This window comes from Episyrphus balteatus, chromosome 3 (genome assembly GCF_945859705.1).
Source record: "Episyrphus balteatus chromosome 3, idEpiBalt1.1, whole genome shotgun sequence".
Classification (NCBI taxonomy): Eukaryota; Metazoa; Arthropoda; class Insecta; order Diptera; family Syrphidae; genus Episyrphus; species Episyrphus balteatus.
The window spans coordinates 86988678-87228119 of NC_079136.1; the positions used below are offsets into that span (position 1 = coordinate 86988678).

The 239442-nt window shown below is 31.8% G+C and overlaps 12 protein-coding genes, 5 long non-coding RNA genes and 2 other non-coding genes across 31 annotated transcripts in view; 8 read left to right on the plus strand and 11 right to left on the minus strand.

Annotated features, from left to right (window-relative positions):
* Positions 1-28914: 28914 nt before the first annotated feature.
* On the plus strand, positions 28915-28988 carry Trnat-agu (transfer RNA threonine (anticodon AGU)). Its single transcript has one exon. It is a non-coding gene; the product is annotated as a tRNA-Thr (tRNA).
* A 35715-nt stretch (positions 28989-64703) lies between these two features.
* LOC129914280 (uncharacterized) lies at positions 64704-95328 on the minus strand. 2 transcript variants are annotated; one of them, XM_055993454.1, is made up of 9 exons: positions 95110-95320; positions 79150-79274; positions 78986-79095; positions 78668-78748; positions 78455-78599; positions 78247-78401; positions 77951-78067; positions 65127-65243; positions 64704-65033 (listed from the first exon to the last, which is right to left on the minus strand). In XM_055993454.1, exons 1-9 carry the CDS (start codon positions 95136-95138, stop codon positions 64926-64928), a joined length of 987 nt encoding a protein of 328 aa, XP_055849429.1. In that variant the 5' UTR covers positions 95139-95320; the 3' UTR covers positions 64704-64925. The 2 variants fall into 2 exon arrangements, with proteins under 2 accessions (XP_055849429.1, XP_055849430.1); XM_055993455.1 differs by lacking the exon at positions 77951-78067 and having other exon boundaries at positions 95110-95328.
* Trnat-agu (transfer RNA threonine (anticodon AGU)) lies at positions 76773-76846 on the minus strand. Its single transcript has one exon. It is a non-coding gene; the product is annotated as a tRNA-Thr (tRNA).
* On the plus strand, positions 82576-95401 carry LOC129914275 (protein farnesyltransferase subunit beta). Its single transcript, XM_055993449.1, has 6 exons — positions 82576-82800; positions 82871-83136; positions 91816-92251; positions 92312-92444; positions 92505-92607; positions 94655-95401. Exons 1-6 carry the CDS (start codon positions 82714-82716, stop codon positions 94983-94985), a joined length of 1356 nt encoding a protein of 451 aa, XP_055849424.1. The 5' UTR covers positions 82576-82713; the 3' UTR covers positions 94986-95401.
* LOC129914279 (transcription factor Ouib-like) lies at positions 95378-102415 on the minus strand. The gene is made up of 5 exons (XM_055993453.1): positions 102287-102415; positions 102088-102219; positions 96018-96385; positions 95701-95946; positions 95378-95622 (listed from the first exon to the last, which is right to left on the minus strand). The coding sequence occupies exons 1-5, from the start codon at positions 102413-102415 to the stop codon at positions 95478-95480; spliced, it is 1020 nt and encodes a 339-aa protein (XP_055849428.1). The 3' UTR covers positions 95378-95477.
* Positions 102416-104245: 1830 nt separating this feature from the next.
* LOC129914285 (uncharacterized) lies at positions 104246-105310 on the minus strand. The gene is made up of 3 exons (XR_008772164.1): positions 105259-105310; positions 105088-105185; positions 104246-105021 (listed from the first exon to the last, which is right to left on the minus strand). It is a non-coding gene; the product is annotated as an uncharacterized LOC129914285 (long non-coding RNA).
* Positions 105311-105404: 94 nt separating this feature from the next.
* Positions 105405-107214, plus strand: LOC129914282 (uncharacterized). Its single transcript, XR_008772159.1, has 5 exons — positions 105405-106141; positions 106232-106285; positions 106372-106570; positions 106627-106985; positions 107051-107214. It is a non-coding gene; the product is annotated as an uncharacterized LOC129914282 (long non-coding RNA).
* An 8862-nt stretch (positions 107215-116076) lies between these two features.
* Positions 116077-117141, minus strand: LOC129914286 (uncharacterized). The gene is made up of 3 exons (XR_008772165.1): positions 117090-117141; positions 116919-117016; positions 116077-116852 (listed from the first exon to the last, which is right to left on the minus strand). It is a non-coding gene; the product is annotated as an uncharacterized LOC129914286 (long non-coding RNA).
* An 85-nt stretch (positions 117142-117226) lies between these two features.
* On the plus strand, positions 117227-118260 carry LOC129914284 (uncharacterized). The gene is made up of 3 exons (XR_008772163.1): positions 117227-117972; positions 118063-118116; positions 118203-118260. It is a non-coding gene; the product is annotated as an uncharacterized LOC129914284 (long non-coding RNA).
* Positions 118261-119280: 1020 nt separating this feature from the next.
* LOC129914274 (cell division cycle 7-related protein kinase-like) lies at positions 119281-121111 on the plus strand. Its single transcript, XM_055993448.1, has one exon. It carries the CDS (start codon positions 119412-119414, stop codon positions 120981-120983), a length of 1572 nt encoding a protein of 523 aa, XP_055849423.1. The 5' UTR covers positions 119281-119411; the 3' UTR covers positions 120984-121111.
* LOC129914281 (transcription factor Ouib-like) lies at positions 121112-125416 on the minus strand. The gene is made up of 7 exons (XM_055993457.1): positions 125125-125416; positions 124928-125059; positions 124541-124860; positions 124230-124475; positions 122223-122420; positions 121761-121795; positions 121112-121703 (listed from the first exon to the last, which is right to left on the minus strand). The coding sequence occupies exons 1-5, from the start codon at positions 125251-125253 to the stop codon at positions 122276-122278; spliced, it is 972 nt and encodes a 323-aa protein (XP_055849432.1). The 5' UTR covers positions 125254-125416; the 3' UTR covers positions 121112-121703; positions 121761-121795; positions 122223-122275.
* Positions 123736-194527, plus strand: LOC129914269 (TATA-binding protein-associated factor 172). 2 transcript variants are annotated; one of them, XM_055993439.1, is made up of 15 exons: positions 123736-123999; positions 181304-181354; positions 181433-181982; positions 186007-186477; positions 186542-187086; positions 187150-188022; positions 188092-188337; positions 188399-188645; positions 188926-189132; positions 189194-189514; positions 189578-189791; positions 192168-192283; positions 192349-193478; positions 193542-193782; positions 193844-194527. In XM_055993439.1, exons 2-15 carry the CDS (start codon positions 181344-181346, stop codon positions 194297-194299), a joined length of 5628 nt encoding a protein of 1875 aa, XP_055849414.1. In that variant the 5' UTR covers positions 123736-123999; positions 181304-181343; the 3' UTR covers positions 194300-194527. The 2 variants fall into 2 exon arrangements, with proteins under 2 accessions (XP_055849414.1, XP_055849413.1); XM_055993438.1 differs by lacking the exon at positions 123736-123999 and adding an exon at positions 170954-171182.
* LOC129914283 (uncharacterized) lies at positions 136622-138949 on the minus strand. 3 transcript variants are annotated; one of them, XR_008772162.1, is made up of 4 exons: positions 138537-138949; positions 137908-138454; positions 137766-137847; positions 136622-136787 (listed from the first exon to the last, which is right to left on the minus strand). It is a non-coding gene; the product is annotated as an uncharacterized LOC129914283 (long non-coding RNA). The 3 variants fall into 3 exon arrangements; XR_008772160.1 differs by having other exon boundaries at positions 137766-137855; XR_008772161.1 differs by lacking the exon at positions 137766-137847 and having other exon boundaries at positions 138537-138947.
* LOC129914277 (seipin) lies at positions 140693-142652 on the plus strand. Of its 2 annotated transcripts, XM_055993452.1 has the most exons (4): positions 140693-140956; positions 141072-141309; positions 141371-141858; positions 141939-142652. In XM_055993452.1, exons 2-4 carry the CDS (start codon positions 141077-141079, stop codon positions 142298-142300), a joined length of 1083 nt encoding a protein of 360 aa, XP_055849427.1. In that variant the 5' UTR covers positions 140693-140956; positions 141072-141076; the 3' UTR covers positions 142301-142652. The 2 variants fall into 2 exon arrangements, with proteins under 2 accessions (XP_055849427.1, XP_055849426.1); XM_055993451.1 differs by having other exon boundaries at positions 140693-141309.
* On the minus strand, positions 145243-151511 carry LOC129914276 (alcohol dehydrogenase class-3). Its single transcript, XM_055993450.1, has 4 exons — positions 151329-151511; positions 150798-151262; positions 150634-150720; positions 145243-145888 (listed from the first exon to the last, which is right to left on the minus strand). The coding sequence occupies exons 1-4, from the start codon at positions 151347-151349 to the stop codon at positions 145322-145324; spliced, it is 1140 nt and encodes a 379-aa protein (XP_055849425.1). The 5' UTR covers positions 151350-151511; the 3' UTR covers positions 145243-145321.
* Positions 154704-168978, minus strand: LOC129914270 (SWI/SNF complex subunit SMARCC2). 2 transcript variants are annotated; one of them, XM_055993441.1, is made up of 7 exons: positions 168754-168978; positions 168501-168626; positions 160253-161496; positions 156378-157134; positions 156092-156317; positions 155280-155900; positions 154704-155221 (listed from the first exon to the last, which is right to left on the minus strand). In XM_055993441.1, exons 1-7 carry the CDS (start codon positions 168868-168870, stop codon positions 155019-155021), a joined length of 3294 nt encoding a protein of 1097 aa, XP_055849416.1. In that variant the 5' UTR covers positions 168871-168978; the 3' UTR covers positions 154704-155018. The 2 variants fall into 2 exon arrangements, with proteins under 2 accessions (XP_055849416.1, XP_055849415.1); XM_055993440.1 differs by having other exon boundaries at positions 155280-155999.
* Positions 194528-205627: 11100 nt separating the features above from the next.
* On the plus strand, positions 205628-206722 carry LOC129914585 (uncharacterized). The gene is made up of 3 exons (XM_055993906.1): positions 205628-205902; positions 205968-206340; positions 206400-206722. The coding sequence occupies exons 1-3, from the start codon at positions 205726-205728 to the stop codon at positions 206597-206599; spliced, it is 750 nt and encodes a 249-aa protein (XP_055849881.1). The 5' UTR covers positions 205628-205725; the 3' UTR covers positions 206600-206722.
* Positions 206723-209775: 3053 nt separating this feature from the next.
* LOC129915641 (uncharacterized) lies at positions 209776-211316 on the minus strand. The gene is made up of 3 exons (XM_055995282.1): positions 211027-211316; positions 210556-210928; positions 209776-210493 (listed from the first exon to the last, which is right to left on the minus strand). Exons 1-3 carry the CDS (start codon positions 211207-211209, stop codon positions 209889-209891), a joined length of 1161 nt encoding a protein of 386 aa, XP_055851257.1. The 5' UTR covers positions 211210-211316; the 3' UTR covers positions 209776-209888.
* An 18993-nt stretch (positions 211317-230309) lies between these two features.
* LOC129917028 (putative transcription factor capicua) overlaps positions 230310-239442 on the minus strand; it is a 63612-nt gene continuing 54479 nt past the window's right edge. For 5 of the 7 annotated variants that reach the window (XM_055997333.1, XM_055997335.1, XM_055997334.1 and 2 more), the window contains 7 exons: positions 238007-238216; positions 237686-237929; positions 237466-237617; positions 237320-237397; positions 237072-237253; positions 236880-237009; positions 233237-233750 (listed from right to left, as the gene is read on the minus strand). In XM_055997333.1, the coding sequence (XP_055853308.1) occupies positions 233569-233750; positions 236880-237009; positions 237072-237253; positions 237320-237397; positions 237466-237617; positions 237686-237929; positions 238007-238216 (1178 nt within the window). In that variant the 3' untranslated portion in view covers positions 233237-233568. Of the gene's footprint in view, positions 231065-233236; positions 233751-236879; positions 237010-237071; positions 237254-237319; positions 237398-237465; positions 237618-237685; positions 237930-238006; positions 238217-239442 lie in introns of those variants that run through there. The other 2 variants (XR_008772581.1, XM_055997332.1) reach the window with 2 other exon arrangements.

A 239442-nucleotide genomic window follows, 5' to 3' on the forward strand; every position in this document is an offset into this window, starting at 1 on the left:
TTTTAACTTTCTAAATATATATATCAATTTGATATGGTCTTTATACTTTCTGAAAAAATAAAATTTTGTCTGCGCTCTCCGCAATATGTTTTGGTGCCAAATTTTGGTTTTGCAGTTTTTTTTCCTTTCAGGGCACACAGAATACTACAGCTCAATAACACAATTGACGAGCAACTTAAATTAGTTTGAACAGTTTTCGTTTTGTTTGCCTAACAACACCTGTGTGCGTACGAGACTGGTGGGGCGTTTTGTAAACTGGGGCGTATTGTATAGTTTTACCCTATAACAAAAAAACACTTAGCACTCTATCTTTTTCGGGTTAAGAGGTAGACCAAAAATAAAATTTTAAAAAAAAGTTACAAACATGCTTTTTTTGGACACCACTAGTATAACTTCTCACCCTGTCATCTTATCTTTAACTGAAGTAAATGTGCAGGTAGATATGGAAAAATTGAGCATTTTTCTCCTTTACGCGTTTCTTAATATTGAAAGGAACATCGTTTTTTTAGCTGTTAATTCTTACCCCTGTTACTTTTAGCCCCACTCTCCCCTAATTCGTTTGCTCAGCCGACGCATTACAGTGGCGCGCCACCGGTCACGGGTCGTTTGAACGCGACACTACTCGAAGTGTCTTGCACTCCATATGTTTTGATGCAGAAATGTTCCTTGGGGTCTAAATAGTAAGCAAAAAGCTTTTTTAAAATTTTTTATCGAGCTATTCGTTTTTCATGAGCTTAATAAGTTATGAAAAAACGTACTTTTACGTACTTTTTCACACGTTTTTGTTAATAACTCTGTTAATAATAATGGTAGAAACTCAAATAATGGCTCTATTTTTAGAAAAAATATTCCTCTTTTTAACGGCATTTCAATCAAATTAGTGGCATTTTTAGATCTTCAGATATTCGAATCTAAGTCCGTTCATTTTTTCTGCCCAATTCGATTTCTCTAATCAAAAAGTTTTTTTTTATAGAAGTCAGGGTATACTTTTCTAATGGTTTTTCGTATGCTGAACTCGAATCCAAAGTCAAAAAAATTCCATCACATCAAGTTTTCGAGATAGTACCGTTAGAAAATCAAAAATACCCTTTTTTAACAGTTTTTGAGGTTATGTCATCTTACGTGATAATTTTTTATAATTACATTTGTAGCGGTTTCTTAAAGAACTAAGTTTCTTCTTTTAAAATCCGTTTAAATCATTTCGATATCGCTTTTCTTCTCCGAGAAATCCTAAAATCAATTCAACATGTTTAGTGAATATTCTCTATGAAAAAAAATCTTATGTTCGTTTGGGTTTCATGGCAAATCGCAAAAAATTTTTGCATTCCTTTAAGTTTTTTGGTTAGTCAAAAATTTTCTTACCCATAAACTTACCAAAAAACTTAAAGGAATGCAAAAATTTGCATTTGTTTCTAAAAATAGAGCCATTATTTGAGTTTCTACCATTATTATTAACAGAGTTATTAACAAAAACGTGTGCAAAAGTACGTAAAAGTACGTTTTTTCATAACTTATTAAGCTCATGAAAAACGAATAGCTCGATAGAAAATTTTAAAAAAGCTTTTTGCTTACTATTTAGACCCCAAGGAACATTTCTGCATCAAAACATATGGAGTGCAAGACACTTCGAGTAGTGTCGCGTTCAAACGACCCGTGCGGTGTAATAAACCACCTTAATTACTTCTTCCACAGTGATGTTGGATACAAAAGTTAAAACGTTAAGTGAAATTATTGGAAAGTGAAGGATTTCGTTGTCTTTTGAAATATTGGTCCTAGATTGATTCGAAAATTCTTCAGTTAACTGGGTAGTGGGTAGTCTCCTTCCCATGGATCATGAAGGTAATCGTCTAGTTTTGATTCCTGACAAGGAGATCTGCAGAATTCTTAAGTTAGATACAGTTTTTTTTATGCAGTTCAACATCAGTCAATTTTGTTCACATGTAAGCACAACACATGCTACCTTTCTACTTTCTTTCTGGTTCATTAAACGCTTTTTTAAATATTTATTCTACGCAAATTTTGTCTCGTTGAATGAAAATAATTTAGCGACTTGTAATTGTAACTTGTTCAGACTTTAAAATACTCCTTCCTTTTAAAGCTAAACGCTACGCAGCCCAAATAAATTCCATGTTAATTTCTTTATTAAACTGGGTCTAATTACCCACCTATTTACAGCTAATTTATTATGTCTGCTATATTTTTAACTGCACTATTATACAATGTATCTATAGGTACAACACAAATACTAATTTAATTTTCATTGCTTTGCTCTTAATTGCACGCAACATAAACTTTTTCTTATTGCAATAATAAAAAAATAAAAAAAAAAAAAAAAAAAAAATAAAAGTGTCATCTTGCGCTTGACATGAAATGTCTGACCATGTGCTCGTTGGTTCTCAACAAAAAACTTCTGCGTGTTTACCATTCCAGTTCCCAAGCAATGCAGTTGTGCAGATGGCGTGACTGGAAGAGTTGTGGAAGCATTCAGACTTTCCAGTTTATTCATGGAACAATATGAAATTGGAATGAAACATGAAACATTGGAAATTATATTTTCTCTATACTTCCAGAGAGGGTTTTATTATGTGATGGCTGGTAGAATTGAGCTCTCATTCATGTGGAATTAATCATTTCCCATGGGAGGAGTTGATTTTGCCAGTATGGCGAGCTGTAGGCGTTCCCTGGGATAGAATTTTGATTTTCTTAGTCCAAAACAATAATTTTCTATTTGTAGTTTGCAGGGGATAGAATTCGGAGAGGGAGAATATACATAATAGGGTGGGTCAAAAACATCGAAAATTTTTTTTTTGATTTGGTACTCCGAAAAATCGATTGCTAGACCCCTCTAGAATATACACACCAAATATGAGCTCTTTATATTAATGGGAAGGTCCTCCGCTTTGCAATTTTCCATTTTTACATCAAGCTTCTACTAAAAAAAAATAATTTTTTTATTAATTGACTTTTTAGCAAATTTCTTTTCATATTCTTGTAGGAAATTGAACGCTCTACAAAAAAGGCCTTATACACTTTTTTCGTTTATCTAACCGTTGAATAGATATTTGAGGTCCAAAAATCGAGAAAATCTTTAAAAAATCGTTTTTTGTTCTTAATTTTGTAACAAATTGAAAAATTATAATGATCAAACGCGCAAGACATATTCTTATTGGAAATTGATTGCTCCACAAAAAAGGTCTTAATAACTTTTTTCATTAATCTAACCATTCTAAGGATATTCGAGGTCAAAGTTAAAAAAAAATATAAAAACATTTTATATTTTTAAAAAATTTCTAATTCACTGAAACTTCATTATTTTCAAATTAGCAAGATATATTCTTGTAGGGGCTTAAACGTTCTACAAAAAATCCCTTGGAATGAAATTGATTGCTTTTACCGTTTAGAAGATATTCGTATCCAAACCAATGCTCACTGATTTCAATAGTTTTCTTATGACCCGTATGCATTGCGATTTGGATACGAATATCTTCTAAACGGTTAAAGCAATCAATTTCATTCCAAGGAATTTTTTGTAGAACGTTTAAACCCCTACAAGAATATATCTTGCTAATTTGAAAATAATGAAGTTTCAGTGAATTAGAAATTTTTTAAAAATATAAAATGTTTTTATATTTTTTTTTAAATTTGACCTCGAATATCTTTAGAATGGTTAGATTAATGAAAAAAGTTAATAAGACCTTTTTTGTGGAGCAATCAATTTCCAACAAGAATATGTCTTGCGCGTTTGATCATTATAATTTTTCAATTTGTTACAAAATTAAGAACAAAAAACGAATTTTTAAAGATTTTCTCGATTTTTGGGCCTCAAATATCTATTCAACGGATAGATAAACGAAAAAAGTTTATAAGGCCTTTTTTGTAGAGCGTTCAATTTCCTACAAGAATATGAAAAGAAATTTGCTAAAAAGTCAATTAATAAAAAAATTATTTTTTTTTAGCAGAAGCTTGATGTAAAAATGGAAAATTGCAAAGCGGAGGACCTTCCCATTAATATAAAGAGCTCATATTTGGTGTGTATATTCTAGAGGGGTCTAGCAATCGATTTTTCGGAGTACCAAATCAAAAAAAAAATTTTCGATGTTTTTGACCCACCCTAATACATAATGATAATATAATAATGCTGAGTATTGTTTAAGTGTTTGTGGGATGTATGTGTTAAAGCCGGATTTAATTTAGTGATAAGAAACTATCATGGCTGCCGTCTTTCGGGGATGTTTGGTATTGTTTTGTTTATACAAGTGTTGTCGGCAAAATGCCTACCTACGGTTGTTTTTTGTTTGTTGGTTAGGTATCTCTTATCTGCCCAACTTAGGTACTAAGTTGATGAGGAATGTGATTGCGCATTCAAATATTTTTTGAAACTGATTAATGATAAAAATTGTAGGTAGGTATGAACTAGGCTTTACATAAAATGGTAACTTTATGGTAGAGTTGGTAGGAAGGTATAGGTATTTTAGGTGAGAATATCAAAAGTTATGAGCAAAGATATGCGCATGCCTAAATAATTATGCAGTGATTGAATAATTTTAAGTCTAGACTATACAGTTGAAAAAAAAAAACAGGTAAGTAGGAACCTAGGCAATCATTTATTTTAATGAGAACCTCAGTGTAAGTAATCTGATAAGATAGTTATCAAAATTTAAATGGTTTAACTTCAGTTGTTAATCTTCTTTTAATTAATATTTCCGATACATAACTATCTTCGGTATTCATGAAATTTACAAGTTTTAAGTTTAAAACTTTTATCTTAAGCTATGGAAATTAAGCTGGTTGGCCGAGATTCTTAGGTGGTAAAAGTGTAAAAGTATATTGTGACGGATTTTAAAATAAACCACTTCCTCAGTTATGGCTTTTCAATAGGTTTACGGTTTACCTACCCAAAATAAGCCAAGTATCCGGGTCATTATTGAAGGAGTTTTAAGGAGTATTTACACTGATCCCTATAATATACTGGCTAGGACTATACACGGTCAAAAAAATTGGTCAACGAGTTGATTTTCTGTCGTTAAAATTGACGTCACGTCGCAACGTGACTCCTCGTATCGTTGAAGGGTACGATGACACTCGCGCTGGCACACAATTTTGAGTTTTGATATTAACAGCTCGTTGACAGAGTTAAGATAATGTTTTTGGTGACGTTAAAGAGTCAACGCGTTGCACAAGCGGCCCAAAGGACCATTTGCGTCTCAAAAATGGTTTTTATGAAATTTTAATTTTTGGTAATTTCTTTACGGAAATGAATCAAGGGAAAGTCAATCTATATGCTTTCATTGAAATTTGATTTTTAAAATGAGTTTCTCTATTACAAAATTGTATCTGAAGTCTCCACTTGAAAATACTTTGTTTGAGTAACAAAATAAAGCAAATTAATACAGTAAAATAGGGAGAAAAAAGGGGTAAATCTCGGAATGAATGTTAGTAGAAATTTTTTTTGCTCAATATCTTCCTTTTGCCATTCTATAACATATCTCAAAAGTCTAGAAAAATCTCATGTCCGCTTGTCGCGATTTCAAGGTCAAATCGCGAAATGGAGATTTTCAAAATTAGCAGAAATAGGCTATGGTACTATATACACATATGATACATGATGTCAAGGTATTTTTTAATGCTGATTCCAAAAAATCTAAAATCAAGACAATCTGACGTCTCTGGAAAAAGTTATACCTGTTTTTCATCTGTCAACTCATATTATTATAACAGTTGCAAACTTACTGCCGAAAAACCCTTAAAAGTTATGGTAGATGAACCAAATTTTGCATGAAGATTTTAGAATCCATCATTATTAAAAACCAAAACAATCCATTACAAAAAATATATATACCTACGAAATAATGGTATTTTTTGATGGAGGGGCAAATTTTAGGATATGCACTAAAGAAGATTCTTGTTCATCTTAGGAATAAGTGCTAATAGGCTAATTTTTTCATTTTAATCTTTGTTTGGATATTCTTTAACTACCCTCAAAAATCTAAAAAAATCTCATGTCCGCAAGTCCTAATTTTCTTGGTTTGAAAATAAGGTGCAGATTTTAAAAAATTAATAAGAAAAGTTTAAATTTTTATATGTATACCAACATAAGCGACATGATTTAAAGGTATTTTTTAACACTTATTCCAACAAAACTCACAAACAAGTCAACCTGACCATCCCTGAAAAGTAATGCACCTTATTCATGTTGATCTGACACAAATATCTGAAGTGTAGTTTTTCAATTTTTTAAAATCTGCACCTTATCTTCAAACCAAGAAAATTAGGACTTGCGGACATGAGATTTTTTTAGATTTTTGAGGGTAGTTAAAGAATATCCAAACAAAGATTAAAATGAAAAAATTAGCCTATTAGCACTTATTCCTAAGATGAACAAGAATCTTCTTTAGTGCATATCCTAAAATTTGCCCCTTCATCAAAAAATACCATTATTTCGTAGGTATATATATTTTTTGTAATGGATTGTTTTGATTTTTAATGATGATGGATTCTAAAATCTTCATGCAAAATTTGGTTCATCTACCATAACTTTTAAGGGTTTTTCGGCAGTAAGTTTGCAACTGTTATAATAATATGAGTTGACAGATGAAAAACAGGTATAACTTTTTCCAGAGACGTCAGATTGTCTTGATTTTAGATTTTTTGGAATCAGCATTAAAAAATACCTTGACATCATGTATCATATGTGTATATAGTACCATAGCCTATTTCGGCTAATTTTGAAAATCTCCATTTCGCGATTTGACCTTGAAATCGCGACAAGCGGACATGAGATTTTTCTAGACTTTTGAGATATGTTATAGAATGGCAAAAGGAAGATATTGAGCAAAAAAAATTTCTACTAACATTCATTCCGAGGTTAAACCCTTATTTGACTGGATTAAATCTTCACGATACGTTTTTAAAACTATATTTGAATAAATTATATACATAAGTGTTGTATGTAGTTGGAAAGCTTATTTTAACTGCTATTTATATTGCTGAAAATAAAATTTTTTAAAAATATATTTTTAATTAATATTATTTTTTTCACACAATAAGCTTTTATTTGCAGTTTTTTAAATTTCGAATTGAGTTTTAAATGTTTCCGCTGTCTTCCGCTGTCTACTTTTTTTCACAATTTTGTTCTTTGGTTTATGTACTAAAAGATACAAAAAGAATTGGCTGCTTTTATCTGCTTTTCTTTGATAGAGAACGATATATCTGTCGATAGTACAAAAAAACGTATTTTGGTACATCCTGACCTGTTTCAATACATATCTTGAGTTCTATTAATCGCACTGTCAAAATTGATGTCTTCAGGCTTTGGGGGAATGACAGAGCATCAGTCCTTATATTCAGAATGTGACTTTCTGTTAATTTAGCCTACTCACATTAATTGGAAAACTCGCGATATTTAACAACTCGGAAACCATATAAAGCCGCGATTTAAAGCTGCCAGACTTTTGAATTCGTTATTAAAACGCATAAGGCTATAAAACTGTATACTCACATTTTGGTTATACCTCCACTCCCAAAATTTTCTGTGGGCTCTTAGTCTTAGTATATGCACCCGAAATTGAAGATATTTGTACTATTAGAAAAAGTCTAAGGTAGCAGAAAAATGTTAGAATTTAATATTGTAATTGTTGAAAAAAATTTCATCTATGGAAAAAGATACATAGAGGTTTAATTTACTGATTTTGATTTTACTCGAAGATTTTCAAAAGAGCCGTTTAAAGTATTTAATTAAGAAGGATTTTGGTGAAAATTGACAACAGGTTTTTTTTTTGTGATTTCTTTTTTTGCTCTTTTCTCAAAAGCGTAGTTTTTCGACTATTTCACTTTGCCTTACAAACGACTGTATTTAAAATGAGTATATTCAATATTTTTCTTATAATTTTTCAATAAAATAGCTTTAATTTCAAATAACGTAACACAAACAAACTACATTGAAATGTATTTTTTCTTTATTTTATACTCATAAAAATAATTAAGTAATTTTAAGACACGAAAGGAAGGCCTTTATAAAATTCAGAAACAAGTTTTATCTTATTTTGCGAAATTTGAGAAAATAATCTTTTAAGGTACAAAAGTTACAGATTTTTGAGACGTTCTAGCCTAGTCAAAATTTTTTTTAGCTTTGAATAAACGTTTAATACTTAAATAAAAATATTAGCTAAAAAAACAGTGTGTCAAATAAATAATTTATTAAACATTTCAGGTAATTTAAAAAAAACTAAGCTCAATGATTTCTGATACATTAAAGATTATATGTTCCAAATTTGGTTTAATTATTTCAGGAGACAAAAAAGTTACAGATATTTTTAAATAACCAAATCAAGCGAAAATCGTACTTTTTCAATTTTAATTTAAAAAAAAAAGTAAGTTGAATGATTCGTTATTATATCAAAGGCATTATATTCCAAATTTGAAGCAATTATCACAAAAGACAACAAAGTTACAGATTTTTGAGACGCCTAAGGCCATATGGGCTCACTGTGCGTTGACAGATTTCATTGATGTTTAATCCTAGCTTAACAGTTTTTGAGACTAGATTAGAATTTTTGTTTATAATAAGCGAGCACTAAAGGGATTAGTCTACCCTTAATATGGTGAACAAAATACGAGCATTAGGACAAAAGGGAGGAGTTCGAAAGGAGATGCCGATGAACATTAGTTTTGAAGTTCTGAGTTTTGAAATGCAATGGAAAAACAGAGGCGGGAAATGCGTTCCACATTCGTGTAGTGCGGCTGAAGAAAGAATCTCTGTATTTAACGGTATATGTCCGAAATTGAACTCTAGGGTAAACTGATGAGCATTCCTTGAAGCGCGAGTATTACGGTTGAATTGTTTGAGGGGAGGGATGCAAGTTAGCTATTTCTTCTACACATTGCTTATAAAAATAACGATAGAACAACGTGAGACATTACGACGGTGCTCCGGGAGTCGTAATTGTATCAGTTACTGACCTATCACCTATCATTTTTATAGCTCTATTTTGTATTCTGTCCAAGAAACTCAACGACTTTATTGGATCACCTGCCCAGATGTGGGAGTTATACTCGAGCTTTGGACGAATATATTCCTTACTAGCGGACCCGGCGAACGTTGTCCCGCCTCAGCAGGGCTACCTTCGTAGATTTTCAAAAACAGGCCAAAAAAGAGGATTTTGATAAAAAAAGAGGACCTAATAAAAAAATGTGAAAATAGAATAAGTTAAGTATTTATTAAACATTTCAGGTAATATGTTCCTAATTTGAGTTAATTATTTTCAGACTCGAAGAAATGACAGATTTTTGGAACGCCATAGTCGAGCCAAAATTGTATTTTTTGAAATTTGCCTAACTTTTCAAAGCTCAAAAATAATTTGCATTTAAAAAAAAAACTACGCTCAATGATTTCTGATACATAAACAAAATGCATTAACAATGCAGTTTTTGTAAGTATCCTGTATCCTTCTCCTGGTGCTAACCTACCTCCACCAATTTTCAACTAAATCGGTTCAGCCGTTCTTCAGTTATAAAAACACCTAAAATTTAATAAAAAATCATTCCAAAAAATAATAATAACAATTTGTTTGGAGCATTCAAAATAGATTTTTGCCGAACCTTAGACCTATGTACCTAATATGCACACAAAATTTTATAACAATCGTTCCAAAAAAAAATTGTTGGCCCACCCTTATGGTTTTGTAGTTTAGGCAAATACATTTATAATAAACTTAGTATGTAGCTTTTTTTATTTAATTTGCCCTTTTTTGATTTTTTTGTTTTCAATAATTTTTGCTTCAATTTATTGATTTATTAATCATTCGGAAATTTAAAAAAAAAAAAAAGTTATGTGAAGTATTAAATTGATAATCTCAAAATTTTCAAAGCTGAATCATAAAAAAAAAAAACAAATTATTGGACCACCCTAACCATTGTGTGTGAAAAATAGATTTTGGCCGAATCTTAGACCTACCTGATACTTATATGCACATAGGGCTGCCAGACGTCCCGATTTTGGCGGGACAGTCCCAATTTACAAACTGTCCCGATTTTGTCCCGACATTTCGATTTCGCTCAAAAACTTTGGGAAATAAAATAAAAGTAAGTGCTATATGAATGAATATGTACTAGTACTTATACATAATGTCCTTACTAGGAACATTTGCAGCATGTTAAGTGTTGCTATTTCTTTTTTTTAATAATTCACACTTTTTTTTATTATAAACACGTATAAAGTAAAATTTTATTGGTCCAATATATTCTTGACTATTTGTTGTATGTTAAAATTTTAAGCATAAAAAGCTTTTAGCTTCAATTTATTAACTCTCAAATTAAAAAAAAAAAAACTGGTATCTAAATCGCATAAAATTTTTTAAACTTCTTTATTTAAAAGGCGACATTAAAATTTAATGGAAATTTTTTATTGTTACCTACATTTATTAAAAGATACATCAATTGACATCTTTTTGATGATTTTTATGGATAAGGCCCAATGTATTCACTATCCAATAAGTTTAAAGATGCCATTAAAAGTTTAAAATTTGTCAAATCGCGTACGAGTTTTATCATTTTATATGGTGACTCAGAATTAAATGGAGAGTGAATAAATTGGGACTAAGTTTAGTTTTCAAAAAGTGAAATTTTTAACAATTCATATTTTTGTGTGAAATCCACAAAAATGTAAGAAATAAGTCAAGGAAAATTTTGCAATCACACACGTTATTCTTTTTATTTCTTTTTAATAATTTTCGATTTTATGTATTTTTTTTGGTGTCCCGACTTTTAAGACCTACTGTCCCGACATTAATAAAATTTTATCTGGCAGCCCTATATGCACACAAAATTTAAAAGAATCGTAAAAAAAAAAAATTTTTTGTTGGACCACCCTAACTATTAAAGCTAGACGTAATTCAAGACCAAAATTAGGAAAATCCGTCAAGCCGTTCTCGAGTTTTAGCGAGACTAACGAACAGCATTTAATTTTAATATATATAGATAAATAATTGCTAGATCAGACGGGGAGAAAAGTGCAACAATCTTACTTTCTCCAAAACGATGTAAAGATTGGTCCACTGCTCGGTGAGATAAACTATATCAGATCACCAGTGGACCTGCTGCTACGAAAGCCGCCCGACTAACAAATTTACTTCTATAAAGCTTTATAGGTGGTAATGTAAAGCCAGAACTATAATTGTCGGATGCGTCGGATAAAACGGAGGGGAACAGCGCTCGCAACCGCACTCGACGGATGAAAACTTATCGAAAGTACAAAGAAAACAACAACAATTGACAGTAGCTTCCGACTCCATCCGCCAATTATGGTTCTGGCTTAACTCCTGTAAAGCTTTATAGAAGGGATATTGTTTGTTGGGCGTACTGCTGGTCATTAAGAAGTTTCCGTTCCTCGAGATATTTCTTAAGTTGGAAATTAATCAACGTTTCCATTCCTCGTTTCCGTTCCTCGAGATATTTCTTAAGTTGGAAATTAATCAACGTTTCCATGGAAAGAAGGGACGTAAGTGCGATCGGTCGGTAGTTTGAGGGTGAGGAAGATTCGCCTTTTTTAGGGACAAGCTGGACAAATGCTGTTTTCCTTCCATTCAGGAAGAGACCAGTAGAATAGGACAGATAAAAAAGCTTACGCAGTGGTTTTGCCAGCGTGGAAGAACACCTCTTCAGAACGATGGGGGGGGGATACTATCAGGGCCAGCGGATTTGTGTATGTTAAGATCGTAAAGAATCCGTTTATAGGCTCAAGTAGGTACTGGCGGAGTCATGACACTATCAGGCAGTGTTGAGTTGGCATCGAACTGCTTCGCAAGTAGGTTAGCTTTGTCAACAGAGCTATCAAACGGAGTGTCATTTAAGACGAACGTTGGAACCGAATACGACGAGGTAGTACATATTTCGAATATTTTTTACAAATGACCAAACATTTTTACTACCTTTGGGACATTGCAGTATTTGTTGCCTTAATTCTTGATCATGCAAAAATTTGGTTCGTCGAATATGAGCTTGTTTGAACTTTTTCCGGTTTTCCTCAGTAGGATTGGCTTTGTAACATCGAAAGCTTACCTCTTTAACCCTAATAACCTTTTCGCAGCTCGAATCAAAAAATGCATTCTCTTTCGGTTTTGATTATTTAAACCCTATTTATAGTTAGAAAATGATTTAAATATTTTGAAGTAGTGTTTTACCAGATTGGGATTTCAGTCATCTTTCAGTCTGTGAATTAGTGTTGCCGTTTTTTTAAGGTTTTTATTAAGGCCTTACAACAATAGCGATAAAAGTAATGAAGTGCAAATCAACTTTATTTTATGATGATAGTTTTTTGACTGAAAAACTTACAAAACAAAAATGATACAGAAAGCTTTGATTTTTGTTAAAAACTCTTTGTATCTATACTCTGTTTTTAAAAACTGCTATGGCGATGCTGATTTATTTTAATAAGTTACTACTTAGTTAAATTAAAAAAAAAAAATCCAATTTGTGTTGTGTCAAATTGTTAATTAATTAAAATTAATTTATCTTTGCATTTCCAATTCTCTTTTTTGCTTAAAGAACCAAATCCATTTAAACTCGTTCTAGCTTTACAAGAAGATCGAACGAAGTGAACCTCCTTATTCTGTTATAAAATATTAAACTGTTATACAAAAATTAGGCACGACTTTAATCTGCTGCAGCTTACGTTCACACAAGTCGATGTACGCCGAAAATCTTCACCGCATATCAAAAATTGACTCGTCTTGTATTCCAAAGTTGCAGAGAAAGTGACGACAAAACGAGATTTTCATAGTCTTTTTAGCTACTAAAAGAGCTGGTCTTAAAATTACAATTCTTGTTGGCTGACGAAAACCTAAATTATAATTTTTTTCGTTTCCAAGTCAGAATGAAAAAAGTTGACATTAGTGTTTGGTTGCTGAATGAGCCATTAACCGATATATGTATCACCTTTTTACCATCGTGTGAAGGACAGAGGTCCTGTTTATTACCAAAAAAAATTCCAACCTACATGGAAATGCAAAACAATGATTAATGATTTTTTGTATTGACTTCGAAATCGAGGAGAGAAAGACAAAATCGATCCGATCTCTTTTCTCAGGGGCAAAAATTTGGTGGCTGCTTTTTTCCATTTTGCACAAGAGACGTTATGCCCACTTTTCACGAGGCGATTTAAACCGCACACGCACAATATCAACTAGGATTCTTCAATGGGGATTGCGACTTTAGTCACCTTCGGTTTACGTTCACACTAGGTATAGAAAAAAAATCGATACAATCTGAAGAACCTAACCACATGAATATATTTGTCCTTTTGTGAAATGCCAACCCAAAGTTTGGACTTTTCATTAAAAAAAAAAACTATATTTTACAGTCCAACTAAGTTAGCTATCGAATCAATTTAACAAAACAAAAAACTAAGAAATGAAAAAATTGGCAAGATTTTTCAGACTAGAAAAAACTTTGTTACAATATTATTGATCACAGCAACAAGATGTAAATTGTAAAATGTAAACTGGAACAGTATTTTATTTAAAAACATCATTTACTAAACATATTGTAAAGATATCGGCAGAAATTTCAACCAGACAAAGCACCCATCCATCTTCTGTCTGTCAGTAACGTTCTTCTGTTCCACTACCATTTGCTTTAAGTTGCCTTTGGTGATCCAAGATCTATCAAAAAAAAAAAAATTCAAAGACTCCTAGAAAAATTTAAAATTGGCGCTATTTGTCAGCCCAAATCACCGCCGCTGACGCAGCAGCAGCTATCTCCAGCAATAGCAGGAAACAACCTTTCACTGGAATTGAACCCCCAACTACAACGAATCAGCGATCAACCATCAAAGCGATCGAGTGGTAATTGCCTCTAATAAGCTAAAGGTTTTCGAAATGTACAACCAAACTGAATGACGGTTCAATGGCGGCGTCTTCTAGCCCTCAAGGTGATTGACTGAAGGATCAATCGAGGGGCATAACACCGTGTCTATATTTTGAGGAAGATTGACACTTTTTGTCGTTTTATGGAATGATACAAAAAAAAATAAAGGCCCACCACCACCGATGGCGACGATATAATTATATTTATCGACAATGACCATTGTGTATGCGGTTGTGGTATTGTGGATATTTCAGCAAAACAACGGATGAAACAAATTGGATTTTGTTATTATTATTATTTTTTTTTTTTTTTTGATAATTTCTGATCCGATCCTTTAAGTCTTGGAACAAAAACCGACACAACTGACGACGTGTCGTCGTCGTTGTCTGTGTTTTGTTCAACTGTCAATCATAAGTGCTGTTGGTGAAATGTGTTTATGTATATAAATTGTTATTCCCAAATAAGCGGACTTTGGTAAAAGATACCATGTTATTATATTGTTCGTTAATTTACAAGTTTTTCTTCGTGTATGCCTTTTTTTAAGTAGAAACACAAGTGTAACAAAGGGAAAAAGTTAACAAAAAGCGGATTAAAATATTCACCCAAAAGAAGAAACCAATTTAAATGATGCAAGATGTTATGATGAGCAATTTTAGAAAATTAAATTCATTGTTCTTTAATTAAACCTCAACTTGTTTTTAGATGAGAAATATGTAGAGGTAGACATATAATTTAAGATTCAGATGAATTCTATGGAACAAAATTGGGGCATATCAAATGGAAGAGAATTATACTCGTGCACTTTGTATTAGCAAGGTGAAAAAATAATTTTTAAATAAGCCACTTTTAAGCCATATTAAAAAGTTAAAAGGTGAATAGACTTTCCTACCTTTAGTAGAAGAAAATAGAGTGTGCTGTGGCAATCAATAGTTTTCACTTGTTTGCCGAGGGTCCACCTATGTTTGGCATAAGTCTGCTTAAGGACGCTGTGACTTTTGATGTCCGTAAAGTATTAATGACTCGTTTTCTCGAGAATGTTATTGTTTTGCATTTAGCTGGGTTAAGTGAAAGGCCATTTTTACCACACCAAATATTAAAACTGTTAATATTGCTTTGTAGAAGGATACGGTCATTGTCAGACTTAATTTATTTAAAAATCTTCATATCATCAGCAAATATGAGAATATCACTTGAAGTTATGCACGAGATTACGTCGTTTATAGCTAAAATGAATAAAAATGGGCCTAGGTGACTTCCCTGAAGGACTCCAGAGTTGGCTATGAAAAGATCTGAAAGACAGTTTCTAAATTTGACCTGATAGGATCTTTGGTTAAGATACACCCCCTATGAGTTGACCTTGTCGTGGTGGGGGTGCTTATCGTGGGATCCTCCAGCAATCCAGTTGCAGGATCTCACCACAAACATAACTCAAAAATAACCTCAATGTTAGAAAACTTGAAAAACAAAAACATGGAAAAAGCTAACGAAGATATAAAAAATCGAACGGGGATATACGTTCAAGTGTCGGCAGGTGTCGCCACTGCCGGCGAGGGCTTGGCCTCGAAAGAGGCTAAGTCGCCAGTGACAAAAGTTAGCTCGGCGGAAATAAAGAAAAACGCTGACAAAAAGAAAAGTAAAGGTGAGTCGACCTCAGCCTCCAGAAAGACTGCAAAGTGCAAAACTGGAAGCCGGCGAACAACCACCAATACAAACCCTGCTACCTTGGTAGCTCCCACTAGTGGAAGTACGGCTGTCTCTTACAGTACTACTGACACCCCAAGCACTAATGTAGACTACACCACCCCACAATTGGTTTTCGGCAATAATTATGAAGTCACCATCCCAAATAGATCAGAATGGGACAATGCCGAGTTTCTAAGAGATGATTCAATTCATTTCTATACAGATGGTTCTAAAACCAATGACGGAGTGGGTGGCGGGGTTTACTCCGATAGACTTAATGTTAGTCTCTCCTTCCGTCTCCCTAATCACTGCAGCGTGTTCCAAGCGGAAATAATGGCGATTAAAGAAGTACTGACTTGGCTCAAAGAAAACGTGATATCTACATCGGATATCCGCATCTTCTCTGATAGCCAGGCCGCCCTTAAATCGTTAGCTTCGGTTTCCACAAACTCCGTTACTGCCCGCGACTGTCGATCATCTCTCATGGAGATGTCAGAACAGTTTAACATTCACCTTTTCTGGGTGCCGGGTCACAGAGATATTCTGGGAAACTGTGAAGCAGACGAACTCGCCAGAAATGGAACTCTAATACCAATTTTACCCAATAAGGCAAATATTGGTATACCAATCGCAACGTGCAAACTCATGCTGAAGCAAGAAGCTATAGAGGCAACAAACATACGATGGTCAAACATTATAACTTGCCAAACGACCAAGCAGATCTGGCCTAGGCTAGATCCAAAACGTTCAAAAAAAGCTCTGTAATAGGTGTCTTAACAGGACACTGTCTCATAGGTAGACACGCCATAAGACTTGGCGTAATCTCTAACGACTTCTGTAGAAGTTGCCTTGATGAGGAAGAAGAAGAAACAATCCAACATCTTCTCTGCTCATGTCCTGCCCTTTCCAGTAGACGTAAAAAATACCTGGAAAAATATTTCTTAGAAGATACCAGTGAGCTAATCAATACTGACATCTTCAACCTTCACCGCTTTATTAAAAGCTCCAACTGGTTTAATTAGTGAGGAATTTCCTCACAAAATCATGGTATCACAACGGACCAATAAATGGTCTAAGTGTGTCAGTTGTTTTCCTGACAGCCATTTCTACCTAACCTAACCTACCTAACCTTGGTTAAGATAAGATTTCTACCCAGGCAATAAAAATACGTGGAAAACCAAAGGCTTTTAATTTGAAGATTATTATTTTATGACTAAGTTGATCAAATGCCTTTGAAATGCATTTGAACATTATTTATTTAAGAAGCTAAGAAGATTAGTTGTAGTAGATCTTTTTCTTACAAATCCATGCAACTTTTCACTTATCAAATTTTTACTATAAAATGCTAGACTATCACAAACAACTTGCTAAAAAACCTTTGGAATGCAGGATAGTTTCGAAATAGGCCTATAATTCTTTATATCTGTCTTATCACCCTTCTTGAAAACAGGAGTGAGGAATGACTTTTTCCAGATGCAGGGAAATTTTCCTGACCTGTTTCCTTTATTTGTTTCCAGTATGAAAGTTTGGATTCGAGGGTGAGCCCCAGTTATACATATAATGACCTGACCGCTTCTGATAATTTGTGGACCCACCTGGAAATCGATGACGGTAGAGATTCTCATTCTGGTTAGAAGAACTATAATTGTTTTTTCCGTTGCGAGGCTGAGGCCATGTTCTATTATTCACAGGTGTAGGTACTCGACGCATGACTTGATTAAACTTTCACTGATCACTTTTCTAACCTCTTGCAGTAATCAGGGCCGTAATCGCAATGTCATCGGCAAACGCAACAAGAAAGCAGTCTTACGGCATGTCCATACAGAGCATGCTGTTGTTCCAAAGATCAGGTACTATATAGGATTGATCCTTAGACTACTTCGGAGTTGATGTTCTTCTTTTTCTGGCCTTCTGTGGTATTGTAGATCGTATATAAACTCTCGATGTTTATATAGGTACCATATTTAAGCAAGGACATTTGAGCCACTTTGAGAAATGCTTTCCATCGAAAAGCTTTACTTTTTGCAAAATATTTTCCATCTTCTAAAAAAAAAAAAACAAAATCTTCCTAAGGCTCGAACCAAATGTTTGGAAAACAATAATAATAAAATAAAACCCAATTAGATGGCTTGGCCCATAACCGTCTTATACCAAAATCGAAAAATCGCAAATCGAAATCGAGCTAGGAAAATTTTATTTGAATAAATATTTAGGCCCATTTGCTGAAACGAGTCTTAAATATTTATGTGAAACATAAACCCTTAAGTTCTACATTACGGTTTGCACGAACTTCAAACTGTGTCATAAATTCCTCTAAGTTTAACATAACTTAGGGGGAAGAAATAGTAGAACTTAAGCTGTTATGTTCTACCTAGGCACTTTTATTTTATGAAAAAAGCAAGAATGTCGCTCAAAAATTGATGTCGGTAGTACAAAGGACATGAATTATTATCAATTTAATAAAAATAAACTTACATTCATTAACTTAAACCATCCACAGATGGTACAATTTACACCACAGTTTTTTGTATGAGGCACTATTTTGCTGTCATATTTCATTGATCAATTTTGACACACCAGCACATTTACACACACACACGAATAATTTTTGTTTAACCAATTAACACTTATTTTTGGCTCAAATATACTTTTTTACACTTTTATTCCGCAAGATAAAGACACAAACTTGAAAATTTAACGATATTGTTGTATATTAATTGCTTAATTGCTCAAAATCTATTTAAATTATTTGACGTTTCTATTGATTTGACTTTTGAATTTGAAGTTCTCAGCGATTTATATCATGAAAGTAAATCATTGCTAGGTTAAACATAAATATTTTTTAGCAACTTAGAATAAACTAAGTAAAACACAAGAGTTATGTTCGACCTAGCTAAGATGAGAATTTATGACTAGTATGAGCAAATGGGCCTTAATTTATAAGGTAGTAAATTGAAATTATAATAAAAGATAAAATTTCAATATAAATAAGCATTTCAGCAGGTATTTAAAATTAAAGTAAACAAAACAATCAGTAGGTATTCTAACACAAAATGAGAAAAAAGTGTCACCTTAAAATAAGATAATCCGCTTAAAATAAGGTGATTCCACTTAAACTCAATTAAATTTAATGTGAACTTCATCTTATTTCAATGTGAATGTTCTTGTTCATCTTAAAAAAACCGAACAAAAATAAAAAATTTGAAATTATAGTGACACTTTAGGTTAACATGCAGTTTATTAAATAATTTCCAACAGTGAGATAGCACAGTGGTAAGGCACTGGCCTAGACAGGATAGAATGGCAGTTCCGCTAATCTACCACGTCGGGCGAAGAACCGTGTACAGGCGACTGCTGTATGACAGGGACATCCTCGCACTAGGCGGAGAAGGGCGTCTTCGGTTCAGTAGGACTGTGTCCGATCGGGACCGAAGAGATAGGGTAAGGCAGGAGAACCAGTTTTGGTGGCTTCATAATGGTGTAAATCGTTAAAGTGGTCTTTGTTTTTATGCCTTGCTTACATAGTTTTAGGTGTTAAGTTTTAAGTAGGGACAGTCGGGGTGGCACAAAAAATAAATAAAAAAAATACAAAAAATACAAAATTGCTTGCTGTTCTAGTTTTTAAGTAGTTTTAAGTAGTTTAAGTAGTTTTAATTAGTTTGTAAGTAGTTTAAGTAGTTTTAATTAGTTTTTAAGTTTTAAAATAAACAAAAAATGATCAGAATCCAAGTTTTTTTAGAAATTATTTCTTGGAAAAAAATAAAACCTTGAAATATTATTGGAATTAAATTAGTTTTAAGGCCGAAAGGCATTAGTATTAAGAAAAATGAAGAATAACTTAGAGTGCCCGTATAGGGCCAGTGAGTTAGTTGTAAGTAGGCTAGTTTTTATGAATTTTTGTCTAGCTTTAAGATAGTTTTAAGATGATGAAAAATAAAAATGAATTTAAAAAAAAAATTAAAAAAAAAAAAAGCACTGGCCTAGTAACCCAATAGTTGTAGGTTCGATCCTCGGTGGCTGCCAGTCTTTTTTTTTATTTTGCGCATTCAAGAAATTAATATGACTTGTCACCTTAATTTAAGGTGATGTCACCTTAATTTAAGGTGAAAGTCATCTTAGCTAAAAACCATGCAGAAATCCTCTTAAATTAAGGTGCGATCCGCTTAATTCTATGTGGTCTGTTTTCTCCGTGTAGGATCGTTTTCTATGAACCCATATCTTTATAGGTACCAAAACTTGTTTCGAGATGTTTGCAACCAGAGCTCCAAGAAAGTTTTGGTTTTCAGTTATAAATAGAGCTTAAAAAGGCCTTTCTTTTGATGTCTCACTCGATGAATTTGGATAAAATTCTTTAAAATTTATTTTTTCTCGGCCAGGGGTTAACCTTGATTTTTTGTCGAAAATAAAAAAACAAAATAAATTTTGAATTTTTGTACCGAAATGCATTGGTCTGTTCGCTGTGAACTCATATCTGTAAACCAAAACTTGTTTAGAGACTTTTGTCCTTAGATACTGCTTCCGAATGCAAAAAAAAAAATGTTTGGATGCAAATAACTCAGCAACCAGAGCTCCAAGAAAGTTTTGATTTTCAGCTATGAATAGAGCTTAAAAAGACCTTTCTTTTGATGTCTCACTCGATGAATTTTTTTTTAAATGCATTTTTGTCGGCAAGGGGTTAACCATGATTTTTTCTCGAAAATCCAAATAAAATCAAAAGTTATTATATGGGCCAAAATACTTTTTGATGCACTAAATAGTATTTTGGCCCGTGTAACAAACATAAAAAAAAAAAATACAGACGAATTGAATACCTCCTCCTTTTTGGAAGTCGATAAAAAACAGTACCTAACAAAAAAAAATGCTAATATCTGAATTTAATCTCATCGAATGCTCACACGATCACATGGCTTTCCTTTATCCTATAAAAGACAAGACGGTTGGTCTTCACCGTTGGTTCATCCTATTCTATACATTTAAATAACTCCGATCTTTATATAAACCACCCTGTTTAAAATAATTATTGTTGGCGAGAATGCGTTTAGTCAACTTCTTTCATCACATAGCATGACAGTGTCCGCCGAAACAATTGGCGTGTTCGCTCAGCGGGTGATACTTCCAAGAGAGCTCTTTCGCTTCCTTAACAACACGGTAAGGTTCTTTTATACCTTCGTAAAGGTATACAGTATTACAGATGGCGTGAAACGTTAAGCTGATCAATTGACAGAACTTGGACAGCTCTTGCATTTATGATCGATCAATATTCATAGACGTACCTATTTATCGTAGGTACATATATATACTCTTAATAAACAGGGTCACGTCATAATGCAAGTAGAGTCTAAGACCTTAATATCCACATGATGCTACAGATACCTACGAACTGGGCAGGACGATGAAGACGACGACGACTATGGATAATCCTCATCTCTCAGTTGGAAAACTGCCAGAGGAGAAAAAAAATACTATGATGTGTTTCACAAAGTTGTTCCCTGGGCTGGGATAAAAACAAAAAACAAAAAAAACTAAAAAGGAGCAAGCAAAATACTAAATTCCTCAGTGTTATGTATGCGAAAAACCAAAACATGACACGTTGTGCATATCCACATGTTTTAAATCCCAACTTAAGGTTTTGTACCTGCGAGATAAACTTGTTTTTTGCTAATTTACAGGACAGCTTAAACATGGCCAGAATCCTTACGGCTTATTTAGTGGCTTGTTTTGGTTCATCCGAGGAGGTAAAAAAGTTATTTTAAAATTGTTTGTCGTATGACCTTTTGCATTGTTGATCATTATAGTGTTACAACGCAATACAGACTTCATAAGCGTTTCCTAGATCGAAGCAAAAACTTGAAAATTTTAACTTGTCAATCTCATCAGCATTAATAGTTTTTTAAAGTGATGAATGCACATCATCTCTGTCTTAAATCTTTATCGACATAATAGACTTCTAGTACAGTGCATTTATACTCTTGTGTTGTTAAAAAATCCGAGGCGAATTTTGGCAGTGTGGCTAAATTTTGGATTTTTCTCATTGCTGACTTCAGGATGCATTTATGAGAGTTATAAACATTGCAATGCAGTGAACTTATACGTTTTGGATTTCGAAACATTGGAAAACAAATGGTTTAGTTTGGGGTGATGACATGACGTAGTTCAACTTAAGGCTTAACGCGTTCGTAGAGGAAAGAGAAATTTTACAGGTGATCTTCAATTTAGAATCGTTTTTTTATACAGAATGCTCCGAAATAAGGACTCCCGGAATTTTATAGCTTTCTCTACCTGTTAATAACACTGGTCAACAAGGTTTTTGCCACAACAACCAAAATATACTTTTCTAGTAGTTTTTGATGCGCTGAACTCGAATCTGAAGAAATTGTTATTGGCCTCCGTTTTTGAAATATTACCGTTAGAAAATGTTAAAAAAACGTCATTTTGGCTGTTTTCGAGGCTATGTTTTTATGTGGGGTAGTTCATTATGAACTAATTTGTAACGGTGCCTATAAGAGCCAGTTTTATTCTTTCAAAAAATGTTTAAATCTTTCCGATATCTCTTTTAGGCCCATTTGCTGAAACGAGTCTTAAATATTTATGTGAAACACAAACCCTTTAGTTCTACGTAGTGGTTTGCACGAACTTAAAATTGTGTCATAAATTGCTCTAAGTTTAACATAACTTAGGGGGAAGAAATAGTAGAACTTAAGGATTTTATGTTTTACTTAAAGTATTTTACTGACCAAACCAAAAAAATTGATGTATGTGGTAAAAAAGGAAATAAATGATCAATTTAATTTATAATTTACTCACATTCATTAGCATTAACCATCTACCGATGGTAAAATTAACAACACACATTTTTTGAACACTGTTCATTTTTTGTTTTTATATTGGTCATATTAATTTTTGACAAACAAAAATATAAACAAAACAAATTCTGTCAAATGAATATTTTTTTATTAAATTTAAAACACTTTTATAGGCACTTTCACTCTTTTACACTTTTTTGCCGCAATTCAAATTGCCAAAATAATAAATTTGTTAAATTATTCCCTGTAAATTGCTCAAAAACAGTTCAAATTAACTGACGTTTGTGCCGTTTGACATTTTAATTTGAAATTCTCAGCGATTTATCGCATGAAAGTAAATCGTTGCTAGGTTGAACATAAATATTTTTTAGAAACTTAGAATAAACTAAGTAAAACAAAAGAGTTATGTTCGACCTATCTAAGTTTAGAATTTATGACTAGTATGAGCAAATGGGCCTTACTGCCCGAGATATTTAAAATTTAAGTAGCGGTCTTTGAATCAGAAACAACACAGGCCAACAAAATTAAACTTTTTTTGCCACAAGAACCAAAATATACTTTTCTGAAGGTTTTTGGGTTACTGAACTCGAATCCGCAATCAGAAAAATTCTATTAGCCTTCGTTCTTGAAATATTACCGTTATAAAATGCAAAAAACGGTTTTTTTTATAACGGTATTATTTCAAGAACGGAGGCTAATAGAATTTTTCTGATTGCGTATTCGAGTTCAGTAACCCAAAAACCTTCAGAAAAGTATATTTTGGTTCTTGTGGCAAAAATTCTGTGACCAGAATTTACTTTAGATTAAATTTAGTTTCTCTTTGGCTAACTAACTGAAACTTAAGATATCTCGAGCAATTATAGAGATATCGGGAAAATTTAAACAGTTTTGGAAAGAAGAAGATCTTTTCTTATAATCACCGCTTCAAATTTGTTTATAATGAAGTACCCCACACAAAAACCGAAGCTCGAAAACAGCCAAAATGACGATTTTTAGCATTTTATAACGGTAATATTTCAAAAACGGAGGCCAATCAAATTTTTCTGACTTCAGATTTGGATTCAGCACCCCAAAAAATACTAGAAAAGTGTATTTTGGTTCTTGTGGCAAAAAAAAAGTTAAATTTTGTTGACCAGTGTAATTGATTTTTGTTTCACTGAAAAATTAGATAATAATTTTGATTTATTAATAAATTAATTATAATAATAATTTCTGACCTTAATTTGGCGCAAAACTCTGAAAAAAAATTGTAGGATTTGATACTGGTTTTTCCTCGAAAAGAGAGACTTTTGTTTAAAAAAGAATTAAAAGACCAAAAGTCTTTTTGAACAAAAGTCTCCATTTTTGTATCACACTTTTTACACAAGATAATTTTCTGTAATAGTTACTTTTAACTACTTTGCTTTAGCATGTGACTATTATAATAATAATAGTCATTTTTAACTATTCTGTAACTATTTTCTGTCAAAAAATAGTTCTTCGCCAAATTTCATTGAATTCTATAAAGTGACTATGCAAATATAGTTACAAAATAATTATTTTTTTCCCTGAGTGTACAATGTAGATAATGTTATATGGGCTACATTCAATCAAGTAAAAATTCTTAGTCAAATAAATAACATTTGAGGTACAATGCAAACACTAGTGGATTTAATTTTTCTTAATTATAAATTTAAAAAAAAGGTCACTGTGGTGTATGCGTACTTTTTTGTGTGGTGAATAAAAACTTATTCTTCTATAATTTTTAAACTAAGCGTAGGATAGCGAAAAAAAAAGTTGGGCTATCCTGGGCTAACCTTGGGGAAACAAACCACGGTTTTAAACTAACGATATTTTCACAGGAAAAAAAATCACAATTTTTTCGGTTTCTGATCTGAAAAAAAGTTTTTTGTTGTAGGTATCATTTAAAAAAATAGTGAAATAAAGAAAAAAACAGTTGGGCTATCCTGGTCTAACGTTGAGCAAACGAACCACAGTTCAAAATCAATAATTTTTACACTGAATAAAAAAAAAATTTGATTTTTGAGGGGAAACAAAATTTCGTTATAATTCTAGAACTAAGGGTGGACTACCGAAAAAAAAAATCTTGGGCTATCCTGGGCTAACCTTGATCAATCGAACCAGGCAGGGTTGAAAAAAAAATTAGCAAATATGCAAATACCCCAAAAACTGTTAAATGCATTTGGACAAAAGGACACAAATACTTTTAAACTGAATATAATCAATTTTGTCAAATGCAAATGCCCCAAAATGTGTTAAGTTAACTGTTTTCTGGTAAAATGCATTTTGACAAAAGGACACAAATACTTTTAAACTGAATATAATCATTTTTGTTATAACTAAAATTAGGAAAAAAAATATTTGTTAACATCTGAAGTTAATCTTCTTTTCTCTATTTTTATAACCAAGCAACCAATTCGTATTAATCAAGTAGATACCTATTATTTTTTCGCGGTGCAAAACGAGATATAAAACATAATTCAAGTGTGTCCACTGTCCAATCAAACGCACAGCATTGTTTTTATAATACCATTGAATAATTATATATAGAAGTGACACCGATAGTTTCTAGCGCCACTCGATTTTATTTTTTTCAACAATCAGATGTACTAAAAAATCCCCAGAGAGAATGGAGCTTGTCCTAGAAAAATTATGTTTCAAAAAATTTGTTTATAAAAAAGGAAATTTCACTAATACAAACATAAGGAAACAAATATCAAATAAAAATAAATCGTATAGACACGTCGACATCCTATAATAGAAAAAAAATAAGGAAATTTTACCCACATATAAAACATAAAACAAATATCAAATAAAAATAAATTGTATCGACACATCGACATCCTATAAATGAAAAAAGAAAATAAGGAAATTTTACTCATACATACAAAATCACACAAATATCAAACAAAAATATTGAAAAAATAGTTGACATTATTAATGTATCCATAGTAACTAGAAACTAAAAACAAGAAATTTATTTATTAACTACGAGAATTTGAACAAAATTAAATATTATTGTTGTATATCCTAGGCACGTTATATAGCTTATAGGGCATGAAAGTTACCCTTATTTCAATAGCCTTATTAGCGTAGGTGACAAGGTGATTGCTCTTTAATTTTGCTCTCTGAGTTCGTATCCCCACATAGATTGCTGTTTATATTATATTTTTTTTTGGCAATATATTATGAAATGCGTTACAACTAGAGCTGTTTTTTGCTGAATCGAAACTTAAGCATTTAATTACAACATAAATCCTCATGTGACAGCTTACGCCGAAGAAAAAGTAGAGCATAAAAGTTTATGTTCAACAAAAATTATTTAAGGTTCGTTTCAGCAAATGGCCTTTAAAGAAAAAAAGACTCAATGTAATATTGTAAATCAGGTAAGAGCCCAAACCAATAAGTCGATTTGGCTCAAACTTTTTGTTATTTTTTAATTCCACGGAGGGGAAATTGAAATTTTTTAATGGTACAAACTAGAGATCCTGCGAATAATGATTCGGCTGAATACCGATCATTCGACCACAGTTATACATTTACTAACTATTACGCTAACCTACACCTGATAACTTTACTTCATGATAAATACATTTGACGAAGATGGAAGTTATCGTTTGCACTAAAGAATTCTGATTAAGAAGTTTTATTCACCAAAACTTATCATTAGTAAATTATACATATTTCACCCTACCAATAAACAATTTAATACTCAGGTACAACGCTCGGCTAAATTTAATAGTTGAGTTTCATAACGAGCGTTAGCTTTTACCCTGAGTTGTTTTTATACACTAGCCCAAAAAGTTAAAGAAACAAAGCAAAATTCGTGATAGCTCGAAAACAAGTACCTATTCAATTTGATTTCTTCTACTAAGATAGATTTCTAGAAAAAAAATTTCAAAATCGTTGAAACCCTATAAAGTAATAAAAAAAATTCAAAAATAAAATTGGTATGCAATTTCGTAGAAATTACTAATCAACATTCAAAACTAAAATGTTAAAAAAATTTAATTTCCGGTTTTCGAAAATTTGATTTTTCAAAGAAAGTGTTCAGTTTTTTTTTTTAATCCAAAAACTATTATTTTTCGAAATTTTCTTTCTGTTTTATATTTAAACTAAATAAATTCTTATGTATAAGAAATTCATTGAATTTGAATTAGTTTAAACAAATAATCGAGGTAGTTTCGTATTGAATTAAAGTACTTTGAAATATGTATAAAAATACTTTAAAATAATGTGTAATATGGCCATATTGTATGAACTTGATCTTTACCTACTCTTGCATTATGCGGTTTAAGAAAATAGTAAGTACAAAAAGCACCCTAATCAAAATTAAATAAACTCTCTATAACTGAAGAAAATCTTCTAGTCGTTAATAAAAACAGAAAAACAAAATCCTTTCAAATATACATAGAATCAAACATTCGAAAATAAATGTTCAATTCAAAATATTACAAAAATTAAAAACAAATTCAATTTCAATATTACAGAAACAAAAATAAACAAACACACTACTAACACAAAACAAAACTAATACAAATATAAATAATATTGTAGTTTGTAATGTGCTTTTTTGTCAAAGGCTGAGGTTTCGCTCGCCGGATTCCAAAGTACAAATTAAAGTAAGCACTTAACTTCAATCAAAAGGTTTTACTTTTATTATACTCTTAAAACTTAAAATATTAATTAACAACAAACAATTCTCTCAATATTTATGGTCTGGTTCCGGTTCTTGTTGATTTCTTCAGGTCGGTCAGCGGCTTCCTTCAACTTCTTTAGCAGGGAAGGGTTTTGGTTGTTAGGTAGATCTTGGATTGCTCCCGGTAAAATCACGGCGTTGCCACCGGTAAAAATCACGGCGTTGCCACCGGTAAAAATCACGGAGTTGACCCCGGTAAAAATCTCGGCGTTACCACCGGTAAAAATCACGGCGTTGCCACCGGTAAAAATCACGGAGTTGCCCCCGGTAAAAATCACGGCGTTGCCACCGGTAAAAATCACGGCGTTGCCACCGGTAAAAATCACGGCGTTGCCACCGGTAAAAATCGCGGAGTTGCCCCCGGTAAAAATCACGGCTTTGCCACCGGTAAAAATCACGGAGTTGCCCCCGGTAAAAATCACGGCGTTACCACCGGTAAAAATCACGGCGTTACCACCGGTAAAAATCACGGAGTTGCCCCCGGTAAAAATCACGGGGTTGCCACCGGTTAAAATCACGGCGTTGCCACCGGTAAAAATCACGGAGTTGCCCCCGGTAAAAATCACGGCGTTACCACCGGTAAAAATCACGGAGTTGCCCCCGGTAAAAATCACGGCGTTGCCACCGGTAAAAATCACGGAGTTGCCCCCGGTAAAAATCACGGCGTTGCCACCGGTAAAAATCACGGCGTTGCCACCGGTAAAAATCACGGAGTTGACCCCGGTAAAAATCTCGGCGTTACCACCGGTAAAAATCACGGCGTTGCCACCGGTAAAAATCACGGAGTTGCCCCCGGTAAAAATCACGGCGTTGCCACCGGTAAAAATCACGGAGTTGCCCCCGGTAAAAATCACGGCGTTACCACCGGTAAAAATCACGGCGTTACCACCGGTAAAAATCACGGAGTTTCCTCCGGTAATCTGGTACACTGTCGGTTATATTATTTAGACCCCTTACCGCTGGTGGGGGGAAGTCTAATAATTTAATTTTATATTTTACTTAGCTCCTGGAGTTACTTCCTCTTGAGATGATCACGATTGAAATGATGATTTTGTCGTTTGTATGGCGGCTTCTTATATTACTATTGAACTTAACTCAGTGTGAATTATTAAGCACAAAGAGTTATTTTCAATAGTTTTCTGTCGAACAAAAACATAATCATATTCCATCGTTATCCACCACACCTCTCCTCATTCATGATTTTATTTTCATGAAACATATTCACCACCGAGCTCTGTTGTTCGTTTGCAAATCGATGCCATCAGCGTAGATCTTACTGATTGATAAGGAAATTTTATCAATTCTCCTTTGTTATCTAAATTCTTCTTTATCGTGTGTGGTGAATATCGATGCAGCGTTCGGCAAAACTCAAATAGGCAGGTAAAGGCGGTAATGCAATTGTAATGTTTCATTACAAGTTGTGGTTACTTAGTAACCAAAAGTCCTTTTCAGGAATTTTTCGGCTTTCGAATACACAATCCTAAAACGATTGTGGCGCCACTCCTGTAACGATTGTGGCTCCACCCCTCAAACAAAGCGGCTGTTTTTTCCGGTGTCACTTCTATATATAATTATTCAATGATAATACCTACAATAAGTGAAAAGTTTGAAAATAGGCTGATAAAAATTAAACATTTGCTTATTTATAGAAAAACACAAGTGCGTGGGAATGGTAGATTTCTTATATCAAGATTTTAAATTTAAATAAATAAAATTTATTCAAAACTTCATAAATTTAAAAATTTAAATTTTTCATGAATAACGCTAGTTCCAAAAGCTTTCCATTTAAATTTTTTTTTTTTTTTTCATTCAAAAAGCTTTAACTTGGAAATGTTTGATTAAAAAAAATTGATTTCCGTAAATAAACATGGCGCCGTGGCTTAGTTGGTTAAAGCGCCTGTCTAGTAAACAGGAGATCGTGAGTTCGAATCTCGCCGGGGCCTTTGTGTAAAATTCTACTTTTTATTTAACTTTAAGATTTACATAATGTACTTTAATTGTATACTCATTAAAATAATTTATATTATAGGTACATTTAAAAATGAAAATGCTTATTTTGGGAGCAAATGAAGGAGCGATTGATGGAAGCAACATAATGGCTGCGGGCGTATTCAAAAGTGTTGTTTAAGTTTAAATTGGGTTTATCGAATTCATTTTAGAAAGAATAAACTCCAGTTTTTTTTTAAGCAACTTAAACAGTGTCACCCAATAACAATAAACCCTATTTTTCATATTTCCGGGTATGGAAATGTTTATTGAGAAATGTTCCCAGCCAGTGCTGCTTGCCTAATTATATAGATTGATTGATGATTGACGAAAATTGAAACGTGCAGTACCCAACCCAGAGATTTAAAAAAAAACTCATCAAGTCTGGCTAGATCCACGAGAAAATGGTGGCAAGGGCCTTGTTTCTCACCATTTTCTGGTGGTTCCAGTCAGATTTAATGAAATTTGAATGTGTTGTTGTTGTTCAGAATCTGCATTTTGAGTTATTTTCATTCGGCCTCATAAGGAAACCTCGTAACTCCACCTTTTTTCGAAAATGACTTTTGAATGCCATGTTTTAGAAAATATATTAGCGGAGCAACCCATAAAATTTGAAGTCATTCCGAAAACTCTAAATAGACTTAAATTCAAATTTTGCACTGCACGTTACTCAACAATTATACTCTTTCGTCTATCCTGTAAAATTTTGAGTTTGGGAGTTACGAGGTTTTGTTATGAGGCCGACGATATATGGATGATGTTTGCTTAATAAATCATCTTAGGCAAATAGAACCAAAAATCCACTGCAGCACTGTCCATCAGATACACACTATCAATAAACAACCACAAACCATCCAACCCCACCTACTCTTTTGTACCCTTTTGACCCTTTTCACCCTTCATATAATGTCCCACACAATAGTAATAATACGCCAACAGCATTTAGGCAATATCTCATGACTGATGCAGTGAGAAATTTGAGCATCCTAAAAAAAGGATAAAGTTAACCCTTATACAAAAATAAACGAGAACTTTCCATTTTTATATACAGTTTGACTGAACTATTAATCAGCCCAACCGTTTAGGCTTTATACCCTATCCTATACCTTTTCAAACAGGATATTGAGACCCACTTTTTTCATGTTCTCTTTCATCGTAATATCATGTTTGATCAAAATCTCGAGGGCGAATTTTTTTTTTACGAATGCACTCAAACATTTTACCTTGTATCAATGTCTTAAAATAATTAAAACATTATTATTCATATTTAGGACTTTCAAGTCACTCTTGGCCTACCTACTTATCACACAAAATGTTTGCCAATTTGAACATACAACAACAACTACAACTGCTATATTTATTTCTCGAACAGATGATACCTATACTAATTAACACACCTTAATAATAATAATTGCAAACATAATTTTCACCTGCAATTCAGGTATTCTTTTTTACAGGTAATATCTAAAGTAACAACCCCAACAAGGATAACTTCTTGATTGTACACCTTTTTATAATAAGCCGCATCACTGGTCTTTGCCATGGACTGGCGGACGCATCCTTTGGGGTAGTATAAATTAATCCTATTCATTCATCGAGAAGAATAACTTTAATATTTTATGGCAATAAAATTACCGGGACCGGAATTTGCTATACGATGAAATGTCAAACGCATCACAGCTCAATGTTTTGAGTGATATTAATTATTGAGTTTAACTTAGTAAAGGTGGACCGCTTTTATAGGGTTGCCAAACAAAAATACAAGAAAAACTAATATTTCAATCAATTATTAATTTCAAAGTTATTGTGAACTTAAATGATCTTGATGATCCATTTAAAGATAACAGGAGTTCGAAAAGTCTTGCCATGGAAACAGCACCCGAAAGCGCTATCAAAAAATCCAAACAACTCGCTGCAGGTTCTAAAAGCCAAGCTCTTCGAAAGTTTCCAGTTAATGTTATCCGGGAATAATAAGGCTTCTCCTATAACTTTGAATTGCTATGGAAAAATTAGACGAATCAAAGTTATGGGGTCTATAATAAGGGTTTAGGTGCTTTAAAATTGATATGTGGCGATCATTTTCTTTGCTTTGTCGTAGCCTTCTAATTGAAAAACAAAAACACGAGTGTAATAGGGTTAGGGTCTTAAAAGAGTTCAAGCACAGTTCCGCCACAGGTGGACAATTTGAACTTATAGAATCTTATAGGAAAAAAAAAAACTTAACACGCTTCAAATCATTTTCAGAAAACCTGCTACTTCCACAGCCAGTCATGATTTATAACATTAACATTGAGGGTTGGTTTTTGACATTAAGCAGAATTAGTGATTTATTACGGAAGAGGCTCCATTCAAGATGATCTTCGAATCCTAGCCCCGAGGCGTGAAGGAAGATCGAACCAAAATTTAGCGGATGTCAAATGAATCGATCCTTCGTGAATAACACTGGTTTACAAGGGTTTTGTTGCCGAAACAAAAATATACTTTTCTGAAGGTTTTCGGTGTGTTGAACTCGAATCCGAAGTCAAAAACAACTAATCAGCTCCCGTTTTTGAGATATTACCGTTAGAAAATGCAAAAAAAACGTTTTTTTGAGTTTTTCGGATACTATTCTTTTGTATAAGGAAAATTGTTTGAGCATACGTAGTAACGGTTTCTATAAGAACTGTTTTCCATCTTTCGATACCTGTTTTAATCTTTTCAATATCTTTTGTATATCCTGAGATATCTAAAGCTGAAGTCAGTGGGTTTGACTTCATATATCATAAAGAAGATAATGACGTTATAAAATTTATAAAAATACCAAACAACTGAGGATATCTCGAACAGTAAAAAAGATATCGGAAAGATTTGAACAGATTTAAAAAGGTGGTAAATAGTTCTTATAAAAACAGTTACTAAATATGCTCAAACAATTTTCCATATATAAAAGAATAAGGTCTGAAGTGCTGCATTTTTTAACGGTAATATTTCAAAAACGGGAGCTGATTAATTTTTTTTTACTTCGGATTCGAATTCAGCACACCGAAAACCTTCAGAAAAGTATATTTTTGTTTCGGCAACAAAAAAAAAGATTAATTTTGTTAACCAGTGTAATGCAAAGCTTACGCTGTTATAATGGCAAGGCCAAATCCACTTAGGAAAACATTATAAAGATCAAGCCAGGGGCGTACATATATTTGGGGCAAGGGGAGCAGTGCCTGTTAATAATATCAGTAAAATATTGATCTTATGTTCATTTATGAAGATTTCTAATTTTTCTCAAGGACAAAAATCACCAATAACACAATAGATACAAATAATTGGCTTTTTCGCCTTCTGCATTGTTGAATAACCAAACAATTACAATGGTAGTCCCATACCAATAAATGGCCCCAGAACAAAATTTAATTTATTGGGCCCCAGAAAAATTAAATAGATTTCGTTAATGAGAAACATAAATAAGCATTATTAAACTCAATTTAATTTCAGAAATGCACTCCAAGACAGCTCAAGTGATCTTTCGAGGACTCTTACAAACAGGAGCCCCAAAAATGTATAAAGGTTTTTGAGACAAATATTTATATGACTGGCAAAAATATATACTGTCATCTTTAGGACTTATGCACGGATTCCTATAGCATAGGGAAAACACTTTTCAACAATTGAGGTAGCAATAGCCCGTTGGCTTCCAACTTCGAAAGCAAAATTGATAGGCAGGTACTAGAAAATATAAATTCCAAACAATTAAAAAATATATAAAATATATTTTCTTATATTATGGAAAAATAAAGAGTAAAAAGGCCCCCAAATTAAGTCTTGCTCCGAGGCCTCTTCAGCTCAAGGTACGCCTCTGGATCAAGCTGCAAAATTTGAAAATTTTTACCCGCAAATTATAAAAAAAATTTCCTTCTCGTATTCTTTACAAGCATCCTAAATTATTACATGTTTTGCTGTGGAAATGTTATTTAAAATATATAAAAAACGCCAAACGGCAACCCTAATCACTAATACCCATCCAACGTCCAACCAATACCAAAGGCCAGTTGCTATTATAGCTGTTTTTCGAACATCTTTCGATGAATTCCTTACAAGCAATTTCTTCATCCCTTTTAAAACTTTGAACAGGCATCGAGGCAATTAAAAATGTAAATATTTTGATATCCAATTTGTTGATGGAATGTGAAAGAGGTCAACTCTTGTAATGTTTAAAACATGTTATTGATATGCCATCAAAGTTTATACCATCACACTCTTCCTTATACCTATGGACATTTTAATAATGTAATTGTACCAACATTTTGATATTATGCAAATTAGATATAGCAGCGAATAGCGTTGTGTTCTTGAGACTGTTTTTTTTTAAATAATTTTACATTTTACTTTGTAACTGAATAGAAAGGCCAGGTACGGTACCCCTGCTAGAGTATAGTGAGATCTTTACGATATCCAGTGCTAATTTGAGCCAAATTACAAAAGTTAAACCGCCCAAAAAATTGTAAAAACGAATATAAGCGAACTCATTACATGGCAATTGCCTGCTAGCCATATGATGGGGGTTATTGTTTTTGTAATGCATTTATTATATAGGTACTGTATACAAAACATAGACCATATTCATTGGTTGAAGATTATCCGTCGGAAGGCAGAACAATGGAGTCGGCTTTTTCAAATGCAAATCCAGAATATATGTAGGTAAGGCACACATGCCAGAATCTTATCGTGGTTACAGATCTTATTCAGCTCCGATACCATTGGCCAAGAAGTAAAGTGAACTTATGGTAATTTGTTTTGAAATAAAATGAGCTTCCTTTTTTTTTTTGTTTGTTGGTTTGGAAATGGAGGGCCAATATGTTGTACAAAGTACTCATATGTGTCATGGCTAATGGAATTGAAAAAAAAAATTATTGCATATTTTATTAATACTAGCCGACCCAGCCCTCGAAACTCGAGTGCCAATTTCTCTAATTTTTTTTTTTTTATTTGCAACAATTTTGAACACAATTATACCAAAATAGTTTCTTTATTTTGTATAGTATTTGTTGTTGTTTTCTTGCGATTAACTACACTTTTTACACAGGAATATAATACCTACTTTTTGATATATTTTAAACCTGATTCCTGATTTAGATATTGTCGAACTACGTTTTAACTACGCTCAACCACGTAAAAAAAAGTATCGAAAAAGAAAATACAAAGTTTAATCGCCTTAGGGGCATTGTGTTTGCACCTTGCATTTCAATTCAATTCAACCTCTTTCATGTTCCATTCGTTCAAATTCCATCCGTCAATCATTCAACCTCCACCAACTTCACTCAAATTTGTCATTCACACTTAATTTTTTTTTTTTTTTCATTTAGCTTGTAGAAGTTTAAGTCGAATTTTTTTCAATTTTTAAAATCGCCTCAAAAAAATCGAATTTTTGGTGTTAAAAAGGTATATGAAAACAGACCGAGTTCTTTTTGCGATTGTGTGTGTGTCCTTTGACAACAATTTTTACATGTAGGTACGTCAATCTGAAATCAAAACAACTTATGGTCAATAATTTTGTTTATTTTCTTCGGTAAAATAAATTCAATTAAATCAAAATCAATAGAAAATTGCAGATATTATTAAGATCTGAGTGAAGATGAAGTAGAAGGTTAAAAGCTGAAACACAATCACGCTTTAGGGCGTCGCTTCGTTGCGTTACGTTGAGAAATCCTCAAAGCGCGCTTCTGTCACTTTGACTTTGAACAGCTGATTGAAACATAAAATCTGCTGTCAAATAAAAAAAACACAGTCACTCACAAAATTATTGGGCCAAGTCTTTATCTTGATTTAATTGTGGAAAAATGAAAAAGGATATTAATGTGTTTAAAAAATGCATAGAAATTTGTTTATTCTTTAATCCTATAGTTATAAAAACAAAACCAATCAAAATATATTGTTTTTAACAATAAAACTCAGTCTAAAACATCATTAAATTTTTTTTGTTTTTAATACGTAAATTGTTTTGATTTAAAATATCTCGATGTCGTTTTTTTGTGCAAAATCTATATAGAGAAATTAAAAAACACACATAGTTTTGCAATAATTTATTTTTTTATTATTCACATTTGGCGCAATAATAATGTGGGTGACTGTAACAATGTCTGTTAAATGTCAGAAAGCGAGCAAAAGTTCAGTCTGGTTGAACTTTTGCTCGCTTTCTTACGTTTCCTTACGTTTGTCAAAAAAAGCGTACGTAAGAAAAGCGTCATTGTGTGAGGATACACAGATTTCCTATAGTTGAACTTTTCGCAGTTGTCAAAATCGACGGCAAAGCGTGATTGTGTTTCAGCTTTAATTATTTTGGCCGTATGCTGTCGTTTTACAGACGAAAAATATCCTGAAGACAATCACGGGAAGAAAAGTCACAGTAATTTGACTTTTTTCACAATAACTATGCCAGGAAAAAATATATTTTGATCGCAAATTGTTTTTTTTTTTATTTATTTTATATTTTTCCGTAATAAAAAAGAAAAGTCACAGTAATTAGAATTTACTCTTTATTTGAAGTTGGTGTTTTCAAATTAACAACACGAAGAAATCTTTCAGCTTGACGTTCGAGAAATGTCAAATCTTCCAAGTGTGTGCAAATCCGTGTAAATTTCTCCAGGAAAATTTTAATGAATGCGTTGAGATACTTAAAGCTGAAACACAATCACGCTTTGCCAGACGCGTCATCGCGTTACGTTGAGAAATCCTCAAAGCGCGCTTCTGTCACTTTGACTTCGAACAGGTGATTGAAACATAAAATCTGCTGTCAAATAAAAAAACACACAGTCACTTACAAAATTATTGGGCCAAGGGTTTATTTTGATTTAAATGTGGAAAAATGAAGAAGGATATTAATGTGTTTAAAAAATACATAGAAATTTGTTTATTCTTTAATGCTATAGTTGTAAAAACAAAACCAATCAAAATAAATTGTTTTTTTTTTTTAAACAATCAAACAATAAAACTCAGTCTACAACATCATTAAATTATTGTTGTTTTTAAACGTAAATTGTTTTTATTTAAAATATCTCGATGTCGTTTTTTTGTGCAAAATCTATATAGAGAAACAAAAAAACACACCTAGTTTTCTAATAATTTATTTTTTTTTATTCACATTTGGCCCAATAATTATGTGGGTGACTGTAACTATGTCTGATAAATGTCAGAAAGCGAGCAAAAGTTCAGTCTGGTTGAACTTTTGCTCGCTTCCTTACGTGTCCTTACGTTTGTCAAAAAAAGCGTACGTAGGAAAAGCGTCATTGTGGGAGGTTACACAGATTTCGTATGGTTGAACTTTTGGCAGTTGTCAAAATCGACGGCAAAGCGTGATTGTGTTTCTGCTTTTATTAATGATTAAAGATATGTATGTTCACATTTATTAAAGGTGCGTTCAGGTGTAGATCTTCACAGTATACAGTAGTAAAAAGGTAATTCGTGGTACTGTGTGGCAGTAAAATTTTAAGCAAAACATCCCTTTGAAAGTGAGAATCGACATTTTTTAATCAAACAAATCAATTCTTAAGGTTTTACCACACCAACTGCATAGCACGACAAACATCTTTTTTATATTAAAGCCATAACTACAATGACCTAAAAAGTGGGAAATTTACGTTTTTATAAAAAAAACTACAAAAATTTTTTTTGAAACCAAAAAATAAGCTTTTTATCATAAAATGAGTTTGAAATCTATCACTTTTTAGCTTTTTGCAAAAAGTTGCCGTTGTAGTTATACCTTTAACTACCATATTGGCTCAAAATGTGAAAAAGTACAAAAGTGAAAATTTTCAAACGCATTTTTGTATGGTTTTTCGGGCTAGAAAATAAAAACAAAAAATGCGGAAAGCATATTTTTTTTTTGTATAAAAACAATTTGTTAACTCTTTTTTACAAAAAAAACTACGCTAGCGAGAAAAAAAAAAAAACACTTTCATTTTTTTGACAGTTTTTCTTACTTACTACTTTTTGACTTAAATACTACTAAATACTTTCTTAGTTGCAAAACAAAAGAATTAATGGTATATAAAACATTTATAAATATTAACAATTAACAAACTTCCACCAAGCGTTGACCTGTGAATTTTATTTTTGAGTTTACATTCACTTAAATTTTTTTTTCATTATCAATAAAAGCTGTGTTTCATTTTTCTCTTGAACCAGATCAGATCATTGTATTTATTCCCGAAACACTAACAAAACAAAATCCTGATTTTATTGTAAGCTATCGTGCTGCTAAAATTAAGCATATATTTTGAGCACTTGACCATTTTTTTGATTATTTTGGAAGTAAGTTTTAAGTTGTATTCAGGGAATACAAAATTCTTTGAAATGACAGCTCAACTCCCTGGAAATTGATTGCCGATACCAAAAAATTCCTAAGAAAACTTTCCATTATCATTTCGTATTCATGTTTGAAAATAAAGAAACAGGAAAATTTATGTTTCCGATAGCACCTATTTATAAATAATACTGATCGTTCATTTTGTTGTGTTCTTAAAGCAAAAGTGTGGAATTCTGAAATTTCATCTCAGAGTAAAAAAAAAACGACTAGAATTTACTTACGTAAATGTATTTTAATTCTTACGTATTTGTGAAAAGTTTGAAAAAAAGAGTAAAACGGCTTTTATTTTGACGCTAGATGGCGCCCCAAGAGGGTTAATGGTTTTATCTCATTTGAAATAGGTCTGTTGACTCATAAGGCCATTTTTTTTTTAGATATAAAAATAGAAATTAAAAATGTTTGATGAAGTTCTTGTCTACAATAAACACCGTTTTCAAATGGTATAGTAGGTAGGTATAAACCATTTTTCTAGAACAGGAGGTTTAGTCAGGACATGCATGTTAGAAAAATGATTTATACCTATGTGCGCCTTTTTTAAGTCCTTACTTTTAACGCGGTACCGACTAAACTTACCTCTACTGGGAGTTTTTGTATGCAATCGAGAATTTGTATGCTTCGGGCAGGTCAGCAACCAAAATGGTCAGCTGGAATTGAGGCAGTAAAGCCATTTGAAAATTAAATCTAATTAAGAAAATCATTAGAAGGTTTAAGTGATACCACTTTAACTTTAAGAGATGTTAAAGGCGTTTTAAAGTAATTTGTTCTTTTTCGTAGGCTATCAGTCTTGGTTTGATTATATTTTTCTTTTTTCGTCGAAATCTTAAGGGATAGGCTAAGCACACAATGTATTGATTAAAAGGCTTTATTTAATATAATTCAAAGTTAAAATTTATTCCATTAGTAATTAATAAAACAAATATTTTATCGCACATCCTTCATCGCCCTTTTTCCCACGTTCCTGGTTTGTAAACAAAGCAAAACAAAAAAAACTGAAGAAAACGACACACTTTACAATATGTAGAAGTAGATACATATGAGTGTCGATCGAGGATCGACATATAAAGAAAAAGATCCAGCTAAGAAGAAGTCACTGTCTTGTGATTCTCCAAAGACAACTCGTCGTTCACGTCCTACAGACTACAGTCATATAATACAGTAAAAGCCAGAGATGGACTTACTCTCAAAATTCCAAAGCTATGCAACAGTTCACAGATATCCATCTATTTGGCATTTTATTTGGTTCGGCCTGCACACACGATGTATGGTGCAAGGTAGATGGCCTAAACTGAAGGGAATCGCGCACTCAGACAGTTTGGCTGGTAGAGTGGCAGTCTATAAGTTGGGCTTCGTATACCTTCGGTCACTGGAACCGATGATGGTGGCTTACTATATACGTCTTAGTGCTTCTTCTTCAGTAGCCAATTAAATTAAGAAATCTGTTTTCGCGATTTCATGCACAGTGCTTCTGGAGCTGAGGCTGGTTGCTGATTCAGCTCATCCTTGTCTGCTGCCTCTGTAGATTGGAGTTGGAGCTTGGAGGGACGGAAAACAGGGACACTTTGACTACTGTTGAGAGTTAAAGATTTGCCATTTAAACGATTTTAATATTAAACATAAATCGTTGCCACTTGACTGGAATAGGACGAGTAGTTGCAACTCGATTCGTCGCGACAGACAATCTGCACAAAATTCGTTTTCATTGAGAAACTTTTACGGTGGTGATGGTGACGGGCGCAGCGTTCAGGCGTCGTACTTGGTGGTTATTTTGGTTCTTGAAAAGAGACGACCTTTAAAACGGTAGCAGAGAGGATATATCTTGGCTTTTAGTTTTGTATATAGTAAGTATGGGAAAACACTGTTGGTACACAGCATAAACTCAACTAAGTTCCTGCTGGATGTGTGAGAGCCTATAGCCTGGCAATGCATTCTTCCAAGTCCCCGAGGAGGACGATTTTCACAGGTGATATGAAAACACAAAATGTTAATGAGCAATTTGAGATGGTGCGAAAAGATTTGCAGATTTGTTGGCTTTTTCTTGTTTTCTACATAAAAATTTTTTTTTTTTTCTTTCCTCATCTTAAGAAGAGGTTCAGTCAGCAATGGGATACAAAAAAAAAAGAAAGGAAATGGTAGGAATAAAAACAAAAAAAATATAATAAACATTTTTTTACGAAAATTAACTTCTATTATGAAACAGAAGCACAACTGAAGTTGGTGAATAGAATTAATTAATGCCTGATTCATAGTATTGCAAGACGAGAGCGTTTCGAGAGTAAAATTGATATCAAGTTTTTGATGTTTAGCCAAATTATTTCATTCTTTTCTCATACGCATTCTTCTATATCCCGTAAAAAAATAAACAATTACCCAAAACAAATCGTAACATTACCGAATGGCTTACGATTTAAATGGTTAAGAAAAAATCTCGCCTTATTATTATAAGGTTTTCATTTGATAGTAAAAAAAATAATAATATTAATTAAATTTTATTAGAAAATTTCTAAAAACGGGGAGAAATAAATTTTTTTTTTTTCATTCGGAAGCAGATATTTTCGGATCAAAGTCCAGAAACAAGTTTTGGTCTATGCATTCAGCGAAAAAAATTACAACTTTTTTTTTAAGATTTTCGAAAATTATCCAAGGGGTAAAAATAGGAATGAAGAAGGCTTAAGGGAAATAGACAATTGCCACTAATGTACCACTTACTTACAAAACTGGTCCCTATTTTTTTCCATTTTTGATTTGTACAAATGGTCGAACCAGGCTCCTAGCCAGAGTTGAATTTAAGGTAGGGCAACGGTGTCTTATCAGATAGGGCATTGGTAATCGTTTAATTTTTTTTCTCAGTCAGTTCTCAAACTATTCTCATAAAAAGTACCTCTTTGAATTTGAAAATAATTATATGTAGTAGACTGATTCAAAAAAATTTTTTTTTTTTTTTTTAAAGCATTGTTGAAAATATTGTTGGAAATGATGAAAAAAAAAATACTGTAAAAGTTACAGCCCTTAATGTTAACATTTAGTACCGCCGCATCGCAATTTTCTATTTCCCATACGATTTGTATGGGAAAGATTGTGTATTTGTGTTTAGAATTTTGTATCTTTTTAATGGTTCATCCAAAAGGCTTGAAAAAATCATTTTCTTTTATAAAATTGTCCGCTCTACAAAAAAGCTCTTATTTATTTTTTGATTTACCCCCGCGTTTCGAAGTTATTCAACTTTAAAATATAAAAAGTAATTTTTTCTCATTTTTTTCCGATTTTTTGACGAAATTATTATGTTTTTCAAAAAATTTGGCAAAATTTTCGAATATTTGTATTCTATGTTGTGTTTTGGTTTCACAGATCCTTTTATATAACACACAAACCCCTAAAACTATCATATTAGATTTCTTCAATAAATTCGAATTATTCATTTTTTCAACTAAAAATTATTTTAATTAATTTTTCGCGTCCGTTTTTTTTTAATTTCATAAATGCAATATTGTAGAGCGTTCAATTTTATACAAGAAAATGATTAAATCTAGCCTTTTTGATGAATCATTAAAAAGATACAAAATTCTAAACAAAAATACACAATCTTTCCCATACAAATCGTATGGGAAATAGAAAATTGCGATGCGGCGGTACTAAATGTTAACATTAAGGGCTGAAACTTTTACAGTATTTTTTTGTCGTCATTTCCAACAATATTTTCAACAATGCTTTGAACAAAAGAAAAAAATTTTTTTTTTGAATCAGTCTAATATGTAGTATATATATCTACCTACCTATTTTATTTAATATAGAAAAAAAAATTACATGACGTTCTTTAATTAGCATATAACCTAAATCGATAACAAAGTGCAAAAAATTTAGCTAAAAACAGTATTCTAGATATTCTTGATCTTATATGGCCTAAATATCTTGTTCTACACCCAAGGACCCAAGTCATTTGAAAATTGACAACGCTAGCACACTAGGATTGCTAACTTTTATTTTTCTACTATTACAACTAAAAATAAACAAATTTTGCAACATTGTATTTTTACTTGCGATATATGTAGGTACTATATAATATCAAGTTATGCATTCGTACAAAAAAAAAAGTTGAGATAACATTTTTCCATGACATTACGATGGTAGAGTCCGTCTGTCTGTCTGTCTGTCTGTATAAGGAGCTACAGCCTAAACGGATGGACCGATTAATGTCAAACTTGGTATGTAGCGTTATTTGGCGACTCTCCAGAGGGATTTTTAGAATTAATTTTCTTGGACCAAAAATAACGGTATTTATCATATACCGATTTTAGAAAAATTGAAATATCTCGAAAACGGCTCCAACGATTTTGTTTAAAAATTCAAATGTAAGTTTTAAGCTAGGCTCTATCTTCTAATGAAAAATTTTTTTTTGGAAAATTATTATTAACGGTACCTGCCATAGAACCGTTTTTTTTTCAAATCCGATTTCAACAAAACTTTTTGTGAGGAAGCATTTATATAATTTAAATATAAACCAAAAAACTAATTTCCAAAACAAAATAATTTTTGGATTTAAAAACAAAATTTGAAAATTTTGTTTTGAATTGAATTTTTTTTGAAATTTTGTTTTTAGATGTTGATTAGTTATTTCTACAAAATGGCATACCAATTTTATTTTAAAACATTTTTTCCAAAAAATTATTTATAAAAATTAGTTTTTTTTAAAAAACGGCTCTAACGATTTTGAAATTTTTTTTCTAAAAATGCATCTTAAAATATCAATCAAAACTGCATACCTGTTTTGGAGGGCAATTTGATTTCAGATTTTATTTTATTTTTTTAAAAAACGAATTTAATTTTTTTTTCCAAATTTCTATATAAAATATCTTAAAAATTTAAGCAACTTTAACTCTAAGAGCAAGTTCGTGCGACCCAGTCGTGAATTTTATTTATATATAGCAAAAGTACAAAAGTGTAAAAAATTTTTAGTCTATATATTTGGTTGTTTTAGGGTAACAAAATGTTACACTTCTTTTGCAACGATACAAGACCATTTGCATCGAATGGGGAATACCTTTATTGCTTTTGTTTGCCTTAAATCCAGATTTTAAGGGTATATTGAAGGAAGAAAGTAGGCCACTTTGCTATGTTTGACAAAACGTACTAAGTCGTGACTAGAGTAATCTTTAAATATCAGTTTTTGTAACACAGTGTAATTTTTGACAAAAGTGAAATCTAATTTATTTCTTGGTTTTTTGTCTTTTTTTTGTTGTAAAAAATCTGCACTTGGTTTTCGGTACTATCTTCGAGTCTACTCAAATAATTTTTGGCCATAGTAGAGTCTTCTCTTGTTGGAATTGTTAGACCTCACACATCAATTGAAAATTAACATTTTTATACAAATGCGTTTAATTTGAACATTTATTACAAAGGTTAACAACATAAAATTTTTATTTTGTATTTGAGACCTAAACTAAACTTTTCTAATGGAAATAAGTCCCCAAAAGAAAAAATGATATAAGGTCCCAAATTGGGGTATTTTTGTATAATGAAATTATGCTCCAATAAAATAAAGCCATAACGAAATGAAAAAATGCCTCAAAAATAAATGAAATAAAGGTTTGGCCACACCGAAGGGTATGTGCGGTAGCGGTACGGGTAATTGTATGAAAAATATTCCACACCTAAACGTTGTTGTTGCAGTTTGGTATTTTTTTCATACAATTAGCCTTACCGCTATCGCATGTACCCTTCGGTACACACCGGAGGGTATGCGGTAGCGGTACAGGTAGCGGTAACGATATTTGTATTAAAAAAATTCCACATCTTGACGTTTGTGTCAGTTTGGATTTTTTTTTCATACAAGTACCCGTACCTCTACCGAATGTCCCCTTCGGTGTGGTCAAGCCTTTAAAGGCTTGGCCACACCGGAGGGTATGCGGTAGCGGTACGGGTAGCGGTAACGATATTTGTATGAAAAAAATTCCACATGTGAACGTTGATATGTCAGTTTGAAATTTTGTTCATACAAGTACCATTACCTCTACCCATACCGCTACACCGCATACCATCCGGTGTGGCCAAGCCTTATTTTTCTAAAAAAAGGTCAAAAGAAGTTATTGCCTCTTTTGACCTTTTTTTAGAAAAATGAAATAAAACTCCAATTTTTCATAATGACCTTATTTTAGAATAATCACGCGATTTTGTCAGCTATTCTGTTATTTACTAATGCTTTTCAATGTAAAAATCTAGCTGCAAACCATCAGCGAGTCCAAAATAAGCGTTACTTTGACAATTCTGTGCCCTTGATAAGCGGAATTTCACAAAAGTTTTTTGAAATACAATTCAGTTTAGCATTTTCATGTAAATTATAAAAAAAATGAAATAAATTAAAATGAAAGTAAGCCTCAAAATTAGTGTTGAAGTTTTATTTCAAAATGAAATTACGCCTCAAAAACAAAATGAAACTACACCCCAAAATTTAAAAAATTTCGTTTTTGTTGTTTTGTGTGTATTTGTTTTCCTTTGACTTTTTCTCCTAAGAAATTATAAAATCAAACCCAAACACTATAGTCCAGTAATTTTAGGTTTTATCTGCGGAAAAATTCCTACTGGGCTGAATTTTGGTATACAGCTTAACGACGGCGATGTTATGAAGATGTGAAAAATCGACATTGATATCGTGTCCGCGTTAAGAGTTATAGGGGTCAAAAGGTCAAAAGGTTCAAAAAATTTTGAAATCTGTTTTTTGATGCAAAATGTAAAAAAAGTATTTTATGAAAAATTTTAAACACCTTTCTTAAAAATATTCTGGTATAAGGAGAATATTTTTAAGAAAGATGGCCACCTAGGTTTCTATAGATTTATTTTATACCACAGTTGTTTAAAATTTTTCATAAAATACTTTTTTTACATTTTGCATCAAAAAACAGATTTCAAAATTTTTTTTACGAAAATGTGCAATAGCTATGAAATTTTTAAAGTGTTTATGTACTCATCCAATTACTGTAGAAAATTATAAAAAAAAGAAATAAATAAAATTCCATTCATTCGTGGTTGTAGTGAACGAAAACATAAGATGATAAAATTTAAAATACACTGAACGAAAAAAAGGTCCATATTTTATGAACTGGTTGCGATAGAACTTTTTTCTATCTGTTTTTAGAACAATCATAAGAGTAGCTATAAGCCGTTTTAGGGTTGTCCATTCTCTATTGCACACCCTGTATATTTTCAGACATATTCTAAACAAAAATTCCCAGGGAAATGGTTTCGGGAGAAGGGCCCCAATCGGAAAAATGGCGAAAATTTTCATTTTTTTTTGGTTTCCCCATATTCTTAACAGTTGAGGAACGAAATTCAAGCTAAAAAAATAATGAAATTTCAGGAACTTTTCAGTTAGGAGTTTTTTTTTCAGGAATAGGATTATGACGATTACAACTAAACTTCAACTTTTTGAATCGTTATACCTAAGAAACGGTGGGTCTTAGGAATAAAAGTGTCATGACACTTTTTATATATAATAATCTGGTCTACAATTCTTGCATTGAACATTTTTTGATAAGACTTACCGTTTTGCTGAAAATCGTGAAAAACCAGTTTTTGTGACCTTTTGACCCCTATAACTCTTAACGCGGACACGATATCAATGTCGATTTTTCACATCTTCATAACAACGCCGTAACGAAGGTCTATACCAAAATCGAGCCCAGTAGGAATTTTTCCGCAGATTGGGGTAAAAAATGTCTAAAATTACTGGGCTACTATATTTCATCTGGAAATTAATTTATTTAACTTAATTAAATAATAACAATACCAATGGGCAACCAACACATACCACCCACAAATGAAAAAAAGAACTTAGAATGTTAATTTTATTGGCTTGCATACTTTATTTGTTTAAGGACGGTCGGTCTACTTGTGAATTGTTTGTGCACAAGAAATATTTATTCCAGATCCAATGAAAAACTCGACGTATTTTTCTTTTCTATTACATTTTTTATGGATATAAAAAAGTTGCGATAAAATTTCCACTTTTCACTTCGAACTGGGGACTGAGGATGAAGGTGTGCAATGGCAATCTGCAATGAGTGAACCTGTCGCTGTTGCTGCATGATATGGCGTCGTTTCTATTGTTCTGTAGGTACCACATCACTACAACCAACAATATGATTAAGCAATATAAAGCGCACTCCATTTTAATTCTGCTCCTAGAGTCTAGGAGGCTCTTTGGGTTTGGAATTGGAATTGGAAGAGTGTTCCAGCAACACAATGCGATTTTCATAAAAATTCTGATGGTTTTGCGGGATTAAAGGGGTCTTCTACTGGGTTGTGGTGTTGCGGCAAAAGAATGAGAAGAGCATATGAAATAAAGTCATAATTCATTAATGATTTATGAAATAAAAAAAAAAGAAAAAAAAAGTCATTAACATATCAACTCACGCACGGGGTTTTAAAAAATGTTTTTCTTTTTCTCTTGTTTTCTGTATTTTTGTGCAAAAATAAAAAAAAAAAAAAATAAAAAAATGTTTTCTACATCTCCGTTGAGTGTTTTTGTTTCTTATTTAGCTTGCATTTAGCATAATCATGCAATAAACATGCATTTGTGCTTAAACCTGAATGTTATTTTTTGGGCCATTTGATGGAAAGAAACTAAGAGGGTTTGATCGAATATAAATAAGAGTACATAGTACGTGCCTACATATCTACATTTTAATAGCCATTTTTTTTAACGGACACAAGGCATTGTTTAATTGCAGAATATATAACTTTTGTTATTTTTGATTATAAGCAAAAAATGATTTAGATATTTATATGAAATGAAACACATACAAGAACCTAGTTTAAAACTACTTACATACATATTGTATATGTAAATAATATGCTCCACTTTTCTAGAGTATCTACCTATTTAATATAACAATCCCAAAAATTATGGTCAAAACGGAATTTTATGAAGAGCCAACAACCAACTGCACGCGCTTTATAATCTTGTTCATCCCGAATCTAAACAGTTTTCGATTAAATATTGTGAAATTTGGAAAACCCATTCTAGTCCACTGAAAATATGAAAAACAAGTGCAAAACTTCAGAATAATTATATAAATATTTTGGTGCTTTTGTTTTTTTTTGTACCTACTTTATTGTCCTATAAATAATCTCAAAAGCCCATAAGTAAATCTCTTCCGTGTCATAAGTTATTCAAGGTCGAATGTCGAAAATATCGATTTTTCTTACTAATCCAGTCAAATAAGGGTTTAACCTCGGAATGAATGTTAGTAGAAATTTTTTTTGCTCAATATCTTCCTTTTGCCATTCTATATAACATATCTCAAAAGTCTAGAAAAATCTCATGTCCGCTTGTCGCGATTTCAAGGTCAAATCGCGAAATGGAGATTTTCAAAATTAGCAAAAATAGGTTATGGTATTATATACACATATGATACATGATTTCAAGGTATTTTTTAATGCTGATTCCAAAAAATCTAAAATCAAGATAATCTGACGTCTCTGGAAAAAGTTATACCTGTTTTTCATCTGTCAACTCATATTGTATAACAGTTGCAAACTTACTGTCGAAAAACCCTTAAAAGTTATGGTAGATGAACCAAATTTTGCATGAAAATTTTAGAATCAATCATTATTAAAAATCAAAACAATCCATTACAAAAAATATATATACCTACGAAATAATGGTATTTTTTGATGGAGGGGCAAATTTTAGGATATGCACTAAAGAAGATTCTTGTTCATCTTAGGAATAAGTGCTAATAGGCTAATTTTTTCATTTTAATCTTTGTTTGGATATTCTTTAACTACCCTCAAAAATCTAAAAAAATCTCATGTTCGCAAGTCCTAATATTCTTGGTTTGAAAATAAGGTGCAGATTTTAAAAAATTGAAAAACTACACTTCAGATATTTGTGTCAGATCAACATGAATAAGGTGCATTACTTTTCAGGGATGGTCAGGTTGACTTGTTTGTGAGTTTTGTTGGAATAAGTGTTAAAAAATACCTTTAAATCATGTCGCTTATGTTGGTATACATATAAAAATTTAAACTTTTCTTATTAATTTTCTAAAATCTGCACCTTATTTTCAAACCAAGAAAATTAGGACTTGCGAACATGAGATTTTTTTAGATTTTTGAGGGTAGTTAAAGAATATCCAAACAAAGATTAAATTCGCGCGAATTTTTATTTTCACACCTCAAAATTGATTCTCCCCTGGGCAAAATTTTTTTCCGCTTCGCGTTTGGGTTGTACAAATTAAAAAGATTCTCATGTGAGCAAAAGTTTTTTCACTTCACCCTGTTATTAACTCAAAAAAAATACATTTCAAAAATATTTTCGAAAAGACTTTCACTTTCCATGATCTTATTTTGTCACGATGCTATTTCGACTAACCATTAAGTTTGTCAACTTCTTTTTTGTTTTTCAACATCTTGTAATAATTGTGCTTTGCATTGGACTAGCTACTACCGACAAAAATGAATCAAGACTGGTTCTACTATTTCAGTTCTACTATTTCATCAGCAGTGGTCATATTAACTTGTCTCTTCAGGTACTTATACGCAAAAATAAAAAAAAAGTACATGTGGGAAATGAGTGCCGAAATTGTTTTTTTGGGACTTATGTCTCAGTTGTGAGGGACATACCTAAGTCCCGAATTGGATTCTAGTAAAGTGGGATATACACATAAATTCCGAAAAATCGGGACTCATGCCCTTGCGCGTTTTTTTTTTACTAAAAAGTGCTTTTACGAACAATCACGCTTATTTAATTACTTTCGTTTTTCGTTATTAAATCGTTGTTGGAAATAAGTTCTCTTTTAATTTTTTGAGTGTGTACTAGGTTCCCATTAGAGAGTGGAATTCAATCCCACCTTGAATTGGAAAGAAAACCACTTCACTAAAGTGGATTTCGTTCCCACTCAATGAGAACGAAGTCCCTCAGTGGACTTAGTTCCCGTGGTCTTAGTTCCCTGCACCAAATTTGCCCCTCCATCAAAAAATACCATTATTTCGTAGATATATATATTTTTTGTAATGGATTGTTTTGATTTTTAATAATGATGGATTCTAAAATTTTCATGCAAAATTTGGTTCATCTACCATAACTTTTAAGGGTTTTTCGGCAGTCAGTTTGCAACTGTTATAATAATATGAGTTGACAGATGAAAAACAGGTATAACTTTTTCCAGAGACGTCAGATTGTCTTGATTTTAGACTTTTTGGAATCAGCATTAAAAAATACCTTGACATATGTGTATATAATACCATAACCTATTTTTGCTAATTTTGAAAATCTCCATTTCGCGATTTGACCTTGAAATCGCGACAAGCGGACATGAGATTTTTCTAGACTTTTGAGATATGTTATAGAATGGCAAAAGGAAGATATTGAGCAAAAAAAATTTCTACTAACATTCATTCCGAGATTTACCCCTTTTTTCTCCTTATTTGACTGTATTATTTTCAAAGTTTAAGTGCTATCGAAAACTATCTAAGTACAAAATGTTACAAATAAAAAAAATGTTTCGACACTTTCTCCTCCTACTCATCGTTTATCATAATTTCAAATAATCGAGTCATAAACCCTTTGAAGGTACGTCATTTAGTTATCTCTAAAAAATCATTGTATTTTTTTCTTCAGTTTGAAATATTATTTATAATTTAAAAACAAAGCATTTTAAAGCCAAAGCAACGGTTCTTTTAACACTTTAATGCCTAAGTAATCAAAACATATTTTTTGCTATCTCAAAAGATTCTAATAACGTATTATATGCAAATGTACAAAAAATATTAAGACATTTTTTTGCATACGAGCAATCATGTAAATGATATCGTTAATTTAATAAGTTAAGAGAAGTACCTAAATATTTGAAAAATTAAGTTTTGCACATAAAACTTTTTTTCCCCTATAGTTTAATTGAAAAGGTTATAAAACAGAGCGTAGATTTTAGCAATACATTGGTTTATTAACCTTTTGTCCATATACATATGTTCACTAGAGTGACCGCAACTCTCATAGAAAAAATTTTTTGTCGAATTTTTTTCGGGGGAACCCCATAAAATCTTCCGCCTTTGCAGATTTTTAGATAGCCCTTCAGCTCTTTTTGAGGTAAGTACTGAAAATTTAAATTGATGACAATATTTTGTTTTTTTAGTAAAACTAAACAAATTTAGCATCTGAGTTATGTGTAACAACACTACCTTTAATTTAATATATAAAAAGTGAAAATAACCCCCTAATTTTCTGCGAAAAACAGTGAAAAAACAGAGATTTTTGATACTTTGAGCGAGTGTCGGCACCATTTAGACTTATCCAATCGAGCTGAAATTTTGGCTATCTAAAAATCTGCAAAGGCGGAACATTTTATGGGGTTCCCCCGACCAAATTTCGAAAATCGATTTCTTGCGGTCACTCTAATGTTCACCCAACATTTTCGTTTGTACACCCTCCAAAAATTATTTAGAGCCCATTTTTGAAGTGAAAACTTCTTTAGTACCGTAGTGATTTGAAACACGATGAAACGAAAAATTGACAGGAAAAATCATTTGATTATAACTTTTTTGTTTTAATAGATATATAAATGAAATTTATACTGTAGATAAGTAATAGAATAAACTAAAGTAAACAAAATTTCAATTAGGTAATTTCATATGCAAAATCCTGAGATAACGGTGAAAACATGTTCTTTTTCTAAATACGTTATATCTTTTGATCTAGAGCACATACAAATTGATTTAACTTTAATACGCATGCTAATAATATCACCTTTCATTTCATATATTACACATAACGGTATGTGCTCTACAAGTTATACAATCTTAAATTAAAAAACGTGAAAAATACATACATTATACATACACCACCCGTTTAGAGGATATGCAAATAAACTAATTTTGTACTGAAAAATTAAACGTCCACTAAAATCCCCAAAAATTCGTTTTTTTTTTTTCAAAAAGTCAAACTTTTGTCGTTTGTCCACCTCGAGTTCTTTCTTAACATAAATATACCAAAAATCGTTTTTTTGTCCACCCTAACTTAAGAAATATTAAAAAAAAAAAAAAAAAAAAAAAACTTTCACTGAAAGATTCAAAAGTCCTCAAAATTAAATTATTAAATTGAAAAAAATTATGCAGCTGGGTATGTGTGGGGCTATGTGTAAGCCCCAAACTCAAAATTAAGACTTTACAACCTATAATTTTCATTTATTAAATGGTCAAAAAAAATTCAGACTACTCAGTCATTTATTAAATTAAAGAAAACTAAGCGAGTCACTATGGTGTATGCGTAACTTTTCTTAATGAATACAAATAAAAACATTTTTTAGGTTACGATTCTACAGAGCAAACAAAATGAGTTTAAAAGTGAAAAGAGCACTTTTTAACTATATGTAGCTAGGCGATACGTATTAATATCTTAAAAAGATATTTATTCAACCAAAAAAAGAAATTATAAATAATTCTTTTATTCGATTTTTGGACAATATAAGATTAGCCACGCATAATTATATTATTCATTTTGAGCAAATATGAAAATTTTGTTTTCGGGTCGCCAGAAAAGGGGCATATTATGTCATTTAAATTTAAAAAAATAAGTCTCCTGGGGGTCCTGTTGATTAATACAGTGTTCCCTAAAGTCTAAAGTATTAACATAGTTAGGAGTCGTTTATGAGCTCTACAAAGACCTTTATTTTTAAGTGCTCTTCCTTGAAACCCGTTTACTATCAGCCTGGGCGATGTTTTAACACATTAGACAATTCCGTTGAAAAACTGTCTCTTTTAAGTCATGTCATGCAAAGGTAAACTAAAAATGAAAACAAAATGTCATCATTTCCATTGTTTTAAAATAACATCAAATAGGCAGGTATAGCGCGAGCGCCAAACATTTATCAAAAAATCAACTAACTGCTTCTATATCCTATCCACCATTATTTGTATGCGACATTATAAGAACTTTTTCACCACAAAAAATATGTAAAGACACAAACAACATACATATAATGTTTTTTAATCTTTTAAAAATAATCTAATGCAAACAACAGAATTATAACAGGGTTCCAATTAAGGGTAATTATCCCGATAAAAACATGGAAGGCATAGACATATTTAAGATACTATTTATGTTCAACCCTTACATAAACCAATATCATACTCATACTTTATTTGGTTTCTGTTTTTGTGGTATATATTAATTCACTTGGTACATTTAGTCAGTGTGCATTTCTCTAAAAAAAAAAACTACGCCCAATCACCCTTAGTTCAGGAGGTGGTAGTTCACATTTTAAATATTCATTGTGGAATATTTCAGATTAATTGTGCCTGATTAGCTTGCAATAACAAGTATGGTATTAGGTATAGTATAATCGAAATCAGTTGGGTGGTTTTTGGAGGTGTAACCGAATTGAAAAGCAAACTTTGTCTCAGACATAATAATGGCGTGAGTATGAGTATTGAGTATATTCAAATACGAGGACAAAATATGAAAATATCAATGGAATAATTATTAAAACCACTCAAACACTCAACTACTAAAGGACCTTTATATATAGATATTTACTAATTGAAAGGAAGACTGGTTTTCAAAACTCTATTACTGGATAGTAGGCTAAATTTCAAAGTTGAAAAAGTTTTTAGTTTTCTGGAGTATTTTATAGGGCTGAAATATTCTATTAAATAAAGTAGCTAGGTATATCCGAATTCAATGTCGCTCTGCTTTGCATCAAGAGATTTAGCAAGTGCAATTTGCTTGCATTGAGATATACTGATCAGTGATCACTGATTATCCCAGAAATATTTTACCTAATATTCAAAGTTAAATATACTGTGAGGTTACTCTTATGCGGGAAATAATGGTCACTAACTTTAGTGGAAAAAAAAATTTTAATATTAGTTATCGTAGCCTATTATATGCCAATTTGTTGTCCAAAAATTAATATTGAGTAATTTTTTATTTCTAATTTCATGTTAAAAAGTGCGCTTCTGTTTCACTCAAGCCAATGTAGAAATTTTGAAAAAATGATAATTTAAAATTTTTTTTTGTATAGTAATTGCAGCGTTTTTTTTGATAAAAAATTTTCAAATAAAAAATAACATCGCTTATGCATGAAACTCGAAAGCATTACAAACGCTTCCTTGGCGTTCATCATCAGCACTAACTCGATTGTATTAATCTGCATTAATAGTTTTTGTCACAACTCACAACATCAAACAGTGCGAAATAACGGGCTCCTCAGTCAATGAGGAGTCACATGAAGGGGATATGAAAAAAGTTGTGAAGCGCCATTACAAAAAAAAAAAAACGAGTAGGTCTTAATATCTTGAGAACGATTTTTCGCACAGAAAAATTGTAAAGACTTTCTGTAGTAGATTAACTAAAGCAAATTATTAGGGAACCCGGCCGAACAGCTCTCATTTTGACGATTTTTTTTTCAAACGTAGGTAATTAAAAATACTTTAAAGTCTATAGATTAAAAATTGCCGATGTTGCCGTATTGTTTTTTTAAATTAAAATTAAATTTTTTTTCAACAAAACCATTTTTTTGCTTAAATTTCATAAAACAATCTGACTTCAAACACAAAAAAAAAATTTTGAAAACAACGGCAACACCTACAATATTTTAAAATACATTTTTAAAAGCCAGAAGCTCATTCTTATCTCTTAAATTTAAATCCACTAAATTCTATCAAGAGTTTTTGAAAAAATGGTCCTCAAACTCAGAATTAAGAAGAAAAATGTTATTAAAAAATTTGAAATGACTTTTTTCCAAACTTTTTCTATAGCCCAGGGAAATTAGTAATTTAAATCGCATTTTTCGCGGGACAAAATTTCTTGCATGGAATGTGTTCGGGTGGTTATCCTTATCATAAAAGTCAATTTGTTGGGAAAATTGGAGATTGGGAACAGCCGCCATCTTGAAAAAGAGATTGGTATCGTTTTTATTGAATAGCTCCATTGTTATTCATTTTAACAGAAAATGACAAAGGTAGGACTTATTAACAATAAAATTATCTAAACAATGATATATAAAACAATTCCGTGAGTTGATTAAATAAAATTTTATAGTTGGTCAAAGTGCGGGTTTGTATCGCAAGGTTGGTACAAAATGACATTTTTTCATATATCTGACGAACTTTTGATTTGTTTGGATAATTCTTCATGAATGAATTGTAGTACTTATAATTACCTATAAAATGAGCCCACAATCGTTATTGTCACCATCGTATTGTAGAAGTAATCTAACTCCAAATCTCTCCATGTACTAGTCAAAAGTAAGAAAAAAGCTGTTTTTTTGCTAGTAGGTCGAGAAAATTTTGGGAGTAGAGGTATAACCAAAATATAAGTACGCAGTTTTGCAGCCATACGCGTGTTAATGTCGATTTCAAAGGTCTGACAACTCTAATTTTGTGCTTTATACGGTTTTTGGGGGGTTAAATAACGTAAGTTTTCCAGTCAATGTGAATGGGCTAAATTTATACTATTTGAAATTATAAATATACAAGCTGATGCTCTATTATTTTTCCTAAATCTGGACACCTCAATCTTGGCTATGGGGTTAATAGAACTCACGATATAAGCTTTTTTAACTAACCATATCAGGCTTTTCAATTCAAATAAACAAACAAAAATCTAAACAAAAAAAGCTTCTAAAACATAATCGTATAAACGGCTTATATATAGTTCTATTGGTCACATCCTCAAGATTGGGGTGTTCAGATTTAGGAAAAATAATAGAGCATCAGCTTGTATATTTATAATTTCAAATAGTATAAATTTAGCCCATTCACATTAACTGGAAAACTTACGTTATTTAACCCCCCAAAAACCGTATAAAGCACAAAATTAGAGTTGTCAGACCTTTGAAATCGACATTAACACGCGTATGGCTGCAAAACTGCGTACTTATATTTTGGTTATACCTCTACTCCCAAAATTTTCTCGACCTACTAGCAAAAAAACAGCTTTTTTCTTACTTTTGACTAGTACATGGAGAGATTTGGAGTTAGATTACTTCTACAATACGATGGTGACAATAACGATTGTGGGCTCATTTTATAGGTAATTATAAGTACTACAATTCATTCATGAAGAATTATCCAAACAAATCAAAAGTTCGTCAGATATATGAAAAAATGTCATTTTATCCCAACCTTGCGATACAAACCCGCACTTTGACCAACTATAAAATTTTATTTAATCAACTCACGGAATTGTTTTGTATATCATTGTTTAGAGTCCTACCTTTGTCATTTTCTGTTAAAATGAATAACAATGGAGCTATTCAATAAAAACGATACCAATCTCTTTTCCAAGATGGCGGCTGTTCCCAACCTCCAATTTTCCCAACAAATTGACTTTTATGATAAGGACAACCACCCGAACACATTCCATGAAAAAAATTTTGTCCCGCGAAAAATGCGATTTCATGCCCATATTTTGACTAATTTCCCTGAGCTACTAATAAAATATGAATTTATTAAAAAAAAAAACTTTGGCCATAAATATTATCAGTTGAATTATGAAGAGGAAAGGTAATATATATTACAGTTTTGAAAAAAAATTAAAAATTACTTCAAATTCAATGGTTTTTTTATAAAGCTGAGTTTTTGCACTGAAATAATTGATTTTCTCAAAGACTTTGTTAAATAAGAACTTAAATTTTTGCTATTTAACTTTCAACAGTAAGGGTTATTAAATGAATAAAAAATTATTTTATACATATTTAGATGTTAAACTTTAAAAAAAAAATAAGTTAAAATTTTATCCAAAACTTCTATTCAAAAAAGTTCTTAGAAAATAAAATACTTTTAATTTTTTTCATAAACTGTAATACATATTGACATTTAATTTTATAATTTCAAATCATAATAAATGTGGCCAAAAAAATTTGAAAAAAAATGTATTTTATATTACGAAAAAGTTTTAAAAACGATATGTTAAAATTTTTTCAATAATTTTGTTTTTTTTTTCAAAAATCTGAGTTCAGTTACCATTCTTTCAAAAGCCCTTAATTCAATTAACTTAATTTTAATTTTACAAATATGACTAAGCTTCTAGCTTTTTAAAATTGTATATTTAAATATTGTAGGTGTTGCCGTTGTGTTCAAATATTTTTTTTTGTGTTTGAAGACAATTAATAAGAAAATTGCATCTATCGCTTGAACGATGAAAGATTGTCCCTCACTCCCATATAATTTTTTTTTTCTTGAATTTCCTAGACAATCTTTTGGCATCAATTAATTTATGAAATTTAAGAAAAATTTTTGAAAAAAAAATTTTTTGTTCACAAAAATCTTCAATTATATTTAAAAAATCAAGACGGCAACACCGGCAATTTTTAATCTATAGATTTTAAAGTATTTTTAATTACCGACGTTTGAAAAAAAGATCATCAAAATCTAAGCTGTTAGGCCGGGTTCCCTAATATTGCCAATTTTTGAACTTTAGTTACTCCACTACTGATTGGAAATATTATTATCTTTTTTTCTCTAATACATTATTTGTATTAGAGAATACATTGATATTGTGCGGTGCTCGAACTCTGAAAGTAGGTATAACTTTTATATTAAAATGATGTATGAGAGAAATAAATATAGTTTTATAATATTTCCAATCTGAAAGGTAATTGCAAATTTAATTTTTAATATTTTTATTTTCTAAAAATCATATATTTTCAAAACAAATTTTTTGGTGCAACCCCAATTTTGTATACCTCAAACGCTTTTTTTAATATTCGAGGTTTTTTTAAAGTTAGTGTTTTTACTTTCGTTAAGAACCAAATTATGAGGTCATAAATTATGTAGGTACTTGAGTACAAAACAGCATGATAAATTTGTAATACAAAGTGTTGTATTGCTAAGTTATCGGACGTATACAAAAACTGAACTTTCCAATTTATGAAATTCGTGCCGTTAACTTACACTCTTATAGCTTTAAAAATGTATGAACTTCAACACCTAAAAAGTGTCGTAAATTGCAACTAAAAATGAAATACTATTTCTAAATTAACAAAAAAGTAATTGTAAAATCGTTCTACAATAAGTATGTACTTTACAACCACCAAAAGTAAGAAAATAATTTTGTTGACCATCTAAATTGATATGAAAGAATAAAAAGTTTAACAAGTTCTCTTTAGCAAGACTCAAAACCCTTAGGTATAAGAACAAAATAAAAAAAAAAAATTTTTAAAGATTGATATCCATCGCTTCTGGGCTTTGCAAGTATATTGCCATTCTTTTTCTTGACAAAGTTCATTCATTTGTCATGTTGCTAACTGACCATGTTCCCTGTAATTATCTCAACAAAAACCGGAAACCGAGTATATCAGCTATAGAGTAGGTATATATTCCTTTGCTCGAAGGACAATCTTGATAACGGTCAATGTCGATATTTGTATTCTGCGAAACAAGACTTAAAATTGCACTTTAATTAAATGGACAACTATTAGTGGCGAAATTTGACATTCATCCGTCAAGGGGGACACATTGCCATTGATGAGCATTGTGCATATTAATTGTAACAAAAAATTCACCAGGACACACCATACACCAAACGCAAAAACCTTATAGTGTAGATTGGAGTAGAAAAAGTCCTTCCTAAAGCAGGTTAGGTATAGTTTCCCTTTTGACAAACAACAATTTATTTGCCAGTATGATTTTCTTCCATAATAAGGTTTTGTGTTGACGTTGTGAGTGCGGAAAATGATGATCTGCAACTGGCATTATACCTATTCAGAAGGAGGTATGTGCAGAGTATACTATGTAATGTGCGTGCGCGGACACTTTTTCTGGCATGGTAATCGGTGGCAGGTGAACGTTTGCATTTACTTTTGCATCCGCGTCCCATCCATCCTCGATGGTTGATTTAAATTAATTAAAATTGGTTCAAAATGTGAAATATACACGTGTGCATATTACCAGTTAGACAAGTTCGACGATGGGAATTCAAGGAATCGTTTTTGTTTTTTTTTTTTTTCATTCTGGATGTTTGGGCTGTAATTTTTTTTTTATTTTTTTTTTATTTAAAGGACTCTGTTTAATCCTCATTGGCATGGTAATTTCAGAAGCAACAAGGATATCCTATATAATTACAGTGACGATGGCTATTCGCAATGTTTCAAGATAAGACTTAATCAATTTTAATAATTTCGCAAACTGCGCAAATGTTATTATTCAATGTTTGGAATTTAAATGTAGCTTGACTTTAACAGTTATAAAAAAAAAAGCACCTGGTATTTGACTATAGATTATAGGTTAAACACTCTATTTTAGCAAATTGTCTAGAATTCAATATAAGGGCTAACAAGTTAAGATATTTCTACCGTTATTTTTTTTAAAGTTTAATGTACCAATGTAAATGTGGTGGGCAAGAAAAAAGTCGGGAGCAAGAACTATGTTATGTGATTTAAGTTAACTTTTGTGTTCAAAATTCAAAACTGTTTACTGATTTTTATCATGTCTAGTTTTTGGTCTTTACTTAATTACATAGGATAACCAGCGCCGCGCGCCGTAACGCGGCTACAATCCTCTGTGGATTTGGGTCTTAACCAAAAAGCTTCTCTAGCCAGCTGTATCCTTAGCTCGGTGCTTCCAGTTTCGCACACCAAGTTGATTGAGGTCCCCTTCCACTTGCGTGCACCACCTTAAACGAGGTCTTCCTCTACAGGGTTGCAGTCAAAAACTTTCAGGGCCGGAACATGTTGTCAATATGCGCTCCACATGGCCTAACCATCTCAGTAGCTGAACTTTTTTTATGTAACGGTTAAGATAACAGAGCTAAATTGAAGGCTAATAAGTATGTTTTGACTTATGAATTATGATGAATTTCATGATACTCAAAGTCAGTCATATGGATAGTATTATGCGTATTAAAAGTGCTAATTTTTGAGTGAAACAAATATTTTGACAAACGTTCTTTTTCAATGTATGATGGTATGGTTAGGTAATTTATTTTACGTATTTCAATAAGCATGTTTTAAAAGGTTAAACTTGTTAAGGCTCAGGGGCGTATACAGGATTTCTTCTTGGGGGGGGGGGGGGGTCATGCCAAATTTTTTTTACAAAAGTTTTGATAGTAGGCATAAACTTGAAAATGTGCTATTTGAATTAAAAATATTAAAGTTCGTTCGTTTTGCATTTCGAATCGAACAGTTCCAAAGAGTTCTAAGAATAACCAAACAAAAACGTTGTGTGATTCGTTTGCTTTTGTTTAGGGTTTAGCCTTAACCCTTTCGAACCCAAGCTATGAAAATCAATATTAAAAAATGTTTTTTCGGTATTATCGGGTCAAAAACATCACAACTAAGAAATATGAATAGCAAAAAGTTATTTTCCAAAATAATAAATAGCAAAACTAATGTGTTTTTCTCATGTTACATGTAAGTAACATGCACTGCTTATGACCACCAAACAAAGTCGGAGAACTGAGAAAATAACTTTTTATGAAACTATAATGTATGCTACTTCTCCTAAGCAAAAAAACAAAACACTTTCTGCATTAACATTTTTTATATCTTTTTTTTTCAAAATTATGACCATATATAAAAAAAATTTTTGTTTGCAAACAAAAAATGTGAATTTCAGTCCCTTTCCCGATAAAAAAAAACTAAAGGTATGATATTTGACTAACTTTTTGTAGTAATCCAGTAACTAGGCATTATTATCTTTCAATTAAGCCATCGTAACCTAAAAAATTGTTTAATTTAATATTTTTTTACGAATTTTAATAAAAATGTTACATGAGAGTAACGCTGGGTCCGAAAGGGTTAAGTTTGACCAATTAAGACCATCATGTCCTTAAAGTACAGTGTAATTTATAGGGATAGGATTTTCATGCACTTAAAAACGAAAAATATTCGCTTAAAATATGCTCTTAAAAATAATAAATATGCACTTTAAATATGCATTTAAGGCCACGTGAATTTGTAAAATATCAGTATTTCTTTAAAATTATAAAAAAAGATTTTACGTAACTTTTATGAAATCTGTATACGAAACCATTTCCGAGTTCAAAGATGTAACTTTTTGGAAATATTGGGTTTTTTTTTATAAATAAAATTGCAGAAAATTTACTCTTAAATAATCCAATTTATCATTTGATAGTGTGTTTTATTAGTTTGGACAACGTTGGTTTGTCAGTTTTGCACAGCATTTGCTTACGGTTTCTAATTGACTTTCAGTCACTTTTAGTAAAAAATTTCAAGCCTGTAATTTCGTTGTTTTTGCTAATTTTTGCGAAAATATGCACGAGAAACATGCATTTATTTCCAAAATATGCAAAAAAAAATGCAAATAAATGCAAAATATGCAAAAATATGCACTTACAATTGATTGCCATTTTAAATGAAATATCCTGATTCGTATACATAATTCGTTGCCATGCTTCCAAGGTGTTCCTAAAAAAACATGCGTTTGCATGGAAACCCGATCCCTAGTAATGCACAAGTCCTTCGATTGAATAATTTGCCTTTTAACAACTCGTTCAATCAACGCATTGTTTTCCGCTAGCCCAGAATTATTTTACAAGTTAAAATAAAAATTATTTTTATTTAATAACACTGGTAACTTTCAAATTAATTTTTTTTTAAATTTTGTTTTAAAATTGTACGGGAATTTGTATTTCCTTTAAGACGAGGGAGTTACAGGATTCAAATACCTCTGTTAAAATAGACAAAAAAATTTTTTGGCGTAACAGAAGATATTAAACAAAATTATGCTAGTTTTAGGGTAGATATTCTTTCGAAATTTCAAACAGCAATACTAATTTTTTTACAATACTGTATCCGAAAATTATTACCTCAACTCATAGAATTCACGTACAAGACATTTCCGACCTTTTCCAACAAGTTAAAGGCCCGAAGAGTAGAATGACTATTACAAAAGTGCTAGATTTTACTCTTTTTTCTACAGTAAAATTCTTTGCCGCCGGGTACAAATTGGTTAAGTCACAAAATTGCACTTTTCGGGTTTCGATGAAATAAGAATAACATCTTTTTTCTTTTTTATTTGGTATCAAAAACATAAATTTAGGACAACTCTTTTCTATAAAAATAAGAGGATCAATGCTCAAAAATTCAAGGATTAGCTCAACTTCGCATTTTCGGGCAAACTATCATCTATGACTTAACCCCTTTGTACCCGGCGGCAAAGAATTGTTCTGACGGAGTGAATACCTCTTTATCCTGCCGAATAAATCACTAAGCTCTGAAAAAGTCATTTTGAGAATGAGCTTGCATTAAATCTCGCAGCAAAAGCAATTCACCCCTTCCTAAATCAAATTAGAAATGTTTTAAACCTTCCAGGACACACAAATTTTATTTTATTCCTCGAAATGAACACACACACTGCAAATCTCTTTTTTAACTCATGTGACACTTTTCGAAATCCAACCTATTTTTGATTCTTTGAGGTTTTAACGGAGTTTCCTATTGGTTTTTAGGCACTTCTCGCCAATCTTTCTACAGTTCAAAAAATAAGAATACTTGCTGGGAAACATTTAATTTAAGATTTTAATACGAAAGAAACGAGTACCAACCAAAAGATAGTGAGCTTTTCTTTTCATTTTTAGGCTCTTTTCCCCTCGTATAATATTTTTATTATAGTTTTTTTCGTAGTTTTCTTTATTTTTTAAAGATCTGCTAGCTAGGTTATACGATTTTTCATTTTTTTCTCGATTTTACACACACGCCTTAATTTTGTTCGGTCTACAACTTGATATTTATTTTTTCTTCGAAACTAAGGCACCTGGACTGTCTGATTTTCCCTTAAAACTTATTTAAATAAACCTCACTCTACTCCACCAAAAAACCCCCAAACTAATCTAAGTTTCTTTGAACCCAAACTTACTTAAAAGTGGGTGAACCTATTCTATTGACCGATTAAAATTGGCCTTTTTTTAGAAAGATTCCTAAACATCATATACATTTACCGTTATAATAGTTTTTCAACTATACTTCTTTCTGATTTGTAGTTAGGAAAAAAGACATGCTTTGAAACTGCATTCTCAAAAAGTTTTTTGAAAAGCTTTTTTTAAGCGATAAAAGCTCTTCTTTGCCGTTAACAAAGTGAACCTATTCTATTGACCGGCAGTGTACATTGTCAGAAGTAGGTACGGCTTTTTAAGGAACCATCAAGAAGTTTTAACAGATAAACGTTATACCATCAGGTGGCCTTGATGCCATCATTTAACGTCTCTTTATTCAGATACAACTTCCTATTTTCATAAACCATCCATTTAAGTTAATCTCAAACATTATTTACCGTTACATTTATGTAAAACTAAAGGAGTTAAGATTTTATTTAAACTTTGGCTTTCTTTAGGTACACCTTTTTAATCCATAAATAATTAATCAGAATCGAGACAGTGTTCTACTATTATAATCAATATCAACAATTATCCTTGAATTGGCTTAAAGTCCATTCCAATATTGTTTTGTTAGGTGCCGTCATTTCTATACAGACGACAAAAACAAAAAGTATTTAGTTATCAAACGAAATTCCTCCCATATTAATAGTTCTTCTTTAATGTCTATGGAAGTATGAATACGCTTTAAGGTTTAAAAAAAAGTTATTTGTATTGTTTGTATTTGTTGTGTTTCAAACTTGATAGACAAACAGATAAACTAGTTAAACATGTCCACCATATCCCTAGAAAAATGACTAACACCGGCAGGGGCGTACACTCCCTTGGGGCAAGCGGGGCGGCGCGCCGGGGCCCCCGACCGACCCCAGGGCCCCCACTGGAGACAGTGCAGAGAAGGACACTGTTAGCATAAATTGAGTTACGAAGTAAATTAAAATGTATTTGAATCACTTCGGATACAAGGGAGACTAATTATGTCAGTCAGTGTAATGTATAATGCAATGGTAGCCACACAATATATATTAATTTAATAAAAAGGTTACCCAAGGGGTCCCAAAAAAATAAACTGCTTTTTTAAAAGAAAAATTATAATTTTATCTTAAGGCCCCAAAAAATATTACTTGAAAAATCTTTGCAACCACAAATAATACATTAGAGGGCCCAAAAAAGCAAAAAAACAACTTCAGGCCAGGGGCCCCAAAAGCCCTTACTTCAAGGCGTCAAAAAAAATTAAATTAAAAAAAAATGTTTTTTTAATTAGGGTAAATTAGGGCATTATGGCATACCTAAGCACAAACTCAAATAACTTTACTACGGACTACAATTTTTACTTCAATCATTTTTTTTAATTCAATTTCATAAAAACGTAACATAAATAAATTATTTAAGAATAAAAATTCAAGCTTTTTAACAAAAAATAAATTAAATTAAAAATAGTCCAAAAAAAACCATATTGCCCTATGTACGGGCAATATGGCGAACCCCATTTACTTCGGAACCCTTTACTTTTTTTACGTATATTCAGCATTTCTGAAATATAATTGTAAATAAGTTTCATAAGATTAACGTTAAATTGAGGTTATTTTCAAATTTAAAAAAATGCAGAGTTACTTTTGAAATTAGTTTTACATAAGGGCATTATGGCGCAGTCGGGTATAATATAGCGCCATAATGCCCTTATTACATCTGCGCCATATTGCAAAATATACACATATTCACAAAACTCCAAAAACTAAACACAATTCTTACTTCAGTTAAAATATAACAAGTGATATAACCAAACCAAAACTGTACTCTGCGTTTCACTCTTTACAACAAACACGTGCACTGTATACTTACCGAAATACACACAAACAAAAACAAGGCGATATTATATTGGAACCCAGAACCGGTATATTTTTTTTGTTTTCTTTTTTGTTTGGCACAAAAATAAAAGCACTGACCTGCGATCGTCACAAGGCTAGTGTTCGACGAAGGCCAAAGTTTCTGCATTGGTTTTATTTGAATGCGAGTATTGGAAGTATGGTAGTTGAGAGGTGCGCCATAATGCCCGGTGCGCCATAATGCCCGAAGTTACCCTAAATTACATTTGTTGATGGATTACTAAATCTAAATATTACTTTAGGAGCCCCAAAAACTATGACTTCGGGGCTCCAAAAACATTATATGAAGGGTCCCAAAAAATTATTTTTCAGGAACCCCGTTATTTGAGAGGCAATCAAATATTAATTTGGTTGTCCCAAAATCTATTACTAAGGAGCCCAAAATATTCATCAAATTTTCTGATGGCATGACAAATATTATTAGAGGATCCTCAAAAGCTATTACTTCAGTGGTTCAAAACAATCAAATGGAAAATTAAATATCAATTCAGGGGCCCCAACATTAATACATCAGTGCCCAACATTACGTTATTGGTGGCGTTCCGAATACTACTTCAGAATAGAGGTCCCTATACCTATTAATTCTTGGCACCAAAAAAATTATATTATATTTTAGGGGCCTCTAAGCACTTAATTTTGAGGCTCCAAAAATAGTTTTTCAGGGGCCCCAAAAGAAATAAACTATGTTTCATGATGGAAAATCAAATGTCTACATATTACTTCAGTTGTTGGGGCCACAACTATCAATTCTAAGCTAAAAAAAAGAATTTATTTTAGGGGTCTCTAAATATTTAATTTTGGGGGCCCCTCTAGTACAAGTATTTACTACTTTTATGATAGAAATTTTAAGTAAGTATAGCAAAGTACAAACATATTATAACATTAAAATAAACCTAAAAATAAATAAGCCATACAAAAAAAAACTACGGCGTATACGTACTTTTTTTATCTAAGGGGCCCCAAAATTTAGTCTTGCCCCGGGGCCCCGGCGACTCAACGTACGCCACTGAACACCGGGACGAAATATCGTTTCTGATTCAGTACTTCCTGTTTTTTATCGGCAGTAAAGTAATGGCCGCTTCTAACAAAACCATATTGAAATGGACTTTAGGTCAATTTCTTGATAATTTTCTATTTTTAAGTCCTTAAAATCAGCTTTTATTTGCACACCGCCTCCATCCTCACAAATTACCTATAAATAAAAACGTGGTAAGAAAACCAAAGTTTAAAAAAAAAGTATATTGGCAATCTTGCTCTTATACCTTTAAATTTCTTACGACACATGATTATATATCATTATATACCTACTTCTAAGAAAAAAAAAACAAATCCAGGCTTAAAAAAAATAATAAAAATCTTTCACTATACATAAATATTCTCATCAAACTATATACAATGTCATCAATATGAGTAATGAATGCGTCAGTCCAGACATTGTTTACTATACTAACTCAAACTTTAAATTAATTCAAAAACTTCCTAACTAGATGGAAAAATGTATCCACTCTTACGTACGAAACATTTTAATACAACTTTTTTGTTTTAAAGATGCATCGTTGATGATATGTCTAGCGAAATGCTGCAAAAGCTAATCGAACCGTAACGGCGGTAAACATAAATCTTAATCTCTGATTTTAGTGCATTTTTGTTCATTTATTTAACAACAATGTTTGCGGGCGTTGAGTTGTACAATAAACTATAACTAAAGCCTTTCTCATTAGGTACCTATACACAGATGTAAGTATAAATTATAATACATCTTATTTTGGATACAAACTATTAATTAAATTTATTTAAACCTCTTTAATTAATTATTATTATGCTCAGGATTATTAGGGAAGTGGGATTTTCATAGTTTCCCTTGCGAAGATCTGCTGGCTGATATTTTTGATAACCAATTGACGGTAAGAAATATGCAGAAACAAGCTGAAGAGTAGATAATAATTGTTGCAATCACCTGTAAAGAAGATCAGAATTTTCGAAATTTGGTCAAGAAATATTTTTAAAAACTGAACTTTTTAACATTGATTTTTAAAAATTTCATACTTACTAAAGAAAATCCACTTATAACTTCTATCAATAGATGTGTTTTCTTTCCGTCATTGTCATATAAATCTAAACCTGGGAGGAAGTCGTCATTATTGCGCTTGGATTCTGCATTAGGTGTCTATTTTAAATTAAATAAAAGTTTTTAAAATGAATTTTAAAACAAAAGTTAAGTAAATTTATCAGTCAAAATCACAAAAAAAATTAAATTCTATCAACGAGTAAAAAAGTAATTGCACCAAAACTTAGGTATCTGTTCTAAATTGTTCAGTAAAAAACTTTAACCACATGGTGTTGAACTTATCAAACAAAATACATAACAATAATTTCGATGGTATTAATGCTAAATTTGGTTTATTATTTTATCATGTGAATAAAAATGTATTGTAACATAAAATGTTTTTATAGAGAAAAAAGTAAGTATACGCCCAAGTGTACCTATTTTTAACTATGCAGCTACTACGTTTGCCTCCTCTTTTTTTGAAAGTTTTTCTATATATCTATGGTGTATGACGTATGACGTGATAATAATAACAAAACTTCGTTTGTATTTTAAGAAGCATCTATCTTAACTTTATGTACATAAACAAACAACAAAATATGTGTAATTCGAGTAAATAGCGCAAAATTTTAAACGATTAAGTAAAATGCAAAAGCCATTTTAGTAAGTTACTAAGTCAAAAAGCAGACTGATTTTAATTTATCAACTTACTAAAGTTGGTTATCATTTAATTAACTTGATTTTTAATTTATAGACGGAAACTAATTTCTGTTTTTGAAGTGAAAACTTCTTTAGTATCATAGTGATTTGAAACACGATGAAACGAAAAAGCGACAGGAAAAATCAATTGATTATAACTTTTTTTTTTAAAAGATATAAGAATGAAATTTATACTGTAGATAGGTAATAAAATCACCCCCTATGAGTTGACCTTGTCGTGGTGGGGGTGCTTATCGTGGGATCCTCCAGCAATCCAGTTGCAGGATCTCACCACAAACATAACTCAAAAATAACCTCAATGTTAGAAAACTTGAAAAACAAAAACATGGAAAAAGCTAACGAAGATATAAAAAATCGAACGGGGATATACGTTCAAGTGTCGGCAGGTGTCGCGACTGCCGGCGAGGGATTGGCCTCGAAAGAGGCTAAGTCGCCAGTGACAAAAGTTAGCTCGGCGGAAATAAAGAAAAACGCTGACAAAAAGAAAAATAAAGGTGAGTCGACCTCAGCCTCCAGAAAGACTGCAAAGTGCAAAACTGGAAGCCGGCGAACAACCACCAATACAAACCCTGCTACCTTGGTAGCTCCCACTAGTGGAAGTACGGCTGTCTCTTACAGTACTACTGACACCCCAAGCACTAATGTAGATAATTCTACGGGCCCTGAGGGGGATGCTATGACTGAAAAACGGACCGTCTCTTACGAATCCACCCTCAGTCAAAGCAAACCCCTTCAGAACACGTTGGTTACTCCACTCCCTGACGGAAGTAAGGCTGTCTCTTACAGTCATGCTTCCGCCGAGGAACACAGTAACAGAATTGCTACTCCAAACTCAGGAATAGTTAACTCTGTGGGTCCGGAAGGGGATGTCTTGACCAGTAAAACGTCTGTCTCTTACAGTCTCACCTCTAGTCAAGGCAGACCTCTTCCTGACCCTAAAAGTGCTCAAATCCCCAGCGGCAGTGTAGCTGTCTCTCATAGTTCCACCTCCGCTGGAGAGGAAAGCAAAAGAGCGTCCCGTAATGACATAAGGAACGCAAAGGGGATCTATAGAGCACTAAGGTTGATACCAATAGCCGAACGGTCCCCAGAGCAATCCAGCAAGTTAGAATGGGCAAAAGCTATTCTCAGCAAAAGATTGACCAGCAGCGACTTAACGTCAAAGCGACAAAGGTCTGTTGAGGATTCCGTCTCGGAATCTAAAAGACAAAAAGTGCATAATTCCAGCACTCACACTAGGAAAGACCTGTCCTTTAGTGACGTTCTTAAGGACAAGTCTATCCTTGCAGTTATCGATAGAAGTAATGTCGATGGCATGATCTCTTTTGACCGTTGGACGATGGTCTCAAACAAACTGCAGATCTCCTACTGGACTCTCATGATGGAGAACCCGGGTGAGCCTGCAGTTGTTGAGGACGCGGGATGGCACCAAGGCCGCGTCAAGCTCGTCGCATTCGGTGACAAGAGATCATGCGATCTATATAAGCTTGCTATCAGCAGACTAGAGGGGCTATGGCCTGATGCCAAGCTAGAGGTTGTGGCAAAGGAAGACATTCCTTGCAGACCTAGAGCTCGCATCAGTATCCCAGCTGAGCTAGCCTGCAAAGATACTGTGCTCAAAATGATCCAGTTTGGAAATCCATCCCTACCCACTCACGACTGGAAAGTCGCAAAGCTGGAGGAGCCAACGGGCCCTTATAGATCGGCAATAATTGTCATCAATAAGGAGTCGTTGACTCCCCTAGCCGCGAACCAAAGTCAGATAAGGTTTGGATGGACTTCTACAACCTTAAAGATCTATAAAAAAGATGAGGAGAGTGCAAAAGCTGCACCTCCATCACTTCCGGCACCTGAGGTTCCCTCCTTAGAAGAAGACATTGCCTTAAATATCAATCCTCCATCTCCATCAATGGAGGTTGATACGCCGGTAATCTCCCCAACTGAGGAGGTCCCCTCGGGCTCTAAAACGCCAGCCATAATGGCTCCAATACCAGATAACTCCGATGTTGAGATGGAAACAGAGGAATATCTCAACAAGATTCTACTCAGTGAAGATGAACTCCTACGTTCATCTTCTGAGTCAGAATCCGAAGACCTCGACCTTACGGTGGTGGGGGCTGATCTGACTAACAGTAGCATTCATGCTCCAGTTAGTTCAGATTAACCTTCACCACTCCAAGCAGGCTTCGGCCTCCCTTCTTCTCCGAATCCACAAGAATGGGGAAGACGTGGTGCTGGTCCAGGAACCATGGATCTGCAAGTCCATGGTTCAGGGACTCAGGACTCCTGGGTACAACTTGCTATATGCATCGGACAAAGGTGACCCCAGATCATGCATATTAGCAAGAAGTAATACTAATGTATATTTACTCCCTAATTACAGCGATCGAGATGTAACCGCGGTCAGACTGCAAACTGACCAAGGAACACTCTGGATTGCGTCGGCATATCTCGGCCATGACCAACTCGGCCCTCTCCCTGGCGAAAAACTACGGAGACTTGTAGCCGATGCTGAAAGGCAAAAGATCTGCCTCATAATTGGTTGCGATGCAAACGCCCATCACACGGTCTGGGGAAGTACCGACATAAATGATAGAGGTGAGTCACTTTTTGATTTTATTTTGAGTACTAACCTGATAGTAAGTAATACTGGCAATGAACCAACATTCGTTACCAGAAACCGACAAGAAGTACTAGACATTACTCTTGTCTCCGATTCGATTCATCAAAGGATCTTAAATTGGAAAGTATCTGAAGAACACTCGTTCTCTGATCATAGATACATCCAATTTAGTCTTAACGATGTGACTACTAAACAGTTAGCATTCCGAAACTATCGCAAAACTAACTGGCAAAAATACAGGGAAACTCTGACAAGCTTACTTAAACCTGAACTTCTAAGTTATCCCTCAAATACAATCGATCTCGACAACAAAGTCAATGATCTCACTTCTGCCCTTAACCTATCAATGAATAACTCCTGCCCACTCATACAAGTAAGAGGAAAGCAGAAGCCACACTGGTGGAACTCAGGGCTAGAACCGCACAGAAAAGCTTGTAGAAAACTCTTCAATCTCGCCAAATCCACTAGAGATGTTTCAGACTGGGACCTATACAAAGAATCCCTGAAAGTCTACAAAAAACAGCTAAGAAAATGTAAAACATCTTCTTGGAGAAATTTCTGTGAAAAAATAGAAGACTCTTCAGAAGCCTCTAGATTAAGAAAAATTCTCTCAACAAACCCTTTAATGCCCAGTGCCTTGAAAACAAATAACGGGGCCTGGACCAACTCCTGTGAAGAATCACTCAATTTGCTACTAGATACTCATTTTCCAAGTAGCTCAAACATTATAAACAGAGTCGACCCATCAGGGCCAGACACAAATTCAAAAAACAATCTTGGTCTGATTACAAGAGAGAAGCTAAAGTGGGCCATCAACGCCTTCAAACCATACAAATCCGCTGGACCGGATGGTATAATACCAGCCGAACTTCAAATGACATCAGATATTCTAATTCCCATCTTAGAGATAATTCTGAATGGATGTGTAAAATTGAAACACATCCCTGCCCTATGGAGAGAAGTTAAAGTTGTATTCATACCCAAAGCAGGCAAATTCTCTCATGTCAATCCGAAAGACCTCCGACCTATCAGCCTATCATCATTCCTTCTTAAAACCTTAGAACGAATGATTGATATCCACTTGCGTAATGTCATAGATCCCAATCTTATATCTACAGCACAACACGCTTATTGTAAAGGGAAATCGGTTGAAACAGCACTACATACTGTAGTGCGCACTATTGAATATTCCCTCCATCATAAAGAGTTCACCTTAGTTGCATTTCTTGATATTGAAGGCGCGTTCAACAACGTCAGCAACATAGCAATCACAAATGCACTGAAGAACCTTAAAGTAGATAGCTCACTGAGCGAGCTAATAGACCTTATGCTGAAAAGCAGAATTATTAACTCAACTCTAGGAGATTTCTCAGCAAGAAGATCTGTTAGTAGAGGTACACCACAAGGAGGGGTACTCTCCCCACTCCTGTGGAACTTAGTGGTTAATGAACTACTAGTCGGTCTAGAAGTAGATGGATTCAAAGTGATTGCATACGCTGACGACGTCGCCATTGCCATATCAGGAAAACATCTGCATACTATAATAGAACTAATGCAAACTGCTCTAAATAAGCTACTAAAATGGGCAACAAACTGTGGATTGGGGGTAAATCCTCAAAAAACAGAACTTGTCCTCTTTACAAAGAAATATAAAATTCCACAACTAGACCCCCCCTCTATTAATGGTGTTCCACTTAATTTTGCCAGCGAAGCCAAATACCTGGGTCTTATTTTGGATAGCAAATTAAACTGGAAAACCAACATACAAGAAAGAATAAGAAAAGCCACAGTGGCACTCTTTTCTTGCAAAAAAGCTATAGGGAATAAATGGGGACTATCTCCTAAAATAACTCATTGGCTATACACTGCAGTCATCAGACCTATTCTCACTTACGGGGTAGCAGTTTGGTGGACTGCTCTGGAAAAAGTAACATATCGAGACAAGTTAAGCAAAGTCCAACGTTCAGCCTGCATGTGCATCAGCGGAGCTCTCCGTTCGACACCTTCCGCCGCTCTTGATATATTACTCAATCTTCCACCCATAGATATATTCAGCAAGCAGGTGGCCGCGAGCACTGCTATTCGACTCCAAGCCATCTCTCAATGGACCAATAACTCTATTGGCCACACAAATATTCTGAATTCATTCGGATCAATCCACAGTCACTCCGACTACACCACCCCACAATTGGTTTTCGGCAATAATTATGAAGTCACCATCCCAAATAGATCAGAATGGGACAATGCCGAGTTTCTAAGAGATGATTCAATTCATTTCTATACAGATGGTTCTAAAACCAATGACGGAGTGGGTGGCGGGGTTTACTCCGATAGACTTAATGTTAGTCTCTCCTTACGTCTCCCTAATCACTGCAGCGTGTTCCAAGCGGAAATAATGGCGATTAAAGAAGTACTGACTTGGCTCAAAGAAAACGTGATATCTACATCGGATATCCGCATCTTCTCTGATAGCCAGGCCGCCCTTAAATCGTTAGCTTCGGTTTCCACAAACTCCGTTACTGCCCGCGACTGTCGATCATCTCTCATGGAGATGTCAGAACAGTTTAACATTCACCTTTTCTAGGTGCCGGGTCACAGAGATATTCTGGGAAACTGTGAAGCAGACGAACTCGCCAGAAATGGAACTCTAATACCAATTTTACCCAATAAGGCAAATATTGGTATACCAATCGCAACGTGCAAACTCATGCTGAAGCAAGAAGCTATAGAGGCAACAAACATACGATGGTCAAACATTATAACTTGCCAAACGACCAAGCAGATCTGGCCTAGGCTAGATCCAAAACGTTCAAAAAATTTGTTGTCTCTAAGCAGATTGCATATCAGCTCTGTAATAGGTGTCTTAACAGGACACTGTCTCATAGGTAGACACGCCATAAGACTTGGCGTAATCTCTAACGACTTCTGTAGAAGTTGCCTTGATGAGGAAGAAGAAGAAACAATCCAACATCTTCTCTGCTCATGTCCTGCCCTTTCCAGTAGACGTAAAAAATACCTGGAAAAATATTTCTTAGAAGATACCAGTGAGCTAATCAATACTGACATCTTCAACCTTCACCGCTTTATTAAAAGCTCCAACTGGTTTAATTAGTGAGGAATTTCCTCACAAAATCATGGTATCACAACGGACCAATAAATGGTCTAAGTGTGTCAGTTGTTTTCCTGACAGCCATTTCTACCTAACCTAACCTAACCTAGGTAATAAAATAAACTATATAATTGTACAAAATTTCAACTAATTTCATATTCCAAATCCTGAGATAACGGTGAAGAGATGTTCTTTTTCTAAACACGTTAATCTTTTAATCTAGAGCACATAATAATTTGATTTAACTTTAATACGCCCCCCCCCCCCAGAACTAGTTCATACTTAAAGCAAATCAAATTATAAAAATTGTTTTAACTATATGAATAATAACAGAAAGAACTTGATTGAAACTCTTGTCTATTTCTGGCTGGAAATGCGAATTTTATAAATAAATAAACGACTATTTGTTGGGTAAACACGAATTTTTTTTTTGATTAAAAAAAATTTTAATTGCTGGAACATTGAACAATCTTGCATTTCAAGAATCTGCCCAAGTTTGCACCCCCGAACCGGCTTTGAAAAAATTAGTTGTGGGGAGAACGATTTAAAGTTTTGAACTCTTGACTAAAACTTTCGTAAGCGAAATAACAAAATACTCATAACTTGGTCAATTTGGCGCCAATAGACCTACAATTTGAACACAATATTTTTGAGATATAAAAAATTTTAATGGAAATAAAAAAAAAAAAAACTGAGTTTCCCGGGAAAAAAGTTTAAGTTTTTTTTATTCTTAGGAAGTTTAATATTTATTAGAATGTAGTTTTTAGTATTTGACTAAAAACTAACAGGTCATTAAATAATGGTATAAATATGTCCATAAATTGCAAAATTTTATACAAAATCAATTAAAAAACCAAAACATTTTTTGACGTGATAACGTCTTATAAATCGATGAACCATGGCAGCCACCACAAAAAAGTGACGCGATTTTCTCCCGTTTCACTTTTAATTTTTAAATGTGTGGCAAAAATTTCAATTAAAAATTAAAAACAAACTACTAGAGATACAAAAAACTTCTATAGCTTATTTGAAAGATATTAACCTAAAATTAAATAGACATGAAGGATTTTTAAAAATTCCCTCATTTAATATAATACAGTCAAATAAGGAGAAAAAAGGGGTAAATCTCGGAATGAATGTTAGTAGAAATTTTTTTTGCTCAATATCTTCCTGTTGCTATTCTATAACATATCTCAAAAGTCTATAAAAATCTCATGTCCGCTTGTCGCGATTTCAAGGTCAAATCGCGAAATGGAGATTTTCAAAATTAGCAAAAATAGGCTATGGTATTATATACACATATGATACATGATTTCAAAGTATTTTTAAATGCTGATTCCAAAAAATCTAAAATCAAGACAATCTGACGTCTCTGGAAAAAGTTATACCTGTTTTTCATCTGTCAACTCATATTATTATAACAGTTGCAAACTTACTGCCGAAAAACCCTTAAAATTTATGGTAGATTAACCAAATTTTGCATGAAAATTTTAGAATCCATCATTATTAAAAATCAAAACAATCCATTACAAAAAATATATATACCTACGAAATAATGGTATTTTTTGATGGAGGGGCAAATTTTAGGATATGCACTAAAGAAGATTTTTGTTCATTTTAGGAATAAGTGCTAATAGGCTAATTTTTTCATTTTAATCTTTGTTTGGATATTCTTTAACTACCCTCAAAAATCTAAAAAAATCTCATGTTCGCAAGTCCTAATTTTCTTGGTTTGAAAATAAGGTGCAGATTTTAGAAAATTAATAAGAAAAGTTTAAATTTTTATATGTATATCAACATAAGCGACATGATTTAAAGGTATTTTTTAACACTAATTCCAACAAAACTCACAAACAAGTCAACCTGACCATCCCTGAAAAGTAATGCACCTTATTCCTGATGATCTGACACAAATATCTGAAGAGTAGTTTTTCAATTTTTTAAAATCTGCACCTTATCTTCAAACCAAGAAAATTAGGACTTGCGGACATGAGATTTTTTTAGATTTTTGAGGGTAGTTAAAGAATATCCAAACAAAGATTAAAATGAAAAAATTAGCCTATTAGCACTTATTCCTAAAATGAACAAAAATCTTCTTTAGTGCATATCCTAAAATTTGCCCCTCCATCAAAAAATACCATTATTTCGTAGGTATATGTATTTTTTGTAATGGATTGTTTTGATTTTTAATAATGATGGATTCTAAAATTTTCATGCAAAATTTGGTTAATCTACCATAAATTTTAAGGGTTTTTCGGCAGTAAGTTTGCAACTGTTATAATAATATGAGTTGACAGATGAAAAACAGGTATAACTTTTTCCAGAGACGTCAGATTGTCTTGATTTTAGATTTTTTGGAATCAGCATTTAAAAATACTTTGAAATCATGTATCATATGTGTATATAATACCATAGCCTATTTTTGCTAATTTTGAAAATCTCCATTTCGCGATTTGACCTTGAAATCGCGACAAGCGGACATGAGATTTTTATAGACTTTTGAGATATGTTATAGAATAGCAACAGGAAGATATTGAGCAAAAAAAATTTCTACTAACATTCATTCCGAGGTTAAACCCTTATTTGACTGGATTAATAGGGGTAAAACAAAATTGAAAAAAATTGGCTATTTTCTAAACGCAAAGTTGTAGAAAGTTGAATTTTTTTTATCGATAGATACATTTATCGTAAGGCTGACAATAGTATTAAAAAAAAGTCTAAATAATTTCAAAACCAAGTTATAAATGGTTTTTAAAAACTAAAACACGAGGTAGACCATTGACAAAGTAGTGATTATAGGTAAGGAATTTTTTTTGACAATTTGAAAAACGTCATTCGAAAGATAATAAAAAAAAGTTTGGGGGTCTAATACGGATTTTTTTTAAGTCTCTCCGTGCGCATACACGTGCAAAAAATTGGTATTTCAAAATGATTTTTGACGAGTTTTTTTGTCACAAGTTTTTTGACAAATTTATACTGTAGATAGATAAAACAGGACTATATCTGTGCAAAATTTTAATCAATTTTGTAGTCGCAAAATTTTAGATAACGGTAAAATAAAGTTCTATTTTTTAACATGGTATATCTTTTGATCTAGAGTACATAAATTTGATTTAACTTTATTGAGCATCCTGATAGTACTACTTTTCATTTGATATATCACACATAACTGTACATTCTCTACAAGCTACACAATGCTAAATTAAAAAAACTTGCGAAATACCTCAAAACACCTGTGGAGATCTGTTGATCATGACCAGCCACCAGTGTGGGAAGTACCGTAATCTCAGTTTGGAATTTCGATATGATTGGCTTTAAAAAATTCTAACTTTTTTTCTAGGCATCGCAGAAATAAGATTGAAACGTCAAATGAAAGGTGAAATAATTAGCTTTCACATGATGTATATTTTATTTAGTTGTGATTGAAAAAAAATTGATTCAATAGCGTGAGAAGATAAAATTATATGTTTTTTTTGCTTTTTTTGATGAAAATTGATCGAGTTTAAAAAAATTCTAGCTCTTTTTGTAGATATCTAATAGACATGGGCGATATAAATATAATGAGCTGAAATAATAGGGTTTCAGATGGTATAAAATTTATTATAGGTTGTCATATAAAAAAATGGATTTTTGGGTGATGGAAGTGATTTTTTCACTTTTTTCATAAGAAATGATTGTTTTTAATAAATTATTTTAATATTTTTGAGGCATTGTAAAAACTAAAAAATGATTTTATTCTTTAGAAGAAATATTGGCTTTTTAATGGTATAATTTTTTTTGTAAGCTTTTAAAATAAAAAAAATTAATAAGAGAAAACAGGTAATTTTTTTTAGCTTTTTCTTGTAAATTATGATTGCTTGAAATAAATAATTAATGAAACAACTTAAGTCAAAAATAAAATAAAGAATACATTTTAAGAAAAGTTATAGCACAATTATAGCATTTTAGGATTGTACGTGCATTTTATGATTTTTAATATTTCCTATTTTGTCTCCCGGGTAATCGTAAGCACTTAAGTGGCTTTTAATGTACCTACCAAGAAAATGAAAATTTTTCCTTCCGAATAACTTTTTTGTCATTTGGTACCTATTTGATGTGGAAAATGTGCCCAAATATTTTTGGCAAGGTTTTAGACCAAAATACCGCATTGTGCGTCGTTAAAATTCGCTGTCTGCTTGTCAGTCAGTCGTATGATATTTCACTTTATTTCTAACTGTGATTGCTGATTTTTTGCCAATCCGTCTCTTGTGCCCCCCCCCCCCCAGAAAAAAATCCTGGATCCGCCCCTGGCTCTACAAGTTACACAATCTTGAATTCAAAAATTTGAAAAATACCTCAAAACACCTGTGGAGATGTTGCCGATGACTAGCCACCAGTGTAGGAAGTACCGTAATCTCTGTTTGAAATATCGATATAGTAGGCGTGTCGTAGAAATATGATTGAGGCGTCATATGAAACATAAAATAATTAGCTTTCAGATGGTATAAAATTTATTATAGGTTGTGACTTTAAAAAAATGAATTTAATGGTGCTAGAAGAGAAAAAAGATTGATTTTTTTGCTTTTTTTGATGAAAACTGATTGCGTTCTAAAAATTCTAGCTCTTTTTGTAGTTGTGGGATAGACATGATTGAAAAAAATATTTAAAGCTTAAATAAATAGGTAACATTTTAAGTGATATGAGGTTTGCACCCTAAATCCAGTTTTGTAAATTGTTCAGGAGCGATTTCTAATTTTCAATTTTGTACTAGCTCTATACACTTTTCATGTCTGATGTTGTCTATTTTGGTCGTTTAATAAAACAAATATGCACTCTTTCTCTAATGGAATCATAGATTTCGATGCCTACTTTATAAATTTTCAAAAATCTAATTTTTGTCAAAAAATTGGATTTACGAGGTTTGCACCCTTAGCCGAAGGTATAATGTATAAAAAGTTATAAAAATCTATGCAACTTGAACCTAAGAACAAATTGGCACAACCCAGTCTTTTTACTATTTATTCAAACATAAATCATGCAAACAGAAGAAAACTTGCCCATGACTGATAACAAGAACCAAAACAAACCTAATTAATCGAACGAATAGAAGAGAAAAAGTAATGTATTTAAATATTTATTTTCTATATTGAATACAAAAAAAAAACTGAAAAAATAATAAAAAAAAATAATAAAAAAAAAGAAGGCATTTACTACACCTAGGCCCCGGCGAGATTCGAACTCACGATCTCCTGTTTACTAGACAGGCGCTTTAACCAACTAAGCCACGGCGCCGATATTCAAAGCGTTGCATAATAATAATGTTATTTTCTTTGAAGCTTTTACGATATATCAAAATATAAACCTTATCGTATCAACTTCAGAAGCTAATAATGGTGACTGGGGATGGGAAACATCTTGTTGTTATCGAAAAGTTTGGTATCATTTTTTCAATGACTTTTCTAATCTTTTAAATTTATACATACATAATTATCTTAAATGTTTTCCGAATCAATTGCGTTCGGTTTTTAATTTAATTATTAATATTAATAAATTATTCATTGAAAAAATTCAACAAATTATTTTTCCATGAATTGGCACTAATTTATAATAAAGCCTAGTACACGCTGCTCGAGATAAATTTAAGCTCCCATACAAATTATCTAAAAATTTTGTCCGAGCTTAAAATGATCCCATAAAAAATATCTATAATTTGTATAGGAATTTTATCTCGGCTAAAATTTAGCTCGATCTGCGTACCTACCAGGCTTAACGAAGGAAAAATAAACCTATGTACATTAATTTGATGAGGAGAAAATGTAGTAAAAAAAAGATACCTTTCAAATGGTTGTATTGCATTGACAATTATTAACTTGATTCATATTTATAAAACCAAATTCGAGTTAAAGCGGTTTAAAAACAAAAAATATTTATTTTATTTATAAAAAAATTCAAATATGAAAAAAAATTTAAGACAAATATCAATCAATCCGAAATTTTTAAATCATTCATCAACGCGTTTTCAAAACACTAACGTTTAATTTTAATTTTTAATTTTTTTTTTTGTATTTAATATTAATTCCCATACAAGTTATCGATAATTTGTATGGGATCCATTTTAGCTCGGCTAAAATTTTTCGAAATTTGTATGGAAGCTAAAATTTATCTCGAACAGCGTACCAGGCTTTTAGAAAAAAAAAGTACTACCTTATTTGCAATAAACACACAATATTAAATTAAAAATCGTAAGGCCGTTTTAAAAAAAATTTACATTTTCCTAAATTGGTAAATGACTGTTACCGTCAGTTTTGGTCCAAGAAAATTAAGTTTCCCCTCTAAAAAATCAACAAAAACTTCTTTGTTATGTTTACTGTGGTAGAATACATAAAATATACAAACCTTTGAAAAATCCAAAGTGTCGTTTCGCATGTAATTCCCCTTTTTTATATTTTCAATTTCAACCGGATCCATAAGTTGATCAAAATTCAAACATTCATTTGAGTAAATATCATAAACCTAACAAACAAAAAAAGAAAAGGATAATTATGAAGGATCTGTCAACAAAAAAAAAAAGTTAATGGATAGCTGATTTTTTTTTTTTTTTGATTTGGAAATTATAATCGTTAATGAACTGCGAATAATAGATGCTTTAAAATTATGTAGTCTTAATTTATGTATCATGATATAACACATACTTGATTTTCTCCATCGCATCTAGCAGCTGGTTCACACATCTTTGTTGTAGTGTTATAAAAGTTTCTTCTACCAAAATATTTAGACTCGCAGTTAACAGGTGTACAGTTGTTTAAAAAATTCATATCCCAATTTGAGCATTCATGATAGTCCGTACCTATATTTTTAAAAATTCAATACCTTTGTTCTTTTAAATCACTTTTAAATTACGTCTTTTAAATGTCGTTCCTGTTGGATCTATTTGTTGAAATCTGGTATCAAATAGTAGTTGTTGGGTAAAGTGTTTTTCTTCATTTTTGACATTATTGGTTGAACTTATTATGATATCGCAATGTCCAACACGATTAAATATGTCCTTTAAATTTATACTTTCTTTTTAAGCAGATGTTATTTTTTTTTAATTTAAAACTAATTATTTCTTACAATTGTTGGCCAAATAACAGAAACAGTTTTCATTTCACCTGGTTCAATTAATCCAAAAGAACCACCAACAATTTTTCCAGCCTAAATTAAAAACAATAAATACATATGAAGCGAAAAAAAACGGTTTAACTTAGATTTGTTTAATCAAGCTAAAAGCGGTTTTGTCTTCCTCGTAAGGAAGAGCATTCGAATCAATCAAAATTTTAAGCACCAGTTAAGGACTTAAGGTTCTTCCAAACCGAAAAGTTTTGGTATAACATCGACAAAAACGCTCTTAGCTTTTAAATCGATACACATCCCACTAATTAAATTTCATACATTAGAAGAAGTTGTGGTCTCAGTCAAATTGATACAGCATTCCTTTTCTGAGTGTATGTGATATTCTAACAATTCCTTTTCTTCATTTGCTGTGTTAATTAAATTTATATCTAAAAGTTAAATATTTATTTTAATGCACAATGAAAATGAAAACATTCTCTTACCAAAAATTAGTCCAATATCGCCTTCTCTTGGTGTTCTGGTTATAATTTTATTAATTGAAATTGAACACATAGTAAATGGCATCAAATTATACACAAATAATGTAAAATAAAGCCATTGAAATGATCTGGAAAATTTTTGATATGTATTTAAAATTATTTAAAATTTCAGTCTCAAGCCCAATTTGTCCACTTTTCATTAAATTAAAAGTCACGGGAAATTTTGATATTTGAAATTTGACTGTTTTCTTATTTTTAATGGGGAAAGTGAATTTACTGGGCCTAAATGAATAAATAAGTGTATCTTTTATAGCAGTTTAGATTAGATTAAATTGGATTAGTGTAAATGCTTTATTTTTCTTTAATTTTTTACAAAATTTAAAATAATTTACATAGTGCATTTTAGAGGATGGTCTAAGTCGTCTACTTTTCTAACATAAAACGGATGAAAGATTAGGCTAGGCACCCTCCTATTCTCCTGATTTGGCACCATCAGACTTTCATCTGGCGTTGTTTTTCAATCTTGGTAAACAAGTGTCTTGGGTGATTCTTTAGAGCAGAAATTGAATTTTGTTTAGGACCAAAATTTAAAAAAAATATTTTCTTTTACATCCTAAAGCCTGGTACGCTGCTCGCGCTAAATTTTAGCTCCCATACAAATTATCGAAAAATTTTATCTGAGCTAAAATGGATCCCATACAAATTATCGATAACTTGTATGGGAATTTTATCTCAGCTAAAATTTAGCGCGAGCAGCGTACCAGGCTTAAAATGACCTTTGTTCTATAAAAAAAACGTCATTTAAAAGTTTAAACGCTAATATGAAATCGGCGATTAATTTGGAAAACTAAATTTAAAATTAACAGTTACACTATAATAAGGCGCAATACCTTTTTTTATAGCCAAAAACCTCATCTTTTAAAAATATCGGCGGCCTCATAAGGAAACCTCGTAACTCCACCGTTTTTTCGAAAATGACTTTTGAATGCCATTTTTTTAGAAAATATGTCAGCGGAGTAACCCAGAAAATTTGAGGTCATTCCGAAAACTCTAAGAGCGGAATTCAGAGTCGTCACTCAAGTTAAAATTTTACTCAAGTGAACATTTGCTCTTGCGTTTGGCCCACTTCAGCTACTCGTTACGTTAAGAAAACTTAAGGGTTTCTTTGATTTTAGCTTATGAATACCAACTGAGGAAATTTTGAAGTAAATGCGTGAGCAAACACTCAGAAAACACATCTCAGACCTGTGCTTGAGAAAAAATTTTACTTGAGTGACGACTCTGAATTTCGCCCTAAATGTGTAAATAGACTTAAATTCAAATTTTCAAGAGCACGTTACTCCCCAACTACTCTGGTTGTCTCTCTATTCTTTTGTCTCTCATGTAAAATTTTGAGTTTGGGAGTTACGAGGTTTTCTTATGAGGCCTAAGATATACCGCTTTTTGAAATATTTTTTGAAAAATTAGTTTTCAAAGTTAAAGAAGAAAAAGTGACAGGTAAGTTTTCAGGCGTCATCAATGAAAAAAAGGATTGATTCAGGATAAATCCAATATTTTGTCAGTTTATTTTATAATATTCTGAATGTTTAAAAATATTAGAAAAAAGGCTAATTTACCAACAAGTACAGAACAGCTACGTAAGAACAAAAAATAGAGGGTTTTCTTAGAAAAAAGTACTTATTTTTTATTCTTCGACAACAACAAGACATTTTTGCATCCGGTTTTATGTGTTTGTTTAAAAAGAAATAAGAGCATTGAATTTGGAAAATAAATTTAGTACCTAAAAGGGGTATTCATGAAACGGTGTAACCTCTGAGTTAATCTCTGGTAAACGTGGTAAAGGGATGGTAGATAATAGGTGTGTTTTTTATTACAACCGGTCTTAACTAAACAAAAAAAACACAGTCTGGGCTAAGCAATTTACATGTTAAATACAACAACACCTTAGCCCCTTGGGCTTAGTTGTTTAGTCCGGAGATTTCTCTGGGCTTAACTTTTTGAAGAGTTTTAAATCTGTGCTACCAAACTAATTTTTTCATAAATTGTTTAGAATTTGTTTAAAAACGTGAAAACTCACGTTTGGAAGGACAAAATGTATTAAAATAGTTTTGCTAGCATACATTATTGTATCTCTTTGTAAAACATACATGAAAAATACAAGAAAATGACGAAAGCGAAAAATATGACAATTCTAAATTTTTGTTGTGTCTGCTGTTTTCGGAACATTCAATATACAGTGCTGCCAAGATTTCAGGTTAAGCCCCGAGGCGTTTTTTTTGTCCAGTTAAGACCGGTGGTAATAAAAAACACACCTATTAGGTTAAGCCTCGGGGCTTAACCTGAAATCTTGGCAGCACTGCATATTGAATGTTCCGAAAACAGCAGACACAACAAAAATTTAGAGTTGTCATATTTTCGCTTTCGGGTTTTTCTTGTATTTTTCTAGTATGTTTTTACAAAGAGACACAAAAATGTATGCTACTAGTTAAATACATTTTGTCATTCCAAAAGTGAGTTTTCACGTTTTTAAACAAATTCTAAACAATTTTTGAAAAAAATAGTTTGGTAGCACAGATTTAAAACTGTTCAAAAAGTTAAGCGCAGAGAAATGTCCGGGCTAAACAAGTAAGCCCACGGGGCTAAGGTGTTGTTGTATTTACACATGTAAATTGCTTAGCCCCGACTGCGTTTTATTTGTCCAGTTAAGCCCGGTGGTAATAAAAAACACACCTAATGTCAAAACTTTGTATGGATTTGACAGTTCGTTTGACACATTTACCTACCATTTTACCAGTTTTATTTAGAGTTTACACCGTTGTACGAATACCCCTCAAAAATTAAGAAAAAAATAGTTAGTTTTTCAAAATCTATTTCATAAAATAGCCTTATTAAAAAGAAAACATAACATAATGAAGGTTTTGCTTTACAAAAGGATATATCAGTTAATTGTTGTTGATTTCAGTAATTTTTTTATTCTACCTACTTTATTTTTTTTTTTTCAAACTAAGTCAATTTTTAAGAAAATTGCTTTCTTTTTTCTAAAAAATTCTTGTTCAAGAAATTAAATGGCATATTTTGTTTGTATGTAGATGTTTTTATAATTTAATACAATTTTGTAAAGATTTTATTAATTTTCTTATAAAATCAAATTAAATAAATGTTTAATATTCTTAGCATAAAAGTAAGTATATGTGCGACCTTTATGTACCTACTATTTTTCCTCCAATCTAAAATAAAAGAAAAAATATTTATCTGTTTCTCATCTTTTAAATCATTCTCTCAATTAATCAGAGAACGCATTTGTATTATACAAAACAAACAGAACTTTTTTTAAACTTACGATATCAAATATCGTAAAAACAACAAAACACTACAAAAAAAAAAAACTGTTTCCATTTCTGTCATTTTTGAGCTTTTTTATTTTGACAGATATATCCAAGTTTTTACCGTGCAGTCTGAATCAAACTGTTATAAACCTCAAATCTCATTTATATTTTTTGTTAACAAAAACCATAAATATAATTTATTTCTTTTGTTTTTCATTTATATTATTTCACACAATTAAACATGGAAATTCATGTTCGAGATTTTTCAGCACTAAAAAATTTTAAATTTGACGATGAACGAGTATCAACAATTACATCCCGGGAACAGGTAAAAATATGAATAAGAAAAAAACAACATGCAAATCATTGTGCGGTATGTTTCACTTCATTTTTTGTAGCAAAAAACAGAAGGCAGTGTTGAAAAATGTTTCGATAGATATCAACAATACATGTCCTATCAGTATCACTCGCCAAATGTAACAGAATTCTATCGGGAAGAACACCAGCGCTATGTGGAGGCATACCTCCGACGATTGCCAACCAAGTACGAGTGCCTCGACTCGAGCCGTCCATGGAATGTTTATTGGATTCTAAATGCAGCCCATTTGTTATCTTCTCATTTTTCTGAAGAAATTCTTGGACAAGTTGTTGGTTTTTTGGAAAAGTAAGTCAACACAGAAAAAAAAACGTGAGAAATATACACTCCTCATTATTAGAATAGGTATAGTGGAGTTCCGTAAAACATAAAATTTGTTAAATCTAGGAATCCAGGAAAAGTCAATGAATCTATATAACGAGTGTTCAACTGCATTTATAAAAGATCAAATAACAAAGTTTAAAAAAAAAATTGACAATTTTTAACCACAATTTACTGAAAAACTAGTATCGCTGAGTCATTCCATATGAAAACATCCAATCGGAATTGCTGTCTCATTTTAGAATTTGCTCAAAATTTGTGAGGATGCTTTTTTGGATTGTAAGGAAGTAAATCAATCTATGGCAGGCATGTCAAACTTGCGGCCCGCGCACAGTGTGGCCAATCACGAATCTAGCTGGACAAAATTAATAACTCGCGTTAAATCGACTTTTTTTCTAAACAGTTTTAAACAAATGAATGTGAATAGATAAAATTCTATAAAAAAGAAAGATTTTTTAAAAAGAAATCTATAATTCCTGCAAAAAGTGGGTCAAAATAGTGATGAAGAAAATGCATTTTTATAGTATTTGAATTTATGTTTCCGTAAACATATTCTATGATTGGATATACTTGATTATTTTAAAAAACGCTTGAAAAATCTCAATAAATAAAAACTCTATTGCTATTCACGAAAAAAGAGAGGCAGAATAATTAGTTTTTATTAAGAAATAGAACTTTTACAAACGTTTTTGACAGGTGACATACATGATTTATTTTCTCAATATCATGCTTTAAATTAAAATTTTAGCAATGATTTTAATTAAATATGCTTCACAATCATAAAAAATGGCATCACCTTTAAAAATACCTGCAGATAATTTAAAAAAGTAACTCCTTTTTGTGTGATGCAAACTTGAAACATAAGGGCCTATTAAAAACAGCTGTGTTTATATTACCTTCGATGTTTTTCAAGCTAATAATTCTCTAAATTTCTTCGTGACCCTATTTCTGGCCTTTTACACTTGCTTGCTTTTTGCATTGAACTTTTTTAAGATGTTCCGACAGAAAAGCATCATTCATCAATGATAATGCCTCATTAGTTGAAAATTCTAGTGGTTTAGTGGTTCCAGAGGATCAGAACTTAATCTTTTATACATTTTGATCCTTCACTCAAAGAACATTTCGATAAATCCTTTCCGGTATTATTGGAATATGCTTTTTCAATTTTGCGGAGAGCGATTCTACTTATTTTAACTATTTTCTAATGGATAGGTGCACTTAGGAGACTATTAACCTTCCGTTTTTTATATTTTTCCCGTTTTTTTTAGTTTTTAAAAATTCTTTTCTACTTTTGTTTCACTATCTACTGTTTTTGTTTATTTAGTTATCACATAATATTGGTCAAGCAAAATGAAATTCATGTTTAAAGAGCGGTCCAATGTGTCTTCCAACTTTTTTGTCTTTTTTTTCGCTTAACTTGAAGCACAACACTTTTATATATGTTTTTAATTTTTCTTTATAGTCAAAAATGTTCCAAAGATGATACCTGCTCATTAAAAGTTAAAAAAACTGTCTTTTCGATCTTATTTGGCAGTTTTGGCACATTTTTCGAAAATTTGTTTTTTTGAAAATCTTGACTTCATTTAGAAAAGTGAAAAAAGTTGTATGGCGGTCGAGAAAACGCGAGACATGTAAATAGCTTATCTTAATGACAACACTCCACAATACATTAATTAATTAATTTCAGACCGGAAAAATGCGGAAAAATTAACTTTACCTCTATTTGAAAAACAAAGATTTTTTTTTTGTACTCCCTAGCCTTCTTACAGATTTTATTTTTTTTTAAATTGTTGCAATGGTAATTAATAAATAAAAATTATATTACTTTACCTCCAAATGTAGATTAACAATAAAAAAAACAATTACAACAAAAAAAGTACCACAGCGTTTTTAATCGGCAACCAAACTCAAGCGAAAAATAGAATACTTTGTATTATCTCCATCCAACTGTTGACAAGAACCAACTTTCAAGCTTAGCTTACGCTAATCCGAGATAAAAACAAAAAAACCAAACATGAATTACAGTTACCCATTGTATTGAGAAGCTCAACTCATGATTTAAAATCAAGTGGCTAAACTTTTTTTTTCTATTTTGTCCAGTCAGATTGGCGAATTACCACACTGTGCCGCGGGCCGAATGCGGCCCACATCGTATATTTGTGTGTAGTACTACACATAAGAGCCAACTTTTTAAATAAAAAAAATATATTTTGTACCGTTATTAACGGTACCTGTCATAGAACGGTTTTTTTCGTTTCTGAATATCTCGTACAACATTAACCCGATTTAAATGAAAATTTTTATACAAAAGTGTGTAAGTAAAGATAATATTAAAATTTTAGAAAATTTTCAAAAAACGCATTTTTGGTTTTTTAAAAAATATTTCAAAATTTTTTTTTGAAAAATCAATTTTTTGAAAACGGATCAATGAAAAATTTTGAAATTTAGTTTTTATGTGTAAATTAATTATTTCTTCAATATGGCATACCAACTTTTTTTTTGAAAAATGTTAAAAAATTTTTATATACAGGGTGTCCCAAAAGTAATGGATCAAACGAAATATGCTGATAGGCCAACTTTAGGGCTCTCAGAATTTGGTAACTTGTTCATCAAAAATCCTTACGGTTTTCGATTTAATGCAGTTTTTGTGAAATTTCGAAAAATCCTGACTTGGCAACAGTATTTTGCTTCTTCCGCTCATAATTGATTTTTGTTTTTTACAATTCTTTCACTAAAACATTGCCAAATAATAAGAAATAACTAATTAATCAAAATATTTTTTATTTCATACGCCATTTTGATGCAAATTTATTAACAGTTCCATGTTTTATAAAAACTCAATTTCATACTTTTATTTCAGAATAACACCTTGAAAAAAATTTGTATGGTGTGACACTGGTGTATTGCTTTAAAAACTTGCCGTGTTATTGCAGTTTTCAGAAATGTATAAAAGTTTTCAAAGTTGAAGTTAGAACTAAAGATATTACAATTTAAATGCAACAAAACAGGGCTTTTCAGAGCAAAATAACAAAGAAAAATAAACACATTTTCTCGGCTGTTGTTTGTTTATTTCTTTTTGAATAAAAGCCTCGCTTTTTGTTTGTTATTTTGCTCTGAAAACCCCTGTTTTTTTGCATTCAAATTGTAATAACTTTCGTTCTAATTTCATCTTTGGAAACTTGTATACATTTTTGAAAACTGCAATAACACGGCAAGTTTTTAAAGTAATAAACCAGTGTCACACCATACAAACTTTTTCCGGTATGATGCTCTGAAATAAAACTACGAAATTGAGTTTTTATTAAACATGGAACTGTTAATTAATTTGCAGCAAAATGGCATATGAAATAAAAAATATTTAGATTAATTAATTATTTCTTATTATTTCTCAATGTTTTAGTGAAAGAATTGTAAAAAACAAAAATCAATTATGAGCGGAGGAAGCAAAATACTGTTGCCAAGTCGGGATTTTTCGAAATTTCACAAAAACTGCATTAAATCGAAAACCGTAAGGATTTGGGATGAACAAGTTACCAAATTCTGAGAGCCCTAAAGTTGGCCTATCAGCATATTTCGTTTGATCCATTACTTTTGGGACACCCTGTATAAAAAACTATTTTTTTAAAAAACGGCTCCTACAATTTTCGAAAATTTTTTTCTAAAAATACCTTTTTATACGAGAAATAAAATGGCATATTTGTTTTTTTTTTTTTTTTAAGATAATTTAAAACGGAGTTTAATTAATTATAAAAACAGATTTAATTTTTTTATACTACTTATGAAATTTCTTCAAAATATCAAATTTTAAGTTTTCACTTATGAATCGAAATGAGTCACCTGTTAAATCCAGAATAACAGATCTACACCTTGGGTCTGTTTTAAAAGTAATAACTTCTAAAAAAATTTTCATCACAAGTAGAGAAGATGGTACAGAAAAGAGATGCCAAGTGTCAGGCAGAAAACATTAATATTACTACATATTGTTCTTGTTCTTTTATAAAAATAAATCTGTTTCGTAAAAATTCTAATGATTTCTTTTGCGGCCCATAGACATTTAGATCCTGCTATTTTGGCCCGTGAATGCCATTGAGTTTGACAAGCCTGATCTATGGTAATTTAATTTTAAGCTGTGTCGCTTCTCCACTACTAACATTCGAACTTTTGAAATATGTCTTTTTTATGTTATTATAATTTTGCTTCTGAAAACTTTTCTATTAAAGATATCTTTTTGTTTGACACTTTAAAGCTTACAGTGGTAAACATTCTTTTAAACTTTAAACGCATTTGACAATTTATGAGTTAAATTGAATTACTCGCTGTAAAGTTCAAATATTAGAATTAAGAAAAAGTGGATTTTCGTAATGGACATTTACCAAATAGTTAAATTTTATTTATTTCAAAATAATAAAGTGAAAATAACAGAAAACTAAAAAAAAGTAAAAAAGCACTTCTCTAAAACTTGAAATTTTTTCAAAAATATGACTTACGGCCAATTTCTTCACATGAGTACTAGCCCAGCTTAGTACCCGGTCTAGCTAGGACCGGTACTAGCACTGGTACTCGGTCCTAACGAAAAGTTAGTACCTGAGTATTTCTTCACATTTATAGGACCTGATCTAAGTTCACAACGCAGTCCTAAGAATTAATTCGTATAAAACTGGTCTAACTGTCATTTTGACAATATTTTGAAGTTTTAAATAGATTATTTTGATAATTCAGCAAATCAAACAAAACAAAATAGACAAAAAACGTTTAAATTTAGTGAAATCACCATTTAAAAAATAATTTAAAAAAAATTATAATGACGCTTAAGAAGACCTAAGAAGAAAAAATGAAAATAAAAAAGTTAAAATTCAAGTTTTATCAAGAAGTGTCACCATCAAAAATGGGATGTCATGTCTATTTACTACGAAAGTCGCCTGCCGGAAGAAGAATCATTTCAAGTTAGCAAATAAAAAAAATAGTTTTCGTATTAGACGTTTGTACCTATGTATACCTATATTTCAATAAAAATAACAGTTTTTAAAAGTGCAGTCTTTTTTTGTGTGATTATGCCTCAATGAAATCATCGGTGCGAGTCGCGTTATTAACTTGAAAAAGTAAAAGGCGCCGACTTTTTGTTAAAGAAGTCTACCCACAACATTTTTAATTGCGGGACAGATGTCGTTTACCAATTCTGCATCAAAAATTAAATCCATTTTCTTCAACAAGAAAAAATTACAAAATGCACAATTTCGACAAAAAATAAAATCACAAAATCAGAATAAAAATCAATAAAAGCAAAAAGTTTCTATTTAAAAAGACACCCAATCTCAAAAATGCTAATTAAATTTTGGAATAAATGCAAAAAATCCAACCAAATCAAGTATTATCGTCGCTAGACTGTCGATTTTTAGGTTCTAACTTTTAGGACGTCCTAAGCAAAAATCGGTACCAATTTGACAGTACTAGGGCTTAGAACTTGTGTGAAGAAATCACTTGGTACCGATTTGAGTACTAACGATTGGTATAATAACCAGGTACTAGCAGATTTTGAGGAGCTAGCTAGTACCAAGTCCTAACTAGTACTCGGTCCTAAATTGACAGTTCTAGGGCTTAGTACTTGAGTGAAGAAATGAGTTGATACCGATTTGAGTACTAACTCTAGGACTAGGACCGGTACTACCACTAGGACTCTGTCAAGAAATCGGCCGTTAAAATAACAAAATTAACACTTAATATGGCTACCTTTATTCGTAATAACTTCAAAAACTTAGCTTGTCATTGAATGTGTCAGTTTTTTTTTAACTTCCGGGTCTATTTCTTCTCAACATGTCTGGTTACAGTTTTTAAGCTCCAAAATGGTATAATATCTTTCATATTTATAAACATTTGATGCAAGTATCCCGCAATGATTTTCCATTGCATTACAATCAGGACTACAAACTGGCCAATCCAATAAAGCCATGTTTTTCTGAAGAAAACATTTTTTGAATCCTTAGATACATGGATTAAGGCATTGTCTTGTACTGTTCAGCCATAAATGATGAGAAAAGGTCGTCCAACCAATCTGTGAACATTTTAGAGTGTATCTTCGTTGAAATGAAACAAAAAGGCAGCTTTAAATTACAGTAAAATGCTCCCCATACCACTGCGGAAGTTCTGCTGTGTTCGGAGAGCACTTTTCTTCGAAAGATCATGCTAATAACAACTGTAACAATCAAGAATATCCAACTTAAACTTCTTTTTATGTGAAAAAAATAACATTTTCCCATTCATCATATTCATATTTCTTCCAAAATCTAATCTTTTTACATTTGTTGTTGGCAAATCTAATTTGTCCTTGATTTGCCTAAAACTAAGCCGTAGCGTCTTGAAAAACTTGGCTTTTTTGTCTTCGAGTCTGCTTTGTATTGCCTTTTATTTTTTTTAAGATATTGCGAAGAAGACACTTTGATCTATGTATTTTCCTTGCAATTTGTCGGTAAGAAAGTGAAACATGGGTTTGAGACGTAAGAGTTTTAAATTTATCAATTTCTTGAACATTCAAGCGTTTTCTCTTTACCGATTTACCGTCTAATATCCAAAAATAAAAAAATTCAAATTGAATAACTTTTATTTCTTACAAAGGCGAAAACATGAAAAATATAATGCGCTTAAACGAATATTTACCACTGTATAAATAATAGCACCGGCACACAAAAAGTGGCATGAAATTGGATCCAGACCTATCTTTCTATTTGTTTTTGAACCCGCTGAATTGCAAGTCCTCCAGTTTTGAGAAAAATGCAAAAAAAACCAAAAAAAGTCATAAAAATTCAAACACAATGCAGTCACAGCTTAAAACTGGAGAGTGACCGGGCCAAACGGACTTGAAATTCGGATTCAGCTGGACCAAAAACATACATATATAAAAAAATAGGTTTGGTCCCTAGTACATGCCACTTTTTTTTTTTTTTTTTTTTTTGTGCCGGTGTAGTTTTTGAGTAAACATTAAAAAATCATGTATCATTTATCCCTGAATTAAAAAATTTTTTTGAAAATCTGGTAATTGTACTGTATTTTTGTGGTTTTTGACTGGCTCCAGAACTTCGGCTTGGCTTTTATGTGTACGTTCCTGATAGGTACTTACCAAATATTAAATTTACAGATTATTTAATAATATAAACTTAAGGTTATCGCGATGGATTTACTCCTTATTCTGAAAGTATTGAATTTTTGAAGAAAAAAAAACTAAAGATAGAAATATTAAATTTATAGTGTATTAAGTTCTAATCTTCAACTATTAGTCCTGAGAATAAAAGATGTATTGTTTGCATATATTTTTAGTTTACTTCTTGTTTATAAAAAAACACGAAAAACGCTAAAAAGGCAAAATAAACCCCTATTTAATTCTATGATTTACTATGTTAGACTTTATATAAAAACAAGAAATTCTTAGTGTACTAAGCTCTAACCTTAAACTATAAATCCTGAAAATTTCGTTTTGTTATAAATATGTCTTCTTTGTCTAACGCTTGTTTAAAAATAACTAAAACGCTAAAAAACACTAAAAAAGCAAAATAAGACCCCATTTTAAAGCTATTATTTCACTATTTTTGGCATGAGATAGATAAATAAAATTTCCATTGTATTTAGTTCGTATTCTTAGCTATAAATTCTGAATTTTGGTTTGTTATTTTAATATCTTCTAGGTCTACAGCATGTTTAAAAAACAACTAAAACACCAATTTTATTCATAAAAAACAGAATTTTTACAATCTGCAGTAGTAAATCTCTTTTATAAGCTATTTCCTTTTATTAATCTGAGAATCAGATTATCATAACCTCAAGAGTATTACAAATTTTTTTTTTTAACATTCTACCGGTAATATTTCAAAAACGGGAGCTGAACAACACCCAACAGCTGCTGTTGTCCCTTTTTGTGCCCTCACAACCCGTTATCATTAATTCTGCAGTCTTTGAGACCCAAGATTAAGTTTGTAACAGTTTTCCTTTCTAAAATATAATTTTAAACTAATGTAAATAAAGAGAGAATCCGAAAATAAATAATTATACATTAAAATTATTAAAAATTAAAAGCGGAAACAAACTTTTTTTAACATTTTTCTTTATACTATTAAAAACACATTTTCAAAGTTTATATAAAGATTCATTGACTTTCCTTGATTCCGAGGTATACATAAATCTTACGGCACTCCACTAGTATACAATTTTTCAAATTTTCAATATACGTTTTTTCCTTACAGTGTAGGAAAACTATGTAATAATTGTTAAGTGGCTTTTTTATTCATAAAAAAAAATAGCAAAACTATCTAGGCATTGCATTTTTTAATTTGCTTTATGCAATCTAATAAATCAAAAATACTAGATAAATAAGGGATTGATTTACGTAGTAACAAGGGTGTACCTATTCTGATTAACAAAAATAAAAAATAGTGTTCCCTAAAAAATACCAATGGGAAAGTTATGGTCCTTTTTGAAATAATCTTCACCTTTGCTTTTCCTAAGAAAAACAAAAAAAAAAAAAAAAACAGAAAACAATTAAACCTTATAAGGTCACGCACCACTATTGGGGATAAACGATTGATGGACATTTTTCAAAACTTGTGTACCTATTCTGATGAAAAAGAGTGTATTTTGTATTGTTTAATATTTTTCTGACAGATGTCGATCACCAAAAGGTGGTTTTGCTGGTGGACCAGGACAATATGCACATTTGGCACCCACCTATGCCGCCGTCAATAGTCTCTGTTTAATTGGAACAGAAGCAGCATATCGTGCTATTGACAGAGACTCTTTGGTGCAATTTCTTTGGTCAATTCGAGAACCAGATGGTTCGTTTAGGCTGCATGTCGATGGCGAGACTGACGTCCGAGGGGCTTACTGTGCTGTCTCGTGCGCCAAGCTAACTAATGTTCCTGAAGAAGAAATGAATAAGCTATTTGCTGGCACTGCTGATTGGATAGCAAGTTGTCAGACATACGAAGGTGGGTTTGGAGGAGCACCCGACTTGGAAGCACATGGTGGTTATACATTTTGTGCGATATCTGCATTGGCTATGTTGAATGAGGGCAGTAAATGTGATACAGAATTGCTTTTGGTAAATTATATTGTTGGTAGATTTTTGTTGTAACTATAAACTAGGTATTTGTTTTAACAGAGATGGGCCCTTGGACGACAAATGCCTTATGAAGGTGGCTTTCAAGGAAGAACTAATAAATTGGTAGATGGTTGTTATTCTTTCTGGGTTGGTGCTATTTTTCCAATTGTTGAAGCAATTATATCAAAAGAAGGTATGGAAAATTATTACCTTTCTTCAGAAATTTTTTTTGTAATATTTTTTTGAATTTCAGGACATCCTATTAAAAAATCACTTTTTGATGCTGGCGCTTTGCAAGAATATATTCTTTTATGCTGCCAGAAGCCAAATGGTGGACTGATAGATAAGCCTGGCAAGTAAGTAAAAACAATTATCAGCCTTATCGAGAATTGCATTCGTAACAAATCGAATCCCCAAAAAACGCATTCACGTTTACATACATTAGGGTGTTCCTTATTTGGGACATGCAGTTGAATTAACCGCCATACGGTTGGAAATACTGAGAAAAATTTTGCCTAATTTTTTTAGATTTTCATTCGACTCTCTCGGATGAAATTTTCATGTAAAACATCATTGCCTTTGATTTTTTTAAGGTAATTTTCTAATTTTATATGGGGATTTCCGAATTGTACCGGGAGACTAGGCAGTTGAAATAAAAATTAGAGAATTTTTTTTTGCTGTTTAGAACTAATTGGAATTTCGGCAAAAAGCAATATAACGACCACCTTAATATACATACATATACTCAAGTTCGATAAGACTGAATAACTAGAGGAAATCTACATAATTAAAATCATACTTAAACGTGTAGTTGAGATCGAAGACAAGTACCTCGATGTAAAAGCTGTCAAGGTTTCAATAACACAAATCTATTGCAAAAAAGAGCCTATCTGTGTTAAATCGCACAGGAAATAGCAAAAGTGCAGCAAATTGTTTTATTGTAATGGAATCTATACGGGCAGTGGGATAGCTAAAGAGCTGCCAGAAATCACATGCACCAAGAAAACCTACAAAGCAAATACATTTCCAGTCCATCGAATTTATTTAAAAAGCTACCAGCTTTTCTATTTCAGTAATGTCGTTTTCTATTGACCAATCTCAGAATGAGATTTGTGAATCTGACAGCTGAAAGGGGGGGTGAAGAGGGGAAATAGTGGAAAAATCTCAGATTTCATAATCTATTTGCGTCTTGAGATTCAAAAAAATGACAAAAAAATGAATCTGAGAATCAGAAATCTGAATCTGGATTTTTATCAAAATTCACACATACAAACACACGCACTTTCACACTCACTCCTCTGTTTGACATTTGTTTGAACATTTGTTGTTGTTTTATTTTTTTTATGAGCTCAGATTTCGTACACAATTACAAAACTAGATTTCATTTTCTATTTGCAGTGGAAAATCTGAGAATGTTACACAAAAATCTCAAACGTCAATAGAAAACGACATAAGAAATCGGACATTCCTTACATTGCTTAGCAAAATCCCACCAACGCTGTTTCATAGTTTGCAACTATGTACATATGGAGAGCTCAAAGCTGAAGTGAACCAAGTCACAAAAAATGAATTCAAAGATATAACGAATTAAAGTAAATACTGTACATACCATTGAATCTTATGGTGAATGTTTTTCTCGAAAAGATGACAATTTGAAACGAAACCTTTTTTGCCCAAAATATTAAAAGAAGAGTTAAGCCTTGCGCAGATTTTGGTACCAGATTTAGATTTTTTTATTTTTTTTTTACTTATTCCGTTATAGCTGTGATACCTCGTTACCGAGCTTCCATATTCACTTCACAAATTAATGCCGCGAAAATTGCTTGCAATAAGTCTTAAAAATGTAAATGTAAAACCTTTATTGATTTTATCGAAACAAAAAACAAAACAGTTGAATGTCTTTCATTGTGACACGATTTTAAGTTGACTTAAACCCAGCGATCACTGATCTTTTTGGTCATGAGAGATTGTTGGTCTGAATCTATTTCTGGTCACCGACTTTCATGAGCTTAGTTGTGTAATGGTGTGCTTGTCTAGCCGCCTGGTCTACCACCTGTCGCGCAGCGGCCGCTATACTTTAGTTCCGACTCACATTCAACAACGCAGACAGCTTGACTTTGAATCAATGCATTTAATTAGTTTAAGAACAAAACATAATTTATTGGGCCTCTTTACCGGAGACTAGGAATTTCTAGTCCTCATTGAAATTTTATAATACTTCATTACCTCTCTACGAAAAACAAAATAAATTCATCATAATAAAGAAATTTTCATTCAAATTAGTATTCCGAACGGAATCTGCGATTTTTTTCCGAATTCGTAACAAATCTAAAATGTGAATGAAATTCATGATTGCGCAAAATAGTTTTTCGCGGTTTAATTAATTTTGAATTTTTATTTCAGACCACAAGATCTCTATCACACGTGTTATACTCTAAGTGGTGTTTCAATAGCTCAACACTGCGAATCAACACTTTGCCCACTTATACTTGGTGATCCTTGCAATGAACTGCTCCCTACCCACCCACTTTTTAACGTTCCACCTTTGTGTGTCACAAAATCACTTCAATATTTCGCCGACTACAATTCAAGACCAACCAGTGTAGATCGCTCAGGTCGATCTGAATCAGCTGACAGTACGTCCAAATCAAAGAATGACGGAGAAACACCCTACGAATCGGAAGACAATGCTGAAAACAATTCAACAACACCATCGTCTGTTAGTTCGTATTGAGAACCAAATTAAAATAGCAATACACAATTTAAGGAAAACAAAAACAAACAAACAAAAAAAAAAACGAAATGAAAATGAAAATCCTATACATACACTTAAGAAGAAGAAAAACAGTTAACTGTACCTGCTGTTTATATTTCCCACGACTGTCATTGTTTTCCCACAAAGTGATCAACGCCGTCGTTGTCGTCGTGTCGTCTTGAGAGAGCAGCAGATCTGTTTTATAATATTATTTATTGTTTAAAACAAAATAAGAGAAAAATAAGATTCTTGAGACTGTGTTGCGCCTGGATAAATTATTAATGAAAAATATATATTTTATGTAAAACTTTCCAAGATCTATTAAATCAAAAGCAAATTTTTTTATGGAAAAATTTAAAATAAAATTTTGCGATAGCTTTATCCATGATACTTTATTTTTATTTTTTATATTTTTTTAAAATTTATTTAACAGGTTTGTTTATCAAACTGAAATTCTTAAATCTAATATATTTAACTGATGACAACATCATCATTGCTTATTACTTCCACTTTGGTGTAAATATTCAGTTGGGCTTCCTTTTGTTGATGGATTATTGTTAGAAGATGCTGTTTAAGCTGATGGGTGCGGGAGAATGTTTTGTTGCAAATTTCGCATCTAAAAATAAAATTTAAAAGTATAATATTTGAAATGTTCTATAAAAGGAAAGCGGTCCAAAAACTAATTAAAACTTACTTGAAGCGTTTTTCGCCAGTATGTGTAAGCATATGATTCTTCAAGACATTCGAATATGTAAAAGCTTTTCCGCATGTACCACACTCGAATGGACGTTCATTGGTATGTGTACGTTCGTGTTTAATATTCGTGCTGCGATCACTGAATCTTCTATCGCAATATTGGCACTTAAATGGACGTACACCAGTATGAACTCTCATATGACGATTTATTTCTGATTGGCAGGTGAACCTTTTCTGGCAAATTCTAAACAAAAATTAAAGTTTTCAATCTTAATGACACCAGATTTTTGAAAATAAAAATTAAGTGGAACTTACTCGCAACTAAATGGTTTCTCATCTGCATGTCTTCGCATATGCATTACCAAAAGACTGGGACGTGAGTAAACATTTCCACATAATTCACAAATTTGTATCTCCTTTTTCTTCGGTCTCCGTCCCAATCTTTTTGCTGGAAATGGAAGGGAAGCTGGTGATTTATTTTTCTTTTTTTTAGTTTGCATAATTGGTTTGTATTCTTTGTCGTTTTCGTCTTCTTCTCCATCATCATCATCTTCATCTTTGATTTCATTTTCGCAAGGGACGTAATCACTTGAATCATTTGAATGTTCTGAAAGATATGAAGCAGCTTCTTGAATTTCCAACACCGGAATACGATCAGTTGTTGGTTCAGCTTTTATTTCCAGCTGTAAATATTTTTAATTTCATTTTTATTTAATTTTTTAAGTATGTTTTACATTGAACATTAATATATTTAGAAATATATTATAATGATAAGAAAACTGCGATCAAGATTCGCGGAAAGTTGTCCGATTTCGTACGAATCAGAGAATGTTTACCTGTCGGAAATACACCTCAAAGCATTATTCATATGAAATCGGAGAATTTTCCGATCCGACAGATACCTCGGTAGGGCCGAATACAAATACTAATTTACGAGTAAAGTACATAAGTTTTTTGCTACCGCCTTTCCTTCAATTTAAGTCACATTGCCATGAAAAAATGCATCTCTACTCAGCACGTTGGACACGGCGGTAAGTTGAGAGCTGTTAGTCCCTGCTCCTTCATGGAATGTCATCCCACAAATTTATTTATTAATTGGACCACAACGACACGTATCGGGTTCGCATTTTATAAGCCTATTTAGCTCAGTAAAATTTTGAACGGTAAAAAACAAAAAATAATTGCTAAGGATAAACAAAATATTCGTTGGTTATGGTTTTCAGATAACTTTTTTTTTTCTAAATTTATACATTTTTGACTCTTCAACACTTAGGGTGCTTTCATAATTGCATGGTTGCTTTGTTTACATGCGGTCATTTGCGATCAGACTAATGTCAGAAAAACTATTTGCGCATGTATTTTACTTTGAATATATGAACACTTTTTCTGATTTGCGTCATTTTGACAAAATTTTTAAGTTGCAATTCAGCCTCTTCTCCAAAATTAGCAATATATTATCTTAATTCCATCCTTTAAGAAAAAAAAACTTTGTTTTAACATTTCTGTCAATATTTACAAATTTATTATATCCAAGAAATTCGCGGCTATTTTTGTTATTTTGACTTTTACTTTGAATTTCCAATTAATATTTTGACAGAATTGAGAAATAAATAAATACGTCATGTTCCTTCTTTCTTTAAGTTTAAATTCATTGCGCATGAGATTTTTTTCATTTGCACATTTGCGCTGCAAATATTTGCGTTTTACATTTATGAACACCTGACATTTGTCATTTGCATGAATGAACGCTTTGCATTCGTCAGACTTGCGCAACCATGCATTTATGAAAGCGCCGTTAATGATAAATAACAAATAAGCAGCCCTATCTTGAGTTTCACATGGAAATTTTTCCAACCGAAATATTTTTTTTCGCCCGGAATTTTAATAATATGTTTTCTTTCCTAAAGCACAAAATATAGAAAGGAAAAATCTCTAGACATAAAATCTCCGAGTAAATTGTCAAAAGTGGTGTAGGACTCCTGATGAACTAGTGATGAGAAAACTTTCAAAAACTAAACAAAAAAATTAAAAAAAAAAACTGAATTTTGTGCTTTATGTTTCCCAAAATTCAAATTCTTAATTTATTTCTAGTGTATCTACGAAATTGTTATAGGAATTTTTTTGTTTTTTGGCTAGGGTTCTCAACACGCAGATCAAGTGGCCGAATAACATTCACCTTCACACATGCATTTGAGAAAAATGCTAACTTCAGTCACTTCACTTCAGTTAATGATTAAATTAATAAATTTGTTTACAATATTTTTAGTGGAATTTTTTAAAGTAGAGATAAATATTTTGTATTACCATTAAGCCCCGGTCGCACTTTTCTGAGTGTTTGCTCAAGCATTCACTTCAACATTTTTTCAGTTGGTATTCGTAATCTAAAAGTAAAGAAAAGCTATTTGATTTTTTTTTAATGACGAGTACCTGAATTGGCTAAACGCGAGGGCAAATGTTCACTTGAGAAAAATTTTGACTTGAGTAACGGCTATGAATTCCGATGTTAGTATAATTCTATTTTACACTTAGAAAGTTTTTTCTTATTTCCAAAAAAAGAGAGCGCTCATAAGTTCAAAACATAATGTTGTTTTCTACACTCCACTGAACAGTTTAACCTATACAGTAATGAAATGAATCGTGGTTGCTCGTATTTTAAAAGATAAAATTGTTTTTTACTCTAATAAGATTTTGAACCCAAACAGTATTTTCTTCCATTGCTCTGATGAAAAATGCTACTTTTTTCCATATTTTTCTGATTTTTTTGTTTTTATGCCAAACGGAGTAAATTTTTATTCATATTCAGTATGTTTCGGTAATACCTTGGGCACAAAGCCAAAACCAAAGAAAAATGAAATAATTTAATACCCTACTTATAAAACATAAGTTTTTTTCAGAAATCTTTTTTCATTCAAGTGGTAAGGATCGATTTGTCGAGAGAACAGATAAAGGGTGGAATTCTACAACTGTTCCAATCATTAATCAAGAATTAATTTTTCCTCAACTTCTCGGTGCTAAATATTATCTCTCCTTAACTTTATATACGCTTACTCGGGAGAATAATTTATTGGTTTAATTTTGTCTTCAACTTCAGACTGAATTGTTTAAGTTTTGTAAACCTTATGAATTTCATTTAGAACATCTATTAACTAAATCCATCCAACAAATTCTATTCAGTTCACTTATACAGGGTGTCGCACAGTCACCGCCCTAAATGAAAACCATAAATTTCTGTGGTCATTTTAAGTCGAAAAATTTAAGTGGCAATTTTCTCGTTTTTGTCCCGTTTTCGAGTTATGACGGTTTTTATGATTTTTAATCTCTCTTTTCCTTTAACTGGCGTTATCTTTGCCAAATTCAGGGCCAATTTGTTCACACTTGATTATCTTTTAATCAAGATAATCGACTGTGAACAAACTGGCCCTAAGTCTGATTTGAAAGATTTTTTTACAACCAATCAAGAATTTATTACAGTTTTAGTTTGTCCCAAAACTTTTTTTTCTGCGGATAACCGTTTCTCCGCAATTTTGCATCAAACACAATTTTCTTCGTTTTTTAAGTTGTTTTTTTTTCACATTCATATCATTTTAGTAAAAAACACGTAAACGAGTATTAATTTTTTTGCCATATTATTAAAGCCCAGCTTATTTTCTTTTAAAAAATAAGTTTTTTTTCATAAAAAAGACTACTGAAAGTAATTAAAATAAAAAGCAAACTGAGTGAATTATCGCCCTAAGGGCCATTTTGTTCACTATTGCTCAACTTCAAGTAAAATCTCAAGTTGACGAACTTGAGAGTTAACTTCAACTCGAGAGTTAAAACAAAACTTGAAAATTTATTTGTTCAGTTTTTTTTTCTCAACTCTCGAGTTTATAAAACAAAAGTTGGCTAACTTTCAGTTTTAAAAATATCCCTAGGATATTTCTTTGCCGCCGGGTACAAAGGGGTTAAGTTATAAATGATAGTTTTCCAGAAAATGCGATTGAAGCTGAATCGATGATTTTTGATCATTGATTCTCTTATTTTTATAGGAAAGAGTATTTCTTAATTTATGTTTTTGATACAAACTAAAAGAGAAAAAAGAGCTTATTCTTATTTTATCAAAACCCGAAAAGTGCAATTTTATGACTTAACCCCTTTGTACCCGGCAGCAAAGATTTGTGACAGCTACAAAAAAAAAATGCCAGTTCATTGTCATTTATATCGAAATTTTTTATATTTTGTGCATTTTTTGTGTTTAAAATGTGAAATTTGTGTTGAAAATCGGTATTTTAACTTATTTTGTTTTATTTTGCTCGAATTTTAAGCAAATAATTTTCGTTTTTTTTAAGTTTGACAACAAAAACTCTGAAGTTATATGTATTTGTATATGTGTGTAATTTTTCAAAACGGCGGGAAATGTGAATGATTCATTTGATGAATTATTACTGTCTGCGGTGGGAAACTAGTGTTTTGATATTAAATATAAAGTGCACCCATGAGTGATGTTCACCTGTATATTTGATTCCTTAATAAATCTTTCAACTTATAAGAGCCATTTCGGTTCATTTAACGCCCATCTTGTTCATAAATCATTTTATTTACCACGGTAAATTGATGATAAAACATGAAATTTTTCTATAAAAAATCTCAAGTTTTCTTGCCCAACTTCTACTTTTTCCGGAAGTTTATCAACTCTCGAGTTTAAAATCAAGTTGACGTTTTCAACTTTTGATTTTAAACTTGAGAGTTTATAAACTTCCAGTTTTCTCAACTTCCCGAAAAAGTAGAAGTTTGCCGACCAAACTTGAGAGTTTGCTTCAGATTTTTATTTTTTAATTTTTCTGTCAAAATTTTGTTGGCAGTTTTTGCGTTAACGCATTAATACGCAAAAAAAAAGAGAAAAACAAAAATAATTTACAATTAAATAGAGTTGCATTTTATATTTTCATATATGTATTTTATTAAAACCTTTAAACCCAAACATTATGTGAAATGGTTCTTCTTCTGTTTTTTTTTTTTTGTTAAAAAATTCTGTTTGCACCACTCCCGAATTTGTATCCCGAAACAGATTTTAGTTGGATTTTAAATTTTGGAAAAACAGTGCACATGCACATACAATCGATTCGTTGCTAATAATAAATAAGAACTGACATTCTGAACACCAAACAGATGACGTAAAACATTCAAAATATGATTGCAAGCTGTCAATATTTTTGTTTATTGTCACAAATATCCCACCTTTGCGCGGCAGTCACCTTGGCGTGGTGCATAGGCTGGAGTTTCAAAGATTCATCTGACCTGTTGATTTGGAGCAATCTAAATTGACAGTGATTTTGAGGAGTTACGACTAAGAACTGCCACCCCTAATCCAGGGTGTTATGTAACCGTGCCTATTGGATGGTTTGCAGCCAGGGGTATCCGGCTGTATTCTAACGGTGCCTCTTTGAAACCGGGTCGAATCAAAGTGTAACCAAGACCTTACCATATTATGCGGAGCTCTAATATGGCGGACCTACCTTTCTTCTCTTCTCACAAATATCCCAGGGATATTTTAAAAACTTAAAGTTAGCCAACTTTTGTTTTGTAAACTCGAGAGTGAAGAAAAAAATAGTGAACAAAACAGATTCTCAACTTTTGTTTTAACTCTCAAGTTAAAGTCAACTCTCAAGTTTGTCAACTTGAGAGTTTGCCTCAAGTTAAGCAATAGTGAACAAAATGGCCCTAAATTCATTTGAATTAATTTTTTATTTAAAAACTATTTTTTTTTTTTTTAATTCACTCAGTTTTTTTTAAATTATTTTTAGTTGTCTTTTTTATGAAAAAAACTCATTTTTTTAAGAAAATAAACTGGGCTTTAATAAATAAGCTAAAAAAATCAATTCATTTAGCTACTTGTTTTTTTTTTTACTTAAATGATATGAAAGTGTAAAAACAACTTAAAAAACGAAGAAAATTGGGTTAGATGCAAAATTGCGGAGAAACGGTTGTCCGCAGAAAAAAAGTTTTGGGACAAACTAGAACTGTAATAAATTCTTGATTGGTTGTAAAAAAAATCTTTCAAATCAGATTTAGTTTGGAAAAGATAAACCCAGATTAAGGAATAGAGAGTAGGTACAAACATAAAAACCGTCATAACTCGAAAACGGGACGAAAACGAGAAAAATGCCACTTGAGTTTTTCGACTTAAAATGACCTCAGGAATCCATAGTGCACATTACATCGTACCTACTTCGTTGAAGAAAAATCTATGGAATGTAAAGTATATCTAATAAGAAAAATTGTGTCCCTTTATACAGACCCCAAACAAAAAAGGTAATACAAAATAATTCAAAAGTCTTTAGCTAGAGAAGGTGTATATAACTATCTTCCAATTATCATTATTCATTTAAATTTACTTTTATCTTACCTTTTCAGAAACATAAATATCTTTCAATTTCAAATCATTTGTTTGACAAAGATTGCGAAAGTCATAAGAAACATTGAGCGAAAATAAACATTGTTCACAGATCTTCCTTGGCAAATCATCTCTAACTTCTATCTGCAATTAATTCAAATACAAATAATTTGAAAATTGTCTTTTAAACATTAAAGTTATTCATATTTACTTTTATTCCACCACAAAGTTCAATTTTTTCAATAATTAAATTTTTTTCAGGGAATTCCTTGAATAGAGATTCCATTTCACTGTTTTCATCTGGGATTAAGCAGATTCGACAACAATCTACCGAATTCATTTTAAACTAAATTTGTTTTTAATTAATAATATTATGCAAACTAGATATGCATATATGCAATTTATTTAATTTATTTAAACAATTCAAATGGAAACAAAAAATTATTTGGGAGCATGAAAAAAAAACCAAGTTGTTGACGTTTGTCATTTGGATCTGTTTGTTGTTTAACAAGCTATCAGGCTTACCAACTGCAAATAGGTTTGTTTGCATACAGAAAACATCTACAAAATAAATTTACGGTCAGATATGAAGTTTTACAAACACACCTTATACTCGCACACCAAAAAGGTATTCAGTACAATTACAGCGGTAATTTTGATCCTGTTTTAATAAAAATAGGTGCACACAATGTTGACAGTATAGCCCAAGCAGTATTGCTATATAATTTTAAAGGCTTGACCACACCGGAAGGTATGCGGTAGCGGTACGGGTAGCGGTACTTGTATTAAATAAATTCCACATCTGAACGTTGATGTGTCAGTTTGGAATTTTGTTCATACAAGTACCCGTACCGCTACCGCATGTACCCTCCGCCCAACTAACATTTCAGCTTCGGTTAAGGTATTACAAAAGCTACATTTCAGCTTCTTTTAAACTTTAGTAAGGATGTTGGGCATGGAAAAAGGAGAACGTTATACAAATTTGACCCTCTATGAGGATCTTAAACGAAGCTTTACCAAAGCTCTACCGAAGCTTTGAGATTTGACAGATAGCTTCGGAAGAGCTTGTATAATTCTTTAATACATGTCTTATAGAAATTAAAAAAAAACAACAACAAAAATAAAAAAGAATTCTTTGTTAACTGGTTTTAAATCATGAATTTTATCTTTTGATCTAATATTATATATAACATTCCATTAGTTTTTAGTAAATCTTTTAATAATAATTTTAAAAGTATATAATTTTTTTACCACACCCAGGAATCGAACTTCGTATCTGCTTAGTAGTAGTCCACCACTCTACCCACTCGGCCATCCTAGTATATTCATTAATGAAATCAAAAACTTAAGGCTTGGCCACACCGGAGGGTATGCGGTAGAGGTACGGGTAGCGGTAACGATATTTGTATGAAAAAAATTCCACATCTGAACGTTGATATGTCAGTTTGGAATTTTTTTCATACAAGTACCGTTACCTCTACCCGTACCGCTACCGCATACCCTCTGGTGTGGCCAAGCCTTTGTTGCTGGTTAGTGGAGGGGAGAGGAGCGTGGATAAGGAAGAGTTGATATGGCAGTGAAACTACCATACCGTGGCAGGAACATCTGGAAAGGAAAGAGGAACATAGTGAAAAAGGGAAAGAGTGTCTACTCCCGAGAACTTGGCCTGCTTGCTTTGCGCAGCATCAGCTCGTCGGATGTGGGGGGGATCTTGTTCCCGGAAGTAAACTTCACCAGCAGCCAAAAACATAAATCAGGCCGGTGTACTAACAACTTAACTCAAAATCTGACGCGGACGGACGTTCACCACCCCAAGGGCACTGCCGGTGTTGTTGCAGTGTGGCCTTTTACCCACCCAACCATGAGAATCCTCGGCCATATTGGATTCTCCCAAACGCGTTGTCGTTCCTTGGGAAATCAGGTCCTTACCATCGCTGAAAATCGGCTACCATCTGCACCCCTGAAAATGTCTTCAATGACTCATCGTTTCACTCTGGCGAAACGGAAACAAAACAACCAAAAAAATTCTTTTTTTTTTTTCAAAACGTGGGCGTCTTTCAAGTTTTATTCTTTAAGTAAATAAATTTAAGTTGAAAAGAAATAATTTGTAACATAATTTAAATTAACAAGAAAAATAAATTAACAAAAAAAATTAACTAACCAAGAAAACCAAAAAAAAACTAAGCAAAACAAAAGAAAAATGTAACAAAAAAAAACGATTCCTTTTCGAGGCAATGAACAAAAAAACAAAAAAAAAAAAATCAGGATACCCTTTGTGGTACCTACTCAAATACAAAAAAAAAAAACGTCCCAGGATCCCCAACCCCTAGAGAGCTCTTTGGAGGTCCTAACCCTAGGAAAATAAAAATTTCAAAATCCGCGTGGACCCCTGTGGAATTATTTTTTTTTTATCACTTACAATGTAAATTTTAATATTTTTGAATTTTAAGAAAAAAGAACCAAAAAAATATATTGAAAAAATGTAGTTAAAACGCCAAAAAAACAAATAATTAATAAATAGAAACAACACAAACACATAAATTTTAAAAACGGTCCCGTTTTTGTTGGACACGTGTTGATGGGGTGAACTTTCTTTTATATTTTTGGTAGATTTCCTTTGTTTTAGGTGTATTTTTGATTTTTTTTATTGTTTAAAAAAACTCACTGCGACCTTTGTTTTTATTATTGCAGGCGAGTACTTTCGTTTTCTTTTTAGGGCAATTCAGGGGTACTTTGGTATAGACCAGCCCTCAAGTCTTACTGGGTGCTTCGATGGACGGCCTAAGGCTCCCTTCGCAAAGCGGTGTCGAAGTCAGTTGACTGTGGACCAGGACACAATTTTCTTTCTTTTCATCCAAAAAAAAGAGGTTGAAAAATAATGAATTTTTTTATAACGGTGCGGCGGCCCAGCCCTTTTATGACAATCTGGGACCGCCGATAATAAACCTAGGAAATTCGCTTTGGTTCAAAACTATTCAATAAAAAAGTTGCTAAAAAATTTGCAGAACTCACCACTTTTAATTATTTTGCAAAATTTATAATTTTGTTCACCACAAGTTAGTACAGGAAATTCAATAAAAAAATTTCGAACAGATCTTTGTGATTATGTTCTAAAAAAATTTAATGCAAAAAAAAAACATTAAGTACCCACTCAACACTTGGTTTTTTTATTTAAAAAATTACCGAAAAGAACTTTTCACCACTATCTATTGACTTTTGTTTTTTTTTTTTTTTTTATTTATTAATTTTGTTTTATTTTCTTCTAAATAAATTTTTTTGTTTTTGAATTTAATTTGGGTTTATACCAATTTTTATTTTCGTTTTGTCTTAAAAAAACTTTGGCCACAATAGCACAACCGATCTGTATCTGGATTATTTTCGAATGACACGAGTTCGGTGAGATGTCAAAAGCCCGATCTTAAAGAAAAAAAAGTAAGGGAAAACCACTTTGACAGTTGGCGGAGTACCTCAAAAAATTGGTACCGCATGTTAAATCTAACTGGACAAACATCACCCGATTCACATCTCTCAATATATGTAAATCTTATATACACTCATCTATGTATTGGTGAGCATTTCTATATTCCCCTTTTCTATCTTCGAATTCGAAATTCAATATCGGGCACGTTCATACGTACTAAAACTGAACACTCATATTAGTTTGTTATAACCAGCAACCGATAGATGGCTTGTTAGGTTAAGGGTGTTATTATACTGTCCTATTCAGAATGGGAAGTTAAACTTTGGTTTGTACCTAAAACTACAATTATAACGCGTAACATGAACATCAACAAAAAGTACGTATTGAACAAATAAAAACAACTAATTAGAGACACCTTCGGACCCGTTTCTGAGCCGAAGTCGGACTCAGCTCCGCCCGAGTCGGAGCGGATTCGGACCGATGTCGGACTTGTTTGCTTGAAGGGTAGGCACGAATCGGCCCATTCAACTCGATCCTCATGTAACCATATAAGGTGCTAAGTCTGAACAATGGTTGGTCGGTGTCAGTCCATAGACTATAATTTATGTCACATCAAATTCGAACATGGCAAATTCAACATGGCAGGTAGGTAATAAAAAGAATTCTTGTTTTGTTTATTTTTTTGTTAAATATTATTATTTATAAAACTCATATTAATTATTTTGTCTCTTTCAGGTTCTATCAACAATTTCTATTTGGAGTACTCATCCAGGGATTCGTCACAAGCAGGTAAGTTTGCCAAACATTTTCCTCTCAGGGAATGTTTACATTCCTTTTTTTTTTTGTAATTAATTCTATTTCTGTTTTCATTCCAGGTTTCTTGACTCGATTGGAGGCAGTTCCCCAGGCGTCCGCAACAAAATTTGCTACTTATTGGGATATATTCCCAATAAGGAGTAAAAATGCACGAAGTGTAGTCGGTCGCCTGGGATGAAGAAAACAAAAAAAAATCTGCAGATGTCTACGCTCGAGAGGAGAACATCAGCAAACTACAATGCTGCCACGCAAGTGAAGGTTAGTAACTACACACTTCGCATCCCCTGTTTAATTATGTTTTTTTTTTTTTCCAGTTTGATGAAAGTGTTAAGTTGGATCGAAATAACAATCCCATCGGTTTTGGGATCTTTGTTGGGATGATTGATTGTAGTAATCATAACATCCAACCAATTTTCAACAGAGACAAAAAAACAGATACACCCCAAAACATCACATAAGGACCATCAAAAATGAACTGGACAATACTGAGCGCACGACCACAGACTCCAACCTTAATATATTGCCGGTACGTCTATCGTTTTTTTTTCTAAGTGGTATTCGTGGACCTAAACTTTAATTTATTCATTTTTTTTTTTCTTGGGTTGTGGGGAAAAACCCACGATTGAAGCCGGGCCTTAAAAGATAAAAAACTATTGACGCAGCTCAAGTCAAGGTATGTACCATTCTTTTATAACATAGTCCAACATTAATACTTTTTTTTTTTTTTTCATTCAACAGATTGCAGTTATGGAAGTTAATGAGCTCTATCCGGATAGAATTTACGAAACATCTTTACCATGGATCAACAATTTTTTGCACAGATTATAACTGGTGAGCGTTTTGTTAAGTATTTTTATTTACATCTAGTAGTATTATTACAAACATAAGTAATTCAAACATGCAAAACAACACGAATAAATAAATTTGAATAAATAAATAAATAAATGTGGTAAAAATAAAAACTTAAAGCTAGTATCACAGTTATATAAAATGTCAAGAAAATAAAAAATAAAAAAAAATAAATATCACAGATCGAAAAAGTAAAAATGAGCTAAGCTAAAACTAATCTAGAAACAAGTAAATATCACAGTTGAAGAAAAATATAATTAACTAAACAATAATTAAACTAAAATTAAGTAAATATCACAGATTATAAAAAAAATTAGCTATATTATCAGTCTTTGAAATTTATTATCAAAAATTTATAAAATCACAGATGCTTAATAGTTTTTATCACAGTACATAAGTATATACTTTAAAATTCTAATCAATACATATAACAAGATATCAATAAATAACATTAAGTAACATAAGTAAAACTAATTTTAAGCATGCAGTTAATAAAATTTATAATAAAACATAAAATTTCTTTGTTTTTATCAAACATTTTCAGGTACTTTTAAGATTTTCTTAGATTTCGGTTATTGCCTTCACTTTTTCTTAAAATTTTGTTTCTTTACGTTTGAAAATTGTTAGAAATAGGCAAATTTTCCGAAATCGGTTTTCGAACTTCAGATTAAAAATCTTTTTAGCTCGGTTTATTAATAAATACGTTTACATTTAGAACAACAATTAGAACACAATATAAATCAATAAATAAAACAATAAAATAAATAATAAATTCATGCAACAGGAATGGAAACAAATAAATAAATAAATAAAACTTAGGGACGGCAATAAGAAATGTAACTAAAAATTTTAAAAATCGTCTTTAATAGCGTTTACGAAACAAAAATTTAATGTTTTCATTGTTTTAAATCTTTCGCGTGAAATACTCCAATTCTTTTGCCATTTAAGTTTTCTAATTCGTACATATTGTTTCCAATTTGTTTAATTATTCGGCATTTGACATATTTCGGCGAAAGTTTCGATGACAAATATTTTGAAGAATCACTTAATATGAAGTTCCTTCGGTAAACTTCTTGTCCAGGCACATATCTTGTATTTTTCGTTCGGACATTGTATATTTTCGCCGATTTCTCATTTGCTTTGGAAATATTTTCACGAATTTGATTTCGAATGCATTGCAACCGGCTTTGTCGGGGAAGAATTAACAACTCGTTGTCGTCCATCGCGTTCAACTTTTTCGCAAGTTCATAGCTACTACCGTGCATCATCATATTAGTGCCAAATAAGGCATAATATGGGGATACACCAGTAGCACTATGAACTGCACTCCTTAACGCACACGCTATATCGCTAAGATGCGTATCCCATTCTCGTTGATCATTCTTAAGGTATGATCGGATAGCAGCTAACAACGAGCGGTTAACCCTTTCCGACGCATTCGATTGCGGTGAATAAAAAGCTGTTTTAAAATGCCTTATTCCGTATTTGCTTATAAGATTTTGGAACTCTTTTCCGACGAATTGTTTTCCATTGTCAGAATGGATTATGTTCGGAACTCCAAACATATTAAAAACGTCTTCCTTCAAAAATTTTATCACTTTCGACGAAGTTGCATTTCTTAAAGCTTTTAATAACACAAATTTGGACAAATGATCTAATACAACGAAAACATACACATTTCCTAATTTTGACCTAGGATAAGGCCCTAAAAAGTCAATGTATATTTTTTCGAAAGGACGATTACTACAATAGGACGTTACAATGGGGGGACGGGTTACTTGATTTGACGCTTTACATTGCTTACACACGTTACAATTAGAAACATATACGCGAACATGCACAGTCATATTAGGCCAGTAAAAATATTGCCGAATCCGGTCTAAAGTTTTGGCTATTCCGCCATGAGCAGCCTTAGGGGGATCATGAGCCCTACTTATAATTTCTTCAGTCAGACCTGACGGAACCCAAAGAAGCCAAGAATGCTCTAGCATCTCTTCTTCACCTAACTTTCTGAAAGCTTTCTTATAAACGTATTTATCTTCGATTTTTAGGTCGGGAAGCTCGTCGGGGCGATTATATATCTCTTCTATAAGATCTAGATATTCTTCGGACTGGAATTCTACTGAATCCAAGTCGATCAACGGGGCAACATCATCAAGAGCCAGAGAATCTACATGTACCCGAGAAAGAGTATCCGGTACTACGTGTTGGCTACCTTTACGGTGCTGTATGTCGAAGACATAGGCCTGTAACGACAAACTCCACCTGGCAAGTTTCCCACTTAGGTCTTTCATACTCATCAGCCATTGAAGACTGGAGTGATCCGTAATGACCGTGAAGTCCATGCCTTCGACATACGGCCTGAATTTCTTCACAGCCATCACTGCTGCCATGCACTCCTTCTCGGTCACACTGTAGTTTCTCTGACTTTTGTTAAATTTTTGGGAAAAATACGCGATTGGGTATTCTTCTCCCTCATCGTCTACTTGCGACAATACCGCCCCTATACCCGCGTCTGAAGCATCGCACTGGATATAAAATCTTTTGGAAAAATCAGGGCGTGAAAGAACCGGAGCAGAAATCAACGCTTCCTTCAAATCTTCGAAAGCTTTCAACGCTTCTTCCGTCATTTTAAATTTTGCGTTCTTCTTCTTCGTTAAGTCGGTTAGTGGAGCAGTCAGGGTGGAAAAATCTTTTATAAATTTCCGATACCACCCTGCCATACCCAGTAACCTTCGAACTTGTCTGAGCGTTTTCGGGATCGGAAAATCTTTAACAGCTTCTACTTTTGCGGGATCGGTTTTGAATTTCCCACCACCAACAATGAAGCCCAAATATTTTAACTCCTTAAAGCAAAACTTTGATTTCTTCATGTTGATGGTGAGATTAGCCTTACGCAAACACTCGGCTACTTCCTTCAACAATGAGAGATGAGTCTCGAAATCCGGCGCCATGATAAGCAGATCATCGAGGTACACAAAGACACGCTCCCTAAGTCGTGCAGGAATCACCTTGTCCATCAACTGGCTCAACCGTTGAGCAGCATTACACAGCCCAAACGGCATCACAGTGAATTGGTACAAGGGTCTCCCCGGTACCGCAAAGGCAGTCTTTTCTCTACTCTGCTTCTCCAGCGGTATTTGCCAAAATGCCTCTTTCAAATCTATACTACTCATGTAGATGGCATCTGGAAGTCGGCTGGTGAGTCCCTCGATATGAGGAAGAGGATTCGCGTTCTTTTTCGTCAGTGCATTCACCTTACGAGAATCGAGGCAAAGTCGATTTTTTCCCGGTTTCCGTAAGAGAACCACTGGCGAACACCACGGACTTTCACTCTGCTCAATAACGCCGAGACTCAACATCCGATCCAATTCTTCGTATAGTATGGCTTGTATCGCTGGAGACACAGGGTAGTGACGCTGTTTCACAGGGAGAGCATCTCCGGTATCAATGGTATGCTCCATCAACGTCGTCTTTCCCAAACCGTCGCGTTCAAAACATAAGAATTGATCCCTCACTGCATCTAGTCTGGCTTGTTGCTCAGAACTCAACTGATGAGCATTTGGATCAGATGGATCATCCATCGAAAGACTACTTATAATGTTCGGGGCTAACTGAAACACTTTCCAGAAATCTACGCCCAGGTAGACTTCCTGATCTAAATTAGGGACTAGAAAGAAGGTAAGTCTTTCTTCCCTCTCCTTATACTGTACGTTAAGCACTACTTTCCCCACAATGGACTGACTTTTTCCGTCTGCTGTTTTAATTCCTGAGTGAAATGGCATTACTCGACAATCGAGCTCCTTGACCAGTTGCATACAATTTTTGCCAAGTATGCTAACACTGGCTCCGCTGTCTAGCAAACCTAAAAATTCTTTTGACCCTAGTTTGATTTTTGCATACGGTCTAGGATCTGACTCAAGATTTAAAATGGTAGACGAAATTTTCATTTCCGTTTCTTTTCGGGCTTTATATCGGGCTCTTGCTTTTAAAATATTTTTCGGCGGGGTAAACCCTTTACTATTAAAAATTCGATTTTTCGCTTTGTTGTACTCATTTATACGTACATGTAACGGCTTAATTTTTGAAAAATTCTGTATAATCTTATTTTCTATGTTTGTTTCTTTATTTTCTTCTCGTTTTAAAATTGTAATTTTTTTCTCATTTTCACAGGGAACTATATCTACTACTAACTCTTTTTCAGATTCTTTATTTTGGTTTTGGACTTCTTTGTTTATTGGGGGTTCTGTTTTGGGATTGCACGCGATTCCCCCGGAGCCTTCGCGTCCCTCGATCGGTTTTCCGAGTGGCATCGCGTACAGTTGGTTGTATAATAACCTTCTAGACCGCAATTGTAGCAATGGACAATGCGTTTTTCGGAGGGGCAATTGAACCATGTATGGCCCTGCTCCTTGCAGTTCCAACACTCGAGTGTGGAAGCATCGACTTGTTTCCGAGGAGGATTTTTGGATCTTGCCTGACCGAGCTGGTAAGCCGCTAGTTGTTCCTCCGAAAACTGGTATTCTTCTTCATACTCCAGCTCGTTCACACCAAACCTAGCTGAAGGCCTACCAGATGGCTTCTGAAGTTCCCGATCTCTCTTCGGAAACGCAGCTTCTGCTTCTTTGCAGACGTGCCTCAGCTGATCAAGGGAAGAGATGGCTTGAGGAAACACTAAATTTCTCACTTTTTCGTTGAGGTTCCGTTTAATGATTTTAACCATTTGGACCTCAGGAATTGGCATACGCAATTGATACCTCATTTTATTAATGGCTACAAAGAACTCCTCGCTACTTTCGTAAGAATATTGTTTACGATCTATAATATTGGCTACGATTTCTATATCAGTTATCGGGTTCTTATATCGACTAAGCAAAGCTTCTTTTACGGTTGGCCAGTCTAATTCCTTATCGACTTGGTACTGCCAGAACCATTCGTATGCTGGACCTGAGAGCAATTGGTGGAAGTCTCTCAGTACCTCCTTCCATGGAGACGCATATTGCTTCTGCTGTTTCTCAACTCTAAACACGAAGTCTTCGACTGTCAGGTTGTTTGACAGACCGTCGAACTTCCCTATACCCCACTTGTCTAACCTGGTTGGAGCGCGATATCCAGGAGTCATATACGGACTTAAAACTGGTGGTGGATAAGGAAATGGAGTGTATGTATATGGAGTTTGATAACTCCCAAAAACTAGAGGATTGGGCTGCGGCTGGAATGGTATTTCCGAAGCCGCAGTCTGACCTGGATTTCTTCTATCATGATGCCCTACTGGTACAAAAGCACTTCTACCTTGATCAGCTAAAGGAATCGCATACTGTGGTGGTGGCCCTGCAGGAGCTGGGTTGTAACTAGCTATTGGTGGCGGACCTACTTGAACTGGATTTGGTATTGGTGGCTGCACTGTTGGAACAGGTGGTTGACTCGTTGTTGGAATACTGACTGGTGGAACTGGCATTGCCAGAGTTAACTTTTCCAGAAAACCACTTAGTTGATTCTGGATACTTTCATTAATGGCTTTCTCCACATTATGTTGCAACGCATCCTGACAACTTGCCATATTTCGGGTAATTTCACTTTGTATGAATGTTGTAATATTCTCTGGTATAACCTTTTTTTCTTTTGTTTTAGGCCATGAACGAATAAGAGTATCTAAGATACCTCTAGATCCCTCATTGGTATGGTTACCACTTGCCCTATCATCAAATTCTGGACCTGGAGCTTGCCTAACAGTTTCGTCGACCCCTGCCCCACTAAGATCGCTATAAGTCGGGGTTGAGATCGAACCTGTGTTAATACTATTATTCGAATCGTTTGTGTTTTGACCGACTGGATTAGTACCATTTGCATTTGGTACTATCGGAGTCGAGACAGTTGGGGCTACACCGTTAGAACTGGTTATATTTCGAGATGCGGATCGGGTTTGTCTATCAGTTGGAGGTGGTGAGTGTACGACTCGGCGCCTAGCACCTGTGTTTATATTTCTTGACATTCTCTCTTCTTCTATTTCAGCATCTCTTATCATTCGCTGGATACGTTCATTTTCTTCTTGGTTAGCTTCGTGTGCCATTTTTCAAAATTATAATCAACTTATTCAACAAAACAACGAATATGTGAACGGAATTCAAAAATAAACTTATACAAAAGTGGTGAGTTTTGAACTAATTAAATTTTTTTTTTCTCTTTCCCTTCTTTTTTTGAAAACCTTTTTTTTCTAAAAAAAACTACTACCTACTATTACTCGATTGAACAAAAAAAATAATTATATTGTAATGAAAAAAGAAAAATGTAAATTAATTAATAAGAAAACTGTAACCTTTCACCAAAATTCAAAAAAAAATTAAACTTGAAACAAAAAAATGTAATGTAAATCAAAAACAAAAAAAAATGTAACTAACAAAAAAAACTGAATAAATATAAATAAATAAATTAATAAATAACGAAAAAATTAACGAAAAATGTTTAAATGAACGAAAGCAAATAAATATAAATAACGAAGAACGAAAATTTGTAATAAATAAATGTTTAATTAAGAATTCAAGATTTTTGAAAGTATTTGAAAGTGATCAAAAACTTAGATTCCGAAAAAGTAAATGTAATTTCAAAAATGAAGTTGAAAAATCAAAAAAAAATTATAGTTAACTATATGATTGTTTTCAAAAAAACTAGTAAACTAAACCTAAAAGGTTTTTCCAAAACAAGTTTTGAAAAATAATTTATAATTCAAAAGGAATTGTGTAACAAAAGGAACTAACACTAAAAACAAATTTCTAAATTATATGTTTTTGAAAAACTTAAAGTAATTTATCTTTAAAAAACTTAAATTTTACAAAAATTTATTAGAAATTATTTCTAAAATCTCTAATATCAGAATTTTATTTAATCAAAAAAATAGCTGAATTAGAAAAATTAAGAAAAGAAACAACTGTAAACTTTAACTAAATAAATAAACGAACAAAATACTAAACTAAAAACCAAAGTTTTTCACTGAACAGAAAAATCTTAACTTTGAAAAATTTTCAAATAATTACTTAATTTCTAGTTTCAAAACTGAAAATTTAAAAATTCTTTTTTTTTTTTTTCAATCAAAAAAAGATAAATTCCAATAAAGAACAAATTAAGTATTTCTTAAATGAGGCTTAAAATTCCTTTAATCAAAAAAACTTAAACTATTTTGAGAAAATCCTCAAAGAAAAGAAAAAACTTAACAAAAAAAACGAAAAACGAAAAACAGATGTTGAAAAATCAAAAAAAGTATGTATATTCTTTTTTGAACTTAACTTAAGAAATGTGTTGTTTATTTGTATTATTATATGTTTTGTGTGTTTGTATTTATTTCTATGTATTAGAGTTTTAGTATCTCCAAAATTCTTATTTTGATTAAGTAGACTCAAAAACTTAATTTTAAAAATTTTTGATAAGTAATTTAACTGTTAGCTTACTTTGAACTAACTATTTATATGGTATTTGTTAACGGTTTTGTCTCATAAGCATACGGGGTGCTTCAGGTAGCTTATTCAATGATGTTTTGACCCGAAGACCTGGAACGACTTTTCTGGAACCACTACTAGGGTTTAGAGACTTCAGACGGACTAATTTCAACTTCCCTCTGGGTGGTGAAATGGAAGGATAAGGCACAATTCAACAAGTTACATTACGAAGTTATTTTTTCCATACCCGCAATTCAAGTCTGCCTCTAGGGCTTTCGTTGAAGACATGGCTTTGGATAAATAACCACACAAAAAGAGAAATGAGTTTAAAAAAAATCAAAAAAAAAGAATTTGTTGAACATCATGCATCAATGTCCGACATACTGCCAAACATGGTCACTATTTCAACAATGCTTTTATAGAAAACAATACAAATGGATAAGAAAATGAAAATGGTATAGAAAAGAAAAAAAAAAGATTAAGGATTAGGAAAAAGGAATACAAAACAAAGGTGGTAACTGAAACTTACTTCAACTTCCCAGAGCCAGTCGCAATTCGAATCTAGCATGTCTGAGACTTCCTAGATGAAGACATACTGAACCCTGAAGAAATCGCTGCAAATTCAGATAAACACCTAACACATATCAACCGCAGTCACTGAAAATTTTCAATGAATCGTCGCAATTTACATGAGTCCGTCAGTGACCTTCCCTGTAAAGACTTACGAAAATTAAAAATTTTCAGTAAGTGTGGTTGAGAACTATAACAACATAAAAAAAACAGAAACGAATACTACAAAAATCTAAGACGAATGCCTTAAACGTTGGGCGCCATTTTGTTGCTGGTTAGTGGAGGGGAGAGGAGCGTGGATAAGGAAGAGTTGATATGGCAGTGAAACTACCATACCGTGGCAGGAACATCTGGAAAGGAAAGAGGAACATAGTGAAAAAGGGAAAGAGTGTCTACTCCCGAGAACTTGGCCTGCTTGCTTTGCGCAGCATCAGCTCGTCGGATGTGGGGGGGATCTTGTTCCCGGAAGTAAACTTCACCAGCAGCCAAAAACATAAATCAGGCCGGTGTACTAACAACTTAACTCAAAATCTGACGCGGACGGACGTTCACCACCCCAAGGGCACTGCCGGTGTTGTTGCAGTGTGGCCTTTTACCCACCCAACCATGAGAATCCTCGGCCATATTGGATTCTCCCAAACGCGTTGTCGTTCCTTGGGAAATCAGGTCCTTACCATCGCTGAAAATCGGCTACCATCTGCACCCCTGAAAATGTCTTCAATGACTCATCGTTTCACTCTGGCGAAACGGAAACAAAACAACCAAAAAAATTCTTTTTTTTTTTTCAAAACGTGGGCGTCTTTCAAGTTTTATTCTTTAAGTAAATAAATTTAAGTTGAAAAGAAATAATTTGTAACATAATTTAAATTAACAAGAAAAATAAATTAACAAAAAAAATTAACTAACCAAGAAAACCAAAAAAAAACTAAGCAAAACAAAAGAAAAATGTAACAAAAAAAAACGATTCCTTTTCGAGGCAATGAACAAAAAAACAAAAAAAAAAAAATCAGGATACCCTTTGTGGTACCTACTCAAATACAAAAAAAAAAAACGTCCCAGGATCCCCAACCCCTAGAGAGCTCTTTGGAGGTCCTAACCCTAGGAAAATAAAAATTTCAAAATCCGCGTGGACCCCTGTGGAATTATTTTTTTTTTATCACTTACAATGTAAATTTTAATATTTTTGAATTTTAAGAAAAAAGAACCAAAAAAATATATTGAAAAAATGTAGTTAAAACGCCAAAAAAACAAATAATTAATAAATAGAAACAACACAAACACATAAATTTTAAAAACGGTCCCGTTTTTGTTGGACACGTGTTGATGGGGTGAACTTTCTTTTATATTTTTGGTAGATTTCCTTTGTTTTAGGTGTATTTTTGATTTTTTTTATTGTTTAAAAAAACTCACTGCGACCTTTGTTTTTATTATTGCAGGCGAGTACTTTCGTTTTCTTTTTAGGGCAATTCAGGGGTACTTTGGTATAGACCAGCCCTCAAGTCTTACTGGGTGCTTCGATGGACGGCCTAAGGCTCCCTTCGCAAAGCGGTGTCGAAGTCAGTTGACTGTGGACCAGGACACAATTTTCTTTCTTTTCATCCAAAAAAAAGAGGTTGAAAAATAATGAATTTTTTTATAACGGTGCGGCGGCCCAGCCCTTTTATGACAATCTGGGACCGCCGATAATAAACCTAGGAAATTCGCTTTGGTTCAAAACTATTCAATAAAAAAGTTGCTAAAAAATTTGCAGAACTCACCACTTTTAATTATTTTGCAAAATTTATAATTTTGTTCACCACAAGTTAGTACAGGAAATTCAATAAAAAAATTTCGAACAGATCTTTGTGATTATGTTCTAAAAAAATTTAATGCAAAAAAAAAACATTAAGTACCCACTCAACACTTGGTTTTTTTATTTAAAAAATTACCGAAAAGAACTTTTCACCACTATCTATTGACTTTTGTTTTTTTTTTTTTTTTTATTTATTAATTTTGTTTTATTTTCTTCTAAATAAATTTTTTTGTTTTTGAATTTAATTTGGGTTTATACCAATTTTTATTTTCGTTTTGTCTTAAAAAAACTTTGGCCACAATAGCACAACCGATCTGTATCTGGATTATTTTCGAATGACACGAGTTCGGTGAGATGTCAAAAGCCCGATCTTAAAGAAAAAAAAGTAAGGGAAAACCACTTTGACAGTTGGCGGAGTACCTCAAAAAATTGGTACCGCATGTTAAATCTAACTGGACAAACATCACCCGATTCACATCTCTCAATATATGTAAATCTTATATACACTCATCTATGTATTGGTGAGCATTTCTATATTCCCCTTTTCTATCTTCGAATTCGAAATTCAATATCGGGCACGTTCATACGTACTAAAACTGAACACTCATATTAGTTTGTTATAACCAGCAACCGATAGATGGCTTGTTAGGTTAAGGGTGTTATTATACTGTCCTATTCAGAATGGGAAGTTAAACTTTGGTTTGTACCTAAAACTACAATTATAACGCGTAACATGAACATCAACAAAAAGTACGTATTGAACAAATAAAAACAACTAATTAGAGACACCTTCGGACCCGTTTCTGAGCCGAAGTCGGACTCAGCTCCGCCCGAGTCGGAGCGGATTCGGACCGATGTCGGACTTGTTTGCTTGAAGGGTAGGCACGAATCGGCCCATTCAACTCGATCCTCATGTAACCATATAAGGTGCTAAGTCTGAACAATGGTTGGTCGGTGTCAGTCCATAGACTATAATTTATGTCACATCAAATTCGAACATGGCAAATTCAACATGGCAGGTAGGTAATAAAAAGAATTCTTGTTTTGTTTATTTTTTTGTTAAATATTATTATTTATAAAACTCATATTAATTATTTTGTCTCTTTCAGGTTCTATCAACAATTTCTATTTGGAGTACTCATCCAGGGATTCGTCACAAGCAGGTAAGTTTGCCAAACATTTTCCTCTCAGGGAATGTTTACATTCCTTTTTTTTTTTGTAATTAATTCTATTTCTGTTTTCATTCCAGGTTTCTTGACTCGATTGGAGGCAGTTCCCCAGGCGTCCGCAACACCTTTAATCGGTTCAAATAGCAAAAAATGTCCGAGCTAAATTATTCAATGTCAAAACCAAAAAGTGTCCGATCTAGATTATTTAATATCAATACCAAAAATCAAATACAAAACTTGGTAATTTCTGTAAAGCTTCTATAGACTCATTAAACAGGCTTATAAGAAAAACAAGCTTTCTTCGTGTAAGTTTCTTTAACAGTATTTAAACAACTTATTAGAAGTTGTTAAACAAGTCCGAACAAGTCAAGCTCAATACAAGCTGTATACAAAGTAGAACCTGCGAGATTTCAATTTACAGAAGCTGTTGTGCTAGTTGGGCGGTGCGGCCAAGCCTTTAAAGGCTTGGCCACACCGGAGGGTATGCGGTAGCGGTACGGGTAGAGGTAACGGTACTTGTGTGAAAAAAATTCCAAACTGACATATCAACGTTCAGATGTGGAATTTTTTTCATACAAATATCGTTACCGCTACCCGTACCTCTACCGCATACCCTCCGGTGTGGCCAAGCCTTAATAGCCTGTTTTCACTTGAGCCCAAATTAGGTAATTACGCAAATAATCTCATTTCGAAAGTCAAACGCATAGAAAAAAAAATTAATTTGAAATTATCTCATTTTTGCTGTAGTGAATACAGCCCAACTAACAATTTTGCTTCTATAAGGCTTTATAGAAGCAAAAGAAGCATGTATAAAGCTTTACAGAAGCAAAATTGTTAGTCGGGAGGGACCCAATGCCGCAAGAGTGAATTCTTCTGTGTACACGAAAAAAACGTGTAAATTGCCTTAAGAACAATGCAGAGAAAAACTCAATCAGAAAAACTCACTCTTGCGGAACTATAAGATTTATTCGACAATTTCAGCCGTTTTCAAAGTGTACAATTTTAATTTTCACTTAAATTAGTCCGATCTGCAAACAAATTTGCACACGAAAAAACATCGCAAGAAAAACGAATCTATGAAATAAAAAACAACTATCCTCAAATTTCAGCTAAATGAACGCATCTTTTTCCTTTTTTGACATTTATACCAAAAACCGAAACTTGACCAAAAGCAAACAAAAGAGCAAGAAAAAAAAAAAACCTACGCCGTGTTGTGAATGTGCTCTTAAAAAATTCTCTATTTTTTATTATCATAATAATTTTGTAAATATTGAATTCAATTAAAAACAATGGAAAAGACTACCCAAAAACCAACATCAATAACTTCAATAACAGGTAACAAAAGTCAAGAAGCAGTTTCCGATTTAAAAACCAAAATCCCTGAAATTGACAACATCTTTAATGTTCTTGGTCGTATTGGAAACGGAACATTCAGTACAGTACTCCTTGCAACATTGAAAAAAGATCAAGACCAACAGCAAAAACATCGTAGAAAATATGCCATCAAACATCATGTGCCCACAAGTCATCCAGATCGAATTATCAAAGAACTCAAATGCATGACTGAGATTGGTGGAAAAGATAATGTTGTTGGAATCTATTGCACTTTAAGGCACCACGAATCGGTGGCATTTGTTATGCCATACTTGCCGCATGATAGATTCCATGATTTCTATGACAAAATGCCTTTGGAAGAAATCCAATGTTTTATTAAGAATCTTTTAATTGCTCTGCGTCGTGTACACAAATTCAATGTCATCCATCGAGATGTTAAGCCCAGTAATTTTTTATATAATCGGCGTTCCCGCCAATTCCTTTTAGTTGACTTTGGGCTGGCCCAAGAAATGCCCAAAATAGTCAAAAATAATACAACACTTAAAGTAAGAAGACGAGAATGTGAACAGGACGATGACAGAGTTCCAACACCGCCAGAAGAAAGCAATGCAAAGCGTCTGCGTTGTTCCCAGCAACCAGAAACGCCTACGACACCCTTTAAGATGCCCCTGCGACAACTCAATGTTAATACAACACCAACGAAGAATACACAGCTTCAGTCACCTCTTAGTAGACAAATCAAATCAGTTCTCCTTGGGGTAAGCTTAACAGATCGTTTGCAACAGCGAAATAAAAACAACACGGGATTGCATAGAGTGGAAAACAATGCCACTCCAGCATCACCATCCGATACCAGTCGAACGTCGCAATACAGCACAAATAGGAAGTTGAATTCCAAGTGCTATTGCTATGGGAAACCGCAGATCTGTAATATCTGTTTGATTAAGAAGGAAATCCATGCATCTCGAGCTGGCACTCCGGGCTATCGATCACCGGAAGTGCTGTTAAAGTATCCAGATCAATCGACAGCAGTTGATATCTGGGCTGTAGGAGTGATATTTATATCCATACTCTCATCGGTTTATCCATTCTTCAAAGCTCCCGATGATTATGTTGCTTTGGCTGAAATGGTTACTATTTTCGGTGACAAGGCGATTCGTAAGACTGCCTTTGGTTTGGGACGTCTTGTGACTCTTAGTCACTGGACCAAACCGCTGGATTTGAGGAAACTTTGTGTTCGCCTTCGTAATCACAAGACAATTGGGTATTCTGCGGAATTAGAAAAGAAATATATGACAATAGATGGTAGTGAGATTGAAACTTGTAAGAATTGCGATCAGTTATTTTATGACTGTTTGTGTAAAGAATCATCTTTTACAACTCATGATCCGTCTTGTAATGATATATTTCCGGCGAGTGCTTATGATTTGTTGTACAAGTTGTTGGAATTAAATCCACATAAACGTATTTCAGCTGAGGAAGCTTTGCAGCATCCTTTTTTCGAAGCTGTAGATAGTACAACATAGTTGGAGGAGGAGGGTGAGAAAGAGGTGCTGCTGGTAGACATCGATTTTTTTTTTTTATAATAATTATTTTGTATAATAAGTAAAGTAGATTTTAAGATAATAAAAAAAAAAGTTACTAGACATCTATAAAAAAAAAGCTCAATTTTTTATTGATCCTTATGCTGTAAAAGTGTCTTGTATGACGGATCTGAGGAAGCTTTTAATCATTGCTATCGTGAATGAAAATTTTCTTTGGAAAATTGTTGATCCCCTCGAAAATTGGATTTTGGTCTTTGGAATCAAATTTTCAGAAGATATTATTTATAATTTATTTCAGTTCAATTTTTGTGGTGGGGCACTCGCTCGGGAAGAAAAATTTCACTGACATTTCTTTACAGTTCTAACTAACTATTAACTACATATTATGTTCATTTGCACATCCATCGTAATCAATCAGTTTTGTTGTCGGTTCACCTCCAAAATATTTTTTTAAGTCCGAGTTTTTAAAAAGCTGTTACGACTTAAACCTAATTCACGCTTTTAGATGGATTGTTATCGGACAATTATTGTAGCTACTACATCAGCAATTATCTATGGAAGTATGTGGTTGCATTCGTACCGTTGATTGGTGAAAACTTCTTGTGGATTCAGAACAATGCTAGACCACACGTCGCCCAGTACTTGCAAAAAAATGGAAATCGGCATGAATCCTATCGAACACGGTTGGGGACACTCAGTAGCCTGAAATCTTCTAGTCTAGAAATGAAACAATTTAGATGACAAAATTATATAACAAACCTTATTCAAGGCATGCCCGAAGAATTACTGCTGACCTGTTTCAAAAATATAAAATGTTAATTTATGAAGATTTGTCATTTTTTCTTAATTTATATCTTATTTCAAAACTCTTCTTTTAATTTTTGACATGAATAACTTGGTTTTATGGTAATAAATAAAACTGCATTCAAAAAACTATTTTCTTCTTAACTTACTCGAAATTATTGCAATATTTCCAAATTGGCCACCTTTTTTTGTATATCAGTTACTTTAGAACTACATTTATGCATTAATAATTTTTCCTTCAAAAATTGCAATAACTCTGCATTCCCCGTTGTAGTATTTAAACTCCACAAAACACTTCAAAGGGAATCACCTCGAGTTTAAAAGTTTGATCGAATTGCCATACTGATAACAATTCACTTTCGATAAGAAACGTAGAACATGGTTTTATGTTTTTGAAAATGGTTTACAAATAAGTACCTTTCATGTTATTTTGTTGTCAATGGTATTGTAATTTAATTAAATTAAAATATTCAATTAGTTAGTTGAGTAATACTAAAGCTTTCATCTTGTTTGATGGGGAAATTCAGTTTTGCTTCTCTCTGTTTATGGGTAATTGTTGCCAGATGTTGTTTTAACTCGCATACTCTGGAAAACTTTTTGTCACAAACGTCACACCTGTAAAAAAAAACAATATTTTGTATTTTAACAGGTGACAACAAATTTAAGGATTAAAAAAAAGTATTAAATGAATATGGACCCTTATTATACATGTAACCTTATTATAACTTGATGTATTACTCAATACATGAATTAAAGCGGTTATATCCTCGATTTGGAACCAGATACCAATGTGGAGAAAAGATGGTAGCATGATTATGCAACACCGTTAAATAAAAATAAATGGTTCTGGATATATAGAAAGCGATTGTTAAAGAATGAAATCGGTATTTTAAAGGTGATAGTCACATTGTTTTATTTATTTAGTTTTATGAAGAAAACAATAATAAACAAAAAATGTATTCACATTATTGGAAAACAGGTAAAATTTTAAGCAAAAAAGAATAACATTTCTTCTTAAAATTAAGACCTTAAAGAAGTTTTTAACTTTAGTATCAACGGAGAAATTATCATTAACATGAGTAAAGGTATATAAAAGTTAGCCTTTTTAAATCACCGCTAAGTGTTATACATTTTTTAGATAGAGCGTTACTGTAGAATAATGTTTGTCTTAAAATATACCCAAGAATTATTTTGTACTTAACTTTAGCATTACGATAGCTGCGTTCCTTTGGAAATATTTATCTACTTTTTAGTACTTAAAACTACTTTGATCTACTTTGCTATACTGAAAAAGTAGTTCAAAGCAGCTTTAAGTACTAAAAAGTAGATAAATATTTCCAAAGGAACGCAGCTGATGTTGTCAACTACATATGTGCCCTTGATTATGAAAGTGGACTAAGTCACTTTTTGCATTGTTTAAAGAAAAACTTAAATAATAATTTTCTTATAACGATTTAATTATATTTCTTTTATGAAATCACTAGAGGAGCAATAAAGAAGTTTATTTACTACAATTTCGCGTTCAAATAAACTTTACCCCTTAAATAATAATTATTTTTAGGCTAGATTTGATGCCATTTTTAGGAGTGACTTAGTCCACTTTCATAATTAAGGGCACATAAATGTTTTAAGGCAAATATTAAAAAGTAATAATAAAAAAATAAAATGTTACAAAAAAGTTTTCGTTGAACGAATATATAGGTTTCTAATTTTGATATTCCTAATTCTGAAGCCTAGTACGCAGCTAAAGAGGAACCAAACAAAAATTTTTGAAGTCTCTAAATTCAACAGAAAACATGTTAACGAAAAAATACCATCGAATATTATGTCAAAGTCAAAATAATAAAAATATAAATAAAAAAATTCAAAAAAATATCATCACAAAATAAGTTTTAAAACAAAAAAAAAAAAATTAAATTTCGTTCAAGATTTCGTTGTGCTATTTTTGTATAAAAAAAATTCGTTTCGCTTCAGCTGCGTGCTAGGAGAAGTCAAAAAATCTATGTTACCTCGTTTCAAAGATAAGATTTTAAACTTGATATACCTACAAGTGGAAGGGAACTTAAACCAACTTGGCGTGCTTAATTGGAAGCAGCAATCTAAAGATATAGCTGGGCTGGAGATGCTTGTTAATTGAGGCACAAGTTTACAATGAATTGTAGTGCCATTTTAGGATGCTGGCGATCATAAGTAGGTAAGTAAGAAAGCATAACTCAATTATTTCAGCCGTACTTATCATTTTTTTTTTGCACGCTCATAGAAATTCTTATTAATTTATATATTATAATTATTGACCGATAGTAATTTAACACAAATAAATTCCATAGCAAACAGGATGAACAAAAGAAGGTAGCAAAGTAATCATCATTATTATGCTTTTCTTAGATGAATCCTTATTAATTTGGTTTAAATATTAAAACTTACTCAAAACGCTTTTCGCCTGTGTGTGTCAGCATATGATTTTTCAATACATTCGAATAAGTAAAAGATTTCCCGCAAGTTTCGCATTTGAATGGTCTCTCATTTGTGTGTATACGTTCATGTTTAATATTCGTGCTGCGATCACCAAAAGTCCTATCGCAATATTTGCACTTAAATGGTCGAGCTCCAGTGTGTACTCTCATGTGTCTATTAGTTTCTTGTTGATTTGCGAATTTCTTTTGACATATTCTAAATAAATTGAAAATATTTTACAAACATTTTAAATAAAAAACAAACTTAAATCAAAAACCTACTCGCAACTAAATGGTTTTTCCGAGTCGTGTCTTCTGCGATGCATTGTCAACTGGTAAACTGTTGGATAAACATTTCCACAAAGTTCACAGATTTGACTGTCTTTCGTTCTAGGTCTTCCAACTTTTCGCGAAGGAAAGGCTTTTTCTTTTTTCTTTTTATTCGTTGGTTGTCGGACTCTTTTCTTTTTGACTTTTTTTTCTTTCGAACTTGATGCATCGTCACTGTCGGCGGAATGATTTGAACGTTCAGATAAAAGTAGTTCTTCGAGAGTTCCTAACTCTTGAACATACTCAAAATGTGGTTCATCTTTTATTTCAAGCTTCATTCGATTAAATGTTAAAATTTAAATAAAAAAGAATTTAAATACAATAGCTTATTAATTTTACCTCTTCATCAGCTAACATTTGTTTAAGCTTTAAATCGTTGGTCTGACAAATGTCGCGAAATTCGTAGGAAATGTTAAGCGATGTTACGCATTTGCTGCATATTTTTTTAGGAAGACCATCTCGTAGTTCCAACTGTGAGAGATACATCAAATTAAATTTGAACTTTTGATGGTTTGTTTATGAAAATTTTAACAAACCTTTATTCCTCCACAAATTTCAATTTTGTTAAACAAAACACTTTCTTCAAATATTTCATCAAAGGGCAACTCCATATCGGATCCGTCGTCTGCCTTTAGACAAATTCGACACGAATTTATTGAGTGCATTTTTTTGTATACTTATATTATTTTATAAGAATTTTAGTTTTCATTTAATACAGCAAGAAGTGCAAAAATAAAATTTTTGTTTTTACTTGTTTATAAATTAGAATAAAACATACAAAAATGTATTTTATGGTTTGAATTTTGCATTGAAGTTTATATTTATGAATGAAAATTGACATTGGATTATTTGACGTTTTACCAAGTTTTAAGTTCTGTTTGTTTTGATTTTTTTTTAGTGATTTTTAGTGAGTCTGTTCAATGAGGAAGAAGTTCGACAAAATATACAAAAGAACAATTGGTGATTGAAGCACATACAACTAGCGCCGTAGTTTCAAATTTTGAACTAATTTTAACAGGACGAATGTTTACATTTTGTATTTCTAAAAATGGCGTCCATGTCAAAAGTCCTAACAAAAAAAAAAGTAAAATGTCGGATGCTAACTCCTTCCGTCCTGTTGATTTTAGTTTTTGTTTTGACCACCCGGTAGCGCATTTCAACTTTACCAATCGCCAATAGGAATATTCACTATTCGATGCAAATGGTCTTGTATCGTTGCAAAATTGTAACATTTTCTTAAACTTAAACAGCCAAATATACAGACTACAATTTTTTACACTTTTGCTATACCCTAACCCTATTGCAATACAAATACAATGCTGCAAAATTTGTTTGTTGCAGTTGTAGTAGTAAATAAATAAAATTTAGCATACCCTTAATAATTCGTCAACTACATTTTCACAAAGACCTTTTTTAGATAGAGGCCTTAAGGCTTGGCCACACCGGAGGGTATGAGGTAGCGGTACGGGTAGAGGTAACGGTACTTGTATGAAAAAAATTCCAAACTGACATATCAACGTTCAGATGTGGAATTTTTTTCATACAAATATCGTTACCGCTACCCGTACCTCACCGCCGTATAGTTAGCAGCGAGTTTTCACGATTTTTAAAAATTTTGATGCAAATAATTAGGTGAGAATTAGGTGAAATTTGGTCAACAAATTTTAGAATTTGGTGAATCCTAGTTTAAAAGTTATTAACAATTTAAGGTTTGGCGTATAGTTAGCAAACGATAGTAACAAAAATAGGGTTTTTTGGTATCAATCGATCGGAAATCGCTTTGTGAAATTTGGTTAATCAATTTTAGAATTTGGTGAATCATAGTTTAATAAATAATTAACAAAATGTGAAAAAAATGACAGTTCTATAAACAATTACAATTTACACACATATTTAACGTTACGCGACGTAATGTTATGTAACGTAGTAAAATCTGTCATACACGTACACAAAACCAACACACATGAAACAAAATCTGTCCCAAACAACGTCAACATTTTTGACAGCCCATAATTTATTTCACATTTTTTCCCGCGTTTCTTTCTATTTAAACAAACAAAAAAAGAAAAGTTCTCGACAAACTTTTATGTACATCCTAAATATACCTATATCCCGGTCTGTAATTTTCTAAAAATATTTTTTGTTAATTATTTATTGTCCTTTTATGGGAAGTGCTAAAACCTACGGAACTTATCCATCGTTGGTTGTGTTAAATGCATTAAGGTGCTTCAGAAAAAAAGAGTCCAATAGACTTATGTTTGCAAGCCGCCACCATCAGTTTTTCTTTTTATTTATAAACAAATCTTAAGCATTTTCTTAAGGGAAAAACAAAAAAGGAAGAAGATTTTATATGATGGCCAACAGAATCATTCAATTATACATATGTGCAAGCTATCCTAGACTTTATGCTGCAAAGGATGAGTGTAGTATTGCGACAAGGTTTAGTACGTCTTATGCTGATTGCAACATATAGACTCTTGGTACAGATTCCAAGAATCTTAAATAACAAATAACATTTTATTATAGTGAGCGTATCAAGAAGATCCCAGGCTAAAGGAGATTAATATGAAAGTGCAACGAATCGAAAAATCAACAACGTGCTTAGTCTTAACACTAATCAAGCAATTTGATGATCAAAATACACTCCGTCAGATGCTCTACATCGCTGACAATGTACCTAATTTCCATATGTTGTTCAAGATGCGCCCCTCTGATCTGATTTATAAAATCTAGTAGCCACATTCAAAGAATGTCAAACCTGCTGAAAATGCAGACGATATTCTTGAAGACCATGAGGAAAATCCACATGTTTTCTTTAAACGTTTACCCGAGGTTATTGGCGACATTTGGAAACGTATAACGTCAGTGTGGGCGTGTATACTGAAACAGTATTTGAAAGATATGTACGCCCTGCAGGCTAAGAAGACGGTAAAATATCAAATAACACAAACATTTTACAAAAAATTGTTACGACGAAAACAGTGCCCAATTTCAATTGCAGAAATTAAGGAATTGGTCATAAAATCAAGTGATGTCTGTTTAAATCCAGAAGATGAGAAAGATTTATTTATATGTAGGGTAGATGTACCAATACCCGAACAGTTAACGGAAATTCAAAAGTAAAAAAGCTGCAAAAAATTATTTATTGAAGAAAAAAAGTTAAAATATTTTTTTTACGAAAGCTGTAAGAATACTTTATTATAAAAAAATAAAATTTTGTCAATGAGTACAAAAGTTTTCTTATAAAAAAATAAAAACCGAAGGCATGTCGTTTTCACCAGAAGCCGAACACAAGGTGCCTGATTCCGAACACTAATGTGCCTAATTCCGAACACCATAAATTTTAACAATTTTCTTCTATTATTTAGATAAAAACTCTTTTACAATTAATTTAAATAACAAAAATATGGAACTTTCAAGGTAAACAAAAATGTTCCATACATATATATTTATAAACCATATAGGAAACGGGCCTATATCATTTGGTTCTGGCTCTTCAATGGGCTCAGTTTTGTCGGTGCTTCCGATACAAATTTAAAAACGGTTTTTTAAAACGAACTTTTTTTTAAGTTATGGCTATGAATACTTAGCGTTAGATGTGCATTCTAATAACTGGTTGGTAGACATATAAGAGAAAGTTACTATGGATGCATTTTGTATGGTCGACCGCGAAGGGATTAATTCCATATCTGCGCAATGCATTTGTACAAAACCAAAAAGGTCTTTATTTTCTAAAACGTGCACAACAGTCCGCAGAAGTTTGCTTTTGTCACCTAGGAATTTTCCAACGTTCGTTGCCTTTTAAACTGGTCCATTCCCACATTGAAGCTCGACAGTGACTTTTGAGCTCCAACATCTGCCGGCTACATGTGTAGCACGATGTGGGTTGTATTCGGAGAAGAAATGAAGTGCATTTTTTTATGAAATATGAATAATTATTTATTTTGTTTAAATATTTATAAATTTGTATAAATATTTATTAAAAAAATATTAAATATATAAAATTTAAAGCAGTTGCCTAGTTCCAAACAGTACTGTTCGGAGAAAGGAAAATCATAAAAATTGGCTTCCTATTTCCGAACAGTTTAAAATAAGAATAAGTATATACAATTTTTTTAAAAAAATATTAAAATCAATTACTTATTGTCTAAACTAATGCATAAAATTATAAAATTTAGCCTAAACTTTATTTTTATTAAAAAAAAACACTATTTCATGTGACCACTCAAACTAATTTTTTTACAAAAAAAATACGATAATTTTACGCATCTGATCCTTCCGACAAACTGAAAGCTATTTGAACAAGAAAATATAGATTTCTGAGCGAGATATCGCAAGGAGTGATCGAATATAGTATATAGATTCTAGTTTAACCGGGTTTTTACTTCTAACGGGACAAAACAGTTTGATTTTACATATTTAAGTGAAAAGTGTTCGGCTACTGGAGCTGTTCGGAAATGGGTACATCTACCCTATGTACATATGTTCTTTATGATAAATGTAAAAGAATTTATTCTCTTTCAGTTTTTCAGTTTAAACAACTTATAAATAAGTTTGATCCAGATGATGCATATCTGCTCTTGATAAAGAAAAAAAATAAACATGATCAAGCTGGTGAGAGTAGTATAGGCAAGAGCGGGCAGTGCGACAACGCCACATGTAAATAGTGTTAATCATACGATGGTTTCAAGACCATCCCAAAGCAAGGTTAGTCAAAGAATGTTGTCTTTGTGATTTGCTTTCACAAGTTATTTTTTTTTATCGATAGAATGCAACAAAAAATTCTTTCCTATAATCTTTCCTATTTTCTATTCCTTCTGACTTGTGCCGTGCAGCATGCATTTAAAAGTTATAAAGGTCCTACAAGCATATAGTCAAAATTATTATTGTTAATGCTCCTGGAGTCAGGTGCTTCTATTAATAAAGTACCTACAAAAATTTAATATTATTTTCAAATGCAAAGTTTTCAACATTTTAATTCTTATATTTGACAAAAATGTTTGTCAGATCTATGCTTAAACTAATCAAAATTGCACCTCCTTGCTAGCATGCCTTCATTACACGGCCAGTAAAACCCAGATTCGTGAAAACAGTCAAATAATTATGTTCTTTGTTCTGACAATTTTGTTACATATGTATTATGTTTCTCTTGAAACTGTTCTGCTGTGTTATAATTTTTTTAGCGTGTCTAATGCAAAATTATGCCAATTACTTGTGTATATGTATGTCTGTCTTCAAATGGGTAGGATTTTGCTATCGGGTTTCAACTACCTTTTTTGTGATCTACAAGTTTCATCAGACAGAATCGGATAACAATGTTTTCTTGTGTGAATATTATTTTTTTTTTGTTTATATGGAATCTTGCAATCTATTTTAAAGTATAGCACTACCACAAAATTTGTTAACCAAAATGTAGGCTTACATGTACGATGTACCTACCTAAACCCAAATATACAATTATTGTCTTTGGAATCGATATCTTAAGATATAAAAAATAGTAAACAAAAACAATACCGTCCCATTGTAGCACTTTGCTTTTATTTACCCCTAAAAAATGTTACAATTGTTTTAATACAATTTTTTTTTTTTCAGAGAATCGTTGGATAGTAGCAGTGGAAAAATTGCACCCAGCATAGGCTTTGGAACGCCAACATTACAGAACAAATGAATCAGAAACAACTATTGGAAAATTGACCCAATGAATAATAATAATAATAATTAGTTTTTAACAAGTCTTGTTATTTAATTAAACAATTTCGCGGAAAATAAAATTGATGAACAAAAAACAATTTTGAAGAACATAGGTACCTTTTGTTTTGATCTGGATTTGTTTTTATGTCAAAACTGTTCTTACTTTGGTTCGATATATAAATATATTGATCAATATATAAATGTTCAATAAATCAATAGTACCTATAATAGTATCTGGAAAATGACTTTTTTTAAGTTTTGAGAATCACTTTGAAAATTAACACCACACAAACTAACAAGTTATTCTTTAGAAATCTCGAATAAACATTATTATTTAATGTTATCACAAAAGCAAAATTTCTTGAACAATATATTTTTTTCGTACTATACAAATAAATTAATAATTTTTTTTTGTTTTTTTTTTTTTTAAATTGAAATTTTTGAAAATAAGTAAGTATGTTCTTAGTTGCAAGTTAGGTTAGTACAAAATTAAATGCGTACTTCCTCCTACAGTTCAAGGCTATAAAAAACCTAATTAAAGAACTGAATTTAATCAAAATCGTAAGATCGGGAATATTTGAATGAATCAAAAATGTTATATTGGAGTTATTCAAAACAAGCATTTAAGTAAATTATTTCTCCGTATTTCAAGAAAACCAGTTTGTTAGCCTCTGTAGCCGCGTTTCTTCATGCATGCATTTCGCACGTTGAGAAAGATAGTGTCGCAATTCAAAAAGTGATTTTGAATATGGTTTTCTTATTTACTTCGGCTGAAAAATCGTTATTTTTGAGTTGTGTCACTATGCTTCTGAACGTAAGATAAGGCAGTATTTATATTTGAATCAGAGATTTTTTGGCAGATCCAATGATCTTTTGTGGCAAATTGGCCAAGAGATTTATTTTTATTCGTAATACTATGTTTCCACCTACGCTAAATCCGAGATTTAGCTAAGTAGATTTAGAATAAATCTCGAGATTTATTTTAAATCTACTTCGCTCAACCTCAGATTTGGGTCCAGCTACCCTAAATCTAAGTTTTCACCTACTTTCAATCCGAGATTTAGAACAAAACTCGAGATTTATGCTAAATCTACTTAGCTAAATATCGGATTCAGGGTAAGTGGAAACGTAGTATAAGTAACTGTGTGTGGACGATTTTTTTAAACATATAAAAGTCATGTAAGAGTTTCGTGTGCAAATAGGTGTAAATCTCGATAAAAAAGGCAATGAGTATTTTATATAATGGGTTTGAAAGAACTTTAATGGTTTATAACATCGCTAATAACAATTTCCGCTAAAAGAAAGATTTTGTGTTTACATCAATAAAATTGAACTTTCCAAAATGGCATTTAATACATATCTATTTTTATCAAAAATGCGTTTGTATACAATATGAGTTTCTTTGTTTTCTTAACGGGCTTTTTTGTTTATAATATAAGAAAATCGTTTTAAGCATTTTTGTAAATAAATAATATTCAAAAAGTAAAGAAAAATGATTTAAATAAAGAAAATCTATCTCCGTTTTCATAAACAAATTAATCCCCATCTTAACAGTTGGAATATCCATTGATAATAGTAGTAGATATTTCTATTGTTTCATTTTAAATTTCTTGATTCGAAAAAAAGTGTATGCTACTGATGAGCACCTCGCTTAATATTTTAAATTTCGTTCAGTCCACTGAACTGAAATTTCAGAAATTGGGACATGTGACAGGTGTTTGTATGTATCAAAAATCCTTACGTTACGCGTTTCAAAAAAGATCTGTTTCCTTTAACTATTTGCATGTTAGACAAAATTTTTCTCCTTTGTTACATTATTTAATTTAAATTGTTAATAAAATAAAAGGTATAGCACACCAAGTTCTGTAAAGCTACAAAACGGCTAATACATAATTTCTAAACATTAGGTTCAAGTTTCAGAATTTGGTGAATCATATTTTTTTTAAGTTATCAACACTTAAACCAAAAGAATACACAAAAAAATGAGTCGCGACAAAAGAAAATCGCATTTATTTAGGAATTATGATTCACCAAATTATGATTTATAAACCAAAATGTTCTTGAACGTTTTCTGAACAAACGTTATAAATTTCAGAATTTGGTGAATCATACTTTTTGAATTACCTTCTTCGAAAGTTCAAAATTATTCGCAGACACTTGCGAAAAAAATACAAAAGCCCATATAACTCTTGAACTAAGATTCACCAAATTATGATTTATGTACCAAAATGTTCTTGAACGTTTTCTGAACAAACGTTATAAATTTCAGAATTTGGTGAATCATACTTTTTGAATTACCTTCTTCGAATTACCACTTGCGAAAAAAATACAAAAGCCCATATAACTCTTGAACTAAGATTCACCAAATTATGATTTATGTACCAAAATGTTCTTGAACGTTTTCTGAACAAACGTTATAAATTTCAGAATTTGGTGAATCATACTTTTTGAATTACCTTCTTCGAAAGTTCAAAATTATTCGCAGACACTTGCGAAAAAAATACAAAAGCCCATATAACTCTTGAACTAAGATTCACCAAATTATGATTTATGTACCAAAATGTTCTTGAACGTTTTCTGAACAAACGTTATAAATTTCAGAATTTGGTGAATCATACTTTTTGAATTACCTTCTTCGAAAGTTCAAAATTATTCGCAGACACTTGCGAAAAAAATACAAAAGCCCATATAACTCTTGAACTAAGATTCACCAAATTATGATTTATGTACCAAAATGTTCTTGAACGTTTTCTGAACAAACGTTATAAATTTCAGAATTTGGTGAATCATACTTTTTGAATTACCTTCTTCGAAAGTTCAAAATTATTCGCAGACACTTGCGAAAAAAATACAAAAGCCCATATAACTCTTGAACTAAGATTCACCAAATTATGATTTATGTACCAAAATGTTCTTGAACGTTTTCTGAACAAACGTTATAAATTTCAGAATTTGGTGAATCATACTTTTTGAATTACCTTCTTCGAAAGTTCAAAATTATTCGCAGACACTTGCGAAAAAAATACAAAAGCCCATATAACTCTTGAACTAAGATTCACCAAATTATGATTTATGTACCAAAATGTTCTTGAACGTTTTCTGAACAAACGTTATAAATTTCAGAATTTGGTGAATCATACTTTTTGAATTACCTTCTTCGAAAGTTCAAAATTATTCGCAGACACTTGCGAAAAAAATACAAAAGCCCATATAACTCTTGAACTAAGATTCACCAAATTATGATTTATGTACCAAAATGTTCTTGAACGTTTTCTGAACAAACGTTATAAATTTCAGAATTTGGTGAATCATACTTTTTGAATTACCTTCTTCGAAAGTTCAAAATTATTCGCAGACACTTGCGAAAAAAATACAAAAGCCCATATAACTCTTGAACTAAGATTCACCAAATTATGATTTATGTACCAAAATGTTCTTGAACGTTTTCTGAACAAACGTTATAAATTTCAGAATTTGGTGAATCATACTTTTTGAATTACCTTCTTCGAAAGTTCAAAATTATTCACAGACAGTTGCGAAAGTGTTTGCGAATAATTTTGAACTTTCGAAGAAGGTAATTCAAAAAGTATGATTCACCTAATTCTGAAATTTATAACATTTGTTCAGAAAACGTTCAAGAACATTTTGGTACATAAATCATAATTTGGTGAATCTTAGTTCAAGAGTTATATGGGCTTTTGTATTTTTTTCGCAAGTGTCTGCGAATAATTTTGAACTTTCGAAGAAGGTAATTCAAAAAGTATGATTCACCTAATTCTGAAATTTATAACATTTGTTCAGAAAACGTTCAAGAACATTTTGGTACATAAATCATAATTTGGTGAATCTTAGTTCAAGAGTTATATGGGCTTTTGTATTTTTTTCGCAAGTGTCTGCGAATAATTTTGAACTTTCGAAGAAGGTAATTCAAAAAGTATGATTCACCAAATTCTGAAATTTATAACGTTTGTTCAGAAAACGTTCAAGAGCATTTTGGTACATAAATCATAATTTGGTGAATCTTAGTTCAAGAGTTATATGGGCTTTTGTATTTTTTTCGCAAGTGTCTGCGAATAATTTTGAACTTTCGAAGAAGGTAATTCAAAAAGTATGATTCACCAAATTCTGAAATTTATAACGTTTGTTCAGAAAACGTTCAAGAACATTTTGGTTTATAAATCATAATTTGGTGAATCATAATTCCTAAATAAATGCGATTTTCTTTTGTCGCGACTCATTTTTTTGTGTATTCTTTTGGTTTAAGTGTTGATAACTTAAAAAAAATATGATTCACCAAATTCTGAAACTTGAACCTAATGTTTAGAAATTATGTATTAGCCGTTTTGTAGCTTTACAGAACTTGGTGTGCTATACCTTTTATTTTATTAACAATTTAAATTAAATAATGTAACAAAGGAGAAAAATTTTGTCTAACATGCAAATAGTTAAAGGAAACAGATCTTTTTTGAAACGCGTAACGTAAGGATTTTTGATACATACAAACACCTGTCACATGTCCCAATTTCTGAAATTTCAGTTCAGTGGACTGAACGAAATTTAAAATATTAAGCGAGGTGCTCATCATTGTATATATATTTCTATAGTACTATCATGAAGTCGAATTTAGTATTAGTTGATGTCGCCACTTTTTTGAGGTGGCGCTCAGTGTGTTTTTTTCATACAAATTCTGCTTTTTCAAGTCACCACTAGAGTTCCTAAGATCGTTTTACTTCATGATAGTACTATGGAAATATATATACAATGGTGCTCATCAGTAGCATACACTTTTTTTCGAATCAAGAAATTTAAAATGAAACAATAGAAATATCTACTACTATTATCAATGGATATTCCAACTGTTAAGATGGGGATTAATTTGTTTATGAAAACGGAGATAGATTTTCTTTATTTAAATCATTTTTCTTTACTTTTTGAATATTATTTATTTACAAAAATGCTTAAAACGATTTTCTTATATTATAAACAAAAAAGCCCGTTAAGAAAACAAAGAAACTCATATTGTATACAAACGCATTTTTGATAAAAATAGATATGTATTAAATGCCATTTTGGAAAGTTCAATTTTATTGATGTAAACACAAAATCTTTCTTTTAGCGGAAATTGTTATTAGCGATGTTATAAACCATTAAAGTTCTTTCAAACCCATTATATAAAATACTCATTGCCTTTTTTATCGAGATTTACACCTATTTGCACACGAAACTCTTACATGACTTTTATATGTTTAAAAAAATCGTCCACACACAGTTACTTATACTACGTTTCCACTTACCCTGAATCCGATATTTAGCTAAGTAGATTTAGCATAAATCTCGAGTTTTGTTCTAAATCTCGGATTGAAAGTAGGTGAAAACTTAGATTTAGGGTAGCTGGACCCAAATCTGAGGTTGAGCGAAGTAGATTTAAAATAAATCTCGAGATTTATTCTAAATCTACTTAGCTAAATCTCGGATTTAGCGTAGGTGGAAACATAGTATTACGAATAAAAATAAATCTCTTGGCCAATTTGCCACAAAAGATCATTGGATCTGCCAAAAAATCTCTGATTCAAATATAAATACTGCCTTATCTTACGTTCAGAAGCATAGTGACACAACTCAAAAATAACGATTTTTCAGCCGAAGTAAATAAGAAAACCATATTCAAAATCACTTTTTGAATTGCGACACTATCTTTCTCAACGTGCGAAATGCATGCATGAAGAAACGCGGCTACAGAGGCTAACAAACTGGTTTTCTTGAAATACGGAGAAATAATTTACTTAAATGCTTGTTTTGAATAACTCCAATATAACATTTTTGATTCATTCAAATATTCCCGATCTTACGATTTTGATTAAATTCAGTTCTTTAATTAGGTTTTTTATAGCCTTGAACTGTAGGAGGAAGTACGCATTTAATTTTGTACTAACCTAACTTGCAACTAAGAACATACTTACTTATTTTCAAAAATTTCAATTTAAAAAAAAAAAAACAAAAAAAAATTATTAATTTATTTGTATAGTACGAAAAAAATATATTGTTCAAGAAATTTTGCTTTTGTGATAACATTAAATAATAATGTTTATTCGAGATTTCTAAAGAATAACTTGTTAGTTTGTGTGGTGTTAATTTTCAAAGTGATTCTCAAAACTTAAAAAAAGTCATTTTCCAGATACTATTATAGGTACTATTGATTTATTGAACATTTATATATTGATCAATATATTTATATATCGAACCAAAGTAAGAACAGTTTTGACATAAAAACAAATCCAGATCAAAACAAAAGGTACCTATGTTCTTCAAAATTGTTTTTTGTTCATCAATTTTATTTTCCGCGAAATTGTTTAATTAAATAACAAGACTTGTTAAAAACTAATTATTATTATTATTATTCATTGGGTCAATTTTCCAATAGTTGTTTCTGATTCATTTGTTCTGTAATGTTGGCGTTCCAAAGCCTATGCTGGGTGCAATTTTTCCACTGCTACTATCCAACGATTCTCTGAAAAAAAAAAAATTGTATTAAAACAATTGTAACATTTTTTAGGGGTAAATAAAAGCAAAGTGCTACAATGGGACGGTATTGTTTTTGTTTACTATTTTTTATATCTTAAGATATCGATTCCAAAGACAATAATTGTATATTTGGGTTTAGGTAGGTACATCGTACATGTAAGCCTACATTTTGGTTAACAAATTTTGTGGTAGTGCTATACTTTAAAATAGATTGCAAGATTCCATATAAACAAAAAAAAAATAATATTCACACAAGAAAACATTGTTATCCGATTCTGTCTGATGAAACTTGTAGATCACAAAAAAGGTAGTTGAAACCCGATAGCAAAATCCTACCCATTTGAAGACAGACATACATATACACAAGTAATTGGCATAATTTTGCATTAGACACGCTAAAAAAATTATAACACAGCAGAACAGTTTCAAGAGAAACATAATACATATGTAACAAAATTGTCAGAACAAAGAACATAATTATTTGACTGTTTTCACGAATCTGGGTTTTACTGGCCGTGTAATGAAGGCATGCTAGCAAGGAGGTGCAATTTTGATTAGTTTAAGCATAGATCTGACAAACATTTTTGTCAAATATAAGAATTAAAATGTTGAAAACTTTGCATTTGAAAATAATATTAAATTTTTGTAGGTACTTTATTAATAGAAGCACCTGACTCCAGGAGCATTAACAATAATAATTTTGACTATATGCTTGTAGGACCTTTATAACTTTTAAATGCATGCTGCACGGCACAAGTCAGAAGGAATAGAAAATAGGAAAGATTATAGGAAAGAATTTTTTGTTGCATTCTATCGATAAAAAAAAATAACTTGTGAAAGCAAATCACAAAGACAACATTCTTTGACTAACCTTGCTTTGGGATGGTCTTGAAACCATCGTATGATTAACACTATTTACATGTGGCGTTGTCGCACTGCCCGCTCTTGCCTATACTACTCTCACCAGCTTGATCATGTTTATTTTTTTTCTTTATCAAGAGCAGATATGCATCATCTGGATCAAACTTATTTATAAGTTGTTTAAACTGAAAAACTGAAAGAGAATAAATTCTTTTACATTTATCATAAAGAACATATGTACATACATATAAATAAATCTTTCTCATCTTCTGGATTTAAACAGACATCACTTGATTTTATGACCAATTCCTTAATTTCTGCAATTGAAATTGGGCACTGTTTTCGTCGTAACAATTTTTTGTAAAATGTTTGTGTTATTTGATATTTTACCGTCTTCTTAGCCTGCAGGGCGTACATATCTTTCAAATACTGTTTCAGTATACACGCCCACACTGACGTTATACGTTTCCAAATGTCGCCAATAACCTCGGGTAAACGTTTAAAGAAAACATGTGGATTTTCCTCATGGTCTTCAAGAATATCGTCTGCATTTTCAGCAGGTTTGACATTCTTTGAATGTGGCTACTAGATTTTATAAATCAGATCAGAGGGGCGCATCTTGAACAACATATGGAAATTAGGTACATTGTCAGCGATGTAGAGCATCTGACGGAGTGTATTTTGATCATCAAATTGCTTGATTAGTGTTAAGACTAAGCACGTTGTTGATTTTTCGATTCGTTGCACTTTCATATTAATCTCCTTTAGCCTGGGATCTTCTTGATACGCTCACTATAATAAAATGTTATTTGTTATTTAAGATTCTTGGAATCTGTACCAAGAGTCTATATGTTGCAATCAGCATAAGACGTACTAAACCTTGTCGCAATACTACACTCATCCTTTGCAGCATAAAGTCTAGGATAGCTTGCACATATGTATAATTGAATGATTCTGTTGGCCATCATATAAAATCTTCTTCCTTTTTTGTTTTTCCCTTAAGAAAATGCTTAAGATTTGTTTATAAATAAAAAGAAAAACTGATGGTGGCGGCTTGCAAACATAAGTCTATTGGACTCTTTTTTTCTGAAGCACCTTAATGCATTTAACACAACCAACGATGGATAAGTTCCGTAGGTTTTAGCACTTCCCATAAAAGGACAATAAATAATTAACAAAAAATATTTTTAGAAAATTACAGACCGGGATATAGGTATATTTAGGATGTACATAAAAGTTTGTCGAGAACTTTTCTTTTTTTGTTTGTTTAAATAGAAAGAAACGCGGGAAAAAATGTGAAATAAATTATGGGCTGTCAAAAATGTTGACGTTGTTTGGGACAGATTTTGTTTCATGTGTGTTGGTTTTGTGTACGTGTATGACAGATTTTACTACGTTACATAACATTACGTCGCGTAACGTTAAATATGTGTGTAAATTGTAATTGTTTATAGAACTGTCATTTTTTTCACATTTTGTTAATTATTTATTAAACTATGATTCACCAAATTCTAAAATTGATTAACCAAATTTCACAAAGCGATTTCCGATCGATTGATACCAAAAAACCCTATTTTTGTTACTATCGTTTGCTAACTATACGCCAAACCTTAAATTGTTAATAACTTTTAAACTAGGATTCACCAAATTCTAAAATTTGTTGACCAAATTTCACCTAATTCTCACCTAATTATTTGCATCAAAATTTTTAAAAATCGTGAAAACTCGCTGCTAACTATACGGCGGTCCGTACCTCTACCGCATACCCTCCGGTTTGGCCAAGCCTTTAAGCAAAGTATGCTGTTGAAGCGAAACGAAAATTTTAACACAAAAATATAAGATATAAAGAATACAAGGTGAATACTTGCCATTTTGATGACGTCACATGTGACATAAATGAATGTGAATAACACCTACCAGATAAAAGGCAGACTTTTGCCGTGTGGGATGTTGTGCGGAAATAATCGACTCGTGAAAGGTCTTTTGCAGACGGTTTTTTATTTTCACTTTTGAAATGACGCACGTCACTTTTAAAAAAACTCATATAACTTATGTAAATGACACATGTTATTTTGGAAAATGACGTGTAGTTATGCCTCACAAAAGTGAGGCTTAACATTTTGAAAAGTGAAGCTCTTGTCATTCAAAAACTACATTTCGTCGGCTAAGGGTGCAAACCTCGTAAGTCCATTTTTGTAAATTGTTCAGGGGAGCAATTTCTAATTTTCAATTTTGTACTAGCTCTATAAATTTTTCATGTCTAATTTTGTCTCTTTTGGTCGTTTAATAAAACATATAATGTACTTTTTCTTTAATGGAAACATAGATTTTGAATTTTGTTAAAAAGTTGATTTACGAGGTTTGCACCCTTTACGGCCATATTATTCACTAGTTAAAAAAACACATCTAGATGTAAGGAAATTGAAATGTCAAAAATTAATCCAAATTAATGATATTCACTATCTCACAGAGAAAAAAATAGTCTTTTTTAACTATTTTTTTAAACTATTTTCATAGTTAAAATCGGGATAACTATTTTGGATTTGGATTTATTTTTGACATTTGACAATTTTACATGTATTTTTTAAACTAGTGAATAATATGGCCGTTAGAGCCGACGATTTGTCATTTCAAAAAGCGCGTCATTTTCAAAAGTGACCCCGTTACGTCAAAGTTCAGGTGTGAAGTTTTTATCATACAAGTTTTGTACTGTTACCCGTACGGCTACAGCATACCTATCTCGTGTTTATTCCTCAATAGTACCGTGCGCACAGAATAATTTTCACAAGAAAATTCGAAAAGAGTCGAGCTGCACGCAACATCATGTGCTGACAAAGAAAACCAATTTGATTTCACACACAAAACTCACAGTACTCAAACAGATCCCTTATGAGTGAGCTCATTTTTGTTTTGATTATCACTTTTATCACTTTTCTTCCTCCCCATTTTTTACATGGCTCACATTATTTTTAAGCTCTTTAATTTTTCCAAAATAAAAATTACTATAAACATTTCTTCATTTATTTCATTTGGATGAATCAAATAAAAATTCTCCCCTAGAAATAATAAAAAAAAATATCTAACAACGTAATCCAATAACTCTGATTGCACCTTATCATTGCATCTCCAAATCCATATTATTATTATCTTGAACTTTAGAACTCTAATCAATTGAAAATTATAATTGATATATTGACCGTTGCCTAAAGGTGTTTGATAACACAACTTAGGCACACATAAAATTCTTATCAAACCAAAATAATAATTAGCTCTTGCTGTTGAAACTAATTTTGGGTCAGTTTAACATTTAATCCAGTCAATCGTGTACATGATTTCTTAACAACGTGTTTAATTAATTTAAAAATCATGGGTCTTCTCAATATATTAATTTTCCTAGTCGATCCTTTAGGGATTATGAGAAAGTTATTCTTTCGACCAGCCCGTAACCTTACCTCAAGCATTTTCGATCATTTTCGTAAAAAGACCAATGACGGGGTGACCACTTTGAAAGAGCTAACCCTGAGGCTATTTATAATAAGCTTTGCAGTTGCCCTAATCATTTGGAGTGCCGTTTTCTTATATGTAGCATTCTATTATGCTTACATGCCGGCTATGACGCACATTAGACCAGTTCATATGCAATTCAAGTAAGTCAATCAAAAAATGAACTTTGAGCGTATGATAAAATTCGCTTATCAATAATTTCAGAACATGCTTGGACACTAATGGGCCATGCACATTCCCACATGCTCATGTTGCCCTCACAAAACGGCAGCAACTTCTGATGGTTGGTCAGGCATATAAAGTTTCTATTGAAATAGATATGCCCGAATCACCTCAAAATCAAGAGCTTGGCATGTTTATGGTTTGTGCCGAAATGCGAGACATTGAATCGCTCCTCCGAGGGCATTCATGTCGCTCGGCAATGCTCCGATATAAATCGCCTTTGATTCGCACATTGTCTACCTGGGCACTCAGTCCGTTGTTTGTACTCGGTCTAAAAGAAGAATTCCAAAAGGTTCCCGTTGTGATATTTGCCAAATACCTTGAAGAGCGCCAACATCCTATAACTGATGTCTATGTTGAGATACAATCGCACAAGATACAATTTTACACAGTAACACTTCATATTAGTGCTGACTTTACAGGACTGCGCTATGTTATGTTCAATTTCCCTGCAATGTCTGCACTTGTTGGTAAGCACAGACATCGTTCGCTTTTTGATTCATTACCCATTCTAACCAAATAAGGTGTTTATTCATATCTATTCTTATAGGAGTCAGTTCGAATTTGTTCTTCATAATGATTGTATTTGTACTGAGTTGGTACCATTGGTCTGATACAACTTGGGTAAAGAATCTCCAAGCCAAGTATATGCAACTGAGCCGTATGTCTAGGTCAAGCAAGGCTCCAAGGAGACGGGTGAAGGGCAATAATGCTTTTGAATCGCCTGCTCTAAGTGATAAGAGTATAGTTGACGATGATGATTTGAGTTATTTCGATGAAAAATCAAATGACTCAGACGAAATCGATGAACTAAGCTCATCACTTGCACCAATAGATGATGATGATGATCTACCAAAAAAGAAAAGTTTACAAAAACGCCACAAAGGAAAAGAAACTTCTTTAAATTCATAAATAACTCAAAATTCTAGCAGCTATTATTATGGAAGGAAGTAAGCAATCAATTACGCACAAAATTCTTCTTCAAAGCACAAGGATTCTATTATATTTAAACTGAATTCGTCATTTATACAATTTGAATTCATGTTTTAGATTATAAGAACCCTTTAAATTATTGATGTTCTCATATTAAACATTTTCTTATGTATACGTTTATATTGAATAGCTTTTTAATATTCATGGAAACAAGTTTGTGATACTATTAAGAACAATGATAAGAACTTTTTGTTTTATAAAAGTAATTAAGAAATAAAATATTTTATATAAAGAGAAAAAAATTAATATAAAACAAATAGATTAAGCAAAATTTTGTTTTGTTTTATAATTTTGTTAATTAGAGGGCACACAGCTGTACTACAAAAAGTGAACTCGGATATATAAAGAACGAACGGATATATAAAGAATGAACGACTATGATGACTTATCACATTTTTAACGATGCACTAATATTATTTAGACTTAAAGAATTCCAATGAAAATTGAAACAAGATCTTATATTGATTAAACCGCTAAACAAATTATGCCTTTTGATATCTATTGTAAAAACGGATTTTTAGAGAAAAAATAACTCAAAATCGTTAAGTTAAAAAAAAAAAAAAAATGCCAGAGTTTATTAATACAAATCTAGAAAAAAAAATTAAGATATTAAGCTAGAACTACATCGAAACACAAAGGCAAAAAAAGTATAAAAATTAAACAAAAGTAGAAAATAACAAAAACAAAATTTATGTCAAATTTAAAAATAAAAAATATTTGAAAAAATAGAAACTTTTTTCACTTTGTGTTTCTATGTAGTTCAGGCTTTACTCCTAACCATTTGGAAAATTTTTAAATCCAAAAACCTTTTTGTAATTTTGGAGGAAATTCAAATGTTTTAATGCATAAAAATTACGTTCAGTCCTTCACAAGAAAGAAAGAGGCTGCTGTTTAAATAGATTTCAAGAGAAGAAAGATCTTTTTGAGAAAATAGCTCTTGATTTGTTTAATCCGCCGTTTTTGAAGAAAATTTTCAGCGACCAGGAATACAAAAATAAAAATCGATAATTTCAAATATTTAATTTAATGCACTAATGGCATATTAACTGATAGAAAATTGAAAGAATATGATTTGCAATTGAACAACTATTCTTTGTAAAATTTGTATTTCTTTATTTTCCTGTTTGAAGTCATCATAAAATACTAATATGCATATTTTTTTCAATTAATTATTGTTGAATTACCAATTTTCTTTGCAGAACCAAGTTTTTTTATCGCTTTAAATACCCTAAATTACACTGGTCAGCAAAATTAAATTTTCTTTTTGGTGCCAAAACTAAGATATACTTTTCTATAGGTTTTCCATGTGCTGAACTCGAATCTGGAGTCAGAAACATCCTATCAGCTCTCGATTTGAAATATTACCGTTAGAAAGTTAAAAAAAAATTGTTTTTGGACTTATTTTGAAGTTAAAAAGATTTTTCCCACTTGAACCAAAATATACTTTTCTGAAGTTTTTCGGTGTGTTGAACTCGAATCTGAAGTCAAAAATATCCTATCAGCTTCCGTTTTGGAAATATTACCGTTAGACCATGCTATATAATTTTTGTATAAATAAATATGTAAAAACATTTTCGTAATTTATAATTCAATAAAAATCAATTGAATCATTTATTTGCAAAACATGATAAGTCCATGATTTTAAATTTTTCAGGAGAAGAAAAAAACGTTCTATTTTCTTTTGATATGCGTAGAAGAATTTATAAAAAATATATTCTCTAGAACTCTTGCCTAGCTACAAAATACCGTTTCGTTTTTAATTTTTGGAGCGATATCTCAAAAGATAAAAAATAAAAACGCTTTTGGACTTATCATACTTTGGAAATAAACGGATGTGAAATTAGTTTTTAAATGGATATGTAATTTTGCTTTTAGCCCCAGTCTATCAAACAATTGTATTTGAGAATAAAATACAATGTCCGGACTGCTTATTTAACTTTAAAGTAGCTTTAAACTTAAGACTTTCAGCCATTAATCTAATATACCATTTACACAAAAAGAAGCTGTTGTTTATTTTCAAAAGATGATAAGTCCGGGACTTATTCTGTTTTTGATACTAAAAAAATATTTCGCGTAGCTGTAAAATCGGATATAGATGGAGTAGATACTTCATATTTTAAAGACAGACGTGGTTATCCCTGGAGTACAAATTTAGTCAAAAAAACGAATTTTGAAAAAAAGTGGACTTATCATGTTTTGCAAATAAATGATTCAATTTATCTATCTATCTATCTATCTATCCGTTAGAAAATGAAAAAAAAAAACGTTTTTTTTCCACTTTTGATGTTATGCCCTTATTTGAAGATTTTATTTTAAATATAAATCATAACGGTTTCTATAAGAACTATTTTTCTTCTTTCAAAAACAGTTTAAATCTTTGCAATATCTTTTTTACTGCCCGAGATTTTGGAATGAAGTAAGTGTGTTTTTATCAAAAAAAAGATGAAAACGTGAAATCTGTTTGATACATTACAATGAGCCAAAAAACTCGAACAATAAAAAAGTTATCGAAAAGATTAAAAAAGATTTTGAAAGAACGAAAATAAATCTTATAGAAACCGTTATAATTTATACATAAAAAAAAATTTCTTCACAAAGCATAACCTCAAAAGTAGATTTTTTACATCTTCTAACGGTAATATTTCAAAAACGGGAGCTGATAGGATATTTCTGACTTCGAATTCAGCACACTGAAAACCTACAGAAAAGTATATCTTAGTCTCGGCACCAAAAACCTTGTAGACCTGTGTTATCAATGTTTCCTTAGGCTCTACCTTCTTACATATATAAACAACAAGCATATATGTATAAGGGCGAACAAACAGACTGTAATATATTAAGTAGTAATTGAAAGTCAAAGATTCACTTTTTTCATTTAATCATACAAAAATATTTCAATACAAAATTGTTTACAAAAAAAGTGTGCAATAATAAAAACCTTTACAATTTAACAACACTACGAATGCTCTTGCCTTCGTGCATAAGATCGAATGCTTTATTGATGTCATTCAATTCCATATTGTGCGTAACGAATTCATCAACCATCAATTCTTTAGCCAAATATTCATCAACTAACTTTGGAACTGATTCAACACTTTTCCATCCACCAAAAGCTGTGCCCTTCCATGTCCGACCGACAACAAGTTGGAACGGACGTGTACTGATCTCTTGGCCAGATGCAGCAACACCAATTATAACCGAAACACCCCAACCCTTATGAGTGGACTCGAGTGCGGCACGCATTGTATTTACATTGCCAATACATTCAAATGAATAATCAAATCCACCATCTAAAAGATCAACTAGAACATTTTGAATTGGACCCTTTCCTTCGTGATCTTTTGGATTTATAAAGTCAGTGATTCCGAATTTGTTGCCAACTTCAAATTTATCCGGATTAATATCGATGCCGTAGATTTTCGATGCTCCGGCTTTCTTGCATCCCATTGCAACCGCAAGACCGACAGCACCTAGGCCCCATACTGCACAGGTACTTCCGGGTTCCACCTAAAACAAAATGATATAATGATGATGTATTAATTTATTTAAATATTCGAATTTGTAAAACACTATTAGTATCTTGAAAGAAAATTAAACAAATCAAAAATAGAAGAAGAACGCCTTTTCAATATAATACGTAACCGTTAGGAGACATAATTGAAAACTGAATATTACCCTTCATACTTTCAAACCAAACATTAATGTGTCATTTAAAAAAATAGGGAATTGTTATCAGTCTGCATAATCTTTTGTGAAGTTGATTCATAATTAGGCGAATTAAGTTTTGTTTATCAATTTCACGCACAACTAGCTAATCGGACTTTGCAATTATAGCACTATACTTAATTTTTTTTTTCTTTGACCTTAGTTCGAATTGATAAAATGGTTGTTTCAATTTTTTAATTTATCATCCTGTAAACATGCTATATTGAAAATACTGAAATAAATAGGATAAGTTATCTTATCCTTTATCTGATGTTAGATAAGTCGAAAAATAAACATTGATAGTGATGCCTAATTCACAATATTGCGAGATGCCTTACGATTTATATGACCAAGAAAATATCTCGTCTCGTCGTTTCGCAATATTGTAAATCAGGCAAGAACATTAGAAAATTTGCTTTTTAGCTAGACAAAGTAGATTTTCTTTTCATAGGTCTACAAAAACAAAAGAATTTTCTTCACACTGTAGTAAAATTTTGAGTTCGTATGTACAGTTAGTTGTGTTTTTTTTTAAAGCTATTTTCAATAGGATTTCCTAAATATCAAAATTGAACAAATTTTATGCCCACGCACCAAAATCAAGAAAAAATAAACTAATAGATACTCTTGGTCAAAACTCTATTCTCAATCAAATTTTACTTGTTTTCTTGTCGACAGCTATGCTTTGTTTTTGTTATTAATGTAAACTACTACTGCGGATACGGATGAATGCAACAAAAAAAAAACACGCTGTAACGTAAATTATTTTTGAATGTTTTAATGTTTATGCATATACATTAGGGTGGGTTAAAAAAATCGAAATTTTTTTTTTCGATTTTGTACTCCGAAAAATCGATTGCTAAACACCTCTAGAATATACACACCAAATATTAGCTTTTTATATTAAGGGGAAGGCCCTCCGCTTTGCAATTTTCCATTTTTACATCAAGCTTCTAGTAAAAAAAAATTATTTTTTTATTAATTGACTTTTTAGCAAATTTCTTTACATATTCTTGTAGGAAATTGAACGCTCTACAAAAAAGGCCTTCTAAACTTTTTTCGTTTATCTAGATATTTTATGCATTGGATACAAACAATTAACAATTAATTAAAGCAATCAATTTGATGTTAAGCAATTATTTGTAGAACGTTTAAGCCCCTACAAGAATATATTTTGCTAATTTGAAAATAATGAATTTTCAGTGAATTGGAAAATTATTTTAAGTAAAAAATGTATTTATATTTTTTTTTTAACTTTGAACTCGAATATTTTTAGAATTGTTAGATTAATGAAAAAAGTTAATACGACCTTTTTTGTGGACCAATCTATTTCCTACAAGAATATGTCTTGCGCGTTTGATTATTATAATTTTTCAATTTGTTACAAAATTAAGAACAAAAAACGAATTTTTAAAGATTTTCCCGATTTTTCGACCTAAAATATCTATTAAACAGTTAGATAAACGAAAAAAGTTTAGAGGGCCTTTTTTGTAGAGCGTTCAATTTCCTACAAGAATATGTAAAGAAATTTGCACTTCCAGCAGTTTTATGGGATAAGAAGTGAAATGATATTTGACTCGTTTGCGTTTCTATTATTTACTACGGTTAAAATCCATTGATCTCTGGTTTTATTATGCTTGTGGTTGCGGTGTCGATATCTTTATTAATTATTGACTTTGTAATGTCATCGACCACATTCATAGCCCATGCGAAGTGAGTTGATTAAATTCAATTTTATAGTTGGTCAAATTCCATATTTGTCTCGCAAGATGGGGGCAAAATGACATTTTATGACGAACTTTTGATTTGTTTGGGCCATACTTGAAGAATGAATTGAGTCGTTATATTTGAAAGTGGTATAAGTCCATTTAAAAAATTAAATGTTGCAATCAGTAGATGGATTAGTTACTTCATTTTTATATGGAGTGCTATGAGCTGAAGTGAACCAAGTCACAAAAAGTGAATCCGGAGATATAAAGAGTTAAAGTAAATAAGCTACCATTTTTCTTGAACAAATGACAATTTGAAACGAAAGACTTTTTCACCAAACTAATGACAGATCTTGTGTCGTATTCCTTTCAATTTTTTGAATCGCCTAAAAAAAATCTAATTTTTGGTGTTAAAAAGGAACATGAAAACAGACCGAATTCTTTTTGCGATTGTATGTGTGTCATTTGACAACAATTTTTACACGAACGTCAAGCTGAAACCAAAACAATTTCTGCAAAATAAAACCAGAGATTTCTTTGATCAATAATTTTGTTTATTTTCTTCGGTAATATAGATTTAGTTTAATCAGAATCAAAGGGAAATTGCAGTTATTATTAAGATCTGAGTGAAGATGAAGTAGAAGGTTATTATTTTGGCCGTATTCTGTGGTTTTACAGAGAAAACATTTTCTGACGACAATTACGAGAAGAAAATACACAGTAATTTGACTTTTTTACAAGAACTATGCCAAAAAAAAATATATTTTGATCGCACACTGTTTTTTTTATTTATTTCACATTTTTCCGCAATAAAAATACGATATTCAACTAAAATTTACTCTTTATTTGAAGTTGGTGTTCTCAAATAAACAAACAACACGAAGAAAACTTTCAGCTTGACGTTTGAGAAATGTCAAATGTTCTAATGTCGAATTCCTTTCAATTGAAAAATCGAATTTTCGACGATCTCGAAGCGAATTTTTTCTGAAAATCATGTTCCATAGAAAAAAAATTCGCCTCAAACGAAGCAGAATTCGAATTTTTTTTAATCCTTCTTTTTTGAGAGATTTACACGGATTTGCACACACACTTGGAACATTTTCGTGTTGTTTGTTTATTTGAGAACACCAACTTCAAATAAAGAGAAAATTTTAATTGAATATCGTATTTTTATTGCGGAAAAATATGAAATAAATAAAAAAAACAATGTGCGATCAAAATATATTTTTTCCTGGCATAGTTCTTGTGAAAAAGTCAAATTACTGTGACTTTTCTTCTCGTAATTATCGTCAGAAAAATTTTTCTCTGTAAAACCACAGCATACGGCCAAAATAATAACCTTCTACTTCATCTTCACTCAGATCTTAATAATAACTGCAATTTCCCTTTGATTCTGATTAAAATAAATCTATATTACTGAAGAAAATAAACAAAATTATTGATCAAAGGAATCTCTGGTTTTATTTTGCAGAAATTGTTTTGGTTTCAGCTTGACGTTTGTGTAAAAATTGTTGTCAAATGACACACATACAATCGAAAAAGAATTCGGTCTGTTTTCATGTTCCTTTTTAACACCAAAAATTCGATTTTTTGAGGCGATTCAAAAAATTGAAAGGAATTCGACATAAGTGTGTGTGCAAATCCGTGTAAATCTCTCAAAAAAGAGGGATTAAAAAAAATTCGAATTCTGCTTCGTTTGAGGCGAATTTTTTTTCTATGGAACATGATTTTCAGAAAAAATTCGCTTCGAGATCGCCGAAAATTCGATTTTTCAATTGAAAGGAATTCGACATTAATAGAGTTGAACCTTGCGCATGTTTTGAATTTTTTATTTAATGTGCGATCAAAATATATTTTTTCCTGGCATAGTTCTTGTGAAAAAGTCAAATTACTGTGACTTTTCTTCTCGTAATTGTCCTCAGAAAATTTTTTCTCTGTAAAACCACAGCATGCGGCCAAAATAATAACCTTCTACTTCATCTTCACTCAGATCTTAATAATAACTGCAATTTCCCTTTGATTCTGATTAAAATAAATCTATATTACCGAAGAAAATAAACAAAATTATTGATCAAAGAAATCTCTGGTTTTATTTTGCAGAAATTGTTTTGGTTTCAGCTTGACGTTCGTATAAAAATTGTTGTCAAATGACACACATACAATCGCAAAAAGAATTCGTTCTGTTTTCCTGTTCCTTTTTAACACCAAAAATTCGATTTTTTTGAGGCGATTCAAAAAATTGAAAGGAATTCGACATACCAATTAAAAAAAAACAAACAATTTTTTTTGTTTAGCTGTTCTTTAATCGTTTATAGATTTTTGTTACTATAGACAATTTTGTCTGTGGTTATTTACATCAGTTTCAATAAATTGATAAAATTCACTAAAAGGATTAATTTTGTTTACTTTACTCAGGACAATACCTAATTAGCTATAGTTCAATAATCGTCTAAGCACAATCGATTTCATGATAATAATCGAGTTACGGAAAGAAAAAAAAAAACGATATCGTTTGCCACAATTATTATTGAAGTTATGGTAATCAAACCATCGTCGAAACGATATCGTTTTTCGATAATCGAGTTACGGAATGACCCTCCTGGGCTTAACTAATGTTTATATGAAAGAATTGTGAAAAATAAAACTCAACTATTAGACACAAATCAACTGAAGACGGCCGCGGCAGTCAGCCAACTCTATCTGACATAAAACTTTTCTTTCAAAAGGTAGGTATACAAAACACTTAGGTACGCCAATTCAAATTAACAATAAACTAACATCTAACATTGAAAAAAAAAGATAATATATTTTTTTTATGGCAATTGCATTAAGTTATCTCACCTTTGCGGTATTTAAAGCTGCTCCATAACCAGTTGGAATACCGCAACCCAATAAACAAACTTTGTCGAAGGGTGCTTTTTCATTAATCTGAAATTAACAACAAAAACGTATAGATATAGATAAGCTTCTATTAAAATAAGAAAAGTATGTGCATTTGTGCATACCTTGCAAACAGATATATCAGCAACAACAGTATATTCGGTAAAAGTTGATGTTCCCATAAAATGGAACAGCGATTTCCCCTTACACCGAAATCGAGAAGTGCCGTCCGGCAACACTCCTCTGCCTTGAGTCAAACGAATTGTTTGACATAAATTTGTTTTAGGACTGCGACAGAATTTACAATCATTGCACTGAGGAATGTACAATGGAATGACGTGGTCGCCAGCTTTGAATTTTGTCACTCCAGGGCCGACACTTTCAACAATACCGGCACCTTCATGGCCTAAAATAACAGGGAAAATACCCTCGGGATCACAGCCATCCAAAGTGTAGGCATCGGTGTGACAGACACCAGTCGATAGAATTTTTATACGAACTTCATTGGCCTTTGGTGGATCTACTTCAATTTCTTCAATAGATAATGGTTTTTTAGCTTCCCAAGCAACAGCAGCACGGCACTTGATGACCTGTGATATGAATAAAAAATATTCTTATCGCATATTGCTAAACATTTTTGAGAAATAAAACTTTACTTTTCCTTCGGTTGCAGACATTTTATTGATAGTAAGTTAGTATCTTTTCTGGTAGCTGATATTTCACCAAAATTAATTCTTATTTCTAATCTAATTGCAGTGTGCAAATTGAAAGGAAATTTATAATTAAAAAATGAGATGCACCAACACAAAAATCCACCAAATTAATATAAAATTAAATTATTGAACTTTTCAAGAAACTTGAACAAAAGCTTTTTAAGCTTTTGGTCTTTGTGGTTGCCATTGCCAATGAATGTTTTCATTTTGTAAGGGTGTGATATCACTGCATCGATATTATTCGTACCGCATCCGCTCGACTGATAGCGATTTTTGGTGTATGGCCTGTGTAACTTTTATCACTGGCGATGAAATATTTGAATGACTTGAAAATCCATTTTATCTCATCGAAATAAAAGAAATTTCGTTCTAAATCGTAATTTCTTAATTCAAAAACTCTGAATTTGAAAGAAATTTTGCTTTATATATGGGAGAAAATGTATTTTAGAGACGTTGAAAAACGCTTATCGCCAGTGATAAAGTTACAGAACAGGGGCCCTGGTACGCTGATTGAACTAAATTTTAGCCGAGATAAAATTCCTATACAAATTATCGATAATTTGTATGAGATGCATTTTAGCTCGGCTAAAATTTTTCGATAATTTGTATGGGAGCTAAAATTTATCTTGAACAGCGTACCGGCTTATAACACAAATTCAAAAATTACTATGCGGCATGCAATTTTAACTAGTAAAATTTGGCTATACATTTGGAAAAACATAGTACTAATAACACCGTAAAAAATAAAAACAAGTTGGGAGCAAGAACTATACATACATATAGCGTGATTTTAATTTATTTTAGTGTTCTGAACTCAAAAAGTTTATTGTACTTTTCGTTTCCAATCAGCAGCGTATAGGTACTAGTATTAAGATATATATCTTAATACTAGGTACTAGTATTAAGAGTACTAGTATTGCTGATGCAAAAAGTAGCCTACATATGAGTTAGGTATAGGTATATACCTATACCTAACTCATATGTAGGCTACTTTTTGCAAAAGTCAAAAAGAGAGAATTTTCAAACTCATTTTATTATAGTTTTTCCGGTTGGATGCAGAAAGCTACGATTACTTGGCTTCAAAAACTATTTTTGTAGTTTTTTTCGAAGACAAGAAGTGGCTTTGGTAGGTTTGGTTTTTTTGCTTTTGTAAGTTTTCCACTTTTTAAATACCTAGTGTTAAATAGTCATTGGAGTTAAACGTCTAGTTTTTGAATTATAAACCTAGTACACAGCTGAAGCGAAATTTTAAATTAAGAAAAAACACAAAAAAATAAGTTTTAAAACAAAAAACAAATACCTACCTAAATTAAAACCGAAAAAACCGTCAACACACTTCTTGGAATCAAGAAAAAAAGTCCAATAATAAAAAGTAGTCAACACACTTCTTGGAATCAAGAAAAAAAAGTCCAATAATGAAAAGTAAGTGGCAAATGAGTGAAAACTCTCAACATAATCTAGAATTGTTCTCTACAGCTGCTTACTGAACAAATAAAAGCATATCACAATTTTTCATTAAATTTTCTTTAAATGAAATTGAGCTCCAATAAAAAGTATGCAGTTTAATTTCTATTATTAAGATGCATTTTTAGAAAAAAAATTCAAAATCGTTAGAGCCATTTTTTTTTTAAATAATTTTTTATACCTACCTAAATAACTTTTTGAAAAAAAAAAAGAAATAAAAAATTAAATACAAATGCCATTTTATCAACACGTAAAACCAAAATTAAAAAAAAATCACTGTAACGTTTTCGAAGATTTGATTTTTCAAAAAAATTTCAAAATTTTTTTAAAATCCTAAAATTATTTTTTTTTTTAAATGTTGTTGATTTATATTAAGTTATTATTATTATATTCGCATAAAAAAATCCTTAAAATTGAACTAGTAACTTGGAAATTATTTGAAATTATGTAAAAAAAAAACGGTTCTATGGGAGGTACCGATAATAAGTTTTTGAAAAAAAAAACTTTTTTCATTAAAAGATAGACCTTATTTAAAAACTAATACTTGATTTTTTTAAATAAAAGTCGTAGGAGACGTTTTGAGAAAATTAAACTTTTCCAAAATTGGTATATGACAGGAACCATTATTTTAGTCAAAAAAAATGAATTCCAAAAACCCCTTTGAAAAGGATCCAAAAACTGCTACACGCCAAGTTTGAAGTAGATTACCCATTCGTTTAGGCTGTAGCCTATTATACAGAGCTACAAAGATCTACAGAGAGCTACAGACGGACTTTCGAGACCCACTTTTTTCGCATTCTCTATCATCGTAATATCATGGAAAATTTTTATCTCAACATTTACTTTTTTTTAAGAATGCATACGAAACGCTTCCATACTCTTTTTTTTAAATAGGAGCCAGAGAAAATGATTTTATGACAGGTACCGTTAATAACGGTTCAAAATATATTTTTTTATTCCAAAAGTAGATTCTTACCAGCGAAATTACACGTACTTTTTTTTAACCATCGTTGTAAGCGTTTTTTGAGAAAATCAACCTTTTTCATTTTGGCCATATGGCAAGTACCGTTAGTTCTTATCCTAAGGCCCACTTCACACGAAGCCGGGAACCGTCCAAACAGCTCGGGTAGAGTAAACGGTTGCTGTTAACATATTCTTGTTGGCGCCTTTAAACGAACACATTCAGAACGAATGTAAAAAAAAAAACGGCTAAACTGGTCGTTAAGACGGTTCCCAGCTTCATGTGAAATAAGCCTAATAGTATTCAAATTTGTTAATATATTGCACACTACAAAATCTAAGCGTGGCACGTATTACGGGATGTTGTACTTTATAGACATAAAACAACTCTCAACCATTTATGTCTGCGTTAAATTTGTTTGCTGGAATGAAAGCGACTAAACAAAACATCTTCTACCGAGTCCTGCTTGTACCAGGAGTTTTAAGGCCTACCTTGCTTCTTACTTTTTATTGCAACGTTGCATGATATTGCTTATTTGATGCGGTTTTCTGGATCTTTCCCTTAAGCATGGCAATGCCAACTGAGTCGGTCATGTTCTATTTTTTAGAGATGGTATTTATAAAATGTATTCTTCTTCGGATGTTCGTACTTCTAATTCTATCAAGCTTTGTAAAAAATCACGGTATTTAATATTAAGAGGATACAAAAATCAATCACTTAATCAATGGTTAAAGAAAATTAAAATATGTACTTCTCTTATAGTTTAACTTATCGCCTTGAATGTTCCCCATTTAAAATTCATTACATTTGTGTGATTATAAGTCAGTAATAATATATTCGAAAATTTTAGCAAAATAGTTTATCAAGAAGAATATAAAAAAATAAAACAAAACTTTCAGCAGACACATAATATTGTTATTGTATATATTTTTAGTTTGAATTTTCAAAAAACACTATAATTACTAAGTCTTAGCTTTATATATGCTAATACCGATACGAGCGTAATCTATGGTCAATAAACAACACTTATTTACTTTTAATCATTCTCTTAAAGTGAACGTTTCATGAAGTTTGCCATTTTAAAATGTGTCTAGGAGAAAAAGTTCAAGATACAGCTAATCTGTGTATTTTTTTTTTTTAGCACAAGACGTGCAAAAACCTTAAAACTATTAATATTTTTATAGCCAATGCATTTTTGTGGCCCAATTCTAGGCTTGAGACGATGGTGAAGGTGGAACTGGAAGGATAGTTGGGGGAACAACTGATGGAGGCTGTGGTTGTGGCTGCATCGGTTGTGGTGGAGTCTGTTGAAGAGCACCTGGATTAACTGGTGGAGGTCCTTGTGGAGGCATAATAGGCTCTACTACGGGTCCAACTTGCGGTATAATAGGGGGTTGTTGGGAATGTGGTTCTAAAAAAGAAGTTACATGTGAAATTATTTCTAATTATGTTTTTTTGGTTTTTCATACCTAGCACAGCGGGATTCTGTAATACACTGGCGGGTTGTGGTGGAACAGATCCAGATGGTTGGGCTGTTGGTTGCGATGCTGTTGGTGCTGTAACACCTGTTGATGATGGTGGTGTTGGTCCAGTTGTGCCAGGCAATGGGGTTACTCCAGCGGCGCCTGGTGGTGCTTGAGCTGCAGTGCCTTGCCATTGTTGCTCTTGTTGCAGACGATGATGAGCTTGTTGCCTTGCACGAAATTCCGCTGCTTTAAGCTGTTCCAAATGGAATTGCTGCCGCTCTGTAATAAGTTGCTGTCGCTGATACTCAAGACCTTCACGCTCTTTTTCCATAGTTGTCTCAAGTTCTTCAAAGTGTCTCAATTTGATTTCCAATTTCTTCATTTGAGTTTCTACCAACAATGCAACGAGAGATTTTATTTTACGTTCTTCGAGTGCGGCTAAATGCTTAGCCTTAACAGCAGCTGAAGCAAGAGCTGCAGCAGCAGCAGTCTGTAGATTGGCTTCATTGAAAATTTGTTTGCGACTACCATCTCCATTTTCCTTGGAACCATTTGTAGCTTCGGTACTACCCGATGTGGATTCCATTGATGATTCCTCAGTTTTAATTTCTTTTTCATCTAAACCTGTTGAAACGGTGGGGTTTGAAGATTTATTAGGCTCAACTCCAGCAGAAGGTTGGGAGGAAGATTCGGATTTGGGGGATTCAGGATTGCTAGAATCAACTGGGAATCAAGGGCATAAATCAAAACCAAAAGAAAACAAACCAAAGAAAAGCAAAAAAGTAAAACAAAAAATTAAATCAGGAGAATTTTACCTGCACCCTCTTTCTTGGTTAGATCTTTCATCTCTTCATCTTGAGATGTGCTAGGTGGCATTAGCATTGCTACAGGAGGTTTTGAAGGATCTTCGTCTTCTTTGTCAGCTCCTGTTCCGGCTATACCACTGTTAGATAAACCAGCGTAGGGATCGAACTTTCCAGTTGAGTTTAATTTCTCAACATTTTTATAATGAGTATCCATTATAGATGAAGGAACCTCATCCTTAAATAAATCATAAATATATTAATATTGCCAGTAAGAAATCTCAAGACATACTGCTACCTTTATAGCAGCAAATTCTTCCATAGCAGCCTTGGCTGCTGCAGCTGCAACCCTTGGATCAACAACAGAAGCCAAAAATGCAACTGTAGACATAATTGGATTTCCAGACTTGCTAAATGGAATGGGTTGATAGCCAAGTGGACCTAAGAATCCACCATCATCCTCCAAGTAAGGATCTTCAATAGGTAGTCGAAGGAAATGCAATATACACTCATCTTGGGTACGTGTGCCAACATGCTCGCACACTTTGTTCCAATCATCTTTATACATTTCCAAGCCTTCGAGTAGTAAAAGAGTTTCTTGATCTGTCCATTCACGTGACATACTGGCGGCAGTGCGATTTTTCATTGCAGCCGGTTTTTTTGTGTATTGATCCAATTTGAGTCCAAATTGTCCACCACCATTTTCGATAGTTTCAACTTTAACAGCAGCTCCGGCTGTGAGCAGAGTTGACTTTTCAGGTTCGCCTTCTTTGGTGCCTTCTTTTTTCTTATCAAAGTCAAGTAGAGCTTTGGCAGCTGATGGTTGTGGGGTCTTTTGTGGATTTAATGATTGCAAACCAGATGGGGTGTCACTCAAAATATGGAAATGCGATGTTGGTGGTGGACCCATGGGAGTGGGACGTAGTTCTGCATCAATTTGATAATTAATCAAGCCCCATTGTTCAAGGAATGCATGTACACGCATTATAGCACAAACATCACCAGCTAAATTACGTCTGCATGCTGTGCTAGTCAAGTATTCTGTTGGATTTAATCTGAAATATTTATGTAGATGTTAATTAATTGTATTAATTAATTAATTGTATTTGATAAGGAACATGAAGAAATCACCAGGCTATCACATTCACATGTCAGATCTTGCATGATTGTTCTCTATCAGTGTACCTTAAGACCATTTGGTTACAAACAAATTATTTTACGCACTCAATCAGACTAAATTACAAAATGATACATAATGAACGTTTTCGGAGCTCTTTTGAATGTCGAAAAGCATATTGTTATAAAATAAATTTTGTAACAAAAATAAATCCACATAACTAAATTGTTCATATATGAAGTATACAATGCCAATTATTGCCCAGAAGATAATATACCGTTGTTTCATTATACCTATAGTGAATTTAAGGTCAAAAAGAGGGACAACAATGACTTCATTATTTAAAGGGCATCCTATATAGCAATTCCCCTATAGCAATTCGAAGCAATTAAAAGTCAAAACCCCGACTTTAAATAATTTCAAGTCACTTCTTTAACTATACAACTCAAATTGTACGCATCTTCAACATGATCAGTATACAAAAATAACAAACGTCGCATTAGCTTTGGTTAGATCGGTTGTTGATACGGCAAGTCGCATCACACTCCCAAGCATTTCAGTGGAAAAGGAGGAGGGTATGAAAATACCACATGAATACATGTGGGTTACCATTTAAACCAAACAAAAGCAACAGTTGAGGTGTGCCAAATATCGATAAGTAGTGTATTTTTGTTTGAAAATATTGGGGAAAAGATTTCTTAAAACCTGACAAATTTGAATTTATGACAGCCTATCGTATTTGGTTTAAAAGAAATTTGGTTTAATTTTGTATTTTTCCTGTCCAATTTGCCTCGAATCAAGGGATAAATCACTGTTCATTCATCTTCTAATTCATAATAATAATGTATCTCACAGAGTTATCTAAAAGTGATTTAACTATTTCACTGATCAGTACCTGCTCTCTGTGACATAGATAAATCAGTTTGGATTTCGTAGCAATTGAGAATATATGTAGCTCTCATTGTTGCCTGTATTTATGAAAATAATTTTTATTTACCAGTTCACAACCGGCTAGCATTACTTGCCGAAAAAATTCCTAATTTGGAAGTTTAAATAAATTTTTTATTGGTACATTGACAAAAAAGATACCTGACGTTACCCTTTCTTACGTCTTGAAACCATCTGTATAAACCGAGACATGATTTTCTTTTATGATATGCGGTAAGATATAGTCTATTTGAATTTCAATATCGCACAGTGTGGCCAATGGTAGGAAAAGTTATTTTTGTTCGTTTTTAAGTTTGTTATAGGTAAAAATACTATAATAAAGTACAAAACTAAGACAACTCTTGTGATTCTATGAAAATTATTAAAAACGCACATAACTAAGAAGGTATCTGTTACCTTTAGCTTTGAAGTTGTTTGAGAAGGAAAACTGTTATTTAATTTTTCAATACTTTGAATTTACTGGTTTTATTATTTATATAAGGTTTTTCTTAAAAAATATAGTTTTATTGCTCAAAGATTTTTGACCTGACTCATTAATTGGGTTAACAAAATCTTCTTAATCAAAAAAATACACTGGTCAACAAAATTCAACTTTTTTTTGTTCCAAGAACAAAAATGTACTTTTCTGAAGGATTTAGGAATGCTGAACTCGAATACACATTCAGAAATATTCTTTTAGCTTTCGTTTTTTTTAAATATTAGCGTTATAAAATGCAAAAACAAAAAAACTTATTTTGAATGTTTTTGAGGTTATGCTAATTGTGGTTTATTATTTCAGCATAGTTTGATGCCGTGATCTGTTTTCCTTCTTCAAAAAACTTTCCGATCTTATTTTATGCATGAGATATCACAAGATGAGTTTCCATTTTGTTGATCAAGACTATTTTCTTAAATTTTTAGGCAGCATGCTAACCGTACACACTCTCAGTTGTGGCTAATAGAATAATTCTGACTATGGATACGAGTTCAGAATCTCTTACACCTTCAGAAAAGTATAATTAGGTCCTTGTGTTAAAAATCTAATTGACCGGTATTGTCAGCACTGTCGGAATCTGAGAAATATATACAAAAAAAATGGTTATTTTTAGATAACTTCACATAGTGTATACTCAAAAAGGGGCAAACATGGGCAACATTTTTTTAATTGACACGAAAGATGACACTCTCATCAATAAAGGGACACCAAAAACAAAGCGCCACTTCACATCGTTATGAACTTTTTCTCAAGGAATTTGTATGATGCACACAAAACACGAATGATCTTAAATACACCGAATTCGAAAATTTATTTCAAACAAACTACACACTCAAAATTCAAAAGAGAAATGTGAATCTAAAGCTTTGCTTTCGCTTGTTATTCCATATTTATTTCAAGTTTTTATCTTTTGTTTTAACGAAATAGCCTTAAAACTTGAAACACCCATGGGAGCTAAAAAAAACTTAAATAACGAATAATTTCGTCAATGGTGACATTTTAAAGTGTAGTTACTCTCCCCGTTAGGCTAAAATCGTGGAATAAAAACCGGTTTTGTGCAGCATATTAATCCCTCTATTAAAGTAAATTTGTATTTGGCAATTTCGGTACAAATTAAAAATAACTATTTTTGCCAGCTTTTGATATTATTGGCCACACTGTGTATCGGTGAAATTGGTTATGGTTTTATAACCGTAACTGCTCTTTATCGGTTTGTTACACTGCCTTAATCTTAGCTGATTTTCAGCTGCCAGTAATTTGGTAAAAAGCGAGCTGTCAATAACTTTGTAAAAAAAGCCAAGCGTTTAATAGTTATATGGATCGGAGTTCCATTAATTGTATGCGAGTATAAATTTGGGATAAATAGTTTTCTCCTAAGCAGGGCTTATACAGAAGCTACTGGCTCAATTGCTGAGCTTGTTGAGAGATTTTTGCTGTAGTTTCTTATTCAACGAATTTTCCCTTCATATCTGCATAGGGCGTTCGTTATGTAAGATTTTTCGAGAATCAGGTTACTAAGTGGAAAACCTATTTCAAAATAATAAAAAAAAACCCTAATTTTTGCAGATTGGACGCTACATGGCACCCCACGAGGAAATTTAACAGAATACATAATTTTAAAAAATAAACTCACCTATAAGTATCAATCATGAAATTCCTATAAGCCATATAAATTTCTGGTGTCTTCGATTTATTCTTACTATTAAAGAATTCCGGCATTGCCCTCTTCTCAATGACATGAATCGAATTATAATCAAACCAAGCCGAATACGACGGAACAATAATATGATGCGTCTGTTCGGTAACATTATCTTCCATGTCCTCTTTAGCTGTGAATTCTTGTGTATTGCTATTCTCACTTGTTTTTCCTGGTTGCGAGTTTTCTCCTTCATTCGGAGCCATAATCTGACTAACCCCACCACTACCACTGCCGACATTACGTTCCATATCATCGTCCAAATCTGTCATTGTTCCTCCTTTAATTGGCATCATGTCGTTATCTCTAGACTTGGAAGGAGGAGCCGGACTGGCTGTACTCTGCATTGTCGATGGTTTTATAACCTCTTGTATATTAGGTTCGGCAATTGGATCTTCCATATCTCTGGTAAGATCTTCATCATCATCACCATCTCCACTGCGAGACTTCTTATGCAAGACAGCAGGCGAGCGCTTCCTCTTGCCAGGCTTTTGAGTGGGCGATGGTGAACGCCGACGCTTCTGTTTGCTGCTTGATCTCTTCTTCTCATCCCCAGAGTAAGACATCAAGTCTTCCACCGACAAACGATGCTTATGCATCTTTTTTTTGCCACTGTCATCTACCTCATAGTCCTCCTCAGCCATCCATTCGTTATATTGCTCCAAATCGAGAATCCACGATGCCGAAACACGCCATCTCTCTGATGGAGATTCCGGATTATCTGGAATATTCTCGGGCAAATCGAATGTATTGAGAGTCCAAGTGTCATAAGACTCTGGGAAGCAATACCAATGCAACATGATATGACTTCCACGTTTAAATATCGGACGAGCATACTCGTCGGGATGAGGATCAACCACAGGATAAATTACATGGGTCACCTCGTCTTCTTCATCAGAGACTATCTCTACACGTCGAGTTGATAAAATGTCACGCAAGCGAGCTGCCAACGCCTTGTCCACTTCTGGACGAATATAAATGTAAGGAGTACGATAGAGATCGGCCTCAATCAACGCTTGCTCAATGTCCATCATAAGTTGAATATTGGGATCCTTGCGTTGAGGATTCTTGCCAATTGTGAAATCAAACTTTCGTCCACGCTGTTCAGCACGGAATCGGAACATTGTGGCGAAGATGACACACAATCCACCACCTGGTTTGAAATCCAAAAAGCATCGCATCTACAAAAAATAGAATTTCATGAAATCACCCCACGGGAAATAAAAAAAATATATTGAATCCTAAGAGGGCTTTAGGTCGTTATTGAATATTCTTTAATTACTGCCAAAGTGTTTACGTTCTTCGTTCGGACTCTATAAATTGGAAAATATTTTTTTTTTAAACTAATAAATACCAAAATTTAATATTCACAGTAAGCTATCTATTTACTTTTAAGAGTTTTCTTAAAATTGTCGGTTTTGGTTTTTTGATGCTTTTTTAAATTTCAAATATTTCAAAATTCTAAATTCAAAGTCTTAAAAAAGACGTTTTAAATCTTCGAAATTTCAAAATATAAAAAAAATTAATTTAATTTCAAAGAAAGTCTCAATTAACTTTGAATTGAATCAATTTGAATTGAATTATTTAATTCCTTGATAAGAAATTCAAAATTTATTATCAATTTTAATCTACAAGTTGAATAAAAAATGTAACCCAAAATGTTTCTTTTAACAAATTGACAAAATTTATTATCAATTTTAATCTACAAGTTGAATAAAAAATGTAACCCAAAATGTTTCTTTTTGCTAAGTCCTTCACAATCTGATCTTCTATTAACTGTATTTTCTATATCTAAGATATGTACCATTTTTAGTAACATTATCTTATTATAATGTGTTTCATTCTGGTCTAAATCCTTTATTTATATAATGCAAAGCTAAAGCTGTTTTTTGGGAATATCTGTTGTTTATTTCTGACTATGACCAGCTATTCGATTCTTGAGCTTTTTCATTGGAGTTCCTACATAAACTGAACAACAATTGTTTGTTCCATCTCCTTAACATTTTATCTTATAAACAATATTTGATTTTTCATTTTTGGCCATTTTTCCTTTTTAGTTTGAAAACAATAAAGTTCTTAAAATATTTACTAGTTTAAAAGATATTTTTACATTTTCTTTATTCCGTATATGAGCATTTAAAATTCTGAAAGATTTTTGGAATAAATAGAACACTTTTATATAAAAATTGTGAAACATTTGTAACTAAATTAGTCTTAATCAATGGATTAAAGTATTGATTCGTATTAAATAAAGCATTTGAATGTAGTGTGTATAAATTCTGTTTTTTTTTTTATGAAAGGTAATATAACTGACATCTAATACTCTTTTTGCAAAATTTTTAGCCGTATTAATAATAAAATAAAAAAATGATTATATTGACGTTATATTATTGCCAACTATTTTTATGAAAATAAATGGGGAATAAGTAGAAAAGTGTGTTTTACTACTTTGGTATTTTTTGGCCTTTGTTTTAAATTTAAAAATGTTTTTGATTGAATATGAAATCCAAGAGTGAACATCTTTTTGACAATTATTTAGTTAAATTTCTAGGTTATATACAGTTTTGAAAAAGAAAATATATACATACATATCTAAAATTCTATTAACGCTTATTCTGTCCGCCATTTTGGAACCACCATTTTGGAAAAATAAAAGTTGGAAGATTTTCGTATTTATCATACTAATATGCTCCAGTGAGATATGGAAGTGCAGATGATTTTTGACGACATAAAGCACTGTGTGGCGAGGACAATGATAAATAGTCAAACCCAGCTTGACCGACAGATTTTTAAATCGTCAGCGAGTTCATGACTATCCCTAATTTTGTGAACTTCATTTTTAAATAATAAGGGTAAGGACTTCCGGACTTCTGGACTTCCGGACTTCCGATAAATTATAATTTATCGAATAGTCCATAAAAATGAAAAAAATACCGTAATATAGGAATTTTGCATTATTTCGACAAATTTCAAAACGCCAGAAGTCCGGAAGTCCTTACCCAATTGGAACAATTTTTTTTGCTGCTTAATATTTAGCTCATAAAAGAGTTGTCTAAAGTTATTTAATTAAAAATAAGACGTTAGGGTGGTCAATTTTTTATTCAAAAAATACAATTTTTTTTCAAGTTTCAAGGAGACACTGGAGACAGAAGATAGTAACCAAGTTTGATTATTTTTGGAACCCTTCATAGTCTTCACCATTCGCAACTTTTCCGCGCTATTAGTGTTTGAAATTCGAAAAAAGTGGTAAAAAGGTGGTTTTTTGAACCACCCTTCTGTTTAGGCTGTTTTGAATTAAAATTTATAAGACGACCTGAAGATGTTGGTTTTTTATACCAATATAACCAATATGGAAGTGCTCCATTATTTTCAAACTCAACTGTAAACTGAATTTTCGGATGAAAAGAATTTAAGGCACTATCGCAAATTTTCAGTCAGCACTCGTTTAAGCGATAAAGCCTGGTCTAGTTAGAGCACTCGTTTAGTTTTAAATTCTCGTCTAACTTTTTCTCATTTTTAAACAGTTTAAACAACTCTTCTAACTAGAGTAGACATTTAACGTAACGTGAAAAAATTTGTAGTTGAACACACCTAAATAAAACAGAAAAGTAAATCAAACGAACCTTTACAAACAAAAAACAAAAAAATAAAACAATTTGCAAAAAAAATATTTTAAAGAATGTTCAAGTGATTTTTATTCCTTGTTTTTATCAAGTAGCTATTACTGAAATAAAATTAAAACTTAAAATAAAAAAAAAAAAACACTGGCCTTGGCTTAAAATGAACAATCGCATATTGGATAAATTGTATGAAGTTAATCTGAAGCATAATTTTTGTTGCTAGGTTTCCGATATATTTTTTTGAATTATGTGTTCGAGAGTTTATTTAAAAGAATATGTTTCACTTCTAAAACCAATTTTCTTTACTTTTATTGATTTTTATTGACAAAAATAAAGCTTTAACTAAAATGACCTAAAAAGTGGGAAATTTAGAAAAGTAAAAATTTTATATTTCTTTTTAGCGCTATTTGTTTATGGAAAAAACTACAAAAATTGTTTTTTAGACCAAAAAATAAGCTTTCTGTATCATTATTTTTAATTTTGTGGTTGGTAAAACTGTCACAAAATGAGTTGATACCTTAAACAAATAAAAGCATAGTTTAAAAAGATAAACAAGTGTTTTGCTGCTTTTAAAGTAAGACGACCTGTTTAACGATAAAGTATACTTTAACGGCCAATTTCTTCACATGAGTCCTAAGTCAGCCTAGTACCCGATCTAGCTAGACCAGGTCCTAGCACTAGTACTCGGTCCTAACGTAAAGTTAGTACCTGAGCATTTCTTCACATTTATAGGACCTGATCTAAGTTCACAACGCAGTCCTAAGAATTAATTCGTATAAAACTGGTCTAACTGTCATTTTGACAATATTTTGATGTTTTAAATATATTATTTTGATAATTCAGCAAATTAAACAAAACAAAATAGACAAAAGCGTTTAAATTTAGTGAAATCACCATTTAGAAAATAATTTAAAAACATTTTAATGACGCTTAAGAAGACCTAACAAGAAAAAATAAAAATAAAAAAAAAAAAAAAAAATTCAAGTTCTATCAAGAAGTGTCAAAATTAAAAATGGGATGTCATGATCTGTTAACTGCGAGGGTCGCCTGCCGGAAGAAGAATCATATTAAGTTAGCCAATAAAAAAAGATAGTTTGCGTATTAGATGTTTGTACTTACAAAAATAATTTCAATAAAAATAACAGTTTTAAAAAGTGCAGTCTTTTTTTGTGTGATTATGTCTGATAGAAGTAATCGGTGAGAGGCGCGTTATTAACTATAACTTGAAGAAGTAAAAGGCGCCGACTTTTTATTAAAAACGTCTACCCACAACTTTTTTTAATTGCTGGACAGATGTCGTTTTCCAATTGTGCATCAAAAATTAAATCCATTTTCTTCAAACAAAAATTACAAAATGCACAATTTCGACAAAAAAAAATAAAATGCCAAAATCAGAATAAAAATCCGAAAAAAAGCAAATAATGAATTTAAAAGGTGATGTCCTCTCAAAACTGGTAATTAAATTTTCGAATGAATGCAAAAAATCCAACCAAATCAAGTTTTATCGTCGCTAGACTGTCGAATTTTAGGTTCTAACTTTTAGGACTTCCTAAGCGAAAATCGGTACCAATTTGACAGTACTAGGGCTTAGAACTTGTGTGAAGAAATCACTTGGTACCGATTTGAGTACTAACGATTGGTATAATAACCAGGTACTACCTAATTTTGAGGACCTAGCTAGGACCAAGTCCTAACTAGTACTCGGTCCTAAATTGACAGTTCTAGGGCTTAGTACTTGAGTGAAGAAATGAGTTGATACCGATTTGAGTACTAACTTTAGGACTAGGACCGGTACTAGCGCTAACGGCCAATTTCTTCACATGAGTCCTAAGTCTGCCTAGTACCCGATCTAGCTAGACCAGGTCCTAGCACTAGTACTCGGACCTAACGAAAAGTTAGTACCTGAGCATTTCTTCACATTTATAGGACCTGATCTAAGTTCACAACGCAGTCCTAAGAATTAATTCGTATAAAACTGGTCTAACTGTCATTTTGACAATATTTTGATGTTTTAAATATATTGTTTTGATAATTCAGCAAATTAAACAAAACAAAATAGACAAAAAGCGTTTAAATTTAGTGAAATCACCATTTAAAAAATAATTTAAAAACATTATAATGACGCTTAAGAAGACCTAACAAGAAAAAGAAGAATCATATCAAGTTAGAAAATAAAAAAAGATAGTTTGCGTATTAGACGTTTGTACCTACATATATAATTTCAATAAAAATAACAGTTTTTAAAAGTGCAGTCTTTTTTTGTGTGATTATGTCTGATAGAAATAATCGGTGAGATTCGCGTTATTAACTACCTATAACTTAAAGAAGTAAAAGGCGCCGCCTTTTTATTAAAAACGTCTACCTAAAACTGTTTTTAATTGCTGGACAGATGTCGTTTTCTAATTGTGCATCAAAAATTAAATCCATTTTCTTCAAACAAATTTACAAAATGCACAATTTCGACAAAAAATAAAATGCCAAAATCAGAATAAAAATCAATAAAAGCAAAGATTATCTATATAAAAAGACATCAAATCTCCAAACAGCTAATTAAATTTTCGATGAATGCAAAAAATCCCACCAATTCAAGTTTTATCGACGCTAGACTGCCGATTTTTAGGTTCTAACTTTTAGGACGTCCTAAGCGAAAATCGGTACCAATTTGACAGTTCTAGGGTTTAGAACTTGTGTGAAGAAATCACTTGGTACCGATTTGAGTACTAACGATTGGTATAATAACCAGGTACTAGCAGATTTTGAGGAGCTAGCTAGTACCGAGTCCTAACTAGTACTCGGTCCTAAATTGACAGTTCTAAGGCTTAGTACTTGAGTGAAGAAATGAGTTGATACCGATTTGAGTACTAACTTTAGGACTAGGACCGGTACTAGCGCTAGGACTCTGGGAAGAAATCGGCCGTAAGACTCTGTGAAGAAATCGGCCGTAAGTCGTTCAAAAATATCAAAGAGTAGACTCTCGTTTTGATTTTGTTTTTTAGATCCGACCTTCGTTTTAAAGTAGATTTAGGGCGATTTTGTTCACTAGAAGTTGAACATAACTTGGGGATTTTTATCTTCAACTTCTGAATTTGGATTTGTTCACGCAAAGTTGACGTTTTCAACTTTTGATTTCAAACTTGAGAGTTGATAAACTTCCAGTTTTCTCAACTTCCCGAAAAAGTAGAAGTTTGCCGACCAAACTTCAGAGTTTGCTTTAGATTTTTATTTTTTAATTTTTCTGTCAAAATTTTGTTGGCAGTTTTTGCGTTAACGCATTAATAAGCAAACAAAAGACAAAAACAAAAATAATTTACAATTAAATAGAGTTGCACTTTATATTTTCTTATGTATTTTATTAAAAACTTCAAACCTAAACATTAGTTAACAAATAAATACATTTTTCCAAGTGAAATGGTTTTTCTTATTTTTTTTTTTTTTTATTTCTGTTTGTGCCACTCCCGAAGCGGAGGACGTTAGAATAATTTCACTTATATCCAATCGCATACACATATGTACAAGTATTTCAATTATTTCGCATTTAATGAATGCATATTTTTAAAAGCCACATATGTACATACATATGTAAAATATAATTTTATCAAACGAATTTGTATCCCGAAACCGATTTTAGTTGGATTTTAAACGGTGATAATAAATAAGAACTGACCAATTAAAATACAAGAATTAATAAAATTTTAACAGATGACATAAAACATTCAAAATATGATTGCAGGCTGTCAATATTTTTGTTTACTGTGACAAATATCCCAGGGATATTTTAAAAACTAAAAGTTAGCCAACTTTTGTTTTGTAAACTCGAGAGTTAAGAAAAAAATAGTGAACAAAATAGATTCTCAACTTTTGTTTTAACTCTCAAGTTAAAGTCAACTCTCAAGTTCATCAACTTGAGAGTTTGCTTCAAGTTGAGCAATAGTGAACAAAATGGCCCTTAGAGTAGGGTTTAAATATTTGAAAATTTGCGCTACTGAGTTGAATCAACTTGACAATTTTTAAGAATAATAAAAATGTAATCGACATATCGTCGGTGAAACCAGAAAAGCGTGTAACTCCATTTTAGTAAATTTTATAGGAGAGCAAAAAAACAAAATCGTTTTGAAGGCATTTGTATGAGTTTTCATTTTCTAATTTGCTAATAAAATAAAAACTATGAACTTTAATTGGATTTTGAGTTTAAGGAACGGTAGATATTAGGTTTGTCTATCAGATGGCATTCCAATCTTATTTTCAGAAAATTTGGAGTTACACACTTTTCTGGTTTCACCGACGATATGTATTTTGTTATAATTTTTTTGTTTCTTGGGAATTTTATCAAAAACATCGTCCAATAAAGCTTCCATTGCAATATCTGCTAATATTGGAGAAGCAGGATTACCTATTGGAACTCCTTGTTTTTGTTGAAACGTTGACAGTAATTTAAGAATATTCAATAACGACCATAAAACCGTTTAGGATTCAATATATTAATAAAAATGTCACGAAGATAGAAATAATTATAATACAAGAAAGAAGTTCAGGTAATGTAATGAATGTAAGTAGTAGATACATACTGGTATTCGAGTTGTGGCTGGTTCAGCCGTATTCTTGCCCAACTTTGCTTCGACATATTGAAGAAATTGAATGAGTAAATTGCACAACGATTGGCTTGTAATCGGATCTGGACTGTTGGCTAAATACTGAAATATATTAAATTTAATTTAGTTTTTTTCATTCGATAAAAAAATAAATAGAAAATTTTATATAAATTATGCGCCAAAGGCGGCCATTTTTGTTTTGTTTCTATACTCGTTTTTAGGTACTCACTTTTTTACAATTCTTTTGTAACCAAACTCGAATGGTATCGAATCCTTGCATAGAATCGGGTGATTGGAAAAACTCCACATTTGGATTTCCGTCCTTTTTAGGACCTAGAGTAACCATTTTTGCAAAGTTTTTCTATCTTATTTGTAATTTGTGAAAATATTTTTTTTTTTGCTTCAAGAAAATAATAAACGATAAAACAGACGCACACGCAAACGGCACAGAGTACAAAATTGACAGATGCGTTTTTTTGTGTGTGCCGGATTTGTTTTGTTGTTGTTGGTATTTTTGACATAAGTGTGGTGAATACTTTTGATCAGGGATGTTATATAAAAATAGTGAAGGGTGTGTTCAAAAGAAGTTGATAGTCGACTAAGGCCGTGTGTCAACTGCGTTAAAATTTTAATCTTGGTTAAAAATGATCCTGGGGTCGAATTACGGCGTATACTCTATATCACAAAACAATTGCGATAGTCAGAAAAAAAATCTTTTCACTTTTGTACTTGTGATGTATGTAGTTAAGCCTTAAGCCTGGTACGCTGCTCGCGCTAAATTTTATCCAAGATAAAATTTCCATACACGTTATCGATAATTTGTATGGGACTCATTTTATCCCAGATAAAATTTTTCTGCGTACCAGTGCCTACGTTCTGTAACTTAGTCGAGAACTTCTCGCATCGAAAAATTTTAAAACAAAAATTCCATACGTTTCTCTATTTGGGAAAATAACCTGTGTCTGTATCTCGATGTGAGAAGCAACCCTGTAAATTTTTTATTCCATTGGAATTATTGGAAACTGTCAAAAAAAGGGAAAATATTTGTACCTTTGGCCATCAAAGGTCATATAGACATAGTTTTACAATAAATATCTCAAGGCTCGGTAGTCCGAAGGTAGAGCAGTCGGTCAGCGAGTGGGGGTACCAAGTTCAAGTCACAGTTAGGGCATGTAATTTTATCTTTTTTTTTTCTTTAATATTCTTTTTTTTATTTTAAAAATTTAAGTGATACAAAAATAAATTACCGTGAACACTTTTACTTTTAACACATCTCACATTTAATGCAAGATTATCAAATTTTTTTCAAATATCTTACTTTCTCGCATCCTTTTTGCTTGTGAGTAATTTTGGCAGTTCAATCGAGAAATTATCTCGATAATTTTCTTACAGACACAGTTTTATTCACATTTTTCCAGTCTGTCAAGCATTTTGATTCAGAAATGTTTCAAGGCGAGAAAAATTTGTTTATAGAAACAAACGAATGTGAGAAAATGGTTTTTGTGTCGATTCACATTATTTTTGTTCCGATTTGCGTGTTTCGTGCGAGAAATTTCTCGATGCGAGAGTTACAGAACGTAGGCACAGGCTTTAGTCAAAATTTTTAGCATTTGTTTTTTTTTTTTTGTGGCTGCGTGGTAAATTGTGACACGGTTATTTTTCAATCACTTCACCAGTGACTTTGTAGGCAATTTTAATTAGTTGGAGTATAGGGTTGTACAAAAGTCGACAGAAATTATTAAATACATTTTAGCTCGTCTCAATTTTGTTTTTTATGTTTTATATGTGGGAGTTAAAATTTAGCTTGATTCACATACTAAGGCCGTGTGTGAATTGCGTTAAATAGTTAACACCGTGTAAATTTTTTGACACTATTGGGGTGAATTAAAAAAATTTCAAATTGTTTAATATTTTTCTCTGCCTATTTTCTGCCTCTTTTCTGCCATGAAACTCCTTTTAAATTAAAAAAAAAAAAAACAAAACGAAACCATCTGCAATAAAAAATTAACTCAAATTTAACCAGGTCCCAGAGCCCAATAAATTTTAAACAGCTGAAAATTTTTTATTCACCTCAATAGTGTCAAAAATTTAACACGGATTTAACTATTTAACGCAATTCACACACGGCCTAAGCTTAAAAATCTGATCTTCGTATCAAACTGCAAATTTTTTACCATTCAGAATTTAGTGCATGGAAAAGAAGTAAAAAAAAAAATGGAGGAAACATTCGTTTCAACCTAGCGCGATTTCCGTAAGTGCGTACTATGCCCAGCACTTTTTTTTAGTCAAAGATCATATCATCACTCTCTCAACACATCCCCATACTCACCACTCACCACACTCAAAATTATTATTTTAAAATTTTTCGCATATGGCAATACCTGTTTGACAGCCACAAAATCGCCTTACATCGTCGGAATGGCTGACAGTATAAATTTGACTTTCAACGATGGCTGCTTTCCCTGGGAAAAGTGGAAATTTATTAATTTTAAAAAATACAAGTTTTTCTTCAAACAAACCAAGTGTAAAATTAAAATATTAATTGTGTGTGCTTTCCTATATATGTAATTTACCCAATTGGAAAAAGTTTTCAAAAGAAAAGTGCCGCCTAAAGTGGATTGTAAATAAAAAAATATACAATGAACTAGTCTTCAAAAGGTAAAAAAAAAAATTTATCATCTTCCGTCCATCATCATAATAAAAAAAATAGGTTTTAACAAAAAAAAAAATAATGAAAAAAAAAAACATCTCTGAGATAATCTCGATTGCCTCGTCGTGTCGTTGTGAAAATTTTATTTTTTTTTTCAATTTTCTTATCCAAATTAAGCACGAATGGAATGATTTTTTTTTGCAAAAATACTTCCAAAAGTATCAGAATATGATAAATATTTTTTAGAATTGCAATATTCTAATTCCAGGGCATTGTGCCCGATTTTTTAGTTTTTCTTTCGAATCACAAAATCAAGAAAAAGAAAAAAAAATCCTCCTCATACGCTGATTAGAGAGGTGCATTTTGCTGTGCAATGTCGAAGCGAAGTCGAAGCTAATCGATTTGCCTGCCTTCTGCCTTTTTGCCTTCACTCACCACTTCACTCGTGTCGTCGTCGTTGTCGTTTGTTTCGTTCAGACGCGGATCTAGAAATTCTGTTTGGGTGGGGGGTAACAGGATTTAAAAAAAAAACTTACTTCCAAAATAAACAAATTAAAATCCACGACTGGGGTCGCATGTAGTTGCTCTTATGGTAAAAGTAACTCTAATGTTAAAGCTTTTCAGTAGTGATGGGAACTATCGAATAAAAACTATCGATAGTTTAAAAATACTCATTCATTCGATAGTTTGAAATCATTTATTTAGTTACTATTTTCATTCGAATAGTTTTTTTATTCGATAGTTTTTTCATTCGAATAGTTTTCTTAAACGATAGTTTTTTTATTCGAATAGTTTTCTTAAACGATAGCTTTTTTATTCGAATATTTTATTGAATCGATAGTTTATTCGATAGTTTTTATTCGATAGTTTTTATTCGATAGTTTTTATCCGACAGTTTATTCGATAGTTTTTATTCGAATGAATAAATAGCTGCGTTCCTTTGGAAATATTTATCTACTGCTTAGTACTTAAAGCTGCTTTGAACTACTTTTTCAGTATAGCAAAAGTAGATCAAAGTAATTAAAGTAGATAAATATTTCCAAAGGAACGCAGCTAATGAATGAACTATTCGATAGTTCAAATCATTCAGTTACTAACTATCGATAAATCAAATCATTCGATAGTTCCCATCATTACTTTTCAGTGACCAAAATTAGAAAAATTTATAATTTCATAAGTCAAGCCTGGTACGCTGCTCGCGCTAAATTTTAGCTCCCATACAAATTATCGAAAATTTTTATCTGAGCTAAAATGGATCCCATACAAATTATCGATAACTTGTATGGGAATTTTATCTCGGCTAAATGTATCCAGGCTTAAGCCTGGTACGCTGCTCGCGCTAAATTTTAGCCAAGATAAAATTCCCATATAAGTTATCGATAATTTGTATGGAACATTTTAGCTCGGCTAAAAATTTTCGATAATTTGTATGGGAGCTAAAATTTAGCGCGAGCAGCGTACCAGGCTTTAATGTAAAAAAAAAATAAAATCTGTTTTTACAATTAATTTAACACCGTTTTAAGTGATCTTTTATACAAAACCAAGTACGCCATTTGATTTCTTGTGTAAGAAGGAATTTTTAGAAAAAAAATTTTAAAAATCGTTAGAGCCGTTTTTTAAACAAATCCTTGTTTTTTTTATAAAAATTTTCTAACATTTTTCAAAAAAAAAAAAAAAAATTGGTGCCATTTTATTCAACACATAAAATCATAGTTTCGATAAAAGTCATCAACCAGTTTTCAAAAATTAAATTTTTTTTTAAAACTCCAAAAATGTGGTTTTTGAAAATATTGTGAATTTTTTATATAACGATTACTTCAACGTTTTTGTATAAAAATTTTGATTGAAATCAGTTAAGTCGTTTACGGGAAATTCATAAATGAAAAAAAAACTGTTCTATGGCAGGTACCGTTAATAACGGTACAAAAAATATTTTTTTTATTTCATAAGATGGTTTTTATGTATGTGTATTACTACACACAAACATTTTTATCAATATCATTAGAGCCGTTTTTGAAAAAAGTAACTTTTCTATTTCCGTTATATGACAGGTACCGTTAGTTTTGGTCCTAAAATAAAAATTTCAATTAGCAAAAACTGTTTACTACCAAGTTTGAAGAAAATCGCTCCAGTAGTTAAGGCTGTAGTTCGAGGTACATACAGACAGCCGGACAGACAGACAAAATTGCCGCACCCACTTTTTTGGCATTCTCCATCATCGTTAATTCATGTAAAATTGTTATCTCGAGTTCGATTTTTTTTTCCAAATCATAAACTTGCCCTAGAGTACCTATACCTATCACAAGTAAAAATCAAGTGATCAAAGTATTTTTCCGTTTTCGAAAAATTGATATTTAAAAAATATATATATTTTTCTTAAATCAAAAAAATTAATTTTTCAATATTTAATTTTTGATTAATACAATCAAAGTTTAAAAAAAAAAAAATTGAAATTATTGTGTTGTCATTTTCAATAAGGTTAGAAGTGTGAATCGTGAATCTAGTTATAATAAACGGAAACCACTTTGACTTAACTGTTTTTCGGAATGATTTTGCGTTGAAGACCTGCTATGTGAAGGTCACTACTCGCTACAAATGCACCGTTTTGTGGGCTTCTTTAAAGCGAATAACTCACTAAATTGTAAATGCTCTTCAGAAAGTTTGGTTAAAAAATATTACCATGTAATAGTTATTATATTATGGAATATTATATGATTTTTCAACTTTTATAGGTTTTCATTAAAAAAAATGTGTAAGAAATCAAAAATTGTTCTCATGGTCTCATTCCCTCATTTTATCCACAATTAAACATAACTTCTTTCTAATATACCATAACAAAATAGAGAAACCCTTCATATGGTATAAAAGCTCGTTTCCACCTATTTGCCTTATAATTTTCTGTTTTTCACCTCAGGTTTTGGGTGGGTCATGACCCCCAATATCCCCTCCCTAGATCCCTCCACTGGTTTCGTTCTTCGTCGTCTATTTCAACGTCACACGCATGCAGTTATGTTCTCATTTATATATATATTTTTTTTCTGTTCATAAAGTAAACGCGTTATTTATTGGAAAACATAATTAAATACAAAAAACCTTGAAGCCCTAAAAATCAAATAGTAAAATGAATTAAAAAAAAAACAACAACAATTATTGTATTATGTACTCAAATGTATTTGTTTTTTTGTTTGAATAAAATGCGCTTGTTGTTTGTGAATTTGGGTGGCTGGTTGGTTAACTGGAATTATTTGTAGGTACTATTTGTACAGATGGCTAGGCTAGGCCTGTTAGATGAGATTCTTAGCTAGGGCCTAAACGGATGGATGGATTTGCTTGAAACTTGGTACAGATGATTTTTACATAATTCCCTAGACCCTTTTTTTTATTTTTTTAATATATCCATTTTAACGCATATCTCCCATATAACGTTTTCGAGGTATTGCAAATTTCTCGAAAACGGCTCTAACGATTTCGATTAAATTTGGTGTGCGCAATACTCTTATTGATTCTAACAAAACTGCGTTTTTAGTTTTTCTCAAAAAATGCGGAAAACGGAAATATGGCGTTGCCGTTTTTCAAAAATTGACTTATTTTTTAAGTTCATATATTTCATCAAAGCATAAGTCAATTTTATTAAAAATTTACAGACATCATTTTGAAGTATAAAATATTAAAAAAAAAATATTAAAAAAAAAATATTAAAAAAAAAACATTTTTGAAAAAAAAAAAAAAAATTGAATTTAATTTTTAAACTTTCGATTTTTTTTTTTTGATTTTTTTTTTCTCGACACTAAACAAAATCTTAAATTTCCAATAGATATTTAAGATAAAGATACTGTGAACTACAAGAGCAAGTACGTGCGACCCAGTCGTGCATTTTATTTGATATCAATTAATGAAATCAATATAATTTAGGTACAGTAGGTAACTTGCCTGAGATTTTGTTGTTTTTTTTAATTTTTTTAAATATTTTAGTTTGCTAGTTTAGTTTAATGTTTATTTATTTAGCGTTTAAAAAAACTATTTTTACAATTTTAATACCTACATTAGAATAAATAAATAATTATAAATAGTTTAGATTTTTAATAATAAGTTTTGACAAAAGTTCATACTTAACTTTTGAATCTTGTGACATTATTTTCAATTTGAACATCATTTGGCAGAATATTAAACATTTTTATTCCCTTATAAAAAACAACAACATTTTTTTTTCAAATATTTTCAAAATGTTTTTTAAAGTTTAAATTATTGTCTATTGTAATTCCCAAGTATTTAATTTCTTGAACACATCCAAATTCATCAATACAATTATGTATTTCTCTATTTGTTGTTTTTTTTTTTTTTTAATATATAGTTTTAATTTATTCATATTTAGATACATTTTTACATTATTTATGTCTTCTCTTAACTTTTCTACCGCAACATTAACATCAACATTAGTAACATTATAAAAGACCATCATCAGCAAAAAAAAACTATTTGTGAATTTCTTAATATTTTTTTATAACAATAATATACAATACATAAATAATGGGCCCAACATTGCCCCTTGTGGCGCAGCTAACTAAACACTAATACTATTTGACATTTCACTATTAAATTTTACCATTTGTTTTCTATTTTCTAAATATGATTTAAACCATTGATATCCTATTCCTCTTATCCCATAATTGTACAATGTTTTTAATAGTAGGTATATTTCTATCAACGGTTTCAAATGCCCGTTTAAGATCAAGGAACGTTGCTGCTATTTTCTTTGTTCATGGATTTTTTCTTTCCAATCAGCTATCACAAAGTTTAAAGCAGTTTCTCACAAATGTTTTCTTCGAAAGCCAGATTGTTCTTTCATTATAATATTATTATTTTAATCAAAAGTAGCATCATCAATTGATAAATACTAAAAAAAAAAATAATTTTCGTCAAGAATTTTATGCTGCCATAGACCAATAAAAGTAAAATCGTTAACATGGCGATTCCACCATGACATCGACTTGAATGTTAGGGAATATCTAAAAACGCTTTTGTTTCAACGAAATTCAATCAATGACATCCAGTGGCCTTCTCAATTACCTTACCTATAGTATTTGAGGAAATTAAGAACTTGTTGAAGATTTATGTTTGCAGGGATAAATCTTTATTAAAAATTGTAAAAAAAATTGGTAAAAATTGTCTAAGAAATATATATTTTTTTTCCTTTTGTTTGATCAGCTGATTAAGTAATTACAAACTTGAATATATTGACAATATAGTTGTTACTATAAAAATATACCAAACTATATTAAGTAATGAAGAGTGTTCCTATTATTTTGGCCATACGTGTATAGGTGAATATAAAATAAAATGCACGACTAGGCGGCACAAACTTTTTTAGTTCGAAATGCTAATTTATTTGATAACAATTTGATATTAAAGCTATTGATTAAGTTATCAGAAAAAATATGAAAACAAAAATTTAGAATAAAAAAATATGTATTAGTTTATTTTATTAATTTTACGAACCTATTTTTCTTGGAAAATTGAATACATTTTATTTTTATAAATGATAAATTATCCGTAGTGCGAACTTAAAATCAAGAATCACTTGGGGCCATTTTTTTCACTATTTCTCAAATTGAAGCAAACTCTCGATTTTGCCAACTTGAGAGTTACTATAACTCGAGAGTTGAAACGCAAGTTGTAATTTCTTTTTATTCACTAATTATTTTCTCAACTCTCCAGTTGGAGATCTAAAGTTGGCAAACTTCAAGTTTGAAATATATCCCTGGGATATTTATGAAATATGAAACAAAAACTGTCATTTATTTAAATTAAAATTTGAATCTGTCATATCGAAAGCATATTTGTATTCTAATTTGTGTTTAATTTTTCGATTTAAGTTTGCTTTTTTGATTTTTGTTTGCTTTGGAATATTAATTCGTTAACACAATAACTGCCAACAAAATTTTGACAGAAAAATTAAAAAAAAAATCTGAAGCAAACTCTCTAACCGCGGGGTTAAATTCTTTTCAATTGGGAACACCCGCGGGAGAGAATTCCGTGTAATTAACGCACTGCACCTGTTTTAAATGCATTTATAATAACTTTATAAAATCTAATCAAAATCCAAATATTTTTGTTTAAGATAAAAATTTAAAAAATTACTTTTAGACATTTTCTCAAATTTTTTGAGGTTTTGTATAAAAAATAATCCAATATTTTAGTTATGCAGAACTTTCACTTTTGCAAGAAATCGTTTAAAAGTCCATTTTTTGCACTCATGCCCCCTTTTTTTCCTCCCCAAATATTCAAAGACGTCCAATAAAATGGCATAGCTTCTCGAAATCCGAAATGAATAACTATCAGTAAACTACTTTAAAGTAAAAAATGAAATAAAAATCATTGTAGGTCTTACGTAAAGTTAGACCTTGCCTACAAGGGAGCGCTCAGGATGAATCCCGGTCTTAACGAACAAACCGCTCTGAGCTAGGTGGCTCCATGCTGTTCATGTCAATTAAGTTGAGGTTAATCTCCACTTGTGGGCGCTACCTGTCTTCTTATGACACGTTAAAGCAATTTTTAGGATATTAAGACCATTTAGTTTGGTCATAAAAACACAATTTTAATTTTCTAGCACGAATATTTTTGGTCTAAGAATACATTTAGGACGCAGATATCCCTATATATTCTCCGTTAGTTTAAATGAAAAACATCCATTGAAATTTAATATGACACTGCATGTGCACACCAGTGCAACCCGAATGAAATGAAATGTTAAACAAAAAAATCACCTTATCGTGCTTTTGCTTTGTCATTCCTGTTATCATGCAAATACATATCTTCACCATCCCTCTATATTTTCTTCAATAGATTAATACTAAGTATACTTAACTAATTAAGTAATTAATTAATTTTTTAAAAATGTTTGTAATACTTTGAAAAGGAAACGCGCATGACAAAATTTTTCGTCATCATAACAAATAAACTATAACTTCCTTTAAAAACCACGTAATCTCTTTTCGTTGGTTGACACAAAAAAAAAAAAAAAAAAAAAAACACACATCATATCATGATTAGCATCAGAGGTTAAAATCTTTTTTTCTATAATTTCGTTTACATATTTTAAAATAAACTTCTGGTAAATAAAATAAAACAAAAGAAAAATTATAGCTGTGCAACTAAAGAGTTACGGTAAATTCAAACAATTTTTTTTTTTAATGATAAGCTGTGTTTTAATAGTTTACGTTAGTTTTCGAAATATACAACAACGAACAAATAGAAAACATAAGATTCTTTTTAATATTCGGTAGACTGAGATATTTACAGAAACTTTATTATATGGGTTTTTCTTATCTCTGTCTTTAGAAAAATGCTCTCAAATAACATGAACATTATACTGTGTTGTTTATTTTTGTATATAAAATGTTATCAGCGCTAAGAATATGTTTATTTTATTTTTTTTTCGTTAAAGTTTTTTTACTGCATTTCTAAGTCGTCGAAATTATTTATATTTTTTTGTATCTTAATCCTAATTACTTGGAACTTTCTTAAATAGAAGAAATAAACAATCAGTAAAACTGAACATGTATGAAGTGCACCAATAAATAACAATGATAAATCAACAGAACATGGTTGAAATATTGTTAACAATAATTTTATCAATGTTAACATAACAACAATGATAAATTTTTGGCTCTAACGATTTTGATTTAAATTTTTGTGTGTACTATTGCACATAAGGTCGTACTTAATAAAAAAAATATTCTTGCAAACTTTATTAAAGGTAGCTTAGTCTTAGACCCTATTTTTTAATTTTCGACTTTCTCAAAAAAAAAAAAAAACAAATTTTTGAATTTTTTAAATAAATTGTTGTTTTTTTTTTTTTTGAAAAATTAAAATACATTTTTTTAAATACACCGATGAAATTCTTTTGACTTTTTCTTTTGAATTATTTATTAAGAATCTCTTAAATATAATGTGATAGTTTTTATTCTATGGTTTATATTCTAAAGTCCACGTCACTAGAATTTATTCACTAAACAAACAAGTTGTAAAACTTTATATTTCTATTCTGCAGTTTTCGTTGGACTCTACTTGTGCTAGAAGGTTTCATATCAACTAGTCACTGCACTGTTAATAAAATAAATTTTTATTTTATAAGCAAAAATAATAAACACAACAACCCTCGCAAAAGAAGAACCATCAAATAAAATTATCTAAAAATGAATATGTTCAAATTGAACCATGCGTTTTCCATTATGATATGTGCTGTGATATGTCGGACTGATCCTCTGCTAGAAAAACTAACCATACCTTTAAATATAATTGATCGAAGAATGCATTACATCTGAATGGTATTTTCTGGAGTACCATCATTTGTTGTTTCTGTATTTTAATTTATAGACAAAACAAATCTTATTAAAAAAAAACATACCATACAGTCTCATTTTTGGTTTTGAAAATATTGCTTGTCAAGTTTGCCGGTTTTAAAAATTCCTAAAGTCTGCCTAGTTGTGGTGAACGAAAACGTAAGATGATGAAATTTAAAATACACTGAACGAAAAAAAGCTAATATTTTCTAAACTGGTAGCGATAGAAATTTTTTCTATTTGGTTTTAGTACAGTCATGTATACCGCCATTGTCAGACCCATTCTGACTTATGGCAGCTTAGTCTGGTGGCAAGCTCTGGAGAAATCCACGAACTTGAAGACCCTAACCAAAGTACAAAGAACAGCATGCATTAGTAATACGGGGGTGATGAGGTCCACTCCAACCGCAGGTTTGGAGGCAATCCTTAATCTCACTCCCTTAGATCTATTTGTACAAGAATTAGCAGCAAATAGTGCCCTACGACTCAATCAAACCAACATTTGGAGTACTAGTCAAAGCGGTCATACCACGATCCTCTCTAACTACGTTGACAACAACGTAAGTACAGACTACATGACCCCTTACTTAGACTTCAACAAGTCTTTTAATGTCAGTTTCCCCAACTGACAAGATTGGGAAAACAGTGTACCTTTCTTAAATGAGTCGACTATCGCCATCTTCACTGATGGCTCGAAAATTAACACTGGGGTTGGTGCAGGTTTCTACTCAGAAATCCTCAACCTTGCCAGTTCTTTCAGACTCCCCGATTACAGCAGTGTCTTAGAAGCCGAGATACTGGCAGTGAAAAATGCTGCTACACAAATATCCATGATGGCGATATGACCTGCTGACATTACCTTTTTCATTGATAGCCAAGCGGCAATAAAAGCGATTTCTGCCACCTTAATCAAGTAAAAGCTTGTTTGTTGCTGTCGCAAAGAGCTTAGGGTTCTTGGTATGCAGCATAATGTAAGACTCTGCTGGGTTCCCGGCCACAGTGATGTGTTCGGCAACGAAAAAGCGGACGAGCTTGCAAGGGAAGGCTCAGTACTTGATCCTTCTCTCATAGACCATAACATCAGAATCCCACAATGTGAAATGAAACGAAATATCGTCAAACATATTTTTGAAAAAAAAAACAATGAAAGATGGAACCTCCTAGATACCTGCGTTCACACCAGAAAGCTTTGGCCGAATTATGACGAGAAAAAATCTAATAAGATCTTACTACTCAGTAAACCTTGTTTTGTGTTTTAACGGGACATAACCTACTGGGCTACCATAAAAAAAAAATAGGGCTTAGCACAGATGACCTATGTAGAGGCTGCGGCAATGAGGACGAACAGAAAGACACTACTCACTTCCTCTGTCACTGTCCAGCACTCTGCCGCACTAGAAAAACATTTTTAGGGAACTACTTCTTTAATGAATTATTAGAAGAACTATCAGAACTGTCAGGCAACAGCCTAATGAACTTTGTCAAGTCTACCAAATGGCTCGACAAACCATAGGATTCATAGGATTACACTTTTTTAATGAGGTTATAAATACTTCAGGGTATGACAAGGGATCTACATTGATCTAAGTGTGACGGTAACAACATCAACTGTCAGCCCATTTAACCTAACCTAGTACAGTCATATGTTAAGCTATCAGCCATTTCAGGCTTATTCATTTTTTACCGTACTAACATAAAAGTGTTTTGAACTGCAAAAGCAAGTACGTGCGACCCAGTCGTGCATTTTATTATTAAATAATTTTTTAACGCTTTTTCTTTTTTTACAGAAAATATCAGCGTTCATAAATAGAATAAATAGATACAAATATGACTTCCAGGTAATTTTTATTGTTTTTTTTTTATAGTTTTCTTAACTAAAACATGTTGTTTTTTTGTGTTATTTAATTTTTTTTCAGGCTTGACCGATTGTTTATTCTTCTTGAATCGGGTTCTTCCGCAGTCACTCGAAGAGCTGCAGCTAAACAAATAGGCGAAGTTCAAAAACTCTATCCACATGAATTGCATCATCTTTTAAATAGATTGATAACATATTTACATAGTAACACATGGGACACACGCATAGCTGCAGCACAAGCAGTTGAGGCAATATTAAAAAATGTTCCCGACTGGACTCCAACTGCCATTAAAAAAGAACAACAACAAACAAATAATGAAAATGATGAAAAGAAAGACATTGAAGCAAATTTGTTATCGTTTGCAGAGTTCAATTTGTCGCATATTCTCCAGAAGGGAGCACGTTTAATCGGCTCTGAGGGAAGTGAGTTTGATATGCATGTGGAAGATGATGCCAATAAATCAGCAGAACGTTTAAGTAGACAGAGGGCACTGTTGAATGAAAAACTTGGAATCACACAAGCAACGAGGCTTGGTGTTAATCTTACTGATATGATTACAGATGAAGATGTGAAAGAAGGATCAAATGACTACAATATAAATGAAGAAAAGGTTTGTTGTTATTGAGCTTAACAATTGATGACAAAAATCTTAAACACTTTAACTTGAGTTAGTTAGATAAGAATATATGTAATAAGATAGCAATCTAGCAGCGGCATCGCGTGAGATATTTTGATAGGTGTGCAATTCTTGAATATTATATACCTATGTACATATCGATACCTTTCCGTGAGAATGTATAAAACAATTTTTTTTTGAAAATTACTTTTTGATTTTTAAATGTACCATGAGTTAATCACAACGTTTTGGTCCCATTTTGGTTGCCCTATCATGTATGTAAGTGAAACTAGAGAGAAAATAAAATTGTGCAACCCTTTAGTTTCCTCACAAGAATAATTTTGTTTTTTTGTTTCCTGAACAATTTTAGAAATGTCGTTTAATACATTCTTATGGGAAGGTATTCATATGTAAAAATATCAAATATTAATTAATCTTATAACTTTAAACGAGCTAAAATTGTTTATATATATATATATATATATATAAATATATATAAAATTGGGATCTCGGAAACGGCTCTAACGATTTCGATGAAATTTTCAGGGTTAGTTCATCTAAGCGAGTTAAAAGTTTTGGAAGTATTTTTGGAAAAATCCGCCCACTGCCACGCCCACTTTTTTAACATATAAGTTTTTTCGGGAACGGCTCTAACGATTTCGGTGAAATTTTCAGGGTTTGTTCATCTAAGAAAACAAGGTTTGTTTAAATAAGCGAGTAAAAAGTTTTGGAAGTTTTTTTTGAAAAATCCGCCCACTGCCACGCCCACTTTTTTAACATATAAGTTTTTTCGGAAACGGCTCTAACGATTTCGATGAAATTTTCAGGGTTTGTTCATCTAAGAAAACAAAAAGTTTTGGAAGTTTTTTTTTTTGAAAAATCCGCCCACTTCCACGCCCACTTTTTTAACATATAAGTTTTTTCGGGAACGGCTCTAACGATTTCGATGAAATTTTCACGGTTTGTTTATCTAAAGGAGTTAAAAGTTTTGGAAGTGTTTTTGGAAAAATCCACCCACTGCCACGCCCACTTTTTTACCATAGAATTTTTTTGGTAACAACTTTAAAGATTTCGATGAAATTTTGAGGGTTTGGTCCTCTAGGCAAATACAACATTTTGGAAGTATTTTCTCTTATATTAGTCTTGTTTTCGCAGAGACAGATTCAACGATTTCAATAAAATTTTGAGGGATGGTTGCATGTTTTACGCATTGTTCTTTTTCTTTTTGTTACAATAACTAAACAAAATTTTTTAGATCATGACTTTTTTGATCATGTATTGAAACTTTTAAGTAATTTGTTGATTTGGTATCACTAATTATCTTTGTTTTACGTTTTTTTTTTCGTTTTAATGCGACTATTGTCAACGTATAAGAATAAAATAACTCACAAAAAGCAACACCATTGACCTAATGTCAATCTTATAATATACAGGGTGTCCCAAAAGTAATGATTCAAACGAAATATGCTGATTGGGGAACTTAAGGGCTCTCAGAATTTGGTAACTTGTTCATCCCAAATCCTTACGGTTTTCGATTTAATGCAATTCTTGTGAATTTTCGAAAAATCCCTACTTGGGAACAGTATTCTGCTTTCTGCGCCCATTACTGATTTTTGTTTATTAAAATTCTTTTACGAAAACATTGCCAAATAATTAGGAACAATTAATTAATCAAAAAATTAACTAACAGTTGCAAGTTTTATAAAAAATCTATTTCTAACTTTTATTTCCGACCAACACCGCAAAAACAATTTTACGGTGTGAGAATGGTTTATTATTTTAAAAAGTTGCCCTGTTATTGTAGTTTTCAAAAAAGTATAAAAGTTTCCAAAGTTGCAGTTAGATCCCAAAATATTACGAATTGAATTCAACAAAACAGGGTTTTTCAGTTGGTTGTTTTTTGTCCTGAAAAACCCTGTTTTGTTGAATTCAAATTGTAATATTTTGCGATCTAACTGCAATTTAGGAAACTTTTATACTTTTTTGAAAACTACAATAACAGGGCAACTTTTTAAAATAATAAACCATTTTCACACCGTAAGTTTTTTTTTGCGGTGTTGGTTGCAAATAAAAGTTAGAAATAGATTTTTTATAAAACTTGAAACTGTTAGTTAATTTGCAGCGAAATGGCGTATGGAATAAAAAATATTTTGATTAATTAATTGTTCCTAATTATTGGGCAATGTTTTCGTAAAAGAATTATAAAAAAAAAAACAAATATCAATAATGGGCGCAGGAATCAAAATACTGTTGTCAGGTAGGGATTTTTCGAAATTTCACAAGAATTGCATTAAATTGAAAACCGTAAGGATTTGGGAGGAACAAGTTCCAAATTCTGAGAGCCCTTAAGTTCCCCAATCAGCATATTTTGTTTGATCCATTACTTTTGGGACACCCTATATAAGTAAAAAAAAAGAAAGGAGTAAAGCATCCACTGATACAGAATAAAACAGAGATAGGGATAAAAATAATATTTCTTCATACTAAGCTTTGCCGACAAGGCTAAACTTGAAAAAAAGATTAACTTTATATTCACCATCCAAAACTTTCTGACCCGTAAATTAATTGAACAAAAAGGGATCTCATTGCTGTAAGCATTTTCGATAATGCAGATTCCTGTAACCCTGGTCATTGCAAACTCAAACCCACTCCAAAAAATTGCTGTTTACATTTGACTTTTTTCACTGAAATTTATAACATTTAAGGATACCGAGCAAAGCTCGGTCACCCAGGTACTTTATTTATTAAATGCACACCTTGCACACCCTGCCATCTAGGTATGTAACTTGATTAGCGCTTATTGGATACAAATGATGTTAGTGTAAGTCTAAAAATAAACAGTTGTAATCGTTTGTTAACTGATCTAACGCCAGCAACTGTTATACATACTCATCTTCATTGATCTTATACATATACATATACACTGGTCTGCTGTAGTTGACTAATTGCTCTTGGAATAAAGCACAAGAAACTAGGGGTGTGCTAAAGAACAATTTTTAAAGAGCAGTGATCGCAGTGAGCATCACAAAAAAGCAGCTATTAATAGCTACTATTTAATCATAATCACTCTTTAAATAGCAGAATTTCCTTTTAATTTGAAATCTGATCAGGTTTTTCAAAGAACAGAGAACACTTTTGAAAAAAAGTCGCGAAGTTAAAAAGAGCAGAGATCAGTGAAATCATTGAGAGCAAAGAACATTTTTGTAATGATCGTCCTATTCATTTGATCGCTTCATATAACAATGAACAATATATTTGGGGTCCTTTTAAGGTGTTTTATGTTTTTTGCAAATGTAGCAGAGATAAAAAAAGATAATATTGAAAAGTAGAATAATGAATAACTGACACTGGACTGTGATTACTTTTCTTATTGTAAATCGTTTTTTTTTCTCTCTTCTTCTACCTGAAAATATGTTTGTAAATAAGCCCACTGCTATAGTATTATTATTATTTATATATACACTTTACTTAATTCAAATTTCCTTAATATATAATTTAAAGACTTATGTCCTACATTGTAAGTTGAAGAGCAGAGTGATTAAAAGCAGCTATCGCAATAGCAGCCTCAGCTTCACAAGAAACAAGTTTTTTAAGTCTGTGGTAAAGCCATTCCTCTTTTTGCGAAAAGAGAGAGAGAGAGAGATCAATACCGAAATAGTCTTAAGGCCAACTAAATAAGCTTTTGCATGAAATCATGCCTCTTTGTCTTTTCTTCTCTGGTCTATAGACCCATCAAACTGTTGACGAAGGACTTCAAACGCTCACATAATACCGTAGAGAGGATTTGATATGCGATGTTAAGGGGGCTGATGCCTCTGTAACAGCTCTATAACGCTCTTTTCCCGTGTAGCCTCTTTTTCCGTAACAACAAAAAATCTGTTGACCTAATTGGTACGAAGTCTTTCCCAAATTGGTTTATTTGCGTACTTACTAAGTATTATAAACTCCACCCTAAATCTAGCTTCGCTTGAATGGTTGGGCTTCAGAATTAAAAATTATTTTTTTCTAAATTGTCTAGGTGCCAGTTGAACATATCTTGAATATAAATACAAATATCGGCCATGCAGCAAGTACATCATCCAATGGACACACTCTAAGTTGCCGCGAAATCAATCGTGCTAAAAGGAAAGCCCGCCAAAATGTTTCGGTTAATCCCAGTACGTCATCCGCCAATCTCAGTCGTAGTAACTCATCCAGTAACGGAAGTACCATCACACCCGATGAGCCTGATAAGAAAAAAATTAAATCGGATACAATTGGTCGAGCTGCAACAGAGCTCTTTTACAGTATGAATGCTCCAGTTCCTGACGCAACAGGTGCATGGGTTGATGCGGTGTCCTGGCCATTTGAGAACTTTTGTGCTCGTCTTTATCTAGATTTGTTCAATCCCAAGTGGGAAATACGCCATGGAGCAGCAACTGCTCTTAGAAAATTGATAAACAGTCATTCTGCGGGCGCTGGAAAATCAATTGATGCTACTCAAGACGAGGTAATCTAATTCTTTTATAATATTCTTTTCAAACTGAATTCCATTCTTTTGCTTCTTTTTTAAGATGGATAATGGTCATATTTTGTGGTTAGAAGATGCTGCTCTGCGACTGTTGTGTGTTCTTGCTTTAGACCGATTCGGTGACTTTGTGTCCGATCAAGTTGTAGCACCTGTTAGAGAAACTTGTGCTCAAGTCTTGGGCACCATTGTACGTGATATGCCAACAGAAAAAGTCCATGAGACAGTTAGTGTCCTTCTAAAGTTAATCAAACAAAATGAATGGGAAGTACGTCATGGTGGATTATTGGGCTTGAAGTATATCTTTGTTGTTCGTGAAGATCTCTTGCAAATCTTTCTTCCTCTCACCATATCTGACATCTTGATTGGATTATTTGATTCAGTAGATGATGTTGGAGCAGTAGCAGCTTCCACATTAATTCCAGTTGCATCATGGCTTCCAAAATTATTAAATCCTGCTCAAGTATCAACTATTGTTAAAATGCTCTGGGATCTGCTACTTGATCAGGATGAATTGACTTCGGCTTGTAACAGTTTTATGGGCTTGCTGGCAGCTATTCTTTGCTTGCCGAACTCTTCAACATGGATTCAGTAAGTTTAAACTGTAATAATTTTGTATAAGCACAAATTTTAACTTAATTTATTATTTATTAGAATGGAACCCATGTCAACTCTAGTCCCAAGATTGTGGCCATTTCTCAGTCACAATACAAGTTCTGTCCGCAAGTCAACATTGACAACTCTCAAGACTCTAACACAGGGAACAAAAGGTGATGAGGTACACACCCAAACTCCTAAATCAGAAACAGATGCCAAAGATGAAATAAGTTTCGATTCTAAGAATCTGAAATTGAATTTCGGAGTTATTGACTGGCAGCCGCCATTACTGCAAGAGGCACTTCGTCACATCTATCAAAGAATACTGGTAGAACCACAATGGGACATACAAGAACTAGCAAAAGAAGTTTGGATGAATCTTATAGATTATGCTAATTTAACGGCATTACTACATGCAGCTTGTCCTTATGTTTCACCTTGGATTTGTCTAGCAATGCAACCTGCACGCTTGCCATTCGACACAAATATTCTTATTCAAGCTGCACACACGCAAGTCAGTGAGAGACGGCGCATACGTGATGATTTGGGTGGATGTTCTAATCTACAACAGAAATTATTCTTGGGTGGAAATGAAGCCACACCTGCGGAAGTGAGAGAAAAAAATTTCATTCGTGCTCGTATAAATGCGGCACGGGTTTTGGGAGCCCTATCACACTTTCTCGTTCAGCCAGCACCGGGAGTTGAATATAATGCGGTTACAGAAAGTCCAATGGAATGTTATACCAAAGTTTTGCATGGCCATTTGCAGTCTCGATCGGCTGTACAGCGCACAGTTTGTGGTTTGATTATCGCCTTCTGGGCCCAGTCAGATTCAACTGTAAGGCCGGCTTGTCCGAAACTGCAGGAAAAACTTCGTTACTGTGTAATGGAATATGTTTACTACGATGAAGTAGCTTTGTCATTAACAAGGTTAGTTGTGTAATGAATCATTTGGTTTCTAAATTACAATTAAACATTTATTTTCTTTATTGTTTCTAGACTCTTACAAGAGGCTCATGATTTTATTGCCACTCTAAAGCAATATAAAATTCCAATTAATGATTTTAACAATGCCAAAATTCTTACGCTTGAACAAATAGATGCCTTAAGCACAACAATGACTGAAAATCTTAAATTGAAACATAATCTTAAACCCAAAATAGGCGATATGCTCGAAGAAAGACGCAAATGCTTGCAAAATTCTTTTCAACAAACAAATACAGAACGTAATATTTTTGATATCAGGTAATATTTTTATTAAATATATTATAACGCAAGTTTAACAATGAGTTTTATTTAATTTTAGTACACAATCTGCTCTTGCTGGAGCAATTGTGTGTATGCGTTGCCTGCCAGAGAAGCTGAATCCGGTTGTCAAACCTTTAATGGAATCAATAAAACGCGAAGAACGTGAGTTACTGCAGCAATTGTCGGCTGAATTTCTAGTATATTTGATGGATCAAATTAGTGATAGGAATCCTAGTCCTAATAATAAAATAGTCACTAACTTGTGTACATTATTGAAGAGTGATACAGAGTTTACACCTCCAGTGGTAAGTAGAATCAAATTAAGTACAAAACTTAGAAAACACATGGTGTCTGCTAAATTGGAAAGTCAATTTTTTTGGAAAGATTAATTTTTGAACAGTTCCAACATTAATTCCATTGAATGCTTTTTGCTTCTGATATCTTATCCAAAAGGTAAAATTAACAAAGTTTTGCTTAAATATAATATGTTGTGAACAACAAGAGAAACCGACTCGTGCATTTTATTTTTGATTTGACTTATATCATAAATAATTTTGATTTTCGTTTTTCTTTTCTTCATTTAAGGTAACTGCAGATCTACCATTAAAATTATCCCCTCAACTAAAAGGAACTGATGCAAAAGATCATTATTACGGAATACTCACTCTGTCAATACAACAGAAAATTGGTGGAAGTCAAACTAATAATACTAATGCCACTAGAGGTCCAGGTAGACCTCCAACAGTAGTTGAAGTACCGGTTGAGAATGGATCATCCGTCGTCGATAGCAACGTATGAAATATAATGATTAAGCAACTTAGAAGGTTTTTTTTATATGTTTTTCTCATTCTAGGAAGCAAAACAATGTCGTATCCAGCGTATAGGATCAACGTATACAATTGAATTTATTTGTAAATATTTTGGAGCCAGCTTAAATGTTAAAGTACCAATTATCTGGCAAATAATGTTTGGCAAAATTGATAGCTTTCTTCAAGTCAATCCTACAATGGATATGTTGGCAGATAAATTAATTGATCCAACATCAACAAATGATCTAATGACAGCTTTGCAGTTAATTGAAATTGCAGCTCCTCATGTTGATGTTAGCTTACACGAAGAGCTTTTTCAATTACTTCCAAAATTGGGAGTACTTATAACACATCCATTAAAATCCGTAAGATATTTAATAAATATTTATATTTATTTCAGATTTAATAATTTATTGATTTATTTACAGGTACGACATATGGTGGCACGTTGCATTGCAACTATTGGTAATATCGACATTTGTAAAACAATGAATTTCGTTGTTGAACATTTGATGGTTCTTTTGAAAAAAATTGAAAATGTCATATGCCGACAAGGGGCAATCGAGACCATTGAAAGACTTGTTGAAAAGTTGCAAATAAAAATGGTCCCTTATGTCGTTCTTCTAGTCGTTCCACTATTGGGTGAGTATTTTTTAGAAGTTACTTAATTTATTTTTATTTGAACATTTTCTTTAAGTAAGATTTCGACAATTATGAAGAGGTAGTTTGTAAAGTTCCTTAAATGTAAAAGAGCTATGTCTTCACTCGAGTTCGTACCTAAGAACTAAGATAGCTTATAAAAATACCCTAGTATTTGATAGTCCTAAGGCTGCTTTTGCGATTGCTGCTTTCAATCACTCTGCTCTTCCACTGAGCAGAGAACAGTTGCGACTGCTCTTCAATATAGGGGCTTCATGCACAGTCCTCAGTTTTACAATAATTTGCTGTTTTTTTTTTTTCTTATACAATGATTAACATGAAGATATCAATGCTTTTAAAAGCAAAACTGCTCTCTGATCTTTGTAACTTCACTGCTCTTTTTCAAAAATGTTTCGGTTCTTTAAAAGTACACTACTTTTTTGTGAAAATTCTGTTTTCACATCAACTGCTTTGATTTACGGTGAAAAAAGCAAAGACGTTAACAAAAATTTACAATAAATGAAAAAACAGAAAAGTTCAATATGAATACCCTTGTTTCAGTGCAGGCATTCATTTAAAATTTCAAAAATGGTCACTTTCTTTTTATTTATTTTAAATCATATTTTGTTAAAATGAATAACAATGGAGCTATTCAATAAAAGCCATAACAACCTCTTTTCCAAGATGGCGACTCACAGTTTTTCCAAAAATGTGAAGCAAGTATGCCAAATTCAAGGTAATAAGTCTGAATGAATAAATCGACAGTTAATTTATGATAAAGTTCAATTTTCTGTTGTCAGAGATCCTCAGAAGATCAATAAAAAAAACAAACAATAAGAGTAAGATTTGTAGTTACCGGTTAAAAGACCATTTACTGAAGAAAAAAGGAACATATGATATTTTTTTTGCTAGGTTCACATTCAGGAGAGAAAATATAATTATTCTAACTGCATATTTTTTTTCTACATGTAAATTTAAATTTTTTTTGAGAGTCCAAATCAAAGCTTCTTTGTTCGTGGTAAGTACTAAATTTGATAAGCCATATATTTTGAGAGGGGTCAGATGGGAAGAAAGTGTTTTTATTTAAAGAAAGAAAACAATTATATCTTTTAAACAAAGTAAGTTTTGTCTGCAGAAACTTGCGCTTTCTCTTGCAACAAGTGTTTGTTTACGAGTATTTTTTACATAATGTGTTCAGCTAGGGAGCCTTTTGATGTTTGTTTTTCCAACCCAACAGCCCGATTGCGTGGTGTTTTGCAGTTAATGAAGTCAAAACTAAAAATGCAATCAAATTTAGAACCTGAAAATCAAGAAATCTTAGCAAAACACTTGTTTTTTTTATTTTTTTCCCGAATTCCCATACAAGTTCCTGGATTGAATCATGTGTACAAAAGTAGGCGTGGCAGGGGGCGAATAGGGTTGACACTATTTTGTGTTTTTAAACTCGCATAGATAATCAAATTTCTTCAATTTTATTCAAATTGTGCAAGCCGTTTTCTAGATATAAATATGCACACTCAAAAGTGGGCGTGGCAGGGGGCGTGGAAATTTCGCTAAAGTTTGTAAAACGTGTCGTTATTACATTTAAAAACAATTTTTTTTCCAAACTCAACTTATTTTTAAAAATTTGATTTTTTTCCAACATCTCCATACAATCAACGCACTGTGCGACTGTTCCCGACCTCCTATTATCCCAACAAATTGACTTTTATAATTAGGACAACCACCCAAACATATTCCATGAAAAAAGTTTTGTCCCACAATTTAATTTACTAATTTGCCTGGGCATTTATTCCACAAAATCGACCTTTTGAGTGTAGTTATGAAGAGCAGCTCCCCAAAACTGAATTTCCCGGAATTCCCATCCCTTTCTAGAGTAGAATTAACAATATTACGTTGTGGTCATGTATATTTCATCGATTCCACAATACCACTTTCCTAGGATATTCATTTTTTTTTTCAAAATATTCCTTCTTTAGTCGGTTGAACAAACATCTTTTTTTTAAGGCTAGGAGTTTTGAACAAAATATCTACCCAAAAAAGTTTCAATTAGATAGTTGAATTTCCATCTTTGTCCACTTCACCTTCCATTTCGTTCCTTTATGTGCAACTCTTGGAAATTCCAGCAGAAATTTGGAAGCTCTTTTGGCATACAGCGGTTACAAACAGGAGTGTTTACCCGATTCCTCCAATTTGTTAGAGACTTTAGTCGTATCAGCCTACACAGGGCAGATCAATATTAGAGATTGTCCGATAGAAATTCTGAAATGGGCGGGAGTTCTAAAAACAATTCATGGTGTTATTGAAAATCTTGAATCTTTGTAACAGCTATACTTCAGATCATCTTACTAAACTTACTATTAATATTTCATTTTATAGGTTGTATGAGTGACCCAGATGAGCCAGTTCGTTTACTATCAACACATTGCTTTGCGACGCTAATCCAACTAATGCCTCTGGATAGTAAGCTTGGTAAAACAGAAATAGCTTCAAAGGTATAAAATATCATCACATCTTTCATTTTGCTTTTTATTAAATTAATTTTATTTTATTTTTCTAGGAACTACAAGCTCGAAAAACTCGAGATCGAGAATTTCTTGATTACTTATTTGCTCCGAAAACAATTCCAGATTTTAAAGTTCCCGTACCAATAACAGTCGAGCTGAGAACCTATCAACAAGCCGGTGTTAACTGGCTATGGTTTCTAAACAAATATAATTTGCACGGTATTCTTTGTGATGACATGGGTCTGGGAAAGACCCTTCAAGCCATATGCATTCTGGCTGGTGATCACCATCAGCGAATGATTGAAAGCGCTACAGAACTGCCGAGTCTTGTGATCTGCCCACCTACTTTAACCGGCCATTGGGTATACGAAGTTGAGAAATTCCTCAAATCAGCCTTTCTAAGACCATTGCACTATGTTGGATTGCCGGGAGGACGAGAGAAACTACGACCGAAAATCGGTATGTGTAATCTAGTCGTTGCCTCCTATGACACCGTCCGCAAAGACATCGATTACTTTAGTACGATCCACTGGAATTACTGTATCCTTGACGAGGGACATATCATCAAAAATGGCAAAACTAAAAGCTCCAAAGCCATTAAACAATTGAAAGCTAATCATCGTTTAATTCTGTCAGGCACTCCGATCCAAAATAACGTCCTTGAGCTGTGGTCGTTGTTTGATTTTCTAATGCCAGGTTTTCTAGGAACTGAAAAACAATTCATTGCTCGCTTTAGTCGTCCAATTCTTTCTAGTCGTGATTCAAAAAGTTCACCCAAAGAACAAGAAGCTGGTGTCCTAGCCATGGAATCGTTACATCGTCAGATTTTGCCATTTTTATTGCGAAGAGTCAAGGAGGATGTGTTGACGGATCTTCCACCAAAAATAACACAAGACTTGTTGTGTGAGTTGAGTCCTTTGCAGGAACGTCTGTACGAGGACTTTAGTCGAAGTCATTTGAATTCAGAATTGAAGGACTGTTTGGCAAATCTTGGCGAAACGGAGAATCTGAACAAGAAAACACATATTTTCTATGCGTTGCGTTATTTACAGAATGTTTGCAATCATCCAAAACTTGTGCTTCTTCCTAGTCATCCGGAATACACTAAGATAACACATGAATTGAGCCAGTACAATAGTTGTTTGAATGATATTGAACATTCAGCAAAACTACCTGCCTTGAAGTTAGTTTTTGTTTGTAATTTGTTTTAAGAGAATTTTTGTTTTAATGTTCAAATTTTGAATAGGCAACTTCTGTTAGACTGTGGCATTGGTGTGGAGACGGAAAGTGTGAATCAGCATCGTGCTCTTATATTTTGTCAACTCAAAGCTATGCTGAATATTGTGGAGAACGATTTGCTGAAGAAACATTTACCTTCTGTTTCGTATTTAAGGTTGGATGGAAGTGTACCAGCTTCATGCAGACAAGAAATTGTGAACAACTTTAATACTGATCCTAGTATTGATGTTTTGTTATTGACAACACAGGTAAATATAAAAACCAAAACTTGTCAATATCTTCTTCTTATTTCTTAATTTGTTTTAACAGGTTGGAGGCTTGGGTTTGAATTTAACTGGAGCTGATACGGTTATCTTTGTGGAACATGATTGGAATCCAATGAAAGATTTGCAAGCCATGGATCGTGCACATCGTATTGGGCAAAAGAAAGTAGTGAATGTTTATCGTTTGATTACTCGAAAATCACTTGAAGAGAAAATCATGGGATTACAGAAATTCAAGATCTTAACAGCAAATACCGTAGTTAGTGCTGAAAATGCCTCGATGGATACAATGGCTACCGAACAATTGTTTGATCTCTTCAATTTAAGTGACAACAAACAAAAAAGTGGTAATGGAGAAGGCGGCAGTTCTAATGCCACAAGCAGTTCAAGTGGACAAATGTCAGTTGCAAGTGTTATAGAAAATCTTCCAGAATTATGGTCGGAAAATCAATACGACGAGGAATATGATATAACGCAGTTTGTCCAGGGATTAAAAAAGTAACATATCATTGAAAAAAAACACCACCTTTATCAATACTGCGCCACAACAAAGTTAGAAATTTAAAGCTTTCGAAATGAGTTTTGAAATGTGATGCTTTTTTTTTTAAAGTACCACTTGGCTGCCGCAGTTGCTGCTTTGACTACACTTTTAACTATTATAGACTTAATAATTTATTCTCATTTCATTATTTGTATACCCTTTGTTTTTCTCCTATTTTTAATGAAGAAATAAAAAAAAAAAATGATTTAATGAAAATTCTGTGCATTTTATATTATATCATTTTTTTTGGAAAGCCCGCAAAATCTGAATGAATTTTCCATACACTGCTGATATGAACCCAAAACGGGGTAACGGAGTCTAGACTAAGTTACTCCTGAAGAAGATCAACAATTATTGTGTCATTAGTCATTACTTTCAGCAAGAAAGTGAATCAAATCCGTTAACTGTGTATGAAATGGATGCAAACTTAAAACAGATTCTTGGAGACAAATCTCCAAAAAAACTTGTTTTTCATTGATTAATTGATCATAAAGAGACCTTTGTTTTGATGTCTCACTAGATGATTTTGAAGGACATTTTTTAAAATGCATTTTTTTCGGCAATTTATTGATTTTTTCTCGAAAATTCAAAAAAAAATATATTTGTATTTTTGTACCACAATGCATTGGTCTGTTCACTGTGAACTAATTTCTGTAAGCCAAAACTTGTTCAGAAACTTTGGTTCTTAGGTACTGCTTCCGAATGCAAAAAAATGTTTGGATGCAAATAACTCAGCAACCAAAGATCCAAGAAAGTTTTGGTTTTCAGTTATGAATAGAGCTTGAAGGCCTTTCTTTTGATGTCTCACTCGATGAATGTGGATACAAATTTTTTTTAAAATTCATTTTTTCTCGGCAAGGGGTTAACCGAAAATAAAAAAAAAACATAAATTTTGAATTTTTGTACCGAAATGCATAGGTCTGTTCTCTGTGAACTCATATCTGTAAACCAAAACTTGTTTGGAGACTTTGGTCCTTAGATACTGCTTCCGAATGCAAAAAAAATGTTTTGATGCAAATAACTCAGCAACCAAAGATCCAAGAAAGTTTTGGTTTTCAGTTATAAGTAGAGCTTAAAAAGGCCTTTCCTTTGCTGCCTCACTCGATGAATTTGGATAAAAATTTTTTAAACTCATTTTTTTTCGGCAAGGGGTTAACCCCTTGTAGCCCCATGTGACATTTCTGTAACATACCGAAAAAGATCGCCCAAAAGCTGTAAAAAACATATTTTTATTCTTTTAAAGCTTCTTACATAATCTTTAAGAATTGCTTTATCGAAATAATGCGCCATATTTTTAATAAATAGCACCAATAGTTTTTAATTGGCAGTTAATGTTGAAAGTTCGGCTTTTTTTGGAAAACAAGCAAATTTATGTAAAAACTACGAAATTCAGAAAAAATATTTTTCGTGCATAAACTAACGGGGTTTTATTTTTGGATTTTAGGAATGCGCCTAAAAATAAATATTATGGCGTTTTTAATTGGCAATCTGGAAGCAAAAAAAAGCAATCTGAAATTGGGCAAAACTGGCAGTTCTGATTCTGAAAAAAAGAGAATTTCTCTTCTGGTTTTAAAAACAGAATCAGAAGCAGAATCACTCACACATTCATAGATTTAAATGTGAGATGTCACACTTGACCAAAAACAAAAACAAATGAAATTTGGCGCAAATACACATATATGTGACACATTTCAAATTCAACCAATACATTTACACCAAACTTCAGATTCTTCGGAATAAAAAAAAAAACTGTTCAATTGGGATTCCAGATCGAAGAACAATTCCGGATTGAAAATTAAAAACGCCATTAGATAGCTTTTTGTTTGAAATGTTGCATTTATACACATTTATACATACAAAAATAAATTATTTAAATTTTTTTTTTACTGCGTAAATTTCGAAATAACTAATAGAGCAAGATCCCAGGGCCGCCAGACATTACTTATTTTCTCAAGAAAAAAATGTGTGGAATTACGTAGTGCTAGGACATACTATTAGTGTATGGATACTGGCTATCTTGTGCCGACGGCCATTTTACCAATAACAGGTGCTAAAGGTACGAAAAATACGTAGTTACTTTTCTTATTTTCTCAAGGCTGATTTTTATATATGATACTCAGGGAACTAATACATTAATTTTTGTAAGCTGCCAGACCCGTCGGATGGGCCTAACACCTTGCCAGACACGCATAATAGGAATCAGGAAAGTTAGATTTTATTATATGGGGGTCTGGGAAAAAATTTATAAAATATTTTGACTTCAGGACTCGAAAGAGTATCAAGACACGCGTCGAATACCACATTTTGCACAATCGCATCTAGAGTCATTTGGCCGCCATTTTGTTTTTTTAATAAAAATTGCAATTTTTCACATAACTCACGTATTTTTGAATCTACAGAAAAAAAATGTATTGCAAACTTGAAGATAATTTAATTTACTACAATATATGTTAAATTACTTTTTTCGATTATACCTTCGGTTTAAGAGTTAGGGTGGTTTTTTTGAAACCATATTTTCGTCATATCTCATTTATTTGAGCTCTTTTGAAAATTAACTTGAAGTAAAAGTTGTAGATCTTTTTATTACCTTCAATTATTACATTAACGGTTTTTCGATTTGACAGTCCGTTTTTGATCTGTAGGAAAAAAACTTCAAAAAGGTTGCAATTTTTTAATATAGGAAAAATGTTCTAGTACAGGGTAATTTGCATAGATGTAACAACAACCTAGGCGTGTAGGTTGCACTCAGACAAGAACAAAATCGTATAACTAACACTGCCAGACCCATTCCGACAGCCATTTTTTTTGCCAGACACCTTAAAGCTTTGAAAAAAATAGTTTAGCATTTGTGCGTGTCTGGCAAGGTGTCAGGCCCATCCGATGGTCTGGCAGCTTACAAACATTTATTGAATTAGTTCCCTGAGTATCATATATAAAAATGAAGCTTGAGATATAAGTAAAGTTAAACTATTTTTTTCAAAGCTTTAAGGTGTCTGGCAAAAAAAATGGCTGTCGGAATGGGTCTGGCAGTGTTAGTTATACGATTTTGTTCTTGTCTGAGTGCAACCTACACGCCTAGGTTGTTGTTACATCTATGCAAATTACCCTGTACTAGAACATTTTTCCTATATTAAAAAATTGCAACCTTTTTGAAGTTTTTTTCCTACAGATCAAAAACGGACTGTCAAATCGAAAAACCGTTAATGTAATAATTGAAGGTAATAAAAAGATCTACAACTTTTACTTCAAGTTAATTTTCAAAAGAGCTCAAATAAATGAGATATGACGAAAATATGGTTTCAAAAAAACCACCCTAACTCTTAAACCGAAGGTATAATCGAAAAAAGTAATTTAACATATATTGTAGTAAATTAAATTATCTTCAAGTTTGCAATACATTTTTTTTCTGTAGATTCAAAAATACGTGAGTTATGTGAAAAATTGCAATTTTTATTAAAAAAACAAAATGGCGGCCAAATGACTCTAGATGCGATTGTGCAAAATGTGGTATTCGACGCGTGTCTTGATACTCTTTCGAGTCCTGAAGTCAAAATATTTTATAAATTTTTTCCCAGACCCCCATATAATAAAATCTAACTTTCCTGATTCCTATTATGCGTGTCTGGCAAGGTGTTAGGCCCATCCGACGGGTCTGGCAGCTTACAAAAATTAATGTATTAGTTCCCTGAGTATCATATATAAAAATCAGCCTTGAGAAAATAAGAAAAGTAACTACGTATTTTTCGTACCTTTAGCACCTGTTATTGGTAAAATGGCCGTCGGCACAAGATAGCCAGTATCCATACACTAATAGTATGTCCTAGCACTACGTAATTCCATACATTTTTTTCTTGAGAAAATAAGTAATGTCTGGCGGCCCTGGGATCTTGGACTATAAGCAAATAATGAATTTATTGAGTTTTTAAAAAATACGTGTTTTATTATAGCTAAAGCCCTTTCGATTGACATTATTAATTTTAAAATTTACGATGTTGGGTTACAAGGGGTTAACCTTGATTTTTTCTCGAAAATCCAAAAAAAATAAATTTTGAATTTTTGTACCGAAATGCATAGGTCTGTTCTCTGTGAACTCATATCTGTAAACCAAAACTTGTTTGGAGACTTTGGTCCTTAGATACTGCTTACGAATGCAAAAAAAAAGTTTGGATGCAAATAACTCAGCAACCAAAGATCCAAGAAAGTGTTGGTTTTCAGTTTTGAGTAGAGCTTAAAAAGGCCTTTCTTTTGCTGCCTCACTCGATGGATTTGGATAAAAATTTGTTAAATAATGCATAGGTCTGTTCTCTGTGAACTCATATCTGTAAACCAAAACTTGTTTGGAGACTTTGGTCCTTAGATACTGCTTCCGAATGCAAAAAAAAAATGTTTGGATGCAAATAACTCAGCAACCAAAGATCCAAGAAAGTTTTGGTTTTCAGTGATGAGTAGAGCTTAAAAAGGCCTTACTTTTGCTGCCTCACTCGATGAATTTGGATAAAATTTTTGTTAATACATTTTTTCTCGGCAAGGGGTTAACCTTGATTTTTTCTCGAAAATCCAAAAAAAATAAATTTTGAATCTTTGTACCGAAATGCATAGGTCTGTTCTCTGTGAACTCATATCTGTAAACCAAAACTTGTTTGGAGACTTTGGTCCTTAGATACTGCTTCCGAATGCAAAAAAAAAATGTTTGGATGCAAATAACTCAGCAACCAAAGATCCAAGAAAGTTTTGGTTTTCAGTTATGAGTAGAGCTTAAAGGTTTTTCTTTTGATGTCTCACTCGATGAATTTGGATACAAATTTTTAAAATTAATTTTTTTTTTCGGCAAGGGGTTAATCGAAAATTCAAAAAAAATAAATTTTGAATTTTTGTACCGAAATGCATAGGTCTGTTCTCTGTGAACTCATATCTGTAAACCAAAACTTGTTCGAAGACTTTGGCCTTAGATACTGCTTCCGAATGCAAAAAAAAAGTTTGGATGCAAATAACTCAGCAACCAAAGATCCAAGAAAGTTTTGGTTTTCAGTGATGAGTAGAGCTTAAAAAGGCCTTTCTTTTGCTGCCTCACTCGATGAATTTGGATAAAATTTTTGTAAATACATTTTTTCTCGGCAAGGGGTTAGCCTTGATTTTTTCTCGAAAATCCAAAAAAAATAAATTTTGAATTTTTGTACCGAAATGCATAGGTCTGTTCTCTGTGAACTCATATCTGTAAACCAAAACTTGTTTGAAGACTTTGGTCCTTAGATACTGCTTCCGAATGCAAAAAAAAAATGTTTGGATGCAAAGGCCTTTCTTTTGCTGATTCACTCGATGAATTTGGATAAAAGTTTTGTTAATACATTTTTTCTCGGCAAGGGGTTAGCCTTGATTTTTTCTCGAAAATCCAAAAAAAATAAATTTTGAATTTTTGTACCGAAATGCATAGGTCTGTTCTCTGTGAACTCATATCTGTAAACCAAAACTTGTTTGGAGACTTTGGTCCTTAGATACTGATTCCGAATGCAAAAAAAAAATTTGGATGCAAATAACTCAGCAACCAAAGATCCAAGAAAGTTTTGGTTTTCAGTGATGAGTAGAGCTTAAAAAGGCCTTTCTTTTGCTGCCTCACTCGATGAATTTGGATAAAATTTTTGTAAATACATTTTTTCTCGGCAAGGGGTTAGCCTTGATTTTTTCTCGAAAATCCAAAAAAAATAAATTTTGAATTTTTGTACCGAAATGCATAGGTCTGTTCTCTGTGAACTCATATCTGTAAACCAAAACTTGTTTGAAGACTTTGGTCCTTAGATACTGCTTCCGAATGCAAAAAAAAAAATGTTTGGATGCAAAGGCCTTTCTTTTGCTGATTCACTCGATGAATTTGGATAAAAGTTTTGTTAATACATTTTTTCTCGGCAAGGGGTTAACCTTGATTTTTTTTTCGAAAATTCAAAAAAAAAAAAATTTTGAATTTTTGTACCGAAATGCATAGGTCTGTTCTCTGTGAACTCATATCTGTAAACCAAAACTTGTTTGGAGACTTTGGTCCTTAGATACTGCTTCCGAATGCAAAAAAAAAGTTTGGATGCAAATAACTCAGCAACCAAAGATCCAAGAAAGTTTTGGTTTTCAGTGATGAGTAGAGCTTAAAAAGGCCTTTCTTTTGCTGCCTCACTCGATGAATTTGGATAAAATTTTTGTAAATACATTTTTTCTCGGCAAGGGGTTAGCCTTGATTTTTTCTCGAAAATCCAAAAAAAATAAATTTTGAATTTTTGTACCGAAATGCATAGGTCTGTTCTCTGTGAACTCATATCTGTAAACCAAAACTTGTTTGAAGACTTTGGTCCTTAGATACTGCTTCCGAATGCAAAAAAAAAATGTTTGGATGCAAAGGCCTTTCTTTTGCTGATTCACTCGATGAATTTGGATAAAAGTTTTGTTAATACATTTTTTCTCGGCAAGGGGTTAACCTTGTTTTTTTTTCGAAAATTCAAAAAAAAAAAAAATTTTGAATTTTTGTACCGAAATGCATAGGTCTGTTCTCTGTGAACTCATATCTGTAAACCAAAACTTGTTTGGAGACTTTGGTCCTTAGATACTGATTCCGAATGCAAAAAAAAAATTTGGATGCAAATAACTCAGCAACCAAAGATCCAAGAAAGTTTTGGTTTTCAGTGATGAGTAGAGCTTAAAAAGGCCTTTCTTTTGCTGCCTCACTCGATGAATTTGGATAAAATTTTTGTAAATACATTTTTTCTCGGCAAGGGGTTAGCCTTGATTTTTTCTCGAAAATCCAAAAAAAATAAATTTTGAATTTTTGTACCGAAATGCATAGGTCTGTTCTCTGTGAACTCATATCTGTAAACCAAAACTTGTTTGAAGACTTTGGTCCTTAGATACTGCTTCCGAATGCAAAAAAAAAATGTTTGGATGCAAAGGCCTTTCTTTTGCTGATTCACTCGATGAATTTGGATAAAAGTTTTGTTAATACATTTTTTCTCGGCAAGGGGTTAACCTTGATTTTTTTTTCGAAAATTCAAAAAAAAAAAAATTTTGAATTTTTGTACCGAAATGCATAGGTCTGTTCTCTGTGAACTCATATCTGTAAACCAAAACTTGTTTGGAGACTTTGGTCCTTAGATACTGCTTCCGAATGCAAAAAAAAAGTTTGGATGCAAATAACTCAGCAACCAAAGATCCAAGAAAGTTTTGGTTTTCAGTGATGAGTAGAGCTTAAAAAGGCCTTTCTTTTGCTGCCTCACTCGATGAATTTGGATAAAATTTTTGTAAATACATTTTTTCTCGGCAAGGGGTTAGCCTTGATTTTTTCTCGAAAATCCAAAAAAAATAAATTTTGAATTTTTGTACCGAAATGCATAGGTCTGTTCTCTGTGAACTCATATCTGTAAACCAAAACTTGTTTGGAGACTTTGGTCCTTAGATACTGATTCCGAATGCAAAAAAAAAATTTGGATGCAAATAACTCAGCAACCAAAGATCCAAGAAAGTTTTGGTTTTCAGTGATGAGTAGAGCTTAAAAAGGCCTTTCTTTTGCTGCCTCACTCGATGAATTTGGATAAAATTTTTGTAAATACATTTTTTCTCGGCAAGGGGTTAGCCTTGATTTTTTCTCGAAAATCAAAAAAAAATAAATTTTGAATTTTTGTACCGAAATGCATAGGTCTGTTCTCTGTGAACTCATATCTGTAAACCAAAACTTGTTTGGAGACTTTGGTCCTTAGATACTGCTTCCGAATGCAAAAAAAAAGTTTGGATGCAAATAACTCAGCAACCAAAGATCCAAGAAAGTTTTGGTTATCAGTTATGACATGAGTAGAGCTTAAAAAGGCCTTTCTTTTGCTGCCTCACTCGATGAATTTGGATAAAATTTTTGTAAATTCATTTTTTCTCGGAAATTCAAAAAAAAAAAAACAAATTTTGAATTTTTGTACCGAAATGCATAGGTCTGTTCTCTGTGAACTCATATCTGTAAACCAAAACTTGTTTGGAGACTTTGGTCCTTAGATACTGCTTCCGAATGCAAAAAAAAAAATGTTTGGATGCAAATAACTCAGCAACCAAAGATCCAAGAAAGCTTTGGTTTTCAGTGATGAGTAGAGCTTAAAAAGGAATTTCTTTTGCTGCCTCACTCGATGAATTTGGATAAAATTTTTGTAAATACATTTTTTCTTGGCAAGGGGTTAACCTTGATTTTTTCTCGAAAATCCAAAAAAAATAAATTTTGAATTTTTGTACCGAAATGCATAGGTCTGTTCTCTGTGAACTCATATCTGTAAACCAAAACTTGTTTGGAGACTTTGGTCCTTAGATACTGCTTCCGAATGCAAAAAAAAAGTTTGGATGCAAATAACTCAGCAACCAAAGATCCAAGAAAGTTTTGGTTTTCAGTGATGAGTAGAGCTTAAAAAGGCCTTTCTTTTGCTGCCTCACTCGATGAATTTGGATGAAATTTTTTAAAATTCATTTTTTTCGGCAAGGGGTTAACCTTGATTTTTTCTCGAAAATCCAGAATAAAATAAAATTTTAATTTTTGTACCTGAATGCATAGGTCTGTTCACTCTGAACTCATATCTTTAAACCAATACTTGCTTGGAGACTTGGTCCGCAGATATCTGCCTAGAAATGTTAGAGAAAATGTGCTTGTTTTAAAATACATATGTGTCCAATTGTCCATAATTACTTGCACATAGACTTCTGCAACTCCTCGTTGCCTGAGGTCCATCACCCATATTACTCAGGAGCTTGTATATAATCGTATGTATTAGGTAAGTGTATGTGTATTTATATACATTTTTGTTTTACTTTTTGTATGAAAAAAAAACTGCACGTAAACAACTGCAAACTAAATTTTTAAATATGCATTTATTTTATTGTATGAGAAAGATGCATTTAATTCGTAGTTAAATATCATTCAGAGTATATAAAAGCGGTAACATTCAATTAAGAAATCTGATTTTATTTGTATGGTTTTCATTACAAGTTTACTAGATTATTTTTTTTTTATGTCAAAGATAAGCAGGCATTTAGATAGGCATGCATTACTGTTATTAACGTGTACAAATTATTTAAAATGATTTTGGTTTAGATGAATGAATTCGAACTTTTTACCAGATGGAAAGTTAGGATAGACATAATGTATATACATACACATATAGGTATCAGGTTTTTTCTTGGTTATTTTTTTTTTTTTCATTATTTACATCTTTATACATACCTATATACATATACACAATGTTTAAATCCTTTTAATGATTATTGTATTCTTGATTAGGTGTTAGAATTTAAGTTTGAGGTTTTGCAAGGATTTATATCACGTATACGCCCGAGTGTATGTTATGAAATTTGGTTTTACTCCAAAAAACTTTTAAAATGTGGATAGTATATTGATAAACGAGTAACTATATGTACATATGTACATATGAAGGATCCAGTGGAAAAACAGCACAAGCAGGGGCGTACACTCCCTTGGGGCAAGCGGGGCGACGCCCCGGGGCCCCCGACCGACCTCAGGGCCCCCACTGAAGACAATGCAGAGAAGGAAACTGTTAGCATAAATTGAGTTACGAATTAAATTAAAATAAGTTTGAATCACTTCGGATACAAGGGAGACAAATTATGTCATTCAGTGTAATGTATAATGTAGCCACATAATATATATTGATTTGATAAAAAGGTTACCCCAGGGGCTCCAAAAGGAAATAAACTGCTTTTTTAAAAGAAAAATTATAATTTTATCTTAGGGCCCCAAAAAATATTACTTGAAAAATCTTTGCAACCACAAATAATACATTAGGGGCCCCAAAAAAGCAAAAAACAACTTCAAGCCAGGGCCCTGCAGGGACCCCAAATGCCTTTACTTCAGTACTTAAAAAAAAATTAAGTTAAAAAAAAATTGTTTTTTTTTTGCCCCAACATAAATACATCAGGGCACAAACTAAAAACATTACGTTATTGGTGGCATTCCGAATATTACATCAGAACAGAGGCTTCAATACCTATTAATTCTTGGCTCCAAAAAAATTATATTATATTTTAGGGGCCTCTAAGCACTTAATTTTGATAATTTTGAGACCCCAAAAATTATTTTTCAGGGGCCCCAAAAGAAATAAACTATGTTTGAGGATGGAAAATCAAATGTGTACACATTACTTTTGAACAGAGACCCCAAGAACTAACAATTATAAGCTAAAAAAATTTATTTTAGGGGTCTCTTAATATTTAATTTTAGTTTTTCCGGGGCCCCAAAATAAAAAAAAATATGTCTGATGATGGAAACTCAAATATGTACATATTACTTCAGAACAGGGGCCCCAAGAACTATCAATTCTAAGCTTCAAAAATTTTTATTTTAGGGGCCGCTAAATATTTAATTTTGAGGGCCCCAAAATGAATTTTTCAGGGGCCCAACAATAAAAAAAATTATGTTTGATGATGGAAAATCAAATATGTACATGTACATATTACTTCAGAACAGGGGCCCCAAGAACTATCAATTCTATGCTAAAAAAAAAATTATTATAGGGGTCTCTAAATATATCATTTTAGGCAAACCTAAAAATATATAAGCCATACAAAAAAAATTTATGGCGTATACATACTTTTTTTTTGTATCTAAAGGGCCCCCAAATATGAAAGGGGCCCCAAAATTTAGTCTTGCCCCGGGGCCCCGACGACTCAACGTACACCACTGAGCACAAGTCCATTCCAACTCATTTCGAGAAAAACGCAAGGCTTAAATATGTTTTATAAAAGAAGGGATGCCATCAGATAGTGCTCAGTAAATACTACAGGACCCCATCATTAGTTTATTTTTGACAAAAAGTGGACATGTGCCGTTTTTCCCCTGGAACCTTCATATATTAGTGTGGTTCTTATATATGGGACACGCAGTTGAATAGTCGAAACGATGTCATAGATGCTCCGTCAATAATCAAAACAACCGGATGTGACGCAAATGGTGATGTATTGATGTTTTGACTTACCAATTTTATTAAAACTATATTGTTGAAAATAACAAACATTACAAAAACCACTCTTAATGACCTGTTATCAGATTATTATCTCTTCGCACTTTGATATTATGATTGTTATTGTCAGTTAATTTCCCATTTTTAAAGATCTGAATGAAAACCTTTACCTCAAAGCAGAGGAAATAGACCCATTATAAAACTAATGGCAGCAAACATATAAAATTTGATTTCTTTCACAGCTATGATAAGGGTTTTATTGATAAATCAACACATAAACCCGGGGATTGCATTAGTTTTGATTTTCTATAAAAGTCATGGCTATCAAGGGAAGTTTCATCATGTGCATTGTGGATCTTATCACTTTAAGAATCAAGTTCAAGAACAAAAACCGTTAGAAATTGTAGTTAAATGTCGAAAATTGAATTGTATCCCATTGCAATATTGGTTGCTCTTATCGGTTCCTTAATCAATGTTAATGGCCATGGAATGATGCTAGATCCTGTGAGCCGTTCATCTAGATGGCGTGTAGATTCCACCGGCCGGGCCAACTACGATGATAATGCACTCTTTTGTGGAGGATTCAGTGTGAGTTTAATCCTTCAAATTTAAGTGCAAACAAAGCTTCAAGGATTTTTTTGTTGCGTTTTTAGACTATGTGGGGAACTAATGGTGGCAAGTGCGGATTGTGTGGAGATGCCTACAACTTACCCACTCCTCGACCAAATGAACTTGGCGGAACCTATGGACAGGGTGTCATAGTCAAACGTTACGCTAATCAAATACAGACAAATGTGGGCATACGAATCACAGCAAATCACTTGGGTTTATTTTACTTCAATATTTGCAATTTGGATGAATTTGGTGGAGAGTCTGAGGCTTGTTTCAACAAATATAGCCTCAAATTAGCTGACGGAAGCTTTAAGTTGTACATTGGTAGTCAGACAGGTTGGGTGAATGCAACAATAGTCCTTCCGGAAGGATTAAATTGCAAACATTGTGTTTTGCGTTGGACATATCAAGGAGGTTAGTTTATTTGTAAAGTTCTGACCACAAATAATTATTATGAAAATGACTTGAAATAGGCAACAATTGGGGATATTGTGAAGATGGTAGCGGGGCAAAAGGTTGTGGACCTCAGGAAACGTTCAAAGGATGTTCAGACATAAGTATTACTGCACCAATTTCTCGAGCAGCAGTGTTACCAGTTGAAGTTGCTGATCATATATTAAAACCTGCTGATGATATCGACGATGCACCAGTTGAGCCTGTTGATGAAGCTTAAAAAAGTTTCAAAGTGTCCTTTAACATTTTTTTAGAAGACATACTTTGAACAGGAATTAAAAAAAAAATAAAATTAAAATAAATTGCAGTAAAAAATTAATAAAGTTTAACATCAGCATCGCTACTTTATTTTTTTTTTAATTTAAAAAATTTGTTCTAAGTTGTTGTTTGGGAAGTAAGAAAAAACAGTTTTAAGGAAAATATAATGATTTTCAAAAAAAAAAAACTTTTTTTCATCAGAAGATAGACATAAAAGATAGACCTTGTCTAAAATCTAGCACATGAATTATTTTTTTCAAAATAGTACGGAAAATTAAAATTAAAAATTGATTGACTGTTTTCTTGTGTACAAGTCAACAATTGTATTCATTTCAAAAGTTGAAATACGAGTAATTTAGCAGCATAAAGGTGGTGGGAAAATTTAGGATAAATGGTATATTAAAGAGGAATAATAAATTATCCACAAACAAATTTGGGAGAAAGGGGGTGGGTGGGCAAAAAAGTGGAGTGTGTGCCAAAAATTTTGGTATCTTACAATTTTTGCCAACAGTAAGCTTCCTATCGAAAAAAAATATATAGAAAAGTTGTAGATAATAAAAAGATCTACACAACTTTTACCTAAGTAATTTATTATAACCTCAAAAATAATGAGAAAATGCAAAAATTTTTGGTTGTTTTATTTTATCTTTCACAAAAATAGTTGAATTTTAAACAAAACTTGGCTAAAACTTACTTTATTCTGTTTTTTAAACGTTTTTTTTTTTACAAAATATAAATTTTTATATTTTTCACGAAAAAAGTAACCGAAAAAATGTTTTATTTTTGAAAAACTTGTGATTCCATGCTTTAGAGTTTAGATTAAAACCTTTTATTTAAGATTATGTAAAATACTTTTTCTTCTTTTATTTCAGAAAATATTCGGAAAAATTGAAAGAAAAATTTCTGTAACATTTTTCATTGAAATAATAAACTACTGAAATGCAAACGTCTTTTCCTTTATTGACAATCTTTGTTGAACGGAGTATAGAATAAAAAGTTCTATATTTCAATTTCATCTACCTAAATTCAATATTATTTATAAATTGAAAATTTGAATTCTATTTAAACTCGTTACTTTGGGGGAAAAAAAAATAAATCTTCCTATTTGAATCGTTTACTTACACTGCGCGTCACTTGAATAGAAACAACATTTTTTCTTTAGAAAATAGCGATTGGCACTTTGGTCAGGTAACTTCGTAGATTTTTGGTTTTGCATTTTCAAAGAGGAACTTTTAACGAACAATGTTGTAAAACCAAAGAACCCTAAACAGAAACCGTATGGCTACTAGTTGCGTTTTTTCGCATTACTTCACAAAAAACAATGTTTTTTTTGCGTCACTTGAATAGAAACAAGCTCTTAAATTAGATAAAAATGATGAAAAATCATGGACAACACTAATTTTAGTAAAGCAGTATTAAACTTTGACATTATTTGCACATTATAACCAATTATGGGTTACGAGCTACCATTAACGCACCACAGAAAATGCATAAATAGAATTTAACATTAAAAATGCACTTGTACTGTACACAATCGTGGACCTAATTGGAGAAAGTGATAAAAGTGTTTGGTAACTTTTTACAAATTAAGAAAATGACATTTTCTACAATTTAAGGATTGAATAAGTGAAATAATCTATCGTTTTCATCCGAAATGCATCTGTTGTGTTTCAATTGCGTGCTGTTTTTTCTGGAACTATCCTTGTGCAATCTATAATGTCGTTTTCTTTCACTCTATTAAGGAGTACTCTAAATTTTTACTCCTTTTTCTGGAGTGAAAGAACATAATGAGAGTAATTTTTTGTATGTAATTGTGTGTGTGACAAGGCAAAAATGGATAATTTCCTTGAAAAAAATAGTGATAACAGGCCTAGGGAAAATATTTTATGAATTGAAAAGAAAAATTAATATTAATAACATATGAAGCATAATACACGAAGACGGAAGGCGCAGAAATCATCTTCCAATATCCTTTTGATTTTCATTTCGGTGCGTAACGCGCTTCTACACGCATTATTTTTGTAGAAGCAGACTATGTATTTTAATTCCAAAAAAACACCAATATATACAAAAAAAAAACAACTCCCGTGCGGGGTCTATGTGCAACGAAAACTTTTGAATGAAAAACGTTGAAATAAAAACGTTACTATACACGCAATTAATACACAACCGACGAAGCAGATTCCGCAACCGACGAAATAAAATAAAGCCGAACAGCAAAAAAAAGAACAAGATCAAAGGGAAACGTCAAAAGAGTCACAAAATTTTTTACCGGAGACTCACGGTAGAAAATCTTCCTTCCGTTTTTTTTCGAACTTTATTTCTCCTTTGCTCTTATGTGCCTCTCGCGCTTTGCGTCTTCGTGTAGGAGCGGACTTAGTTTTACTTTTGGTATATTTTTCATTACGCTTCTGATCGGGGTTTTCAGCCTAATTGACACACACCCTTAGTTTGATAATTGTAAAATAAAAATATCCCATCAACGCAGAAAAAAAAATGGGATTTTTTTGCTATATGGCACAGGATTTTTTTTGTTATTGATGAAGAACACTGGCTGAAAATTTTTTTTATTCGGTTTTCAATTTCATTTTGGAAAAAGTGAAGAATTAACGAAAAAATGGAAGAAATATATCTGGCGGAATATAATACAATAGAAAATATATTTAAATGGTTGATTTGAATTTGGCAAATTTTCCAATATCTTTCGCGATGTGCATTTTCAATGTTAAATTCTATTTATGCATTTTCTGTGGTGAGTTAATGGTAGCTCGTAACCCATAATTGGTTATAATGTGCAAATAATGTCAAAGTTTAATACTGCTTTACTAAAATTAGTGTTGTCCATGATTTTTCATCATTTTTATCTAATTTAAGAGCTTGTTTCTATTCAAGTGACGCAAAAAAAAAAACTGTTTTTTGTGAAGTAATGCGAAAAAACACAACTAGTAGCCATACGGTTTCTGTTTTGGGTTTTTTGTTTTTACAACATTGTTCGTTAAAAGTTCCTCTTTGAAAATGCAAAATCAAAAATCTACGAAGTTACCTGACCAAAGTGCCAATCGCTATTTTCTAAAGAAAAATTTTTGTTTCTATTCAAGTGACGCGCAGTGTAAGAATAATTTCGTCTGGAACAAAATATACTTAATTCACAATCATAAAGATTTATTATATAAAATTAATTTACATAGTTAGGTTTGAAATAATTTACCGTAGGTATAATTAAAACTGTGAGATGAAATACTTTTGTAATATTAAAAATCTTCAAAATCATAAAAACCATCGTCCAACGCATTGTTCCTCCGATTTTCATGGTCAAATTTAAACAAATCATTCAATTTACTAAACACTGAATCTCTTTTCATTTCAGTTTCATCTTCTTGTACATATTCCGGAGCTTCAAAAAGACCATTATCAACTCCATTTAATAACTCTTTATCAAAAGTTACATCTTCGCCCTTGTAAAACACATCTTTAACCAAATAAGGATCAGATTCTTCTTCCTCTGTAAATTCATAGTTCTTATTATCAACAGGGTTCATTACTTCTTCCATATCAAAATCTTTCTTTTCTTCAATTTTGGATATAAAAGGATTATAAATTTCGTTTTGATTATAAAAATTAAAATCAACTGGCTTCTTTGGTTGAATGACATCATGAATTGGCATAAAGTTGACATCATAATCTGAATAGACATTTTGGTTGATGATTTTTTGAATAAATGTTCTTTTTCTTTGTCGATCTTTCTTGGTGTTAGAAAATGTATTTGTTATTTTTATATCGGAACAGCCTTTGAAGTTTTCTTGAGGTCCACAACCCAAGGCAGAAGTTCCATTGCCACAAGGCCCCCAATTATTACCTTTTTAGAATTAAACAGAATAACGTTAAAAACAAATAGATACTAGAATAACGATTACTCACCAGCTTGATAGCTCCATCTTAATACACAATGTTTGCAATTTAAACCTTTTGGTAGAATAATATTTGGATATATCATTCCAGATTTTGTCCCAATGTACATCTTAAAATTTCCATCGGAAAACTTAATTTTATTTGCATTGAAACAGTCTTCAGATTCTTCTTTGAATTTATCCAAATTGCAAATATGAAAGTAGAAGAATCCTAAGTGGTTTGTAGTTATTTTGACTCCAATACGGACATTTTGTGATTGGAGATAATTTCCTGTAATGACTCCTTTTCCATACTTTCCTCCTAATTCATTTTCTCTAGGTCTTGGGGCAGCATAGTCATCTCCGCAGAGTCCACATTTTCCATTATTACTAAACCATTGAACCTTAGAAATAACATCATATTAAAAAGCATTTACTTAGAATTAAGTTCGAAAAGTCTTTTAATTTTGCGACTGATAAAGCAAATAAAAAGTGAGCTTACACCGAATCCTCCACAGAAGAGTCCATTATCATCATAGTTGATAGGAGCTGTTTTATCATAACGCCACCTAGATGAGCGACTTACAGGATCTAACATCATTCCATGGCCGTAAATTTCGCCGGTTAGCAAAAATAATATTGTAAGTATAAAAACACATGGTATAAGAGGTTTATAATTAAGCATTATTTTTGAAAGCTTAAGAAAGAGCCCAAATTTAATCTTTAAGTAAGGAAGGTTTGGACATGAATGTTGTTTAAATGCTTTTGTTCTTTCTTGAAATCGTTATGAATGCGTTATTGTGTCGATTCATAACTTTGCCTTATCTTCGAAAAAAGAAAGGGAAACTGTTTTTTTTTTTTGTATTTTTAGCACATAATGTTATGTTCATATCTTTTTGTTTTTTTTTTCTTTTATTTTTAAAATTTTTAGGAGATAACAGAAAATGTTTGTTTTTTGGAATTTCTGCGAAATGAAGTGAATCACTTAAAAAAAAAAACCCCTAGCCAGAGAGGTTCTATTGACAACACCTAAAATACATACGTAAGAATCCGCAATTTAAATTAAACAACATATTTATTAAAAATAAGAAAAAGAAAATCAGCGTGATGATAAAGATTATGTATGCGAGAAAATTTGGTGCGTACAGTCCAGTAAATAAAGGAGTTTTACCCTACAAAAGGTCCGGTGGTTCTAAATTTTTGATATGTTGTTAGGTATGGTTAGTAGATAGAAAAACCAAATTTCCACAACCACGCCCCCTCCGCCCCCTTCAGCATCACCGAAAAACCATAGAAATCTGGCACTTTTTTCACTTTTATGCCCATAACTTTCTTCTGGTGCATTTTATTGAAAAAAAAGTTGTTGGTAGACTTGTAGAAAACATAATTTCCTACGAAAATGACCTTGGTAGTATTTTTATACATCCAAAAACAACGAAGTTATGAAGCTTCCAAAAACATGTAAAATTTCGGATTTTGCAATATTTTCAGTTTCTTGTCACTTAACAGTGCTATAACTCTTTAACAATTGACTTTTACGCAAAAGTCTTCATAATCAATCTTATAGACAATTTAATTACCTAAAATAAAATGTAACACACTTTGATTTTGTGAATCAAATAACCGAGTTAGGGCTAAAATAGTAAAAAAGTATTTTTGATAGTTTTCGAAAATTTTTTAATTATCCATTTGTATCCCACAAAAAGTCGGGTGGTTCTTATTCTATATTTAATCAGGTTCTAATGGTAGATTGAAAAAAAAATTCATAGCCACGCCCCCTCCGCCCCCTTAACCATACCCCAAAAACCAATTCTGCATTTTTTCAGTTTTATGCCCATAGCTTCCTTCTGGTCATTTAAATGTGAAAAATTAATGTGCAAAATTGTAGAACACAAAATTTTCTACAACTTGCACATCCAATATCTATAACTAAGAATTTTCAAAAAAAAAGTTACAATTTCCGATTTTCTTTATTTTCAGTTTCTTACCTGTTTACAGCGCTATAACTTCCTAATTACCGACTTCCAAAAAAGAGGAGGTATTCAATTCGTCTGTATTTTTTTTTTTTTTTTTTTTTTTTTTTTTTTTTTTTTATGTTTGTTACCGCATAACTTTGGACTGAGTGAACCAATTTTGATAATTTTTTTTTGTATTAGAAAGCTGGTGGTTGCAGTGTGGTCCCATTTCAATTTCGTTCACTTTTAGCAATAGGAACTATTTTAAAAACCATAAAACCCAGTTTTGATCCATGGAAGTCGGTTTTGTTTTTTGCTAAAAATGATTATTTTTAATTTCTAGCCAAAAATCCTTTTGTAGGGAATTCATTTTCATGAATACAACTTTATTCTTTTGATAAGAACCAGGTAATAGTAAGTATTTTTATTTAGGGCCAATTTTTCAATAGTCAGTTAAACAGTCAGTTAGTACTTATTCCTAAGGATAGAGAAAAAATCAGTTTTTCAACAAGCAGATATAGCTTATTCCTAATGTCGAATTCCTTTCAATTTTTAGAATCGCCTCAAAAAAATGGAATTTTTGGTGTTAAAAAGGAACATGAAAACAAACCGAATTCTTTTTGCGATTGTGTGTGTGTCATTTGACAACAATTTTTACACGAACGTCAAGCTGAAATCAAAACAATTTCTGTAAAATAAAACCAAAAGTTCCTTTGATCAATAATTTTGTTTATTTGCTTCGGTAATATAAATTTAATTTAATCCAAATCAATAGGAAATTGCAGATATTATTAAGATCTGAATGAAGATGAAGTAAAAGGTTAATTATTTGGCCGTATGCTGTGGTTTTACAGAGAAAAAAATTTCCTGAAGATAATCACGAGAAGAAAAGTCACAGTAATTTGACTTTTTCACAAGAACTATGCCAAGAAAAATTATATTTTGATCGCACATTGTTTTTTTTTTATTTATTTCATAATTTTCCGCAATAAAACACGATATTCCATTATAATTTACTCCTTATTTGAAGTTGGTATTCCCAAATAAACAAACAACACGAAGGAATCTTTCAGCTTGACGTTTGAGAAATGTCAAATGTTCCAAGTGTGTGTGCAAATCCGTGTAAATCTCTCAAAAAAGAGGGATTAAAAAAAATTCGAATTCTGCTTCTAGGCCAGTCATTATATACATTTGGAAATGCAAAATGAGCGAGGAAGCTAAATTTTGGATATGTTGTAGAGGATGCTTAAAAAAGCTTAACTTGAAGTTTTCGACCAAGATTTCCTATGAGCTTTTTCCGCCATTTTGAAAAAAAGGATAAAATTGGTTTTTTGACAATAACTCGGCTATCTGACGAGATGCGAAAATTTTACAAGGAGCTTTTTTGTAGCTTTTAACGAGTTCTACAATTCATGCATACACATTTTTTGTCTATCATGAACCGGTTTCGAGATATCGATTAAAAAAGTCAAAAATTTAGGACATGCCATTTGTTTTTTGACATTATCTATTTTTTGGTGATGAATATCGAAAAAATTATTAACATAAAATTTGTAGACCTTATTCAGACCTACAATTTTGTGCTTTTATTTTTTTTTTTTGGACAAAAATTACGAACTCCAGCGGGAATTTATTAAATGAATTTTTTTTTTTTTTTTACTCAAGAAAACGAAGGGTGGACGTTTTTTCATTTTTTTTGTCGCTTTGATGGTCCCGGTTGAAGATCTTTGTCGTCCGTACACTCCTCAACTTGTGAAATAGGTTGAATCATTGGAAATGATGCTGATATGTACGAAGCATAGTCATCATCATCTCTGTCATCGTCGTCATCAAACGAAATGTCGACTCTGGTGACGTTATTGCATGATTGCCCACTACAATGCAGGCAAATAACTGAGCAACTAATTCCTGCTTTCCTACACCCACAAGAAGCCCCACAATTCCCTTTGCATTTGCACGAAATAAGTTTTAAAAGTTCAGGAGGTGCGGGTTCGGCTGTGCTGGTAATTGATTCAAGTCCGTGATTAGTTTGTCGCCAACCCCATTCCTGAGGATCTTTAAAAAACCCGAGCCAGGTTTGCACCTGCAGATATGTTCGGAATATGTGCTGGCGGACAGCGCTGCTCGTTGGTGGGAGTAGTGTTAGGTGATTCGTTTTATTTATATGCATTGATTTTGCGAAACGATGGAATCGCAAAATATTTATTGATTTTTCTTGCTTATCACCGCCATATAGGGCAATTAGGAATTGCTCTCCTGCGCAAGTTAAGGCATCCGGATCGACCTTTTTTTGTTTGAATAGTTCTATCGATGACCTTAGTTCCGGATGCTTCTCGAGAGTGTTAATAAATTTAAGTTTTCCCATGTTGTAAAACGACGATGTCGTATCGCAACCGCTAAAAGCGTGAATAAAAAGAATATTCTTAAGAACTGACTTACCGTGCTTGAAACTGCTCTGGGAGTACAGCTTTGATGGCGTATTTCCTTTTGCTGGTTTGCGGAAAAATATATTTTTTTTATCCTGTGCAAGTCCAGTAAGTAAAACCAGAAGATCGATATCTTCGCCAACTATTTCCAAACTATTATTGATGAAGACATTGATTTTTCAAAACAAAAAAACCTAAGTTTTCTTATAAAAATAGCTTAAAATTTAGCTTCAACTCCATTCAGAAAACCACAGGTATAAGTACATACTTTATATATTTAAATTTTTATTGCGGGGAGGTACGATTACATGCTAATCTGACCTGCACAATTTTTATGATATTCCCAAAAAATGGTGATAAGAAAGGGTTGAGTAATTTCAAAAATTAAAAACGCATGAATGAAACAATAAGACAATCATTAAGTAGCATTGGATTTTCCCACAGCTAATTGATACCTGCTTCTAAAACAATGCTCCTTAATAGAGCAATAAAATTCTGTATATCTTTCTAATCACCCACCCCTAATAAAGAGGCATCTTCTTCACATACCTAAATGCTCATACATACAAATCTTGGATATGTAAAGTTATGTTTTTTTTCAAAAAAGTTTAATGAGTTGCGGTTTGCAATTTTGATAAATAAAATAATATAGAGATTGAAGCAAATTGCAAACACAAAGAGCCGGTATACTGTATTTAAAAAATTTGGGTTAATAAAACTGGGGTTAAAAAAACCATTACCATTTTCTTCTCATTATGTTTTTACTAAATAAATACATACATTTATGTATGTATGTATGTGTTACTGATATAATAATATAAACATTAAAAAAAAAAATGAATAATTTTTTTTTTACAACCGAACGAGCGGTTTGCTTGGCGACTTTGCGGCCAGCTGGAGGTCGTAATTTTTGTCCAAAAAAAAAAATAAAAGTACGAAATTGTAGGTCTGAATAAGGTCTACAAATTTTATGTTAATAATTTTTTCGATATTCATCACCAAAAAATAGATAATGTCAAAAAACAAATGGCATGTCCTAAATTTTTGACTTTTTTAATCGATATCTCGAAAACGGTTCATGATAGACAAAAAATGTGTATGCATGAATTGTAGAACTCGTTAAAAGCTACAAAAAAGCTCCTTGTAAAATTTTCGCATCTCGTCAGATAGCCGAGTTATTGTCAAAAAACCAATTTTATCCTTTTTTTCAAAATGGCGGAAAAAGCTCATAGGAAATCTTGGTCGAAAACTTCAAGTTAAGCTTTTTTAAGCATCCTCTACAACATATCCAAAATTTAGCTTCCTCGCTCATTTTGCATTTCTAAGCCGTTTTTTCCGACATAATGACTGGCCTATTCGTTTGAGGCGAATTTTTTTTCTATGGAACATGATTTTCAGAAAAAATTCGCTTCGAGATCGCCGAAAATTCGATTTTTGCATTGAAAGGAATTCGACATAAGAATAAAACTATCTGCTTCTTTCAGAGACGAATAAAAATTATTCTAAGGAATAATCTCAATAAAAATATTGTGTCAGTTATCAAAGCTGTTTTGAAAGAATTTTGAAAAAAATACAGTGGAACACAAGAAAACAAAAACAATCATGAATAAAAATGACGTTTAATTTTAAATATTTTTGAATTTGACAATTTTTTTTTTTGTTATTCTGTAGAATAAATTATTCTTGATGGAAAAATTCAATGTTTTTATCTGATTGTTTATGAGCCTAATAAGTTTATTCGTCAAACAGTTAACTGACTGTTTATTAGACGATTGAAAAATTGGCTCTTAATAAAAGTAATATTTCTTAATAACCTAGTTTAATGTGCTTATAAAGTGGTGGGCTATGAGTGGACGAAGGTAAAAGAATTGGGGTATGAGGGGAAGGGGAAGCAGGTGGGGAAATATAGAAGTAATAGGTGGAGTTGAAGATGGTGAATTATGAGAAAAGTTGGCTTCGTTGAATTTTTCTTCAAATTGATCGATGATATCTGATCTTCAACGTCGTCATCTTCATAAAAAATTCAAGTGGACGATTTTGACAGGATTGTCCACAGCAAAACTTACAGAATGTGGAACATTTAAGTCCCTCTTTCCTGCATCTGCCAATTCCCATGCATCTAGGCACATAGGTATTTGCATGACGCAGCTTTCATCAATTTTTGGGGAGCAGGATCTTGCACAGTTTTAATGGGTTGCAATACGTGGCATCCTCTCGTCCAGTCCCATTCCAGAGGTTTTTCTCAATACCCATCCACGCCATGATCTGGTGATAAGTCCGGAGGAAATGAAAGTGTGCTGGATCTGTTGTAGGCGGTAGTTTGCACAAATTAAGTTTGTTGAACTGCTCATAAATTTGAAATATCGAAGAGAGCTTAGAGATTGACTACTGTCCTCTCCATATAAAGCCAACAAGATATGTTCTTCCGCCTCCGATACTTTCTGATCTCTGGCATTTGGGTCCTTAGCTTCTCTGCAGCTTCAAGAGCAGAGGGGTTTTAGAAACATTTTGCAAAATTTGTTTTTTTCCGAAAACAAAGATGTTTGAGGTGGTGTCACATTCACTTATGGCATGAATGAGACGTTCTCCATAGAATTGAATGTGAAAAATGGAGAATTCATCAGATAAATTGATCCTCCCAGGTTTTCGAAGGTACACTTTCTCTGCCCTAGGTATAGTAAGTCGATGTATTCCTCAAAAATCTTTGAAGCTCTATGGTACCTGCTTTACTAATTCTGGCGCAACTGGAAGAAAGCATCCGTACGTTCGAGTTGAATCAGGGGTGGTTGTGGTTGCATGATAGTAGAAACTTAAAGTAGCTGCGCCTCGTGGTGATTTGATGAAAAGCCAAGGGATGTAATCATATCAATGAGAAGCTCAGGACCTTCCTATACATATACACTTATTCTTGTTAGAAGGGGGAAAGGAAGGATTGGGGACGAGCAGCAGCTATAACAGCATGGGATAAGGCCAAACATTTCCTTTTCCATTTATCCAAAGGGCCACTCTTATATTCTTCAGTATTACAGTTTCAAAAAATAGAGGATGGGTAAGGGTACTCATCTGTATTGTAAATTTTAGACCGAATGACTTCCAAAACTGTGCCTGCGGCTGCTTTGACTATTCTCAACCTTTTAACCTTCTCCATACTTCTTAGGCAAACAGGATTTGACTGTTCTATTATCCATTTTATAATCACCCGTATTGTGATTTACAACTGTCAATCGATTGTTGATAAATACTGAAATTTTGGATTTTTAAACCAAAATTAAAGGGAAAACTGGTCAACTGGAATTTTGTAATTAGATTTCTTTATAACGACTAGGACCATTCTCTGATTTCAAAATTTTTTTTAATTAAGTAATAAGATATTAAAATTAAATTTGTATCAACTACCTACCGATTGATAGTTGTATATTAGTGTGGTCCTTATTTTACTCTTTTTCGAAAATTGAGTGCGACGCCCCCTAGATTGGTTCCAAATCAGGAAAAAAAATACCCTATTTTTTTCAAATTTTTATCTCTGACCCTTCCTGGCCCTATTTTGATAAGAAGTTACTATAGCAAGGGCGATATTCTGTGTCCAGTGTTGGGTAAATGGCGGATTTTTGATATAAACTTCTTAATTAAATATGGTCAGGAAGGGTTAGGAATACAAATTTGAAAAAATTAGGGCTTTTTTTCCTGATTTGGAACCATTCTAGTTGGCGTCCCCAATTTTTTGTTCCTGAGGACCATCCTATTGTATATAGCAATAAAGCTGAACCTCCTTCAATCGTACTTGTCAACTCATCAACTCATATATGAAACTTCATAAAACTGAAAAAATGCAGAATTGGTTTTTGGAGTATGGTTAAGGGGGCGGAGGGGGCGTGGCTATGAATTTTTTTTCAATCTACCATTAAAACCTGATTAAATATAAAATAAGAACCACCCGACCTTTTGTGGGATACAAATTATTCAATTAATGGATAATTCAAAAAGTGTCGAAAACTATCAAAAATACTTTTTTACTATTTTAGCCCTAACTCGGTTATTTGATTCACAAAATCAAAGTGTGTTACATTTTATTTTAGGTAATTAAATTGTCCATAAGATTGATTGTGAAGACTTTTACGTAAAAGTCAATTGTTAAAGAGTTATAGCATTGTTAAGTGACAAGAAACTGAAAATATTGCAAAATCGGAAATTTTACATGTTTTTGGAAGCTTCATAACTTCGTTGTTTTTGGATGTATAAAAATACTACCAATGTCATTTTCGTAGGAAATTATGTTTTCTACAAGTCTACCAACAACTTTTTTTTTCAATAAAATGCACCAGAAGAAAGTTATGGGCATAAAAGTGAAAAAAGTGCCAGATTTCTATGGTTTTTCGGTGATGCTGAAGGGGGCGGAGGGGGCGTGGTTGTGGAAATTTGGTTTTTCTATCTACTAACCATACCTAACAACATATCAAAAATTTAGAACCACCGGACCTTTTGTAGGGTAACCCCCTTTTTTTTAGCTTCATTTATTGGACTATTACGATTAAGTTATAAGAAAAGAACTTGTTAATAGTGGAACAACTTCTTTTTTTTTAATATTTCAAACACAGGGAGTCCCACTCTGTAATTCAGTGAACATTTTCGAAAACTAATATTTCTTTTCTTCCATATCTGTAACTGGATGAAAACTCCTTCTTTCGATGTGAAAATTTCGATAGTGGAATTTCGGTACGCGTTTCTGAATGGCAAAAGCATATAAAAAAAAAACTTTTATTCCTAGGAATAAGCTCTATCTGAGGTTTATTCGTAGAGTAACTAAAGCAAATTATTAGGGAACCCGGCCGAACAGCTCTGATTTTGACGTTTTTTTTTTTTTAAACGTAGGTAATTAAAATTACTTTAAAGTCTATAGATTAAAAATTGCCGATGTTGCAGTATTGTTTTTTAAAATTAAAATTACATTTTTTTTGAACAAAACCATTTTTTTTTGCTTAAATTTCATAAAACAAATGGTAGCAAAAGATTCTCTAGGTAATTTAAGCAAAACAAAATATAATGGAGTAAGGGACAATCTTCCATAGTTTAAGCGACAAATGCAATTTTCTCACAATCTGACTTCAAACACAAAAAAAATATTTTGAAAACAACGGCAACACCTACAATATTTTAAAATACATTTTTTTTTTAAAGCTAGAAGCTCATTCTTATCTCTTAAATTTAAATCCACTAAATTTAACTAAGGGTTTTTGAAAAAAATGGTCCTCAAACTCAGAATTAAAAATAAAAATGTTATTAAAAAAATTTTAAAATGACTTTTTTCCAAACTACTCCAGTCAAAGCGTCGGAAAAAAGGGCCTCACCTTGCGATGAGAGGCACTGTCTGTTTTTATTTCATGGATCGATGGGGGTATATTTAAAAGGCTTAAACCCAATTTCTCACCACCTGATCATTCTTTTTAGCGGAGTTATTCACAAAAATGCATTTTTTGGGATATTTTACTTCTAAGCTAATATCTTTGCTCCAGATTATCGTAGACCAAAAACTAAACATACATTCTCTTCCTTATAATATTTTCTATCGTTATATGTAATTTCATTGTATTTGAGTGAGTAAATATAAAATGGCAGCCATTTAAAGTCAAATTTTTGTTGTTAAAAAACACATTTTTGTCATTATTTCGAAAAAAGCTTATATCATGATTGACATTTTTCTAACCTATTTTGTAGCCCTGTTCATGTCCTGCATTTTACAGAAAAAATGAGCTCTTTATCACCAAAGATGGCCGAGCTATTGATAAATGAACGCATGCAAAACCGGTGCGAAAACACCCAAAAATATCGTTTTTTGGGAATAACTCGACTTCAGATTGTCCCACGGCAAAAAATAAAGCAATGAATTGTTCGTTACAACATTTTCTATCAATTTAGTGCACAATCTTTTTGTTGAAACAAATAAAAAATAAGTAATATTAAGTCAAAGTCGTTTTTTTGTTTAGCAAACTCTTGCCTTATTATTTTGCAAACGGTGCGAGTATTGGCTAAGAAAATAAAATATTATTGTAGTCCTTTAAATTATCTACAATTCAAAAAAAAATTTAGCTTTCTACGACCCACGGGAGCCGAGCTATTATAATTTTAAGAAAGCATTAATCCGTACGAAAATTCAAAAAAATTTCCCTTGTTTATGATTCGAATACTAGTTCTCAGTGAGAGGGGTTGTTTTCATTGTTTCTTGTTATAAGAGAATTTGTCTTATGTTTTTTCGTTGGTCATTTGGACCTTTTTTAAAAAATTAATTACTCGGCTCGTGTGGGTCGTAGAGAGTTAATTTTTTTTTTAAATTGTAGATAATTCAAAGGACTACAATAATATTTTATTTTCTTAGCCAATACTCGCACCGTTTGCAAAATAATAAGGCAAGAGTTTGCTAAACAAAAAAACGACTTTGACTTAATATTACTTATTTTTTATTTGTTTCAACAAAAAGATTGTGCACTAAATTGATAGAAAATGTTGTAACGAACAATTCATTGCTTTATTTTTTGCCGTGGGACAATCTGAAGTCGAGTTATTCCCAAAAAACGATATTTTTGGGTGTTTTCGCACCGGTTTTGCATGCGTTCATTTATCAATAGCTCGGCCATCTTTGGTGATAAAGAGCTCATTTTTTCTGTAAAATGCAGGACATGAACAGGGCTACAAAATAGGTTAGAAAAATGTCAATCATGATATAAGCTTTTTTCGAAATAATGACAAAAATGTGTTTTTTAACAACAGAAATTTGACTTTAAATGGCTGCCATTTTATATTTACTCACTCAAATACAATGAAATTACATATAACGATAGAAAATATTATAAGGAAGAGAATGTATGTTTAGTTTTTGGTCTACGATAATCTGGAGCAAAGATATTAGCTTAGAAGTAAAATATCCCAAAAAATGCATTTTTGTGAATAACTCCGCTAAAAAGAATGATCAGGTGGTGAGAAATTGGGTTTAAGCCTTTTAAATATACCCCCATCGATCCATGAAATAAAAACAGACAGTGCCTCTCATCGCAAGGTCAAATGACGCTTTGACTGGAGTAAACTTTTTCTAATAAAATATGAATTTATTGAATTTCGAAGCAGAAAAGTTAATATATATCACATTTTTGAAAAAAAAAAATTGAAAATTACTTCAAATTCAATGGGTTTTTTGATAAAAACTGAGTTTTTGCATTGAAATAATTAATTTTCTCAAAGACTTTGGTAAATAAGAACTTTCAATTTTTGCTATTTAGCTTTCAACAGTAAGGGTGATTAAATGAATACAAAATAATTTTATATTTAGATGTTGAACTTTAAAAAAAAATAAGTTAAATTTTTTTTTCAAAACTACTATTAAAAAAAGTTCTTCGAAAATGAAATACTTTTTAATTTTTTTCATAAACCGTAATACATATTGACATTTCCTTTTATGATTTTAAATCTTTATAAGGCTAGGCGCACACATGCGATTTCGATCGCGCGATTATTCAGTCGCAAATTAGATGACAAGAATTTCAATGACTGTAGACACAATTTTCAAATTTTTAATCGTGAGAAGCATGTGTGTTCACAGTCATTGAAATCCTTGTGATCCATTTTTGCGACTGAATAATCGCGCGACTAAAATCGCATGTGTGCGCCTAACCTAAATGCGGCCAAAAAATTTTGAGAATAAATCCATTTTATATTACGAAAAAGTTTTAAAAACGACATGATAAAATTTTTTCAATAATTTTTTTTTCAAAAATCTGAGTGCAGTTACCATTCTTTCAAAAAGCCCTTATCTACTTCAATTAACTTAATTTTAATTTTACAAATATGATTAAGCTTCTAGCTTTTTAAAAATGTATATTTAAATATTGTAGGTGTTGCCATTGCTCTCAAATATTTTTTTTTTTTGTGTTTGAAGTCAATTAATAATGCATCTATCGCTTGAACGATGGAAGATTGTCCCTCACTTCCATATATTTTTTTTTTTTTTGAATTTCTTAGACAATCTTTTGGCATCAATTAATTTATGAAAATTAAGAAAAAATTTTGAAAAAAATTTGTTTTTGTTCACAAAAATCTTCAATTAAATTTAAAAAATCAAAACGGCAACACCGGCAATTTTTAATCTATAGACTTTAAAGTATTTTTAATTACCGACGTTTAAAAAAAAAGTTTATCAAAATCTAAGCTGTTCGGCCGGGTTCCCTAATATTGCCAATTTTTGAGCTTTAGTTACTCCACTATATCTGACTATTGAAAAATTGGTCCATAATTTACTTAACCCTTTCGAACCCAAGCTATGAAAATCAATATTAAAAAATGTTTTTTCGGTATTATCGGGTCAAAAACATCACAACTAAGAAATATGAATAGCAAAAAAGTTATTTTCCAAAATAATAAATAGCAAAACTAATGTGTTTTTCTCATGTTACATGTAAGTAACATGCACTGCCTATGACCACCAAAAAAAGTCGGAGAACTGAGAAAATAACTTTTTATGAAACTATAATGTATGCTTCTTCTTCTAAGCAAAAACACAAAACACTTTCTGCATTAACATTTTTTATATCTTTTTTTCAAAATTATGACCATATTATATAAAAAAAAATCGTAACCTAAAAAATTGTTTAATTTAATATTTTTTACGAATTTTTAAAAAAATGTTACATGAGAGTAACGCTGGGTCCGAAAGGGTTAATACTATCCTAAAATCTTATGCAACATCAAAATATACCCATTGGCCCTTACTGCAAGTGTCGTTCAACTTTCGATGCGATGAAAATCGACCGAATCGATAAATATCTGTTTTGGGAGACATCGGAGCGAAAATTTGTCCGATTTCATACGAATCGGAGAATTTTTACCTGTCGGAAGTACATCTCGAAGCGAAATTCATATGAAATCGGAGAATTTTGCGCTCCAACGCGACGGATACCTCGCTAGAGCCGATTGTGAGTAGTTGCACATGGAAATTTTTCCACCCTGAATATTTGTATTTGTCTAAGATTTTAAAAACTATTGCGGGTTTCACCAGAAGGGAATAAACAATTAACAAGAGCTGTCTGTTACCTCGCTTATTACCTGAGAAAATATGGGAAGTTTTCCGAACGTGAAATTCGGGGGGAATTTTGTTCACGTGAAACTCACAATGGGACTGATTGGGGGCTATTATGAATAAAAAATTTGATGGGAATGTTTCCCATGTTTTAAACATGGATTTTTTAAACATGGGAACGAAAATGATAATAAAATGTTTCCCTCGGAATTTATTGGTATCGACAATCAGGGGAAGGGTGTTTTCATAAACGTCTGCCTAACTTAGGCCTGCGTTAGTCGTGTTCATAAACTCAGATCTGCGATCGGACTAACTTAGTCCAACTGCAGTTTTGCTGTTCATAAACGTCAGTATGTCGTCAACATCGGGCAGATTGCGCAGCCAAAATTTTATTGCTGCAGAACTCAAGGAGAAATTTATTTGACTCTTGATTTTATTTTTTTTTTTTGTCAATAAATGTAAATATTGTTAAAAAAAATGAAAAGCGAACATATTAGGGTGGTGCAAAAAATGTTTCTTTTTTCATTTTTCAAAAAATTTAAATTTTAATGACACAGAAAATTTCGAAATCGTGTTTTTTGAGGTAATGAGTTTATATTAATTTTTTTCGTATTAGGGTGGCTCTAAAAAATGTTATCTTTCTATTCCAAAAAAATCAACGTGGATATTGTTTTGACCAAATTATCGAAGAAAACAAAAATTTCCATTAGGGTGGTTCAAAATTTTTTTTTTAATTAATTACAAAAAAAATTATTTTTCACTGCAGAGAAAGTTTGTAAAACATGGTTTATGAAATAAAATGTAAAATTGGGGTAGGTATTTTCGAATTAGGGGGCTCAGAAAAATGGTATATTTAACATTTACGCTTGGAATTCAACCAAATTAAATTTAATTAATTCAGCATGAATTTAATATTACTATAGCAAAAATGCACTTAACAAACTTTCTGTGCACTAAAAATCATTTTTTTTTTCAAACGCATAAAAAAACTTTCTTGAACACCCTAATTAAAAATATTTTTTCCATAATTTGTTTTAAATGTGAACTACTCGGTGTTTTTATTATTTTTTTTTTTAGAAGAAAGTATTTTTTTTAGCCACCCTAATGTAACACGGTTTACAAATTTTTCGTGTTATTAAAAACAATATTTTCGGGAACTGAAAAAGAAATATTTTTTTGCCTAAACAAAACTCATTCTGTGGTAATTTTTTTACATTTTTTTCTGACGTTTATGAACACTCAGTGACTGCTGAAAATTGTACCAACGCAGACCTGCTAACATTCTGCAGAAGTGGTGTGTTCATTAATGCAGCAAAGCAGAAAGACGATTGGACTGACGCAGATTTCCGACGTTTATGAAAACACCCGAATTTAGACGATTTTTTGTTCACTGGAAATAAATTCCGAGGGAGATTCACGATCGCACCAAAAATTCCGGGGGAAAAAAATATTCCAAGGGAAACAAAATTCCCTTGGAGATTCACGATAGGGCCCATTCTTTTTTCAAGGCTGCTCACTGCGGATACGGATATACTACAAACATAGAAAATGGGACTCTAAAAACTGATAAAATATAAAACCATAATGGAAGGTATCTCACAGTTTTGCTGTTAATTTTATGATAAACTCACAAATGGTGTTATTATTATTCATTTTTTGAAAAGTTATTACCTATACTCATAGCCGTATTTAGGGGGGGGGGGGGGTTTTGGGTGTTTAACCCCCCCGAAATTTTTTTCAGAAAATCAAAAGATACCTATATTATAAACATATACAAGTCTAATATGTGCAGCACTAAATGATTTGTTTTTGTATTTTAGTGATTTGATTACCTATATGAAAATCTCCCTTAAAATCACTACCAATTTTGCATCATTGCAGAAGCTGTCGATGAAGTTTGTATAAAGGAAAACAAAAATTGTTTGGTCCATTACAAAGAGTTTTTATCTCTTTGACCATTTCCTTAAGCACTATGTTAACACCTTAATATGCTCTTTTAAGAACCCTTTAAATACCACAAGTACTTATGCAGGGTTTTTGGTGCCGGGACTAAACTATGCTTTTTCAAAAGGTTTCGGTGGCCGAACTCGAATCCAAAGACGGACTTATTCGATAACATCTCGTTTTTGAAATATTACCCTTAAATCTATTTAAATCTTTCAGACATCTTTTTTACTGTCCGAGATATCTTCAGTTGCTTATTACCCACTTTTGTTCTATGTTAACCTTAAATCCAGTATGTAAGCGAAAATAAATGTATCGATTTATTCAGAGACTGTAGTACCTACCAACGCTAGGAAATAACCTCGAAAACTGGTAAAAAGCGGGATTTTCGATATTCTAACGGGAATATCTCAAAAACGAGATGTGATAGAATTTTTCTGAGTTCGGATTCGAGCTCAGCATATAAAAAACCTTTAGAAAAGTATATCTTTGTTTCTGTAACAAGAGATATTCCCGTTAGAAAATCGAAAATGCCGCTTTTTACCAGTTTTCAGGGTTATTTTTTAGCGTTTACTTATTTTTTTTTTAAATTGAATATCAATATATAAATATCGCTAACGCTCGCAATTTATATCAACCAACTTATCACTCTTTGTACCTACAAAACTAGAGATGCCGCTGAATATTCAGCCATTTTTAAATTCGTTTACCGTAAGCAGGGCTTTTTTAAACTTTTAACTACGAATTCCTCTCCTAAAAAATACTTAAAAAGGATATTGGCAAATTTTTTGCTTCTACACAGTTCAAATGACTATTTGATTTAGCGGGATTTAGAATCGACTACAGTTACATATGTATAGTTGATACAAAGTGTTGTGATTTCTAAAAAAGAATTTTGTTTGGTCTGAGCTAACCCCCCCCCCGAAACAAAATCCTAGCTACGGCTATGCCTATACTCTACTAATATACTACTACTATGTACTTTATTCTAGTAGAAGTTCAGTTTAAGTTAGTTAAAATAAAACACAATAACAATTTTTATTTTTTATAATAATAATTTATTATTAACCATTTCAATTTCTAAATTATTTTGCTGTGCTTTTACATAGATATTATTGCAAAATATTCGCAATATTCAATTACAGCTAATTAAAAGTTTAACTAAATGAAAATACTCATTTTCTTGTTGTATCGTTATAATTGTTTGTTTTTTTTTTTTTTAATTTAATTTACTTATATTTTATGCTTTGTTTAAAATATTTCTAAGAACAATTTAATTACTTGTATTTTGTGTGTGTGTTGTACGTAAATAAACTCCAAGAACTATATTCTTACAAACTACAAAATATTTGTTATTGTTTTTTTTTTACTTCTTTATTATTCACAAATAAGAATATAAATAATTATAACTTAGTAATAAATCATTAAAAAGATTGTTGTTGTTGTATTGATAAAGAGAGATATTGTTTTGCGGTGATTATGCTGCACGATGATTATGATGAAGTCGTTTTAATTTGTATGTATTTTGTATTTTTTGTTAATTTTTTTTTATATTCATGTGTTTAGTACATGCGCTTCGTTAAAAAATGTGTATAATTTAATCTATTGAAAAATATAATTATCATTATATGTTAAAGCATTTAATATAAGTTTTTTTTTTTGTTTTATTTTTTAATTTTAATTTAATTTTATATTATAGATTACAATATTTCACATATAAATAAATAGTGTACTTTTATTTTTTTTAGTGTTATTTGTTTTTTTTTTTTTAATTTTATTTTGCGTCCGCTGAATATGTTTTTTTTTTTTAATTTTTTTATTTTAATTCTTCGAGCCTCGTAAAGAAAATATATGTTTTTGAGGCTATCTTTTTTTGTAAATAGAGGGTAATAAATAGGGTGATCAATTTACAACAATAAAAATACTAAGTATAATAAATTCTCTAAAAAAAAAACGGACAATTTCATTGAAACTTTTTCTTCCTTAATTTGTTTCTAAGAACGGAGTTCCTTTTTATATTCTTCTTATTTTTGTAAGGAGATTACCTTTTCTTTAAAAAGTGTGTTTTACATTATTTAATTTAAAATATATTTTTATGGAAAAATATTACATTTTTGTTTTTAATAAAAATTTGTTTTCCTTATAAAAGCACTTAAGATGATATATTTATGATTTTTTTTTTATTTGTTTACTATACACAAATTTTTTTTTTGAATTTTTTTTCACCTGAATTTTAGAATTTTGAAGTCCGAAAAGTTTTGTTATAAAGTTTAAATTTTTTTCACTTTGTTCATTTTTATCTATTTTAAGTTTACATAAAACTCATTCATATTTTATTTTTAGCTGCCAAAAGTTTTGTTTTTTTATATGTATATATGCCAAACATTATAGTATTTTTGTGTTTTGTATACAATAGACCATGTTATGATAATATCCTTAAGTACCTTTGTCCAAGTAAAATAAAGTCACATTTACCAATAAAGTATTCTATAGTTTAGCGTTTTATTTGGTTTTGAGAACAGAAGAGATAGATTTCATCGACAACAAAGACGAAAAACATTTTTAAGAGTCGGGGCTATTTATAATGAAAAAAAAAAGAATTATGAGGATTTTGTTTAATAAGGCAAGATTACTAGTATAGATATTTCAAGTCCAAAATCAAAATTGCATCAAAAGGGAATCCCCAAGCTTTTTGGAATTGGTTTCATATTTCATATTTATTTATTTCAAAATTGCTCACAATGAATTTGAAAGAGAAAAAATTTATTTATTGTACAAGGGTCCCACCAGTGACGATGTAAATAAGTCAAATTAATTAAACAAGTGTAAATTTAAAGACAGCTGTTAAGACAACAAACTGATCGTAGAAAATCAACACAAATTCTTATTCATTCAGGACTTGTAATATCACCTTTCTAAGAACTTTGATTTTCCTGGCAAATATTTCTAGTAAGACGGGAGACATGATACTTTTTTTTCGTTCTTTGCGAATCCCGTATTGTACATTGTGCATTGTACATACTTTACCATTTTCGGCCTTATCACGAATTCCATTCGTATCGGAAATTCGCTGCAATTCTCGCATACAAAAACCACCTGCTTTGAAAATTGTGTGTATTTCTTTTTCTGCAATATGCGCCATTTCATTCTCTATTACATACTTTCTTAACAGGATTGTAGTTTTGATAGCTGATGTCATTCTGCCTTTTCGGCAGCTAATTTTAGACTTTTTTTTTTGTTTTCTGTAACATTTTTCTTGAGAAAGCTCCAAAAGCTTCGTGCCAGCAAAGAAAGATTCCCATTTAGAATAGATATAGAAGCTTTGAGCCTCAAAAACCAATTCCAAATTCGTTCCCAAGTTCCTTTTTAAGTTGGTCCTGCGTTATAATGTTTTCCGCAATGTAAAAACGACCTAATCCATTCCCTGAGAAAGCAGAATAACCCATATTTGCTATTGATTTTATTATTAACTTTCTGTTCTTTTATTTAATATATTTCGAAAACCTTAAATAAAAAATAATACGCTTCGTACGAGACATAATCGGAAAATAAATATTGATTTCAAAACGATTGACTTGGGGTGCTTTCATAAATGCATGGTTGCGCAAGTCTGACGAATGCAAAGCTTTCATTAATGCAAATGACAAATGTCAGGTGTTTATAAATGTAAAACCCTCAAAGAACATTGTGGAAGTCTTTGGAGTTCATAGGAGAGTTTTGATGTGTTTGACGCCGCCGTATATATACTTCACGGTAACCCGAAAAAAATATTAAGCAGCAGAAATTGTTGGATACTTAGGATGAATGTTCCAATTGCATTTTCAAGAATCAAAAGTGTGTATCAAAACAAATGTTTTTGGGTGCTTTCATAATTGCATGGTTGCTTTGTTTACATGCGGTCATTTGCGATCAGACTAATGTCAGAAAAACTATTTGCGCATGTATTTTACTTTGAATTTATGAACACTTTTTCTGATTTGCGTCATTTGGCAAATTTTTTAAGTTTCAATTCAGCCTCTTCTCCAAGACAAACATATCTTAATTCCATCCTTTAAGAAGAAAAAAAAACTTTTTTTTTAACATTTCTCTAAATATTTACAAATTTATTATATCCAATAAATTCGCGGTTATTTTTGTTATTTTGACTTGAACTTTGAATTTCCAATCAATATTTTGACAAAATTGAGAAATAAAGAAAAGCTGTATCATTTTTTACGTCATGTTCCTTCTTTCTTTAAGTTTAAATTCATTGCGCATGGGAATTTTTTCATTTGCACATTTGCGCTGCAAATATTTGCGTTTTACATTTATGAACACCTGATATTTGTCATTTGCATTAATGAAAGCTTTGCATTCGTCAGACTTGCGCAACCATGCATTTATGAAAGCACCCTTTATGGAGAAAGGAAATCGTAGTACGACAGCTTTTCTGACTGAAAATTTCTATCTTATAACTTTCGTCTGTTACAAATCTACGCTGCGTGCATGCTTATAAGAAATCGGATAAAAATTGTTTCTTTATTTGTATTTTATCCTGTATAAAAAAAAAAATAAAGACTAATAGGTATATAATATATGTATTAACGGTCAGTATTTCAGAGTAAACTGTGAATTTATTTCACTTGCTTTTCAAAATTTAATTTAATCCTGGAACTAAAACAAATTTTGTATGTAGCCAGATCAAAAGAGAAGAGATTACAATGATGATGTTGTGAATTATTTTTACTATTAATTATTCCATAAGTTTTATTGCATTCCTTTTTATATATACCTATTTATATATGTATGCATAATAATTTCGTAATTGTGTAACATTTAATTTGTTTATTTCTTTTAAATTTATATTTGTTTACGTATTATTTGGTAATGATTTTTATTTTGTTTATTTTCTAAAATAACGTTTTTTGTATATTTTTCAAACCCTGCGATGTTGAAGCTTTTTGACAGTTTTTTTTTTTTAATTTGTAGTTTTTTTAATGATTGGCACATTTTTTGTTTGTTATTAATTATTTGATTAAATTTAATTTCATATTCACATTTGAAATGTATATAATTAGTGTATTTACATTATGATCCATCATAACATTTTAATCCAAGTTCATTTTGATGTTTTTTTTTTTCTCCTTTTGTTGAACTATTTTTTATATGAGCAAGCTGAAATTTAAAACAATTTTTATGTTATGCAACAAAGTTATTGTGGTTTATATCATTCATGGCATTGGGCAGTAGAAATAAAAGCCGTGCAAAAAAATTAAATTTACATAAAAAAAATAGAAAAAGAAAAATATATATACTTGCAGGGCTGCATTAATAGTGTAGTCACTGATATAGTCCATTTTTATGAAATTGTATTGGCGTGACCTAGTAGTTTGTACCACCCTCAAATTTTATTTTCTAATAGCAAATTTTTCGAAACCATCAATACTTTGATTTTTCAAAATTTGCGAAATTCACGTCTTGAACATCTTGGACTTTTTTTTTTTAATTTTTGTGAATTTTTAAGGCAATTTATGAAAAAAAACTTTTATTGATGTTATTTCCGTAATTAATATTTATTTGTTAACAAAAAAACCTACATAATGTAGATAAAAACATATGGCATGAAATATCATCACTTTTTTTGGAAACATTTTTTCTACACACTGAATCTGTGGAATGTCAATAACACTGCCTCAAAACAGGCACCTATTTTCTTTAACGGTTTAATTTGCTTTAATTATGTCAGTTAGACATTATTTGATTTGTTTTGCAAAATTTGTCTTCAAAATTTTTTTTTTAACTCTGTCTACTTTTCCTCTTAAAATTGCCAGTAAGATTGCATTTATGTTTAAAGCAGCAGTAATTTCACAATATAAAACATAACAAAAAAAATATCTGATCCTTGAATTCTGACACTTCGAAGCAATTTCGAAGTTTTCGAAACCGACGGAAATGAAAAAATTGAAATGAATTAGAAAAGTTATTTCAATTCACTTTTGATCGAATTGCGGAATATGGGCGAAAGTATTGGATAAACCCGAATTAAACCTTTTTTCATTGAAAACGCCTGAAAACTGACCTAAACCTAGACATTCAGAATTCTCTGTATAGGTATCACTTCAATCGGTGCTGGATTTAACCTTATACTTTTGGACATTCTCCTTTAAGTGGAAAAACAGCTGTCGATTAAATTGCACCTCACCTGAAAAAATAGTTTAAAATAAGAGGAACTTTTCAAACGTGAACAAAAATTTCCCTCGCAATTAACATTTTCCAGGAGCATTTAGAGGATTTTTAGTGCTCGCACAATAAGATATTGAATCTCCACGAAAGTTTGCTGTCCTTGGAAACAATTTTTTGCCAAGAAGCTATCTGGAGAGTTTCCGAAAAACCATGTTTGAAGAAAATCAACGCTTTTTATATAGACGAGCAATTAAAAAGATATAATTGTCTATCTTTCATTTTTCGCATTTTCTATTCATCGTAATGTCAAGCAATAGCAATATTTTTTTTAAGAAGCCCCCAATTAGTAAAAGACCCAACCGATTAGCTACACTTTTTTGCCCAGGTGTACATTAGGAGTTTTGACAAGAAAATAAAAAATGATACCAATCATTATATTTGCTAAAAACAAAAATTTGATAAAAATAAATAGAAAAACCAATATTTATAAAAAAGGATGTATTTATACATTTATATATTTGCAGTTTTTTTTTAATTTGTCGCAATATTATAAGAATTTTTCTTCATATACATTTATTTTGTTTTCTTTTGTTTAAATAAAACTTTTTATACTTAACATTTTTTTAAATTTGATTATGTTTCATTTCGGGGTGTAATCTTATGTTAAAAATAAAATAAAAAATAATATAAACATAAATAATTGAAGTGCAATTATTCATAAAAAAAAAAATTAAAGCAGATTTATAATATTTACAATAAAATTTTAAAAAGAGAATAAAAAATAATTATAACAACTAATATGTTTTAAAACCTACAGATAAAAATATTGTTTAATTCATTTCTAGGATTTTTCTATAATCTAAGTAAAAAGTTGGTTTAAAAATGGGAATAGCTATAGTTTAAGGTAAAATATTATTTTTTTTTTTTTTAAATAGAAACAACACTAACAAATTAAAATAATGTTTATGATAAAATTTTAAAATAGCTTAGAAGCCATTGAAATTATAAAAAAAAATTATACATATTCAAATAAAATGATTTAATCTTTTGGAAGCCGTTGAAAAGGAATAACATGCTTGCGACACTTTTAATAGGTGATGCCATTTGTGTTTAAAATAAAATTTTCTTTACTAAAGTTAGGATTTCTAAAAAAATCTATTAAAATTATTTATTTTTTTTTTGGGAGAACAGAAACAGCCAAAAAGCTCAAATTTTCTCTGGACAAACGCTTGAATTGATATAATAACTAGTTACTATACATGCAAAGTGCCATTTTTTTTAAATTATTTAGATCGATATTTACAATTAATTAAAAAAAAAACTTAATAACAACTTTGTTTGTAAAAATAGGTTTCGTAACATAAATACATACATTTGAAAGAACCTATTTGCTTTTTAAAAATTACCTTATTCAAATTGCTAGTACAGCACATTTGTTTGAATTTTAATTGTACAGCCAGCATTTGAGATAGGTTTTACATATTTGCGATGCTTGATTAATGTTGTTGTGATTTTTGCTGGGAAGATTGACTCTGTTGTTGTTGTTGTTGTTGCAGGTGATTTTGTTGATTATGATGTTGTTGTTGTTGCTGTTGTTGTTGCTGTTGTTGCTGCTGTTGCTGATTTTGCTGATGTTGTTGCTCATAGTTTGGATGTTGTTGATGGTCATTTGATGATCCTGTAAATTAATTTAAAATATTTGTGTCAATTAATTTTTTGATTTGATTTTAGCTACCTATCTACTTCAATAATAGATATTGATTGGTAATTGCAGAAACTTTTGTTCAAATTCAAGGTTGTTACACTTGTCACATTATATTTATGAAATATCATATCTGAAATATGGAATTGCTACCTTGAACCTGGTTTTTGTAGCTAGAAAGAGTTTGGATCGTTAAATTTCCGATATTTTGGTGGATGCCTTCGTTCCTTCAGTCATACAGTGCGTTGACCTTAAATAATTTTAGGTTTCTGTTCTGTCTAGTTTTCAAATAATTTATTTACAACAGTTTTTCCGTTTTCAATTAAATAGTGCAATATATATGTTAATTTATTAAATAAAAACTAAAATTAAAAACAAATTTTGACAATAAATAATAAAAGTATGTATACAAATGTAATTTGAAGACAAAAGTAAGTTATTAATTTAAGAAAAAAAAAAAAAAAAACAAAAGAAATGTTCTAAAAATTGTTTTTGTATTTAAGGTCTAATAAAATTAAAAACCCCTGAAGATGTTGGCAAAAAACCAAACGAAACGTCGGGAAAATTAATGGATTAGTCTTTTAATTGCTTCAAAAATTCAATGATCATAAAAGCCCAAATACTCAATACTTAAATATTTTTTTTCTATTTTTCAAGCGTGTCTTTTTTTTACCCCAAATTATTCTGTATTGCAAAAATAAAAACTTTCATTGCTACGTTTTGCTAACCTTCAAAGTATTCAATGTTTTTGCAGGGCGAGGTCATATCTTTAAAAAAATCTATAAATTTATAAAAAAAATTACTTTTGATAAAAAATCACGAATTGAAGATAAATACAATTTTATACAAAATCGCGACCCTAGAACAACAAGGTTCTAAGTACACCCAAGTGTGTTTTGAGAAAAACGCTTCTGAATATTGAAACACCTTTATACGGTAACTGTATATGAAAACTTTGATTTTTTGTTTATAATTCGATGAGTTTATAGGAAATCTTTAAGATTTTAGCTTAAAACACTAATAAAAACAAATTTTTAACCCTTAAATTTGACTTTAAAAAACCATATAGGACTTCGTTGCTCAACGATGCGACAGTTAAATTTAGAACAATAAGGTTCTATGTACACTTTTTATTCTTGTGACCTTAGTTATTCGATATTGAAGAATTGGGATGCGTTGAAATAAAAAGATTTAAATAATTTTTTTCTTTTTGTTTAAGAGTTGTGGATTGCAGCAATTATTTATTATTTTTATAATTAATTCTATTTCAAAAAAATAAACAAAGTCTAATTGCTCAGCATTCAATTTTTTCGTCTAAACATGTAACAAAGTTCTAACTGCAACATTGTTTGCAGTTAGAACCCTATTGCTCCCAAATCAAATAGAAAAAGAGGCAGATAGAACTCTGTATCTCTGGATATTTTGTGAAACAAAGTTCTAAGTGGAAGTTAGAACCTTATTGTTTAAATCTCAAATGAAAATTGTGTAGATAGAACTCTGTATCCCAGGTTATCTTCGAAACGGAAAGAGATAGAGCAAAATAGATAGCGGGAATCGAAAGAGCACCACGATTTTACCTAGATTTGATATATAACTCATTTTTTTTCAAAATTGTCGGTTAGAACCTTGTCGCGAAATTATAAATGATTTGAAGTCCAAAATGGAGCTTTTTGACTCGAACCTTGAACGACGATATTCAAAAAATTAATACCACTTCGTGCAGCTCCATAGTTTATTTTTTCTGGTAGTATTTTAACATATTTTCAAAATTTATCGCTCTTGATAAACAAGGAAATAATCGGAAGACCCCAAAAACTATTTTAAAAAGCGTCAACAAAGAGGAAAAAATGAAGTTTGCAAATCTTTTAACCTTAAGCCACTAAAGTGGGCGTGGTTGGTGGCGAATTCGGTGGACACTATTTTGTGTTGTTGAACTCACCCAGATAATCAGAATTCCTAAGTTTTATTCAAATGCTGCAAGGCTTTTTTAAGATAAAAATAATAATAATAATTTACAAAAGTGGAAGGGGTCGATACTATTTTGTGTTTTTGAACGCATCTAGATAAATCAATATTTTTCAGTTTTATGGTACAAGCCGATTTTAAGATATAAGTAATGAAAGAGATAAAAAAATGAGCGTGATAGGGGGCGTACAAATTTCATTAAATTTTATAAAACTTGGTCTTTTAACATTTACAAAACTGTTTTACGGCAGACGGTATGAAAAAGAAAGGCTAAGCCAATGCATACATATGTATGAATGCTTTAATTTTATAAGCTATCATGACGTCATGATGGGAGTGATTTCCCTACGGTTTGAAATAGGCTTTTTTATTTAATTTATTGGCATTAATAAATTTCAAAAGGCTTGAAATATCATTAAAAAAATGTCTTCCGAGGAAATTAGACGTGTGTCTCTTCTACACCTTCTGACAACAAAATGAGCGACGCAAACGTTTTGAACAACTAGTTGTGGGTACGCAAGAACCAGCTGAAGCGGCTAAATATTTAGAATAAAAATTTAATTTTATGTGATATCGCTCGATCGCTTAGTCGCTCATTGCATGTCGCAGGCTGAGCTTTATATTTTTCATCTGGTAACACTATAGGTTGTGTCCAGTGATAATACAAGAGAAGAAAGATATTTTGTGCCTAGAAGAGCTGCTTTGTCAAACTTCTGCTTGTTGTATGTTAGCCATAATGTCCTGGGGCCTATTTCTCGTCAAGCTACATCAACTACATTTACTACATCGACGATTCAAAAAACTAATAGTAATATTTTATTGAATCTTCGGAAATATTGTTGTTGTGGTCGGAATAATTCAGAAATACTAAAATTTTATCCGTGAAGTTAGAATGCTTCATAAACGTTCGAGTATCAGTTGTTTTATACAATGATATGCGTCAAAATAATTGGTTACCAACATATAATGGCCAACATATAATTCTCCCCTGTTTATTGCCCACACCACCCTAACAATATTATGTTTTTGAAAGAGATTTGAGAAATTATTGTTTCAGTTTTCTTTCCTTCTTTTTTCAAGTCTAGAATTTCCAACATCTTTTATATTATTAAAACTCCCAGAACTCATTCCCAATCTCACCTGTATTCGTTTCACTAGGTGTTGCCGGTCCAGCTGAATGTGGTGTAAAGCTGCCCATTTGTTTCTGACGTACTTCTCGTATTTTCAACTGAAGATCTTGTTTTCTTGGAAATATATCAATATGTTTAGTCTGAAAAGTAAATGTAATCCATAAGATAAAAATTTAAAATTTATTGATAAAATCAATATTACATGAAACGCAATTGTTGCTTGTGTTGAGGGGAACATTCCATGTTCACTAAAGAATTGCAACACAAGGCTACGTCTTTGTTCCAAAACTTTTCTATGGCCTTTCTCGCTAGCATCAGAACGTGCACTTTGTAATGGTGTTTGTGGAGTTCTTGGTGATCTTCCTGCTGGATTTGCTTCCATTTCTTAAAAATAAATAGATTATTTATCACAAGGTATTGATATGAAAAACAAAGAAAAAGAACACAAACCTCTTAGCTGATCGATATTGAAATCAGGCCCAAAGAATCGTTGCATCGGCATTTCTTCCGTAGATTCATCTTCGCTGTCTAAAAATATAAAAACAATAAATCTGTAAAACATTTATTCATCAAAATGATGAATAAATAAGACTTACGAATTTTTTGAACTGGATTCTTTTTCCGGTAATTTGTTCCATACACACGTGGCGATGATGGCACCGATATAGCACTTGGCGACTGACAATCTTCTGGTTTGAATTGTGGCAGCGCTTGGTATTTCTTTTCAAAGTCAACTTGTTTAAGAACACTGCAATAATTAAGAGTGAATAAAAAAAAAAAATTGAAATAAACTATTTTTTAAACTAAAAAACTCACTTATCCATATCATCGTTTTTCTTTTTAGAAATATTATTTTTTTGTGGTGATTTTGGATGCTCATCGCAACTTGATGTTGATGATGTTGGTGTTGGGAGAGCAGTTGACAACATTGTTGGAGTTGCGGCAGTTTGTGTTATCGTAGTTACCACTGTTGTTGAGTCATTGCTGCTGGCAGTGGAATAGTTTACAGATGCCATCACTGTTTCTGCTGCCGAGTGCGATATCGAATCATTTTTACCTACTACATACAAAGTGGAAATTTAAAAAAAATGTTTCTACACAATATTATAGTCCATTGATAGGAAAGATATTACTTACACATATTTTTTCGTCGTTGTAATGGAGCTCGTCCTAATTGAGCTGGAGTTGGAGCTAATACAAATTGCTGACTCTCAGAGTCATCATTGTCGTTCGATTGCTTTTCAACATCTGAGTCAGATTGGGGTAGACTTCCTTTGGTATCACCGGAAGATTGTGGTGTTGTTGGTAGTGATTTGCAGCTAGGTGACATTGGCGTTGTTTCTGAAACTAAAATTAACAAAAAAATATATTGCTTTTCAATGTCTATAAACTGTAAAAAAAAAAAAAAAAATAACAGTAGGAAACAAGCAAAACTGGCTGCAGTAATAAATCATCAAACATAAAGTTGATTCAAGGCTCAAGCATCTCCGGTAGAGATGTTTGACAAATAAAAACTGTGATACGGTAGAGACTGTTCGAAAAGATCCGAATACCCGTTTTGGACATCACGGTTTCTCTGAAAAATAGAACATCCTAAATAGCAAGATTTTCCGCTTGGAACAAGCTACAATTGGACGAAGATTCAGTTTTCTGAAAATATTCCACTTCCGTCTTCATTGGTTTTTGAACCACAAGTTCAGAAGTGTTAAGTCATTATCCAGGATGGGAATGGTTCATCGTCAACAAAAAAAAAAACTTGGTATGACTTTAAATAAATTATAAAAACAAACATTGTTGAAATGCGCATTGCATACATAAATCCTTTTAAAAATTCACAAGCACATAATTTTAGGATAAACATGCGCTATCATTTGATTTCGCTAAGATAGTGCTCAGAACAGGAGTATAAGGTATTCGAATGACATCAATATTATAAGCAGTGAAATTTTTTCAAAGATTTTTTGCAAACTACTTTTTTCAAACTAACATTCCATCTAAGCGATGGAAATAACCAGCTCAACTTAAATGAAAACAGCAAATTTGTACCACAAACCGGGCTCTGAAAACCCGTTAAAACATGAAGTAGCATGAAAAATTAAAATTTTGCTTTAAGTTTTTTTTTTCGATTTTCTGAGCAATGACAAAAAGTGTTTTGATTAACTCCTTTTGAAAAGGCACTCCTCAACGAGAAGAAAAGCATCTGGAAAGGAAAGGTATTCGCTATCCCAAAATTCTGTACATGTACATATCGAGCCTTTTCGCCATTTTATCTTAAGCGAGTCTACAAAAAAATCTCTATTACTTTTGGTTCCTACCTTTATTGGGGCTGATATTGAATTGCATGTTTTCTTGGACAATTGTTGATAAGATTAAGAAAAAAAAATTGTTGCCTGTTTTCAGTATTAGAAAAATTACAATTAATTGTCCTTATTTCACGTTTTGATGCTTACTGCTTTTGAAAGATTCAATAAACAAAAAAAAAAATTCACACTTTTTAAACTATTTTTTGTTTTTACTTCAAATTCTTAATTAAAAAATGATAAAAACAATCTTTCGTTTTAAATAATTGTAAA

Bases quoted from the DNA above. Each gene is read 5' to 3' on its own strand.
- LOC129914275 (XM_055993449.1), top strand. From the start codon at position 82,714: ATGGAAATTCATGTTCGAGATTTTTCAGCACTAAAAAATTTTAAATTT. The intron at 92,252-92,311 runs GTAAATTATATT...TTGTTTTAACAG, and splicing joins GTGATACAGAATTGCTTTTG to AGATGGGCCCTTGGACGACA. The intron at 92,608-94,654 runs GTAAGTAAAAAC...TTTTTATTTCAG, and splicing joins CTGATAGATAAGCCTGGCAA to ACCACAAGATCTCTATCACA.
- LOC129914280 (XM_055993454.1), bottom strand. From the start codon at position 95,138: ATGACAGTCGTGGGAAATATAAACAGCAG. The intron at 79,096-79,149 runs GTAAGAGAATGT...TTTAACTTTTAG, and splicing joins CGATATTGGACTAATTTTTG to ATATAAATTTAATTAACACA. The intron at 78,600-78,667 runs GTAAGAAATAAT...ATAAATTTAAAG, and splicing joins CTGTTATTTGGCCAACAATT to GACATATTTAATCGTGTTGG.
- LOC129914279 (XM_055993453.1), bottom strand. From the start codon at position 102,415: ATGAATTCGGTAGATTGTTGTCGAATCTGCTTAATCCCAGATGAAAAC. The intron at 102,220-102,286 runs GTAAATATGAAT...AATTAATTGCAG, and splicing joins AACTTTGTGGTGGAATAAAA to ATAGAAGTTAGAGATGATTT. The intron at 95,947-96,017 runs GTAAGTTCCACT...ATTTTTGTTTAG, and splicing joins GAGAAACCATTTAGTTGCGA to AATTTGCCAGAAAAGGTTCA.
- LOC129914274 (XM_055993448.1), top strand. From the start codon at position 119,412: ATGGAAAAGACTACCCAAAAACCAACATCAATAACTTCAATAACAGGT.
- LOC129914281 (XM_055993457.1), bottom strand. From the start codon at position 125,253: ATGCACTCAATAAATTCGTGTCGAATTTGTCTAAAGGCAGACGACGGA. The intron at 125,060-125,124 runs GTTTGTTAAAAT...TATCTCTCACAG, and splicing joins AAATTTGTGGAGGAATAAAG to TTGGAACTACGAGATGGTCT. The intron at 124,476-124,540 runs GTAGGTTTTTGA...CAATTTATTTAG, and splicing joins GAAAAACCATTTAGTTGCGA to AATATGTCAAAAGAAATTCG.
- LOC129914277 (XM_055993451.1), top strand. From the start codon at position 141,029: ATGGGTCTTCTCAATATATTAATTTTCCTAGTCGATCCTTTAGGGATT. The intron at 141,310-141,370 runs GTAAGTCAATCA...CAATAATTTCAG, and splicing joins CCAGTTCATATGCAATTCAA to AACATGCTTGGACACTAATG. The intron at 141,859-141,938 runs GTAAGCACAGAC...CTATTCTTATAG, and splicing joins TGCAATGTCTGCACTTGTTG to GAGTCAGTTCGAATTTGTTC.
- LOC129914276 (XM_055993450.1), bottom strand. From the start codon at position 151,349: ATGTCTGCAACCGAAGGAAAA. The intron at 151,263-151,328 runs GTAAAGTTTTAT...TTCATATCACAG, and splicing joins TGTCTGCAACCGAAGGAAAA to GTCATCAAGTGCCGTGCTGC. The intron at 145,889-150,633 runs GTGAGATAACTT...ATTTTGTTTTAG, and splicing joins CAGCTTTAAATACCGCAAAG to GTGGAACCCGGAAGTACCTG.
- LOC129914270 (XM_055993440.1), bottom strand. From the start codon at position 168,870: ATGGTTACTCTAGGTCCTAAAAAGGACGGAAATCCAAATGTGGAGTTT. The intron at 157,135-160,252 runs GTGAGTTTATTT...TAAATATTTCAG, and splicing joins TTCATGATTGATACTTATAG to ATTAAATCCAACAGAATACT. The intron at 156,318-156,377 runs GTAGCAGTATGT...GATTTATTTAAG, and splicing joins AAGAATTTGCTGCTATAAAG to GATGAGGTTCCTTCATCTAT.
- LOC129914269 (XM_055993439.1), top strand. The intron at 181,983-186,006 runs GTTTGTTGTTAT...TAAATTGTCTAG, and splicing joins ACAATATAAATGAAGAAAAG to GTGCCAGTTGAACATATCTT. The intron at 188,338-188,398 runs GTAATATTTTTA...ATTTAATTTTAG, and splicing joins CGTAATATTTTTGATATCAG to TACACAATCTGCTCTTGCTG.
- LOC129914585 (XM_055993906.1), top strand. From the start codon at position 205,726: ATGTCGAAAATTGAATTGTATCCCATTGCAATATTGGTTGCTCTTATC. The intron at 205,903-205,967 runs GTGAGTTTAATC...TTGCGTTTTTAG, and splicing joins TCTTTTGTGGAGGATTCAGT to ACTATGTGGGGAACTAATGG. The intron at 206,341-206,399 runs GTTAGTTTATTT...GACTTGAAATAG, and splicing joins GCGTTGGACATATCAAGGAG to GCAACAATTGGGGATATTGT.
- LOC129915641 (XM_055995282.1), bottom strand. From the start codon at position 211,209: ATGCTTAATTATAAACCTCTTATACCATGTGTTTTTATACTTACAATA. The intron at 210,929-211,026 runs GTAAGCTCACTT...GTTATTTCTAAG, and splicing joins TCTTCTGTGGAGGATTCGGT to GTTCAATGGTTTAGTAATAA. The intron at 210,494-210,555 runs GTGAGTAATCGT...AATTCTAAAAAG, and splicing joins AAGATGGAGCTATCAAGCTG to GTAATAATTGGGGGCCTTGT.